The following is a 279,454-nucleotide window of genomic DNA, read 5'->3' as shown; positions in this document are numbered from 1 at the left end:
GACTGCGGGTGGCAAACGGCGGGCGCAGGTGTCGCCGCGCTCTGATTGGCTGGCGGCTCGGCGTGACGCGCGTGTCTGAGCGCGGCTTTTGGGGCTGCTGAGGGGAGAGGGCGCGCGGGAGTGTGGGGGGGGGGGGGGGGGGGGGGGGGGGGGGGGGGGGGTCGTGGCAGCCGTTGGGAGCTGAGGGCTCGTTCCTGAGGGGAATGGGGTGCGGGGGTGTCCCTGAGGGCGAGAAGGGGTTAACCCCAGTCGGGAGGGCTCCGGGTGCCTCTCGTGCAGCGTCCCGGGGTCCCTGAGGTGTTGTGTCTGGGGGAGCGCAAGGATATGGCGGAGAGCTCTGACGGGGGGGCGCCGTGTGGCGATGGCGGGCTCTGCGTTACCTCACGGGTCCCATCGCTTCGGTAGGGGTGTTCTTCGCTGGGTTGCAGGCTGGCTGCGTGGCAGAGCCCAAAATGTGGTGGTGAATGATGTTACCTTGAGTTGGTCGGTAGTGGTCTTCCTCGCGGTTCAGTACTGGGGCCGGTATTTGTTAGTATCTTTATATTAAAAGGACTCTGCACTGGGCACTGGTGAGGCCGTACCTTGAATCCTGTGTTCAATTCTGGGCCCCTCACTACAGGAGAGACACTGAAGTGCTGGAGTGGGGCTGGAGAAGGGCAACGGAGCTGGTGCAGGGCCTGGAGCACAAGTGTGATGGGGAATGGCTGAGGAAGCTGGGGGGTTCAGTCTGGAGAAGAGAAGGCTCAGGGGGGACCTGATGGCTGCCTACAACTGCCTGACAGGAGGATGGAGCCAGGAGGGGCTGGGCTCTGCTCCCAAGGAACAAGGGATGGGACGAGAGGAAACGGCCTCAAGCTGCACCAGGGCAGGTTTAGATGGAGCTGAGGAACAATTCTTTCCCCAGAGGGTGCTCAGGCATTGGAACAGGCTGCCCAGGGCAGGGCTGCAGTCACCGTCCCTGCAAGTGTTCACACCCCGTGGAGACGAGGCCTCAGTGCCATGGGTTAGTGGTGGCCTTGGCAGGGCTGGGGAACGATTGAACTTCATTTTAAAGGTCTTTTCCAACCCAGCTGATTCTCTGATTCTCTGGAGCTGGGGCGAGCAGTGAGGTGGGTGATGAGCCTGTGGATGGGAACAGCTTTTGTGTCCTGAGGCCAGTGGGTGGTTAAATCCTTGGCTTTAGATTGGGCTGTGTGAGCAGGAGGGGTATCAGTGAGGGGTGGGTGCTAGTTTACCCCTTACCCAGACAGTCCTGTACCCTCCACCAAGGCTTGCATGGGGCTGAAGGATGGTATATGCCCCATTCTCTATATTGCCTGTATTCATGGGATATGAACCTGCATTCCTTAAGCTCTCACAGCTTCCTGCCAATGTGTGGTTCAGGTTGGTTTGCCTGCATATGAGAGAAACCTTGAACTGTGTGAGGAGGAATGCCCATCAGTCAGATGTGAACAGGGGTGATCTCAGGGCAGAGACTGGCTTTTCAGTGGTGACACAAACTCAACAGGCTATGGTTGCACGTCTTGTTGCTACCTGAAAGAGTGGAAGAATGTGCTTGCCAACTTCCATATGGAAAAACCCTTATGCAGTGAAGGTACTCAGTACTTGTGTATGCATTTCTTGACAATCTCATCCCCTCATTTTAAAAAATGATAACTGTAGACAACTTATTTATGAAAATAATTTCTATGAGAAGGATACTGGATGATCTTTAAGGTCCATTCCAACCCAAACCGTTCTATGATGATGTTATAAAATATTTAAATTACTTTCTAGGAAAAAGTTTTGCAGTTTTCATCCCCTAGTCGGAAGCAAAACTTCCTCTTTGGTTATGATTTTGGGACAGCAGAACACTCAGTGAAACTGGTTATAGAGGCAATACTTTTCATCTTTAGAATGCCATGTCCTCTTGGTGATATCCAAAGGAATCTTGCAGAGTGAGGTTCACCTGTGCTATGCCCAGGTGTGTAGGGGAGAAGCTTATGCTTAAACCCTTCTTACAGTTTAAAAGGGAAAAAAAATAGTGCTTTCTTGTTTAGACTTCACAAAGAAGTCTGTCCTTTCAGAAAAGCTGAGGTTTACTCACAAAGGCTTTTTCACATTGCCTTAATCTCTGTTCTAAACCTGGAAAAGCCAAACAGGCAGTAGTCTGAGAAACTGGGAAAACTTTTGGATTTGCTCTGGTGGGTTTTTGGGGAGTGGGTTGCTTGGGGCTTGTTTAGCTGTCGGCTTTTTATTTTCCGAATGGAAGTGTTACGAGCCATCAGCTATATGCTTGGTTTTAGCTTATATGTAACTCAGTGCAGCTGCAGACAAACAATAGCAAGCCAAGATAACAGGAACTTAAAATCCCGAGAATTGTGAAAACTATGAGCCAGGGCAACCAAAATGTATAGAAAACCCAGTTCAAACGGGCTCAGTCTTGAGGATTGAGCAGCTTGTGACCTCTGGCAAGGAATCAAGAAAGAGAACAAAGAAAGGTGAAGCAGCGGACAGCAGGAGAATGACCACCAAGGGTCTTGGAGACCCGCAAAGACCGCCAGAAGACACTCGTGTGCCAGCAGAAGGGTGAAGGACTCTGTGGTGGTGAGGTCATGGAAATCTCTTACTACGTATAACTTTTCAGGAAAAAGAATAAATATGTATGTTTAAACTGCATTGTATTTATGCAGTCTCTTGGTGAGCTCGGAGGACACGATTGGAGGAGTGATCCCCTGTGTCCCCAGTCCTTTAACTGTCTCTTTTTAACACTTAAAATTATGTGTTGAGAGATTTCTTTATTGTTGTTTTGGGCAACAATAAGAGAAATCGTGAAATGTTTGAGGAGGAATGGTCATCTGCCAGATGTGAACAGGGTGATCTCAGGGCAGAGACTGGCTTTCCAGTGGTGGCACAAACTCAGCAGGTTACAGTTGCCGGTCTCGTTGCTACCTGAAGGAGCGGAAGAATGTTCATGCCAACTTCCATATGGAAAACCCTTATGCAGTGAAGGTACTCAGTACCTATATATGCATTTCTTCAAAACCATATTTCCTTATTTAAGAAAAAAAAACTACAGCTGTAGAAAACTTAAAGCTGATTTCTATGGGGAGGATACTAGATGATCTTTAAGGTCTCTTTCAAACCAAGCCATTCAGTGATGATATTATAAAGTATTTAAATATCCTTCTAGGAACAAGTTCTGCAGTTTTCATTCCTTAGTCTGAAGCAAAACTTCCCCTTTGATTATGGTTTTAGGACAACAGTACATGGTCAGTGAAACTCATTACAGAAGTGATGCTTTTGATCTGTAGAATGCCATGTCCTCTTGGTGGTATCCAAAGGAATTTTGCTTCATGGCAGGGTGGGCTATGCCCAGGTGTATAGGAGAGAAACTTATTCTTAAGCCCTTTTGCACAATTTAAAGGGAAAAAAATACAGTGCTTTCTTGTGTATGTGTTCAGCTTGAGCCTTCACAAAGTAGTCTGTCCTTTCAGAATGCTGACTTTTGCTCACAAAGCCTTTTTACATTGTCCTAAACTCTGTTCTGGACTGTAAAAACTAACCATGGAGTTGTATTTGAGAAACTGGGAAAATACTTTGGTTTGGCTCTGGCAGGTTTTTTGAGGGTAGGTTGTTTGGGGTTGTGAGTTAGTGGGTTTTTTGGTTTTTTTTTGGGGGGGTCGTGAAATAGAAGCACAGCAAAGATCTGGAATTACTAGTATTGACCTCTTAGAAAAGGTTTAAATTGTCCTTAGCAGTCCTATAGACCACTCCAGAGTGTTCAGTGGCATATAGAGAAGTTCAAGTTTGTATTGATCTTGTTTGCCACACTATTTTGTTACACTGTGAACTATAGAAACCTGTAAAATAAAACATCACTCAAAGAAGTTAACAGGCTGGCTTAACAAAAACAAGCCCTTTGATTCCTGATCAGTGAGTTATTTAAAATAGAAGTTACAAAAATGAATTGGAAAATGGAAAAAATTAAGTGGTACTCCTATATCAACATGTTTAATTTCTTTATCCATTATGGTTTTAAGTGGTTTGCCCTGGTAGTTGTCTGAGCGCCTGGCATGTGAAATATAAGCCTCTCAATTACTGTTTGTTTTTCATCTCAAGGCTCTAAGAAGCTTTTGGTGGAACCTGCTTGGATAAGTTCTCGAGGCTTAAAAATCTGTAGCAGAACTGAATGGAATGATTATAGAAAGAAATACTCTGCCATACATGCTTGGGATAGTAATGGGCAGGCTGGGGCACCTGTGAGACCCCATTTCGGAGAGAGAAAAGTAATCTTGGAAAGGGCTTTGGGGTCTTTCTATAAGCTATGAATGCCAACATAAAGTGTCCAGTAACATTAGTATGATTATTGTTCAAGTTGTCTTAATCTTATTTTCTTTTACTTTTTTAATATCCTATAAAGTGTGTGTGTTAGCAAAGACATTTCAGCATTTGTTTTAGTAAGTTGAGGGATAATTACAGCACCAACTTCATAAAGCTTGTTCCTCAAGTTCTTCTACATGAATATTAGAAGTTTTATCAGAGAATGTTGTTAACCTTATCCTAACAACTGATTCTCTACAATTTACATGATTTTCATTTAATTTAGATTGCATTATAGATGATAGCTAGGTATGTAACATTTGACTACATGCTGGAAATACCTTAAAACTGACCTTTAAAGAAAGCTTCATGCTTCTTTAAAAATCAATAGCTTCTACAAAAGAGTTTGAGGTTTATGTGGGAGTTAACTCTTTCAACCAAGAATCCATCAACACGTGTATATTTACTGGTGCTGGGAGCTTGCTCTGTTGTGTTAAATAAGCTCAAAAATACTATGTGAATGTATGATGTGGCAAAGTATGTGCAGTAGTTCAGAATAGAACTGAAGAAGGATCCCCTCTCAGAAGGTTATTTTTCCCCAGTGCATTTGTTTCTTTAGCTGAGGCTGCTTTTGAGATCACAGTGCAAAAAAAGGAGGACATTTTGCAGAATTAATACTAGATATAGAGCAGTGGTGTGATGTATGTCCTATTCGAACAGGCATTTCCTCACTGGTAGAGAGTCACTGCAGAGAAAGCTTGTCAGAACTGAACCAGTAAATCAAAGTTTAGCCTGGAAACACCAGGCTCCTTTTACATAGGAAACTTAGGTTCAGTGTAATTGCCTTCACTAATGCTGATACTGTAGGACATGGGGCATGATCATGCAGAAAATCTCAACTGTTATAAATGAAGCTCACTGCTAAATTACCATTGGTGTGAGGTTTGTATCCTAGCAGGAATGTTCTCAGCAGTCAGGGACTGTGCTCTTGCTGGTAAATCACAGAAAAGAAACTTAGTTGTATGTTTCTGAAGTCTTAGCTTTCTGCTTTACAGACAGTGTGGGTTCAGCCGTGAAACTGCTGGATTATGGTCAAAACCTGTATTTTTTTCCATATGATTTTTTTTTAATCCATTCCTTCTGTGAAATGTAACAATTCAGCATTAGGCTTCTGTAGTGATCCCTAAAAGTTTTCTAGTAGTGTGCAAATCAGAACATACTTTGGTACATAAACTATAAATACATGTACTTACACTATTCTAATAACTATGGTTCTCCACTGCCTTACAAGTTCCAGAAGTGCTGTGGGGATTCTGATTCTTCAAACTTCATTTTGTGGCTTTGTGTTATGTGGTTTCATTACATACAATTCTGGGACAGCCAGGGAAACAACACTGCTCTCCAAATACACACGCATGTTTCAGCAGAAGCTGAGGAGATGCAAGACCATCTGATACCAAATTTAGGTCCTGTGTGATACACTGCTGAGGGACAGAGCTGTGCCACTGGTGTAGTCACAGGTCAGCTGGAGAGGTGAGGGCAGGAGGAGGTGTGACTGAGAGCTGTGTATCATCCGGCCTTGCCTCAGTTCCAGAAGGTGTTTGTAGAAGGCGTGACCCATGTTTGTGTGATGCCTCTGTAGTCTGTAAGTTCACAAGCTGTGAGTTATTCTGCTTTTATAAATGGAAACTGTAACTTTGAGACTTTTCTCCTTACCAGCCACAGTTGTCTTAAAGCAGTCACAGCAGAGGGCTGCATAAACCAAATCTCTTGGGATAAGTTTTGCAGCATTTAAGGATTTGAAGAGCTGAAATACGAACACTCACTTTTTTTATCATGCGTAAAAGTAACTGCATCCTGTAACATTCCTGTCACGATGGTAACAAAGTGCTTTTCGTGCCTTGTTTGTCTTGCTCTTGTGTAAGAATTAACAAATCTGGAGGTTTTGCAGTGTAACATAATTGAAGGTACCGTTGTAGTTGGTGGGATTGTATTTGTAAGTGGTTCAAGTAGATTGGATAGAAACGGCAAGCTGCTGATGGGTTAAAAACAGCGCTGTAACTCTAGCACTTAGAATAAACAGTGTGTCTGTGTGTTTTGATGTTCTAGCTAGCCCTGGTGTTCAAAACAAACCAATGTAAGAGACCAAAAAGTCAGATTCTTTTTTAACTCCTTCATCTTGAGCTGAATGTTCACTTCTGTTTGTTTTCTTCTTTTGCTTTTTTTTGGGGGGGGGGGGGGGGGGGGGTGGGTGGGGTTTTTTGTTTTGTGCATGACAAAGGAGTTAAAATCCTTGACGTTGGTTTGATAAACTGAATGTTAACTACTTCTGTGAGGCAAAAGAGTAGATGCAGATTTTCACATGGTCATCAGGTGTGGGTAATGCCCCAGAGTGAAATGTGTTTGTAATAAACTGCGATAGTAACCAACACAACAGGGCTTAGTTTTGCAAGTGTGCTAGCTAAATCCTGTGCTTGAGGAGGGAGATGGTTCCTAGCTCTCCTGCAGTGGGAAGCAGTATCACTGACTCTGCTTATCTCATATAACATTTTCATCTCTTTTAGAAACGGCCCTCCTATCTTTATGCAAGCTGGGGCTGAACATGCTGTAGTTTGAGAAGGCAGAATATTTCTGATCCCTTTTCTGTAAGGAGTTAGGTAAAGACTGATTGAGAAGCTGAAGGCTATCATGCAAAAAGCAGTTGTTTTAGTGGGGTGAGTATATCCGGAGCTCAACTTTTCTGACACACATACTGTCAGTAGTTGTAAGCTTATGCTTGTTGTTTTGTTACCACAGCTCCCTGTCTGTTGGCTCCTTTATTAGATGTTCAGTCTGGTATTTAGGCCTTACTGAAATCAATAGGAAAATTTTGCTTGGGTTTCAGGTCAGCAGTGTGCCCTGGTAGAGATAAAAGCTAACTGCATACTAGGCTGTATCAAAAGGAGCATAACCAGTAGATCAAGTGAAGTGAGTATTCCTCTCTATTTGGCACTCAGTAGCTGCATCTGGAACACTGTGCCTGGTTTTGGGTCCATCAATACAGGAAAGATATTGAAAACTCTCAATGAGGCCAGCCACCAAGATGGAGGAGAGACTGAAGGAGCTGGGCCGCTTCAGCCTGGAGAAGAGTGAAGGGAGACCTACCAGCAGCCCCAGTACCTATAGTGAGCATTATGGAGAGCATGGTAAGGGCAACAAGAGTGAAAGGTGTAAATTGAAGGACTCTCTCTTACTGGAGATGAGGAGGCTGTTTTTCACTGTGAAGATAAATAGGCCCAACAAAGCCCTGAGCATCTTGGTCTGAATTTAGTGTGGATCCTACCTTGAGTAGGCAGTTGTCCAAGAGATGCCCTAAGGTACCTTACAACTTGAGTAGTTTGAAGAAACTTGGATGCATGACATTCTTCACTAATAATTTTGAAAGTTAAATTGTTGTTTACTTCTGGTCTCTTTCAATGGTTTAACTCTTGATGTGATCAAATCACAGTTTTCTTCATTTGACATACATCACTGATTTTAGCCTAAATAAACGCTATCAGGAATGTTTTGTGGCCTAGGAAATAAATGCTGAGATGATCAGCTGTCTTGTACCCTACTACTACCCTTCTACTACATATTATATCATGGAGTCATATTGGAGAAGTGCTGACAGATCTAATACACTGATCTTTTACATCGATTCAAACCTTTGTTGTTTTAGTGGGTGCTCCGAGATGATTTTTTGCAGGTGTGTATGAATATTATATATGAATATCAGCCCGGATTGCTGATGCTACTCCCAAGGCAGAGGAGGAAATGCATAGCATATACTGAAGTTGGAAATTAATAAGAATATTTAGCTTTAGTTTTCCTTTGCAAAAGGAAAACTGGTGTGTGGAAATAATCCTGTGCAATATTATACAACCACTTTAGAGACTTCAAGAAGCTATTTGTTACCTTTTCTGAGGAAATCTTTGCTTTCCATGAAAGCCACAAACCCAAGGGGGAATGTGGGAAGTATATGGGCAGAATTAAGTAAATAAGCTTTATAAGCTTTTGTAGTGTGCTTGTTCTTCACAAGGGCCCTACAATTTGTGGTAGCTGATATATTTCGAGTGCTTGTCTAATCCCTGCGCATACTGTTCATGGGTGATGGGATGGGCCGCTGTTGTCTGAGCCTGTCACAAAATAAAGATTACGTGGCTGAGCATAGTGCTTACTAGCACTGTGAAACTAGAGAGCTGTGTAGCACTCACATTTCCTTCCTTTTATCTTTTATGCAAAGAATGTTTTTACCATTGAAAGCTGTTTATTTGTTTTAATACGCTTTCTGTCGATTTTCTTCAGCAGTTTAGCAGAAGACCATCTTTAACTACAGTTTAATTTAGCCTTCTGAGGCTTTTCAGAAGCAGAATCTTATTTCCATGGACTGTGTACTAGCACTAGGTGGTGTGCACATAGGAAAGCTGATGTTTAGAAAATAGGAGTCATACGAATAAGAGAAGAACATCAGGTTAGTATCGTAATTTCTTTGCTGCATAAACTAGTAAACAGACTAAGGAATGGAGAAAAGTACAGCTAAGGAAAATAAGGCAAAGGAAAAGAGAAGGCAGATGTTGAGTGGGGCTGAAGTGAAAGGAATGAGGCATTCAGAGGAAATTGCCAGCTGTAAATTTCCAAGGATGTCTGGGCAACACAATCTGAAACAATCTATTAATGTCCTGAGTCTCATTGTAAAGGACTTCAGCTTCTACCTCATTCTTCAGTAAAGGTCCTTTCCCCAAACTATTCATTTGGGGGGGGGGGGGGTGTGGGGGTGTGGTGTGTGTGTAATGACTGCAGAGTTTTTATGTTACCATGCAGTGTCCATTGCAAAAGCTTTCTCCTGAAAGCAGGGAAAGAAGCCTTGTAGTTCCCACTTTCCCATGCAGCTGTCCAGCTTAATTCTAGGATTATTGACATGATAGGACCAGGAGATATGTTTGGCTAATGAAAGGAATGTAGAGAACTTGTTCTGTCCTTACACTCTTACTTCATGACATCCTAGAAATGGCAGAACAAATCCTGCCTAAGCGTCTCTCTTCTCATTGAGCATCTGCTGTTGTTCTTAATTGTTTTATGGTTTTTTTTTTCTTTTGGGAGAGCTTCTAATGTACATTATTTATTCTTCAATGACTTCTGTTCAGCTCTGCTTGTACTGTTTAAGTTCGGCTTGAACTCATTTTGCATTTACTTTAATTTCTTCTTGCATAGAAGAAAGCAACTTGTCTGTTTTGATGAATGTCCCAGATCAGAGAGGCTGTAATAAGAATATTAAAGGCATTTGCAGATGATCTTAAGTTAGATGTTACAAACACTGAGTAGAAAGAAATAACAGAACAGAATCTAAAAATCTTGGAAACAGGAAATTGAATGTAACTGAGTGGAGAGGAAAAATATAAACTGATGTGTCCTTGGGAAAAAATGAGAAGTTCAGTACGAGGGAAAACTTGGAAAATAGTAATAGCTGAGGGAGAGAATGGAGATTGAATTAGATAGGCCTTTGCTCAGTGACAGGGCAAAGGAAAGGACAATAGAGTATCTGTGGACATCACAACAGCAGCAAGGTAGTGGCCATCTTTAAGCAATTTTGAGACCACTTACAGACTAACTTAAAATTGTGAAATAACTCTCTACAGTATGTACAAATCCATTAAAAATAGATTCTAAGAAGGAATCAAACAAAACACTGGGAAAAATGACTGTATATTACAAGGGAGAAATTATCTGTCTGCACTCTTTAAGATGTAATCTTTGTGGTTGTTTCACTGAACGATGGAATTCTTTTGCTAGCCAAATCTTGCTTGCCATATTCATGTGGATAGTGCTGATGTCCAAATGTGGTCAGAAGGCAAAGGGAAAGATAAGAAACTTTCCTCCTTCCCCCAGTCACATCCTTCAGATATACGAGTTTACAAAATTTTTACTGCAAGCCTTTAAAATGGAGCCCAGTTTGTAAATACCCAAGTGAAAACAGTGAGATAATGTATGTAATGTGAAAGAAATATTTATATATAATACTAGTAAGTTAAATAATTCTTTAACTAAATTAAGCTCTTCAAGAACTATTAAACTATAATAGACTTTACCCAAATTTTAACATAAGCTGTATGAATGATTCCAGTATCTGCAGCTGTGCCCCATGTTAGGAAACTGGTATGAAGTCTGAGGTGTAAGCCCCAGGACAGAGCTGTTCTGCTAACACAGTGACTAATATAAAGCCATGTTAATAAAATCTTGTAAGGAGGTGAACCCAAAGGTGTCACCCTTCTGTTAAACCAGATCTAGTAAGCTTTGAAAGATTCTAAAAGTGGGAGGTTGGGTGGCTTATCTGCTTTTGATACCATTTCTTAGCCTTGTTTTCTGCTCTAACCTATTGCAACTTTGAAAGTGCCTTAAGGATTACAAAAAGGCAGGGAAGTAGGGTTTGTGTTGTAAAATAAGAATAGAGTTGTAAAGGTGTTTTGGAAATCTGAGACAAAATAGTCCATAGTATTTGGTGCTCTCAATGTCATCAGCATAGACTTGATCCTACCCAATAAACTTTCCACAATGTTAGGTCTTACAGTTGCCTCTGGCAATTGCCTGTACCTGAAGTCCACTTTCTAAATGGAGCAGGTAATATTTGTGTTAACATATTGATTTGGGTATTACCTGCTCTTATGTGGTAGAATTCATTTTTGAGACAATCTTTTCTCTCAAACAAGTAAAATAACTTCAGATTGCAATTTAAGAACAGATAGAACAAAGATCATTGCTGTATCTTTAGTAAATTCTTGGTATTTACAAAACTGGTGAAGCTCTATGTCCTTTTTGATTTCAGTGGATATATAACAACTTTGCCTGGAAACTTTACAGTGCTTTATTTTTATTTAGATGTTAATAATGCTGATTTTTCATCTCCTTAGGCTAATCTTTCCAGTTATCTCTGTTTCAGTTTCACCATATGTGTCTTTCAGTCACTAATCTGATTTAAACTGCCACCAGAGAGGGATATCTGAAAAAAACCCCACCACTTTATATCCAGAGATAACAGTAACACCCCTTCTGGAAAGTCAGTCTTTTGCATCTTTCTGTAACTGGGCTTGTGGATTACAGAATATGAATGCAAGGGTATTAATGTGACTGATATCAGGATAAAATACAGGTTCTACCTCCAAGTGAGAGTGGTGTGTATCTTTGATTTATCTCAGTGCAGTGACAGTATTACAGCCAAGCCTAAATTCTAAACTGCCCGTAGGCAGTTCCACATGTTTTAAATGCATTGGTTTTACCTTTCATGCTGTCATACATACAACTTGGATATCCTTATGTCAGGACACTTTCCTAGTTCTATGTTGAACAGCCTGTGAAATAAAAATGTATTCCCCAAGTGATGAACAGAGGACTAATTCCAAAACAATTTTCTTTCGCTTGCTCATCTTGGAAATCAATAAACTAAAGGGGTTTTATGTTGGAAAAGGAAAGGAATAGAAACCCAATTACTATTTAGGCTTTTCTTGGAGAGGTGATATTATGAAGCAGCTTGTAGGAAACTGCAGCTTTTGGTTTTAGGCAAATGGCATTCTGTGTAAAGTAAAAGCTCTAACATTCTCCCCAAGTTTTTTAAGGACAAGTTTGTAGCTTCCGGATTCTATGTGCTGTAAATGATTAATGTGTAAGCAATTTGGTCCAGTTCATTAAAGCTCTTGATTTTTGTTTTCTTCCAGGTTTTCACAGTCAGCTCCTTGATTTAGAGATGTTTTTTCTGTTGTAAGCCTTACTGTCTTTTCAATCCTCTTTTTTAGTTCACCATAAATTAATGTTCAGCCTTTGGCAAGCTATATTTTTAAAATGCTACGTATTTTAAATGCCTTTTTTCTGTCATACCTGTGACTAAACTTGGTCTTTGGTCACGCTCCTTTGTGGCTGCCATTTTCCACTCTGAAGGGAGAATTAGGACTAAGAAAGAAGCAGAATTTCTATTCTTAGAATCCTTTTTCCCTTGTGAGAATCCTCTGGACAGCTTTAGTTTAAGGGAATATCCCTGCAAGCCGTGTTGCTATGTGTCCAGGGTACCAAGAAGCAATTTATTTTGTAGGCAGGATAGAATGAGGAACTTGTCATCCCAGTCTAAAAAGGACACAGAGCAAAATCATCCTACCCCAAAGCAAATGGAGGTGTTGTGGGCCTGAAATTCTTGGGAATTTCCTGCTCTAAAAAAGCAGTAGGTTAGAGGCGGTTAAGTGCACAGTTACGTGGTAGATGAGACTCCTCCATTGTCAGTGATGGTAGCTAAGGACAAGGTACAGCTCTACCAGAAGGAAAAGATACAACCTTTCAGAACCTTTGGAAAGCAGAAGCTTGCTATTGGTGTAGGGTGGTTTGTGAGCAAGAAGAGTTCAAGTCCTCCAAAGAATGAATTAAAGAGAAGGAGACACTGTGTGAACCTCTTGCTACGACTGGTTAACAGTACTGCAACAGAAACCGCCGCACATCCCTTTTGTGACAGAGGTCACCACACTTCCAAGGGGGATGTCAGTGACACCTTCAAAGTCAAAAGTTAACAGGGAGAACTTCACTTCTCCCTGGAAGCAACCATTGCCAAAATAACTCCAGTTACTTCCCAAAATGCGACTTGCGCAAGAAGGTGCTAGCAGCTACAGATGGCCAATGCATGCACCTTGATGGACAGGCTGTTTATAATTGCCTCTTTCCTTACGGAACTGCAGGAAAGATGCCTGGATGTGTTTTCTTACCATGGAATTAGATTTCACTAATTTGGGAAATGCAGGTCTTAAGAACTGCCTGTGCAGAGAAAATTGGTAATGAGAAGCATGTGTTCTGCTGTAAGTGTTCCAGTGAACTGTCTGGAGCAGAATGCAAGCCTGGATTATCGCAGTGTGACAGTGTTGTACAGATGCAAACCTGGTGTGCCTTTAACTGTTTTAACCTCATTACAAACCTGGTTGGAACATCAGTGTATTTGCAGGGTCTCTAGTTAGATTCTTTTTCCCCTTCCAGGATTTTATATGAAGGCAACTTTTTCTGACCCATCTGTTGGACAAGTTATTTCTGAGAAGCCTTTTTATAGTTTTGATTAAGTCAAACTTCTTAGTCTTGCCTTAAAAAATAAAATACTGGCCTTTGCAACTGCAGCTATAGGAAGGAAATATAGTGATTTAGCAAAGTGTCACCTAATAGCAATTAGCCTTAAACCCAAATCTATCTAATATGTCCTAGATTGTAAGTGGAAAAGGACTTTTGGTTCTGAATCTCAGTTCTAAGTCGCATGTCAGCATACAACCTACAAAACTGAAAAAGGATTTCTAGGGCAGTGTACATGAAATAAAATTGCACTTTTCATCTGCTAAGTGTTTTGCTTTGTTTAAAATTGCTAGTTTTAAGGTTGCAAGAAGTTGGACAATTATTTTATGTGGATTGTTTCAGCTGAGCAAGGTTGCAGTTATTGCAGAATAATGATTTTTTTAGTGATTTTTTTTTTTTTGGTAGAGGGGTTCTATGAGTTTGGTAAAATACTCCATAAAATCCATGGTTAAATAGAGATGCTACTTCCTCTTCCAGCAGAGATATTCATCCCAGTTTCATGTTTCCCCACATGAAAATAATTAGCATGTAATGTTAATATTTGTAATAGATTCATAAACCTTAAGGGGAGAAGGGTATCCTTCATGTGATCCTCAATAGATCACTCAAGTGTGGTCAATAATTCATTAGCAGCAATCTCCGTTCCATTTAACACTTACCACTAACAAGTTTTTTATCCTTTCCAACTGTACCAAGAAGTAGTCCAGAAGGTTGAATTGTGGAGGAGGTCAAAATAACACCCAAAATAGTTTAATATAAAGGTACTCAGCAGAAACCACATCTAAAGCAACCTTATTTTTAATACAGAACTGTAGTGTGTTGTGTAAGCCTGTCTGTCCTGGCTAGTTGAGAGGCACAGTGAGGAGCCCTTCAGTAAATACTGTAGTAGTACCATGGCCATTAATGAATTTCTTTCCAAATATTTCTTAGAGCTCATTGCTCAGAGCAGCAGGAAATGTGTCCTGCTTGTAGGAGTAAAGAGTGAGAAAGAATGAGAAAAGTACTTTTACTTCAGAATTTTTAGCAGTTTCTGACTGGCAGTACATAGAGCTTGGTGAACTGGTGACTACAGTTTGTATTTCATCTTGGTTTGGGATGATCACTTTACTATCATTTGGAATAGCTGTTCAGCCTGGAGAAGAGAAGCTGTGTGGAGACCTCGGAGCACCTTCCAATATAGGAAGGGCGTCGACAAGGAGGCTGGGGAGGGACTCTTCATTAGGGACTGTAGTGATAGGACAAGGGGTGATGGGTTCAAACTGAAACAGGGGAAGTTCAGGTTAGATATAAGGAAGAAGTTCTTTACTGTGAGGGTGGTGAGCCACTGGGGCAAGCTGTCCCATCCCTGGCAGTGTTCAAGGCCAGGTTGGACAGAGCCTTGGGTGACATGGTCTAGTGTGAGGCATCCCTGCCATGGTGGAGGGATTGGAACTAGATCTTAAGGTCCTTTCCTACCCAAACCATTCTATGATTCTATGAATAGTGAATTATGGCCAAATTCTATTTTTACTTGCATGAGGAGTTCCACTACTTCCCTATGCACATGAGGAAGTGTAGGAAAAGGAAATGTTCCTATGAATACTGCTGTATTTGGCACAACCTGAAATACATTTAGTGGTTTTAGCTTTTCTAGACTGAGAAATCAACTCTGAAAGCAAACCAACAATAGAGGAGTTCATGATTTATTTTTTTTAAAGCCACACATTGTCCTATCTTATTCAGAGCAGAATTTTTCCAACAACCAAATTCTATGACAGTCTGGTTTTCAGAGTTATGTCATAAAAATTATAGTCAAATCTATTATGGTAGTCTAGACTGCTCACAAAAGGGGAACTCAAGGGAAAGAGTGGAGATTTTCTCATGGAAATAGATAATGGGAAGACTAAAATGTTTCATCTACTTTAAATAAGTGTTATAGTCTATAACCTTTTAGAATAGTTTAGTTGCTTTTTGGAAAGCGCAAAAAAAGAGGGATACAATAAATTGTTCCAGAAGAAAATGTGCTATTGTTAGTCCTGCTCTGCTGGGGTGGTGATAAGAGCTTGTAAAAGCTGTGTGTTATTTCAGAAGTAGTCCAGAAGCAAAGCTTTTCTTCTCTCCAACATGTATGCTTGTCCTCTATGGGAGAGATTAATAGCTTGTCACAGAAACACAAGCCAAGCTGTCTAGTTTAGCTGGAATGAAAGGATTCCAATTTCTGAAATCCTGAATGGAACAGCTTTTCAAAGTGGCAAACAAAGACATCTCCTTGGCTGACGCCGTGTTGCCTGTGGTGGAGATCAGGGAACAGCTTTACAAGCAGGGCCTGGAGGAAGGATTTGTTTGAATCTTCCCAGCCTGACACTACATCTTCCTCTACCTCCTGACACTGGGTGGAACAAGGTGCACGTGAGTCAAAGTCTGCAGAATCAGGTGAGAGATTTCTATCAAGAACTTAATGCTATGCATTACAGCAGTAATTTGTGAGCCAGGGACCATTGCAGGTACAAACTGGGTCTCAAGGGTGACAGGAATTTTTTCATGTGTGCTGGTATTTGGGTCACAAGCTCGATGAAAGGGGAGAACACAGCCCATCAGGTTTGGGAATGGAAGCTGTGAAATGTTGCAGTAGCAGGGTCATCCCTTGTGACTTCTGGTAATTAGAGAAAATTCACTGATTAATGAGGCCATAGTTTCACATACGCTTTCAGCTAGCACTGAAATCTAACCTGACAAAAGTGATTAGTTTTACCCTGGATATGGATCACTGAGGCTGTAGAAAGCATTTTTTCCAGTAGAGATGGGCATGTAGCTATGATTAAGTGGGAAGAAGGGGGTGACAGAATTGCCTTTCAGCAGTGCAGGTTTATAATGACTTAAACTGTATAAATCCATGAGTTTGGAATACAAAAGCCTAAGGGGGAATAAGGCAATAAAATGTATTCTCTTGCTTTTGAAGCTTTTTACTTCACTTAAACCCTTACTCTACCCAAACTCTTACTCAGATCTTCTGCTGTACCTGCCTGTTTAGATCAAATGAGGACATTCCCAGGTCAACAACCATCTGAGCAGGTAGTGATGTTTGCCCTTCTTCCTTCATACTGTGCTACTATTGAAATATAATGCACTATAACTCCCCTCAAAAGGCTACAACTAAAAAACCAACTGACATACAAATACAAATAAAGTCATTTCAGATACACAGGGAGGTTTTGAGTTAAAAAAAAAACACCTAAAATTCACAAGTTAAAATTCTTTGACTTTAGGGAAGTGTTTTTATTTTCTCAGTGCATTGTCCAACATATTCTTTGGGCAACACCATTATTTAAAAACTCATTAGTAGATGGAAATGCTTAGCAGCCTGGATTGGTGGCATAAAGATTAAACTGTATAGGTAAATATTGCTGGTGTATGTGATAGAGAATTGATACAAATGCCATGCAGAGAATGCTGGATTTTCCATAGTCCACAAGAGGTTACTAGAACTGGGCCAGCATTGAGAAAGCCAATAGGAAATAGTTCTTGTGTGTGGAATATAAAATGTATCTCAAGGGATTCATGTGAGGGAAATTTCATTACTTGGAAATGTAAATCTTAATACAGTAGAAACTGTAAGGGGGACAGTTCTGTACAGATTTGGTCATTTCTCCCTCTTTTTTTATCTTTAGTGAAATGATTCTCTTTAGGGAATGTAGGTAGAGTGAAAGTTGGTACTTCACATACTTCTTATTTTAATAGGAGGAAGGAACAGGGAGAGCAGTGAAAAAGCTCCTGATTGTTCTAAGGTAACATTTGCAGAACATCAGTTTCCCAGTAGCTAGATGAGATTGGTGACACTGACAGAGTCTGGGTGCAGCCCAGTGATCATCAGAAATGTGATGACTGCATCAGAAAGGACACAAACGTGTGATGAGACAGGCTGGAGGTCAGGAGTCAGGGAAGTCCACTTCAGCTGGGGAGAGCAGGGGCAAGACCATGCACAGACCTACCTACACAGCTCAGGAAAGGACTAAGGGCTTCAGCCTGAGTTTAAATGGGTCAGAGCACAGTGTGTGTGGGTTGGGGTCTCAGATGAGGCTGTTCAGGGCAATTCAGGCCTGTTGATGCACTCAGAGTCCAAATAGACTCTTCACTTTTCTAGGTAACTTCTATTAGAAGAATTGCATTTTATATGGGAGGAAAAACACCCTACTTTCCTCTTGGATTAAGCTTTAGCCACTAATTTTCACCTCAGTAGAGCTCCCTGTTATAGACAGATTAAACAGTGCCAAGTGCTGCTCTCATTAAGAGCACCTGAACAGCATATTCTTTGTATAAGGTTTACTCTTCCTATTAATTGAGGTTAATTGTAGCTTTGCAGTAGCTACCCACAAGAGGGGAGGAAAAAAAGTGTTTCTACCTCTGAGCTATACTACTTAAAGTTTTCACTAAGAAGGTACCATCAGTTTTAGCAGTTCAAGGGACAGTGCACCCCCACAAAGCCAAAGATGATGCTATCTCCCCAGAAAATTACCCAGTCTGAAAATAATGTAGGAAAGAAGTCTCACAACATTCACACAAAGTGAGAGTTGAGAAGTCTGAATGTTGGGTTCCCCATGTTTGCAGAGGAAATATCTTTGACCTGAAACTGTGAAGTCACATGTTAGCTAGAAGATGACTGTCACAACAGGTGAGATCGCAGCCTTGGAAGGCATTCATAGAATCATAGAATCATAGAATAGTTAGGGCTGGAAAGGACTTTAAGATCATCCAGTTCCAATCCCCCTTCCATGAGCAGGGATGCCTCACACTAGACCATGTCACCCGAGGCTCTATCCAGCCTGTCCTTGAACACTGCCAGGGATGGAGCATTCACCACTTCTTTGGGCAACCTGTTCCAGTGCCTCACCACCCTCACGGTAAAGAACTTGTTCCTTATACCTAACTTGAACTTCCCCTGTCCAAGTTTGAACCCATTACCTCTTGTCCTATCACTACAATCAGCATAGTTCAGAGAAGCTGACAAGGCTCCAAAGGAGCAGTTTTTGTTCTGGGTTTGGGTTGGGTTTTTTTTCCTCTCTGGAGATTGTACCCAGCATTTATCAATAGAGTTAATTTCATTTTGTATTTCTGCTCATTGTTCTGAGATAATAAATTGTCTCTGTGGCAAGAGTTGCTAAAATACTGAAGTATGGCATTTGTTTCCCTTCCTTGACTACAGAAAAACCCTTTGAATAGTAGTCTCTGACCCAAGGAACCTAATTTCATCAACTATCATAGAATCATAGAATAGTTAGGGTTGGAAAGGACCTTAAGATCATCCAGTTCCAACCCCCCTGCCATGGGCAGGGACACCTCACACTAAACCATGTCACCCAAGGCTCTGTCCAACCTGGCCTTGAACGCTGCCAGGGATGGAGCATTCACAACCTCCCTGGGCAACCCATTCCAGTGCCTCATCACCCTTACAGTAAAGAATTTCTTCCTTATATCCAACCTCAACTTCCCCTGTTTCAGTTTTGGCCCATTATCCTTTGTCCTATCACTACAGTCCCTAGTGAAGAGTCCCTCCCCAGCATCCTTGTAGGCCCCCTTCAAATACTGGAAGGCTGCTCTGAGGTCTCCATGCAGCCTTTTCTTCTCCAGGCTGAACAACTATAAATGCTGTGACTTTTGTTCCTTCAGAAAATAAAATGGAGGACCTTGGAAAGTCCTTGGAACTTGCTGCTGACCAGCCTGCAAACTCAAAATGCCTCCTATTTCTGTCACAGTGCTTCCTATTTTACTACCTTATCTTTGTAATGCTCTTCATGCTCCCTTTGTTAATACAGACGTTTTTAGTGATATTTTGGAAGTACAGTGTTATGTTACTTGTACTGGAAGAAAACTTTCCACCAAATGTTCCTGTATAGGTTTCTGTAGCCTGGAGGGGAATGGTCAGCCAGGTATATAAGGAAATACCCAGTAACAGGGGTATTTTACTGTTCAGCTCTACCTTGTTTCTGAAACACTTGTAACTCTAACCATCATTATTCTTTTTGTCAGCCAGTACTTTGTGCTTTCCATTTTAGCAACACTCATTGCCAAAGAGCAATTTCACTTGTAGATCCTCCTCCTATCTCCTGCTGAGTTAAACTTCTTGGTCTGTTTCTGATCCATCCCTTTCCCTCTTCTTTAGAGACCATGGGATCTGAACTTTGAACAAATCTTTTCCCATTTGCCTCTTTGTGTGGTTAAAAGCCACCAGAATTTCTGGTTTATAGAGGTTCACCTACCACAAGTCTACCCTCAGATTACTACCAATGTGAAATTACAAATTGCTCTTTGAAATAAAAGTTGAGTGTTTGTACACCAATGTTAAGTATGCTGTTGTTTTACAGTTCAGTACTCTGTCAACCGTGTTAGGGTAAAATTCATGTCCCATGAAGTTCCAAGCCTGTCCTGTGCATGTGGGCTTACAATCACAGTGTAGCCTTAGCAAAGGCATTACTATATCCCATGTGTGTAATTTAAGGAGAAATCCACTGAATCTTCTTGTCTCAGAAGTTGTGGGGAGATGGGATTAGCCAGAAAGTAATCTGGTCCTAATAGAATGAGATCTGCTGTCACACCTGATCTCACATTTGTGCTACCAGAGCTCAAAGACAGTTTTCCACCAACTGCTTTTGGGCCGGGATTTCTCTCAGTAGTGTGACAAGGTTATCCATCATCAGTTCATTTCTGGGTTTATATGGTCATCCTTCATGAGATACAAAGATACCCTCTTGGTGCAGTCATTGGAGAAATGTCCCATGCTACTGCTTTCCTTTTAGTTGACTCCTGAAGATACCCGGTTTGTCTTTTTGTATGCTCTGCTTTCTGTCAGCGTCAGGAGATCACCACTGACAGGACACCTTGTGAGAAGCAGAACCTCAACACCAGGTAACTTCTGCTTCTGCAGAGTGGAACACAGACAGTTTACTCAGCAGGATACAAATTTCTCTTATCTAGAGGGCAAGTACAGTGACTGTGGTCTGTTTCCACCATGCAGCCCTATCAGTACTGTTACATGTCACTTAAAGACATTGCTAATCCCTGGTACTACTTTTTTTCAGAGCTGCCAACTAAGCTTTTTCTATGATCATTTGCTAATCCGTTTAAATCAAAATGAGGTGAGTTACTATAAACAACTCCAGTAGCAGGTATACACCACTGCAGCTCACCTCAGCAGAATGTGTTAGAGAAACTGTGAGTTAGGTGGAGATACAGTCAGGATGAATTCGTATGTCCTGGAGATAGACGCTTCTGCTTCAGCTGCCCATTAACTTCCTGATGTCTCTGATTCCCTCCTCAGCCCTTTGTGGGATGATCGAAATTGTGAAGGCTGCCTTCAAATTGCCTTCCTCAGCAAAGCAGCTCTTCAGAGGAGGAGCAGTTACATTTCACTGAGTCTGTGCTGCCTTTGTTGAGTTTTAAGATGATGTGCAATGAGAAGGTGGAGATGTGCAACAAGAAGGTGGAGACGTGCAATGAGAAGGTGGAGATGTGCAGAAGGCAAGGACTTAAAAAGCTTTGTGTACAAAGAATGTATCTGTGCTATTTGCTACCACCACATGTAGTCTAGACTTTGACAATGGAGCATCAAGCTCCATTTCCAGAGAAATACAGTGTCCTGTCCTTTTCTTCTGTATTTTCAGAAACCAGCTGAGCAAGAGTTGCTGGCTCTCAAAAGCTACACCAACAGGTAAACCAAATCCTCTGGCATATCTTCAGAGGACCATTACTTGACATGAGATTGGATCAGTCAATTTGAAGGTGTATGACTTTCAAAAGGCACTGTTGAGCAACATGTGCTTGCCTGCAGCCTGCTTTGAGAGGGGGATTTGAATGAACCGTGGCTTCACAGGACAATAAAGCTGGTTTTAGTGCACCTAGGACTGAGTCAAACCAGAGCGGACTCATGATGCTAAGCAGGGCTTTATTCGAGTTCACTCTGCCAGACCAAATGTATTATTACTAACATTTTGCTATGCTGAACATAGCATGTCTTCCTGCAGCAGGCAGAAACACCCCATCACGTGTTCAAGCTAATGCAACAGGAGTAGGTCATGAGGGTCAAATATGTACTGCCAGGTAAGCTGAGATCAGTGAATTTAGAGCCTGATGGTTGTTAGTGACAAGTGGGAAATTGTCTCCTGTGACTGTTGACCATATTACTGCTGTCCACTTCAACCTGGAAATGCTTTGTGGCTGCCTGTGCTGTTCAGGAATTAAGGCTAACAGCCCAGCTATCCATTCCTGTCACAAACCTAGGATATTCACCCTACAAAATGGTGTTATCATACTATAGCTTTGGAAACATGGAACTGAATTTCATTAAGTCCTTTAGTTATGCTGATTCTATTTCTTTGCAGCAGTGAGCAAATACCTGTTATTTGTGGTTTTCTCTGTAAAATTGTAAGTATTTCCTTCAAAATAGTCTGTTGTGAAATGTCCCAGACTAAATGTCCCACTTTTTAATCAGAGTCCTTAGTTGGACTTTACACCTAATCTGCTATAACTAGGGTTTGTGTGGAAAAGCACTTCCACTGCTGGCTGCATATTCCCTATTCTCCCCTTGCAGTGGATCTAGCCAGCACGTGACAGTAGAAACCAAATCAGTTTTCCTTTCAGATCAACCTCTTGAACTGATCTGCATGATCAGTAGATCTCCTGAGGGCTGGAGAGTCAAGCACTACCTGAGGCTTTGCCTGCAGTTGTTCTGGATTAGAGGAATAATCAAGATGCTCTTACTTTGAACTTTTTAGTTCAGGAGTTTGTGACTTAGTGGAGGAAAACATTCCTGCTTCTGTATCCCAGCCCATTAGACCTGGCTGCTGCTTTATTTTTCATAATTATTTGGTAAATTAGTTGCTATTAAAATAATGAAACTGTTTGTGTTATTTACCGTTTTTCTCATGTTATTAAGCTGTAATTTGACCAACAGATACGAGCATAATTTACCCTATGATTGCTCAACTTTTAATATGTGCTTCTGCAGTGATTAACAGCTATAAAAAGAAGTGGTTTGCCCTGTAAAGTGACATGATGTCATAATATTTCTTTGAAAATCTAAAATTAAGTCTCATTAAATCCTATAATTATGTAGCTATAGGTTATCTTTGGAACTTAAGAAATGGAGTTGGGTAGCTTGATTCTTTCTTTCTGTAGTATTCCAAGAACTCTGTCAGTATTGTACAAGAGCACCATCATGCTTTGCAAGAACACAAGAGAGATTTCCCCTATGCTGTATTTCAGTGTCATTCACTTCCTTTGTTCCCTTTTCTTTCCAAGAACTAAGGTTTTCCAACAGCTTTGTAATAGCAAGCAAACAACTGCTATGTTTCAGGAGTGTGTATTCTTGAAATGATGAACCCAATTTATCTATATGTAGTGCCTATATTTCTGGTTGTTTAGAAAGATGCTCTGTAGAACCTGATAACTCACAACTGTCTCCGTCATAAATGATTTACAGAAGTATGCTCTGAAGTATGCCTGTAGACAAACTGATTCAGTTGCAAATATTTAGGCGTTTTTGGCCTTTAAAACCTCTTATATGCTGGGTATGTCTGTTTGACTCGGCACTGAAAGGATGTGCATTTCATAGATGCTATTGGAAGATTGGTTGTAAGCTATTAGGGTTTTTTTGCTTTAGGCAAATATTTAGAGCTCTTGGGTTTTTCCTTGTCAAACTTGCTTTAAAGGTTTGATTATTTTCTGTTTCTTTTCAATCTTGTTCTAAAATAAAGTGTTGCTTTCTCCCTTGTGAGTCTAACCTGAGTCGTGGTACTTCTACTTTCTGTTACTTTCTAAGGCACAAGATATTTCCGTAATTGTGTTTCCTGGCATTTCATTGTCATAGATTTACCTGGCAAAGTTAAGTTTCACCACCAGGTTTATAGCTTGCATCTAACACTGTGGGGCCTTTTCATGTTGGATTCAATTTTGCAGTGTTGAACAACTTCTACTTGGTATTTGTAACCAGTTGTTACAAGTATACAAGAAGCTTAAAACAAAATGTTGAATCTATGTATTTCCTAACTTTATCATAGGATTATTTGCTATTGGCATGTGTATAATAGATTTTTCCAATGCTATATATTATTTTAATGTGGTTTTTAGAACACACTATTTAAATATTATAGTGTTTTAAGATTGACTGCTTTTAGGTTAGAGGGATGTATAACAACACTATGTGAATAGGTGATTCTCTGATTCTGTGACATTACAATAAATATTGTGATGAATATAGTGAAATAAATGGTTTGTGCCATCTACTGGTCTGGATAGGATCTGCATTGCAGTTCAGAGCCTGACTTGTGTCTTTAAAGTGTAGGTACTGTGTGATAAAAGAAGGAAACTCACCATAAATAGCATGTATTTCATTATTATGTCTTCTCTGTATTAAGTGCTAAATAGCAGTAAACACGATAATGGAAAGTTTGAATTAGTACATGAATCTTTTTCCCACCCCTGCCTTCCCAACCATGCCAGGCAACTTCTTTATGCCCGTTCTCATAGAGACTGGAAATGTTTCTTACAGGCGGGTCAGTTGTATTCTAACAGAATTTAATGGCCAAAGTTGCTGGTGTGGAGTGGACTGTGCTGTGCATGTGAACATGGTTTGTCTAGACATGTTAGAGGAAGTCAGATCTTTCTATACTAATCATAATTACAATATATTCCATTCTCACTTTTATTTGTAATAGAGTATTTAACCCCCCCCACATTCTCCCTTATGGATTTTCTCTGATGTTTATGTCAGTGGTAAGCCTGTCAGGATGGGGAGACCTTCACTATAGCACAGTGCAGTGTTACATAAGGCCTTTTAGCTGAAACCTCTTTGTATCCTACAGCCTAATAATAGGCTATTGTGTTTCCTGTGATTTTTATAAAGCTCAGATGCCTCATTCAGTTCTTACTTGTTTCATTATCATCAGGGTTATCACTCTGTGTAATACTTCTTGTGTATATTCTGGTTATAAATATCACTCTGCAATGAGCTTTGTTCCTTTCATTGTTGGTTTTTACTTATTTATCTCTCAAGGGCATAAACAGGGGATCCACAGATGCTCCAGTGTCCCTCTAGTTATGGTTCTGTACAAAGGGAGTCAATCCAAGAAAGAATTAGTGGTAAGTAAACCCCCAAACTTTACAAATCAGATAATTATATGCTTCAGTATCATGTTCAGGGGTCCAGATAGTCACTTGCTTACATGAGCAAAGACTCAATTTCAGATGGAGTGTAGCCTGGAAATGTGGAAGCTCTGGGTCTGCTTCTAGTAAAACACTTCCCTTCATATTGCTTCAGTTTACCCTGTCCATAAGATATGTATTTACCTCACTTGCAAACAGCTTTTAGCTTTGTTGATTAAAAAATACTGTGTAACCAGCAAATAATGTATTTCACAGCTGGTTTTGGTACAAATTATAGTTGATCTAACTGCACTAATTTGAAAAGTTGGAGGGGCAGAAGATTCAAATCCTTCAAGTTCTAGTTAATATGGAATTACCTAAATGCATATCTATGTATTAATAGAAACACATTACCTGCTACAAACACAGGAACAAAAATTACACAGTAAATCAGTTGATGTTAGATTGCACTTTAAAGCCTAAATAGCAATTTAAGCAAAAATAGTATTGATTTCAGCAGGGCAGGATTTTATCTAAGCATGGAAATGTGGATTGAATGCTGTGATGGAGAAAGGTATTAAAATATTCAGCTTTTCCATTTTTGCTTTCTTGCAGGTGGATGCCCAAAAGAGTCATCTTTGCTTCTTTGTGACAGATTGCTCTGCCTGGGAAAATGAACTACAGCAAGTGCACAGTTAACATGAATTTTCATGGGGGGAAAACAAAACAGGTAATTGTTGTGACATTATAGCTACTATAATCAGAGCAATGACTCATTCAAGTGTATAATTGCCCATGTAACTTGTTTCAAGTCAGTTGGGTTCCAACATTCTCGTTTCTATGTACAACTCTTCTTGTCTGTGTATATTTTCCCTTCAAAGTCCACTGCAATTTGCTAGTAAGGATATTAGATATGTTAGGGGAGAAGATATCAAATTGTATCTAAGAATGCTGCAGCTCCATGGCCCCAACTTCAAGCAGTAGCAGGGCTGACACTGTATTTCCAGTAGGACTCTGACACATCTCACTTCTGTCACGAAACTCCTAATTCCTACCTTCCTTCTTATCCCCTCTTTAATGGCTTTTCTTAATACTCTTCTCCTTTTTGTAATACATAAAAGGCTATAAATCTGGGTTAGATTCACTGCACTGAGAAGTATTACAGACAGCAGTTTGGGCAGAAATCTCCATCTAACCTACTTTGTATTGCTGGAAGAGAAGAATGTGCTTTTTCTCTGGGCAAGTTCAAACCCACTTCCTAGTTTTGAAGCAAACTTTCACCTTCTTTAACATACTAAACATGCTTGTCTGCGATCTCTGCAGTTACACTGGAGCAGAGGAAGAATCAAGATGCTTTAACTATGAACATTTTAGTTCAGGAGTTCTTGGCTTAGTGCAGCAAACTGGGAGAAAACAGCTATAGGTGATCCAAAATGTGCAGGTTTATACAAACCTTCTCTTGTAGATACAAGAAAATCACAATTATTTGCAAGTAGTGGTTTTCAACATACTTACACAAGGGTGTTGCTGGCCTGAGTTTCAAAGGGCATGCAGCTCAGTCTAATTCTGTGGATTTACACATACCTGCACAGTACACGTGCACCTATTCGTTGCAAGAAAAGACCCTCTAGTTTAACAGGAACCATTCTTTACCTAGTTTCCAGGGAACTCATGTCAGATGGAGAGTGCTTTTTCACTAGTTATTGTGTTTCTTCTTCTTAAATTACAAAAGTATTTTCTGTTCCTCCACATTTCAGTCTTGCTGTCATGGAAGAGACGGCTGTGTGAAGACCTCAGAGCAGCCTTCCAGTATCTGAAGGGGGCCTACAAAGGTGCTGGAGAGGGACTCTTCACTAGGGGCTGTAGTGATAGGACAAGAGGTAACGGGTTAAAACGTAAACAGGGGAAGTTTAGATTGGATATAAGGAAGAAGTTTTTTACTGTGAGGGTGGTGAGGCACTGGAATGGGCTGCCCAGGGAAGATGGGAATGCTCCATCCCTGGTGGTGTTCAAGGCCAGGTTGGACGAAGCCTTGGGTGACATGGTTTAGTGTGAGGTGTCCCTGCCCATGGAAGGGGGTTGGAACTGGATGATCTTAAGGTCCTTTCCAACCCTAACTGTTCTATGATTCTATTCTTTGATTCTATGATATGATTGGCAAAAGTCCCCCTCCAGCTTATATACCCTATGTGTACATATGTTAGTAAGTACATATATTTAACACAGCATGGACCAAGTTTCCTTCTGAGTGAAATGCCTTAATTCCTTACTGTATGGGGTGTTATTGCATGTGCCCCCAACTTAGGTGGCTTGATAGTGGTTTTGGTAGTATTAAAAAAGCCAGGAATTAAAGCAGGACTTATCCTTAGACCATCTTGCTGGAATTCCAGGAATGAAGAGACAGAGGTTGTCTTCTGCTAGGTACCTTCTTCTGATCCTTCCTTCTGGGTAGGCATATCTTGAAAGCTTTGCTGACTAAGTTTTGTATTCCCAAAAAGAATAACTATCCAACAGAACCCAGACAGAACCCCCCATGTATACTTTCAGAGGTACAAGGTGGCTCACAATGTAGCCTGCTGACAGGGCCAGCTGCTAACATCTTTGTGGTAGGACCTGGGCTCCTTCCAGTCCAGGCACTACTGAGTTGCACTGTCTGAACACTAAATAACTGTAGGTAGGATGCTTCTAGCAAGTCCATCCATTTCAAGACAATGTGTTGGTAAATGTATTGCTTTTATGTTCACATTTAACCCTACCCTCAAGTCCTTGTTTTCTGATGGCATCTTTTACTTCATTTTTTCAGTGATGGGTCTTCCTTTTTTAGCAAAGGGATGTAAAAGTGGTACCTGTCTGTAGAGAGGCTTTGATACAGGAACTGGCAGGTTCTCATTAATCCCAGCAGCAGGGTCGCAAGGTCTGCTACTGCTGTAAAAACATCTGCAGAAGGATTCCTGACACATAGCAGGCTTTCTTTTTGTTGAGACAAGAAAAGAAGCAACAACTGCCAATTCCTGACCCAGATATGTCAGCACACAGCTTATTTTGTATTGGCAGGGTATCCAATGGTGCTGGGGAGGTACTCAAGGATGCTGGAGAGGGACTTTTCATCAGGGACTGTAGTGATAGGACAAGGGGTGATGGGCTCAAATTTAAACAGGGGAAGTTCAGGTTAGGTATAAGGAAGAAGTTCTTTACTGTGAGGGTGGTGAGGCACTGGAATGGATTGCCCAGGGAGGCTGTGAATGTTCCATCCCTGGCAGTGTTCAAGGCCAGGTTGGACAGAGCCTTGGGTGACATGGTTTAGTGTGAGATGTCCCTGCCCACAGCACAGGGGGTTTGAACTGGATGATCTTAAGGTCCTTTCCAACCCAAACCATTCTGTGGTTCTGTAAAGGTGACTAGCATGATGAAGGCCAGCTAGGGTACTGCAGAAGGCTATGAAGAGCCAGTTACAGTGGATCTTAATACGTCCTATCATTTAGTGACAAGGTTAAAAGACAAGTTAAGTGCTCTTTGGGAGGAGAGGTTATAGGATAATACTGGTGTAAGAATTAATCATAGAATCTAAGAATTAATCTCAGAATTAATCATAGAAATCAGTGTCAGTGGAAAAATATGCCCTTAGAACAGCATCATCTGTGAGTACAGACTTCCTGAGGCTATAGGGCCTCTGAGGATCAGTAAAACAGAGAAAAGGGAGCTATGCTCCCACCTCACATGGTGGTGCAGTGTAATGCCCAACCACCAAATACTGGACCAGATTTCAGAAAGGGGATCAAACAGATGGAGGTGCTCCTGGTTTTGCATTGGTGAGAGCACTCAAAGGGAGAGAGTAGTTCCGGGCTTTATGGGAATGCTTTGTTTTGGGAGAGTCCATTAATTATTGTGGATCACTAATAAATAGGGAAGTTGTTCTGGAAGCAATGGTTCCACCATGGACATAACCATCTGGGCTTTGGTAGGCGCTGTTCATCCTAAGGGAGTTCTGCTGACCAGAGAAGGGATGGTAGAGCCTCGGATTCCAAGAAGTCTTATGCTGTTGTTCCCTGTGAGTAAAATATTCACTGCTGTACTGAAATCAAATGGAGTTAATCTCTTGGGATTGTGTTTTGTATCTGAAAGCACAGTGGAGGCAGAACACTGGATGTGGTAAGGCAATAAAATGTGTTATATTCCTACTGTCATTAAACCTAAGCATTACAATGGCTGAGTCTCTAGGGTCTAACAAGCTAGGGACAGCCTCCCCAAATCTTGCATCAAACCCTTCTCAGTCTCATGTCTTCCTTGAGATTGTGCATATTAGGAGGGAAACTTCCCCAACCCACTGCATGAAACCTGTGTTTTGTGTGTTTTACCACCTTCTGTACTGACTGCGCAGCCCTGCCCTTACCAGCAGTCCAAAAAAGTGATCCCAAGCTCCTCCTTTGACCTCATGGCTTCTGGTACTGCTTTTACAGCCAGGTCCTTCACATGCCTGGGATGTTCCAGGACAACAGGGAGCAGATGGCTGGATTTTAAAGCCCAGCTAACTCAGAGACAGGCTGCTTGCTGCTCCTACAAGCTAAAAGGAGCTTAGCACATGGTCCAGCCCTTTGAGGAAGGCTCATGTTAGAAGGGAAGAGAAGGAAAGGGTGATAAAGGAATGAGCATTGTTCAAAGCAGGCATCTGATTCTCCTAGTTTTGACTTCAGAGCAAAGCAGACTGCATGGTCTGAACAGTGGGTGCAGCCCTGCTGTTCCCATGGCTCTGCCCCTCTTCTGCCTCCCCTCTGTGTATGGGGGGGCTAATAACACAACCAAGCAGACACTGCCTGCTCTCCCTGGGGGTCTGACAGGATAGCGAGTAGGAGCTGGATCTTCCACATACCAAAAGCAAAGGTTGGGTGGTAGGAAAGGGACAAGTGTGTGTATCCTTAGGGACAAGTGCGTGTATCCTTCCTTCTAAAGTTGTCTTAAAACATGGGGGGTTATGAAGAAACAGATTTGTGGATTTAAGACATTTCTGCTCCCTTCAGCACATGGCTCTATATTTGGGGCCCTAATTTGCAAAATCAATCACAGATCCACGTGCCAGTTAAGGGAAGAGATTTGACTCCAAAGATGCACGTTCTCAGCATGCTCTGTGATTATGACAAAGTATCTGGCAAAGAGCTTGAATCTCCTTGGTTTATAGGAACTGCAACACAAATCTCACGGGAAGCTGGATCAGGGTCTCATTTATTTGCAGCAGGAACTGTGCAGCAAAGCCCCTCCCACGTTTCATCTCCTATTGGAATTCTTTCTCTTTTTGTCTTACGGACTTTCCTCGTCCTCCGGTTGTAACCGTGTGCTGGGAGCACCGAGGGCTGCTGGAATGCACATGAACACGGCACAAAGACAGGGGCTGCACTGTGGAAAGGTCAGGCCAGCCTGTGGCACACAATGAGGAGCAGGCTGGGCAATGGAAATTTACAGCCCTTTAGCTGGGCTGCAGATCCCTTCTCCTGCAAGAACCGCTCGGCTCCTTCGGAAACATGATACCTGCTGAAGAGATTCAGTGTAGGAAAGACTGTGGTTGCAAGAGGCTGTATTTATTTGAGGAGAGGAGGAGAGTTTGGGGTTATCTACCAGATCCTTTTGGTAAAGGAAACTTGCTTTAATCACCCCAATCTAAATCTACTCCTTACAGCATCAGAATCTGCAAACATTTGTGGTTTACCACTGTTTGTTCACTGAAAACTGGCATGATTTTAAGCACGATAATTCAGCAGACAAATGATAGCACAATGAAAAAAGTGATCTACAGAAGCAGGAATGGGCTTTGTGAAGAGCTGGCTCCAGTCTTTATTCCTTTATGATGTATTGTATTGGAGCGTACATAGGCAGTTATGCAAGAACATTTGCTTGTAGCTATTTGTGTTTCATAAGGCTATGGAGTGGTGAACGCTAGTGTAAACCACTCATTCATCCACAAGCAAGGGCTGTTTGTCAAACAGCTTCGCTTACTGTACATGATATGGAATTCCTCTTTCTCCTCACACTAACTGCTCTTAGGAGGCACCCGTTCAATGCTGCTGAGTTTATTCCTACATGACATTCTGGTAAGCACTATGGCAAGATGTGGGTGAAGGGTCATGACAACAGGCCAGCTATTTAGCACAGATTCTCTGTAAACAAATCACTGAATTGTTTGGCCAGCGTGAAGTAATAATTCCCCAATGCGTTCTGAATGAATGAGCTCCAAAGCAGTTGCATTAATCAGTGGGAACCTCCAAAATGAAAAGGAAGTATAGAAAGAAAACCCTGTGAAAGGCATGTTACAGTTGGAGCTGGAGCTGTGGGTCATGCAGCAGGTTTGGGGGCTGGCTCTTTGGAAAGGATGGGGTTCACCTTACTGTAAACTGACTGTTGTTGCCTATATTTCAGTAGTGCCTTAAGGCTGAACTCTCATTCTAACAGGTCTTGCCCTGTGACAAGCATATTTTTCTGTCATGAAATGTATGTACTTTAATGAATACAATGTCCTTACTCCCATTTTGAGAGTGTGAGGAACTAAGGGTCAGACATACCAAGTGACTTGTAATCAGCATCATGAAGGGGTCTGATAGAAGCAAGCTCTGGGCTTTGCTCTGCTTCTTCAGCTGCAAGACCCTGTGCTTCCCTGCCCCTCTTCCTCTAGTTGGAAATGGTCATCCACAGCCATGTCATGTAGCTCAGAGGTGTAACTGCTGCGTGGGGTGCACAGATGCTAGGCATTTCTCACCGCATCTATACTTCTATACCCTCTATACAGCTATGCCTTCAGAAAATCAACCTGGAAAGTTACTTCCAGTGGAGAAAGACCTGATGGCATAGGCTGAGCTCTTTATTTAGACGACTTAGTAGTGAAGGGTTACATTTATCTATCCTTTTTCTTATTCTATCATTTGGCTTCTTCAGAAACACTTTCAAAGTGTTCACAAAATGGAGCTTTTGCCATAGTCAATACCAAAGACCTTCCTGCGAAGTATGTTAATTTAATTCCTGATAAATGTAGCTTTTCCTCTTTGCACACCTTGTAATGATCCATATGGTTCTTTAGCAAATACACAAGCTTAACCCACCCACCCCAATCTGTTCTCCCAGTGATGAATCTCTGCTAATTTACAGAGGCAGTGATAAGACATGGAAGGGATCAGGAACTTGCTGATCTTGGGAGCCCTGGGAGCCCTAAACCAGCAGTAATCTGTTCTTTCATGAACCTGAAAGTGGTGTGGCTGTTGTGCTTACATACACCCAATAATATTGACATATTTTATGGTGGTTTTAAATACCTGCATCTTTGTAGAAACTCTCTTACTAAAAAAGACAAGAGTTGGAGCAATCCAAAGTTTCAGTCAGACAGGGCACTTTGTCAGTTCAGAGTGATTTTAAAGTACAGGGCAACCACTATGGTTATAAGTCTGTGTAAAGTACATCGCTGAGGACTAAACTGTGATGCAGCAGACACAATTCAAACTACAGCAGTCTAAGTTATCACCACAGATGTGATTTACAGTGCTGAGCAGAGTAAGCTGATAGCAGACATTAAATTAAACCATATAGACAAGCTTTGGGAATATACTCCACAAATGTCTTGCAAACTATTGAAAAGTAGCATTTATCACTTGCTACTGTTTTACACCCCACTGCTTTGTGAGAAGCAGTGTGTTACTACTGAATCTAGGAAAGAATTACTTGACTCACTAATGACATCCTTATGCAATAACTGCCCCATTTCAAGCATGACTTCAATGCCTTTATACAATGCTTCTAATCTGCTGTTTACACAGACAGACAGCTTTAGACAGACCAGTTCAGGCTAATTTAAATGGCTACCCAGCTTTGTGGTAAAGGGAGCAAGAGAACTTTCAGACATCAATCCAGCTCCAGGCTTCTATATTCATGATCTGTGCTACCTGTGATTCTTGGCCTTAGGTCTTCCTCTTGAACTGCTCCATAAAATACCACAGTGGTAAAGTCTGTGAGTGACCACCAGCTGATCAAGCGGAAAAAGAGCTGAAACCAACTTCACAGTCTTGTTTCTGACCATTTGAATGCATCCTGACTGCTGTCATGAGCTCTATCCCCATATCAGTGAGACAGATAAAAGTATTCTGAACTCAGTCTCTGTCCCCATTTACTTAGGTAAGTATCTAATCATACACATTTCCATGAAGGCTGAAGTAAAGACAACATTTAACACTTCATTGTGAAGCCTCAGTACACGCAGGGAAGTGTGCTATCTGAGAAACCCACAGGGCAAAAAATTCCAGGCCATTTAACCCCTTCAAGAAGCTTCCTTGCTGTGTGGGGAAGCCCATTCTCTCATGGACTTACATCATGTGGAAAGATAACTTTGTCCAGCAACCAGATGGCTAAAACACAATGAGCAGAATCTCCTTCTCCATCCTTCTCTTTTATGGGCCTGACATGCAAATTATTGTTTTATTTGAAAACCTGCTTCTCAGTTCTGGGCTGCCCTTGGCAGCATCACCACAAATCTACTGTAGTACAAGCTTACTACAGAAAGGTATGTCAGATTTGCAGCGTAGAACACTTAGAGGTGATACTGAAACATGCTGCTTAGCCGAATGCACAGCTCCCATCAATAAAGGTAGATGGGAGAATGATCTTTTGGTGCTCTTTAGAACCTTGGACAAGCTCTGAGAATGTTTGAAGGCAAAGTCTGTTTCTTAAAGCTTAAACAGTGCCAGATACCTTCAAGACAACACAAGAAATAAGCAGCATACTAATGAGTGTGACTTCCCTGGTTCTGAGCAGGCTCTGCATGCTGCCAGACACCATTTGTGACCTGTGTCACGACTGTTTCAATGGGGCTTCAGTTGCCAATATTAGCACAGGCTGCTCTCGGAGTAACTTGGATACTATCTGTGTACGTGAGGTTGTTTAGTGTGAGCCTGGCAGAGTGGTAACGACTCGCAGGGGTTTGTTTGTTTGTTTAGCTTTCCTTGGGATGGCAGAAGGTCATCCCTAGTAGTAACACTGCTGCTGCAGTTCACTTTACAACACTGTTTTGGCTATGGATTTTACTTAAAACCCATTCCTGGCCTATAAACAGCCACAGGTGAAAAAATATAACATACTGGTGCTGATTAGGAGTGCTCTGTGACCTACTTGGGAGAGGTGGAAGGGATTCACCACCAGTCTCAGCTGGAAACTGTAAAGACTGTGTTGAATTTATCTCCATAGTCAGTTATCTTCATAGTCAGAAATCTTGCATAGGGTAACAGATTGTCTGGAGGTAAAAAACTGTATGTATTTGGATGGAAGACTTCCAGCCTTTTAAACTGGGTCCCCACCTGAGGATAACCCACTCTTTGTATATTCTTACATATTACTGTATCAGGAGCTAATAAGTGTGATTTCATTTGAGTCAAAAATGAATACTTAACTCCAACTGTTTTTAAACAGTTAGTATATGTGCACTTGGAGCCAGGAACCTTGTAAACCAATGCAGATGTCTTCCTGTGTGATCACGTTTCAGGTTTATCTTCTTCCCTACCTACATCTCCTTAGTGCTTTAAGGATTTTAACACAGCAATATGAAAGACCCTGAAATTGAAAGTTGTTTCATAATCTTTGTGCTTCCTATAATAATATTGGTACACTATACTGGTAGCATACTAATGTAGTATTATGTTACAATACAATAGATTGTCCACTGGGCCTATTATGTCACAGTGTCTCCCATAATATTCTAAATGCCCTCAAACTCTGCACTCAGCACTGTGGTGACAGCAGGGCAGTGAAGGAGTTAGAGCAAGACTGGACATGCTCTGCATTGATAAACCCAACACAAAGGAAGAGACAGTAGCTCGGTTAGCTCTGCATGGCACTATGATGGGTCTGGGAAGCAGCAAAGCCTGGATTTCCTTTAGGTTTCTGGCTCTTCTTTAACTGTCAGTGCCTTTCTGTTAATTGTAGTATTTGGTACCCACACATCTATGGAGTTTGATGTTTGTATTGCATGCCAGCTTTTAATGAACCTAAAAACAGCTGCATCAAAATACAGTCACACAGGATTAAAGTCAGGTTTTGTATTATTTGTTGTTAGAGGACACCACAAAACGTTGTACTTGGATTTATAAAGAAATCCAAGCGGCTACCTGTGGGGCTGCACTGCCCCTCTCTTTTCAGCACAGGGCTGGTGTTCTGCAGCTCTCCAGTGTTCTCAGACATAGAGTAGCACAACATCCTCTGAGCAAATGCTTTAATAGGCAGGGAATCTGGTCCCTGCATTTTAACAGAGCTGGCTGACCGACCCGTGTCATCTTCTGTTGAGATTACTCATGCTTTTGGCAGAGTTCTCCTGAGCTGGCCATAAGGCAGGTGCAAATTAACACTGTAAAGTATTAACTTCAGCTCATTTTGTGACTGAAAAGCTGGACAGCCTTAATCTGAGCTCATGTCCATGTCCTTGCCTGAAATGATTTTGAGTTTGAGGTTAATAATGTGTGTATTTTGAAAGCACTGGATTAAAAGCACAATTATTGCAGCATTTTTATACCCGCATTGAAAATGGATCCCGTCACTTTGAAAAGAGAAAAACCTCTCACACCAAGGGATGTGACCCTAGAAGGTGTATTTGTGTGTAGTCAGATCCAAGTAAAATTCAATCCAAAGGGGCAACAGCCCAGGATGAAACCTGATGCTAATTGTACATAAATAGCAGACGGACTGTCTTATGACAGGCTGTAATCAATAAACATGCCTGTTGTGTCAAATCTGCATGTCAGGTATCCTTACTGGGACAAAGTGTTGGGCTGTTGTGTACACCTGGTGTCTCCTGGCTCTGCTGGTGATTTAGTGTTGTTATGGATTTATTCCTCACAGAGAATTAGTTTCTAGTTCTTTCCACCAAACCGAAGATCTGGACTGAGCAAATGAATTAAACACCGTTATGCAGATGCAACACACTGTATATATATACATATATATATATAGCTTTGCTCAAATAATTTATGTGCAGAAGTACATTCTTTGAACAAACCTTCCCCCCCCCCATAAGAAACTGAGGATCTTTTGTTTTGTCCAATTGGTACTCATTAGAACACTTTATAAACCTGGGGTTAACCTTGGTAGATACCATTCATGCTTCTTTTCTATGCACAATGTTACATGTCCAGAATTGTTCCAAAGGCCACATGAGTTTAGTAGATAAGATTTTTCTTCAACAGGGAGCAGTTTGGTGCTTTTTGTGATCACATCGCCAATACTACTTTAGGAATTTATTTGGTGGGTTTGGTATATAACAATTTCTTATTGTTTGTAGCCTCAATTTCTTGTAGCTCTAATACTAGAACTGCTTCTGGAACTTAATATGTAGATATTATCTTTTTTTATTAAAAAGGTGTTAAGCTATAAGACGACCAGCATGGGGAAGAAGTAGTATTTGTGGTGGCTCCAAAGAAAACAGGAGAACAAGAGTTAAAAGGAAAGGTATGTTAATGGCTATGGAATGCCAGATGTGTGATTTCATTCAAATGAAGAGGAGGAACTGACCTAAAGAAAAGGTGCCAAGAAGATGGGGAACTGAACTAGAGCCATAAAACATTCTGATAAAGAAAAGCTGGTGCTTGTGGATATATGAGAGTATGAGTGAGTAAAGTCTGTGTAGTCAGAGATTATTTTTATTAATAAATGCTATCTTCCTTTTTATAAGATCTCATAAACAATTTTGCTACCCTTCCTGGCATGTAAGAGGTCTTACAAATTGTCTGTTGTTATATATTTACCATATGAGCACATGTGTTTCTGTGGCTTGCAGGTAGAGAAGCACTTGCTGGTAGTTGGTACAAAATCAGCCAGTCACCTTGCTTTGGTTTCTTCTAGCATGCTAAGAGAAGCTGCTTGTCTACATCATATCACTTTACCACTGGATGAACCAGAGGTGTTGGCTCAGGAGCACTGAAGAACCTCAAATGCCTGCATGCAGGTTTAGAAGTGGCTTAGGAGGCAAGCTCTATTAAGAGGTGCTCCCCCATATACTAATTACTAACACTGCTCTACTTTGACTTTGGAGGATGCTTTTTGCATACTATGAGTTTGGGGATTGCTGACATCTAGGTTTGCATCCACTTCTGGCAGTAGCAAAAGTCATCAGTAATCAGTCTTGAGGTAGTGTAGGAGCTAATGTATTATTCTCTCAGAATATCCTATATTTTTCCCCTTTTCCCTGGTCTTGTTTTCCCCTTTTTCATGAGTGCCAGGTGAGGTTCATTCAAAACAGAGCACTGATGAGGGTCCCAGAAACCTGTAGCAGCTGCAGCGGCCCTTTGGCACTTTTGAGGAGGGTATAAATAAGGTTTGGAGGGTACAAATAAAGCTTGAAGGGTACTCTGATTTGGGCCAGGTAAGAAGTTATCTGGGATTGCAGGAATCCTTAGGGATTATCCAGCTAAATGTCTAGTTATTTGAGAAAAGCTTTTGTTCTCATTTATACCACCAGTTATAATTTTGCCTGCCAAATCCCTTGTTTAAGACTGAATTTACTATAATTTCTATATTAGATCTGTTTTCCATTTGAAATCATAAAGTACCAAAAGCAGTAATTTTATTCCCTCTTTTATTCCAGGCAATGCTGCAGTCTCTTCCCTGGCCCTCTGAGGAACACCTCAAAGTGCAGTGCTCCACATCAGGCTTCATTCATGACTTCTTTTTTCTTCTAACCAGAGAATCCCTAAGCTGTATTTCCTCACTTCCCTTCTCTCAATAGGCCATTTTCCTTTCTCACCTTCTCACATTACTGTCCTGGCATTCTCTTGCATGTGATATTTATATAGTTCTTAGCTGTAAATGGATTTCTTCTGGACCTTGATGGTCTGGGAGTTGCGTTACACTTCAAGGTGACTTTCTTTGTAGTTACAGCTGTGATCTGTCTGCTGGCAGCAGAGAAGTCCAAGCTCTACCCTGTTATTGTCATTTGATGCATTTTCCCTCTGGACTAAGGAAAAGAATTCCCTTGGAACAAATTGTTATTCTTGGCCTAAAATCATCTGACAGTTTCTGATGATCACATTGTGATCCACCTCTTTCATCCAAACACATGAAGAAATCATGTTTCCAGCTTGAAACTGTTAGTGCTTGGTTTTTGGTCTTCTGGGATTGTCAGGATCTCGCCTTTGCTTCTGGAATGAGATCCTGATCTAATCCTGAAAAAGGAGTCCAGATTAAACTGACGTGTAACTTGCTTGTAAAGCTTTCCCTTTTCACATGATAACCTGATTAGAACTGAGGCAGTGTTTTATATTACCCACATAGAAGAGATTTATGCCAGGTTCTTGTCTCATGGTGTGTTGATTCAGACTTTTGTGCAGTGTTAGTTAAATAAACATGAGTGCATCTTGATATGGTTATTTGGGCAGTCACTTGATCCTCTGTTTCAGCATTATTAATACTTCACTAGCAAGGAACCTCTTTCTAAAGACTTGGAGGCTTCATTTATTTGGATAAACATATAATATTTCACATCCTTTCCAAAGAGCAGTAAGAATGTTTTTCTTGGGAAATGTCTCATCCTCTTTCTTTATGGACTGTCCTGAATGATGAGGGAATTACGGCAAGACTCTGCAGATCAGTCTCAGTTCACTGCATAAACTTACCTGTGCTAGTGAAGAGGAAGGCTTGGTGTCCTAGGGATGTTCATTCTCTCTAGAAAAGATGGGTTTGCTTTAAAGATTTCAAGTAATATAATTAAGTTGGTTTAAAGAAAGAATTTGGTTTTGTACCTTGGATAAGCGGCAGGCATTTTAATTCAGATCCCTCTGCAACACAAACATGATACTTGGAGCAGGGGAAGGATCAAAACTGCATTAACGTAATCCCGATGATGTGGAGGATAGTACAATTTGTAGCTGATGACTTCTGAGAGTACTTCTTCACATTGTGTTGTTTGATGAACTTATCTTGTCTCTTAATTTCTTTATCTGGACAATAGACCACAGTGAAGACTATTTTAGTGGCGTTACTGAAGGTGAGGAACCTGACCTATGATGCCTGAAACTTGTAATTATCATCTTTGCTAAAGTCACAACAGAACTATCCCATCTTATTTTCTCACCTATGAGAGATGAGAATCCTCTGCTCGGGGGAGTGGGATACAATAGTGGTACCGCTCCATGCAGTGGAAAAGAATTCCACAAGATCCAGACAAACTTTGTGTGTGCGTGTTTCTTGTCGAGGCCAGTGGTATGGGTGTGCCTCCCCCATGTCCTTTTATTGCACACATTGTCAAGTTTTCAAGGCAAGGACAGGGTATTTGGAAACTGCCTGGTGTATGTGGATATTACTGGGAAGAACAGGGAAAAAAAGGATTTCTTTTTTAGCATGAAGCAAAATCCCATTATATTTGTGTTGGAAAGTGATGACCAAGTTGAAATATGCTTACATCCGACCTAGGGTCTGAAAGCCATCACTGGTGTTAAACCTTAAATAATGATTACATGCTGCTGAATTCAGCCTTCAGGGAAAATGACTGGGAGGTTGGGGCCTGTTGGCCCAGAACGAAGCAGAGCACAATGAAGTTTTCAACATCTTCCCCTTAGCCCTCAAGGCTCCAAATCCTGTGAAAAGGTTTGGTTTTGCTGAGTGATGGGTGTGATGATATTGCACTCACTGCTCTTAGTGCTAGCATTGGGATAAGACTGGGAAATGGAAGGGAATCAGAGTCCCGAGGATCTCCTGGGTCTCCTTCTCTGCAGTAGTAAGAAGGACAAGGAGCATTCTATTGCTCAGTGTGAGCTGCAAATGTACACATGGCTGGAGCTACAGCTATACGAATGCCCTTGGAGCACGCAAGATGTGTGGCCTTATTTTTACCTCTTGTTGTGTGCTACCTTTGACCTCCTGCATTCTCTTAGGTAAAGCAGACCTCTGATTTCCATTCTCTTCTGCTCCCTGTAGAACTGGAACACACGCTCCATTAGCTACTTTAAAAGTAGGTTAGGGGGTTGTCTGCTGCTTGAACATCAAAATAATGTTGTGACCTAGTAGGTGAAGTGGGTTTTGAGGCAATTGTGTCATTCCATGTATTTCTTGTGGAATAGATGTACTTGGTGTCATCAGCTGCTTGGATCTTCCTTCTCTGGTAGATTATCTGTTACAAGGTTAGGGCCTTGCACAGCATTGAGAATGTAGACGGGTAATAACAACTGTGATAGCGCTGTAGTGCTTATGCCACCCAGCTTTAAATGTTGCTGCTTGTTCATATTATCCTGCAATTCATTTACTTTGCTCTTTTGCTTGACTCAGAGCAGCATAGCTCTGACACAATTGTTTGCATCTCGGCCAGGGTAAGAAACAAGTATTTTCAGATGTCACCAGCCAACACAGTTCATCCAAATCTTAACACCTAGGCCCCTCACAGATCCTTCTGCTGGCATAAGGGCAATTCTGGATGCTGTTACCCTGCTTTGCATGCGGTGAGGGGAATGAGTGTAGAGGGTTTTTTGGACCTGAAAATGGGGTGTTGTGATGAAGATTACTGATTCCCACAGGAGTGGTGATGGCACAAGGGAAGTGCATTCATGGTAAAGACAGAACTACAGAATTTCCGCTCTCCTTTTTGTAGGTTGGAGTTACTGGGTTTTGAGCCTTCTCTTGCAATTGGGTTATTATCAATATAGGAAAAGCAACATTGAAGGTTGGACTTGATAATCTTAAATGGCCTTTTCCAGCCTAGTTGGTTCTATGAGTCTATAATTACTTTTGTCAAAACAGGTGCAGTCTGTTGCTAGCTCTTCATTTATAGACAAGTCTATGGTGAAAGAACAAGTGAATTTGTGGTGTGTCAACTCTAAATCCTTCTGCTTTAGTTCTTTTCAAAGAGCATGCAAAGGATACAAGAGAATAAAGTTCAGTGGAGGGAAAAATATACTGATGGCGTGAGGTGTCCTTTATACATACATATGACTGTTGGCATGAAGTGTCCTCTATACATATATAAGACTGTATTAACTGCCTGATGGTTTATTTACCTTTTCTGTGATTTTAAGAGTTGGCCTGCAAGCCTCATGAGAAGTTTACTTTCACATGGAGAACTGGAGCACATGTAGTTTATAAACGTATTTCATAACATGAATTGTTGGTTCACTCCAGGTCTTTTTACTAGTAGTAGTTTTTGGCTTCAGTTTTCTTGTGGTAACAGATATGTCACTCTGAAATGACTAAGGGCATTGAATGTTGTTTCCCAGACAGTGAAGGACAAATCAAAATGCAGTATGAACAGGCACACCCAGTGTTGCATATCTGTGATCATTACATACAGGGCTTTGCTCTTGGGAACGTACTCAGAGGCAGAGTATTGTTTCCAACACCAGCACATTCTGTTGTGACCAGAACTGGATGTAAATTTGTCAGTATTTCCCACTCCTAATATCTTTTAGTTAAACAGTGGTTAAAGGAACATATACACACAGCAAATTCTGCTGGTGTTGCAGAAATTGCACACGTAAGGATATTTGTTTTAATGATCATTCACAGCTTGAGGCCTTATGAAGTTCCTTGCTCAGGTGCTGAGCACCCTTGTTTCTCCATGAAGCCAGTGCAGGACTGGAGGCTGAATGAGCACTGCCCTAATTCATGTAAAAGCACCAGTTCTCTTGCCTGGGTTCCAGTTCAGACTCCCATATGGGTGCCCTGGCACCTGAGAACCAGTTGTTGGAGCTGCTGTGGTCCCTGTCCCATGCCAGGTCTCCCACATAGCCAGGCTGATCCCCTTGAGCAAAGAGCATCGTGGGACATGCCTGTGGTGGTGTTCTGAGCTTAAACCTTTAAATATCTGTGTGTAACTGGATTTCATATCACTTAAATATATATATATTTCTTCCTCCTGTTTTATTTTGTCAAAGGCCCAGTTAAAACTGCCATTCAGTGGTCACATATTGAGATGCATTTAGGCACAGAAAGACACCGCAGGTTTCAGAAGTACTTACTATTTAGAATACAATGTTTTCCCACATCCAAGTCTCTTCTCTGTGCCACATAAAACAACCCCTGCTGAGAGAAAAGAGCAGATGGATTCAAGTGCTTTATACCAGCGACTTTCTCACTCCTTAGCCGACGTTTAGCTGAAGTGTGTGAGGCTCTTAGAACTTGCTCTCAATTTCAGCTCAGTAATTCATTGTTTTCTTTCCCTGGTCTTCAGAAATCATGAAGAGAAAGCACATAATATGTTTGTAATTCAAGTACCACTCTCTAGTCCTACTCCTTTTAGCAAGATTGACAAGAAAACTGCTATTTAGATCATGGAGGAGCTCTCAAATTCATTGAAGGTGCCATGCAGGGATACTCTCTGCGTTTACTCAGCAGCACTTTTTGCTTCTGAGCATCAAAATGAATCCTTAGCAGAAAAGAATGACATTTGTCTGTGATAAATGCAAACCTGAAATCTTTCAGTGTTATGTCTAGAACTGGGAGGTAACTTTATTCACTGTACAGACCACGTTTAGTTAATTTAAATCTTTCACAGCTCTTTTAGGATGTGACATTTTAGGTTTCCTATATAGGTCATCAGTATAGCTTATAGATGATGAGAAAGACTGAAGGCTCTGATTTACAGTGTGAATTCGCTCGCTGCTACACTACTATGGTATCTGACATTACAAGGCAAAGAAGTTAAACACTTGTAAGGAAAGATTGCTTATAGAACTGAAGAAAACACTGGCAGACATTTCCTTTCCCTGCACGTGGGTGTGTCTGACAGATGCACATTTGCCATATTCATATCCATCAAGATGATTAATTGCAGTGCTTTGATGAATCCTAGTGTGACCAGAGATAATAAGTCTTTGTAAATATTACCAGGTTTCGGGTGGGGTTTTTGTTATTATTGGGCTAACCATATTAAGAGTTCACATTAAAGCTGCAGTTCCTGGAATTTGGTGATTTAATTACTTTATATTTTCTCAAACCATGTACCTGGCATTTGTTATAGAATTATAGTGTAGAAATGGGAGTGAGAAGGATGAGGGGTATCTGAGAACGGGACAGAAATGTGAATGTGAGCTTTTATGAAGGAAATGAGGGGGAACTTCAGAGGATTGATTGAAAATGGATGAATTAGAACTGATAGATTTGTTGACTCTTGGAGGGAGTTAGAAGCTGAATTGATGCAATAAAGGAATCTGACCAGGTATTTAATTTATTAGTCTGCTGACATAAAATCTCTGGTTTTCTAGGCCTATAACTCTAATAACACAAACAAAAATAAATGTAGGTTCAATTATTCAGCCTCTAAAGCCACATTAGATTAAATGGGTTATTCTGTAAGTGTTCTGTTTCAGCAGACACCCCCGAGGTATGTGTTAATTGAATCTATCTTGCTCCTTTCATGTGGATCATTGACGGAGTAGGCAATAGGAAATGGTGCATTAAGGAATACATCTTGTCCTTTTATAGTGACAATATCTGTAAACAGTAATGCATCTGTACAGAAATGGGCAGTATTAATAATTCATGAAGCATTTTCAGCCTTCTAACTCTTCTAACACTAGAATAAACTTGATGGCTGATCACAATCTTGTTTGCCCAAGGAAATGGTAAATCCCCCATTCCTGGCAGTGTTCAAGGCCAGGTTGGACTGGGCTTGGAGCAAGCTGGTCTAGTGGAAGTTGTCCCTGTCCTTGGCAGGGGGTTGGAACTTTATGATCTTTCAGGTCCTTTCCACCCCAAACCATTCTGTGATTCTATGGTAAGATAAGGCCTTACACAGCCAGAGAACTGCCTACAAAATAGCCCATTTAGCACTATCATTAATTTGGGAGTGTCATTTTTATGGTCAACAGACACTGATCTCAGGCTGATTCTCTTCTCTGTTATGCATTCTGATTCCTCACTTGCAGGGCTGCTGATTCATGTGCAGCTGTGCAGTAACTTGGACCACCCCTTAGACTGAGTCCCCTGAAAAGCGCTTCTCTTAAGGAGGGCTTATGTTGCAGCTGAATCAGTAAGCCAGCCGGTGTCATAGACACACAACTGCATAAGTCAACAGAAAGGTGAGGGCAAGAATGGTTGATTAAAGGTAATGAAGACTTCATGGTATTTTGTTGAGGGGGGACTTTTGGATACTTGCTCTGCTTGTCCCATAGTAACAACAGCAAACCATCAGAAGACAGGGATTTAGAGAAATTCCAAGATTCAGGTTTGAATCAGCTCACCAATTTGCCCACTAATGCTTTATTGCATGTAAAACATCCTCAGTGCCTCTTTGCTACAACTCAAAAGTAGGCTCCTGTGACGTGTATCATGTCACTAAGAACATGCAGGGTTGTAGGCTCCTGTGACAGATGTTGGCACAGACAGCCAGCCTGTCCATCTGAAACACTTTAAAGGATCTGGGCTTTAAGGCTTAATTGTATTACTATGTTATAGTAAAGCCTTTGTGCAAAGCTGTCACCTCCAGTGGACTGTAGGAGTTCAAACGGATTTGAATGACTACAAAGGTTTAAGGTTGGAGCAGCTGCTGTGAAGTTGGGTGATGTCACACTGCGCAGTTTGAATCTGCAATCCTGACTTGTGATTAGAACATTTTTCCTACTAAAAATCACACTGAGCCAGTAAGAGAACAAAAAATTCCTCTGTCGTTCCCAGGGAAGTTTGTTAAGGTCCCTCAGTGATTCCAAAGTACAAATTCCACTGAGAGCCACATCTGAGCTTTCAGAAATCTCTTAAAGGTTTGTACTATTTAAGCTTTTCAGGGAAGCTGTGAGTGCCTCACTAAAGAACTGCTGATCTGTTATAGAGAAACTATTTCATCAAGAGTCAAGACTGAGACAATCGAGTAGCAGTCCCTTTTCACCCCCGTTGTAGTGTGACTACTGACATTTAATAAAGTTAAACTCTCACCATTATTGTGCTGGTGACTGTTTCAGCTGAAACACCAGTTGCTTCTAAAACTGGAGAACTAAATAATCTTATCCTAATCTGATCCCTCTGGCTTTTTACATACCCCATTACCCTCTGCACATTGCTGGGATCTTCTAGTAGAAATAGGTATCTACTGAAGTTACAGAACTTTTATATAGGAAGAAATATTCTGCTTTATATTTTAATCTTTAATCTACCTTGTTGTTGAACTTTAGTTGTCAGCAGAACTTAAGCTGCCTTGCTGTTGACTTGAAGATCTGTGCCTTTGCAAAAAGGCAACTGTGTTAACGGCTTAGCACGTCTTACAAACTAACACTTAACTTTCCCCTTCTTTGCTTGCAGCAGCAATGTCAGTAATTGCAGTCTAGTAAAGCTGCATGGAAAATTATATTCAGTGCAGCCATTTGGAAAAGATCCATTTCCTTGCAAAACAGATCATATAGCTGTACATATCCAGGCAGAAAGTACTGCTCTAGAACGATCCGTCACAGCTCCAAGGAAAGGTTTTGGTGTGGTCATAGACTCATATTGATTAAATTCTTTTCTAACACTTGATTTACCCAGGGCTTTTTTCCCAGTGGTGATTTTCAGTGGTAGCACTGGTCTGTCTCTGTGTGTGTGTGTGAGTACTTTGGGGAGGTTTGTTAGTAATATGTAAACCCATCAACTTTAGTTTTGCTGAGATATTGCTTACGTGGAATTTGCCTTTGCAGAAATTGGTACAAACTACTGCTATGTGAACTTTGTGGGGTTGGATCCAAGAGCTTTCTTTTCACTCTGGGATTTGGAAGAATCACTGCCATCTTTAAAGTAATCCTGTGGTTTCCAGCTCTCTCAGAAGCCAAGGGTATCTTGGAGCTTTTGGGTAAGAGGTATAAAATTCACAAATCAGTCATGAACTGAAACTGTTGCCCAGCAGTCATTTACAAGTGATTCTTGAATATTTATTTTGTTTTAGTGGGCTCTGAGTTGTCTCAGTAAAATATAAATAACCTCGAGATGGACACAAATAGGGGCTTCCTATAAGAAGAATATTCTTGCAAGGAATCCTGCATTATTTGGAGCATGTTAATTCTGTTCCAGACGTGTTTCACTATAACTGATTCACAGATTGTGAAGAGAAAGCAATGCACAAGCAGCAACTGTAGCTCTCACTATTTTTGTTGCTCTCATTAAAGGGTGTGCTGGCGTCAACTACAGATGTGATGATATTGCCTAGGGAATCAAGGCAGGAGAAATAAATGAGCCAATCCATTGTGGAAAAAATCCCAGATCCATTGTAAAGAGACCTCACAGATCCATAAGTACTCAGTCCAAGTGAGGAACTGAGGCTTAAACCTCAGGAGTGGCCAGAGCTTTAAATAGTGAAGTGAAAAGGTCATATCAAAGTGGCTTGTAGCCAGTATCAGTTATCCTGGCTTTTCAATTCACTGTCAGTCACAAAGAGGGAACACACACATGCTGGAAGAAGGTAGTTGTTGCAGATTAAAGCCCCATGTGAAATGAAAGAGCCATCAAAATTCTTTATAGCTGCTTGGCATGAGCTCTGATAACACAAAGTTATCTTTTATTATTACTTTTAAATGCAGCCATCTCCCACAGCCTAAACAAAAATCCCACAAGACAATAGGGCCAGCCTCTGAGTACAGTGTGTTTAATTGCTGTGCACAGCTGGAGCTGGCAGGTGAAAAGTACAGGCATGATTGCTTGCTCAAGTAGAAAGGTTTAGATTTCTTCTACTTTTTTGCTGTTTGACTTCATCTCATCTTTTAGCTGCAGACAGGATTTTGTTATTTTGCTGTATTTTAGGTCTTTTTAACCCTATTTTATGTACAGAGGATCAGTTTTTCTTTTGCATATCTCATTGGCAAGAATACAAAAGGCACAATTCCCTAGTGCTGGGGTCACAGTGTGCCAGACTGATCAACATTCAAGCTTAAAACAGAATACTCATGAAATGTATCTCTTGTTAAACTCACACCTAACATTTTTGACTCATATAAAGCCAACCCTGTGATGACAGTGTTAAGACAGATCTGTGCACATGAGCAGAGATCCATAGCTCATTCTCTTCAGGGTTATTGTGCTTAAAGAACTGAGGAGTTTACACACAAGGAAGAATACAAGATGCTTTTTTAGTCATATTTTCTCTCTTGCCAGTCATCAAGTAGTATACAGTAATATTATTTGTTACGTTTAAATCAACAACACTGTTTTGCTCAGGTATTGATTCTTCCGTGCTCTGTGTTTTATGCAGGTTCAGGTCCTGTTGTTCCTGTTTGAAGTCAATAGGTGCTCTTAGTGCACAAAAAATGCACCCTGGAATGTTATGCAATCAAATTGGGCTTCCACCTGCCCAGTCTTCAAGGAAACATCAGCAGCTGGTGATGGGAAGAGGCCTCATTAGTAAGAGGTAATTACTTTTCCTTTGATGCTTTTCAGTGCATTTGCTAGCACATTACAGTCAGCATGATCCCAAGATTCAATTGCTGAGATAGCTGCATATATACAAGATGATGCTAGTAGTTGTGACAGACAACATTCTAGTTCAGATTTGAAACGTTTGGTATTTATAAAGATGCTGTTTCCTTTGAATAGCTTTGGACTAGGTGTTATGCACACATGCATGCATAAAGACACATATTTTCTTACATCCATTCATTAAAGTATGATTGATGTTGAAACACTCAGAACATTTACTTTCCTGGATTTTCTTTTTGCAAAACCTCAGGCATGATCTTATTGACTTTTGCCTTTGATTTAGATGAAGGGGAAGAAAAATATTGTAATGTTATTGTGTTTTATGTGCCTCTACAGTCAAATACAGCTGAAAGCACGTTCCATGCTGTTTGCCTGAGTGTGTACCGTGCCCTGTGCATAAACTTGAAGTCAGTGTTGCCTGGGTCTAAATTAATTCAGGCTGACAGATGCTGTCATGCATTCAGTGTAGAGGGAGTTCACTGAGATTTTGAAGTTTTAAGTTACCAAATACTGAAACACAACTACTATTACAGTATTAACAACTGGTTTTAAGTGATAGAAAGCCCTAGTGTTTGATCAAGCATGTAAATGCAAGATGTTCTCCCAACAATTAACATAAAGGACCCAGAAGAAAAACCTCCCAAAGAGAATTTTAAAGGAAAATCATTGTTTCTAAAAATGACAATGTCAACTGGACTCAGTTTTTCCACTTGAATTTCTGCCAAAATTATTCCAATTTTTGTCATTTCCCTTTTCTTCTGTATATTTTTGAATCGGACAGCTGTGGAATTTCCTGTTTTGTTTTTGTTTTGCTGCTGTGACCAAGGTCATTGTAGAAAACCAAAGTTTCAGTAAAACTTGAACAAAACCATGACTTTCCCATGTCTGCTCTTTCTCTGACCTACTGTTTCCTTTTGTGGTGCTCTAGTCTTTTCCAGAGTCTGCGTTTTCACTCATCCTCATATTTATTCTCCTCTGCCTTCAGTTTGGGCACTCCTGATTTTGCTCTTTCATCTGTTTTCCTCTTCAGTTTTCCTTTTTTGTTCTTTTCTTTTATTGCTCAATCTTAGTTTTATCTCATTCCATCTCTAATCCCTTTTGCCTCCTCTGTCCGCATACCTCCATGGCCACAGTCATAAACTCAGGATGATCTGATTCCCAAATGCCAGTAGCTGGACATGCCTGGGGAGGGCTTCACCGTGTGGTCTGACACTGCCCCTGTGCTTTTGCCTGTCCCTGCATATGGTGGATACCAGGAGGAGCCACAAGTTATCCCCCTGTCCCAGGGACATATCCCTGACCTGGTGAGACAGGGGGAATGAAGGGATGATAACTGGAGAAGGAGGCTCAGTGTTGCTGAGTGAATTCCCCTCCTCTCCACATAAGGCAAGCAGCACCAGGTCTTCACCTTTTCTTGGGGGCTGCAGTGTCCCAGCCCCATTTCCTGCCTGCAGAGGAGCCATCCTTGTCCTGCTAGTAGCTGCAAAACCCTGGAGCTGGCAGCAATTGGATCTTGTTGTCCACAGTGAGACTTGTTTCTGCCTGCAGGGAGCAATCCCTATTGCAGTGAGGGACTTATATCTTTAATTCACTGCTGTCCTTATCTGAAGAGATCCATCAAAGACAGACTGTGTACTTTCCACGTGCTTTGGATTGTCCCTTGGTGAGTACCCATGCACAGGAATTTGATTAAAGCTGCGTGATTTTTCATTCTCTGAACATTTGCAGCTATAACTGATACAGCTGTAACAGAAATTCCTGGGTGAGAAAATGTGAAAGTAGTTCAGAGTGGTTTCATTTTTGAGTTGTGCATGTTCATAGATAAATTTCAGATTAAAAAAAAAAAAAAACAAAAAAACCCCCACTTTTTCTATGGCCTTTAAGATTTGTTTCCCCTGACACTTTTCCATAACTATTACTTCTGTTGCTGTCTCTACCATTTCACCAATCTGTAATTTACCAAGCCTGCAATGAGCAGTTGTGTTTACTGTAGGAGTTTACACAGAACTTTGCTACCTTCAGTCTGCTCCAAAGGAGGGACAGGACAATCAAGCTGTTGCATTGCTCAGTGGTAAGCAGAGACCCCTGTCTGGGAGGGTGCTGTGGGTTCAGGCTGCAGCTGTGCTGCGCAGTTAATCTTCAGGAAGGTAAGACTTGTGATTGCATTGGTAGGAAGAGCTGCAGTGGGGGTGAGGAATGCTTTTTAGGTCTGATGTGTGGTAGAATGCTTGAAAAGTAAGAATATGCCCATATGTCTTTGTTTTCTTGGCACCTGTTTTTCTCTGTTGTGTTCTTCCTCATTCCACAGGACCTTCCATGAAAGATGCAGTCGTGGGAGGAACGGGTGGGTTAGAACTAGTTTTAGTTGCACCCGACCTCCAGCTCTTCCTGCAGATACGTTACTCCTGCTCTCAGTGCTCAGCTTTGTAGCATCTGAACCGCAGAGTGATAGTGTATTTTCTTCCTCAGTGGCAACAGGGCCAGTCTTAGAATATCCCTGGTGAAATCTGAAAGCAAATGGGGATATCTTCATGTGGTTTCATGAGGAGATGATTCCAACAATCATTACCTGAATTTACTTGTGAACTTAGGACAGGTAAGACAAACTTTCACTTACAACTCTACCCCCAGTAGAAAGGTTCCTGGCCTTAGAGCAAGTATGTGACATACAGTGAAGATGATCTAGGGAATTGGATCTGCTAGGGAAGGGGGATCTGCTCTTTTGAGTGGAATGACTTGATGCTACTGAGGAAGTGCTTACAAATATCTGTGTACATCAGCCCTTTTTCAACAGATTTTGAAATTGCCTTCCATTATGTGCTCTGAAATCTGCTGCTTTTCTCCATCACTACAATAAAAATGATGTTCATGGTAAGTGCTGAAAAGTGTATTATTAGTTCTCTTCCTCCTCCATGGAAATTATTGGGCTTTTACCCTCATCAGTGGGATATAAGAACACTGTATGAGAATAATAATGGCTTATTTATTCATCCTTAAAATATAGCCCTTTCTGTTTGTTTTTAAGAGCTTATTCAGAAAATAAGCAGAGCATCTGGAGAAAATACATTTGCCAGCAACAGCTTAAATGGGTGTTTGTCAACCACTCTTAAAGCAACGTTTGGGAGGAGCAAACCTTGCAATGTTTTTGACTCATTACTAACTGTTAGGCAGGCTTTATTCAGGTGAAGAAAGATGTGAATTTGGACATTTACACCAATTAGTAGTATCCACCCTGTATCATCTGGTTTAGTTATTCTCAAGTCTTCTAGCCTTAAAACTGCTGACAAGTATATATATTGGTTGTTTTCTTTGGACCTAAAAAGCATATGTATACACTGAGGACAAATGCAATTTAAGGTCCTGCCTGCTTCATGACAAGGATGTGCCCAGCTCTTATTTGTTAGCCTTCCATGCAAAACTATGTGAACTCTCTTTTGCCTGCAGTACCTCCCATTTCTCAGCATTGTGGTCACATACAAGACATGCTGGTGACTGCTGGTCTCAAGCAAATGCTTCTTTGATGCACCATGACATCTATTCCAGAATGCTGGGTGGTGATGGGAGAATGCAGGCCTTGAAATGTCCATCTTTAAGAGATTTATTCTCATCAGGGACGGCTTTCTTTGCTCTCTGTCTTATCTTTTTAATTTGGCAAGGATAATGCAAACACTGCTCATCATAGCTTGCAATATATATCTTCTTGTCACAAGCAGATGTTGCTGCAGAATAGGATAATGGGTTGATGCTGGTCTGATTGCTCTACTGAGTTGTCAAGTCACAAACAAGCTATTTAATCTTTCTGCTTTTGAATTGCCCTTCAGTCCCCTGGACCATCGTAGCAAATTCTTCCCTCTCCCCCACAGCAGCTCTGGCATAGAGGGATGGGCTGTCCCGCACAGATTTCTTCTGCCTATGGTGCTGCATCCTGGAGTGTCAGGGATGCTGGGCTCCAGCTCTCTGCCATACAGCTCAGTGCCTGGCAATAAGTCTATTGTGTTGAAATGCCACAAATTACAAGTGTTGCTCTGGTTTAGGCTGCATGAACGTTGTTATTTTGTTTCTAGATAGCATAATGAAGTAAGGTGTATTTGCTCTCTAACTGAGTGCTAGGGTAGGCTATGAGGATATCTATACAGCAACAGGGATTCCCTCTTTGTGCCCCATCCCTGGCAGTGTTCAAGGCCAGGTTGGATGGGGCTTGGAGCAAGCTGCTCTAGTGGAATGTGTCCCTACCCATGGCAGGGGGTTGGAACTGGACGAGCTTTAAGGTCCCTTCCAACCCAAACCATGCCATGATTCTATGACATGTGGCTGTGGAAGCAGACCAGTCTTCTCTTTATTGTCTCTGGCAGAGGTTTTTGCAGGTGAGGAGTCACCACAACAGCCTGGGAGCATTTACCTGGCCCTGTTTAACTGAAGTCATGGTCCAACAACTCCTCCATAATTCATTCTCACTGGGTTGATCCCAAGCCCCAAAACATCAGCATCATTTCCCATAGTCTCAGTGTGTTTTGTACTGGGCTTCTGATAGAAGTGAGGTTGGAGAAGCTGCCATCCCCACTGCTCTCCTTCCTGAACAAGGGCAGCAGTTTGCCAGCATGCCCTTTTGGGTTTGTTTGGTGATAGCCATTGCTCAGACTCCCTTTGTCTGTGGCTGCTTGGCAGGCAGTGTAATTTATCCTAGTTTAATGTGAGGTATTAAGCCTTTAGTGCAAACCTGACTGTTCCCTTTTAGATGGGACCAATGTTCTGTAAGAAGAACAGCAACGAAGTAAAGATCATTGTATATGTTGTCCTTTCTGCTGTGTTTTAACTGAACACTATCTGCTGAAAGGCTTAAGCCGCTTTGGAGGGACATCATTCTCCTCTCGTCACTGAAGCACTTCTGGAAAACATTAGTTTCTGTTTTAAAGCAGAGAGATGCATTTGGATGGTCTGTGAAGGAATTCTGAATGGTTGGAATAACACCTGTTTGGGGAAATACTTTATATTGTCAGTTGTTCTTTTGAGTGTTTATGGTGTAGCAGGCACTCTAGAATAGAGGAGCACAATAATGCTGTAGGTGACAGTAAGGATACTAAATAGCTCTGTGAGCATGTGCTGGTCCTCTACACCCAAACGTTCAGTGGCATCCGTCACTTTGAACACCTCAATTTATTTAGCTAATCTTTTTTACATACATGGCACTTCTGTCTGAGCGTCTAAAGCAAGTAACAACAACAGATTATATATGACAAAAAAAAAGCTCCAAGAAGAAGCTTCTGTAAGTGTTGGCATTAACTGCTTGGAAGCAGTCAGAAGGTATGGTGCTGGGTTGTTGGGCTTTATCAATTATTTGTGAACAACCTGAAGCACTTGGTGCTGAGGAATCAAGGTATTTTTCCTTTACTGTTATTTTTAAACACTGTCCAGGAAGCAAAATCATTTCAAGCTTCCACTGGATGTGTTAGAAGGAGAAAACACCACTTCGAGCCACTGATTACTGCCTGCCTACTGATGTTTAACAGGTTATTTCAATGCAATGCTTGTTAAACTCATGTTCTGTATTTGTTGTTGATGTAGTAATAATTGTGAGTTCCTTTGAAACTGGACTCTGATAGGTTCTTGGGGTCAGTTCTGTCCATTGGCTGTCTTCACAGCTGAGTAGAACTAATTCTACAAACTTTTCAGGTTTCCAACAGAAGATCAATCAAGTTCACAGCATCTCTGAAGCAGGCTGGGAACTTCAGAATTGTCTTGCTGATCAGACATTAACTGCAGGTTACTGTGAATCTCTTCTTATTGGAAAGGTGCAAAACCTCTTTGAGCTCTTATGCCTCTAAATAAATCCACCAGCCTCAATAGGGATGCCTGTGTGAGCAGGACTGGGTGGAACTGAAGTGCCTGGGGACAAGATGTGATTCACCATATCACAATTGGGGTCAGCAAAGTCAAATAAGGAAATGAAAGAGAGTGAGAAGTGGCTGATACTCCAGGCATGCTGGCTGCCAACATTAAGCAGAGCAGTCCTGCAAAAGCATTTAGCTATTTGCTTTGCTGGATTTGAGATCGTGTATTTTGCAGTTCTGGAATTGGGGTGTTTAGTGCCTGAAGCAGGATGGGTTTGGAGGAAAGATGAGCTCCCTGTACCTGCTGAAGACAGTCAATGAGAGTTGTGTTATAGTGACTATAATGGGGCTAAGATTTGGTTACACATCATCTAGTTCCAAATATCTGGGCTAACTCTTGGCTGCATGTATTCTTGTTTGACCTTCTGCAGTCTAGAGGCGGTGGCTTTGGCTTTTTGCCTTTGTGTCAGCATTAGTAAATACAGCATCTCTCAAACTCCCTGCATTCTGGGGAGTTCAACAGAATATTTTAAGTACAAGGAATTAGAAAATCACTGATGTGCCTAAGTCATTCTGTCATTTCAAATAATATATAGCTTGAGACCATTATAGAGCATTTTGTTTAGCTTGAATGATACTAGGATCTAATACTTGATACAAGGGAAAAAGTCCAGCAAGACAGATTGCATTCCAAATAATTAGGTTATATTTATTAACTGGTCACAAATGGCATTGTCTTAGTTCCAAAACTTGCTTCTACAGTGTTAGCTTGCAGCATTGTCATAGAATCCTAAAGTGGTTTGGGTTGGAAAGGACCTCAAGATCATCCAGTTCCAACCCCCTACCATGGGCAGGGATGCCTCACCCTAGACCATGTCACCCAAGGCTTCCTGATAGTAAAATACATGCAGTTGAGCTTGATTTAGATTTGGTGGTTTATTGTGCTATAATAGCTGAGATGTCTGTTCCTAGAATGTTAAGCAAGAAGGTTTTTGAGGTCTTTGAAAATAACAATGTAAGGGAGAGGCTAGAAGGGAAAGCTGTGTGAATGACTTATACCCACCGTTGACAAGGGGAAAACTTCTATTTTTTGCTTTCTAGTAGTGTTTTATGGCATTTTTACTGATTTCTGAAGTACTGCTCTGTAATTTGGAAATAACACCTTTATTATTTGATGGTAAAATACTTTCGACTTCAGTAGGCAAAAGTTTTCCCTTTCCCAGGTTTCTTTTGCTGGAACCTTTTGCTCTTTATTGCTGTCTGTGAGCCTTTTGAACAGTGTGACAAATTCGATGGCACCTATGGAGCACCCTCAAATACTTTCAGCCCTGGTGTTTGTAGTGCACACCGAGACAGGACAAAATTAAGCTGCACTTACATTTGAGGGAATGCATAAGGTAACTTTATCTGGTGTATTGCCTTTTGAAAGTGGTAGATGACCTTGGAAGGGTTCAAGGTATGAGTGCTGCTATATTATATCATTTTGCATGATAGCTGTATATGGATATGTGGATGACTGAGTGCCCCTGAAAGAGCTCATCCCCTGCCTCATGCTAGCTCTGGAAGAAGAATGGGACAATTTAGCGAGCTAACTGAAAGCAAGATTCTTGTGGCACTTGTTTCTGATCATTTAGTTTCCTGAACTAGGTCCCTGGAGGGATATCAGGTGAGCAGTACAGCCAGCACAAAGACTAGCATACAGCTAGGGCTGGATTGCATCTTGCTGTAGCAAAGACAGAGTTTTTCCTGACTGAGACAGATGAATGGCATGGAGTTAGAATCACAAAATGGTTAGGGTTGGAAAGCACCTTAAGATCATCTAGTTACCCAGTTACCAGTCAAGAGAGCATCACTTGGAAGTGGAGAGGTTTAAGCATGGCTTGTTGAGCTACAGCTTTACAGCACTGGAAAGGAGTTGCAGGGGTATCTGATCACAGATGGTGCATATGACAGAAATCCTGTCAGGATTGAAACAGATAGGATTCTGATGGATCTGGTATACTCACCAAATGGCCAGAACTTAAATATAAAACTGGATCCTGTCTTTTCATTAAAAGCAGAGGTTGCATCCCTGTCTTATGTCAAAAACCTGTGTCTGTTCCTGCATAAAACACACGTAGAGTCACAGACTGGTTTGGGTTGGAAGGGACCTTAAAGCTCATCCAGTTCCAACCCCCTGTCATGGGCAGGGTCACCTTCCACTAGAGCAGGTTGATCCAAGCCCCCTGAACACTGCCAGGGATGGGTCAGCCACAGCTTCTCTGGGCACCCTGTACCAGTGCCTCAGCACCCTCACAGTAAAGAACTTCTTCCTTATATCTAACCTCAGTCCTTAGACCGACTTTGGGGCGATTCGACAGGACCAACCAACCACCCCATTAATGTGTTGAATTCAGTAATATGGCAAAATTCCTGTGATGGGACATTAAATGAAAGCTGATCTTCAAACCTCTCTTATGTATTCAGCACCAGGGAAGAGGGAAAAAATGCAAATTAAACAGTAACACATTTCTCATACATGATATTTTAGCATATAAACACTGTGAGCTGACTTCTGGAATCATCATGCCATCAAAGTACAGAGCTATGTATGCATGCAAGGTTATGTGTCTGGTCCCCACTCCAGATTTCAGTACATCACAGATTAAATTGAGGTGTGTTTTCTCTGAATTTATTCCCACTTGTCACACTTCTGCTGTCTTTAAATTTCCTGTCTTCAACTGGGGATCCTGTAACAGCAGGAGATGGATTAAAGTGGGAAATCTGGGGACAATGTGCAGCTAAGGAGGCACAGGCACCTTTCTGGGCCTCTTCAGAAAGCTCAGTCTTGTCTGGTATAATTTGGCCTTTTGAAATGGAATAAAAAACATTTCCTAGTACTCAGAGGATGAAGGGGATTTTGGTTGCCATATCCAGAAACCACTGAGGTGAATTTACAGACCTCACGGGCAAGTGTAAAGTGGTGAAAGGTCCCCTTTGAGTGGTAGATCCATCACGGGAACTCTTAGTCCCTCCTATGCTATGTCATACCAAAGAGAAGCTTGTGGCTTTGCTCCTGGCTGGCTGTTCCCTTCAGGTAGTGACTGAAGCAGTAGCTTTTGAAGATCTTGTAGCAACAGCCTCAGGAAGGAATTAAGGTCCTGACTTCTAGACCTGGGAGAAATTAGGAGCCTAAATGCTCTAAATTCAAGCCATGATCTCTGTGATGCAAATCTCAGTTGTTATCTGACAGGAGCCTGGTGGATTTTGGAGTGAAGATGTTATCAAACAGACGAGCATCACTCAGAAATTACACTTCCACTTACTTGGCCGTGCCTGTTTACAGGAGGCTGTTTGCTATCGTTCTCACAAGCTGTACGACAGAAGTACACTGAAAACTTCCTCTGGGCCCTTGGCAAGTAAACTTTTTCTTTGTCGTATCATCAGAAAATGCTGCGTAAGAGAACACTTGCACCTGCTCTATCCCCCATAATTATCCTGATCTTAGCACTAGATTTTGTGTTCCTATTTTTAAAAGCCATCTTGCTAAATAGACGTGGAGAATGTTCCCTTTGGAAGAGTAAGTGAGCAGCAGTGCATCATTAGGGAAGCACTGTGAACTTGGCATGCCGTGCATCAGCCGAGTGAAAGGAGGAAGATAAGAGAACTGAATAAATTAGCATGTTTTCTGTGTGCAGAATACTGACTTGCAAATCTGGCAATGACAGAGAGAAAAACTCTCTTTTTAAGTCTCTTTCATGTTGTACAAATCACCTAAGGGATAGCTGGAATCTTTTCTGAAGGCATTTATCTTATATACAGTTTAAGATGGAATAGCTAACCGAAGGAAAATACCCTTGGCTTGCAAGCAGTTGAAATGAGTGTCTACAAAACCAGACAGCAAAGCAGAGATATTGCAACCAGAATTCTGCATGCTGATTGCCAGGTTTTGAGTCCCTTTATAGAAACTGGCAGCCTTGCATGAAAATAGAGCCAAGTAGTTGGTTACAGCTTTTGAGAAAGCAAAGAGAAGACAACGACACACAGAGCTCCCATTTGGATATACTACATGTGATTAGGCTGTGGTTTACAAACCTTGGGGCCATATTCTACACTTCACATGGTTTATGTTCACTCAGAACATAAGGGGAGGGCTGTGAAAGTCTGGCTGTCAGTTGTATGCCTGTTCTATCAGTTCTGGAGCCAACTGGGGACTGCTTCAGTCTACAGTTCGACTCAATACAGGCTTAGCTCAGCCAGTAGTTAAAGCACCTGCTGGCTCTCAAAGCAAGAAGGCCATGAGTAGTAGTGAAGGATACATGTAGGAAGCTACTACATGTCATAGGAAAACGCCTACAGCAAACCCGTTCAACAGCTACTGTGCAATATTTGAATGGCTCAGCACAAAACACACCATCTCAGCAGCAGGATGAGTGTGTTTGGCCAATGAAGGGGGAAAAAAAGAGTTAAAACTCAGTGGGCTCCCCCCCCTCCCCAAGTCTTTTTCTAACATGTGTTCAGTAGAAACACACTGCAGGGCTTGTCTGTGCTTAAACTTGCCTGGTTTCATTAAACTGATTGTTTAAATCCATGTTAATACCAGAGTGTGTGCATGTATCATTCTGTGGTTCTTTGCACGTGTTTTATGTGCCCCTGTAAACTCAGGGAAGATTTAACTGGATCGATGAGTATTGCAAGTGTTTTTGGAGAGCCCAAATCGTGATGACCAGAAACCAGTCTTTAATTCTTTTATATAGTATTTGTGTAAAAGTCCTCTGTTGGGAAGATGTTTTGTGCTGACCGTTCATTTGGGATTATTTCGTCCCTTCCAACCCAAACCATTCCATGATTCATAACTCAGAGGTTCAGTCTGAAATTCTGTTAGGAGGAGGAAGTCTTGTTCTGTCTCAGTCTTGACTCTGTTCTTGATTGACATTTGGCCCTTGGGAACCAGGCAAAGGTATGAGACTGGAATTCCTGGGAGAAGGAATTGCTTGCTTATGTTTATTTGACTCTCTGTTGTCTGTATGCGTATAAAGCAAAGCAATGTAAGAATGGCATTGATTTCTCCTCCAGCATGGGATTGCAAATATTGGCTGCTGCTGGTAATGTTGATAATGATGCCAGAACAGGACATACCTCCTAATATAAATTAAGGGGTAGCTACGTTAAATGAAGTGGCTTTTAAGAGAAAAAAGCAATAATGAATCTAAATAAATGATGCAAAAACTCATCTAAAAGGATATTAACTTAAAAGTGTAAGAGGGCTGAAGTGTGGGCTGTTTCAGTGCTATGTTTTAAGAGAGTGAATCCATGTAGGAATGAATGTTTAGACAGAGCTGGAAACTTCTAGTCACGATGAATATTATCCCTTCAGAACAAATATAGGTAACATGAAAAAGTAATCATCACCTGTGGATCTTTACAAAGGAGGGACTTATATATGCAACAACATGGGGGGGGTTGCCTATTTATACTGATACACATTCATGTAATCAACTAACAAAAGTATGGAATACTTTATATTTAAGTTATAAAGTGGCAGATGTACAGCAGGATGTGCTGCACCTAACAATGTAATAGCATAGGTGAAAGCGAGCAGTAGTAGAAAAGTACTGCATTTGGGTACATGGGTGATAGAAGCAGAATCATTTCAGTGTGTGGATCAGGAACCTATCTTCTTATCCAGATGAATGGGCTGATTTGACTAGAGGCTGTTATTTGCTTGTTATATATTAATTGAGCATTTCAGGGGGGCAACTGGGAGGAAAGCTGCTGCGAGAGCTCCCTCTTCACTCGGGTTAGTTCATGTTGGAAAACAGAGTTCCAGACCTGGCTTAGTCTGCCACCACCATCAAAAACTATTGCTCTTCTTGTGGTTAAAGCCAATCCCCAGTAAAGCTGTGTTCCATAGGAGGTGCCAGTCTGCAGTGACAGAGATGCTGTTCACTGCTTTGGAAAGGAGCAACACAGTTTGCTTCCACACAAGGTAACTCTGTACCAGGCTCTCTCGGTACATGCAGGACTCAGAGCAGACCTCAGCCTAAATCATGGAATGCCGAAAACAGCTGGTTTGCCTATAAATAAACCAAGAGCCTCTTCGCATAGGAGACTTTTTTAACAGATCTGCTATAGAAACGAATTGTCACTTTAAGTACTGGTGTTGAGAGTGTCTGTGGTAGTAACGGGATTCACATTCTAGAGTATGAAAGTCACACTGTGATCAGGTTTCAGTCCTATTGGTATCATGTTCCAGGAAAACCGCTTGTGCTGCAAGAGTTAAATCTGTCAGCCTTCTGTTTGTGATCCCCAGGGTGCCAGAGGTTTGTATCTTGGGTAGAAAACTCCACTTGATTTAGTCAAACACATCTCCATGCACCAGTGATTGTTTTGTTGTTTCAATTGCTTGAAATGCTCAATTGTTGAAATACAATTTAACAAAGACTTTTAGTATGGGGGGAAATGCCTGCTTGATTTCCTTTTCTTTTTGGCTTTGGTTTGGGTTGTTTTCTGTGGTTTACTTTCTTTATTCCCTTTTTTCATGTGAATCCACAGAGAAGCAGCAATCGGAATTCCACTGATCTCAGCTGGCTCAATCACTTGCGACAGCATCCCAGCAACCAGCTAGTTCAGGTTCTTCTGCTGAGCCCTTGGCCACTTCCACATGCTTATTGCCAGGTAACTGTATGCAGTTGTAGTAACAATTGAGTAATGTGAGTTTGTCATACAGTGAGTTTCTGTGCAGGAAGGGGGCAAAACCTTGGGTGACATGGTCTAGTGTGAGGCATCCCTGCCCATGGCAGGGGGGTTGGAACTGGATGATCTTAAGGTCCTTTCCAACCCAAACTATTCTGTGATTCTATGTGACTAGCACCTATTTAATGATCATAAATCAATCAGCCCCAAAACAAAAGGCTTCCACTTTCCATTACACTCAACTCTAATCAGTCATGATCAGACATATAGCAGCCCACACTTGGGTGTACCGCTACTAGTGGAAAACCAGCAGTTTTCCTCCTCTTGGAACAAAGGAGCTCTGCATTGCAAGGGTATTTATTTGCTCAGCTCCAATCTAGCTCTGTCCCGGCCTTGCTGAACCTGAGCAAGCTGGGACAAGAACAGAGCCAGCAAAATGACTGGTAGAAAGTGTTAGATCCGCCCAGCATGAGAACAGCCCGGCATTCCCTTTTCCCTGCAGTGCAGAGCAGCTCCTGCAGCCCTGGGACTGCAGCGGCTGCTGTCGGGGAGAGATGGGCCCCAGCCAGATCCCAGCTCCAGCGATCTTCCTTAAACACTCCTGGCTTCCTTTTAAGGGGCTGGCTTAGGGCCATCGTCTGAGTTTGTGTCATCTCATCTCCTGATTGCTTGGGATGGAGGGAGGGAGGGGGGCAGCTTTTAACCCTCAGCATTTCTGTCCCTTTCCCTGAGTGGCAGCTGGAGCAATTGGAGCCTAAGGGGAGCGCAGCTCCTTTTAAAGGGAGCTGTGTTACCCAGTTTGGGAGATAAGGCACAACTCCTTTTTCAAAGGAGCTCTGTAGCCGCTCAGTCTCTCTCCCTGTCTTCACTGTGAAGTGTATATACCCCATTTTCCTGACATGCCAATGTTAGGACTGCCACTCCTAACACTGCACTGGCAATGACTGCCAGCCCCCCTCCCAGAAAAGGGAAGATGTTTGAATTCTGTTTAATGGGCCTTGGCATCCTTGTATTTGCTTTGTGTTTTCTGAGATTTGGCATTCACTTGGAGGAAAATTTGGGGGCTATAATTCAATTCTTCCTTCTTTGTCTTAAAAATGAAATAAAATCCAGACTTGATGTTTTTCTCAAACAAACAAAAAAGGGGGGAAGAAAACCCCAAAACAACGCACAAAGAAAACCTGAAATAAAAGAAAAAAGCCACCAGCAAACACTAAACCAAGTTATTTAACTTGTTTTATTAGGCTGTTCTCACCTAACAAAGTTGGCAGTGATGGTCACATAGCAACCCCCTGTAGTAAGTACCCCTGGATCTCCCAGTTGCTGGAGCAACATCCATGGCCAAGCCCCACACAAGCCAGGCAGCCCTTGCCAGGTATTAGCTCTGAATTTCACACTGATAGCTCTAACAAGCTCCTTTAAGCTTCTCTTCTCAATTCAGCCCATCAGTCAGTTCTCAGAAAGCAGCAGCCCTGTCTTCAGGGCTGTGATTTCTATGAGTTAACAGAATATTTAGTCTTATTTCTCTAACAAAAGCACTCCCCTTCTCTGACATGACCTCTCTGTGTCAGAGATGTCAATGAAAGCACTTTTTTGATTGCAGTTCTGCAGTGGTTAAAAGGGGTTTTCAAATAATCTCCTTCCAGTAAGGAGAGGACAAAATGGTCCAAATTCCTCCTCTCACGTTTTGCCATGGGGAGGGGACTTCCTTAGTTCTCTGCAGTGGGTCCAGGCAGACTTCTCTCTGGGACAGGTTCCCTGAGCAGCCCCTCTGCTGAGGCCCAGCAGCTGTTGCCTTTCTTGTTTGTCACAGAGAGGATATTGAATGTTCTCCCTGCTGGTCCCTGAGCAGAATACATGCATAGTCAAACAGTAACTGAGGATGGTAGCTAAGGGGGTGAAAGGATGCTCTATTGATAAGGGTAAGAGGCATCTGCAGGCCTCGAGGGAAACGTGCCAAAACCTTTCTCTAGTAACTCAAGGATTATCTAAAAATCAATAATGAAGGCAGAAACCAGGGGAAGAAAAAACACTTCCTTGAGGAAAGCCAAATTCTGCGAGAGAAATCATGGCAGGATTTAGTGTAATTGTAAAGCAAATCAGATTGAGGGAAATTGTTTTAAAAGGGACCCTTAGCTGGCAAGAAGGACCATATGTTCTTTCTTATCTCTGCAAAAATACCCTACTTTCTTAGTGCATTGACTTATGTGAGTACCTGCCCTAGTCTGGACTTTCAGCATCTACAAATATAATTGTAATGAAAAGAATAAATTGCTCTAAATGAGGACGTTACATCAATCTTCATGGGTTTAACCTCGTTTCACCTCTGCTAGTCTGTAATGCGTGTCACCTGATTAACCTGTAACATACAGGAACGTTGGGATAAGTTTCCTGAAGTCAGGAGTGATCTGTGCTCATCATCTGTTGCTCTGTGTTTAGCAGATGGGCTGTAGTAATGATGTAAAATCTCTTCTCGTGGCACTTTGAAATGCCAGTTTGGTGTGTGTGTTTTAACACTCCATCCTTCCAGAAAAGCAGTAATTGCTATTAATACTGAAATCTTATTTTGTCTGTGATGCTGTTTAAAACAGGAATCTCAGCTGTTGGACAGAACTCTTTAATTATGTACTTTAACACTATCACATTAAAGCTGGGTAGGACTTCAGAAGCACTGACTCCTATTTCAGTTCTAGGGGCAGGATTTTCGCTGAACTTATTGCATTGCAGTGTCTAAGAACACTGGCCTTCAGGCTCCCATGTGTTCAGATTGAATACATGAAAAATACAGGAAATACTTGTACCTCCTAATAACCAGTGGCCTGTAAGGCATATTTGCAGCCTTTTAAACATCTGCTTTCATAGAGGTAATAGGAGTGTTGGCCCCATGGCTGCTTTGTAAATGGTTACACTTTGTGTTTTGAGGGTGTGGAAGTTAGGCATCTACATGCTGTTAAAAACCTGACAGGTCGTCTCACTTAAAAGGGACAGGGAATTGTGTTTTCTTCTTTTGTTTTGTTCCTTTATTCTTAAATGGTTGTGTGATATTGGGCAACTCCATAGCAAATCTAAAAGCTGCTGTCTTCTAGCTCTGGGCTCTTCCCGGACCTGTGCCGTTTGCACTCTTTTCTTTCCACCCTCTCGCCTCTATTTATTTGAAAGGTTATGAAAAGAAACCACTTTCAACCTTCCCTTAGCCTAATGCTTCCTATGTTGTCTCTTCCCTGGCTTGGTGTACAATACAATAGTATTCTTATCTCCTTTTTAACTAACTCCTCACATGAAGTACTTTTCTTAAGTCCAGACTAATAAGAAAAGTGGTTGTTCTAAATATAGGTAATAAAATGGATCTAATCTAAGACAAATGTCTGTTTTTTACAAATGTGCTGCATTAGATCTCATTTTTCTTGCTAAACTTTGTATCTTTGATTTTTACGAAAGTGTGTATCTATAGCTATACCTTTAAACTTTGCATGTCGTCAAGGCTAGGTTTACAGGCCCACAGTTGACTCTGTCATGTTCTCCTTTGCTGCTTAAATATAGATGCAGTAATTTGCAGCTCTCATCATGTTATACTACCTCCCAGTTATTGTCACTGTTTACTCCTGGATCTGTAACTTCATGTGTCAGTTCTAGAAGCCTGGGATGGAGATTGCCTAGCGCTTGCTTTTAAAAGCATGTAAGATCTTTAGGTTTTGTGTCTGCCTGGGTCACGGTATATGTTCCCTCTCTGGCCTTTGTCCCACTTACTGCCATTATCCATATAGATAGTCATGTGGGATTTGAAGGTTTTCCCTTAATTTAGAAACATGTTTTTCTTTACTTTCATTGTTTATCTGTGATCTCTACTTAGTTCTATTCCCTCCACCCTGCTTTCAATCTACTTTCCTTGAGCTGAGCTATTAAAAGTGCAAAGAACGTATTTCTATCTTCTTTTCAGTGTGCTTTGGGGGAGCTCATCCATCTTTACTGCTGGAAAGTCTTTTATTATCACACTTCCTTGTCACTTTAAGTGACATAAACTCATCACTTTTTATCATCGATATGTCTCTGTGCCTTCTGAACACCTAATACTTGGGGTGGTTTTTGCCAGCATGGTTATTGATTCCGTTTGGTCTGGACACTTTTTATTCTCTTATTGAAGGTACAAACTTGACATTATGGGGAATTTTTATTCCAGGAAATACCAAGCTTTCCACTTGTGACTGTAGAAATCCTTTACATTATGTTATAGACATTAGGTGCATTGATTTCCTCCTTGATTGCAGAACTGTACGTAATGTATCCTTCATTTTAACTATTCATATTCCTTAATTTCACATCGAAGGACTAAATTGCACGTAGGTCTTTGAAGCCAGACAGCTGAAGAGAAAATTAACTCAGATTTACAAGCACAGAAGTGTACCCCTCAGAGTTTGGTACAGGGTTTGATACTGCTGGCCTCAAGGATGTATTCTTAAAATCTATTTAAGGAAGCCTTAAAAATGCCTATTTGTTTATTGAAAACTATGTTGCTGCAGGTATATTTTGTATCTGGACTTTGGAATAGCAAGACTTTTAATAAACTCTGATTAAGAGGTACTGTTCCTATTAAAAGGTGCTGTTCTTAATTCCTTTTCTTCTTCCCTGGGAGGAATTAGTCACACTGCAGTATTTCTCTGGATCAGAAGGTAAAACCACTGATAAAATCAGTGTGGAATAATGGATAAGTTCTTATTAAAATCTGTTATACTGTGCCTATAAGGCTTATTTGTAATAAGAATCTATTTTTTTCTGCCTTAATTGCTTGGATTATAAACTCTTGGGATCTGTTTTTACACTATATAGTTCCCAGCACAGCTTCAGGCTCAGTGGTCATGAGGTACTTCTGCTATGTAGATGCAATTCATCATGGTAAGTTTGTCACATGCAAACCTTTCCCAAACAGCAATGACAATTTGGATTCAGAGTCCAGAAATATAATGTAATTTGGCATCTTTTCTGGACAGAAGTGAGCAGGAGCCCAGTCCCACTCAGGGCACTGTCACAAGTACAAGACCTTCTGGGCTATCTTATTTAAGGAAGCAGAAGTTGGTTCTTGGATGATGATCCACTGAAGATCATGGCAAACCACTTGGTTTGTTCTCTGAAGAAGTGCTCCTTTCCTTGGGCTGGCTAACACTTTGCTACTGAGTGCTAATAATAATATAAATCATACTTCTCCACTTTAGCATTCCCAGCACCAAAATGATTCCCTTAGTGTGCTAATCCTAATGTTTTATGTTGTGAGCATTACTGCAGCCATTGCTTTTCCCTAATATGGGTGAACCTCTAGACAAACGCTTGGAAGGGGTATGCAAAAAATGCAAGTGCCTTGCTCTCTATTCCCTAAAATGCTGTTGAACAGTCTTTTCAGTATCAAAACTTACATCCTTTATATTCTCAGCTCCCCTGGAAACTGCTTTTTATCCTTTCTTTTGAGTACAAGAAGCAAGGTCTCTGCAGTGAGATGGATCAAACTTCAAACTATGAAGAGCTCCCTAAATGAAGACAGTGCTCATCAGGTATAATGTGGGTAGTTTTTTCCTGTTTCTGGCAATGCCTTTGCAGCAGGTTATGAAAACTCATATATTCATGGTAGACAGGTGGCTTTCCAGGTGGGTCCACTCAACTTCTATGGAATCTAAAATATTTCATTCAGAGTAGATCTAAATGAGTTAAGTTTAAATGAATACTCCTCCTGACTTCCTCTAACCCCTGCTGCTTTTATTTCTAATTGTAAAACATCACAAGTGAAAAGTGAGTTAGGTGGGTATTTCTCATGTGGACAAATATAGGCAATATGCAAGCATATGATGGAGTTTCTTCCTGAGTTTGCAAAAGGGCAGCCTTGGAGTCTCTGCTGTTGGTTACAGCTTTCACGTGATTCCATCCAGTTAAAGCTACTATTTTTTACCTTGTATTAAGCATAGATAAAGGTGGCAAAAATCAGAGCCTGCTCCATGGGAAAACATGAATAGAACCAATCATCAGCATTGTTAACTCCCATGGACAATTACTCAAACCCTCTGTTCTAGGGGAGTTTGCTATTTGTGACACAATCAATAACTCACTGTTGATTTAAAGAACAGATAGAGCCATCAGCAAGGTAAAAAATGGTGTGCCAGAAGGACTCTTAGCATCCTTCCTTTTCTCTATAGCTCTGCGGAGTTTGCTCTCTCACCTAAGTGCTATTTTGAGATGATGCTTTCTCCTATCCCAGTCTCATCCTTTAATTGCCCTATAGCTAGTAAGTAATAGTTTGCTATTTAAGGGTTTGAAGATGAGAGAAAGGTTATTGTAGTTGCATAATGTTGAACTAGGCATAACATGTTCTCCTTCCCCTGTATGTTGCAAGAAGTGTGACTAGATTGAACGCAGAAACTGGAAGTAGTACTGGGTATTTCTCATCCTGGGTTGGAGGCTAAATGTTAAATATCAGTTAAAGCCCTTAAATCACAGAATCATCGAATTGTTTAGGTTGGAAAAGATCTTTTAGATCATTTATCAGTAGAAAATCATCTCTGTGGAGAGTATAAATTATGGTTCCATGAGACACATTGGATTTATTATTCTCCTTCTGATGAAAATCTTTATTGATCTTCTGCTATTTCTGTTCTAATTGAAGGCAAACTGTGCACTTTCTGCTCAGAAGAATCTAAGGGAGACAAAAAGAGGTTACTTGAAAATCCAAAGATCAAAAGGGAAGGTGAAGATTGAAAGAAAGGTAAAGCCAAAGTTTTTTCCATTAAACTAATTGTAATGGAATTGTGGCTGGTAAATATGCTTCGTGTTCTTCCGAGAAATAGCAAGCAGGGACATGCACTCACATGCTGCTCGGGCTACATTTGAAGAGTGTAATTCTATTAATTTCATGCTTCTGACTTTTACTGGTACAAACTGAAATCTATAAAAGCTCCGTAAGACCAAATAAATCTGAGGCTGTTTGCTAGTCACAAGAAACAAGACTGCATAAGAAGTCAACTTCATTCTGCTGATGCTTCTTCATTTTGGTTTGCTTTGCTTCTATGGCCTCTCTGCATCTGTTACAAAAATCCTGCTGCTTCCCTCACCTTCTCTTCAAAAATTGAGAGTTATTTTCCTCTTTTGCTCTTCTACCTGTCATCTGTTGATGTGGAATATGCTGGCAAGTTGATAGAGGGATCAGCAGGCAGAGAACGGAGAAGTACTTACACCTCTGTGAGCTGGTTTCAGGAGACCTTTGACCATGTTCTCTAATGTGTTTTGAGATGCAGAGACATATGTGGCTGTAAGAAATGCCCAGTCATGAGGGAGGCATTTTGAACATTTGAGTTGCCTGAAGGGGAAAATTCACTCCCTGCCTTATGGACTAAAGCTTTTATTTTTTGCCCAAGATCTCAGAAGGGTTACCCATAGTGTAATGGTGCAGGGATCGTGTTGAGGACATGCTGAAATGAGTACAGTTACACACACGCGCCTACTTCTGGGTGAGCAGATGTTAGTGGAAGGTTAGGAAGGCTGGAGAGCAGTTTTCAAAAGCATATAGGTGATTGCAGACTACAAGCCACCTAAATGCTTTAGAAACCCTGACATGATTTTTGTTCCCAATTAAAATCCAATGCACCAATGGATTTGATGGATAGATTATGAACCCGTGCACCACAGGAGCTACGCAGCTTCCAAGTCTGTTTCCTTATAAAGGGAAAAGATTGTTGGACTTTTTTCCCCTGTTACTCTAGGAATGCTTTGTAGAGAAAAAGGTGTATATCTGTAAAGTTCAGTGTTTAGAAGTTTTACTTCTGGTAGTACTAGGGAGACTAACTGGAAACCAAATCCAAGTTAGTTGCCCACTTCAAAGGTCCCCTTAAAAAGACCCACAGATGAAGCACTTCATGGTTCACTGTCCAAACTGCAAAGAGGATCTGAAGCAGCAATGCAAGAGAGACCACATGCAGAAAAGGGCTGTGGAACTGGAAGCTGAACTCAAAAGATGCGAACATGAGATATCTCTAGACCAAGAGAATGAAGAAGTCTGATTTTCTAAGGTGAATCTTTTGTCTTTCAGATGTAGAGGATTGTGCCTTCTCTTTTAATTTCCTGTGCCTGTTGTCAGTGTACATTAGAGAGTGTTTCGTGACAGGGAACTCTAAGCAGAAATGGCTATATTCAGTTCTATATGGAGCCACTCATCCCTTCTATGTGGAGTCATTGATCCCTTCTATATGGAGTCATGCTCCTGTCTGGTCTGTGACAACCACATCTTTTCTAATTAACTTTGAGGCAAGGAGAAGGGGTAAGGAAGAACCTGTAGTATTGATAGTATAGATTATGTCTGCTGGTCATTTTGTTTTGCTGTTTTAATGGATACTCTCAAAGCATTACACACAGCTGCTTGTCAACATTTTCACTTCTTGATGACGTTAGTGGTTACAAAAGGCTCATAGTTCATTATTTGTTACTTGGAATAATAACACTAAGTCTGCCTCACCCTGTGAATCCCATCTTCAAACATTTCTCAAGGAATAGGTGAAAGTTAGTGAAAATGAAGTGAAAGTTAGATGTTCCATTGTGATTGTGTGCTTTTACACCATTAAGATAATATCCATGACACCAAGTAAGTCTTTCTGCACAGTTGGTGCCTGCTTTGTTTGAACTTCTCAAACCCAGAAAAATGAGTATATAACATAAAGCTTAACCATTCTTTCTCCCTGCACTGTCTTCCTCTTCCCACACTCTTGACCTTGAGCCCTGTGCCAGAAGCAGGACCTCCTGTTCGCCCTTCGCTGTCACTGCTATCAGCAGATTGCCACCTGCTGGATGCCCTCCACAGTGCCCTTGGTCTGAACTTGGAGGCTTTACCTGCATCTCCATTAGCGGTGGTGGCAGACTGGAGAGGCGAGCCCAGTGCAACAACCTCGTGTTTGATCTGCATGTTTCAAGGGTTTTGCTTTTAGACCAGCCCTGTAGTCCTGAGGACCAGCCTCCCAGTGATGGCTGGGATGCATCTTTTGGTTGACTTGGTCCAAAAGGAATCTACTAGTGTGGGTTTTTTGAGCAATATGAACCACAGTGCAAGATGCACGGACAATTGGAATCATAGAATCACAGAAAGGTTTGGGTTGGAAGCAACCTTAAAGCTCATCCAGCTCCAACCCCCTGCAGTGGGCAAGGACACCTTCCACTAGAGCAGCTTGCTCCAACCTCTGTGTCCAACCTGGCCTTGAACACTGCCAGGGATGGAGCAGCCACAGCTTCTCTGGGCACCCTGTGCCAGCGCCTCAGCACCCTCACATGGAAGAGCTTCTGCCTAAGAGCTCATCTCAGTCTCCCCTCTGGCAGGTTAAAGCCATTCCCCTTGGCCTGTCCTCCGGGCCTGTCTTGTGAAGATTGCTCTGAAGACAGCCAGTCTTCCAGGCCAGCAAGACTTTGCTGACACTGCCCTGTCTCTCCCCAGGAATGTCCTAGTTACTCCTTCTGCATGTGTGAGGCCTTTTTGCCCAGTATTTTGTTGGGTATTGGGAATGTGGATGAATAGTATTTGCAGTTTATGGATGGAGAAGCAAGAAAGCCACTGTCCTGCCCACCCACCAGTGGGTCAGAAAGAGAAGACTGAATCCTGTTTTCCTGCTCAATAGCTTCTGTGAGTGAGCAGTCTCTATATTCACTGCTTTAAGCTTTGTATACCAGCACTCTGCTCAGCATACAGAGAATTCATAACTCTTTGACATGTCTGTTCTTTTCCCCATAGCTGTTAGATGCACTCTTGAGAAGGAAAGAATAAAAGAAGGGAACAACACTCTTAATGTCTGGCAGTTAGACAATATTAATTATATATGTATCTGTGTATTTAGAAACTCAATAGAATTCTTTTCTTTCTCAGTGATCCAGGAGAACAGCTTGTTCTGTAAAAGGTGTTTTCTAACTATAGACAGGTATCAATTCCTCTATTGACTGAATTGATTCCTTCCTCTGCTAATGCATCTACTGTCCTGCACCTCCTGATGAGGTGACTGACACATAACATTACAGCTTTGATAGAGGGGATGAAGAAAACCATTTTGTTCACAATGCTGTCACTGTACAGCCACTGCCCATCGCTGCTTTGAAGCAACCAGTTCTCTTCATCATCCTAAAAGCTCCCTGACATCTGTTCACTTAAATAGCATTCCATTCCATTCCATATTCTATTTTTCCATGGGCTAAATATATGATGAGAATAAAGGCAGCCTGTCTTGGATATTCACCGATGTTTTTTGCCTCTGACCACAAACTTAATTTGTACAAAAGCTGATGAGCTTTATGTCTTTGTGGGGACCCACACACTAAAATGAACTTCAGGCTCTCCTTGTCTAGGAAGCATTTGCCAGCACTGATTATGCCATTAAAGGATTTGGGAGGAATTTAAGTGCAGGTGAGCTCTAGTCTTTACATTGCGGTTGCTCCTTAAGGGAATGGCTTGAACAAGCGTAAAGTCAGTCTTGGATTTTTAAACATAGGCTTGGAATTTCTTATTTTAAAGGAATTCAGAGGGTTGCAGACACTTTTAAATCATCACAGTAGGATGATCCAATGTCATGGTCTTTAAATAATACAGAAAATGAGTATACCTCTTGGGCAGAGTATGCCCCTTCAGCGCTGGGGAATAGGGAAGTTGGGAAGGAGACCTAATGGAGAGGCAAAAGAGAACTTGTGAAGAGCTACAGTCTCCAGTGACCTGCAGTTGAGAGATGGAGAGCACCCTGGGCATGAAACCTTCCTGTATATCTGGAGAATGATGGGTCTGTTGTATTCTGCATAGCTGGGAAAGAGGGGAAGCACTCAGCTTTATGGCGTGGTTCATGGTGTCTGCCAGCAGCTTCCTCCTCCAGAATGTAATTAGCATTGGGGTTGGACAAATCCAGGGATGGGGGAACATATATGTGATTTCATTAATATTAATGAAGTTTCTAAAGGAAAGCTCTGCATGTTGACAAGATAATGCACAGTTTTGGTACAGCCACTTTCCAGAGCTGGCAGGGATTCTGGAGTCTTCCTTGTGAGAAATGCCCAGCTTATAAACTTATTTCCAGGGTTTAAAATGACTTCTCAGAGAGATGCAGGTGAAATCCTGATCCTTGTTTCAGTCAGAGCACCCCCTGCCCTTACTAGGACCCAGCTTTCCACCTCTCTATTCCAAATCAGTGTTCAGGCTCTTGGGGCTGAGTAGAGAACATTTGAGCTGCTTTTTCCAAGTGAACATGGAGCATGTGGCATCTTTTCCCCTCTGCTGAGGGTGATATAAGGAAAGCAAGGGTCTGGAAAACATAGGGTTAAAATACTTTTAACTTAACTTAGGTCTAAGATAGAGAACAATGTTTGTGTTGTAAGTCTGTGGTGTGATAACAGAATTTAGTAGTCTTACTAACCTGAGTGAATTCTTCCTTTCCATCCTTCTAATGAGTGAATTACTTCACACCATCCTTCTACTTATCAGTTAGTTTGGAGACAGTGCCTCTGGAACATCTGCTAGCTTGGGATACTCCTTGTCTGCCTGTCCTGTTCTGCTTGCAGTGAATTTTGCACTAAGGTCACACTGTTCTAAATCTCTGCCAGCTATCAGAAACTTACAGATAGGGCTGGTTTCAGCTGGTTTTGTGATTACTGGGGCATCCAACTGTGCCGAAGGCGAAAAGCGCACCGTGAGGAAGACTGCTTACTGCATCTTGAAGACCCCTGCCCACATGAGGCAGACTGCTTACTTCATCCTCAAGACCCCTGCCCACGACCATCGGAGGGCAGCGTGCAAGCATCAAAAGGGAGGGGACTTATGATAATGAGTACCTAAACTAATTGTAATAGTCCTGCCACTCTCTCGGGAACCTAATGAATATGTATGTTTGTGTGTAATAAATATCTCCTTGCTTAACCCCTCGGTGTGCAAGTTAGGGAGAGCAATCCCCCTTGCACCTGGCACCATAATAAACATACCTGCTTTATAACTCTCTCTGAGTTGTAGTCTGATTTCATGCTTCAAGGGAGCTTGTGAGTTAAAGTGGAGGACTCAAGAGCCTGCCTGAAATGGAAGAGTGAAAATCCAAGCTCAAAAGGACAAAGAAAAGGAAAAAGCAGAAATCTCGGTTGTGGAAAATGAGAAGGTGCTTATCAAAGGAAATGTGGATGTGCTGGTGGATGTATGCCAGGGTACAGCAGTTTGCTTTCCGGTCCCTAGGCTTACTCTGAAGTGTTTTGCCTTTTACAACATATAAAAGAAAGGTGGCTTGTTGCTTGTTTCCTGTACTTGGGAGAGATGAAAAAGGGAAAGGGGACAGGTTTTGCACTACTGGAGCTGCAGGGGGTAGGGGGCTTCCCTTAATTTCCATTAGAATTTAATACAAAGAGCTTTAACTTTGTATAATAAAAATAACTGTGATCTTTTGGCATTTCTATTAGGAAAGAAGCATAGGACCTCAACTGTGAAATGCATTTGTTACAGCGTAAAGAGAATCACTATGTTGCTGGGAATGCATCCTAACTCCTCACATCCTGAGAACTGAATTCTTCTGTTCCTGTAAAGTCAACGGTAAGGATCTAGCTGGGAAAAAAGGTGCTTGGAAATGTGTTGCTGAGTACTTTTCTGCCACATATCCCTCTTTTATCAAGCTGGGATCCAGGTCCGATCAGCAGTTGGTCACTGAACCTGCCTCATTGCAAAGTGGATGGCTTTAGTTGAGGTGTTCCAAGAATCATAGAATCACAGAATGGTTTGGGTTGGCAAGGACCTTAAGATCATCCAGTTCCAACCCCCCTGCCATGGGCAGGGACACCTCACACTAAACCATCTCACCCAAGGCTCTGTCCAACCTGGCCTTGAACACTGCCAGGGATGGAGCATTCACAACCTCCCTGGGCAACCCATTCCAGTGCCTCACCACCCTCACAGGAAAGAATTTCCTCCTTAGATCCAATCTAAACTTCCCCTGTTTAAGTTTTAACCCATTACCCCTTGTCCTATCACTACAGTCCCTAATGAAGAGTCCCTCCCCAGCATCCCTATAGGCCCCCTTCAGATACTGGAAGCTGCTATGAGGTCTCCACTCAGCTTCTCTTCTCCAGGCTGAACAGCCCCAACTTCCTCAGCCTGTCTTCAAACAGGAGGTGCTCCAGCCCCTGATCATCCTCGTGGCCTCCTCTGGACTTGTTCCAACAGTTCCATAAAGAAGTCAGCTTCACTTTCCTACCTGCAGCTCTCCAGTGCTGCAGGTATCATCAGAGCTGTACTTGAGGAAAACATGGAACAGCTGTGTTGACCTTTAGCAAGTGCCTTAAAGTCTGTAGCGCTGTCCCAGACACACTGTAATACGTTTGTCCCAGGGTTTCCTGATTCTAAGTGCAATGAGATATGGCCTAAAATGACCCATTGTTATAACAGTGACAACAGCTGCTGGGGTACAAATCACGTTATTTCCTTTGGAAAGAAAAGGGTTCTATTTTTAATGATTTTCTCCTTAATCTTTCCATTCCATTCAGCAGTGTTTATGGTACCGAATACAATACTTCTTGTTATGACTGCTCTTCGTGTGACTGGGACCTAAGTAGACATTCTGCAGCAAAACGTCTGGGATTCAGAGCCTAAAGAGCTTGTGCTGCAGGAAGTGCTAAAATAAAACCCACTCAATCTCCTCCCACCCCCAAAAAACCCCAAAACCCAAACAAACCAAACAACAAACCTTTAAGACACTGTCATCGTTCCCATGGGGAACGTTATTGTATCCTTTGGAGTGCAGCTTGTGTAGCTATTCTGTTAGGATTCTTTCTTTAAAAGGGGTAATTTCTTCTTGGAAAATCTGACTCCCTCCAGAACTGAGGGTCTTGATTTTGGTTCCTAAAAGGCATTTAAAGAAGATCTGCCATTAGCAAGGTGTTTTGATGGTGAGTGGTTGGCAGGGTTTGTGTTTCCCTTTTCCTGCTCTCCTGTACAGTCAATGGACCCTGTGACTGTGCAGCATCCTCATCTTTAGGGAGGTTTTCATGCACATATTAGGCTGGTGTTACTGCTGAAAAAGGTTCTTTTCTCTTTCCTACTGTTCTCATTTCTCCCTTGTGAAGGCACAAGCAGCGCAGTAAGTAAGGGAGCAGAGCAGGAAACTAAACTGAGTGAAACTTGTAGAAGTTTGAAAGGCTTAAACTGATTTGAGGAGTGGGGGAAGATAGAAGAAAACCTTTAATTCCTGTTCATCTCCCCACGTTTGTGAGTGTGGGTTTGGTGGATGTTGTCCGCCAAAGGGTTTTGACCAGTGTCAGGGGGCAGGTTGGGTTGGTTGTTAGCACCTCAAAAACTGAACATTCATTTCATTCCACAGACACAACTTCCAGGGGGGAAAATTCTTTTCATTTAAACTAAGTATGTTTCACAGGTGAACAGTGCTGACCTAAGCTGTGGCCTAACATGGGGTTTGGCACACAGGTTAGAGTTGCTGGTTCTTCATTAGTGTGAGGAGGGCAAGCAGTACACTTTGGTATTGCACTGTCAGTGAGGTGTCTAAAAGAGAAGTAGCTGTTAGAATCACAGAATAGAATCACAGAATAGTTAGGGTTGGAAAGGACCTTAAGGTCATCCAGTTCCAACCCCCTGCCATGGGCAGGGACACCTCACACTAAACCATCTCACCCAAGGCTCTGTCCAACCTGGCCTTGAACACTGCCAGGGATGGAACATTCACAACCTCCCTGGGCAACCCATTCCAGTGCCTCACCACCCTAACAGGAAAGAATTTCTTCTTTATATCCAATCTAAACTTCCCCTGTTTAAGTTTGAACCCGTTACCCCTTGTCCTGTCACTACAGTCCCTAATGAAGAGTCCATCCCCAGCATCCCTATATCCCCCCTTCAGATACTGGAAGCTGCTCTGAGGTCTCCACGCAGCCTTCTCTTCTCCAGGCTGAACAGCCCCAACTTCCTCAGCCTGTCTTCATACGGGAGGTGCTCCAGTCCCCTGATCATCCTCGTGGCCTCCTCTGGACTTGTTCCAACAGTTCCATGTCCTTTTTATGTTGAGGACACCAGAACTGCACACAATGCTCCAGGTGAGGTCTCACAAGAGGAAAGGGGCAGGATCACCTCCTTCGACCTGCTGGTCACACTCCTTTTGATGCAGCCCAGGATACGGTTGCTTTCTGGGCTGCACGCGCACACTGAAGCTGGCTCATGTTCATTTTCTCATGGACCAACACCCCCAAGTCCTTCTCTGCAGTTGCTGTTGATTCAGTCAAGCAACTTTTTCCTAGTTACCCTTTATATGTAGTTGAACATTACTGTATTTACTGCCTCAGCAATACTGAATGTGCCAATGATTGTGAGTATTCTTTAGGTAATCCCATTTGGAAATAATGATGTCTTCAACCAATGTGAAGTGGCATAATTGTGCAAGATCCCTGTGCTCTCTAACTTCAGAAATGACAACCTTGGTGTATAGTGTTTTCTTTACTGTGTTAATGTATTAACACCTCCTGTTTGGCTGGTAAGAACAGAGAAGAGTTTGTTTCTGGAGAAGGTGGATGAGCTGCAGAAAGCCCTTGAGGAAGAGTCTCTCTCATGTAGCTTGGCCTCAGCTGCTCATGAGAATTCAAGGAGACCACCAGCTTCCCAGGAGGGACCACTGGATGGATGTAGGGTCAGGTATGCACATTGTAGAAGCATCTTTGCCCGTGTTCAGAAACATGTACAATCACTGAGACAGCTTCATTCTTCCAGAACAGACTCAATACTGTTGCCATGTATTTGGTGATTACTGGCTTCTGAAAGCAGCAGTGCAACCTGGCTGCCTCTCTTTTAAACAGCTTCACTATTTTATGCATGCACTTATATTATCCAGGGTGTACACAGCAGCTCTAGCTATTAGGATCAATTAGAAAAGTCTGGATACTCCTTTCAGAAGCTGTTTAGCTGTTTTAAAGCTGAAGGTTATCTCTGTGCAGCGTGGAGTGCGAAAGGGAGGAAAGGGACCTGTGTGAACAGGAGGGCCTGTGTGCTACAAAAGCAGTGTACTAGTTCTCAGCGTTAGAAACAAGCTGGAGCAGGCAAAAGGTACCCAACCAGCTACACAAGGAGAGTTAAACTCGGCCTCAGCCTCCTAGGCCTGAATTAAATTAGCATTAACAGAGTAGGTAACAGAGGAGAAGGAAGGTTTCACCCAGGAATAACGTATGAATCTGGTTACCAAGCAAGGGATCTGGGAAGTTCTCACTGAGGAGATGAAATGGACAAGGATTTAAAGGAAATAACAGTATTTTCTAGTCTTTGAAGTGGGCAACTTGGCAATTTTCTGAGTTTTATTTTAAGCCTTAATTGCTCAGTATCTCCTTTCTGACATTCACATGCTTCTGGTCTGCCTGCCTTGGGAAGCATCACAGTTGTGCATTACCACAAGCTCTATCAACCCATTGATAGGTGAGGTTTAATAATGGCTATATTTTGCAGTGGAGTGATAAGCAGGCGCTTTGTGCCAGTCAGACCAGCCCGGGCACTTCGTGCTGAGATTCTGCTGTGTAATATTTAGAGTTGCTTCTGTCCTTGGAGTTCAAACCCCCAAATTGGTGATTGTTAAGCAATACGTTAACTCACACCTCGCTGTTTGTGTGGCCCCTTCAGTATTAGATCTGAGACTAAGCTGTGATGGTCCCCTTGGCAATTCCAGGACCTTCAGGGATAAAGGTGTTACTGGACTGAGCTCCCCAGAGCAGAACTTAATCAGAACGAGACCCACATTAACAGCTCTAGGAGCCGATTTTGCTTTGTTTGCTTTTCTACTTAACTACAAATGTAATTTGGTATCTCTCATCCATTTTAGAAAATGCAGGATGACCCGAAATACACTGTAGTGTAGCAAGTTAACAGAAGCCCTCCATGAGAACTGTGTGCATCTCTATGTGTGGAAGGCTATGTCTGAGAACAGTGATGATCTGAGTAACGCGGTAATGGGATGGTTTGTAGCAGTTTATTATGCTGGCAGCTGGGGTTTCTTAGCTGTGTTTGTTAGGAGAGTGGTTACTTACTGTTAATTGGTAACCTGCTTAATCTTACTAACCTTCTTATTGTTAACCTGCCTATTGTTAGTAATCGGCTTATTGTTAGTAAGCTCTAACTATTAGTAGCAAACATCGGGCTGTGCAAGTGTAAATATGCTTGATTTTAGTCCTGTTGACAACTGGCTTCCACAGTACCCTTTGTGTTCATGAAATTAAATATGGCCTCATTTACAGTCTTAAATATCAGAAAGTAACAGCATTTCTTTTCCATAAACATCTGCCTTCTCTGTACTACAGACACTTGAGCATGCAGGGGATCTTCTCATTTGGCTAATCCTGGGATGCAGTTGTGTGAGACACCGACAGTCACTGACCAGCACTAAAAGGGTGAAGTCCTGCTTGTCCCTGTCATCTCCTAACCTCACCCTCTCCTTTTGGCTGGGCTGTTTTGGCACAGTGAAAGGGTCTGAAAAACAAGGAGGAAAAGAAAAGGATGGTGGAGGGCAGAGCTTGTGTTCTATGGGCACAAGAAGCTGTTTCAGCTGGTTATGAAAGGCTTTACTCTGTGAGCAAACATGATGTGCTTCCTCTGAAGCATGTAGAGATGCCTGGTAAGACTGGATTGGAGGTTTAGTTCTGTGTGTTCCTGCACACTTAGCACAGTGGAAGCTCTTAATGCTGTTATTCCTTAATACAACCCTAACATCTAAAGAACTATCTCATGTCCTACAACTTTCCTCCTATTTGTGCAGTTTGCCTTACTTGTGAGCCCTGATTTCTCTGCTGCTTCATCTGACTGCTAGGCTTTTTTAGTATACAGTCGGGATCGGAATATTTCTGGTACTATGTAAGTCTTAGTTTGCTTTGACATTCCTCAAATACCTGAAATTCCTAGTGAAGAAAGAAGCAATTTGAGTTTTGCTGGAACATGCAAAGGCTTTTTTTTTCCCCCTAAAGCCAAATAATTATCAAAATCCACAACCAGAGATGTAAGGCTGAGATTCCACTGAAGGGTGAGGACAGCAGATCTCAAACCATGCCTGATTTCACCTGCATGTTAACATTTGTAAGCACACAGCTGCCAGTTCTTGTCATAATGAACTCATATGTATTCCTAGCCACATCTATTTTGAATACATACCTGATGTCTCACTTAAATTTGCTGGCAACTGTGTAAACACACTTTCAGATACATACTGTAATATACATTTTGATCTGTACAGTGCCTATTATTTGTTAAGCTCAGGCACATATTTTGCTTTCTGCCATCCCAGCAGCCTGAGGATTCTAAATGGGGCTATAATGACTTTAAAACCAGCGATGACTTTAAACGTTTTCTTCAGAAAGTTGGTCATGTTTTGGTTATTCTGTTCATTTGAAGTTGTTGATGCAATCATTTTCCCCTTAAAGGAAAGGTGAACATAACCTCCAGCTTGCTGTTATGGTCACAATGTACTTGAGAAGATGATTTCTAGAGAAAGTGGTATCACACATACAAAGGACACTTGAGATACAGGTAAATTTGGAGGGCAACCAACATTTACCTATAAGACAGAAACACCCCTCTGTGTGGCAAAGCTAAAGGTGTTACAGAACAGTCCCACAGCAGCAACTCTCCCTGCTCCCATAGAGACTCACTGGCGTCTCCAGCTGGGTGTTGTGCTTTTAGAGCCTGTTCCTCAAAGCTGGACACTGTTTTCAGAAGTGTTGAGGTGGCACTTTTCATGCTGGCTTTCGAAGTTGTCCCTGGCTTCCCTCAGCAATACCGCAACGTTGCATTACACCCACAAAGCCCACAATATCTAAACCTTCTGGCTTCTTCAAAACACAGAAATATATGTAATTACATAGATAGGTACAGAGTTAGAAACAGCTATAAACACGCTTTATATATACAACTTGTCAATATTAACATTCCAGGACTGCATTCAGTGCAAGGCAGATGGGTGTGGGTGCTGAACGCTCACATGGGGCACTGCATCTGGCTGCAACTTAAAGTCATTTTTCCTTCTTTGTGGGCTTTGTACTTGTATTTGGTTCACTTGGCAGTGATACCCCTTTTCCTGTGGAATTTGCTGCTGCTCAAATCATATAGTGTCTCTAAACTTCAGTAAAGGCAGATGGCTTATTACAGTGTAGGTCCTACAACCTTACAACCATTTCCAGCCTTGGCTTACCAGATATTAGAGCCTTTCCATAGCAACTGTGAGCATTAAACTTCCAGAATCTGTGTCCCTTTCCTGGGATGTGTATCCCTTACCAATCACACACACTTGCAAGCCAGTGCCTTGCAGCCACGAGCTAATGCTGACCCTTCAGACTGCCTGTAACATTGACCTTCTCCACCATGATGGATACGGCTACAGCTTATCTCAGTGGGAACCTGTGGTTGATGTGAGCAGGTACAAGCAAGGCTGCTGCTCACATCCAGTGCCATGAGAATCCTTTAGGAACCCAGAATGGGATCTGCAGTGTTTGTGGATTTAAAAGCAGTGTTCTTCCAATGCTGCTGCAAATATCCTGCCATATCCTTCCATGCCATGGCCTTGTTTATGATCACATTTTGGGGTACAATATCTGTTGCTCAGCAAGTCACTCGGGGCTTTCTCCTTGCAGCTTCAGGTGTTGAATTCCCATTAAAGAGCTGTCATTCTTGCATTTTTTGGATACACCTTTCTCATTTTCTTTGCAAATTTCTGCACAGGTTTCTACATCTGTGCTGTGGCTGCTGATTAAAACATTAAAGCCAGAATATTCAGTACGCTGTGAGAAACTTCTCTGTTCATCTCCCTCCTGCTAAGTACCTTCCCTCAATGCATAACCCACCCGCATTTCCCACTTAATGAGCTTCTTGACTTAAAATGCTTCTATTAGATCATCTTTTGTGAATCGAATGACATTCAAATGACTCCATGTGCTACAGTTTCTGTTCTCATTTCCATGGTACTACTCTGCTTCTTGGTCATTTGCAAAAATCTCTTACCTGGATTTGGATTTTCATGTTGTTTCTTTAAATATAACCATTTTCATTGCAGTGCCATCATCCTTTTCCTCCCTGTTTTCTCTACATTTTAAATCATCCTCTTTGCTAAAAACCCAAGCAAAATCCCCACAACAAAACCCAAAGGTCAAATAATGACTTGGGTTTTAGGCTGGGCTACTGTTCATCTTGTGCCAGAGTGGTGTATGTATGTGCCTCGTTCTTTGTTTGAAGAGGTTTAATTCATCCTGACCACTCCTCCCCCATTTGTGTTCTGTCATCTGTGATTTTTCTTTGCTATTCCTTTCCTCTTGAATGCCTTGTTGGAAAGCTCATCCCCTTCTCGTTTGTAATGCAATTTCTGAGCAGCATTTTTTAACCTAAATTTCATTATTCTTCCCCTTTGAAAAATCTCTGCTCAAAGTGATCTCCATAAATGGTTCCTTTAACATCTCGCAGTTTAATCTTTCCCAAATTAAAGAATCCTTGTATATATTGTCATACAAAACCCCAAACTACCTGCTTGGCATATGAAACCCATTCTTTATCTTTGCTCATTCATGTTGCCTTCTTCCACTTACACAATAAATCCCTTTGGAGATGGGAGGACCAGGGCTCATGCAGTGTTCGAGACGGAATTGCTTTATTTTCAGTGTATAGTATTATATAATATAGAAAGATCTTTTATTTTTTTTACCCTCACCTGCATTTATCTGCAATTATTAAAACTGAACTATAGCTCCTGTTCTGTCATTGTCATAAGATCCTTCAGCATGTTCTTCAAGGCCAGGTTGGACAGAGCCTTGGGTGACATGGTTTAGTGTGAGGTGTCCCTGCCCATGGAAGGGGGGTTGGAACTAAATGATCTTAAGTTCTTTTCCAACCCTAACTATTCTATAATTCTTTCTTTATCAGTATTCATGAATTCTGTTATTATTAAGGTTAACATAGTAAAAATTCATCAAAAAGCTCAATCTAAATTATACACAGGTTCCGTTCTTCTAAAACCTTACATAAACCTTTGGTTTTGCTGCTTCATTTCAGTTCAAGGAATTTCTAGCAATATTTTTAATCTCTGTCTTAACAGTTCAACAGTTTTAGATTCATTCTTTTAGAACATTTGAGTGCTGCCAGACCTTAGGAAATGGTTTGAATCTTTTCTGATTTGAATCTCTTCAAATAATCATTGAGCAAAACATGCTTTAGAGCTCCTCTGCCTTCCTCCAAGAGAACTTCGTTCCTAAGGAGACAAGTAGCAGTTATACATGACCATGAATTCAACAACATATTGTACAGCTCTTCAGGATTATAGAATACTGACAAGCACAAGCAAACCAGCCTTGAGTTTGTATTGTGGGATCCTCAGGTATAACTAGGGATTGTAAACTGTCATCTTCCTCCCGAAGTAATGATTGATATTGTCATGCATGACATACATAAAATGGCTTTTTTTTATTTAAGAAGCAAATTTCAAGTTTCTGTTTGTTATGCTCACACTTCAAAAATGAATACAAGTAGTCATGTTAAACTTCCAAACATCATTACACAGCTTCTTAAAGCCAGGAGGAAGAAACAACAACAGCATTCAGCAATTTCCATGCTGCATTCAATGCAGCATGGAAGAAACTAAATGAAAGACAATCAAATCCAAACCCCAAACCTTCTATTTTCTGAATAGAAGTAGTAGCTGAAGTCCTGAGTGGCAAGAGTGTAGGAAAAGGTCCTAAAGCCCTTCTTTCCCTAATTCCATCAACTAGAGCTGTTGGGCTATATTTTTACCTGACTTAATAAGATTCTCTCTTTACAGTGTATATTTCCTGCCTCAATAAAGACCTTTGAAGATTGCCAGCATTTATGAAGAATGATTTTACAAGATCATGATTTGAGCTCTTCAAATTAAAATGGAGTTGAAAGAGCAGTTTTGGGGCTTGGTTACACAACACATACGAGATCTGTAGTGTCACTTGCTCTACTGAGCCACTCTTCTACTTGTCTGTAAGCCTTCAAAATCTCTGTGAAGTTTTAAGCGGTCCCTGTCATGTATTCGAGGCATCTTTTCCACTATAGGGAGAGCAACTCCCTATATTTTGGATAGACAAAGTAGTTGAGCTGATGAAGCACCTCATTTCCTGTCACAGTTCAGCTCACTTAAGTGGGCAGAAGACAAACCCCAGGGGAAGAAGAGGGAGGAACTGAACAGACTCACTTGGCCATATGGTCTAACTGCACACATTGTGCTCCTCACAGCTGCTCTGCCAAAACCACTCTGAGGTCTCGCACAACAAACCCTTGTCTATTCATTGCCATCCTACAAGACATGGCATGAACACACCCCACAAGCACTGAAACGTTTGCATGAGACCAGGAGACACTGATGATGGCAAATCACTGCTCCAAAATCTTACCTGCCTCTGCCAGCATGTAGAAAGAGCTGGGCAGAAGACCTCAGTACTTACCAATGCAGCGTGCAAGCTGTTGTTATTAAACAGGGGTTGCAGTTCATCTTACAAACTGATATCACACGAGACTAGAATAAATAAGATTAATATAAAAGTAAATTCTTTTTTTTTTGGTGGAAATTCCAAACTGGATCTTTCCTACTGGAAAATAGACAAAATTTCTGCACTGGAAAGACTGGAAAGTTTTAAATTCACAGCATTTTGTATCAGTAGAAAAGTAGCAAGTTTTTGTTTGGTGTCTATTTCACTGCCAGCAATGAAATAGGTTCCTGAGCCTCAGGCCATCTGCTTGCCTTCATTCAGTCAGCTTCATCATCACTGGGTTTCTCTTCTGAGTCATCATTTTCATACTCCTCATCCTCATAGCCAAAAGCACCCTCAGCTTCAGGGTCAGACTGACCTTCCTCTTCACACTCATGGGGCTGATCAGACCGAGAGCTGGGTCTTGACTGCTCATCCTCCTCCTCTGCCTGGGAATGGCTAAGTGACCGGCCTGCTTTTGCTTGTGCTTCATCTTCCTCCTCCCCCTCCTCTTTCTCCTCCTCCTCTTCTTCTTCAGGGGGCTGGTCAGAGGTGGGGCTCAACTCAGCTGCATGGCAAGGCTGATGGACATAAGGGCTGGCTCTTGCCTCGTCCTCATCCTCCAGCTCACTGCACTGGCCATCCTGGATGGGAGTTGTGACACCTTTTCTCTTCTCCTCCTCCTCTTCCTCCCAGGACTGCTCAGACCCACTGCTGTCAGCCTCAAAGGACTCCCTTTCCTTCACTTCATCCCTGATGGCTCTGAAAAGACAATTTGCATGTGTGATTTTACTTGCAGGTAACATGCTCTCCAGCAGGTTTTCAACTACCTGCAGGCAACGTAGGACACATCCTGGCAGCCTTGGCTGGGGTGGAAATGGGGAAGGAGAAGGGAAGGGGGGGACACTGGAGTCTGCTGTTATGCTTGAAAATAACTCAACAGTATTGCTTATAGATATTCAATTCTTTCATTTCTGCTTTCTTTGGAATCATAATACCTAATGGATATTGAAAAGTGGGGTTTACAAGACTTACTTTCACAATTCAGTGAAGGTAATGCAGAATGAAGTGACTTACTAGCAACCTGCCACAGTTTTTGGTGACAGGAACAAATAAAGGTTTTCCTTCAGTTTTCTTTGAAGGGCATTTCAAACCATATCCAGTGCTCTCCCGTGTTTTATGAGATCACATTTAATTCGGATAAAACAACAAAGTACATACTAATGCTAACTACAGTCAGGCATTTACATGGGAAATACTTCAAGTAAGTAAGACAAAGAAACCTACACATGAAAAATTACTAATTACTAGGTATGGGGGGGATCCTTCATTAATCTCTACCTTTCTCTGGCATCAGTGGAGTAATTAAAATCTTCAGCACTGGAATATTGTGGCAATTTGGTTGTTTGTCCTTTCCTTGACACAAACTCTGGGCATATCCCCAGCGCTCTCAGTTTGTTGGAATAATGCTTTTCTGCAGCTATTCTGGCATTTTTCTGTAGGCAAACCACAATGGTTATGTGTTATCTAAATGCATTCAATGCCTGTCTTTTGATACTTTATTGATAGTAATATTCCATTTCATTCATTGCATCTGGCAAGTGGAATGATTATTCACTGCAGGTGAGAATGGCAAAACAATACTTAAACTTCACACCAGACTCTCCTTTTCTGTACTAGTTCAGAGCTGGTTTGCTCCCTGTTCCCACTGGCTAATGAAGAGCTCTGTGTTCTGTATATGGCTCTTGAGAGAGGAGGAGGAGGATGTGGCCATGTAGAATTGCCCTAAAAAAGCAGTATTCACCTTCTTACCTGCTATTTAACAGATTACACAGTTGTGTATCTCTGCCTTCTGGCACTGAGGGTGTAAATTCTCTTCCACCAGGTAAGATCTGAGTAAGAACTTGTCCTAAAACCTACATGGATGCTCCTGCCCCACACCCAGGAAACCCACACAGACAAGGGACCAGGGAACCAGTGATCTATGACTTGCTGCCTCTCTGGGTCTGGAAACAGGTCAGGGACCACACTACCAGCATGTGTTTGTAATGAAACGGAGAGAGAATAATACATACTGCAGCTGAGCTTTATAGTAGACACTTGAATTTTCTTATCACTTCTTTCCCAGCTTAAACCTCTTACATTTTTTTGCTGTAACTCTTTCTTGTGTTTAAAATTACTCATAGAACAGTTAGGGTTGGAAAGGACCTTAAGATCATTCAGTTCCAACCCCCCTGCCATGGGCAGGGACACCTCACACTAAACCATGTCACCCAAGGCTCTGTCCAACCTGGCCTTGAACACTGCCAGCGATGGAGCATTCACAACCTCCCTGGGCAACCCATTCCAGTGCCTCACCACCTTTACAGTAAAGAACTTCTCTTCCTTATATCCATTCTAAACTTCCCCTGTTTAAGTTTGAGCCCGTTACCCCTTGTCCTGTCACACTCTTGTTGTAACTCATGTTGTGACTGATTTGGACAACGTTTACTACAGCCATCCCTGTTCCCTGTGCAAGCATGCCATGAATATCTAGTCCCAAAAATTAGCAGTATTTATATGGTTAGAATGGACAAATACTGGCCTGAAAGCTGTATTCAAGCTATCTTCTGAAAATGTCTGATTACAAATGTCTTATGCAGCATCTGAAGGTAAGAAGTAACACAGAAGCAAGACAACCTGAGCGACTCTTTCGAAAAGCAATGGCCTTTGTTTTACTCTTTCTTCCATTTCTTGCAACTCTTGCAGATATTCTTGCATTCTCTGCTTCTCATAATTCCTACGGGAAACAGAGGACAAGAGAAATGATAAGTAATTTATAATACAAGAAGTCATTTCCTGCTGCAGTTAAACTGCTCCTAACAAACCCAATAATCTCCTACTTAAAGATGTATCAGGAGTAAATTAGTTTACAGTGGTTACAGGCTCTGAGGTTATTGTCTCATTTCACAGCAATTGCCTGTCTGTAAGCACTGAATAAAACTGGCTGGGAAACTGTCACTTTGGAGAAGCAGAGAGAGGTCCTAGCCACTGAGCTTAAATAGAGTTTGCCTGAGTTTGGATTCTTAGGGTTATTTAGGACACTTAGTTTTTTAAACGCTGATTTCATACAGATATTCTGCTTGTTCTAAGCAGTATTGAGTAGAATACACATAGGAAATTAATATCATTAAATAAAAATCAGCACTTTAAGGTAAAAGTTTGATGATAAGAATCTTGCTAGTTCTCCAGTCTGTCTCACAAGAGGGGTGGCCACATTCTGGATCATAGAATCATGGAATGGTGTGGGTTGGAAGGGACCTTAAAGCTCACCCAGTTCCAACCCCTGCCACAGGCAGGGACACCTTCCACTAGAGCAGCTTGCTCCAAGCCCCTGTGTCCAACCTGGCCTTGAACACTGCCAGGGATGGGACAGCCACAGCTTCTCTGGGCACCCCGTGCCAGTGCCATCATAGGACACTGTTTTCCTAGTTGGCTTGTCAAGGTCCCAGGCGTTACAGCAGGATGAGGAAATATCTCAGATCATAGCAAGCACCAGATAATCCACGTAATGGGCTGTAATCCTCCGTGTGTGACACAGACACCTCTTTGTGGTATTGCCTCTGTACTGGGCCAGCTCCAGCATTACCAAGTCACTTAAGGTCAGGCATGAGAGCTCTGGCGTATTTACACTTGTGTCTCCTCCTGCCTCCTTCCCTTACTATCCTCCGAACTCCTGCAATGCACAATAGCTGTGCATTAAAGCAAGTTATTCACCACGTGGAGGGAGTGAACTTCATTGTTGCTCCTTGCTCGCTCTCAGGCGGCTCTCTACAAACCTAATTATGTGTTAGAAGAGCACTTACAATAATGTACCCTATTACCCAGCCTATGCTGAAATAAGCACTATCAAGTTAAGCACTTGTACCAGCCTTAATGCATCACCACCAGGGAAGTAATCTTGCTTTGTAACAGCATAATTTTATGTGCAGACAAGAACTCAGCACGAGTGTGTTACAATACGCACGAAATCTGATTAAGCTGAAGACTTTCATGTTGAAGTTTGCTGTTGAATGAACTCGAATCGCATCTTGTAAACACACCCACTATTCCTCTTGATCCTCCACCCTGCTACTGTAACTCAGCTTGCTTTCTGCTTCTGTCCTACACTCAGCAGATCATCTACCCAAGGACAATGACATTAGAAAGCTCCTCTTATTAACAGTATCTACTGGTTGCATTACAAAAGCAATAGTGTTTGAGCTCTGACTCTACCCAAATAGTCAGAAGGCACTGCCCTCTTTGACCTGCATCTCTACCACTGCATCTCTGCTGTCCAGGACCATGTGTAAGTCGTGCTTCTGCCCATGTGTGCTTTGCCTACAGCCCTTACCTCCACCTGCATCTCAGACAGATCTCTGGCTTCAACCATATTCTAAATGTCTTAAGGTTTAGTTATGAGAGTTAAGAGTTGCTAATCTAAGCTACAAATCTCATAATCAGGCCTATCTCATGATCATTCATGAGTGTGAAGTGTCCCTCCCCATGGCAGGGGGTTGGAACTGGATGATCTTAAGGTCCCTTCCAACCCAAACCATTCCATGATTCACCCTTGTATTGTTTTGCCCTACCACTGTCAGTTACTGGCTGTTTGCCTGCTCACTGGAAATCAGGATTTGCAGTCGCTGCCCAGGATCCTGCCTATGCATGAAGCAACAGAGGCAGAGCAGCCAGTACCTCTCACTGTCACCACATAACCCCACCTTAAATGGATGATACTGCTGCAGTGCCATGGTGCCAAGAGAGATATAAACCTCACTAGAGACTCGTTCAAGCAGGACTAATTTGTGGAGGTTTTTCCCTAGGAATTACAAAGAACAAGAAGCAGAAATGTAAAGCAGAAACGAGGCCAAGCATCAGTTCTGGAGTCAGATCAGCATCAGGGAGCTGGAGCCATCCGGACTGGTAGCTTACAGCACACCAACAAGGCCCTGATGTTTATTCCTAGAGTGCTACTTTTCTTCAAGTCCTATAGAAACAGCCTCCTAGTCTCTATCTCTACTAAAGGGAAGTTTGGATCCCGTTCCCACTAAGCACCGGCAGCTTCCTGGTTTGCTGCTGATACCCATGCTACATTGAACTAATATTCCTGCTCTAATTTTCCTTCTTAAGTGGGGTCCTGCTGGGACAAAGTGATGAATTGTGACTTATTTATTACTGTAGGAGACAGCGAGCACCAAAGTTGTACCAACACCTGGCAATCCAGCAGTGCAAGGGTATTCTATAACTACACTGGTCCTTTTCCTTTTGATTTCTCCATTGAGGAAACACAGGAGCTAATCTGTAATACCATAAAGATCAAAATCCTAAGAACAGGCAACCATTTCCTGGTTGGAATACTGCATTTGCCTACTTCTTTCCTACCTGCTTGTACAGTGTATGATTTAGCAAATGTTTGACTACATAAACTTGGACTATGTTATATTTTACATTGTATGTCTCTCATACAATGTAGAATGAGATCTCCAGGATCAGGGGAACGCAACAAGATACCTGAATGTTCTTAATTTGGATTTAGACACCTGAGCAAGGCTCTGATGGGGGTCATTGGCCTCAGCCCGAGTGGTTACAAGTTTCTGGAGGCTTTTTGTTCTTTGTTTCTGCTTTGTTCTGATCCTTTGCTGTTGTTCTTCCAGCTTCCTCTTTTCCTCAAGTGAACTCCTGGTGGAAACATAAACTAAGGCTGAATTCACTTTGAACCAAGAGCAAGACTTCAAAGGAAGCTTTGGCAAAGAGGAAAGCAGGGTGAAAACAGGGTAGGTGTAAGAGGACACAAGGTATGTGCCATTTTAAGGGATTCAGGGGTATCCTGGGAAGCAGCAGGTATTTATCCCTTTCCTGTGCATATGCTGACAAGAAGGCACTATTCTTTCTTTAACAATCTTAAGTCCTACTTTTAAGTATTTTAAGTTGTCTATTATAATTAAGCCTTTATATTAATATACATTAAGTTCTATATCCACTGCATGGAAAAATTCACTACATATTCAGCCCAGAAACCAACTGTATCCTGGGCTGCATCAAAAGGAGTGTGGCCAGCAGGTCGAAGGAGGTGATCCTGCCCCTCTACTCTGCTCTCATGAGACCTCACCTGGAGTATTGTGTGCAGTTCTGGTGTCCTCAACATAAAAAGGACATGGAACTGTTGGAACAAGTCCATAGGAGGCCACGAGGATGATCAGGGGACTGGAGCACCTCCTGTATGAAGACAGGCTGAGGAAGTTGGGGCTGTTCAGTCTGGAGAAGAGAAGCTGAGTGGAGACCTCATAGCAGCTTTCAGCATCTGAAGGGGGGTTATAAAGATGCTGGGGAGGGACTCTTCAATAGGTACTATAGTGATAGGACAAGGGGTAATGGGTTAAAACTGAAACAGGGGAAGTTTAGACTGGATATAAGGAAGAAGTTCTTTACTGTGAGGGTGGTGAGGCACTGGAATGGGTCGCCCAGGGAGGTTGTGAATGCTCCATCCCTGGCAGTGTTCAAGGCCAGGTTGGACAGAGCCTTGGGTGACATGGTTTAGTGTGAGGTGTCCCTGCCCATGGCAGGGGGGTTGGAACTGGGTGATCTTAAGGTCCTTTCCAACCCAAACCGTTCTATAATTCTATGATTCTATGATATATAGAAATACAAGAGAAGACTGCTCTTAAAGTACATACACAACGTAGAGCACCACTGCAGTAGTCACCTTATGGCGTGTATGCGACGTCTTGTGGATTCTGTGATTCTTGGTGATTTAGATCCTCCAAGATGTGAATTCACCCTTGAATGTCTCATCTGAGGTTTACGTCTTGGAGAGACATATGGCCAGCGTGTTTCCTTCAGCTTCTCTTCATCCTCTTCAATGTCCTTCAATATCTTCCCCTTGTTTGAGGGGATATATGGAGTAAGGAGACCAAAAGGTTCACAGACTGTCAGGTGCTTCACTTGTTTCTGCTGCAGGAGCCGCTGCTGAAATCTCTGGTGCAGCAGTTCAAAGTCCGGAACACTTGATTTGATCCTGGGTTTATGCTCGGTTTGCTTTGGTTCACTGCACTTGGGCTTCTTCTTTTTACTGGCATCCTTTAAAGCCAGCCTGCTGTTGGGGAGAGATGAATTACGTAGCAGCTCCTCAGCTCTCATTCTGATCCTGATCTCCCTGTAGAGCTCCTCCTCCTTCAGCCTGTCATTAACAGCCGGGCTATAGACACATCTAGGAACCGGTTTTGCTTTGAACAGTCCTGTTTTCTTTCCAGGCGCAGAAAGGTCTCGCAGTTGCATTTTCCTCATCTCATTCCTTTGCTTGTCTCGCTCAATGAATTTAAATGGCTTCTGACAAGCCAAGAGCTGCAGTTTGCTCCTCTCTTTCACAGACCTCCTGCGTTCCTCATTGCGCTGCACGATCTCGTGGTAGAGCGGCAGGAAGACAGTAGCGGGCACCGGGTTGGCTCGGAACTGCTTCTGACACTCTGCTTCCTCCTCCAGCTGCTTCTTCAGTAAGTTATTCTCCATTTCAACCAGTGACCTCGACTTGATGTTCTCCTCTTTCTTCCTGGCTTCTCTGATAGTCATCTGGAAGGGCTTGGGCACGGTCACTTTGGGTGACCATGCTTTCTGTTTCTTCTGCGTGGTTCTGCAGGCAGGTGAGCTGGGTTTGGTGCGAGGGATGTAATCTTCCACAGAGAACCCATCCCACATGGTTTCAATCCGTTGCTTGGCAAGTGCAGATGATGGAGTTTCACTCCCGTTTTCTTCAAAGGCTCTGTCAGACCCCTCAGATACACTCGAGCTTAAGCGATCGCTTAAGTCAGAGTCTGAAAAGGATTTGTGCAGATGTAGAGGCTGATACGAGCTCTTCTCCCAAGTTGGCCTTTAAAAAAGGGAAGGAAAAGGTGTTTTGAGTCAGTCCAACACTGGTACAAAGCCAGTAACTTCCACTGCGAGGTATCATCATTAGAAACAAAACTCAGCAGTGCTGGTGGGGGAAAGGAAAGGGTAAGAGAAGCACATGGAGCATTCAGGCCTGATCATAGGTTTAAGCCAGTGCTGGTCACAAACAAGTCAGCACTTCTTAAGGAAAGGCACTGTGCTTTATTAAACATGCTGCCCAGCCTCTGCTGCACACAGACTTGTAACTCTCACAGCCCTTTAGCAAGGTGAACAAGCATTTCTGTTATTAAAACTAACTTCTCCGTGTTACCTGCTTAGAGGAAATGGGGAGAGTAACACTTTCCAGCCCCAGGAAACAAACCCCACAAACCTGGTTTACATCTGGTTTACAGGTCTCTGCAAAGCGTTTCATCATACAATCAGAGCCTGGGTTGGGTTGGAAGGGACCTTAAAGCTCACCCAGTTCCAACCCCTGGCACAGGCAGGGACACCTTCACCACCAGACTTACCTGCAGCACATACCAGCAGCAGCACTCTTCGTGCCCAGGGGTTGCTCTCTTTTCAAATGCAGTTTATTCCTATACATGCTTTCCAGTTTGGCCATGGTCTCCAAGTGCGCGTTCTTCAGCTCCTCCAGCTTCAGGTAATACTCTTGGTTTGAATGGTGCATTTTGGAGAAGTCTATCTGCTTGTCACAGTCTCCACTCAGAGCCAGGGGCTGCTCCCTGCTGGTGCTTGAATCCAAATCAAAACCATCCTGCAAGAGAGGGATGTTTGCAAAGTGTTCTGATTGTTACAAGGGAGAACAAGGTTCTTAATACTGCTTTAGCCTGGTTATGCTAATGAACGGTGCAGTAATGCCAAAGAGAGATACAAGGATACAAATGTTAACACAAAGGTACATGGAGTAATTTTATTGTATGATAATTTACATCCTACAGGTCCTACTTAAAGCACGTAGGATCCCTAAATCTGCCCTGTAATCACTATATTTACACCAGGAAATACAATCTAAAGGATTTCCCAAAAGGATCCAGTTTAACTATGTTGTAAAGTGTCATTTTACCCTTGATCACTGTGCAGCTCTAGGACAGCCTTAATTTAGAAGCAAACAGACCCACAGCAGAACCTTCCCTGCCTCCCGTTCCCATAAGGGAAGCCATCAGGTATCATGTGTGTAAATGTTTATTCCCCTTTCCATAAGTTGCTGTGGAACAAGAGGGATGCTGATGGTTGCACTGCTGTCTGGCAGCTTGCAGCTGTGTGCAGGCAAGGATGTTCTTTAAGTACTTTTAGAGCTTGCACGTTAGAGAAGTCATTAAACCCAGGTCTGTCTGCATACAAGCACTCCCTTTATGTTATCCTTAAGCACCATGTTTAAAAAAGATCCCGGGCAGTTTCTTTATCCCCAAATCAATGCTTTTCCACATGGAGACGTTTTAATAAGCTCTGACCTTCCCACGAAACATCGCGTTTATGTTGTGTCAGGTTTTCACTGCAAACCACCTTTCTTCCCCAGCATCGAGCCCTAACGCACAATGAGCCACACGACCAAGGAAGCGAGTTTCAACAGCCGTTACAAAGGCACCATCCGCCTCCTCCTGAGCCCATCGCGTATGAACCTGCCGGCTCCCTCCTCGATCCGCAGAGCGATCCCAAGCTCTTCCCGGCTCTGGCCATCGCCAGTTCTTAGCTCCGCTCTCCCAACCCCGGCCGCTCCAAGCTCATTAAGGGATTGGTGCCGCACAGGCGGGACCAGCTGCCGGGTGTTTGTGCCTGTCTCTGCCCTGTGCCACGCCGCTGCCAGGAGCTGCAAAGGCTCCGATGGCTCCGGCGCAGCAGCCCCGGTGCAGGGCGGGTTAAGGCGAGCCCCTAATCCCGCCTCCCCCCGCTGCTCCACAACCGGTAACGGCGCTTTCCGCGCCCGGCGGTACCTGCGCGGCGGCGGAGGGCGGCGGCTCCCGCTCGTAGAGCGCGGCAGGGGCGCGGGTGCGCGGGTCCAGCGGGGTGCGCAGGCAGGCGGCGGCCAAGCGCGCTGCGCGGTGCCCCGCGTCCATCCCCGCGGGCAGCGCCGGCCGGAGCTGGGGCCCGCTCCGCCCCGCTGGAGGCGGCCCCTTGGGCGGAAGCGGGACCGCTTCATCCGGCCCGGCCCGGCCCCACTCCTCCGCGGGGCAGCGCGGCTCCGAGGCGGTGGAGCCCGCGGGGAGGCGGCAGCAGCTCAAGCCCCTTGCCGCAGCACTCTCCGGGCCGCCTGCGGGGACACTGCTGTGGCTCCGTGTCCTCGTCTGCACACTGGGCTTGATTTACGCTGCTGTAGGTGAGCGTGATGTGGTTTAGTCGGAACTTGCACCTCTCCTTAACAACCCACGGTTTTTACCTCCTCAGGTTATGACTCTTCTCCCGTTTTCGTGTGTGCTGCACATAAACGACAACAGGATAAAAGTAAATTGGGAGCAGCAGATTTTCCACCGCCTCTGCAGAGGTGTTAATGACCGGTGCGCCTATTTATTGCATTGAAATTACAAATACTTGTTATGTAAAGACACAGAGGGAAGGATTGAACCCCACACCCTGGTGGTTGTAAATCTTGTCAAGAACTGGAAGTTTAGTCAAAGTGAACACCTGAACTAGAAGAAATCACTACTGGATCTAATCCTGTGGGGTAAGGTGGTATTTGGGATGCTCATGTTAGATATATGTAAGTGCGTTACTGTGAGGGTGCTGATGTGCTGGTACAGGGTGCCCAGAGAAGCTGTGGCTGCCCCATCCCTGGCAGTGTTCAAGGCCAGGTTGCATTTGGGGCTTGGAGGAACCTGCTCTAGTGGAAGGTGTCCCTGCCTGTGGCAGGGGTTGGAACTGGATGATTTTGAGGTCCTTTCCAACCCAAACCATTCTGTGATTTTAAACGGCCTCTAGTGTGTGGTAATTCATGCACAGCAGTAATGGCCTAAATCATCTATTTATTAGTATTTGAATTATTCTGAGTGTTCCACTTAACTAAGTCATAGGAAAGTGCTTCAACAGTAGCCGGTCAGCAAAGTGGTGGAAGTTTACTCAAAACACACAGATCCAATCCATCATAAATGAGTGATGGAATGCGAGTCTGAGAGAAATACTGTCCTTCATAGAGAGGCATCTGGTCATCTCAGTACAGCAAGAATGAAAAGGTCAATTCAAACTTTCAGATGGGGTTTTCCTGGACAGAACTGGGAGCTGACCACCATGGTGCTGGAAGTAACCAAAGGAACCGTTATGGCTGTTCCAGGCAGATGCAGCCATTACCATCCCAAAGTGATTTCAAATAAATCCCTGTAACTACAGTAATACCATCCCTGCCTTTTCAGAACCAAGCTCAGTTTTGACCCTTGCACTCTGCTACTTGATGCAGTACAAAAAGCTGCGTGTGAAGACAGCCCTGTGTGATGCTCTGGGTTGTCAAAGGTCATTCCAGACCTCAGCAGTGACCAGAGCAAGGAATGCGATGCTGTTCTGAAGCGCCATCACTGCAGACACTCCCTTGTTCAAGCCAGGCATAGGTAAGGGAAATGAACCCACTGCAGTACATGTTACCAGAGTGTAAGTTTGAGGGTGTCTTTAGAATCTATTACAAGAGCTAATTACTCACTGTTAAACTTTCTAGAGCTAAAGCAGGACCATGTAGCACAGAAACCCAAATCTAACAAATTTATCTTATTTCTGGCAAAATGATAAAGCAAAGCCTCTGGTAGACTACTGCATGTTTATTGACAAACAGCATTTCCTCTTCCAAACCAGATTCTTACTGTTTTAAATTGACCTTCTGAAAGCACACAAGCCTTTGTGGACTTAAAAGACCATTCACACAGGCGCTTGTGGTGAGGAAATCATATTCCAGACTAGAGGGAAGGAGCTCAGGACACAGACCCCACGTTCCTCGTTCAGCTTAGCCTCGAGTGTTCACCTGCAAAGGACAGTTCACATAGTCAGGAGTGAGAAGACCATGGGGTAACTGGAACAAATACTTCTCTGCCTGAAGACCCTGGGTTTTCAGTCACTTTAACTCTTCATTTTAAAGCACAGTGTATATAATGCATTTCACTTTGTTACAATTGCAGTTATTAGACTATTTGGCCTTCTAAGTAGCACATAAACTAAGACTAATACACAGGAAACCTATTTTGAAGCACAGTAAAATTAGATAACTATTCTGGTGATTACACAAAACTCAATGCAAACACTCCTCACCACATCATCGATCTTCAGGATGCTGCGCACGGTTTCTGTCGCCAGAGTCAGGGCGCTCAAGGACACGAGCAGTGGCTGCACAACCAGCTCCTCCAGGATGTTGGAAATGCCACCCTACGAGAACAGGCAGCTTTTACTGTATGCAAGTCACTGCAGTGAGATTCAGTGAGTTTGCTTTTAGTAGAAGCCCCAGAAAGACAGCCAACTTGAAATCAGACTTGTATCAAGGGGCTCAAGCACTCAACTCCTGTTGAGGATGGAAGATGCGTACATGGGGGGGTACATTATGGTATGCACCTTCTCTCCCTGGGCATTTGACAGCCAGACATAATCAGCCAAGAGGAAAGACACAGTTAAGCCAGCTTAAACATGGTGGCAGTTCGGAAGAAGCCAGACACTGTCTTCCTCCTAACACACACACACACATAACTGGACGAGCTTTAAGATCCCTTCCAACCCAAACTATCCTGTGATTCTATATCCATTCCAAATATATCTATTTTCATAGGTGAAACAATGCTTTTGAAGAGAGACAGGAGGTTTCTTATTCCACAGGTACAACATTTAAGTATCTGCTATTACCAATACGCTGGTAAGCTGTTACAGCCTCAGAAAGCAAGCTATGATCTCCCCCAACACTCATTTTGGGGAGAACACCATTAATGAGATCCAAACCTGCCTCTCTCAGTCCAGCCCCAGTGCTGAGCATTTTAACACCCAAGTAGTTCGGTAGCCACACTATGCACACACAACTCCTGGTCACCTTTCTGACATTGATGCCAGCTGTTTTCTCCCCTTGGGCGTGCCTGTTTCTCAGCTCTGTCACTGTCGAGATGGGGTTGAGACCTGCATTTTCAGCCAGTGTTGAGGGGATGACTTCCAGCGCTTCTCCATAGGCACGGACGCAGTAAGCATCCATGCCCCGCAGCGTGCGAGCATACTCATTCAAGCGCAGCGCTAGCTCTATCTCAGGGGCTCCCCCTCCTGCAATCAAAGCTCTGTGGACAGAAGTGGAAATCAAACCTCAGCTCATGTAAGCGCACCTCGATTAGCTGTCTGTGTTATTAAATTACTGATTAACCGAATGCAGATGTTACCTTTTCTTAACTAAGCATCTTATGACACACAGGGCATCGTGAATTGAACGCTCGGCTTCTTCTAGAACGAGTTTGTTGGATCCACGTACCACGATGGTCACGGTTTTCCCAGGGTTTGTGCAGCCTGTGATCTGAAACATAAAACCAACTCTGAAGGCTAAATCTGGAGAAGGCTCTTTACCAGGGCCTGTAGGACAGGACGATGGAGAGTGGCTTTAAACTGACAGAGGGGAGATTTAGATTACACATTAGAAGTTCTTCCCTGTGAGGGTGCTGAGGTGCTGGCACAGGAAGGTGTCCCTGCCCATGGCAGGGGGTCGGGACTGGAGGTGCAAAACCACTCCACCACTGCACTTCCCGAGTCAGTGGTTACTCAGGGATTAGAAGTAGGTACTTCAATGTAGTAATTTCAGCAGTAAAACCCATAGAAGTTAGCAGATGTTACTAAAGTAGTTGGCAGATGTTAAGCAAGCATTAACACTCTAACACTCTCACCTTTACCAGCTTCCCAGAACCGTTCAAGTTGACCTCCTCTGCCAGCTCAGCAGACCCCAGCATGTCAGGAGTGAACTGGTCAATGTGAGCAACAGGCTTAGTTCCAATGGTCTGAAACAGGGGAGAAACAGTAATCAGAACTTGACTGCAGAGTCAGCAAACGACCTGTGTAATGTTCCTCTGCGTACTGGGCCCAAATGCAGTCGGGACTGTGGCTTTTACATCTGTCCTGAATCTTTCCAGAAGTGTGACTGCTCAACAGAACAGGAATGGGTTTTAGGGAAAAGTCTGCTCTTATGTTATAGGCAGGACACGAAACTTGTAAAACTGTCATAATAAACTGGCACTGGCCAAGTACTTAGTTTTGGGGTAAACTTTAACAGCCACTTTATAACTCACTTTACCTTACATATAAACTCAATGTCATCTCTTTCAATTTCTTTAACCACCATGATCTTCATTTTGTTCAGGAAATGAAGGGCTAGGTCACTGAGAGCATCCCTACAAACAAGAGGGAAGTAGTCAGTTCACAGTGCTTTTTTAGTAGCTGGTCTACCAGCAGTGCTAAATTCTTCAAACTACAAAGTAGGGATGTCATTAAACTCAAAATACAGACACCATCACTGCTTTCTGAAGGTGCTGTCACCATTATAGCCAGTCTGACACTCTGCCAAGTGTGACTGTTAGTACTGGGCTTCAATTTTCCAGGTATTCCAAACAATTCCAGCTGTTCCCCCCAACACATGCAGCAAGCCAGTACACTGGTATTAACATACCGCAGAATAGACTTCTGGATCAGCAGTACATTGCATCCAGCCTTCTTAATCTGCTTAACTAAATTTAGGATATAGACTCTCTCTTCACGTAGCACCCTGTCCATTTGGGCATAGTCAGAAACAACTACTTGGTTGTCCATCTATTTAAACAGAAATAAAGAGAAAAGTATTATGAGCAACTGCTGACTTTAAAAACAACTGTCAAGATGTTCCACATCCTTTAACTTAGGAGCCCCTGACTCAAAGCAAACAAGCACAGCAGTAAAATGTGTCTTGTTAGAGGTTATTTAAATGGTAATACTGGACTTTTGAACTGTTTTCTTCCTTATACCAACTACAAGTTCTTTAAGAGTTATGAGTATCCATGTATTACCCAGCAGAGCTTCATTACAGCTGTGGAACACGACTGGCATCACAACAGCTTGATAAAGTATGTTACTACATTTACATCTCCCAAATAGTGAAACAAAAGTCAAAATTTAACTTACATCTGTCTTGGGAGCAGACAAGCAGAACTGAATGAGGCCAATTTTAGCTTTTTCCACTCTGGTTACACCGGTATTTGCCACCTTCTGAGTCAAGACTAGTCCTTCAACCAGTTCACAATCGTCAATTGTGCCCCTGGAAACAAAAGCAGCCCATGATTTTAGGGCTTTGGGAAGCCGATTTCATAGGGACAACAGTCATCTAACTACAAATTGTTTCTTACCCCAACTTCTTAACAATCTTAATATCTCTGAGGTCCACGCTATTAGCTGTAGTTGGGTCAATCACCTTCATCACTGCGTCCACACTCATTGGAGAAAGTAAACTAGAATACTGGCACACAACCTAAGGGATTTAACAGCAAAGAGGAAAAAATGATGAGAAATTTGACACTGATAAACAGTTACTACAAAGTAACAGTCCTTGCATTTCAGTGTTTGACTTGTGAATTTTGAAACAAAGCTTGTTTTCCCTCCCTGCCCATCAACCAGATGCTTTAACATGGTATCTTGGGAATGACTGCTCCATTTAAAGGCAACGGCGGCTATGCTGGTGGCAAACCCCATGTTTAGGGACTTAGGGAAGAAAACTGGACTTTGCTTTCTGAGAATAAGACCTTTAAGAGCTTCCCAGATTAATATGCTATAAGGTAAACTAGTGCACACTTCTCTAGGTATTGAGGCTATATTAAGAGTTTCTGCGACATGAACACAAACTGCTGGCAAAAGCTCTCAGTGTCCCACCTGACTCTTCTGTTGCTGTTTTCAGTCAAAGCTTGCTTTTACATTGACAGTCCACATCTGTGCTCACCAAATACTTCAGACTGAAATGCACTCTGTTTCAATTTACTCTGGATCAACCACAGCTTTCTGAGAAAGGCTAAGGGAAGGCAGCCAATGTCTGAAAACCAGCGGGGTTTGTGATGCACAGGATATTCTTAATAAGTAAGGAGCAGCATAAAGTGGGGCAAGCTGAAAGGCTCAGCCGGTCTGACGTTCAGCATCAGCCATACCTTTGAGTTCAGGGCAGTAGTTGCACTGTTCAGCAAGGTTTCCCTGTCACTCAGTTCAACCGGCTGTGCCATGTTGGTCAGGACTTCAATACCTTTATCCAGAGCTTTCTGGAATGACTCTGAAATAATGGTGGGGTGAATTCCTGCGGGGAATACAAAAAGGCTGTTACAGACTCATGCTTTCAAACCAATCGTGTTTCCCTCACCCTCTCTTTCCATTTTAAGATTACAGACTCTCATGTCAGAATAATCTGAAGACATCTTAGCAAAACGCATTCTTCCTGAGTATATGGCCCCCGTTATTACTTTCCACTGTTAAAGCCGAGGAAAAAAGCTATAATGTTCCTAATAATCTGTCCTCACAGACAATCCCAGCACATCTCCTCACAGTGTCTGACATCTCAGCAACACCACACTTTCTCAACGTTTTCTTCACCACTGCCATTCCTAAAGTTGCCACTGTCCATGTAACACCTGTGAGGAGCTGGACAGTGGCTTTACTGGCGCTTTTCAGACTGTTTTCACACGGTTGTACATGCAGTTCCTTGATTTCTCTGGAATGTGTGATACACTCTGTATCTTTTCAGAGCAGGCAGCTTATGGGCAACTGTTAGACAGGCATTTTCTACCTACCTGCTCTGGTAGAGGATTAATAAACTGTAAGCAAACTGTTGGCAGGGACTAGAGGACACTAAGCACAATGGTGCCTATTGAGATTAGGAAAGTGTAAGTAAATTGCTATTAAGTCCAGATCTGAGACAGAGAAGAGCTGTGCAGATCCAGTCATCCTTGCTCTATTTCCAGTGCACACAGAAGCCTAATTGTTATGTGGTAGTACAGGTAACAAAGCTCCTGAACCGCACAGAAGAATGTCCTGAGCCAGTGGAACAGAGCCTACACTAACCATTGTGGTCTGCAATTCATGTTTTTCCCCTCACTAGACTTTCTCAAGGGAGAGGATAAATATGAAAAGTGTAAAAAAAAATAAAAAAATAAAAAAAAAAATCAAAAAACCTGCAAAATCACTGGTCCCAAATTCAATTTATACCTTCTTACATTCTCCTTCTGTCCATGCAAGAAGTACAGGTATAATCACAGTGAGCACGCAAATCACATCATCTAGGCACTATGTCCTGTATCAACAGCAATGCAGTCAATTAAAATACGCAGCTAAACAGATTTTTAATCCCAAGCGGAACACAAGTGAAACCTGAATGTGAAGACTCAAGTCACCTTTCACGTTTCAACTGGTAACAGCTACATTAGGCTCCATTATACATGTGCAAGCAGACAGAGAATTTAGCTACCTCCAGTCCCATTTCCATACTGAATATATACACTAACCTTTCTGAAGAAGTCTGGAACAGGCATCCAAAAGAGCTCCAGCGATGACAACAACAGATGTAGTGCCATCACCAGCTTCAATATCTTGTGCTTTTGACAGCTCTACCAACTAAAGGACAAATCATGATGAAAGTTTATATAATACTGCTATTTAACTGCAAACACTGACCATTACCAAAACAAGAGAGAGATTCAAGAGTGCAGCACTACTGACATCAACCTTGCTAACAGGACGGATCATGCACTGTCTAGTGGAAGGCGTCCCTGCCCATGGCAGGGGGTTGGAACTGGATGATCTAAGGTCCTTTCCAACCCAAACCATTCTGTGATTCTATGTATGAATCTATGATTTTCTGATTTGAAGTTTGTACCTTTTGCAACTTCCCATACTATTCTGGCTGAAATACAGCTACAGCAAAAACAAATCACTAACAGAAGCAAAGCAGCTTTTCTCCTAAGCTTAAAACTGATCATGCCTAGCACGGTTTAACTTTTTCTTTCCTGTAGGAGGGTCATAGGAAGTTCATTTCCCTCTCCAACCACAATCAAATCTAAGAGGCCTACATTTAACACCTCAGAAGATCAGGCTGCTGTCTCCTCACACCATCTGACCATAACAGAACTCATTCTCTTCTATCTTAGCACTTTGGGACATCACTAACACTTCTTTCTTAAATGAGAGATGTTACTAAATGAGAAGGTTTATTAAGTGAGAGATGAAGATTCTTTAATGTCTTAAAACACAGCCAGAGGAACTGTGCATGAGGAATACTGGAACACTTCGGCACATCTTGCAATCAAAATAAATGTTCCTGGAGCACACTGCTCTTGCTCTGTATCACTAGAGGTAACGCTCCTCAAGTCCACACAAATTGTTTCTATGGGGTCTTGTCCCAGAAATTAAGCTCTAACAGGTATCATTTTCTGATTAATAGACAAAAAAGCCACTCACCATTTTGGCTGCAGGGTGCAGGACCTGCATTTGTTTCAGGATCGTAGCACCATCATTAGTGATTGTTACATCTCCTTTAGCATCCTGAATCTGAGCAGAGGGAGAAGAAACACAGTTCTGATAAGTAACTATGAATCTTTCATTTAATTTGATACTCAATGTAAATATGTTTCCTGACAACACTGTTTCTCAAACTCAGATGTGCATTTAGCTCCCACTTTCCCTTAAATAAATGAAGTCTGGAAAAGAACTTCAAGGCTAAAGATGGCATCCTATAATAGATGCCTATTATATAGAAGGACATGAAGCTGTTGGAGCTAGTCCAGAGGAGGCCACGAGGATGATCAGGGGCTGGAGCACAGTTGGGGCTGTTCAGCCTGGAGAAGAGAAGGCTGCGTGGAGATCTCATAGCAGCTTCCAGTGTCTGAAGGGGGCTACAAGGATGCTGGGGAGGGACTCTTCATCAGGGACTGCAGTGACAGGACAAGGGGTGACGGGTTCAAACTTAAACATGGGAAGTTCAGGTTAGGTATAAGGAAGAAGTTCTTTACTGTGAGGGTGGTGAGGCACTGGAACAGGCTGCCCAAAGAAGTGGTAAACGCTCCATCCCTGGCAGTGTTCAAGGCCAGGCTGGACAGAGCCTTGGGTGACATGGTTTAGTGTGAGGTGTCCCTGCCCATGGCAGGGGGTTGGAACTGCATGATCTTAAGGTCCTTTCCAACCCTAACTATTCTATGCACAGTAAGCTTGATGCTTTAAGAACCTAAGTATAAAGTTTACCATTTTATCCATTCCTTTTGGTCCAAGGCTTGTTCTAATTGCATCGGCAACAGCTAGGAAGAGAGAAACAACAAGTCTGCAAGTTGATCTAAAGAATTACAGTCACTTGCTCCATCATTCTAGCCATTCTTTCTAAGAAGGTGTCTCCCAGCAGTAAGTAGTTCCCAGTTATCCCCCCAGCAGTGCAACATCCTTCACAGTAGAATGACACAAAGCATTGCAATACCAGGTCTGATTTACAAGGCTTTTCTTCAACAGTTAACACCCGATCACTTGACTGCAGCCATTTTAAAACGGAGTAATAACAGAGACGCGCTATACACCAAGTAACCCGACCAAGGCTCCTGTCAAACGCCGAACACAGCACCCCCAACACTCCCTGGCCTCATCCCGGGAATTCCCTGCCGTTAGCGCTCCCAGGAACACCTCCGGCTGACACAAAACCGGGATCGTATGGCCGGCGGAAACACAACGGGAGCGTCTGCGCCCCAACGAGGGCACCAGGCGGGGCGATGCCAGCCTTCAGCACCCCTCCGGTGTGCCAGAGGCCCCTCACAGCGCAGCAGAGGGAACCCTGCGGGAAGCCGGTGGCCGCTTCCCCTCAGCACCGGGCGCGGGCCGCTCCGGCCTCCCCCCTCACCTTTGCCGGCAGCGATGTTGCTGAAGCGGATCTGGGAGGGCTTGTCCCGGTCCTGGTAGGTGCCCCTGGCTCGGTTCCCGCCGCCGCCATGGCCCTTGGCGCCCGTGTTCTCCGGCATCGCGCCGATGGACGCGGATGAGCCCCGCGGTACCGGCTGCTCCAACGGGAACCTTCCAGAAGGCACCGCCGCCGCCCGCCGCCTCAGCACGACGCGACGGGTCCTTCCGGCCGGCGCCAGCCGTGTCGTCACCCAAGAAGGCTGCCCGTGCGCGCCTGCGCGCTCTACCCGGAAAGGCAATCCCGTGCCTGCAGGCGAACGGCGCAGACACCTACACACTCGCTGCCGCTTGTAGAATGAACGGCGCGGGGGCCTTGCGAGGTTTCCCGCCCGCCGCCGTGGCCGCTGGGGGGCGAAGGGGCGCGGCCGGCGTGAGGGGAGGAGGCGGGAAGCGGCTGTGGTGGAGGGGTCGGTGAGGGTGTAGGTGTTTGTACCGACAGCGGTATCGGTATCTGAGGGGTTCCTCTGCCCCGGCGGCACCCCGCCGCCTGTCCCCACCCTCAGTGTGACCCTCGGCCGGAGCTGGGGCCGTGGAGAGCGCAGTAGCAGGGGTACGTGGGTTTCCTCATCACTGAAGTGGCTGGTGAAAGGGGCCCGCTGGCGGGCTGGGCAGCCTGAGGGAAGGCGTTTCCTGAGGGGACCTGCGGCTATGAGGAGGGATAACTCTCCTCATGTCAATGACCGTGAAATCACTGGGCTGTCCTCAGCTGTGTGGCATTCAGCTGCACAGTTAGGGACGTTGGATGGGGCTCTTGCAAAGCACTTGGTGCCACATAAACCACTAGTGGTGGATGGAGTGCATCTGTAACTCGGTGTCCTTTCTGGTCTCACCCAGGGCTAGACGGGCCCGATCTTCTGCCTTTATTTTCCCTGTATTTTCCCCTCCTAAGCCCAAGAGCAGCTCTGCTATTCCAGCTGTGGTGGGCAGGGCTTGAGCACTTGGTTGGTTTAATGTTTTGCAGAACCTGCTGCCAAATAGGGGGTTTGAGCAGTAGGTTTGTCACCAAGTGAAAGTAAAGTTGAATTAAAGGGAAAGACAGAAGCAATGTATGTTTTCATAACATGCTGATCTTCCCATGTGTCTGAGGGACTCAGTTCAGCTTGTGTCAGCATGGTAGGAAGACAGGCTTTATCATCAATAAAACCAATATTAGTGTAAAAGATAGCTTACACCTCTTAGGATGATACTGCCTTGAGTGCTATGTTGATACAAGGAGCTTCTGTACACTTGTCTTCTGGGGGCAATTCCTAAGTAGCTATTTAAATGCTACCCTTCATGTCGAACAGGATGCAGACATGAGATGGATTAGATGTGAAGTGTGTACTTGAATCCACAGAGGGAATTCATTTTGTACTGTGATGAAAGCAAGACACAAAGTAAGGCACAAAAGAGCTCTGAGAGAAAAATACCCAGTATCTAAACCAGGTAGGTTTTTATGGCATTTCTCTTTCTGACTGGATGTGAGGAGCCAGGATTCGTAATACTGCAGTGCCAGTGAAGTGCTCTTGTGTAGGCACAGTTGTATAAGAAACCTGCCCCTGCACTAGTGAGGTGCTGCTAAGACAGTCTGTTGTAAGAAACAGGCCAAGGGTGTGAGCTCTTGAGCTTGTTTTCCATTTCTGAGTATCTGTAGCAGGAGCTCCCTACAAGTGAAACATGGAATTGGCTGCCCAGGGAAGTGACAAATGTTCCATCCCTGGCGGTGTTCAAGGCCAGGTTGGACAGAGCCTTGGGTGACATGGTTTAGTGTGAGGTGTCCCTGCCCATGGCAGGGGGGTTGGAACTGGATGATCTTAAGGTCCTTTCCAACCCTAACTATTCTGTGATTCTATGTCCTCGTGGTGAGCAGTATTCTAGTGCCAGCAACAACTTTATGTGGTGATACACAGAAATCAAGCACTTGGACAGTTCTGTTCTTGGAAAGAAAGGAAAAAAATTTTACAGTCACATTATTTCATCACCTCTAAACAATTTTTAGTAGGTTTTTATTTCTTTTCGTAGAATCACAGAATGGTTTGAGTTGGAAATTGCCTTAACGTCATCCAGTTCCAACCCCCCTGCCATGGGCAGGGACACCTCACACTAACCCATGTCACCCAAGGCTCTGCCCAGCCTGGCCTTGAACACTGCCAGGGATGGAACATTCACAACTTCCCTGGGCACCCCATTCCAGTGCCTCACCACCCTCACAGTAAAGAACTTCTTCCTTATATCCAGTCTAAACTTCCCCTGTTTAAGTTTTAACCCATCACCCCTTGTCCTGTCACTACAGTCCCTGATGAAGAGTCCCTGTCCAGCATCCTTGTAGCCCCCTTCAGATACTGGAAGGCTGCTCTGAGGTCTCCACGCAGCCTTCTCTTCTCCAGGCTGAACAGCCCCAACTTTCTCAGCCTATCTGGATTTATGCATCATTGAATGTTAGATAACTGCTCTTTGTCAGAGACTTTATAGAGATAAGGTTTTGGAAGTGAATGGTCATTGCCTTTTTATATTCATTTTTTAACAGGCAGAGAAGAAAGCAGTTTTACACATAAAGGTAGGGATACATCCAGGTCATAGACAGGGGAAAGGTTTACTACCTTGACATGGCTTTATATCAGCTTCAAAATCATCAGAAACACATCCTCTCCAGATTTCTTGTAGGCCCCCTTTGGGTTTTGGAAGGCTGTTTTTCAGGATTTTTGGAGGAAATGGAAGTTTGATCTAATGCTGTGACAGTGACCTTGTTGCATGTAGCTCTGTTTGGCAAAACCCAGCCTCATTAGTGTTAAGAATCATTTGGAGTCTGTTCCATTGCTGGGTGGAGAGCCTGGGTTTTTACTTGGTATGGAACAAGCTGCTGAGCTAACTTTAGGACTGCTGTGGTTAGTGGCTACCTTCTTACTAATACTTTTGTGTGTCAGGGTTGCCTTTGTACAGCTGGGGGGCAGAGTTGGGGTTGAGGCTTCTGTAGGCGTTCATGCAATCAGGTTTGCACTGGATTTAAAAGGAGTCATCCGGCTGATATAAAGGTTGTTCTCATCCACTGTCACCTTCATCCTTGGTTAGAGTTTGGTTTGATTTTGGGTCATTGCAGGTTTGAAGGTGTCACTGGGTGGCAGCTGACCCAGAGCAGGCATTATGTTTTATTACTCATTTTGTGTCTGCTGTCTGTAATTGAGCTGAGCAGATATGTAAGGCTGTCAAACTGAGTTTTATTTAGGACTTTGACTGCCTCATTCCATGTGAAATAGAGATTATTTATTTCTTTTTACTACTGTGTATTTAGTGGCAGCCTTATGGTTAAGCTTATTCCTGCAATGTCCCATTGACCTGTGTGTCAGTTGTTCACATTGATCCAGGCAGGGGGTTGTGGAGAAACATTTCTTAGGTATTTGTAATTTGGTGCTGCTTATGGGAGTTACCTGAGATGGCTTAACATCAGTCAGACTTGCTGTTGAAGTTCAGCTTCGTGTTGAAGGTTGAGGTTTCAGACAGCAGACCCAAAGGAGCAAACATGTTGTTAAGTCATGTTCAGAATCAGCACTTCCACATTTGTTTCAAAGCTGAGTTTAGACTTGGAATTGCCTACGCATTATATTGTTTTTCTTGCCCTCTTACCATCATTTCTGGGTGTTGTGACCTTTTCCAGCATTCCCAAGGAGCAGTGAAACAATAACAAACCATACAGAAAACTCCCACACACGTGATGCTGGAGTTGTAATGGGGCTTTTTTTAGCTTAGTGTCTTGAAAAAATGAGATTTGTATGTTTAGTATCTGTCCTTCAAATAGGACTTGGACCTACAGCCAGTTCTGACTCAATGTGGTAAAAGCTCTGTGTTTTCTGCCTTTGTGTGAATAGGCAGCTGCACCGAGACGGGGGATATTGAGTTAAAGGCACAGTGAGGACAGAGTTGAGTCCTTCTGGGATGTTTGTCAATAGCACAGTGCTGCTGTGGCTTTCAAAGGTCTATTTTACTTAGGCAGAAGCAATGAACCACTGTCAGCATGGAACCTTTTTGACAGTCACTGCTGTACACAGTGCTTGTGATTCTGGGTGGATCATGGCACCTCTCTGTCTCTTGGTTTTCCTTCCCCAGCTCTTTCCAGTTTGGAGCAGTCAGATGATAAAACTTTTTTGCCTGCAGTTTGTGCGGCATCTTGTCAAATGGTGTCCTAATACCAAGTGATCCTTGCCAGTTCTGATGCGATATCAGCAACTTGAGCAACCTTCACAGCACAAATATCATCAGTAGACACCTAAACACGTAATTAGGACAGAATGGGGCTTCTGGCAATATTTGCATCTATGAAAATGCCTCGGATGTGTATCTTTACTACTTACTGCACTTGGTTGGACACGAGCATTAGTCTCATGTGTCTTCCTCTTTTTTCCTGGAGATATCCTGCCCAGTGTTCTCAAGGCAGCAGTGATGACAGCATGAGGACTGATTGCCAAAGAGAGGGTGACATCATTTCACCTAATGGCCTTATCTCAGTTATTAAGTACCATTACTTAATCATGCTCTGATAACAGCAAGTAGCCTCTAAACATTTAATAAACGCAATATTCCTGCCTTCCCAGCACAGAACATGCTGCACAGCAAGTAAATGTTAGTTTTTCAGAGGAGAAGAAAGCCTCTACCTAGTGCTGAGTGCGTGATTGTTTTTATTTTTCTCTTCTATCTGGAGTTTCATCCCGGAATTTATCGCTCTTGACGTCTGAGCTGTGCTTAGAGCTCAGCAGGAGCTGCTAGCCTGTGCCCGCCTGCATGGCAGAGATGGCTGCATCGCTGCTTCCACCTTCTGGACGACACAGTGAACGATCCTGGGCTTTGTAGTTTTTCTTGGGATTCTTTTGCTTGATTTCTTTTGATTTTTCTTTGGTTCTCTCCTACTTTGGGTGTACCAATGGTCTAGGAATAGTAAAGATAGGGAGGTTTTTGTCCCTTTTCTCACACTCCCTCCATTTCTTGTTGGTATTTTCTGAGGGTTTTTTTCTCCCTTACGTTTCTTAAAAATATATGTCTATGATCTTAGAGCCATGCTAAACAGTGGAAAAGGCTGCTCACCTTTCAACAAAGGATCTAGCAAAAATGAAGACGTACACTGTAGCAGTATGTCAGGAAAGACAGAGTGCCATACAAGTATTAAGTTCTTACATCTACTTGTAGGTAATGTCATTCAGCGCTGAAGTGTGAGGATTAAGTAGCGGCACAAAAAAAACAGTGCTGCACTGTGGTTTGGAAGTGAATAAAAATACTCTCTTTACAGTGGTTGTGTTCTGCTAAGACAGTAGGGTAACCATTGCTAATCCTGTGAAGGGTTTCTTATAAGGGATTCCTATGAATTCAGACCTTTTCTTTTTGAAGAACTGTACTTTAAAGGTACCTACACTGTCAAAATACCTTTAAAAATGTGTTGTGGCATGGGAAATGTCAGCTTGAAATGAGAGGTGGTCAACTCTAGCAGTAAAAGGAGATTGTTTATTTCATGCTTTCTTAGAAGCCCCTGACTCTTCAGAGGCGCTATAGTTACAGGGGCATGCAAAACCCTACCTTTTGCATACGGGCAGATCAATTATATGTATCCATGGGTCCAGAGCACTGATCTGCTCATGTACCCAATAATCAGATGCCATAGAGATGCTACATCTGGGTAGCGATACTGCCTGGGTACTGGGGAATGGCACAGAGCGTGGTCCATTTGTCTGCCCAGGGCTGTACAAGTTGCCACTGTGCCCTTGAGCTACAAAATCCATGAGCATCAGTTGAATCATCAGAATCAGACAAGAGTTGCTTAGAAGATCCCCACTGAATTACTATAATAATAATACGATGTAATACTACACAGTGATATGAGCAAAATGAAATTCAAGATATCAGGTAGTATAAACATACTTACCTGTTCCTGATCTTTATCCAGGCTGAATCAAACCCCCAACAAATCCTTGCTTTTTTTTTTCTTTCCTGTAAGTGCAGTGAATGTGGTCTGATCTTTGCTTCCAAAATCCACATATTTAAAACCTTATTGCACTTGTAGAGTGATTTACCAGGTCTGGTTTTCCCAGACAGTAATCCTCTCCTTGCTCTTAAGAAGAAATGCACATTTTTCTATAGCAGTGACAAGTTGGCAGAGAAACTCCTGGTTATAAGGCTACAAAAACGAATTAAGAGACAAGGACAGATAAGCTGCTGAGTTACAATCTAAGGGACTGGAACTGTTGCTACCGTTAGAACTTCTGCTTTGTTTCCATTCAGAGGTTAGTAGGTGAGGATACACAGACGAACAGAGGCGAGCACATGGGCAGTGTAAGTGAGCTTTGGTCTGTAGGGTGCAGGCTTAAGTTCTTTGGGGGAAAAGCCGAGTGTGATGCACCTGAGGAGATGATTCCTCCTTCTCCCTCTAGGTGACAGCAGAACACCAGCCTCTCCTTGTAGGGGATTGTTCTCTGAACATATTTCACCATAATATTGTTATTTGTTGCCCTGCTTGACTACTTTTTAAAGAGATTGGAATTACTGTTGTAGTATATTGCCCTGCTTCGGAACAAACTCTGCATACTTTGGAGAGCTGATAAAAAGCAAAAGCACCAGGAGTTTAAACATGTTCTTTTATGAGTATCTGTTTCCACAAACACGGAACGTGTTCACACCTGTGATAAATATCTCTGTCTTTCACAGGTAAAGTGGGAATCCGATGCGACTTGGCAAGCAAGACCCTGAACCCTCAGAGGCTTCCTTGTTTCCAACACCACATGAATGCCTTTTTCTGGAGATCACTGCAAAGGAGTACGTCTGTGCCTGTGCAGTGCTTGCTATGTGAGCATGGAGGTTTGGTTTTTGCATCCCTGCACAAAGAGGCTGCTAAAGCCAGTGGTATGATGTGAGCTCCCTGCCTTGGGCTGCATTGTCTCCCAGCTGGTCCATTCAATGCCCCTCACGCCTCTGGCCAGGGACCACTCTCAAAAGCATGGTCCCTCCTGGTACTGAGGTGGGTCAGGCTGAAGCACCTCATCCTGCTGCTCTGGGCACCCACCCGCTTCTGCTGCCCAGGACAGGGCTCTTGATAACTGATTCTCCAAATGGCATTTGTTGCATTGAAGACAAGGTGGTCCTTCTCTGTATCCTCACACCCAGCAAGTCATTTGTCTGTGTGGGTTCTGGCCATTTTTTTTTTCTGTATGGAGGCCTTTCCAGGGATCAGCTCCTTTTCCCAGAGTGTTTCCACTGGGAGACTCCGTGAGACTCAGTGACTGATTTAGAGACAGAGCAAGCATGCACTTCCACCATGGCACCCAGGAGAGAGGGACCCACATGCCCCATTGGCTATTTTGGACTTCCTTTGCTTGAACTTGGTTCTGTACAAAGAAGAAAGACCTTGACAAGTGAATGGAGAAGGTTCTTCAGAATGCAGGTAATTTCTTCTTGGGAAGAAAAGCCAGGTTAAAAATTACACACCTCTTCAAAAACTAGATTTAAATGCTCTCTGCATTTCCTCTTCTCATGGAGAAACAGGACAAGTTGAACTGTGAAACAGTGAGTAGATTACTAGTTATATTTTGGTTTGAATGGGTTGGCTTTTGCTAGCTTTTAAAATCATTTCAGAGCTGTTTGGGTACCCCAGCCATGCTGCCAAAGGTTTGTGTCTTTGGACGTACGACAGGATTGGCTGTTCAGTGCGAACAGGAAAAGGGGGAGGAAGCACCAGGCGGAGCAAAGCTGGGGCGGTTTCAAACACGGCTTTAAGAGTGGGTGGGAAAGTTTCCGTTTGGCTCCCTGGTTGCTTACTCACTGCCCCAGTCCCAAACAGCACTATGGTAGCCGGCTTGTGTCCATCCACAGTAATGAAGATACAGGAAACCTCCAAACTGGTTATTACTTGTGTTCTGAGGTTAGGGAATGGGGGTGGCATTAACTTTCTTCTGCAGTTATATTTGGATTATGTAGAAGCCAGCAAATAGGCTTCAAGATAACCTTACCCTTTTGATTAAAACATTGCTTACTTTTTAGGGCTTACTTTCTAAATCAGTAGGAGCAGCTACAATAAAAAGTCCAGAGGGGAAAATGTGATGATTCAGTTTTTCTAGGAGTATACATTGGTTTTAAGAAGTAGCAACAGGCAGTGCTGTCAGAGAAAGGTTTTCTACTTGAATACTTGCTTTGAAAATACTGTGACTTACTCAAATGATTTGAATGACTGTCATTTTACCTGTTCTTGGGCTGCAGCAACTATTTACCAGACACACAAGTTCTGGGTGTAAATACAGGCTTTCTTATCCAAGCTGGAATGTTTGAAGTATGGCAGAATAAAGCCATTAGCTTCTGTAACTTGCGAGTTATATCCAAGTGCATATAGAATGTATTCAGGGAAGAGTGGTTGTAGCACAAATCACAGGAAAAGTGAAGTAAGAGAAGCACTGATTCAAATAGAGGGAGGAGAAGACAACAGAGTGAAGTTGGTCATTAGTTAAACGCACTCAGATTCACAAATCTCTTCTTTTGCTGTGCTTTGTTTCTGTTTCTGATAATACCAAAGACCCCAGTCAAGGTCTCTTAGACCTGTGTTGTACAAACACAAGGGAGTGTATGATTTTTGCCCTGATTTGGGGTGGTCCTTGCTCACTGCAAGTTAAGTTTGGCACCTGTGCCTGTTCACTAGACAGACTCTCCAGAAAATGCAGACCAGACATAAAGATGAGAAACGAAGACCAACCAAAGAAAGGTCTGAACTACCAGAATGTGAACATGATTTTCGGAGTGAAAGATGATGCTATCCTGGCTTCTCCATTGTGTGTTACCTCTGTTGTGAGTTTGAGTCAGCCAAGCTCAGCAGCTAGGGACAGACACACACAGGAATGTGCAATGAATGGTGGTGTCATTCCCAGCACTGGTGTAGGGTAAGGGACAAACCTGCATGAAAGGACTATGAGCTGTAGTGGTGAGGATGGCACAGGACACCTTATGCACATACAAAATGAAAGCTCTTGGGATATCAAATAACATGAATTTACCATAATTAAAGCATTACTTTATGCTCAAAGTCTGTTCCAAACCAGAAAATGTTTGAGTTAATTTCTCAGGTTAAACACTGTAGATGGTAAAACAACAGAAAGATCTAGGTCTTTAACAAAGAACCAGAGCTCAACTCTGTAGCTTTTATTTCCATCAATACTGGAAGTATTAAAAAACCCCAAATAAACAGAACAGAGACTCTTTTACACTGTACCTTCTGCACTCTGAAATCTCTGGGGGAGTTTATATCTTGTCTCTATACAGCAGTGTACAGCAGCAGAAACACACAGCCACTGGAACATAAACCTTTTGGTCTCTGAGTAGGAAGTATTTGATGGGGCAAACACCTCCCCTTACACAAACACCTTTGAATGTTAATGGCAAGCTCAAAGCTGCTGAAGAACTGGGATTCTCAGCATCTGATTTCTGTAGCAGAAGTTAGGACCCAAAAGTACATCTGAAAAATGTCTGTGTAACTGCTGTGAGTGGATGGGATTTCAGGTTTTTAGTCTCAGCAACACGCACATCAAATTGTTTCATTACTTGGCTCTTTGCCTCTGTAGGAGGTAAATCGTCAGCCTGCTAAATCTGTAGATAGGACTGAGCAATCATCCCTGCTTACAATCAATTCTGAATCAAATGCTAACATGGCCTCTTCCCTTCTGTGGGCTACTGCTGTACTGAAAACTCCTCACTGCCTGTAAGCTGGTGTTGTGGTAGCACTCGGGAGCCTCAGTTGTGGAAAACATCATACAAAGTCAGAACGAAACAATTATCCTGGTCCTAAGGATCCTGAACTGTCCTTTTATACAATTAATCTTCATGCTTCTCTCTCCTGAAGTGAAGCTGCACTGAGCAGTTGCTGGAGTTATTTAGTGGAGTTAGACTTGCACAGCACCTTGCCACTCAGCTCAGGGAGATCTTTCTCTCAGTCCTTCCAGTAATACTCTCTTTTTGGGCGATACCTTTATATGGACATTAGAAGAAACTGAAAGCCCAACTTCATTTATAAGTATAAAAGCAGAGTCCATCTTAGCTAGATGCACCTTGGTCATGGCTCTCAGCACTGTATCCATGAGGGAGACTGGAGGCAGACAGCTGGCAAAGCAGTCTCTGACTGTGTGAAACGCATGCTGATGAATTTGTAAGTGATCATACAGCTCTTCAAGGTGAGTGTCCAGGTTTGCTGCTGCTTAGCACGTGGCCAAGAGTCCAAAGACTTTCTTCTGTTTGACTACCGTCATTATTAGTTTTTGTGTGTTTTTCTGTCCCTTAGAAACATAAGGGCTATGAAGTCTGATGTTTCATAGTTTTGCTGAAGGACGTTTGGAGAGTCTCAGGCAAACATACCAAGGTGATAAGAGACAATGAGCTTGGAATGTGCAGAACAGTGACCCAGAGCTAATTACTGGTTTGTAGTTTTAAAGGATAATCAAATGCTGGGTTCTTATAAGAGACTAAGTGTGTACCATACTGCTCACTCTGAGGCTTTTTGCATGCCTTACACAGGCATACAGACAAAATAATTGTGGAAATGAGAAAGAGTCCACTTGCTGCAGACAGAGCAGCAAAGACAGACTTGTAGCTGGGCTTTGTTTTAAATCTAGTGCATGAATTATCTGGAATTCCCTGCACTGTTGTCTGGCTTGACCCTGCTTTGTTGGAAGCAGTCACACAAATGTGGTAAGTGGTGTATGGTAGTAGATTATACAGAGTGTGCTGCCTTGCTGTGGAATAAATATTGTCCAGAACGAGCTGTCTGTCCTCATTGCCTTGGGCATGAAACATCAGCTCATAGGTGTGAACAACTGAATTTGGGGCACACCAGCGTATCTGTGCAGAGCTGTCTGTGACTTCAGACACCTCTCTGAGCCTCGGTGCATCAGGAACCTCATCCTCCCTCGACATGCCAGGGCATAAACATCTGGATTCTCTCTGAAGTTCACTGCATGGCTTCTGAAGGTGCCTGCAAGGATTGTAGTCACAGGAGGTGTATGGCACTTGCACTGGGGTTTGTGTTGACTGTTCGTCGTAGTCATAGTCATCTACATAGTGTATCAGTGATCTGGTGGATGCAGGCTGTGAGCGAGTAGTGGTCCTTGTGGAGTTCAGCTGTGGGAGGCTTGTTTGTGCTGTACCTTTGGTGGATGCAGGCTGTGAGCGAACAGTGGTCCTTGTGGAGTTCAGCTGAGGGAGGCTTGTTTGTGCTGTACCTTCCTCAACATAAAGGGCAAAGGAGTTAAGATCAGTGGCATTGGGGCTTCCCATTGCTGTAGTAGAATAATCAGTAGTGGGCTGGTTGGATGTGCCTTCCTGGGGAAATGCTGAGGTGGTTGTTCTGAGCTCTATCTTTAGCTGGTCTGTTTCAGTTTGAATCGTGGAGCCATGATCTGAGGAGTGATCATAGAACAGTTTGAGAGAACCCGGGGAGGTGGTTACAGACACCAAGGAAGGAGAATTGCTCATGGGTTCAGAAACTGGCTCCTCCTTTTGGGTGCTGATGGATACCTCCTCCTTGTGGGTGCTCATGGATCTGGAAACTGCCTCCTCGTGGGTGCTCATGGATTCAGTAACTGCCTTCTCCTCATGGGTGTTTGTGGATTGGGAAACTGCCTCCTCCTTGTGGGTGCTCATGGTTTCAGTAACTGCCTCCTTCTCATGGGTGCTCGTGGATTTGGAAACTGCCTCCTCCTTGTGGGAGGAACTGTTGGCCTTTGTGAGCATCAGCTCAGTTGGGTTGGCTGCCGTTGTGCTCATTACATTCATCTGAATTAGGGAGCTGATATAAGCGTCTTGGGTTAGTTGAGCAGCATCTGTTGTTGTTACTACAGCAGTGGCATTGTAACTGGTGAGGCTGAAAGCATCATGTTCTGGAGAGGGTGTGTTTGAATCGGGCAGCGTAACGTTTCCCTCAGACTGGCATTTGTTGTAGAGCTCTAGCAGTGACAAAGATGTTGAAGGTCTGCCCCAGTCTTCCTGGGATATGTAGCAAAAAGTCTCCCAAGCCCTGCAGAGGGAACAAGGTAGAATAGACACGATCCACAAGTACATTACAAGCTCTTGTAAGGCATCTTAGATTGGAATTTGCAACCTGCTGTCCAAAACCAGTCTTTACACTAAAGAAGACCTGAAAGCTGGACCAGACCTAAGTTGTCATAACAGTAGTCCTGCGCTTGGCAGATGGCTTTCCACAGCACTGGGAGTTTAGCTGACTGGCTTTCTGTTTTTCTAAGGCGCAGGAATATCTTTTGCCTGAGAGAAAGCATCCTTTGGTGCAAGGACTGCAAACCTTAGCAAGAGTGATGGGGTCAAGGCAACTTGTCGTGAAGGGTCAGACTTTAATGCTTACACTAAGAGGGGAGTACACTCAGAGATGTAACAAGATCCTTAAGCCAGCTGGTTTAGGCAGCTGGAGCTGTGCTGACATGGGACGTGCTTTAAATGACTAACCTCTTTCTTTAAGCCTTTCAATGTCTGAGTAAGTTCTTTCTTTACTCAGACCTCCCATGTTTTTGAAGAGGATGCAACTGCTAAGCCCATCCTGGTGAGAAACAATCTACTTCCCTGCTCTCTCTGACAAACCTTCTTGGTGGCCTTTCAAATAGCAGAGACATCATACATATGCAAAGTACTCCTTTTAAGTACAGTTTATTGTAATTATTCTGTAAACCCCTAGGAGAGCATGGAAACAATAGGTGACAAGTGGTGCTATTTGCAAGGGTGTTTGTTGACTGCCTGTGCTGATGCAGGCTTTGGGAATACACGGAGGAAATGATGTGCTAAAGTTCTTGCAAAGTCTTTCAGTTCCAGCTCCCAGTCCTGGCCCACCAAGGCAGTTCATTTTTTATCTCTGGGTAACAGACTTCTTAAAGTAGAATGCAGGGCTAACAACACTTTATACTGTTCTAGCTGTGCCCATTGAATTTTGTCCACATTCAAGGATAATTCAGCCACACTTCGTCCCTGAAGGGGACTTCACTTTGCATTTCTACCACTTGTGGAAGGGAAAAAGAGAAGGAATTTGAGTAACTGATATGGTAGCGAATGTTTGGTCCCCAAATAAATGACATATTCAAGTTGTGTTTTAAGAGCATTACTTAAACTCCTTGAACTCACTTACTTTTGCAGCACAACTTTCTTGGGCTTGGAGAGCAGCCAGGAGAGCTGGCAGTCGCATATCAGAGGATTTCCATACAAGTTGATGATGATGTTACCCGAGGAATTGGTATTCCAAGGATTAAAGGAACTCAGGTTACAGCTACAAGATGACAAATGCAATAATTAGCAAACCTGAGACACCTTCCAAGCACTGCAGCGTGCTTAGTGTCCCAGCATGTGCAAGACAAAGCAATATTCCCAGTTCCCTTGAAAGCAGCCAGTTATCAACACCACTGTCCTGCACTGTAGTCCAGGCTAATACCTGCCCATCTCCAATTTGCACCGTGTACCTGCTGTGTGTTAACGCATAACAAAAGCATCCTAAGGGGTAACACCTTGGGAGATGGCAGCTGGAAGGGAAAGGACCTGGCATTTAGCAAGGGTCTTCTGTAAATCATGATCTCCCCTCTGCCATTAAGTCCCACATTCAGCTCCACTTTTTACTATACCATTTCTGCAGCTTCTTTCTCACTCTGCTTTTAATGGCTTTCTCTGTGCCAGTCATCCTCTGTCGTGTTAATTGGGTCTTTAATACTATAGACTCACACCTACTGAAGTCAAATGACTAATACAGGAAGACCTTGTTTACCTTTACTGTTAAACTGCGGAGTGATAATGTGACCTCCCTGCAGAGTGCTCAGAAGATGCTCTCTTTTGTCTGAGACTAACTGCTACTCCTTTGGTTTTTTTTAAGTTTGGGTCATGATTTTTAGCACTTGGAACTGGTGTTCCTGCAGCTATTGTAAAGTGCTGTGTAAATCCAGTGGGGGAAGGAATCCACTGGGTTTGTTGTTGTTTTTTTTTTTGCATAAATGGCCATATTTTCCTGAAACTGTGTTCCTAGACCACAGCCAACGCTCAAGTATTTGTATTCTGATACCCTTATAATCTGGGCCTGTATTACAGACATCTTTGGAGGTGCTCCAAATCTTTTCCTTTTTGCTGACTGTTCTGTGTACAGTTTATCTGCTCTTATTACCTCTAGGATAAGGACCCAACCATTGCTTTTACTGGTGCTGAACACGGAACTATATTAATCTCTCACACTAAAAGCAGGAGGGACAGGATTTTTGAATGCTTCCATGGTGCAGATTTCATCCAGCATTCATCCTTTGTAAGGCAACAAATCCTCAGTGACCTGCTTCTCCTCTGGTGAGACATTGCCATTGTAGATGTTGGAAGCATGGGCTGTATCACAAGTGGGTTACAGTGGATCTATGCTAATTTTAGCAGTGCTAGATGAATTCATCCGTTGGATGAAGAGTGGGAGCATGATGGATGTTATCTCAAGCAACCAGTAACTGTGCTATGAGTCTCATGCCACCTTTTTGAGCCGCATCAGCTCTTCTGCAGGTCTCCATCACAGGCTTTACATGCCATATCTGAGCATGGCATGCAAGCCCATACCTCCTTCCTAAATACCTGATCACAAGCAAACTGCATACAAATCAGCTCCCAGGCACCATGTGAGGCAAAGGCAATGTGATGTGAGGAAGAACAGAACAGAAAATAACTCACTTCTCAAACGAGAGCTGGCTCAGATGAGGAGCGTTGTCAAACATCTCTGTCTGCACAAAAGCCAGCAAGTGGGAGTCTTGACAGTTCAGCTCCTGGAGAGCAGGCATGGACTTGAAGAAGTCAGTATCGAGGCTTCTTAACTGTGACATCTTTGTCAGGTGAAGTGATCTGAGGTTGGGCAAGTCTCTGGTCCACTCTGGCTGAACTGAAGCAGAGAAAAGGTTTATACCTGTTGCCTAAACAGAACATGCCTGTGGCTTTCTGCCTAGAAAGAAGGGTTTGAATTCATAGAGATAAAACAATTGTCTCTGTGGTCTTCTGCAGCTCTTTGGGAAAGGAACAGAACAAACATCAGCACAGCAGTGTATAAACACCAGTGCAAACACGTTTTTGTAGTGTTACCCACAGGTCATGCTGTTGTAGAGCAGAGGAAAAGAAGGGAAGATAGAAGGGCAATAAAGCTGATAAGAGATATGGAACAGCTTTCCTGTTAGGTGAGATTAAATGAACAGGGATTTCTCAGCTCAGAAAGTGGTGGATGGGGGGAGATTAGGGAGGTCTATGCAGTCATGACTGGTGTGAGAAAGGCAAGTATCTTATTTGTCCTAGTACAGAAAAAAGAGCTGAGAGGCATGAAACTGAAAGAACTTTGTGTAGGTCTTACACAAAAGTCCCTTTCCATCCCACAACTGAGTTGTGTAACTCATTACCACAACAGGGATTAGGGAAATTCATGGCAGAACTTTGGTGGTATATCTGTTAAATGTGAGTTGGGGTGAAACCTCTGGCTTGAGGAGTCCCTAAAGTCCTGGCTATATGTCCCAGGCTGAAAGCAGCTGCGCAACGCATCTGACATCCGTCTGCCTCAGCACCTCAGTTATAAACTGAGGCTGGCAGGGAAGGCAGACAGAGACAAATCATGCTGTACATTGCTCAGGGCAGGGATTGTCTCACTGTGAGGAAGGATTTGGCTGGTTGCAGTTGACACAGAAAGCCTCTCTCTGTGCTACTTCAGTGCAGCGGTATAAAGCACAGTGTAACTGAGGGGAGAGACAAAGAAGGATTTCAGGAAAGAGTGATTAGTTTCCTCCTGTGTCCCAACTAATCTCAGGGCTGACAGTGGGATGACTGTCAGTAGCAGACAGTGGGATTAGGAGGGAGATGGGTGACTACACTGGGACAAGTAGTCCTGCTTCATGGTGTCTGGTCTGTGCAAGTCTAATGCTCCCCCCCCAGCCTGACCAAGCCCCATGCTTACAGTGGGAAGTCCAGAAACTTACTTTTCTCAAGAAAGGTCCTGCTCAGATCAAGCACGCTGATGTTTCCAGGCCTGTTTGTGGCCTCACTGGGAGATGTGCTGATGGCAAAAGCAGACTCTCTAATTCCTCTGCTGTCATCTTGGCCCAGCAGCGTTGCAGAGAGGTTGAGGAACTGTAGCTGAGGGTAACAGGAGAAAGCCAGAGGCTGGATTTCAATCAGTGGATTTCCAGCCAGGGACAACCACCTCAAGTTAGGCAGGGCAGAGCTGTGGCATGATGGCACAGATGACAGCTTGTTGAAGCTTAAATCCAGGGAAAGGAGGCTGCTGAGGGCTTCGGATCCCCATCTAACTGACCAGAGCTGGTTCTGCCGCAAGGAGAGGACACGCAGCCGTGGGAGGTTTGCTATCTCTGTGCCATTCATCTCTTCTAAGAGGTTGTTGCTGAGATCCAAGGTTTCCAGTACCTCTGGAAGGCAGGCAGGGAAAGCCGTGAGGCTGCTGTTGGTCAGCTGCAGGGTGATCCAGGTCCTGTTCTTGCGATCCTCACAGGGTATGCTGGTGAGATTAACGTTCTCCCAAGGGTCTTCGTGAGCCAGCTGGAAAAAGGGGGTGATGTCCCTGGATGCTGCAGGCTCTGCTCTGCTCACTGGGCTGGACACAGTGTTCCCCACCAGCAGAGAGAGGATGAGCAAGCGTGAAAACATCTTTCTCCTATGTGGCTTGCAATGAACTCTGTTTGGGTTTTGTTTCAGGAAGGAGAAAACAAAACATCACAAAACATCAGCATTATGAGCTAAATTAAAATCCCTCCAGGCAGTAACAAGCTATGTAAAAGTGAAGGCATTTGTTTAAGTCCTTTCCTACTGCATCCAGAGAGCGGATAAAGTGATAATTAGTATCTCTCCTGTAATTAAGCCAAAGTAATCATAGAACCTTTGGGGACAGGAGCATTGTGCAATTCTAAAAGTACCTACAGTTCTCCGTGCAGACAGCAACCAAATTGTTATCAGGTGTTTGGTTCTCACATCAGTACCCTCAGTACCAGCCTGGCACCCAGCACAGCAACAGGGTCAGAGGTGAACTCTGCAGCAGCACAGGGGTACTCCAGTGTAAAAATACCAGTTGGTGCTATACTGGACAAGCTGCAGGAGAGGGTATCACCATGTTATGGGACTTGACTTCTATGTATTATTATGTATTGCTCTCTACAGGGCAGTCATGCTGCAGTGTCCAGCCCACTGGGAAGAACTATCTAATGGGGTGATACCCAAGCAACAGGGCTGGGATCAGGTGAGTGTGGCAAGGGATTTTTTTTTCTGTATAAATCAAATGTGTGCATCCAAAGGCAGGGGAGGGTTGTCAGACAGTAAAGGACATGGGAGCTCCAGGTGGGCTGAGCTGCAATGGGGTGGGCAGGTAAAAAAAAAAGCCTTTTCTGTGTTAGGAAGGGCTTTCCTTCCCTTCACATCAAAACCCTGGGGCTTGTGTGGGCTCTGCCAGGGCAGTTCAGCCTTGTTCTGAGTGACACCAACGATGGGGACCCCAGCGGCACTTTGAGACTCGCCCTCCTCTGCTCCTGCAGCGCCCTGGAGCCTGTCTGCCGGGCGGTGGCAGGGCTGGGGCCCTGCTGCATGTGAGTGCCGCACACCATTCAATGCACCCCAACTGCTGAGGAAAGGATGTGCTGAAAATGCAGCTCCTGAACCACCTTTCAGTAGAAGTGCTTAGAAACTGAGAGCAGCCCCAAGGCCTGCGTACCAAGAAACATGTTATTGAGTGTTACATCTCCCTCTGTGCTCCCTCATCCCAACCCCACCCCACCAAATGTCTTTGTCATTCCGAAAAAGATTAAAAGCCCTAAATGACTTGTCCAAGGCTGCACAGGTTATCGAACCACAGCCCAGAACTAATGCTGCTCTTGCTGAGTCTTTGTGCTGCCAGGCATCATGATGATCATTCCTCATCCAGAAGTACATTACAGTGTAGGGATGTGACTGAAGTCCCATGTGCTACGAAATATCTCAGGCTTAATTCAAGCCTTAATAGCGACTTGCTGTTCCCTGTATGGTGCCAGGGCTTCCGCAGACCATCATCTGTTGCTGCCACCCCAGGTTTGAAGTAGGGACCAGGAAAATAGTTTATTTGACCAGCAAAAGCAGCATATTTTGGTTGCCTGTGTCCTTTTTGTCATGTGGAACAGTCCAAGAGCCAAGCAGCCTCAGGGCTTCCCAGTCACTGGAGCTGCTGGATTCCCTGCTCCCCAGCACATGGCAAGGAGAGGATGGGAGGATTTGGACTGTTAGATGCTGATCTTAGATTTAATCTGAGTCCCTGCCTCAAAACCGCATCCGCTTGCACATACCTGTCCCGAAGTCCCGGCGCCTCGTGCCTCCAACTGTGCGTGGCTCTGACTGCCCGGCCTTGGTTTTATGCACGGGGGTGACTCAGCCAGGAGCGTGAAATGCCTCTTGCCTGTTCCCAGCTTTCCCTGCTCGCGGCTCTGCCCACAAGCGCAGCCGAGGTTTGTTCCAGGCTCGCTCCCCCGCATCCAGCTTTTCCCCAGCCTGGAGAGGGGGTGGCTCCAGGCAGCTTTCCCGCTCCCTTGGCCCTAGCAGGAGGTGGGTGGGAGGGCTCTTATTTCCTAACACTCAGGCAGGGCTGCTCCCTCTTTGTCTAAGCAGAGAGGGGGAAAGGGAAAAGAGCAGTGTTTGTAGTCCCGACTCTCACGTCTGCCACTGACGGGGGAAGGGAGAGGACTTGCTGTTGTTTCTTTGCTGGCAGGTCGGGATGATGTCTGTGGCAAGGCTGTGTCTGCTGACATGGGCTTTGGTCGCTTTGTCTGGGCGCCAGTAAAAGGCTTCAAGTGTTTATAACTGTCTCTAAAACTCCTGCACTTGGGAGTAAGTCCTGGAAGTGTTCATGTGGGACAAACGACTGTTCTAAGGAGGCCCTTTGCGAAATGTCAGGAGCTGCTCCTGCAGAGAGGAATTCTCTTGGCTGATGGAGAGGGCCTGTGGCATCTCGTGCTGCATGTGATGGATTTGGGAGGCATCTCTCAGTCCTGCTGTGTGTGGGTTGTGTTCTCTCTCTGCATCTGCTGTACCACATGGCTTGGGAGAATTCCCTTCCTGCTACTTCTCTCATCCTTTGCTGGATAAGTAAGGCTGACAGTGTAAAACATCTCCCACCAAGGGACCTGCCCTGGGCTGGGTTTCTCAGCATTCCCATAATTCAAATAATAATTAGGCTGTTTGAGAGCTGTTTGTAAAGCCAGGAAGTAGGAATGGATGAACTGGAAGAGACAGCTCCAAAGTAAAAGCAAAAGGGTGATGGTTCAGTTGCTGCTGTAAGACAATTAAAACTACCAAGGAGAACAGTGATCAGTGTTTTCCATTCCTGAGGACAACAGACTAGATCCATGACATGAAGGCAATGAAGACCTGTATGCTTCAGTGCTCAAGTGCAGATAAAGGTCTTGTTTTCCCCAAAACCTTGAGCCTGCATGTACAGCCCTTATCTATTGACCATGTCATTCATTATCTGCGTGAGGAGAGAGCCTTGAAAAACACCAGAACATCCACAGAACAAGATAGGGTCTTTTAGTAGGACTCTCTGGAGCCATTGCGGTTCCCTGGGAGACTGGATGGGATGTACATATTGTTCCTGTGTGGAATGGCTCTGAGGCAAGACAAATAGTTTCCTAAACGAGGGGCTAATCCCACAGATTAATCCTGGTGGAGCAGCTCGCAGGCCTGCACTCGGGCCCTGCCCAGGAGCACGTGCACACTAACAGGTACCATCAGGGATCTGCACTCTGAGGCTCAAAGGGCAAACTGGAGCAGGTTACAAAAATCTGAGGAATTTGGTGTAATAGGAGGAAAGTCCAGCTCCAGCCGGGCTGCTGGAAGCTTTGCCTTCCCTCTGGCTTTCTTTGGGAAAGCTGGGAAGCAGGGAGGTGGCCTCACTCTGCCTTGGGCTAAGTACCCATTTTGTGTTTGCTGCCCTTAGCTCAGTGTTTACAGACAGTGACTGGTCATTGGTTATTTCAGTGTTTTTAATCTCTTAAAGAAGCTACTCCACGAAACCTGGTGAGCCAAACGCTGCCTTATTTCTAACATGTTCAACCCTGACTTCATTTGGGAGACTGAGACAAGCCTTGTAAGACTGGAAGAGCAGCCCAGCAAGTGGAGCACTCACTTCAGTGAGGGTGAAGGGAGGTGGAGCCTTTGCCCAGAGGCGCTTGTTTTCTGAGCGATACAGAGAACCTCTTGCAAGGAGCAGAGCATCCTTGGAAAAGGAACTTTTCATTTCCCACCTTTGTTTCTGCTTTTGGATACCCACTTTTTGAGGCAGGCGTTGTATTTTCCCTGCTCTTTGACTAGCTGCCAACTTTAATCATCTGGAATATTACTGCTGTGGTACTACATCCCAAACAGCTGCCCAGGTATTGGTGAAGATTCCCCAGGGCAGACAGCAGCCCTTTTCTCACCAGTTTCTCTGAAATCATCTGGTAGCAGCAGGCAGAGTTTTCCCTTTATGAGTCACTTTGGCCTGTTCTCATGTTACTGTCTTTCTTCAGGTTATTCTTCTCCTTTTTTCTCTGTTTCCAAGAGTTTCGGTGGCAACCTGGGGGAATGTTTAGTAAAGGCGGGCATTTTTGTCAGTCTTTTCACATGGATGATGCACAAAGAGCTGAAACAGATGCCCCCTCCCTGGGGCTGATTCAGTGCTGCACAAAACCTCTCTGCCTGCAGGAATGCTCGGGATGAGCCCTGCATTCCTTAGTGACACCGAGATAAGCAGAGCACAGCACGGGGAGAGCAGAAGGCGAGGATGGTACCAGGCTGTAAAGTTTAAGAGATGAATGTTTCCCACTGGCCAGGATCCAGGTGATGGTTAAGAATGAAAATATCCTGAAAAAAAAATCTGGAGAGTGGCTTTTAAGACCAGCAAAAGAAAAGTATTTTGCAGGTTGGTCCACAGAGCAAGCACAAGCAAGACATTTTCCTACAGAGAACAGGGAGAGAATGTGAAGAACAGGATTATTTAGCCTGAGGTTTCAGAAAACTATGGGGGGTGTGTGTGTGTTGTCTGCTGCGTAACACATGCTAAAGGCAGCAGTGAAATCCCTTATGGAATTTGATGTAAGCACAGACAGCAGCCATCTGACACAGGTAGGGTTTTACCCTGACCTGACTTTGGTGTAGTTAAGCACCACGTACAGAACAGGGTTGCAGTTAACGTGTAAGTTTCCTAAAGGTCTGTGTTTTGATCTAAACAACATTCCGCTCCAGGACTTCATCTCTGCATTGCGAAATTTGAGGGCAGACAACCTTGCCCTGCTTTCACTCTGTGGAAAACATCTCCCAAATCTGGCACCCTGTGATTAATAACTGGGATGCTACAGACCTCTGAGCCTGCAGTCTTTAGTGCTGCGTATAAATCAGGTGGTACAAGCGAGAGCCAAGTCTAATCAGGTTAAAGGTGGGTGTGGAACCCTGTGTGCGTGAAAGGGAATGTCTGGAGTCTGGCTGGGACACGCTTGGTGATGTGGGGTGGGATGGAAGGTGGCTTGATGCTGTGGCAGGCCCCAAGAGGGCTGGTGCAGGTGCCAGGCAGAGCAGGCTGCTGCAAGCCTCTTCTTGGGAGCTGCCCATGTATCCAGCCTGGAATTACAGAGGTACAGGTGTGCCTGGGTAGTGCCTTCCTGCTCCAACCTTACTAAGGCTGCTTGTAGGAAGCAGAACTACAGTCACACACAGCACTGAAACAGCTGCGTAAAAACAGATTCCTTTTCTAAGTGGTTCCTTGCCTATTGTGGAAAAACCTTCCAAGGCGAGCGGAGCACAGAGAAATTATAGAATCATAGGAAAGGACCTTAAGATCATCCAGTTCCAACCCCCCCTGCCATGGGCTGGGACATCTCACACTAAACCATGTCACCCAAGGCTCTGTCCAACCTGGCCTTGAGCACTGCCAGGGATGGAGCATTTACCACTTCTTTGGGCGGCCTGTTGCAGTGCCTCACCACCCTCACAGTAAAGAACTCCTTCCTTATATCTAACCTGACCTTCCTCTGTTTCAGTTTGAACCCATCATCCCTTGTCCTATCTCTACAGTCCCTGATGAAGAGTCCCTCTCCATCATCCTTGTAGCCCCCTTCAGACACTGGAAGCTGCTCTGAGGTCTCCACGCACCTTCTCTTTTCCAGGCTGAACAGCTCCAACTTTCTCAGCCTATCTTCATACGAGAGGTGCTCCAGCCCCTGATCATCCTTGTGGCTTCCTCTGGACTTGCTCCAACAGCTCCATGTCCTCCATATTGAGGACAGCAGAACTGCACACAAATACTCCAAGATATGACACCAAGAACTGATACCTGGTGCTCTGAAGAAACAGAGAGAGAGGTCAGCAGCAAGGGATGGTTCCCATAAAGCTAAAATGACACAGGGTGAGGCTTACAGCCGGGCTGGATGAGTTGGCAGCAGTCTGTTCTTGAAAGGCAGTGACACATGCAGTCAGACCGAGGGAGGGGCAGGAAAGAAACAGAAATATTGTATAGTTTCTCTGAAATCCCAGTGCAGACAACTTGGACCGTGAGGAGGCTCACGTAGGTGCTTAGCAGTAAAGCGAGCTGCATGCTCTGCTAATAACTACAGCCAACGTTCCTGTATCTCTGCAGTCATGGTTCAGATCCTGTAGACAGCAGGTGGCAACTACAGGGCTTCCGTGCAAGAGCTGTGTGACAACCTCTGCTCCGAGAGTGGCAAGCATGGAGCTGTGCTTCCCACCCATTCACGAGAATCTGTCCTTGCCAAATGAGGACTGTAATGCAGGGCATGTTCACGGTCCTGGCTGCAAAATCAAAGAGGAGCTGAGCCTGGGATAAGGCTGTGGAAGAAAAGCTGGCACTGTGTGTTGAGCTCTGCCATGGCACCCTTGGGAAGGCTTTAAATATTGCAAGTGTTTGGGCTCAAACTGTTATAGCTGGGTTTCACCCTGTGAAGAAAATACTTGGACTGTGTCAAGCGAGAAGTGGGTAAATCTCTGCTGAAGCAAAACTGGATGGTCCCTCAGCCCCTGGGTAAGAAGTGCTGGGGAGAGGGAAGTTGAGAGAGCTGAGAAGCTGACTGTATCCACCCTTTTGCAAAATGTGAAGTTGTGGTTGGTTTAAACTGGCATAAATTGGGAGTGATTTCACTGCAGCCTGCTGACAAGCACTGTGGATGTGCCTGATGTGACAGCAAAATCAGGGCTGTCCACTCCCAGTGACACCTATGAATCCTGCAGTGATTTCTGCAGCAACTCACGGTGATAATGACCGGTCCGTTGTATTTCTTTAGATATGTGAAACCAGTTTTGGTTTGTCCAGACCCTCTTAGCTTCATTCTCTTCTTGCTTTACTGATCACTGTGCACTGCAGGGCAGAACCAGATTTCTTCTGACTTGGTGGATGTGTGCGGCCCCTCCAGCACACAGAGCTGGCTCCTGCAGACCTGGTTCCTGAGGCACAGTATCACTGAATAACCTCTTTACATTCTGCATTACATACAGGAGTAAGATCATTTCTACATGCTCCTAACTCATGAACAAGTTATTTTAGTTAGATGTCACAGTGAAACAGAGTAACAGGGACAGAAAATGAAGGTCTACACTCAGAGGCCTTTTTAGCAAGCAGCTAACTTGGTACCTGGTTACTCAGTGATGAACAAAGCTCCTCAAAAGATGAGCATTTTGAATGTTGCCAGGATGAGTGCTTTGGTTTAGGCGGCTGGTAGCTCCTCTGGCTTCCAGGAACTACTTAAGTGGATGAAGGTAGATACGGGTGCTACATTTTCGACCAACTGTGTAACCACTACTTGGGTTGTGAAAGCTCACTCTGCAGGATTTTGAAACACTGATGGAATGTTTGCTGTACCCAGTGCAAGTGTTAGACACCTAATGTAACTTTTAAATATGCGTTTATTCAGTTTTAGACCTGTTAAATGCTGACCTTAAACAACAGTCACTTTAACAGAATTGCATGGCTCTAACAGAGATTTGCTGTACAATATCCTCAAGTTACCTTTCTAGTTGCTTAAACAGATTGCTGCAATTAAAAATAGATTTAAAAATGAGCATAACTAAGACACTTTATTAAACAACTTCAAGCTGTACAAAAGAAAACAAATATGACAATTCTTCTAGTGTTGATGATGGAGTTGCCATACTGTATCCTGTGACTTCAGCTTCAGATCAGTCCTATTACAAGATGGATTTTGACATGTACAGTATTTATCAGCCAGCAGTTAACAGTCAGCTCTTTGGTTCACCTCTGCTTTTCTTTAGCTGTGGGGAGAAGCAGGCAGAAGGAAGAGAGTACTTCACCTCATTCCTGACCTCCAGTTAATTTATGGAACAGATCTTCATCCAGTGTTTCATTCTGGTCTTTGGAACGGGTTGACAAGAAGATGTACCCCCCAATGTACTCATGGATAATTTTGCAGTCTGCGCTCAGGCACGTGAAGGCAATAGATACATTCTGATCAAACTCGATTGCAACCTAAGGGAAACACAGATGGCAAAATCAGGAACAGGGAGAAGCTGCATCTGGGAAAACCGAGCAAGTGTGAGAGCACAGTTGGATGGCAAAGCCTGTGATAAAGCAGAAAGTGTCTCTGCAACCCAAAATTTACGGATGTGCTGGGGGTGTTGGGCTGCTTGTTTCTTAATCTCCTGTTGTGGCAGGGCCCTCTTGTGGTCAAGATCTTTGTGCTGTTCAGGCAGGCAACAAAACCATGCTGTTAACTAGATTTTCTCTAATGGTGTATAAAACACTTGAGAAGAGCAGGAATGGCACTCCTGACTCCTTGTACACCTAACCAGTAATGTTTAATATTGTCCATTATTATGTTCTGACCTTAAATCTGCTTTTGGGGTCCAGGTTTTGATTTCCAGCTACTGCCAATTCTAATAGCCAGCAAACTGAGCTTAGTTGCGAGCTGTGGATTCTGCCTTGCTTGGTTTGAGAGGGATTTAAAGCAAACCCAGCACCTTTACCCTGAATTACAGGCTCTGGCACAGGGAGTACTGCAGCAGAGCAATAGGGATTGTGTCTGATCTCTCCTGGCTCCTGCAGATGCATGTGGAAAACTATAAGCAGGAAGTTTCCAGGCTGCTTGAATCGACATCAGGTCAGTTCCACCTCAGAGATCTACAATTTACAGGGCTAGCTTCAAGCTTTCAAAGCCAAACTCTCCATCAATCACACAATAGAGCTTCTTTCTCAGGACCACACATAGACACAGGGGAGCTCACGCCGCAGCCCTGCAATCTCTGTTTGGGATTTGAAAGACAAACTGGGTTCCTGTACCCTCAGTAAGTAATAGACACAGAATCACTCACAGTTTAGAGGATGATGCATGAGCTGGGCTATACAGAGAGTTAAAATGAGATTTTACTGACAGAGCAGTAAACATAATGGGTCTGAATTTACCTTTGAGTCTGTATTTCATCCCATCAAATACTAAGGACAATTTATAAAAAAGAAACTTGGTAGGAACCTTTTAAACTGGAGCTCTTTTAGCTTCTGATTTTTGACTGTAGACTCCATTAAGAAAACATTTTAGACAGCTTGTTTAATAACATGTCACAACACGTTCAACATCTTTTCACTCTGAGGTTTAGAAACACCTTCTGAAAGCATCCCCCAGTGTCTGAAATGCAGTGACTGACTGCAGGGAGCTGTTCCAGCTTTACCTGGCGTATTTCCCAGTTCACATTCCACTGCTTCATGTTGGAGAACCTCCATGTTGTGATAGGATCTCCCGTGGCTATATCTATTCGTATCAGCCTGTTATAGGACACCCCAAGCACATCATCCTTTTTGCTTCCTTTAAACCTAAAACACAAAAAAGCCAAAACCTTTGAGCTGATCTGGTTTGTGATGATTTCTGTCCAGAGAAGCATTTCACCTGCATCCTCTGAACGTGCAATAAATGTGGGAAGAGTCACAGCAGCCTGAGGAGAGCTAGGACCCTTCTTTAGACCAGTATTTGTTATAAAGCAAAGTGATCAGTTGGTGACCTATGGTGTAAGATGGAAAACAATGAGGCAGGTAAATCTGGCTGAATCCTTCCAATTCACTGTTTGCTGCTACAAAAAATAACTGTTCTGCCAAAATGTCACCGCTAATTTTCCCTGCTTCATTTCACTGATGTTGAAACATGTTCTTCTAGTTACAGTCACCTAAATTATGGAAGCATATAAAACAGATTTAGTATTTCCTATCACCATTAATTTATTGAACCAACTGTGAGCAATACATGCATATTTCTGAGTACAAATGACATTATGGAAACATTGAGATGTTTTAACATTTCAAGTTTGTTCTGATTGGAGATGAAAAATCAATACAAAAGTATCAGAAATTTTTGGGGACAGAAATTTTTGACTAGCTAGGAAAAAACTACCCTGCTAAAGAAACCACCTTCCTCTGCCTTTGTGCTGGAAGCTGGAAGGAATTTCATCTGTCTGCTGGTAATATCTGCAATGTTTCTGATCCTGTTTCTTTCTGACCCTTCTCTCTTTACAGAAAACTGCTCCGTAGGGAAAGAATGTGATTTAACCCCCTGTTTGTGCCTTGCTTAACAACCCCACTCAGCCCATCAGTTTGCAGAAATACACCACAAGACGTGGCAGTGTTCAAGACCAGGTTGGACGGGGCTTGGAGCAACCTGGTCTAGTGGAGGGTGTTCCTGCCTGTGGCAGGGGGCTGGAACTGGATGAGCTTTAAGGTCCCTTCCAACCTAAACCAGTCTGGGATTCTGTGTTTTGCTTATGCTACAAAACGCAGTTCAGGTGTTGGGTTTGTTAATGGAACTGGTGATAGATGGGGCAAACCCTCTGTATCTATGTTCGTACATTAGTGACAGGGAACATTCCCGGGTACTGAACTCATGTTCTGTTCAATTGCTAGAAGAGTCCCAGCAGAATTCTGGCTGCGGCCAAGCAGCACTCTCTCCAGTTTTGGGTGTGACATGGTTTAGTGTGAGGTGTCCCTGCCCATGGCAGTGGGGCTGGAACTGGATGACCTTAAGGTCCTTTCCATCCCTGACTATTCTATGAGTCTATGAAATGACTCCCAGGTACAGCTCAGGAGCTGGAACATCTAAGGACCAGCATGGTCTGGCAGTTCATATGAAGCTACTGGGTTTCGGGAAGTCAGAGAGTTCTATAGTATGGATATAGGCTGTTCTATGCCAGCTGGCCTCTGTGCCACACGATGTTTCCCAGCTGGTTTAACGATTCCTAACTAGCCCTGGACGAGGTGTTAAGCACAAATTAAGGTGCCTCTATGTGCTTATATGGCTGTGTCAGTTCTTTGCATGTTTTTTGGTGTTTTGTCAAGACTGCAGGTCAGAACCCTGCCATATTCAAGGTAAGTGTCCAGGGAAACTGCTATGAACACAACAGAACATTCCTTGTGCTGGATGCTCTTCCAGGTTAACCTAAAAAAGGGATCATTTGCCATTTCCTTAATGAAATGCCAAAGAAACTGGCACTTTCTCATACTCCAGCAAGCAAGAATCAGAGCAAACAAATCTATTGCAAACCTGAGAACACCACCAAGACATGCATTTTTTACATTTTAGGGAGTTTGTGTCAATAAGGATTTAATCCTTGTGATACATTCCTTATGTATAAAGGCATGGTGGAGAGTCTCACTCCAGGAATGGAGCTACTGAGTGCTCTTGCTATAGAAAAACCAGCAGTATGGACATGCACAGGTTATGGCAGCTTGACATCACTGTAGCGGTGGGATTACCTTACAATGTAGTAGGATAAGCCAAACTCAGGGAGAGACTGCCATGCCTGGATAAAACGCAGCTTGGCCTCCACTAAGGGCATCTGGGATACATTTTGGTGGGCTTCCAGAATACGAGCAACCAACTGGGAAACACAGGAAGAGAGAAAGGTTTCAGGTGACCGGAGAACAAAAATACCTTTGCTGTCACTACACTGAACATTGTTAGCTATGATGCCACATTCAGACACTTGGTTGTCACTGTGCAGGTTACCACAGAGAGCTCTTGGGGACAGATCATGACCCTCAAGGGCAACTCAGTGCAGGAAGATCTCAGGTCCAGGTTTGTGCTGCACTGGGTCTAGCTCCAGAATACTGCTCTGGAGACTGTCTCCTCAGGCAGGACAGGTAGGCTGAACTTTTGTGGCAAAAGTAGTAGACAAGGAATTATACCTTATAATGGTCTTCCAATACCTGAATGGGGCCTACAAGAAATCTTGAGAGGGGCTTTTTACAAGGGCATGCAGTGACAGGACAAAAGGGAATGGTTTTACACTTAAACAGGGGAGATTTGGATTAGATATTAGGAAGGAATCTTCTACTGTGAGGGTGGTGAGGTGCTGGCACAGGGTGCCCAGAGAAGTTGTGGCTGCCCCATCCCTGGCAGTGTTCAAGGCCAGGCTGGATGGGGCTTGGAGCAACCTGCTCTAGTGGAAGGTGTCCCTGCCCATGGCAGGGGGTTGGAACTGGATGAAGGTTAAAGTCCCTTCCAACCCAAACCAGTCTAAGAGTCTATGAATTAGGCAGAGAGGAAGGAGAGACAGGAAGACACTGTTATTTAAGATGCAGATAACTTCCTGTCCTTAAAACCCTTCCTTTCTTACTCTGAAGAGACTTTCAGGGACAGTGTTATCAGGAGAACATGGTGAGTGATGTAGGAGACGATATGGATGGAGGAAAATTACTTGGAAGAAGTATTGAGACACCTGAACCTGTGCTCAGTGTAAAGAAAAAGCCTCTTGCAAAAGGACAAATGAGTGTTGCAGGATGATTCTACTGTATGGTTTCCAAATGCTGCTCCCATCCAGCCTCACCACCACCATACCACCCATACCCAGCCATAAAGCCATTCTCAGGGTACCTGCTTGGACTTGTATTTTTTGGTATAACGTAGTGAGACGAAGCATTCTGGTTTCATATCTGTGTTTTCTGGATCAGACACAGCCTGGGGAGACATGGTCCAGTTCTTCATCTTTAGAAATGAAAGGATCTTGTGGACCTCAGGATGATAAGAGCTATCAGCCATTGTCTTGCCCTTTGAGGCTAAAACACAGGCAGCCATCCACCGAGCATATTGGTTCTCCTGCAACAAAGACAACTGGTTTTGGACAGGCCATTTATGAAGATGGCTTCTAATCATGTATCTCCATAAAACCACTCTGGAGTTATTCCATGTAGTTTGTGTGGATGTCTAGTTACCACGGCACTGTTGTTCCTACCTGATGGGGCCAGTTCCACCTATGGGACAGCCTATGCAGAATAGTTAGTATTTACATTTGCAAAGAAATCCAGTACTTTGGAATAGATTCTCTTGGGAATTTTATTGCATGAGTGTATTCCACCTGAGGAACATTTTTACACCATTTGGATTGGCACATTTCAATACAAATAAATGGAGATTGAAAACTAACATAGGATCCTTCTCACACTACCCTCATCTGAATGGGGAGAGTTCTCATTAGGAAAAAAGAGAACCCCAAACCTCAGTCCTCTGAAAACACTGGAACAAAATATTGTAACCTCTTTTTAACTTTTTTGATAGTTTCTTCTCTTTTTCTTTCCAGCAGCTTTACTTGGAAACTGATGATAAACCCAGAAACATTGTCCCTTTGTCCCTTCAACCTGCAAGTATCTGTGGGACCACCACACCATTCTTAAGTTTTATTAACCATTAGATAATAAACTCTCTGCAGCATCCTTATTTCTCTAGAACAGGGTGATGGCTCTTCCAGACAATCTGCCAATAAATCTGGGATATCAGCATTCCCTTATTACTCACGTTATCACATCTTAAATACACTTCATTCATGCCATCTGCAACAGGAATCAGCAATTTGATTCCAAACTTCTTCGCTGCAACATTTACATCTGGTACAATTTCACATCCTGGATCACAGAGAATCAGAAAGAAATGAGTTTGTTTAATTACTACATCGCTAACTTTAAATACTGATTAATACTAAATAATACTAAGAACACTTAATGGTTGTTTTCCTTTGAGATCAAGGGCCAAGTCTTTCAAAGCTTAGGCCTGATGAAAGGTTTCTGTTGTAGTTCACTGCCTGGTCTGGCTCACCAGGGTGATGAGTGGTCTGAGCTCAAAGAGAAAGGACAGCCTGATCTTAGGAAATGCTCAACACTTAAAATGGAGAGGAACTGAGAGGACCTGGAAGCCTGGACTGTATTTTCAGAAGCCACTTAGTACTGACAGTGGGATGTAGGTGACATCTACAACAGAGCTGGCCAGTTCAGGGCTCCCAGAGAGCTCTGAGGTCCCAGTATTTCATGGTTGATGGTGCTATTACAGGCCTTCTGTATTCAGCTGGAGTTGAGGATGCCTATAGTTCCCTTTTGTGTCAAGGGACACCAAGGCTGTGGGCTGCTTGGTGAGGTTCCAGCCACCCTGGCTAGTTTTACCATGCATTCTCTGACCTACTGAAGACATGCAGATTGGTACGCAGAGCCATTTGTTCACAGGGATCAATCTTTGTATTGCAAAGGTTTCTTCTAGGATGAATCCTGAGCATCACTGGTTCCCTGATGCTGAACAAATGATGTCCCTGCAGGAGTAGATGTAGGCTATGTATGGTGCTGGTGTTTGCTGTGTACACCTTCAGTTTCTCCTTCAGCAGTACCTAAAGCTGGTTGTAGCTATAGAAATCCCCACACATGAAAGAAACAAGGCCCAGAGAAGGCTTTGGATCTGTCCCTGCACAGCAGTATGTAGGTGCAAGCTATGGCATGCTTGTCCACTGCATCATCTGTAATCTTCCACTACCAGTGTGTGCATTTGCCAAGGAACAGAGGCGAGTACTACCATACTAGTAAAACAGATAGTAAAACCACTTGGAAATAGAAGTGTCACACAGATCACATTCTCTACCTGACTCATCTTTAAGTGAATCCAGCAGTACGTGGCCTTTTACAAGCCAGGTCCAGATACTCTGGGTTTGGGCTAAGGTATTGACCCTTTCTTGTTTAAACCTCTTGTGCAGATGCCATCTGCCTGCTTAGGAGCCCTGCTCAGTAACTGAAAAAGGTCTCAGACTAAATGCCACTGTGCTTGCATTGAGTCCTGCAGGGCTTTCTTGATTTATTCAGTTCACAGATGCAGTAGGAAAAGGAAAGAAAGGAAAAGAAAATTCCTACCTTTTAGGTTTAGTTTCTCAATGGGTTCTCCCTGCGCACATTCCTTGTTTTTAAAATAAGATATGGAAGTGTCTTTAAAGACAAACCAATATGGCTTGATAGCTTTGAGGGACAGCTTCCTGGGCCTGAAATTGAAAAGGAAATCACAAAATGAGCAAATGGCTAAGTCAGTTACAAATATTCCCGTGGATCTCCAATTGCTTTGCAGTCGCAGACATGGCTTCAGTTGGGTTACACACGCTTGTATCAATGACAGGGGTGGCAGAGGATGGAATCAACACTGCATCCAAGTCATGCCAGGTAGGGATGGGGTTTTACCCCACATTCTAGCTGAATCCCAGCTATCATTTCTCTCTTTCCCTCTCCCCTTTATCTTCTGTGTATTTTTTCTTTCCTCCCCCTTCCATTCCTAATCAAAGCCATTCCCTTCTAACAGACCCATTTTCACATGAACTCAGTAATGCTACTCTAACACACAAGTTTGTTCACATACACTAGAACTAACTTTAGTTTTGCACAGCTCCTTATCTAGAAGGTTTGCAACCATAAAACTGATTTATATTCATTAGAATATAAGGGAGCAGAGATCATGTTTTTGGTTTTATGTGAATCGTATCTAACAATAGCAAAATTCTGTTCCTTCACTGAGTTTATAAAGGCTCCGTAGCACTCCAAGAAAAGGTAATAGTTCAAACCATCTTAGAATCATAGAATAGTTAGGGTTGGAAAGGACCTTAAGATCATCCAGTTCCACCCCCCCTGCCATGGGCAGGGACACCTCACACTAAACCATGCCACCCAAGGCTCTGTCCAACCTGGCCTTGAACACTGCCAGGGATGGAGCATTCACAACCTCCCTGGGCAACCCATTCCAGTGCCTCACCACCCTTACAGTAAAGAACTTCTTCCTTATATCCAATCTAAACTTCCCCTGTTTAAGTTTTAACCCATCACCCCTTGTCCTTCCACTAGGGAAGTGTTACTCCAGCTCCTCACACATGTATATGAATAGATATAATCCTCATTTTCATTCTTTTCAATACGTTACTAATACAAACTGATTTCTGTCATAGAGTGAAGTTAAAAATCTCAACTTTGGAGTGGAGAATTAATTGATAAATCACAGAACCAACCAGGTTGGAAAAGACCTTTGAGATGATCAAGGCCAAAATATTAATGGTCAAACATAATCACTGTGCCAGCCCCACCTCTCTTCAGTAAGAGATACACTTATCATTTATAAATAAAATTATAATTTCATTTAATAAATATAATTATTTCTACTAAGAATACACTAAGAAAGCCACGTGGGAAGGAGGTGGGATAGAACCCCAGGTTCAACATCTTTCAGGAGAGAAAACTGGAGGTATTAGCACTGTTTCAGTAGAGAAATACCTCACAGCCAGCTACAAAGGTCAACAATGAAGTTAAAAAGAAGAAAAAAAGAAAACAAAGTAATTCCACCATCTATTTAGTACTTCCCTTTAAATCTAAGGTGATGGCACAAAGTGTATAGGACTAGCTGGGACACGGTGATTTATTATATGTGTTCTTGCCTTCTCCAGAGCCCTTCTATAAATCCTATTTTAGAATCCTTTCCAGAAAATGGCAAATTCTATGTTTAAATTAATAAATAACTTGGATTTTCAAAGCTGCCAAATATTTGGCTTTTAATTTTCTTGCAAAGCAACCTTCTTCACAAATAAAGGAATATCATTTTTTTCAGGCGAAAAGAAATATTTTTCTATCCCCCCAAACGTTGCTAAAATTTTTTTGAAAGCTTTTATTGTTGTTTTTGGAAAAAAATCCCCCCAACATTGTCACCCACGCGAATACAGCCTTCACTAGCGTGCTAATGTGGTGCATGCTCTGAATTATGTGAGGAAAAGTTCACTATATGAATGGAGTCAGCAGCAGGACATGCAGAGCTTTGCATGTGGGTGTACAACTAAGCAAATAATCGTAGTAACTAAATGTTGTTCCTTTAAAGAAGTGTTTTACACCTTATCTAGTTTCTACAATGCCTTAGGTTTAGGGAGTGATTTATCATGTAGATAGGAAATCTTTTGTGATGAAAAATAACTGCTGAATGCTTTTACAGGCAAAGTGCTCTGCTGCTGGGGAAGGATAAACCATCCATTGTCAGAGGTGAGCAACTGACAGGACTTAAAAGGCTCAAATTCCCTTTCATCTTAAGCCACCTTAGTCATTTGAATGACAGATAAAATTCCTAATTGGAAATTAATAATTAACAATTCCCAACTGTTAACAACAGTTAGAAATAGCCAGGTGCAGTTTCCAGTTCACTGACTGCAAATATGATTTGTCAACAGAAGGAATCTGATAAATATCTGTGCAACAGGAATCTTTATCTTCCACAAAGACTGTTGCGTGATAAAAGGCATTACAGACTTAAGGTCAGTGCAGTCATTTAAATAACCCATAAATCAAGATGTTATAGCAGGATTAAAGAACAGGGTTACTTGCAGAAATTCCTCTCTGGGAGAGCTGATTTTTGTAGTTTTTCATTGGCAAAAACCAATGAAAATTTTAATGTGGTTGAAACCAAAACTGTGGACTCTTGTTTAGAGATGATGCTTGATAAGCACTAGGAAACACAAAGAGCCTGATCTTTCAATAAGCATAAGTACAGCTGCCCCAACACCCCAAAGCTAGAGAGATTGCTGAGAATCTATGTCAGAAGCAGTAAGAGAAAGACTTGGAAGGGGATGGCATTAGGCTGGTTAGAGCAAGCTGGTGTGTTTAATTGATAACCAGAGGATCTACTGTTAGATTAGGATGAAGAACTCAAGAGATCTCTTCTATGGTTAAGCTTGTTGGGGTTTATGTTTTATTATTAGCTTTAATAACTCACCTAACTAGCCTGAGATTATCAGCAAGTTTCGGGATGTCTGTGATGTCCTCCTATCAGGAATAATTAGGAATAATTTTAGTACAGTGCACTTCGTAATGGTCTGTTAGCTAAATCAGGAACCAGATATGCTCAGAGTCAATGCATTTGACACAGTGAAAGCAATTCTGGGATCAAAAAGGACGTACCAAAATGTTATTTGTGTTTCCACCTTCCAGTGTCACTTCCAGATTAGAAAGTGCAGCTTCTACTTCATCTACTTCTGATTCACAGGTGAAGTCTTGTGCTTCTGATGATAATGATAACTTGCTTACATGATACTAAAATAAAACATCAATAGCAAGCAGTCAGTATAACAACACACAATCACAGCAAGTGAAAACAGGCCATTTGGCTTATGGGACAGCTCTGTAAAGTTCTGCAGCACCATGGGTTTCTTCACAAGGAAACAGGTTTGTCCACTGTGATCTCCAGTGCAATTACTGATTTTCCTGATTACTGAGTTTCCTATTTTAACTGCCAGTGTTTGTACTCCTTCACTGTCTAATTGTCCCTGGTGTGTGAGGCTGACTCTGTGCTAACATTTGCGTGCAGGTCAGCTCTACATGCCATGCATACCAGGTGGAAACCTGGCAGCAAGGTTCTGTGGTGTCCTGCAGGGGCAGGTTGTGCACTTTTTGACAGCTCCATTTACATTTAAAAGGAAGAAATTTATTATTAATACACATTTGTGTTTTATCACCTGACTATCACCTAGTCAGGTGATGGTCAGGGACTAAGCTATGTTAGGTCAGGTTGAATTTCAATGTACTCCATAGCAACCCTATCCTTTTTTTTGGTCTGTTGTGAAGTTATGCATTTATGTATTAAAGTAACTTTCAGGAAGAATACCTGAAAAGGATGGTAGCTGGGATAGGAAGCAACACTTCATAGTAATCCCCTTCAGAATAGGCTGGTATCAAAGTTACATCCTGGCTATGGTTTGCTTTAGGTAATGTTAGTAAATGGTTCCACAATAGTATGTGATAGTTTGAATAATGGTGTGCTGCTGCTGGATTCAGTTGCTTTAGTTGATGGATGCTGCTGCTTGCTTCTCACCCAAACAGAAGACCCCCAATCCAAGCAGAGCTGTTGGCCTGGGCTCTGTCCTAGACTTGTCCTAGCTTGTGCCTGCCTCTTGAGGAAACAGGTTTTGCAACTTGTTGATCAAGTACATACCTGTAGTGCAGCAAAGATGAGCATTTCTTCCTCTGTGCAATCAATCTCTTCTAACAGGATGGCCCAGCGGGCTTGTTCATAGATTTGGTTTATTCGCACTGCATCGTACTGTAGCAAAAAGGAACAACACTGGTCATTAATGACCATCAAGATGTAGATTCATGATCAGCTGCCGCTGATCTAACATTGGGTTGAAGCCATAAAGGTCGTTTCCTTCCTTCCCCCACCTCTGCCCTGCTGTATGTTCCCATCCTTCCCTTGTGTGGTTGTGTGTGGGGTGACAGTGACTTGCTCATCGACCAGAAAGTTCATCAGGAGTCCCTCGCTGAAGCGGAAGGGGAGGGGAAGGGGAAGACATCCCCTTTTGTGGTGGGAAGCCTTGGGCTGGCTTAACTGCAATGTGAAACCACACTATGAGAGTGAAAATAACGTGACATAGCTGAATGTGACGTTCTGCAGCTTCCTACTGCCAAAGAAAGAGACCCTTATTCCTCCCTTCCCCTCTTCTGCTCTTGGCTTTTTCAGTTCTGTCTCTATCCTTGCACTGGTTTGACATTTGTCAGCTCCTGCTGTGAGCTGCTTCAATTCACTATGCAGTTCTTGGATGTGTTTGTGTCTTGGTGAATAAGCTGAAGTGACTCACAGAAATATTCAAGCCCCAGAGCTGGTGATGGGAGGATAAACCTTGGAGCATGACCTCTCCCACTAGTGGTGAGCTATTACATTGCCTGAGGCTGTTTTGGGTTATTTCATCCTATGGCTCCATGGCTGGCTGGGGCAAAGAAGGGAAATGTTTGGGCTGCTCAAGAGACATACTTGTATTTCAGGTGGGATGGCTTTTCACTCCAAAACATGCCACCTGAACTAGAAAGTGCCCTTCTGTTCATCTGAGATGCTTCAGATGAAAGAGTTTTACAGAATTCACAGAAAATAACAATGTGAAGGCCAAATCCTCCAACAATCACATTTGAAATCTTGTTGACTCATGCTGGTAAGCGATCATCCATTAATTTCACTAACTGCTAACTCCCTGGCTTAACACAACCACCCTGTCTGTTAGTGGAAACAGAGACAAACAAGAAGCATCTTTCAAATGAGAAGAACTTTTAAAGGGATTTGTGAACACTAAGTCTTGGTTTCAAATGGAACTTCAACACTTTTGCTGAACTTTCCAAAGGTGTTTCATCACTCAGTCACACTGAAGTAAACTGAAGTGCCTGAGTGCTTGTGAGGGCTTCAGCCCAGAGGAGCTGACTGATTCAGTGAAGAGCAGTGGGACATAAATTCATTTTTAAGTCCATTCTCAAAACCAGGGCTTATACATTTAGATCATTTAGGATACTGCTCATTTAGATTTACCCTGTTAAAAGACGCAGGAAGTAAACCAGCCCCTCTGGAAATCTGGATATTGTTTCTGCTGCTCTTCAGATCTAATTTCAGGTGAGGAACAGTGATTCAGTGTCCAAAGGGGAAAAGTGCAGCCTTAGCTGAGGGGAAAAAGTTGGATTTGATCTCTGAGGGGGCTGTAACAAATCCTAGCTAAGATTTGGTATCTCTGTGCTACAGCTCCTTGACATGAAAGCAGGTAAACAATGAATAGCAATAAAACCAAAGCTCTTACTTTTGGATTCAAATCAAAGAAAGTGTAGTATTTAAAGCGTAAGAGAAGTTGATCATCCTCCAGAATGCCTTGTTCCATAAGCGACCGGGATGAATCTAACCAGCTGTGGAAGAGAACAACACACAGAGTCAGCTGGACAGGAAAAGCTCTCACACCTGCAGAGCTCCAGTGTAACTGGGAAACCAAAGTGGGAACAAACAGCTCCAGTTCCTGCAAGCCTGGGGAAAATCCAGGTAACTCAAAAAGAGGTGGAGCGTTCATATGGATTTCCAGCTTTCATTGTATAAACACAATACCCACAATCTTCCTATTTTTTTTCTCCAGCACTATTCAAGACATCAGGAGTAGATGCCAAACACTGAGGAGTAACTAGTTGTGGGGTGATGCACACCAATGAGATTCTTTTTTCTTGATCTCCAGAAATGGGAGATTCATTTAATCCAGGGCAAAAGCCTGTAATAGTTGGAACTCCCTCTTTTCATTTCAGTATTCATGGTTTATAATTCCAGCTACTTCTGTTCTCCAGTGAAATCCAATGGAAATATCCAAGTCACTACTTAGTGCTCCACAGATCCAAACCTGACAATCCGTATTTCAATGCTAGAGGGACAATCCTCTCAAACTCTCACCATTAAACCCCCTCATGCTCTCAATTCTTCTGTGGTGTCCAGTAATCAATATTTACTCCTGCATAATTCAGTGGGGTCACCTATTCATAATGCATTAGAGCTTTATTGAATTTATCCACTGTCCATTTAAAGCCTTTCAAGTTTGCTATCCAGACTGTCCTTCAACAGTGCCCACAGTGCTAAACTGGATTTGCCTTCATCTAACAACAGACTTTAGTCCAGAGCCTGCACCATTACATCATTCATCACTTCAAATCAAAACTACCTAAGCAAGAATGTTAAATAAGGAAAAAAAGTTAAAAACAGTTAAGTATTTCTGAAACAAAACCATGATCAAAACATGTTTATAAGTACCAGTATAGCCATATATCAGGGGGTTGTTTCCACATTCTGCTTTACACTTAAGAAGCTGGATTAGTGCTACCCTTGTTAAACCAGCTAACACAGATCTCAAAGAGAGGCAGCTTACCCTGCATTGAGTTTGGCTTTGTCAGCTAAGGTCCGAGGCTGGTACATCTCTGCTAGCGTTTCTGGAGAGCAGTTGGGGTGACTGAAGGCAAGGATGCTGCAATTCTGCTCAGTCAAGGGACTGTCACTGAACCAAGTAATGGTAGAAGAAGCTGGTGTCCCACTGACGGGGTCATAAATGGGTGTCATGGTTTTACTGTACAAACCTGGGCTTCCTGCAAGTTAAGAGAGTCATGTATTATTCCAGGGGAAACTGCCTTCAGATATACGTAGTTACCACTTAACCCTTTTCTTTCAAGACAATCTCTCCTGTCTCTGCTGTTTACAGTAGGCCATGTGCTTCCTTCCATAGGTGACCTCAGGGACAGAAGTGCTCTTTCTCCTTCTCTGAGATCTCTCAGTTGTGTTGGAGGCAGGAAACTTTGAAGCTTTCATTTCTCCTTCTCCTTGCAGGTTGCCAAACTTGTTGAATACTTTAAGAGTGGTCTCCCATTTTCAAAGAGCAGCAGCAAGGCCACAGCTGATCACCTGTTTTCTGCTACGGCCTTTCTCATATCAGTGGAAGGGAAAACATTTGTACAGACAACAGAAAAATACTGATATATTGGAGCTTTCAGTAACCACTCATTTCAGGCCAACTGTGTCTTTTCCCTACCATCAGACACTGAACTATCTCCCTGGTTCTCACTATGTAACAAAGACTTTCTTCCTCTTTTTGACCTTCAGTCAGAAGAACAAAACCATATTGATGTGTCATTACCTGATAACCCCGAACTCACTGGGGAGTTGCACAGGTTCAAGATATCTTCTGTAACCGGTTCTTTGTTGTTCTTGTCTTTTTTCTTTTTCTTTTTGAGCGTGTCTTCTGATGGCTTCAACAAGGAGAGTTCTTCTGACCGTCTAATGTCTACAATGGCAATGGGGGAAGTGAAGCAACATGAAACATGTGAAACTTAGCAGATCACATCCCAAAAAAACCCATGGGTGGTGATGGCATTTGGGGAAACTCCATGGTGCAATCTGAATTCTGTTTTTAGCAGGCTGAAAGCAGTAGGTGTAGAAAAGCCAGTAATTCAGAAAGAAGGCAAAAGACTTTGGGCTGTGAGAATGAGTTTGACAGGATTTAAGCCTGCTTTTGTAGCAGCATAACTGCATTTTGGAACACCAGGGGAAAACTCTTTCTCCCTGATGGCTCTGCAGTCACCTTTGAGCATCCAGCCTCAATGCAATGTCTGACTTATGAATAAGCAAGAACAGAAATGGAACCACTGTATTTAAAGTTTGTGCCTTTTCTTATTCTCTATATGTCAAGAACGGAGCATCCCGACACGTAGGAAGTCAAGGAAGAGGGCCAAGAGACCTGCGTGGCTAAATAGGGAATTGCTGGGTATGCTCAAGTGGAAGAGGAGAGTTTACAGGTCATGGAAGGAGGGGCTGGCCACTTGGGAGGAATATAAGGCTGCTGCTAGAGGATGTAGGAAGGCAGCTAGGAGGACTAAGGCATCCTTAGAATTAAACCTGGCAAGAAGGGTCAAGGACAGCAAAAAGAGCTTTTTTAAATACATGGCAGACAAAACTAACACCAGAGGCAATGTAGGCCCACTGATGAACGGGATGGGTGCCCTGGTGACAGAAGATAAAGAGATGGCAGAGTTACTGAATGCCTTCTTTGTCTCTGTCTACTCTGCTGCGGGCAGTCCTGAAGAGCCCTGTACCCCTGAGACCTTAGATGAAGTCAGGTCGACGGAGCGGTTTGCCTTAGTCGATGAGGAATGGGTTAGAGACCAGTTGAGCAATCTGGACATCCATAAATCCATGGGTCCAGATGGGATGCACCCGCGGGTGCTGAGGGAACTGGCGGAAGTCATTGCTAGACCACTCTCCATCATCTTTACCAAGTCTTGGGAAACGGGAGAGGTGCCTGAGGACTGGAGGAAAGCAAATGTCACTCCAGTCTTCAAAAAGGGCAAGAAGGAGGACCCGGGTAACTACAGACCGGTCAGCCTCACCTCCATCCCTGGGAAAGTGATGGAACACCTTATCCTTGGTACCATCTTAAGGCATATCAAGGATAAGAAGGTTATGAGGGGCAGTCAACATGGCTTCACCAGGGGGAAATCATGTTTGACCAATCTCTTAGCCTTTTATGAGGAAATAACACGGTGGATGGATGATGGCAGAGCGGTGGATGTGGTCTACCTTGACCTCAGCAAAGCATTTGACACAGTCTCCCACAGCATCCTCACGGCTAAAATGAGGAAGTGTGGACTGGATGATCAGGTAGTGAGGTGGACTGCGAACTGGCTGAAGGAGAGAAGCCAGAGAGTTGTAGTCTATGGGGCTGAGTCTAGTTGGAGGCCTGTAACTAGTGGAGTGCCTCAAGGGTCAGTACTGGGACCGGTATTATTTAATATATTCATCAATGATTTAGATGAGGGAATTGAGTGTACTATCAGCAAGTTTGCTGATGACACTAAGCTGGGAGGAGTGGCTGATATGCCAGAAGGCTGTGCTGCCATCCAGCGAGACCTGGATAGGCTGGAGAGTTGGGCAGGGAGTAACTTGATGAAATATAACAAGGGAAAGTGTAGAGTCCTGCATCTGGGCAGGAACAACCCCAGGTTCCAGTATAGGTTGGGGAACGACCTGTTAGAGAGCAGTGTAGGGGAGAGGGACCTGGGGGTACTAGTGGACGACAGGATGACCATGAGCCAACACTGTGCCATTGTGGCTAAGAAGGCCAATGGCATCCTGGGGTGTATTAGAAGGGCGGTGGTTAGTAGGTCGAGAGAGGTCCTCCTTCCCCTCTACTCTGCCCTGGTGAGACCGCATCTGGAGTATTGTGTCCAGTTCTGGGCCCCTCAGTTCAAGAAGGACAGGGAGCTGCTGGAGAGAGTCCAGCGCAGGGCAACTAAGATGATTAAGGGAGTGGAGCATCTCCCTTATGAGGAAAGACTGAGGGAGCTGGGTCTCTATAGTTTGGAGAAGAGGAGACTGAGGGGTGACCTTATCAGTGTCTATAAATATATAAAGGGGGAGTGTCACGAGGACGGAGCCAGGCTCTACTCAGTGGCAAACAATGATAGGACAAGGGGTAATGGGTACAAACTGGAACACAAGAGGTTCCACTTAAACTTGAGAAGAAACTTCTTCTCAGTGAGGGTGACGGAACACTGGAACAGGCTGCCCAGGGAGGTTGTGGAGTCTCCTTCCCTGGAGACATTCAAAACCCGCCTGGATGCATTCCTGTGTAACATTATCTAGGTGTTCCTGCTCCGGCAGGGGGATTGGACTAGATGATCTTTCGAGGTCCCTTCCAATCTCTAACATACTGTGATACTGTGTGATACTGTGATATTTCACATACAAGATTCTGTCTTGGCTGCACACTATCCCCTAATGCACTACTGATTCAGACAGGTATTGTCAGTTGCAAACCTGGAACTTTGTTCCTGAAAAACACTTATTCTGGGGTAAGCAAAGGTATTTTTGACAGTATTCACTCATGAGAAGCACTACTGGGTTACTGGAGTGATTCAGTTGGAAGAAAAATGTGGGTAGAAATATTTATTTTGGCCAAATGTCATTGAACAATTAGGGCATCATTTTATCAGGGCTGTTAAATATAATAAAGGCAGACTGCACCTTTCACAATCCACTGCTAGAAGATGAAACTGAAAGCTGCAGTGTGGTCAATATGAATCACAGAATCATAGAATAGTTAGGGTTGGAAAGCTGAAGATGAATGTGTTAATGCACTAAACTTTGAAGATCTAAATTCAGATGAAGATTTTAGTCCCCATTTTACCCTAAAACTAAGGGATTCTGAAGCCTGTTTGCAGACTCGACTTATTCCCATTGATAACAGGCACACAGGTCTGGCATGCTCCAAAATCTCACTTGGAGGTCCTCCATTATTAGAAGGAGCAGAGACCTGAGGGCTCAGTGTTACACACATTCATAGGCTTGTGAGGGGTTGTTAGGTATGCCCTGACCTGGACAGCTTTGGGCATATAAAACCTTGAACATTTAGAACGTGCTCCTTCTGGAGTGAATACAAATAACCAGTAGGCCGAGTTGAGTATCATTAATGTTAGTGAAAATAGGTGATAAATCAGTGACACCAATAAAATTGCCTGTGGTGAAAGTTGGTGTAGGAGATTGATAAGCTCAAGCTCTTAGTCAACGGCATGGAATAAGTAGGATTGAATCCTGCTCAAGGGACAAGGATCCCTACGGAACCATCAAGAGGACTTTGATTATACTTGTGTAGCTCATGGGGCACATTTCTGACACAGTTTGCACCAGTTATCACAAAGACTCCAAACCACTGTCATGCACTGGATACTAAAATCCATCATCTGATCTTGGATAAACTCAAATCAAGTTTCTCCTTGAGCTCAACAGTTTCATGAGTAAGAACTTCACATCAAAACAACGTCACCTAATAAAATGCTTCAACTTAGTTGCCAGAGGGGGTTTAGCTTTACTTACTGAGGATTTTGCAGATGTCGCTGACAGCTTTGAACACCATAGAGGAGAAGCTGACTTTCAGTCTCACAGTCTTCATGTTTGGCAAGCGAAGCCGCAGCATTTTGTGCTGAGTAGTAAAGAAGAGCTTAGCATCTGCCTGCACCCCACATTTATCCAGTGTCCAGTGGGTTTTCAGAAGCCAGCATTTTTTTTGCTCCCACCAAAGGGCATAGTCTGACCAGTCTTGTGCTATTTCTAGGAAAATACAAAGTGGTTATTAATAAACTCTGGAGCAAATGTACTAAAAACCCCCTTGGTTTGGAAACTGTGTTCTGCAATCAGGACAATTTATTTACATCATTTTAATACTCATTTTATTTATATTAAAGCAGCAACTACCGTTCCTGAGACCCGGACCCCATTTGCTGCTGCTTGTGGCAGTCACTGGGAACTAACTTTGTTTTCCCTGAAGAGTTTTGTAGGTGCTGGCTGTGGCACTGCCTTTATCTTGCAGATATCCATAGGGAAGTGCATCCCCTGAATCTGGTGCTGTACATGAATCTGGTGCTGCTTGGACTGTGCTGGGATACGCACTAAAAACAAAGACACCTGCTTGACAACTTGACAGTGCAAGCTGAAAATCCTCCCACAAAACCTTGTGTGCCCCCACATGGGCACAAGTGCTTCCAGAGTCTCCTGGGAAGCATCACTGAATGGCTCATCTCCACAGTGTAAGAACCAGCAATGAGTCCCTTGAAGTGTTGGTGACACACAGTGTCACACTCAGCTCTTCCCTTTGGCTGCACAAGGATTTTCACCTGAGTGCAGCCCGCTTAAGCTCACTATACAGTGGCAACATTCTTGAAATAATCAAGGAAAAGAAGTCTCATTTTGGGAGTGAGCCTTGTGACAATCAGGAAAGAGTTAACAAACTCTTTAATAAATAATGACCTTCTCTACCACACAGGTTGTGGAAACTTGTAAGTGAGGTAGAATGGGCCATGGTGCGATGTGGTACAGTTAAATCTGCTATTAGTCTGTGCAGGAGGAGGGCATGCTGGTGTGACTGATGCCTGAGTGGCAAGGGCTGACTACAAACCCTTCTCAGAGAGGACAGGCCTGCCCAGAGATGACCGAGTTGTTCCACTAATACGGACTTGCCTGTGTTTTGCTTGAGTAAAAAATGTGCATTTCGTACTTTGAAAAGTAAGATAAAGTAAGATTTGCTGAGTCAAGAACAGATAGAAGACTTTGTTCGTGACTCGCTGCCTACTACATATGGCACTGACATAATAATCAGATACTATCTTGTCTGTATCACTCTGCAGCCTCAGAGCACACAGGATTATTTTGGAAGGCAACTCCATTTGATAGCTTTGAGTTGAAGAAACCTAGACGCTCTTACTGCCTGTAGCGCTGACTTGCTGTGACCATACACTGGGTATTTCACCTTTCATATCCTAACTTTGATTCGGCTGGTATCTCCTCTTCATAGCTCTTCCCCAAGGGATATATGCAACGGATAACATGGCTCAGATTTTAGCTAGAATGCCACTATAGCACAGGAAACAGTAACTTCTTAAGTGCCTTCATCCTGTCTTTTTGATGGCTACAGGTGGATAAAAAGGGTATCAACTACTTTACTGCCCCTCCAACTAGCCACCTATAAAGTCTGTCTGGAAAGGGAACTGAACATTTAGTCTAGCCCAGTGTTATTTGTGGAACAAGACAAAACAAAGGTAGAGTTTTGTTTGCACTGTGACAGTCACAGACAGGGAGGGGTTCTGGCCACACAGGCCTCCATCCTCAGTGCACCCTTACAAAGAAGCGAGGCAGTGCCATTTCAAAACACCCAGGAGCCTCTTTATGCAGAGGGAAAGCTGCATGTATTATTTTAATAACACTGTGTAAATTAAACAGGTCTTTACTCACTGATTTGTTCTACTAATTTCAGCATCACTCCTCCAATATGAAGGTCCCCTGTGACCCGTAGTAAAAATTCCTTTTGTACCTCTTCATGCTGATGATCAACTGTCACCAAGAGCTCCCAGGAGTGAGACCCATATTCACTTGAAGAAATCATTTTGGAAAGGTCTATGTAAGCTCTACAAACGCAAGACAAACAAACAGGTTATTTTCCCTCCACTCTGAAACAAATGCATTTCTCCATAGTCTCTAAATACTTCCATGCTGCCAAGACTTTGCAGGGGCCTTAGCTGGAACATCACATGTGTTACCTTCTTACCTGTTAACTAGGCTCTGCTCTTGTGGTTACTCTTGCAAGACAGGCACGTGGGATTATTTGTTTTCATTGGTTTTACTGTGATTTCATCGCCTCCCCAGCTCTAATGTCTGCAGTTGGGCAGAGATAGCCTGGTTTGCCTGGGTTTCCTCACTGCACACTGCTAATCTGCCAGTCTGGACACCATAAAGCCTCCATTGTGGGTGGGATCTGTTTTGGCAATCTGTCCATTGAACAAAGGAATTTCACTGACTTGTACACATACAGCTGTAATTCTCACTGCAAACAGACATTTACACTTGCAGCTCTGCCAGCTTGGTCTTGTAGTCTGACCTGTCTGGGTAGATGTGAGGGGAGACAAATGACTTTAGTGGCTCTCTGCCAGCAATATCCAGGCACATAACTGCAGTTTGTGCTCAGTGCTTGCACAAAGAGATAGGATGTATCCTGTCTCAGCAGGGTGAATGGTCTGAGATCCCACCATACTCCTGCCAGGACAAGTAAACAGTAATCCTGCCAAGCCAAGCTAGAGAAGATGCTCAGAGGTAGCAGCTTTGGTTATCATCAGAAGAGTTCTGCTGATTCCTGAAGAATGAGCTTGTAGGTATAAGGTGACTGATGCTGCAGGAAGGAGTTGTGATATTTAACCAGGTTAACACTCAGCATCCTGTCACAACCAAGCCTTTGCAGCTGAAGCTTAGGGAATAAAGTGGATGACTTCCACTTACTGCAGCCTTTCAGCAGTACCTCAGAACCCAAGTCACAGACAGAGACTCTACTAACGGTGCCATATACAGACTGCTCCTGACATAAACCTTTAGCCTAAAAGTCAGGTCACAAGTAGAAAGATCAAGGACAGTTGTCATAGGGGAGGAGTGAGAGAAGGAATGATGTTTTCTAGGACTGACTGCCGGACAAGATCAGACTAGTTTAGGTTACAGTAATGTAAAATTAAGCTAAAGGTTAAATATCGCACTCCTAGAAACAGGGTGAAAATGTAAGTTCACCTATTTACCAATTTCTAACAACAAAGCTTTATGTTGCCTATTAGGTAATAAAAGAGGGTTTTAGTGCCACAAGATACTGCCCTGGGGCAGAGCCCAGTTCAACGTTCATCCTGAGGTTAGAGGCGCAGGGAGGCTCTTGCACCTAAACAGCCAGTTTAGGGCTTAATCCTCATCAGAATTCAGGTGTTATTCACGTTTCTTAACATCTTATGGTTTAAGAATTTCAACAGGAAGACTTTTGGTATTTTGTTGTGTACTTTGCAATATTTTTATGGCAGAATCAGTCATCTGACTGTTTCAGGGACGTTCTTTTAACTCTGTTAATATAACCCTGTTTAATTTTGTTCTCAGAATCCTAATGTTGTAGACTTGGTTCCCAGAGCTCCTTTGGGCCCGATGTCAATCGTACTGATGTAAAATTCGGTATCAAAGGGATAATACAAATGTGGTGACAATGACAAATTCTACTAATAAGGAACAGTGATTCCAAAAGGCAGAGAAAGTATATCTGTTAAAGATTAGACTGACACCCCCCTAAATGAATGACAATGTAAATGGAACAATCTGTCCAGCTCAAAACCATCCTCTTAAGGGCAAATCACCTTAAGGAGGAGTTTCAGTAGAACAGTGCTGGGAATCTGCTCTGACATTCTAAAATCTCAATGACTTATAGATAGCCCTAGCTTAAAACCCAGCGACTTCATACTCCAAAAGGCTAATTCACACCGAGGAACAAATGATATTGTTAGTTAAGTTCTTGGATGTGCCAGCCTGCACCTTTTCACCAGTTACTAAACCAACAAGGGCTGATACTTCTCCAGACTGTAAGTTTGTTTTGCCTTGGTAAATATAGACATTGAGTTGCATATTGGAAAACACTATGGCTCTGGGATAGAGCTGGGATTGTGACTTTGTGCTGCTGCACGTGTGCCACATGGATTTGGTAGCACAGGTGTGCATTAGGGGCAGAGGAAAGGGCTGTGTCCCTCCCAAAGGCACCATGTCCAGTACACAGCTCCTGAGATGGGCTTCCAGGCAGATGAGCCTTTCAGCATAGGGCAGTACAAGGTGAGACAAGAGAACATTCATCACTGCACTGTATTCACAGCAAAACAAACCCCCTGACTTCAGAAAGGTGGAAATGCCCATAAACATCAAAACCAGCTTTAAAATGGACAAATCTACAGCTGGCCTAAGCATGAGAACTGTGTGATTTCACTGCAGGAGCACAGGAATGAAATCTGGAGGAGGAACTATACCTTTGCCTACACTTACTCCACTATAAGCCAGTCTTGTTACAGAAAAGAAGTGCTGCATCTGCCCTCTTGTGCCTGCTCTGGATTTGGGTTTTTCCCATCTTAGATTAGGTTCAGCTTCCTAGGCTAATGCTATGTACAAATGCTTGTGCTGACATGGGTGAAAATGAGCAGCCCAAGGGGTGGGTGAAACTCCTTCTCTCATTCACGTTGGCTTGGGAAACCATGGCCTCAAGTGCAGGTAATCCTGGCACTCCGTCATTCCCTAAAGCTGCTCCTTCCCGGCTTCCTCTTCAAACCAGGAGGCTTCAGTTTGATGATCAGAAAACACAAACACGAGTAGATCTATCAGAGTACGCAGCACAAACAAAGCCTAGGCTGGGAAAAGAGGTGAGCTAAGCACAAGGACAACTAACTAGGGTGGATTAAGACCCAAACAAACCCAAGGTGCCAGGGCAGGCTACGGACACTCCATGTTTTGAGAGCTTCAGGTCAAGACTGGATCCTCTCCCGGCACACAGCCCAGTGCCCTGGCTCCACGTGGGTTGTGGCTGTAGGGCCTGGCACGGGGAGCTCAGAAAGACCAGAAACGTATCTGCAGGCTACCGCTGGCTCTAGTAAGGCTTTCTACAGAGCATCTGAGCCAACGCAGCTGTAGAAAAGCAGCAATTGCGAGCTCACCACGAATGTTAGCCCTTATAGCCCCGAAGTTGAACCTCTATGTGGAAATACAGGATGTTACTTGTACTGGAGCAGGAACAGACCTACTGTAGGGTAAAGGGAAGAAAACAAGAGTATTTCCAGGCACCTCTCAGGGGCTGCGCGGCACCAACCCAGCTCCCTCCCGGTCTTTGAGGAAGTGCCGGGTGCCGCGGCTGGAGCGACAGGGAAGGCTCCCCGCAGGGCACTTACTTTCGGATTCTGACGATTATTACTATTATTATTCGAAACCAACTAAAACCTCAACAACTAAACCTAAAATCAACGTGGCTGCATCCCCCCTCCGGCCCCGCCAAGGGCCCTCACCCGCTCCTGCTCCCGGCCCGCGCTCTCCGCCGGCAGCGAACCGCCCTTCCCGGCTCCCGCAGTCGCTCACTTGCGGTCTCCGATGGCAGCGCCGTCCCGCTCCTCCCGGCCCAGCTCCCGCACCCTTCGCTTACACCTGGCGTCTGCGGGACGGCGAGGAGAGGAGGAGCAGAGCCCAGCCCGGCCCGGCCCCGCCGCCGGCACCCTCGGGGTAGGCGGCACTTCCCTTCCCTTCCCTCCGCCCCGCTCCGCTCGGCGGGCACCGCTGTGCCGGCAGGTAGGGAAAAGCTGATCCCTCCTTCCCTGCCCTCCACCCTGCCAATAGAACACCGCAACCCCGAGGCCATGGAGCCTCGTGGTTGTGTATGCACCTCACTGGGTATACTTGTTGCTTCATGGAGCCGCCTTGGGTGTGCAGGGGGTTGTTGCTTCTAGGTGGCCGTTGAGAGATTGGAGACTACAGAAACTAAGCTTAGTGCTGCGGGTGCGATGCCAAAGAGCAGGAAGGTGTGTTTGAGATGTAGGGATGTGTTGTGATGTACGGAATAAAAGTGGTGTGAGCTGGCTGGAGATAGGCAAGTGCTTCTCCGTGGTGGATTCGCACAGAAAGCCTTTCTTGCCTTAAACCTTTGACTTGCTTGGTGGTGTAGTGGCTACATGAAACACAGTGAGGAAATAAACCCAAACTAAGCTAAAAGCTGGAAAGAGAAATAAAGAATATAAAGGAAAAGTTCTTTCAGATTAAACTCATCCTGACTACAGAGCCCCCAGAGGCCATAAAGGTGTAAATGATGCATCTTTGACACTCCATGGGCAACAGTAACTTTGGTTAGAACAAAGCAGATAAGAAGTTGTCAAAGCACAGGTAAAGTCACAGGATATTTGCTCCCCTTATTGCTGTCCTAGACTCGGCCATTGAGGCCCTGGCACAGGGAGCCCAGAGAAGCTGTGGCTGCCCCATCCCTGGCAGTGTTCAAGGCTAGGTTGGACACAGGGGCTTGGAGCAACCTGCTCTAGTGGCAGGGGTTGGAACTGAATGAGCTTTAAGGTCCATTCTAACACAAACCAACCTGGGATTCTGTGATTCAGATTGCCTGTGCATGCATCAAAATTGTGTAGGTATCAGACATGCTTTGAGGCAGGTACTAGGCAGTTCATGCCTATTTAGGGCTCTCAGTCACCTGAGGGCACAGACACACCTTCAATTGCCTCAGCCAGGCTCACCTGGGACCAATTCTCTAGTTAAACTCATGGTAGGTGTTCAGTCCTTGCATAAATGATGTTATGGGAGCAGTGGAGGGGTTACCCTCCAGTCCTGGCCTGGCCCTTCATATGGAGCAGTTCTGCTTTTACTGCTCCTTGGCAGTGTCTTGACTCAACGGTTTTTGGATTTTCATAGCACAGTTTGGTAAGCTACCTGGTTTTTATTATTTTTTATAATACAAGTATGTATGTAGATGAGCAACTCACATTTAGCAGAAAAGCCCATGCAGTAACATCAAATTCAGGTCTGAGTTGCTTTCAATAGTTAGAAAAGCTTAAATAGTTCTCACTGAGACAAAATATCCTGGTGTGTGCTCTTTCTTTCTATGTGACCTTGTTTTGTATTACCTGTGTGGATGGGACACAGAACTGAGAAGCTTTTCCTGGTGCTCCATCCTGCCTAATCAGAGACATGATGCAGAGGTCCAGGGGTAAGCTTGTAAACAGCTGAGTCTGCTGCTGCTCAGCACAGAAGCAAATCCTTGTGGTTTCTTATTTAAACAAATAAAGCACCCATGCTGTGGGCAGAACTGCAGGGCCTTGATTAAATCAGGCAAAAAAGATGCTTGAGAGATAGCAAATATAAGTAAAGGTGGTTCCCAGGCCAGACGTATTAGCAAACACTGACTCTAATCTTCAGGTTGGTCCAAGTCTTGACCTCTTCCAAGCGTGAGCGCTGTTTTGTTGTTGTTTTTTTTCTCCAGTTGCCTGTGAATAATTACCTTGAGGGAAGAGACTGTGGAGGTTGATATCAGCCTTGTTCTGCTGTGCCAGGAGGGCTATGGCGTGTGTTCCTTCTGCACTGCTCTGGAGAAAATGCCCTGCAATCCATGTGCCAGATCCTTTTGAGAGGGAGATGCACTCGCCATGTGTTGGAGGAGCTGGATGAAGAGGAAAAGACCTGGAAAAAAGCCAGAAGACAAAGAAGTTTGGGTAAGTTCTCTTTGAATCTAGCATACGCTGTTACAAGGTTTAGGTGCTGGGAAGTGGCTGGATTTTCAGTCAGCATTGACCATCCATACCCACAGCATTAAAGGCAGTGATGTTTTACTTCTGAGGAGATGCAAAGTTAAGGTCTGTTTTGGAGACAGCATGCTCATAGGAGGCAGAGGAAGTAGGATTTGAACACCTGTAATTCTCCTACCATTTGAGATGGTGGGTGGGGAAACTGAAATTGAGCAGCAACTTTTCTCTGCCAGAAGTCCCCTGGAAAAAGACAGGAAACCTCTATTTGCACCTTCTCAATCAGTTTCTAAGCTAAACCGCTCCGCTAGTCAAGAATGAGGCTAATGGGATATAGATAACCCATGACTTCATTCTTGGAGTTAGTGAAGACTGCACATGATCTGTTAGGAGTTTGATTCCTTTTCCTATGGGGTCTCCTAACTGCCTATAGCTAGGAGGCTCTTAGTAGCTAAATGTGTATTTTGAGAGCATGAGAATGTAACATCGCAAAGAATAGTAATCATCTTTTAGTAAAAGACTTAATACTTCTTCCAATACGCTTTCTATAGCTCCTGCCTTCTTGTACTATGCTGCTGTTTTAAGTTATCACCAGTGGGCATATGAGGCTTTATTTTTTCTTGTGTTTATGTTACTATTAACAAACACAAGGTCTGGAGAAAGTGTCTTGTTTTCTTGATGGGCCTCTGTATATCTGTTATGATCACTTTAACTATGGGGAAAAGAATTTGCTCAGTATTAAACTTCAGATACTGTTGGGGTCACTTCAGCTCACGGATGCATCTGTTTCCCAAAAATCCATTCCTATCCAGCCTGCTTTACATAGGTTCTCTTCACATCCTCTATGTAGCAGACATAATTCTTCCTTCTCCATAGGCAGACTTTCCCACTTGGGGTGTGTCAGGCTGTGTCAAAAGCGGATCCAGAACAGAAACAGGGGGGGGGGATGGTATCAACTTGTGGCAAGGGCTGTATTTCCCCCAAGTTTCTTTAGGCACTTCCTCACTTCAGCTTTTCCAAGTGACTGCTCATGAGAGTGCCCTGAGTTTGGAGGGCAGTGGGTGAGCTCAGTGTAGGCTTTGAGGTAAAAGTTACATAGAGATGTGTGCAAAATACTTACTTGCAGGGACATCTGTATCTGGCACTTCTGGATTTATTGAAGCTGTGAAGCTAAGAAGCTATTGTTGCTGTCCTGAGTACCCTGGCTTAGATTCCAGGTGAAGGGTGTGATAAAACTAAAGGGAGAATATCAGTGTTGTATCCCCCATGTCTTATAGCTGGTCACCAGAGACTAGTTCTTCATATAATGGCATCAAGTGTTAAGAGCCATGCCATCTCTCCCTGTGGAGAACTTGCACTGTTTTGTAATGAGGCTTCTGGAGTCTGCCTTTGAGACGTACCAGGCAGGCAGATGTGCTTTGTTGTGCTACAGAAGAATGCTTTTCACTGGCTGTAGTTGAAGTAGTAATGCATGGATCTCTTGTATCCCTCCATTACTAATAACCCCCCCAGTCAGTTCAAGCCCTGGAATGAGTATCAGGCAGTACTGGCAAAGCTGTTGAGAAAAGCTGATCTTCACCACAGTGGATTTGTAGGTCTCCATGTTTAAAAGCTACTCTGTAATAAAGGGCCATGATGAGAAGGATGGTAATACTTTAGTTTTGGTGTCTCTTGGCTATGCTGCCAGTTGATGAAGCCAGTGTCATAAGTATCTGAAACTTTGGCAGAAGACAGGACAAAGGGGGATGGCTTTAACCTGCCAGAGGAAGATTTGTATTGGACATTAACAAAAAATGCTTTACTATGAGGGTGGTGAGGCACTGGCACAGATTGTCCAGAGAAGCTGTGGCTGCCCCATCCCTGGCAGTGTTCAAGGCCAGATTGGACACAGGGGCTTGGAGCAACCTGCTCTAGTGGAAAGTGTCACTGTCTGTGGCAGGGGGTTGGAACTGGATGAGCTTTAACGGTCCCTTCCAGCCCAAACCATTCTGTGAAATAAGACAATAAAAAATACCTTGTGTACGTAGAACAGAAAAACTGAAAATGTCACCCTTTGCAAGATAACTGTCCTGCAGTACATGGAGAGATTATACAGAGCTAAGCAATGGTATTTGCATTAAGAGGAAAAATAAATCCCCTTATTTTCTTGCTTTAGGAGAGTTCAAACTTCTGTTGCAGGTCTGAACTGGGGTCGGCGGTTGATGTGACTGGGTGCAGAGCAGACAGCCATGATCCATTCTGAGTCAAGCTTGCAAAGAGTCTGTCTACCCTCTGGGCAAGGTGCTTCTGAAGGATTTTGAAAGTTGACCTTCTGTCACTGCCTGTTTCATGCTCATGATGAAACAGCGGCGTGTCTAGTGCAAAGTCTGAGTCATTTAACACTTATCAGAAACCCCTTTGATACGAGGAACAGAGAAGGGTGAGTGGGAGGGATCTTGTTACACAGAGGAAACCAAGGGCAGTGATGCCTGAAAATGACCACAACAATGTGTATGTGACCCAGACAGCTGATTGAATGACTCAGACCTCTGTCACACTGTTTTCAGCTGAAGCAATGATGCTCTGCAAAGCTTTAGTTGCAAGTAGCGCTCCTTTTCCATGACCAAGGATGAACTTATCCTATCATTCAGCTTTTTACCTTCCTTCAGTCTCTTGATTAGCCATACAGAGCAAAACACAGTGGTTTGGACTCTTCAGGCTATAAAAAAAACCCAACTGATGGCTTGGTTGTCAAATGTGATTCTTAGTGTTACCTTCTCTGTGCTCCTGTCAAGTCAAGGCTACAGGGAGATGGTCCCAAGTGAAAGAATATTGGGCAACTATGAAAAGTGTATCTGCATGGTAAATTGAAAGAAGCACCTTTTCCTTCTCCACCCTTAGAATCTGAACACCTGCTCTGGAGTTGTAAAATTTGAGTTAGAGGTTAGTATGCCTGACTGTGTACATTAAAAGTTCCAGGCTACAAGATACAGTGTAGTGTTGGCCAATGGGTTTAGCCTGCACTCCTGTTGTGTTTCTTGTAGATCCCAAGTCAAACTTTAACACATTCATGTTAACTTTGTTGTGGGTGTGAGAAAGCAAGTAGCAGTTCTCATTCTGCAAGCAGGAAATAGGACTGGTGTGGCTACAGGGCTGTGCAAAGTTATACACCTTTCAGAGGGTGGAACTAAGGCTGAAATCCTGATGCCAAGGCTGGAGCTTTAGCTGGAAGGCCATGCATATTCTACTGCTTGTACATAAAGCTAATACTTTAACACCTTTGTAGCAGCCTTTTGGTAATAGGATGAGTTATTAGCAATAAAATGTGGCCATGTCCTGTAGGACTGTGTGTGGGTTTGGTTGGTGTGTGCTGATCTGCAGTCTGCTGCTTGCCAAATAACTGTGCCTCTGTTGTCCACCCCACAAGTTTTGATAACAGTGTTCCCTTTTGTTCCAAAACCACAGTTCTGAGATGCTGGGGTGAGTAAAGCTATACAGTATTACCACTGTGTCTGTTATAGATCTTTTAGTCTGTTAATATTATGTGCACTGTATCATGTCTGATGAGGATGTCTCGCAGTTGTACTCCTAGCTGTTGGAACAGGTGAAGTAAAGGTCCCAAAGGCAAGCAGGATTTGATAGTATTCCTTCTAAAACTGGAATGCAGAAGACTGGCTTCAAAATACTTGTTTGATTACATGCTCTTATTAGAACTGTTTTCCTTAGGATACTATTTCTCAGCTGGAGTGACATTCTGAGATATTATCTGAAGCTGGATTGGGGCTGTTTGATGGAAGCTTTTAAGATAAATAGACTCACCTTTGTTTGACCTTTTCAGTTTGAAACTGTTCAGATTAATACCACCCAGAGTCATTCTTCATCCTTTTTAAGACACTTTAAATATTACAGCTGTACTTACAAGGTCTAAGTGAAACTGAACGTCGTACGTCTGTGCGGATTGACTAAAGACAGTCTTGCCCTAAGGAGCCTGGAGCTGCAAGAGGAGAACCTTGTAGGGTAAAAGAATAACTGGAGGTTGCAGAGGGGTTCAGTTGTAAATGGGATGTTTCAGAGGCACAGGGATTTCAGGCAGGGCTGTAGAGGTGTCTTCTGTGGGCAGGATTAGCCCCATGGGCCTCCATTAGAAGATCTGAAGAGGAATTCCCTGATCCATGCAACGTGGTGTGGAGCAGGAGGCTGCATCTCGCTATGAAGCAATTCATTAACAGACTTGTATTTTAAGTGATGCTTCTGTGGAAGTGGGTTGTGCAACTCTCCTGAATGAGTAAGTTCTGATGAAAGCAATATGCATGGTGCGTTGCTAAACTTGGTTTTCCCACCCAAACATACAACTCTTTATGCTACACCCAGCCTTTTAAAAATAGAAGCTTGAAATAAGACTTTCCTGTCTCTATTCTGGCATCTAAATCGGTGTCAGCATTTTCCAAAGGGCTGGGCAGTGTCTGGAGTTCCCCACAAGGGCTGTGACCAGTGAAAGATGTAGCAGAGGTACCACTCTGAAAGATCATGTGCAGATTCATGTGCCTGAGGGTAGGTTTTCTCCTTGATATTCCTTTCTCCTTCCTCCCCGGTCTCTTGGTGGATTAACAGCTCTTAGGATTTTACCATTGCCCTCATGTTAATTCATGTTTCTCAAAGCTTCACCTCTGCGAGGAAGGCTAGACTCTGAGAACAGTGTGTTCCAAATGGAATAGGGAATATTGTATTGCTTATTTAAATACTAATTTAAGAAGAAAACCCTCACCAAGGCACATCTCTTTAAAAATGGAGAAGTTTTCAAGCCTTGAAGTACTGCTCTAAGTATCTCTTTACAAAGGAGGGATCTCTAAAGATGACTAAACCAGTAGTTGTTACAATAGAGGTGTCACTCGCATCTCTTTATTTTTCTGGCCCTGACCCAATGTTGTGCTTCTTGCCTGTGCTTGTGCTTGTGGTTGGACCAGTTGTTATTTTCTTCCCTGTGACAGAAGAAAACTCTCTTTTCTTTGTAAGATCAAGTGTTGGATACTTGGCTTTCCACAGACTGAGAGCTGCAGTACAATGCTCAGTTTTGCTTCACAGTTAGCACTGGTAAGAGAAACTCCCTAGTGACAAACTCTTTTAACACACATGTCCATAAATCTCCTTTAATCGCTCACACCAGTCTGAGTTCAGCTTTTTTTCTCTCTACCTGTAACTGAATCACATCCTGTCTCATTCACGTGAATCTTTGAGGACCTGAAGGAATAAAAACATTGCAAGATGTGCTAAACACAAGCATCTAGGGAGGGCCAAATGTGGCTCAGTGGCTGGCAATGGCCTTGTAGGCTTTCTCAGCAGCCCAGCTGAGCCAGGCATAAAATGGCACTGATTTTTGCTGTGCTACTGGTAGGGTACAGGCTAACCGTGGATTGGTTGGAGTGCTACATTCACATCCTGAGGTATTTCCTTATGTCTTCATTGATGACAAGAAGCTGTAATGTCCACTACTGTAACCTCTTCAAAGCAGCTTAACAGCAACAAGAATAAATGACAGCCGTAAGATATAGCAGCAGCAGAAGAAATACTAGGAGTGCAAGAAGCCTGGAAAAGCTCTTCTGTCATTAATGACCTTAAAGGTCTTTTCCAACCTAGTTGGTTCTGTGATTCTATGGGAGAAACTGGGAGCTGACATAGCTACCGCCTGTCTCGCCGGGCTGTGACCAGTAGATGCCACTGCAGCCTTACTAACCGGGACCACCGCTACATGGACATAAGTGAATGCAACCGGAGCATCGGAAGGGGACATCTGGTGGCCTCAAGCGTGTTAGCTGATGGTAGCGTGCGCCACGGCACCTGATGCTAGGGGTGTGCAGGATACAAACGAGTGAAACCACCTTATGTACACATCTGCATGACTAATTCTTGGGGCAGACAACACGCTTCTGATTTAGGGCTCTGAGGAAAGCTTGCCTTTCCTGCCCGAATTTCCTCCTTGCCCTTGGTTGCTATACAGAAGTGAGATCCACGATGGTATTTCTGCCCCCATCAAGGAGTGGGGTTTATATTTCTTTCCAGGTTATTATTGGTTTGAGCCCAGCAAGCACTGAAGGTTTTTGCCATGGTAGGTGTGCTTGGCATCACATTCAGGATTTAATAAACACCAGGTATTGCATTTCATTAACTAGTGTGAGCAACCTGTATTGGGCCTTTTTAAAGCCAAAGTGTGGAACCTGTTGCTCATGTAAAACATATCCCTATAAGAGGCCTGAAATTGCTGGGAGACAACTCTTCAGAGAGGGTGTCTGGGATTAGGACCAGTGCAGCTGCACTGTACAGATGGCAGAAGAGCTTGAGGATGTGGTGGTTTCAGGTTTATGTCATTCATTCTTTAGTGTGGCATTTATTAAGGGTGAAGGAGGAGTTTGTTGTACTCATCTCTGGTTGGGGTGTTACAAGCCAGCAGATGCTATTCCAGCTAATTCCCTTCAGATGGAAAATGCCGCCGCCTTGTCTTCTTATCTCTACCAGGCAAGTGTGTGCAGGGGTTTTGTGGCTGCTTGTTCAGGAGCAATGCTCTGAGCACCTGTAATGTGTTTGGGTAGACCTCAAGGAGCACACCATCAGTGGATTCCCTTTTCTTTGCTGAGTTCCTCTTAACAGGAGCCCTTATTCCTAAGGGTAAGATTATGTATTCTGGATTAGTTTTGCAAAGCACTGAAGTTTTAAGCTTGACTTATGGGTATAAATGGTCCTGTTGAACATGTTCCTTTGTGCTTTGGCCTGGTACAGACTCTTTACTGGGCCTTCATGGATCAAACAATGAGTGACCTTTGCTGTCACTGGAAAGGTGGGCTGTTATTTTTGCTAAAGAATACCACAGTTTGGACAGTGCAGAACCCTCATGATTTGACATAGATGCATGCTCATCCTAGCAAATACACTCCCTTTACCATTAAGTAAGCTCCCTCTGTCAAGCCTTGGAGATCTCCAGCTGTGAGCTGTACCTTCCCCTGAATTAAATCCCACCTCTATATTTTGACTGTAGCAAAGTAGCTCTGCCCAGATTCATTGTTTTGTCGCTTTGCTTTTGATTTGTCATTTGGAGCCCTTGTGTTGCATGCAGGTCCCCCCGTGCAGCTGAAAGGCAGCTACACCTTGATGAAGTGGAAGGTGAGATTCACGAGTCATTGCATGAAAAGAAGAAACTAACCTGAAAACCACAAAACATCAGAAGAACTGGATCAGGAGCTGTCTTTCAAGGGTTTCATTAAACCGAGTTGGAGTTAGAGCCTTCTAAAAGAAAGCACATGAATGCATTTAACAAAGGAAGAGTTTAAGAAAAGCGCTTGAAGTGGAGCTGGTTTCTAATAGATGGATCTTGAAAATCCTTTGTGTCGGTGTGTGGGTTTTTCTAAACTGATTACACTCCTGTGGTTGTGTCTGTAATTTAATTATCTTTGCACTCAATCAGAACAAGTTAATTAAAAGTCTCTTCTTTTGTTAGCTGAAACCTATTAGTTTTTCCTACACGGAACTCCATGGCTTTTGTTTGCTCCTCTTGTCCTGGGCTGTTTTTGTTCAGCGCAGCTGTGCTTTCTATTGCATAACAACTTAATATAGCTGGCTTTATAGCTCTTCCTTTTTATAGGCTGGGCAAAATTACCTCCAGGGAATTGCAAATGTAGGTCAGTAGTGTAAAAACACAAGTCCCACTCCTATATTAAAGTTTGCTCCTAAGTGGCCAATCCGTTTTGCTTCCAGTCCCTCCAGCAGGTTGTATTGCAGGCGCTTTGATGTCAGAAGGCTAAATGTGTGTGCAGGGAAATTGCTGGGCTTTCAAGCATGGTCCTGGGAGCCTGGGTTTGGAAATCATACTTTGTTTATAACCAGAAAGCTTTTTAGTTTAGCAAGCTCTTGGGAGATGAGCTTAACCTTGGGCTACGGTAATGTCAGGACTGAACAGGGCCGGGCAGAGTTCGTGTTTAGATTGGCGACAGCCTATCCTTCGGAGCTGCATGACTCAGTAGCTGACACACTTCCTTCTGGGTATGAATGCCACAGCACGTTGGTAGGAGGTGCTGCCTTGCTCCATGAGTCACTCAATCCAAAGCACCGAATTTTTCCTGGGCATTAAAGATCACTTGGCTCCCTTAGCAAGAGCACGGCTTTGCCTGGCTGTTCTGACTAACTCGTCAGCTCCCTCCCCATGCAGTCCCCTCCTCGGCAGTCCAGTTCAAGGGTCAGTGTTCTTTTCATTTCTGCTGAAGTGCTGCAGATCCAGGATGTTGGTACAACATTGCTGGTCCTTTTTACTACTGGGGCAATCCATGTGTTTTTACAGCTGTGCAGCTAGAAGGCTGAATGATCAGGTAATTTCTTTTGATCGTCAGCATACACGGCCAGGGATCTTGTGCCTTCTGTGAGTTTCTTTTCCCTTCCTAAGAAAAGTACTTGGAGTGAAATCCACCAACATTAAGGAGCAAGGGGCTTCCCCTTCCCCACAGGAGAGCATGGAGGGGCTTTGAGCTTTGCGGGTTCCCAAGGTCCTGCACAATCTTGTGACAGTGGTATAACATATATGTATGGATACATATATATACACACCTATATATAGAGGTATATCTATAACATATAACGTAACATATTATATGTTATGTTCTGTATATAACATGTTATACATGAACGTGTTATACAGAACATGTTATGTTCTGTATGTATAACGTATAACAACATTATATATGTTATGTTCTGTATATCTATAGCATAACATATATCTATAACATATCTATATATAGATATAACGTATCTATAACATATTTATGTCTCCTTCTGTATCTGTTTGACAGAGTGAACTCCTCTCTGTGTCCCAGTGAATGGCAGGGTGTATATCCTGCCATAAGAGAGTCAAACATTGGTGTTACAACTAGCAGGCTCACCATGTGCCAAGGCTACTGTGACTCGAGAATGTTTAAGCACCTTTGTGCTAGAATGCTGTTGCTGTGCAACTGCTTTAAACTTGACTAGAGATGCTCGTAGTCAGTTTACACTATGGGGCAGGTAGCTCTCCTTTTTGATCCATACTGACCAACAGGACTTTCCTGCTTCTATAAACTGCAGGCTCTGAACTGATGAGGATGGAAGAGGGGGAAAAACAGACATGAAAACCAGGAAGTCATTCTCCCAGGGCTCTGGACAGCTCTCTGGGTCTTCGACTACTATAACTTGCTATCCATGTGGATTCTTGGAGACTTTTAGAGAGGTCTTTTCCAGCAAGTTTCATATGTTAATCATAAAGCTTTTTAACAGCTCATTGTGTATTACACTGTGCTGGCTCTGACTTGTGTTCGATCTGGAAGTCTTTTGGGGTACCCAAGTATGAAAGAAATATCTGTCTTTTAGGGAGGAGTAGAGGCTGCATTTCTAGATGAATATTCCCTATTCAGATGGGATATTTACGAATTACCTTTACAAATGCCTGATTCTCATAACATGTTTTTTAAGTGTCTTTCCCAAAAGCCCTAGTTCAGTGCCTATTGGAATCTTAGTTTATTGAGCTGATGGCCCATTTTTGTCTGGTGTCAGGGAAGGGTCTTGGTCAAGTCTCCAGCCCAGAGATAAACAGGAACTTTCCTTTTAAATCTATTGTTCCAACTTCAATTTCAACCCCCAAACTTGGTTGCAAAGGAAGTGCCTTCCTGGAAAAAGTAAACTGTGGAGCTTTAGCTGTCGTAATCCTTCCCTGGAATTTCTCTGGGAATGAAGGTGATTGTTATTGCAGCGTTTGAAATCTTTGAGCATATTGTAATCATTCTTAACAGGTTTTGAAAGGTTACTCAGTAGCCATGTGTTACTCAGTGTATATGTGTTTAATCAGTGTTCTTAAGGGCTCAGTTCCATTTCTAGGATGAGAGGTTAGGAGTTAGTAAGTCTTTTGACAGCAACAGGAGTCTTGTCTTAACCCACTTACCTGGAAAACTCGAGGGTCTCTGATGCGGGATTGCTTTTAAGTGGATCCTTGCAATAATATTTGCAGCTCACTGCTGCCATGCTGTGCTGCTCTGACCTCCCTTTAAGGACCTCATCCGAACCCAGTTGTGAATTACACAGAAAGTCTCCCATTGATGTTGTGCTTCAGAACAGATCCTACGAGGAACTGCAGAGGAAGCGATAACATAGTGGTGGGTCATGTGTCTTGTGTCTGCAGTGCTGGGGAGCTGATGTCATGTTTATTAGAAGCCAAGATCAGAGTTCACAGGCTCAGGAAATGTCTGCAGAGTTTAGGAATGGTTTGTAACTTCGATCCCAATGACAGGTTTATTTGGCACTTTTTGATAAGTGGCCTGTTTGAAATTTCCTCTCCAAGTAAGCAATTTGTAATTCCCACTTGAAAGGGCTACTGGGGGGGGGATGGTGATGGGGCCATATTTGAAAACCATTTATGGTTACTAACATCCTGGCATCTGTCATCCAGGAGTCCTGGGCCTTTATTGTTTTGATCTGCCCAAAATGACTTCTTTATATAGAAACTGGGAAAGCTCTTGGTGTCCTGAGTGCAGATAAAAGTATTTATGGTCTCTTAAAACATATAAATAGGGTTGGTGACTAAGCTAAAGGATCCTTAGGAGTCATTCTGCTTCTTTTGTGATGGGATTTGTTCAGTTATTTTGATCACCTTGTCTCATGCAACCTTACAGTGCAGCTTTCTCTGTGCCTTGCCAAAGTACTGTCATTGTGACACTTCAAACCATTGCACTGATTCACAATCCTCTTATTCTGAGCCCAGCTTCTTTCTTAAGCCACAGGGTAGTCATTGCAGGTGTTGGAGGTTTCTTCCATTGACGACTTCCATTGGCTGCTGAAGAAAGTTGGAGAAACCCTTGCTGTAGTGGTGCTGTAGCTGTGGTACTCTGAGGATATCAAGGAACCAAAGCTCACTGGGAGAGGTAATGGCTTTTCTTAGACCAGCTTGTGTAGCTGCAAAGAGCAACCAAGCTCAAAACCTCAGGGGATGTGATAAAAGTGAATTTGAGCCCAGAAGTTTGCTTGGTCTTCCTATAAATATGTTGGATAACTCTTGTTTACCTTCCTGAATTGCAACAGACTTGTCAAGCTCTGTCAGTGTCGTCGCGTGCTTTTAGGGTTATAGTTAGATCCTAGAACTAACTAGAACTACAGCAATGCTAAATCCTGATGATAATTGGGATTCATGAGCGTTTATTCGTATGTGATTGTGCAGCTGCCTCTCTGAGGCATAGAAGGAGTTTGAGGAGCACTGGGCAGCTCCTGCTAGGAATGAACATGGAGAATTTCCCTCTGGCTGCTTTTTGCTTCCTGTTTCCAGCAATCTGATGCAGTAAACCTACACTTGGGTTTCAGGTACACTGGTTTTTACATGAGAATTGGAGCAGGCATTTAGGGAAGCATTACCAGAATGCAGACTCTTCAGAACCGGCACACAGGGACATGGAGGAGCCCAACAAAGCAGCTGTCAACTCCACTGTGTTTAAAGAGGATTAACAGGAGTTAGGTTGTTGCTGGAGCACCCAGGTCAGGTAGGGGTCTGTAAGTCTCTTCTAGAACCTGAATACTCTTTGTATTTGTGTCTAACACAAATAAATCCCAGATTCCTGTGTCACTTGTGTGCTCTTGAAAGCACCTCAGCTCCTTTTTGTGGTAATGTCTACTGGGACAAATGATGTCTTCACTGTTGTGATGCTTTCAAAATCTGGATAGACGGAAGAGACCTGATTTGCCTGAAGATAAGCAGGGAGGATAAGCAGTAAGGCTGAGGGGAGAATCTGGATTCCATTTCCATATTGCTGCTCCATTCACTGGGGCTTGAAGTCACATAGGTTTATCTTGAATACTCACATTTATTTGCTATCATCAGAGCTTTATGTATTGAATATACCCTGGCCTCTGCCCTCATCTGAGGTGAACCAGACAGGATTATCCAAATAATGTTGAAATTATCCTAATGTTGATTTTCATAGAATGAATCCCAGACTGGTTTGGGTTGGAAGCAACCTTAAGGCTCATCCAGTTCCAACCCCCTGCCACAGGCAGGGACACCTTCCATTAGAGCAGGTTGCTCCAAGCCCCTGTGTCCAACCTGGCCTTGAACTCTGCCAGGGATGGGGCAGCCACAGCTTCTCTGGGCACCCTGTGCCAGTGCCTCAGCACCCTCACAGGGAAGAATTTCATCCTTATATCTAATCTAAATCTTCCTTCCTTCCTTCCTGTTCAGACCTTTAATGATGTATTCATGATGATGTCCCCAGAATCACAGGGCAGAACTTGTAATGCAGTTAAGTGTTACAAGTTGAGCCTAGTTCCTGCCAGCAGAGGACATTGTTGTTCAATAAATTCTTGGCACTTGCTGTGGATCTTTAGCTTGATGTTTCATAGAGTTTTGCTATACTTAGACAATGTTTTACACTTACAAAAGAGCCTGGTTTTGTTGAAGAGGGAAAACTTCTGAGACTTTCGAAACCAAATTGCAACTGAACTATCACCCAGGTCCTGGAGGCACAGTGCTTTTTGCCCTGCCAGTTTGCAGCTAATAAAGCCCTCTTGTAGGAGTGCTTTTGACTGGCACTGTTCCTCCAAAAGTTATGTGTGTTGGATAAGCAATCAGCAGGAGGAATTGAAACCCAAGGCAATGTTGTGTGTCTGTTACTAGCAGAACTTTCACCTCACAGGAGGGATAAGCAGGAAACACGGCAGAGAATGAAATTAAGGAGGGATTAAAACATGGCTTTCAGAAAAGGGAATTTGTGTGAGGGTACCTCTCGATGGCAGCATTGGACTAATGCTGCCACAGAGAGATCGGGGGAAAAACTGGGTTTGTTCAGCCATTCCATGTTATCAGGTGTGGAGGTGGGAGCTGGGGAATCAGCCTGTTAACGTAAAGCAGTCTTCATTGGGCCAGTGAGAAATGGGAGTCCCTACAGACAGAGAGTCATGCACACAACAGGGTGAGTTGCTCTGAGGTGCTGATGGACCTGGAAAACAGTCCTTATTTATGTGTCATTAGCTGTACTCTGTACTGATGACATATGTCCAGTCAAGTGTCTTCTATAGGAGGTGAGCCTCGTGACTTAGAGAACTGTCAAGGGGCATAAATGTCTTGTTTGCCAAAGCCCAACAAGCCAGCACCCAAAATCCCACCTCCCTCCAAGGGAAAAAATAGAGATTTAGCTTCTTTGGTTTTTGAGAATTCACTTCAATTTTGTTAAACTGTTTGCTAAATAAAAGTAATATGAAAGCTAAATACTTGATGCTTTAAAAATGTTTCTGATGTTCACTACAGTAGAACAATCCTTTAATTCACTGTGAAGGTTTAAAGTGAAGATGGGAAGGAAGCTTTTAAGCTGACTTTGATTGAAATGTTTTTTGACTTCTGAGACTGTTTGGCCAACAGGGAGGATTCAACTCTTTGATACTGAGCCAGTGACCATACTCCTTGTCCTGCTTCTCCTTCAGCACTTGTAATGCCTGCCATCATCCATTACTTTGTTCCTAATGAGTACTTGAATGAAAACTGCCTTGATACCACTGCAACCCCCAAACTGTGGCTTCCTATCCCAAGCATGCAACCAGAGCAATGCTGTTTCCGTCTCTTGCGCGTTAGGAACGTTATTCTGCCTCAGTGCTGTTAAAGAGGATTACAGCGGGACTGGGATGTGTTTGACAGGCTTTGCTCTATCAGCTTCAGTTGCACCATATTTATATTAGCTGAGGATGTGGCTTTGGGGTTTGATTTCAGTTGTTGGTTAAGTCAGGAAGCCCAAGTTTCTCTGCTGTGATGCCCTTTTTTTTATTTGCATGGAATCTGCTTTTAAATGAGCATAAGAGCCTGAATACTCTTCTGATGGATTAGTTCTCCTTTGGGATTTCGTGGCCAGATGCCTCCTGAATGCTGCCAAAGCCAATTGTTTGCTTTCTTTAAAAAGAAGTAGTATTAGTTGATACCTGCGGGATGATGGGTGAATTCCTCAGTGAGATTGATCTTCCCTTTTTCCTGCAAGGAAAGAGGCAGGCACACTGGGGCTGGTTGTTGGTACAGACTGGTAGCACTGGTATCAGGGACACTGACCATTTGCAGTAACCTAGGGTTTAGCCTCAAACGTGTATCGAGACAAAGTGTTGGAGATAGGTCTTTAAGCAGAAAAATATCACAGTATCACAGTATGCTAGAGATTGGAAGGGACCTCGAAAGATCATCTAGTCCAATCCCCCTGCCGGAGCAGGAACACCTAGATAATGTTACACAGGAATGTGTCCAGGCGGGTTTTGAATGTCTCCAGGGAAGGAGACTCCACAACCTCCCTGGGCAGCCCGTTCCAGTGTTCCGTCACCCTCACTGAGAAGAAGTTTCTTCTCAAGTTTAAGTGGAACCTCTTGTGTTCCAGTTTGTACCCATTACCCCTTGTCCTATCATTGTTTGCCACTGAGTAGAGCCTGGCTCCATCCTCGTGACACTCCCCTTTATGTATTTATATACACTAATAAGGTCACCCCTCAGTCTCCTCTTCTCCAAACTAGAGAGACCCAGCTCCCTCAGTCTTTCCTCATAAGGGAGATGCTCCACTCCCTTAACCATCTTAGTTGCCCTGCGCTGGACTCTCTCCAGCAGGTCCCTGTCCTTCTTGAACTGAGGGGCCCAGAACTGGACACAATATTCCAGATGCGGTCTCACCAGGGCAGAGTAGAGGGGAAGGAGGACCTCTCTCGACCTACTAACCACCGCCCTTCTAATACACCCCAGGATGCCATTGGCCTTCTTAGTCACAAGGGCACAGTGTTGGCTCATGGTCATCCTGTCGTCCACTAGGACCCCCAGGTCCCTCTCCCCTACACTGCTCTCTAACAGGTCGTTCCCCAACCTAGACTGGAACCTGGGGTTGTTCCTGCCCAGATGCAGGACTCTACACTTTCCCTTGTTATATTTCATCAAGTTACTCCCTGCCCAACTCTCCAGCCTGTCCAGGTCTCGCTGGATGGCAGCACAGCCTTCTGGCGTGTCAGCCACTCCTCCCAGCTTAGTGTCATCAGCAAACTTGCTGATAGTACACTCAATTCCCTCATCTAAATCATTGATGAATATATTAAATAATACTGGTCCCAGTACTGACCCTTGCGGCACTCCACTAGTTACAGGCCTCCAACAAAAATCTGATGGCTAAAAAGAAAAAGCCTGAATCTCTTTTCACAGAGGAAAAGAATATCACAGGCTTAGAAGGAAAGATGTGGGAAGCTTCATTCTTTGTAGTTTCCCTTACCCCCCCCGAAGTTCAAGAGGTTTGCAAAACCTCAGGTTCCACAAAACATGACCATCCCTAATTATAAGGTCAAAGTATTAACGTTGCAAATAGCAGTAGGAAGTGTGAGGAGGAAGCACTCCCCCTGTCAATAAATATAGCAAAACGCAAGTTTGCATTAGGAAGCATGAAGTCCCATGAGTCTGGGTGTCCTCTGAAGTGATTGCTTCCACTGGTGGGTGGTCAGCTTCCTATTTATTCAGAAACACTGCAGTAGCTGTGGGAGGGAGAGAGATGTGTTGGTGTGTGTGGCCTCCTCAGCTGAACCTCAGGGACTGGCAGGCAGGAAAAAGCAACGTGTTCCCTTCTCACTGTTTCTTCAGGGTTGGTTTTAGCACAAGCCAGGCAATGCCCAAGGAAGAAAGAGGGCACTCGAGACTGAAAGCAGAAATCAGCAGCTGCTGCTGTGCTGCTTTTAGGGTGGGAGCCACCGGCTTTGGGACCTCCTGTGTTCTACAGGTAGCAGGGCTGATGTGGCCCCTCTCTTGGGCAGAGCCCCAGCTGAAGTCAGTAGGGCTCAGCTGGTTAGGTATGGGTTTGGAGAGGTTGGAATGGATGTTGTAGCTGTGTGATGGGGAAGAATTGAAACTCCTCAGGTTGATTTACTAAAACTTTGTTATGTCACAGGGACTGGGTCGTGCCTATCCTTGCATGGTTAAGATGGGAGAATGCAGAAGGTTCTTGAAATCCCAGTGTCCTTTCCTGGCTGAGTGGTTTAATGAGGGGGCAAAGGCACAGGTTGGTTCTTGCTTCCAGCATGGGTTGGAAGTGGCAAGTTACAGATGAGAGACACTTACTTTTGATGATACTGGTGTGTTCTCCCTGTTCCCTGGAAAGGGATAGAAGGCATATTAGTACCTGATCAAGCTTAAAAGACTGGTTAAGAACCAGTCTTAAGCTTCTTAAGCTTATGCACCTATCTCAATACACAATTGAAAGGTTCTTACACTCTTGACTAAGCAGATATAATCTACATTACAGTTTACATGTATAAAACAGCTGGGGAGGGGATGTCAGAGAAAGCAGAAAAAGTATTTGTCTCTTCCATGTTCCTAAAGCTATTTACCCCAAGGAACTGGCCCATAGTTGAAACATTCATTTGCTTAATGATTCCATTTAGCTTTGTCTTGCAGGTCTGTCTAGGCTCTCTCTTTCTGTGTGAGGCTCCCACATCTGGCTCCTCTGTCCTGCTCTCCCATTGTACTACAGACAGCATGTACATTTTAAGCATCTCGGCTTTCCTCCAAATTCCCCAGCTGCCTCTGCTTCCCACCATCCACATCTGGCATTTGTTAGTGGCAATCCATGGCATCACAGATCTGTCTATCCACAAATGTGGTCTTGTGCTATGGCTGTGTCCTGTTGGGTGACTTGGTCTGTAAGACACATCCCTGTTGTGATCTGAGGTGGCTGATGCGAACAGCACAAAGTCCCCTTCTTGTGACTTAAAATGGTTTTTGTTTGAGAAATGAGATAAACCAGCTGTAAAAAGCTTAAAAATAACAGAATCATCAAATCACAGAATGGTTTGGATTGGAAAGGACCTTAAGATCCATCCAGTTCCAACCCACTGCCATGGGCAGGGACATATCACACTAGACCATATTGCCCAAGGCTCTGTCCAACCTGGCCTTGAACACTGACAGGGATGGAGCATTTGCCACTTCTTTGGGCACCCTGTGCCAGCACCTCAGCACCCTGACAGTAAAGAACTTCTTCCTTATATCTAACCTGAACTTCCCCTGTTTCAGTGTGAACCCGTTACCCCTTGTCCTATCACTACAGTCCCTAATGAAAAGTCCTTCGCCAGCATCTTTGTAGCCCGCTTCAGACACTGGAAGGCTGCTCTGAGGTCTCCACGCAGCCTTCTCTTCTCCAGGCTGAACAGCCCCAACTTTCTCAGCCTATCTTCATATGGGAGGTGCTCCGGCCCCTGACCATACTCATGGCCTCCTCTGGGCTTGTTCCAACAGCTCCATGTCCCTGTCATGTTGAGGACACCAGATGATGGTCAAATACAAGTTAAGAAGGTGCTGCGTTTTAACACGAAGCTTCAGTTTTTCAAATGACAATCTCTCTCTGCATTATGTACAGGTGACTTCATACACTTGTGTGATCATTTTACATCAGAGGATTCAATGTTGGAGTTCCTTAATTGCTCATGTAGATGAGTAACTCTCTTGCATGTTCATGTACCAGTGCGAAAGGGGGACAGACAAAGCTGACTTTGTGCCAACTCAGTTGAAAACCAGCCCCTTCGTGTGAGCTGCTTGGGAATTTGCTTTGGGAAGTGACTTGAAGTAGCTTCATCTCTGGTATTGCTAAACTTCAGCCTTCTGCAAGCAGCCTCTTGTGATGGGGCCGTCTTTTCCTTTTGTTTATACACAAGGTTAACATATTTGTTCTTGTTCTTTAGCAGAGAACAACAGAATTGTTTTGGTGTTAGCGCATATGTGGAGTTAAAAATGGATGTCTGCATAGAATGTGGATGTGTGTGGATGGATGTGTCAGTGTTTTAGAGGAATATTGGAAGCAGCTGTGGGTGGAAGGGAAACAAAGCCATGGGTTTGGGAGCCAAACAATTAACATAGGAGTGGAATACTGTAGTTACATCAGTCTTGCTTTAAAAAGCCAGAATTTCTCCCTTATTCCCCAATGTACATTATTAATTCTCTTGGCATGTAACATAGCAAAATGACTGCGTTTATGAACTTGACTACTTCTTTTAACAAGTTCCAATAACTGCTTCCTAAACCTTGTGTTTTTATATCAATTACATACAGTAAGCATTGAAATCAACCAAAGAGAGCTGCGGAGGCCAAGAAGGGTTATTTATGTTAAATGAGGATTGCCAACTGCCAAAAGTAAAATGTGGATATAATTTTATAACACCATTTTATAATTAAAGGCATAAGTGAGGTTTCCTGCTATTGTTTAAAAATGTGTCACAATAAATTTAAATCAAGGATGAAGGCACAGCACAGGCTACTAAAGAACACAGCAAGACAACAAAGATGGTACAGCGAACATGTCTGCTGCAGGAGAAAAACATGTGCTAACAATTTTGGTGAAATAATTATATTTATTGCATATAGATTCTGTTTTAGGAACTATAACCACTTAGAAACTGTTTTCATTCATGTCAGATTGAGGTTAATTTGTTGTTACTGTATGGCTATAGATAGATTCTACTGTTGGAGAAATGGAGTGTGTTGCTTTAGTGATAAGGCAGTCTTCTGGCCAAAGCAGATTCTTTTGCAAAGGCCAAGAAATCCAAAAGAAGTTGATAATTTTGGCTAATATTTATGTGTCCACAGCATTTTAGAGTTAATATTGTATCAATAAAGAGAATAAGGCTTTTGGAAGGAAGTACCCACTGGCTAGATTTAGGAAAATAATTCAGCACATGCTTAACTTCAACAGTGTTGATTTTAATAGGAAGCTTAGGGACTTCTGTAGGGATTCTGTCTTTGCTTGGTTTCGAGCTAACTTGAAGAAGTAACTTCAAATTGTCAAAGTGAACAGGAACAATAATAGCCCTTAGTTTTAATTTACTCGTTGTCTGAATATGTCATTTTGCTACTGTAGTGTCAAAGCTATTCAGCAGATTTTAGGGGTGACCCTTTCAAGCCTCTTGGCGGCTGCTAATAGTGCCCTTTCCCCAGAAAGAAGTGCTTTAATTCACATGCATTCGTAAGAGTTAATCGCTAGAACATTCCTGACTTTGGTAAGTCATGTTCATGGAATAGGTAAGTAATTTCCAATGTATCATTTCATACATTGCTCTGCTAATGTAACCCATGTGTTTCATATCAGCACCGAAGGGACATTAATCAGTGCACACCACTTCTGCCAGACGTACTCTGTGCAAAGTCCCTGGTTACATCTCAAATGTCAATATGTGGAAAAAGATGAATAATAAAATGCAATAGATATCATTTGTTACACATGCCATTTGGAAGTTCATTGTAAAATAGAGCCCATAGTAAGAGCTGAGGGTAATATAACATTAAAGTTACGCAGTTAAGCTCTCGGAGGTAAGAAATGCCACAGTCAGGCGTGTGGTTGTAATTCTGCTGCCTTGTGCACATGCATTAGTATCCTGTGGACTTTAGCTATAGGATCAGAGGTTATTTCTCCAGTGACACAGTATTTTTTCCAAGCTGGAAAAAGCTTGAAAGCTGCACAATGCAGGAGCCATTCATGTTCCTATGAATTCCACCTCATGCCTAGTAAACTAAAGCCAAAATGTGTGTTAAAGTTATGCATCACTCTTGAAATTAGGGATGCTGGGATGGAAGCAACTGTATAATCCCAGTGTAAGAGGTCACTGTAGCCACTGGGCTAATAAATGCTGATAAATGTTCTCATTAGTGACACTAATTCCAACTTAATTTATTAGTCATTTGAGGCAGAGTTCTTTAAAGGCTGATTTCCTCCTCCCTGTCCCTGGGGGGGGAAGAAGTGGTGCAACGAAGAGATTGTGAGGCAAGGAGAAGTGAAATGGCATGGCAGGGACAAGGAGGAAGAGGAGGTGCTGGGACAGAAGGGGCTGGGAGATACATCCACAATGCAGTAAATAATAACCCTAAACCACCCAGATCTGATCTAAAAACCTCTGACAGGTGATTTCACATCTTCTCATAATCTTTTTGACATCTCAGCTGAATTCATTGTGTTTTTAAACTTAGCCCTTTACTGTTTTGTCCATGGGGGAGGAAGAGAACAAATAATTGATTCTCCCCTACCAAATTTGGAGTCCAGCACGTTGTCCTCTTCTTTTCCCTCTTTTTACTCTCCAAATCTTATGATTTACTAAAATTACCCATTATTCCTGATGATTTATGGTTTTCCAAAGGTGTCTAACAGGTCTCTGAACCCATTGTTTTCCTGGCTTCTCCAGCTGAGCAATGTAACTTTACATTCTGATTTTGTCCTCACAGTACTTGCACTTTTGGTAGCTTGGTATCACCCTTTTTTTGTTTTAATTAAACTCTCTCTCTAAAGCACTTTAAATACTTCTGAATCATAGAATCATAGAATAGTTAGGGTTGGAAAGGACCTTAAGATCATCTAGTTCCAACCCCCCCTGCCATGGGCAGGGACACCTCACACTAAACACTAAAGGGACACTTCACACTAAATACTATTGCCCTGTGCTAGATGTGTGCAGGATGAAGACCTTAGTGAATATGTTCTCTGAGTCTCCCAGTGAATGTTTAACAGTGACTCCTTGAATGCAGCTTTTCAACCACTTGTTTTGCTACTTAGAATCCCAGCCTGGTTTCGGTTGGAAGGGACCTTAAAGCTAATCCAGTTCCAACCCCCTGCCATGGGCAGGGACACCTTCCACTTGAGCAGGTTGCCCCAAGCCCTGTCCAGCCTGGCCTTGAACACTGCCAGGGATGGGGCAGCCACAGCATCTCTGGGCACCCTGTGCCAGTGTCTCAGCACCCTCATAAGGAAGAACTTTTCTGAGCTAAATGTTTCCAGAGTATTCCCTATCTCTTAAAAATCAGTAAAATGACGCTTTCTGGTGTCTTGGAGTTCCATAAGTGCCTTCAGTGATGTCCATTGGTTACTCTACATAACCAGGAATGGCTCAGTGTCCTTCATTTGGCTTCTTCAATGCTCTGAAGTTATCCTGTATGGCTGATGTGCGCATATTTAACTATTCCAAATATATTTTAACAATTTTCCCTATAGTCTGGTCTGTGCACTTACTGTATTGCTATTAAGTTCAGCTTTAAGTATCTGATCTCAATTAACCCCCTTTAAAACCTGAAGGATGAAAGGCCGTGTTTAAGCCTTCTAGATGTTATCGATGATGAGGAAAAGCATCACAAATGCCCTCTCCTGTTAAGCAGTTCACTATCGATAGCCTGAGAAGGCAAACATGGAAATGTCTTGGACCATTTAGAGAAAAAGACTCTGCTACTGTGGGGGGGTTTCTGCTGCCAGAAAGCTCACATATTTGTGGATTACTCAATGTGCAAGCAGATGACTGAGCTGAAATCACAGCCTCCTGCGTTTAACAGCAGCAGGAAGCATTTTGTTGTGCTACTTCCCTGGGTGCTCTCTAATGACAAAAAAATTGCACATTTCTGTCTGGTGAAATTCAGTCAGAATCCTTGGTAGCTGGACAGAAATCAGGCTCGACAGAGCTGCTTAACGTGGTTTGCATTACATACGAGCTGCAGATACTGCCTTGAGGAGAGCATGCACACGGAATATTTTGTCTTAATTGACTCCAGTCTGTGTCACCAAGAGGTTTCTAATCTCTGTCCTCTAAGTTAACATGGTAAGAAGAACATAGAAGTTCTCTTTCATGTATCTTTTCCTAGATAGATACAGGAGAATTTTAAGAAACAATAAAGAAAATGCACATTCCAGTGTGTAGACTGAAGTAAAAGGGAGTGTAAGATTCAAATTCTGGGTTTCAAATTGAACATAAAACTAATATCACTCTGCTTAAGCTTAGCATCCTTCTAGGATGGAGCACAGGCATAAACTGGCTTCAAATTGGTCAAGCCTCTGACTTAAAATACATTGACCAGTGGCCAGTAGTATGTTTTGATAGAGTTGGTGAGGCTCATTGTGAATTTTATACCTTCCTGGAAAAGTACATGAAGTATTTGATTCCCAGTCCTTGTTATAGCTGGAAACACTGGAAAGTCTTTACAACTTCTGTCTTTACATGATTTCCATGAGGTAGGAAGCCTCAGTTGCTCAGAAAATGAGGAGATAGAGCACACAGAAACTAACTTGTATAGGAATCCTGTGACAGAGCAAACCCCTCATCCTGGATTTCAGCAGCTGAATTGTTTTCTGTAGCTTTTGATCTTTCTTTATAAAGTGAGATTAAAAGCCACTTTGGGAGTATGCCAGAGAATAGATGGCAATTCCGAGTCCCCTCTCCATCCAGAAATCATATCCCAGATCATAGAATCATAGAATTGTTAGGGTTGGAAAGGACCTTAAGATCATCCAGTTCCAACCCCCCTGCCATGGGCAGGGACACCTCACACTAAACCATGTCACCCAAGGCCTCGTCCAGCCTGGTCTTGAACACTGCCAGGGATGGAACATTCACAACCTCCCTGGGCAACCCATTCCAGTGCCTCACCACCCTTACAGGAAAGAATTTCCTCCTTATATCCAATCTAAGTTGAATCATTATTATACATTAGAATCATTATTATACAACAAACCCCTTTTTGAAAATGAAAAAGCCCACTAGTTCTTATTTGTTAGAGATCAGTGTTGCTCTGAGCAGTACTTTGATTGCTCTCTGACTGGCCCTTGGAGCTCTGGCCTATGAGAGGGTGAATAATTCCTGGGCTCCCTGGGGCCTGCTATACATTCTAATTCAGTTGTCATAGCTTTCCTCAACAGCTTGTACAACTCTCCCGTGGGCCTTGTGCATCGTGAGCTTGGTGGCAAAATTGTTAAGTGATGTGGAGCTGGAATTAAGGAAAACCTTCTCAAAAAGCTCTTATGGAACTTGCCTGGTTTCATGGTTCATTAGAAGCTTTAAACTCCTGCCATGCATGCTGAAAGATTTGCTTAAGTCAATGAAAGTCTTTCGAGTGAACCTCATCAGGCAAAATTGGTGGTTCCACTGAGGATCCAGAAGAATATTACCAGTTTCAAACAGCTTTTGCTCTGAGATTTCTTTGATTCATTTGGAGCTGACACAGTAGAGCTGTGGAGCAACCCGAGACAAAATACTTCAGTGATCTACAAAGCAAAACCACAGCGTTTTGTGAAGTTATCATTACAGCTGTGTTGAAAACTAGATGGGTTTTTGAAATGAGAAGGGAAATAGGAAACGAAGGTCTGCAAAATTGCCTCACTGTGATTGCCATAGAGTCATAGAATAGTTAGGGTTGGAAAGGACCTTAAGATCATCCAGTTCCAACCCTGCTGCCATGGGCAGGGACATCTCACACTAAACCATGTCACCCAAGGCTTTGTCCAACCTGACCTGGAACAAAGCCAGAGATGGAGTATTCACAACTTCCCTGGGTAAGTAAGAAGCTTAAACCCTGGAAACGTCACCAACTGCTAGGCTACTTGGAGTAGCCATCATTACTACAGCAATGCATACGACCTCCCAGTCAGAGCCCTCACTGCTGAGCTGGACCCTATGTGAAGAAGCACACAATAGGTTAGTCCTCATCTTGGAAGGTTGATCAGGCACAGGAGATCTTTTCAGACGAGCTTGAGGGAGCTTTGTGACCCAAACCGTGCCACAATGCAGTCAGAATTTTAAGCTGCTTTGAAAATCTTAGCTGCAGGAGTCTGAAAACATTCAGTAGATACAAAGAAGAGAGCGTGGTCTGAGAAATGGGGGATCAAAATGTACTTTAGAATCATAGACTAGTTTGGGTTGGAAAGGACCTTAAGATCATCCAGTTCCAAACCCCTGCCATGGGCAGGGACACCTTCCACTAGACTATGTTGCTCAAGGCCCTGTCAAGCCTGGCCTTGAACACTACCATCCTTGGGTATTTGCTTTAGACCCTACCTTCCAAGATGTTTTTCCATTATATTTTGATTCCAGCTTTCTGAAGATTTCCCATAGGTGCTAATACTGGTACTTCCATATTATTTTGATTTTAATAATCTGCTTATGTACTCCAAAAAACTGTTCCAGTGCTATGTGGTCCCATTGAGCAGGTTTGCCTAACCTGATATCCATAGCCAACCATACTTGAAGATGCCCGAGATGCCTATGCAGTTCTTTTCCTTGCGAGGAGACAGTGGTACACACTGAGAGCTTACATCAAACTAGAGATAGCTACTTGTAGAGGAGTATTGGAATGTGAGGCAACTGAATTACACCACCTGTAACACATTGGAGTGGCATTTCCAAATGGTTTACTACTGGCTTTGGCTTTCTTGTGATCTTCTCAGAAGAAAATTATCTTTTCTGTGGAGAAAGCCCATCTTTCAGCTTCCTGCACCTCAATGGGCGCATTTGGAAAGCTGTTTTACACATTTTTGCACATTTGGAAAGCTGTTTTACTCTGGGTATTATTTGTACCTGCAAGATGGTGACAGCTTGCTTCAGTTTGTTTCCTACTCTTCTTGGAATTGCCTGATGTCACCCCTTTTCCTCCAGTGCCTGAAGCCAAGAAGAACAGCTTGTGGAAGTTTCTGCTGCTTTCTGTTCTTATAAGGGAAATCAGGAAAGGGAAAGCTGCACCACTCAAGATCCCATTTAGAATCTGGATCCCACAGGATTTAACTCTCATCTGGCCAATTTCTTCCTTGAATTATTAGCTACCACCCAGGGAAGTAAATGAAGGCATAACTTGGTGCAATGTATCTTACTTAGTGCTTGGAGGACTCTTTCCACCATTGCTAGACATTGCAGAATCACAACTTCTGAACATAAAGCCCTTTCTGATATCACTAGAGCAAAAGGAACGCAGCCTTAAAATCCATATGAAATGAAGCTAATTTCCTCTGAGATGTTAACGTGCTGCACTGATTTCAAGTTAATCAAACCAGATGTTGTCTAAATGCATCAAGCAGGATGTAGAAAATTTGGCTATTTAATGCAGATTCAAAGGCAAATTCCTTATAACCACCACGGAAACCATGGCTGTTTGCTAAGTACTGCGAATTGATGCTGGGCTTTTTAAGTGCCACTTGCTGACTTCTGCATGCTGTTGCCTACATTCTGCAGACTTATTTAAAGCTTACTTAGACAGAGCCACTAAAGATAGTTGGCCAAACCTTGTTTTTGGGGACATAATTAATATATCCTGCCAATTTCTTAAATAGAGGCAGGATCTGATCTAGTTCCTGTGTAGGAGCAAGACACTTTTGCATGTATGTTCCATTCTGGAAGCTTTGCTATTGAATTCAGACATTTTTGCACAAAAGAATGATACAAACAGGATTAAACGGAGGAGTTCAGGTCAGTATTTGATGTTTCTTTTAATCACAGGTTCTTTCAGTCTATATTCCATCAGGCCCGTTTCTAACCCTAAAATTCAGCACTACTTAGAACCAGAAACCAGTTGTCTTACTCGTTCTGATTCAAACAGGTAAAAGCAAGGTTTTTTTTAGTCTATGATATCCATCTGTATGTGTACCTGCCATTGAAGTAGGTAAGTCCAGTTTACGCAATAACAGTTTAGTTTACTCAGTCTGAACCCCCCTCATAAAGTTACTTCTATATGGACTCAAGGGTTGGGTAGAGAACAGTCTTAGGTAGACAGACAGTCACAGTACTTCAACATGTAATACATCTGATCTGCAGTTTTGCATTCTTGTTGAGCTTTACTGCAGTTTGAGTCTGACATGGCCTAATTGAGTAGAATTTGATCTCTAGCAGCAGAACCAAGGAAAACGGAGGAGTTTGGGGAATTCTTGTTTCGAGAATGGAGGCTCCACAACCTCTGTGGACACCTTCTTCCAGTGTGTCATCACTCTCACAGTAAAATGAGTGTTTTGCCTCCAGGCAGATGAAGTTTCCCGTGTTTCAGTTTGTGCCTGATGCCTCTTAGCCTGTCACTGGGCACCAGTGAAAAGAGTCTGGCTCCCATCAGGTATTTGTACCAGGTGATAGATCTCCCTAAACTCCTTTCCTAGGCTAAACAGTCCTAGTTCTCCCTGCCTCTCTGCATGTGAAAGATGCTCCAGTCCCTTTGTGGCACGTCATTGGACTTGCAGCAGTGAACCAGTGTTTTTTGTATACTGGAAAGCCCAGAGCTGCTCTACTCAGCCAGTGCTAAGTAGAGAAGAAATACTCCTGAGAATTCCTTTATGTCATCTTCCTTCTGTTACAGCTAAGGACTTTACCCAAGTCTTCTCTTGTATGGATCTGATATTCTTCACTTTGTGTTCTAAGCTGCATTGCTTTGGAACACCATTAAAGACAAGCCAAATTGTAGGAGGTTTTGAAGGACAAACTACAAAATGTCATAGATTTTCTTATTGCTGTATTCCACCAACATATCTCTCTAAGTAGTACTTAATTCTATGTATATATTAATCTAGTATATTAACCTATGGCAGTATTTAATGCTTAATTCCAAGTAGAATTTCTTTTAGGTAAGATAAATGGAGACAACTTCTTGTCAGCTGTGGAATCAAATCCCTTTAATCTGTGTAGACAAGACTTCTGCATCTGGCACAAGAGGGGGTCGGTCAGGTTTTACAGGGTATAGATACACCATAATCAAACATAACTAATGAGTTTCTGTAAACTAGCTATGAAGATGTCTTCCCAGTGGATGTAACCCTTGTTCAGTGAACGCTGTACTCTGTCACAGGCTTTCCAGCCATCTCGGGGCTCTGTGTCATTCGTGGTGTTTTATGCTCCAGATGACTTGAATTTATGACACTGTGGTGAACTCGGTGTCTCTGAGCTTTGGCAATAGGTCTGTGTTTTGGTAGGTAATAGAAGACCCTGGGTCCTGTCTCCCCCCAGCTATGTTGGTGCTCAAGTCCTACTGCTGTCAGTGGTGTTCGCTTACCTGAATTATTCTGAAGATGTAGACTGAAGTCTTTGCCTGTGTGAACCAGTCTCAATATGGACTCTGCCCAATCCTTGTCTAAATGGGAAGTGAGATTATACTCCACATTGGAGCTGCTTGTCGACTGTTTATTCCTGCACTTGCTTGACTGATAGAAGAAATCAGGTTGGAAGGGCTCTCTGGAGGTCGTCCAGTCCAACCTTTAACCTCATCTTTGTAGAGGAAGGCAAATCCCTTGTTTAAGCTTTCAGCGATAACCGCTTGCAGTTGTTTAGCTCTACATGCCCCTGGGCTCCTGTATTTAAATGTTTAATGTGCACACTTGCTGTATCAGTTCCTTAATGGCAAATTAGGGACTGAATGAATGGATTCCAAACCAAACACAAACCAGACCAGACAAACACACAACCAAGCTTTTACAATGCTTGTATAATCCAGACCACATTTATGAATAAATGGATATGTTCTCTTTGGTGATTTTGATAATACCTTGTACTGAGTAGCAAATCCTAATTATGGTTCTTTGATGCTCTGTTAGCTGGGGCAGAAAAGCAGCTTTCCCCTTGCATCTTTGCAGGTTTCGTTTTCTGGTTTCTAATTCATAATCTGAAAGGAAGATCCATTTTCTTTGTGGAATCATCTACGTGTTGTGAATTTGTGGCTAGGAAATGGAAATGTATTGAAGGAAGAGGCATTTATTTGACTGGGACATTCAAAATGAACAGAAAAGGGGTTTTCCTTTTAGTTTTCTTAACCTTTTCTTTTATATTCTGTGCAAATGACTGAGAAGCTGTGAACCTGGGGAAAGTTCATACAACAGTGATTGACCAGCAGATGGGAGGCCAGGAAGCTGTTCTGTGTCTTGTGTAGCAGTAAGGCTCATAACAACACTGGAAGGTTAAATTATGCAAGGAAATACATATAATCAAATATTTACTGTGAGGGTGGCGAGGCACTGGAATGGGTTGCCCAGGGAAGCTGTGAATGCTCCATCCCTGGCAGTGTTCAAGGCCAGGCTGGACAGAGCCTTGGGTGACATGGTTTAGTGTGAGGTGTCCCTGCCCGTGGCAGGAGGTTGGAACTGGATGATTTTAAGGTCCTTTGCAACCCTAACTATTCTATGATTCTATTTAAAAAAATAAATGAGCCACACTTCCATACAGTGGACCTTTGGAATATCTTTCGGATTATCTTTGAAACTTACTGCCGCTGATCTGTGGTGAAGTTGAGGCGGTATTGAGCCCAAATCACCGTTAGCATTCATGTGCACAACAAGAATACTCAGCATGATTGTAACATAAAGTGACGGTGCTTTTTGAAGGGCTGTGCTGCTCCGTGCTCACAGGCAGGATTAACTCTTATGTTGTCCGTGGCAGCATCCTTGCACCTTCTGGTGAGCAGCCTGGTGGTATGGGTGGTTGTCAGGTCAGAGTGACTGCCTGAGCTTGGGGGTCTACTCCAGCGTGGCACTTCGTGTCCCTGCGTTGTCCTGCTTTTGAAAGCAGGCGTTAAAATCCAGAGTAAAGCAGTAGGTGGCACTGCAGCCTCTCTGTTCTATAGGTAACTTTCCACAGTAATTCCTCCTTGCCAGCTTGCCCTGAACAAGTGTCCGCGTTTCCAAAAATAACAAGGCTGTTTCCAAGCTTTCTTGAGCTATATGCGCGGCTGGTTAGTCATTCACAGTCACCGCTTTGCAAACACTGCGGATGTTTCACACCGGAGCAGCACGTCACAAACGGGAGTTCTGCAGGAATTCCCAAGATCGTGGAAAGGAGTCCCTGAAATGGTTCTTTCTGGTAGCAGGGGCGGCGGGTTTACCTACAGCAGTGACCGCGCTGCAGCACTTCCCCTGCTCTCTAAGCCCTTTCTGGGGTTACAGACTGTGAAGGGGATGGGTAGGACTTGCTGGTAGATGACTTATGTCAGCTGGAGTTGTCTTGCTCCTTTCTGTGCAGCCAAATCCCTTGTATAGGAGGAGAGTGTAGATGAGAGGAATGGCTGTTGTGAATCCATATCCATTGACTCACTGGCTTTGGCTAATGTGTGTGAAATCAAAATTGGGCCCTTGAGCTCATACACCACTGCTGCCATCTTACCCTTCATCTCTTTTGTTTTGCTAGAAGGGCAAGATTTGATTCTACACCAGGCATGAAGCCAGGACCAGTGCGATGCAGCTGTGTATTGTTGAATGAGTGAAAAACTTCCATGGGCCTTCAAGGTGAATGATGTGGGAGATAGAAAACAGGGATTCAGTTTTTAAACTACGTATGAGAGCTTAGTGCCTGCCTGGCTCTGTAGGACTGGCTGGAAGTGCCTCAGCTAGAGGCAGTAAAAAGCTCAGTAGCTGATGAAAAGCCTTTAATGGTGTTTTGAAGTAATTGTCCTTGTGAGGATAGCTGGTTATATCGAAGGGAGCTGTACAACATCAAGGGCCAGGTGTCCTGAGCATCTTCTGGTCATTCATGCAGCCTTTGCTGATGCAAGCCTGCAAACAAGGGTCACTGTTATCATGATCTCACTCTCATGGGGCTGAAGCAGTCCAAGGGTGACTGCACCCAAGTTATATGAAAACTTGTGACAGAGAATAGACTTGAGCCAGGGTTGCGGCACATTCTTGCTCTGGCTGCACCAGTGCCTTTGCTCATGTCCTGCAGGATACTTCCCTTGCTGAAAACTTACATCCAAGCATGTTATGGTTTGGATTTGCTGCTACCGAGCACTGTCTGCTGGAGTCTCCCATGTGACACGTTTATACTAGATCTTCCTATGACTTTGAACTTTGTCCTCTCTTCTTCTCTGATTTCTCCACCAACCTGTCCCATCTGCCTATCACATCTTGGCTCTTGCACCCTAATTCACAAATCCCGTATCACATCTGTTATTCAGAGGTGTATATAAGCACCTGCTTTTGGCAGGTGATTAGAAGCAGCTGGGAATAAAGGAATCACTGAGACATGTTCCTATGCCTAAAGCTTCAGCACCTGAAGATACTGGCTAGGTATGCATCCCATATGCTTGTGATGGCTGTTTCGTTTCCATTCCTGGCATTACAGGGCTCTGAGCTACTTGTTACCCGAAGCGAAGGCACAGTATCAATAACAACAATGATTATTTCAGCTGACTATACTGCTGCAAATGTGATTGCCACTTTTAATTTGATTTCCCTGACAACCTCAAGGCAGGGTCTGCTTTTCTTTGCTGTCCAAGAACCCATGGTGTGAAGGAAGACCAAAAATAGGGATGGGAGCAGCACAGGGAAGCTACGAGGCCAGACAGAGCAATGTTAGTGATTTCTTTCCCCCTTTCCCTGCTGCAAAGGCAAGCATTTGATTATGTTTCTCTTTGTTTAGACTTTGTATTGAGAGATCAGTCTAAAAGAGCCTGAATCAATCAGAAAACAAAGAAATGTCATCAAAAGGTTGTATAATGAATTTCAGTTTGGAGCAGCCCCAGTACAAATGGGTTGCTTTCAGCCTGGATCTACAAGGGGTGCAGCCTTTCAGGTGCTCAGCTTGGGTCCCTACACTCCCCATGTCGTCAGTGGAGAGCTGGGGCTCCAGCAGTGGATCTTCTTCAGAGGAACCCCAAGGAGCCTTGGGAGATGAGCTTCAATAAGGTACTAAACTGCAGTATGTGGTTTCTACCCCAGGGACAGTAAGGAGGTTCTGTCTCCTTCCTCTCTCCTAAGAGATGAGCCTATTTTACTTGTTATCCTGTTTCCTTCCAGCACATTAGTCATGCTGCTGATCCTAATAAAACAGGAGGTACCTAAGGATTGTCTGGTCAGGGACTAATGCTGGCTCTCCAGAAGAACGTGTCCTACTACTATGGGAATACTTCCTAGAGTAAAGAGTTGAGATTTAGGTGCAAAATCAGCCACATAATACTAAGCACAAGACAAAAGTCAGCTCCCCCCTGGGTGTGCTTTGGAAGCAACTTAAATTCCTGCAACTGGATTTTGCACATGTGGGTTAAAGCATGTGTGGAAAGGCCACTGGCTCATGCAGTGTATATACCATCCCCTCTAGCGCGCTTCCCCTTTTAGGCTATAATGTAAATACAGCTGCTGTCACAGGTCAATACAGCCTGTCAGATCTTTGTTACTGTAAAACTACAGTCGTCCAGCATGGGGGTAATGGCCTCTTTCACACACTTGTGTGCATGTTCTCTTTCTCTCCCCCTCTCAAAAAGGGGGGAAAAAAGAGAAGAATTTGGGTGGTCTTAAGCCTATATTCATATAATTCTAAAGCCCAGGAGTCAGAATAGCTCAGAGGCCCTGGGAATCTTTTTAATCTACAGCTGTGCTGTCACAAAGGCATTGCCTTCCTTGAACTTACAACTTAAGGGACTCTTAAATAGAGGTTTCAGGAGCTTCTTGAAATTGTTATTTATTTCTTGACTTTTGTCATGAAAATGCTTGTTTGGCAAAGAGGATGGGTGCTCTGAAACCGCTGCACGGAGTCGTGCGGGGCTGATGGCAGCAAATGATACAGGCTGGGAGCAACTTGGATTCATAGAGCTGTATTTTGGGAAAGTGTGGAAAAGAAGGTGCAGCACGAGAATGTTGGGTCAAAGTTATCACACTGGGAAGTGTGAAGCTGGGAGAAGGGTGGGCTCTCCCCATGTGTGGTAATCAGTTTAGTTTACTTGGTTAAGGTTCCAGTCTGGGCTCAGTTAAGCCAGGAGGATAAAAACCCAATCCTTTCTAATGCTCCCCTTTTAAAAATACACCCTCCCTCCACCAAAGCTTTTGCACATCTCAAAAGGCCAAGCTGAAAATCAGGACTCTGGGGGGGGGGGGGGGGGTGGTTTAGAAAGTTTATATATAAAGGAATCTATATTCCATGTATGAAAAATAACCAGTTTAGAGTTTGTTCAGTGTGTGTGTCAGAAAAACTTCACATTGTAGAGGGTTATCCCTAAAAAAACCATGGAAAGCCTGCGAAATTGGAGAGAATGATGTCCTGAAAAAAACTCTCTTGAAGTGGTAATATGAGCGATTGCAGAGTTTAAATAATCTGAACTTTACATAGGAGGTGACCCTTTATATGGTATTTTAGAGCCATTGAGCACCTTTAGTTCTAAGTGAAGTCAGTGGAAGCTGTGGCTATGCAGTACTCCTGAAACTGGGGCTCAGAAGCCTTATTTGTTCCCCTGTGGTCACAGTTTCTTCTCCAGGAGAGGTTTCAGTACAGTAGCTCAGCAGGGAAAACTTGGGGTTATGATGAGGTTATCTCTTAACCTCTTTGGATTCATCTCTGTTGGGAGGTTAAGAGGAGAGTTACAGCCTGCCAGCCTATGGGGAAGGTATTTCATCATGCCCCAAGGTAATTCCCAAGAGGTTCCATAGTTTCTGGCCCAGGACTAAGATGCATGGCACAGTAGGATTTAAGGGGACATCAGTCTCTGAGCAGGGGAGATGCCTGGATTTTGAAGTAGGAGTAGAAATATCACAACTTGCCTTTATGATCAGGTGTTCATAGTGCTTAGTACTTAGACTTTAGAGAAACAACTGTGGGATGATGTTCATAAGTCTCCTTCATCCTCTGTGCTGGGTTCTGCTGTGGATCCAACTCTGCACACACGCGCACAGCAGCAGAGCTCAGCACGGCAGCGAGTGGTTTCACAATCCTGCCTTTATTTGCTGTGCAATGAGCAAGGAATTTTCTTTTCATGACTCCATCATTCATGACCTGATGTGGCGGCTCCAAGAATCACATAACCTTATCCTGCACTCACGTTAGCATGAATAGTTTAAATCAACATTTCTGGTGGGGGAAACTGTTGTTTGGGAAATGGGGAGCATCCAGGAGGTGCGTCTGTTGGTATGTTTTTCCTGCTGAGTCTCTCCATGGACTCAAATACCTGTCTAAATACAGCTCCCTAACACTGGCTATGCTGTTTCCTTTGGGTGGGCGCTGAGTTCAGATCACTACATCCCACGATACGGTACCAACCTTACATTCTGCTTTAGATTTCTTCAGCAGGAGAGCTCTTGGCTGCATGTGCAGTGGTTCCACTTTCACAAAAGGTGAGATTTAATTCACACTAGGATAAAGCTTGATGTTTTAGTGGGAATGAGGTTCCTAAATATGTGAGAAGGTGGGCATTAGTCGCTTGTCTCCATGTTGCTCCTTACGGCCTCACTGACTGCAGTATAGGACACAGGGATGTTACAATGAGTGACTGTGACAGAAGCAATGTTGATGGTGCATTAGTTTGGAAGAGTGACATTATTATTAATAATAATTATTACTATAGTATTTGGTACAGGGCAGACAGCATTTACAAGTGTGGTCTTGTGGAGACATCAGTATACAGAAGGCGTTCTATTTCGGGTTATCGAGATGATAAAGATGCTTAGGATGTCTGGTGAAGTGTTGTCAGTGTGTGACACTGGCAACTGCTTTTTGTCAGATGAGGATAATAAAGATAACTGTCTTTTGGGTAAATCTGTCTTGGAATTTGACTGTTAAAGCTGTATCACTGCACTCCCATCAGGCAGTAAGGTTGATAGTGGCAAAATCTGATTTTTCCAATATCAACCTTTGTCTGCTAGCAACATGATAAGGAAAATGGATCATTTTGATCATTCTAAATGCAATTTGTTCAGTTCTTTTCAAGCATATAATCCCGATACAAAGCGAGGATTTTTGTTAGGGCATTTTTCAATTCAAACGGAACAAAAGCAGAGACCACTTGGAGGTTGAATTATCACTTGCAGCTGCACTGATAAAAGAGCAAACACTAAATGCCTCTACAGTTCTGAATGCTTTAGAAGCAATGAAGTTTCTCTAAAGCAGCTGCTTTCTTCTCTGTTATCTGCTTTCTCACTGAAAGCAGTATCTCCCTCCTTCCTAGGGCATTCCTACATCTGTCTTACGCACGTAACACAAGCAAGTATCAACAATGGGGAGAAGATCAGTTTAGTAGTCTGGTATCTGTTCCCAGAGAGATGTCATGCTATTATCATCAGGCCACAACTTCTGGCTCAAGTGTATTCAAAACAAATGAAATTATCAGTTGTAGTCTGTTACATTGGCTAGGGTTGTGGACTTTTAGTCTCTTCATTCTGAATAGGAAATACAGAATATATCTGTGCATAAGTATACTTATGGAAGAAGAATAAATTGCATGGGGAAAATGGGAAACTTCTTTGCTTTCACCAGTGCTGGGAACATGTATCATAGCTGCAACCTTTTATGTGTGTCTGGGATCCACCTGGAGGAGTCTTAAGTCCATCAGTTTTTTAGTATTGACCAGTGTGCGTGTATATATGTATATATATGTGTGTATATATATTTGCTGTGGCCACCACCACAGTTAGAGGTAAAAAATGTGTGAGCTCAACCTGCTGCACTCTGTAGCAAAGATCTTGATGTTCAGAGAGAGTCAGAAGAGAGAGGACTCCTCAGCAATCTCGGATGTGGTGTTTCCCTAAAAGAAGCAGCAGGGTCTCCGCTTCTGTTCCTTTCCCATTCATTTTCACCTCGCTGCTGACAGTCGCTATCTCCAGCCTGGAGGTAAGCCAACACCAGTGCCACTTTGTGAGTCAAGTGTCAGGACATGGCATGGAGTGATAGTGCCTGAAATCTTCCTGGGTCCTTAGAGATAACAAAGCCAGGTGCTCTTGAAAGCCGAAGTTCAATTCCCATCACCTTCTGTCAGGCCTGGAATCTCAAAAGGGCAAGCGGTGAGGCTATGTGTGTTGACAAGTCAGAGAAGGGGTTTGCTCTGAACATTGACTTTCTGAGGAGCGGGAGAAGGTTGGCTGTATACACACACTTGCTAGATACTATTCTTACATATGTAACTGGTTTGAAGGGTCCACTTCTGTGCTATCTGGGCACTGTAACTGATAGTTGTAACAGATAGTGAGGATCTGGAGCCGGGGTCCCAACTCATGTAGACCAGCGCAGAGTTGGGTTCAGGTAGGCTGACTGGTAACACAGGCTGTGGCACACATGGTAGGGCACAAGCACAAGCACACCGCCATGCAGAGGTTAATAAGCATTTAGACCTCTCATTAGCACCAGTCCCTGCAGGCTCCCATATAGCCAGAGGGTGTCTGTGTCCATCATGTCTTAGAATCATAGAATCAACTAGGTTGGAAAAGACCTTTAAAATCATCAAGTCCAGCCTCTACCCCAGGACTGCCGAGCCCACCACTAACCCATGTCACTAGGGGCCTCATCTACACAGTTTTTGAACACTTACATTTCATCAGCCATCGACAAGAAGTTGATGGTGAAATTGCCAGTATTATTTTTACAGATGGACAAACCAAATCCTCCCTCCTCTGGTTTATTTGCTGAAGAACCAGACTCAGTTCCACTGAAGCTTTGTGCAGTCAACCTTGGCCAACAACTTGAGCCAGACTTTTCCACCCTGACAGAAATGAGTGAAGTGAAAGCTGTCACTTGGGCATTTTTACATGAAACAGTTTAGGCTTTGTTTTGATACAGGATTCCAAGATCAGGTTCAATGAAACTTAATAAAAGAAATAGGACTCCCAAAGTAAGGGAGAGCCCTCAAACAGATTTCTAACCACTTGCCAGTTGTGAATGTAACATGGCTTTCAGTCTGAAATGCGTTTTCTCCCAAGTTTACCTTTTAACAAGAAAACAGAGACATTTTGGTTTCAGAATGACCTTAAACAATTAGAATGAATAACCCAGAGAAACATTCCCTACATCATTCCCTGCTCCAGGCTCTGGTGCATCACGCACAGTTGCTGATGCTAATGGGTGAAGTTCTGTGGGGGCTCCCTTTGTGCTGAGGAAGCAATGCTATCTCATCCTAACTATCTCAGCGTCACCAGCTTGGTGCTGTAAATCACTCGTAGGGCTCCAAGTGGTTGTAATGGTTGTGCTGGGATAGTGATGTGGGGGTGTGTTGTCTTGATGTCCCGTTTGTTTATATATTGCATGTGGGAGTGAGGGTATCCACAGCGTTTTTATCAGATAATGCCATGAAACGGGATAAATGAGGGGAAATGGAAGAAAGAAACATTTACTGCCCGTCACCACAGCAGAAATTTGCCTCGGTGAAAATGAGACCCGAGAGACACATATAAAAATAACTTAGGATATGTTTAGTTAAAATAAGGCTAAATCTCAGCATTTTGGCCAGGCTAAGTGGAAGAATCAGATACTAACTGTACATCTGCAGCCAGAAATATTTTGGACATGGACCTGTTAAATGATCAAATGCGTGTTATGTGTGGAACCTTGTTTAAATGGGAATGTTGATAGCACTCAGAAGATTTACAGAAACTGTTTGATTCTTAATACCTCTTCTAAAGATATATCTCTACAATCCAAGTGTGTTTATTCCTCAATAATAAACAGTGTCGACAGGAAACTCATACAGAGTAAACATGATCCTTATGTTTTACTTGTGCGTTTTCATAAGAGGTCATTGCCCTGCTGGGGCTTTCTTCTCCAAATTCTTAGTAGTTCAGTTTAGATGTTTCTTCAGTGGTACATGTCACCAAAGTGTAGGAAGAGCTTCATTTAGTAATGCGCTTTTAGGCCTATGAAATAAAGAAGTCTGTAGAAACACCTTAGATAAACAGGCATCTTCTTTATCTTTATTATCCTTATTATTTCATTCCTGAAATGGCCATCGCTGATTTAACTCTGCTGACACTAATGAGTCTGATAATACAACAGTTTTAATACACACTGTTTTCAAGTTTGCTAAGCATTATGTTAACTGAAGCTAGATAAAACAAGATGTATCTTATTCACAGTATATCTTATTCACATTTCCCATTGAAAACATTTGTGATGAAAGACAAAGCTTCTTTCTAGATTAGAAACAGCACCTTTATACTTCAGTCTAGTGGGATTTTGACATTCTGGTTCTACCTTGTTTTCTCCTTTCTTGATACTGGATGCAATTGAACAAGGGCATTACAAAGTTTCAGAATAGTCTAGAAAACTAAAAAAAACCCCAAAATCCCATGAAAAGTTGACAAAGGAAACCAGAAAATGTATAGTCAGGAACAGTGATGTTAGGCGTGTTTTGACATAATAAGAAAGGACAGAAAGTAATAGCTTTTGACATTTTAAAACTAAGGTTTAAAGAAATGGTGAGCATTTTATGTATTACTATTGAATTTTGATAAGAAATGTTGTTTGGTAAATCTTTGATGCATGAAATTCCATTATGGAATCAAAATTGCTTCATCTAGAAGTTGCCTCTATCTAGAGTTTTGCTGTAGATTTCCAACATCTTTTAATAACAACTGGAAAGATCAGTGTTTAACTGGGATAGCATCTTATCCTTTTCTGTCTTTTTATTTCTTAACCCATGTTATTTTCTCTTCCATTTCTAATTGCAGCTTTATAAATTCTGTAGGTTCTGTGAATTCTGGGAGCCAGTTCTCATTTCCACCCTGTGTTCTGTTGGAATTCATTGAACCCTGGTGAACTATAATATAAGTTGTAGGAACCATGTTATAGGATCCACAGCTCAGGACCCTCTGTATTTATGTTTCATTTAGAATCATAGAATCACAGAATGGTTTGGGTTGGAAAGGAGCTTAAGATCATCCAGTTCCAACCCCCCTGCCATGGGGAGGGACACCTCACACTAAACCATCTCACCCAAGGCTCTGTCCAACCTGGCCTTGAACACTGCCAGGGATGGAGCATTCACAGCTTCCGTGGGCAACCCATTCCAGTGCCTCACCACCCTTACAGTAAAGAACTTCTTCCTTATATCCAGTCTAAACTTCCCGTGTTTAAGTTTGAACCCGTTACCCCTTGTCCTATCACTACAGTCCCTAATGAAGAGTCCCTCCCCAGCATCCTTGTAGCCCCTTTCAGACTCTGGGAACTGCTATGAGGTCTCCACACAGCTTCTCTTCTCCAGGCTGAACAGCCCCAACTTCCTCAACCTGTCTTCATACAGGAGGTGCTCCAGTCCCCTGATCATCCTCGTGGCCTCCTCTGGACTTGTTCCAACAGTTCCATGTCCTTTTTATGTTGAGGACACCAGAACTGCACACAATGCTCCAGGTGAGGTCTCACAAGAGCAGAGTAGAGGGGCAGGATCACCTCCTTCGACCTCCTGGTCACGCTTCTTTGTATGCAGCCCAGGATACAGTTGGCTTTCTGGTCTGTGAGCGCACACTGAAGCCGGCCCATGTTCAGTTTCTCATATTCTCATTTACTTATATTTCTCATTTTCTTGTATCTCTGAGCTTTGAGGAACAGAATATTCCTGACTGTCATTTTTTAACAAGATGAGATAGATGAATGTGTATCAAAATAATCATATTTACAAACTTCCAGCTTTTCAGCTATACAGAGTTGAAGTTTGTGCAGGCTGACCAGGTTGGACATCAGCAGAGCCAGTTATAAGATTGTTTAAAGAAGAAAACCCAAAATTAGGTAGACTCTCAGAACCTGGCTTATAAAAATCACCATTTATTTACATCAGGGAGAGGGTCTTGCCCTGTTTATTATTTGATCTTTCAATTCCAGCACACCTGTCTCTTGGCCTTAACAGCTACGCCTGTTTGAAGGGGTGCGCTACAGTAGGTGTGCATCTGTAGACAAAGGGATGCTGAAGAACAGATGTCCACAGTGAATACGTTCCAGAGTGTCACTGCAGACAGAGTATGGACCCCCAGACTTAACATCCTTTAATAGCTGGGGCATTTCTGCTTTAGTTTCATGAGAAGGAATTCAGTTCTTGTGCCCTGAGTCTGCTTTGTGATTTTGTCTCATTTTGTCTGATCAGTACCTCTATTCTACAGCTCTGCGTCTTCCCAATTCTTTTCCTACACTGTGAGAATCTCTGGGGTTCATCCCTTTGCCTGATTCTGCCTTTCTAGAGATCCTTAGGGGTAGCATTTCCAGGAGCTCTGCGCCTCTTGCTCCTTCTACTAACAGAACAGCACTTTGCAGGGCCCTCAGACTGCCTTTTCCTCTTGGCACCCATAGGGTATTACCCAGCATCTCTTGGCTCTCTGCTGGTAGTGTTCAGCAGAGGTGGTCTTTTCCTTTGAAGAAATAAAGAATTCTGTTATGGGTGTGAAATAAGGATATTAAATGTTGGGTATGGCATTTGCCTACCCCAGCAGATTGCTTCCAGCAGGGCATTGTGGCATAGCACATCAGCACAACATGTGTTGTGGCATCCCATGGAAGGAGAGCTGGTGAGACTGGTCTTTAAGGGATTTGCAAAAGCAAAATAAAGGTGTATTTAAATGTACTGTGCAATCAGTGTTGCCTTTACCTTGTTTAGTTTAGGTCTCAGTGTAATTGTAAAGGTTTTTAATTGCTTAAACAATTATTTCCTGGCTATCTTTAACATACTCGCTGTTCTTTTGCACTTGTGAGGCTAAAGATCATTACCTTTCACTGCTACATACTTTTTTCCCCACATGAAATGCTAAAACCATTTCTACAACAGGGGGCCTGGGAACACTTACAGGCATTTATTATTCAGGTCTATATTTAACCAACTAATACCTCTTAAAGAAATAGAAAAAGCTCCTTTTAGCTTTTTCAAACTGTCCATCTTAAAAGAGCTTTTTTTACATCATGTATTAAATTTATTCTGGGAAAATTTGTGACACCTTCTGGAGAGCCAACCGTGCAATGAGCTCATTCCTTGAGCTATCTAAGGTGGGTGCAGTTTCCAACATAGTCATCTTCTCAGTTAATATGGTTTCTACTTGAAAGTGAGCTGGTTCAAATATGCTGTGTTTGGCAAGGGGTTTGAGATCTGGCATGTTTGTTCTGGTCAGTGAGTTTATCAATATGAATGCGTCATAAATTGAAGAGATCCTCACTGAGAAGCTGTGGGCTATTGTCAAAAGTGGTGATGCTGAAAACCCCTTCATCCTTCTGTGTGGAACAGCCTTGTGCTGGAGCTCAGTGCTGAGCTCAGTCCTGGCCTTATTAAAGTCAGTGGCAACGTTCCCATTGACTTCAGGAGAGCCAGGATTTCACCCTTTATTTTTACAGTTCCTTAAGGGGATCTCTGGGGAGGCAGGAAAATATGGCTTTAATGTTAGTGAAAGGAGCCTGGATTCATGTGTAGGGATCAGCAGCTGATGGCAGTCTGCCCCATTCAACATGATGCCTAAGGGTAGGGCATGGAGTTGAGTTACTTGGTGATGGGGCTCTGTGCAGAAAGGGAAATGGCTTGAGGAAGGCAGGACAAAGGCAGTGGTGGCATATTCAGAGCAGAAGGTTTCTGATGTAGATTACAGGAATTAAGTAAGGGGCCATCACACAGAAAGCAGCAGAAAAACCATAATGGTCCAAAAAGAAACTTGGAGTAGGTCTAACAGTGGATAAAGCTCTCTCCGTAAAAAGTTATTTTAAAAGTGCAAGGAAAATGTAAAACTAAGTAAGTACAGATGAAACTACAGTACAGGGCTGTGGAAGAGAGCTTGAAACTCCGTGCTGCTCGGAGGTGTGCAGATGATGCTGTGGAGCCTGTTTGCTTGATATTCAGTAATACCTGGGCTGAAATCCTCAACCCATGGAGTTATATGCAAACCCTTGATCCATTGTGTGCCTTCCTTGCCCTCGCCATGTAGTGCAATGTGCTGATCTCAGTATGAAGCCTTTTTTATTCTCTGAAATTCAGGACTGACCTATGCAAACATATAAATGGGATTAATGAACGCGGCTCATTACCGGCTCTTGATTGAGACCACACATGATGATAATCAATCACTTTGGAGTGCTAATGGCTTTGGGTGGCTGACCCCTAACCCAGTCTTTGATGGCCATCTTGTCAGGGACACTGAGCAGAGAGCTCTGGACAGCGTCCACTGCTCTGTAAAGCAGTCCAAGAAGCCCTGGCCAGATGTACGTGCTGACTGGAGGAGGGATGTATGCTTTGCAATACAAATTGCCTCGGCGCTGAGCTCTTTCTTCCTGCAGCAACAGAAGACCAGCTCGGGTTGTGCCAAGGAGATTTGGACGAGGAGGTCCTGTGAAGAAAGAGATGGGCGTTGCATAAAGGAAGGGGTGTCAGGGTAAAAGACCAGCTGAATTCCCCTCTGCAGCAGGGTCTGGTGGAGGTGTTGGTGAATTGCTTCAGATGGCAGATCCCTGGTGTCACGCTGAGGAAGGATGGCAGGCAAAACTATGGGATGCTATAGCCGTGTCTCCCCACGGTCTGGGGGGGTGTGGTGTGTGTGTGTGTTCTGGGGCAGCTCAGTGGTGTGAGAGCTGTTTGTAGGGCAGTGCTGAGGGCTGCCAAAGATCTGTTGAACTTTGCTGAAGGGTCAGCTTGGCTGCTTGGGCTGTCTGCAGGCACGGTGGGGTCACGCTGTCTCCGTCTTCAGTAGGCGTGTAGGAACATTGCATACATTCCCATGTTGTCCTGACACTGTATGCCCTGCTTCCCAAGGATAACTCGTTTGTCATTACATCAAGACTGAAAATATCTGTTCACTTTACATGGGATAAATCCTAATGTCTTGTTTCAGATGGCTGTAATAACTATCAGCAGATGGAATGTTTTCTCCTGGACTATAAGCTAAGATTATCCAAGTAAGACAATTTATGCAGCACCTCGTCTGAAGCAGGGTAGTGCTGGACTCAGGGATGGGAAAAAGAACTATGGAGAAAGATTTGCAATGGAAGCCTGTGGTGGACTCCTCATCCAGGGAATGAGGTTGTACAGTGGCTACTCAGGAGATGCAGGCCTTGCTTCTAAGCTGAGGTTCCCTGTTTGCTGCTGAAGGTTACCCCTGACTTCTGTGCTGGTCAGTTCTGCAGTAGCTGAGGGTTAGCCAAATCTCCCTCCTCCCTGCACCCCAAAGTACAGAGTCTTTTGTTTGAACTGAAAATCACAAACTCAAGTGGTTCAGTTTTGAGCAGTGAGATGAATTAAAACCAGCTGGTCCTGGTGTGGCTGAAATGAGTCAGGTTCCTACAGCACTTGTATTCATGGCTGAAAACAGGAGAGTCCTCTCAACGCAGGTCTGTTGCGGGGCAGAAGGTAGGATGTCAGGAGTAACAGTTGGTGTTTTGTAGCACTTGCCTGCTTGATACTGACCCATTGCTATCACTTACTTGTATCACTTCTGATTATATGTCCATATCTGTTGGTTTCTTGTTAATAACAAGGGTCACAAGGAATCAGAGCAGATTGGGCTGGAGTGCCATAGCTGGCATGTCAGCTTAGGGAGACAGGAGCCTTACCGTGAGGGTTTGGAGTCAGATGGTGTGATTGCAGGAAAGGCTGTTTCCTACAAAACTCCAGGCTAAACATGAATTCACCTTTAGAAGCATGCTAATCCCCACAACTAAATACAACTCTGCTATCTCACATCATTTTCTAATGATATCTGATTTGTGTCAGCATCAGTCTTTGGGGGAGAGTTTTAAGCTGGGTGTGGAATGTGGTGCCCAAATGGAACACTCATCAGTGAGAGAGCTTGAGGTCCAGGAGCTGCTCTGGACTCTGAGAGCAATGCAGGCAGTGAGGGTGTGTATTTTTGGAGTGCTGACAGCACCAGGCCCTGACTCTATTTCCCGTGGCAGATAATTTGTCTCTGCACTTAAGGCATCGATGCTGCTGTGCCATGGAAATCGAGACCAATATGTCCACAGACCAGGGGAATGCCTTTAAACTTAAATAGGGGAGATTTAGGTTAGATATAAGGCAGAAGTTCTTCCCTGTGAGGGTGCTGAGGCGCTGGCACAGGGTGCCCACAGAAGCTGTGGCTGCCCCATCCCTGTCAGTGTTCAAGGCCAGGTTGGACACAGGGGCTTGGGGCAACCTGCTCTAGTGGAAGGTGTCCCTGCCCATGGCAGGCGGCTGGAACTGGATGAACCTTAAGGTCCCTTCCAACACAAACCAGTCTGTGCTTCTTTTCCCTAGTGCTGCTCTTCCTTAGCTCTCTCCTATCTCTGGATCTTCCTCCAGAGCTGTCTATACTATAGGGTCACTCTAGATCCCAAAACCAGAAGCCATCTGGTATTGCCAGGGGCTGGGTATAACATTTCAAATCTCACAGCTTTGAAAATGGGCTTATGCTGCTGGGAAGAGTTATACTTGGTATAGACTATGAACCACTGGTCTGGAAGGGTTAAGAGCTGGCTTTTGATATCCTTGCTCACATTCAATAGTATGAAATGATTTTGAGGGGTGGAGGTTATGCTGTAATGTAGAGAGAGGCGAGAATGGGATTGGTGGGAGAACTGTTCTGACTTACTATTGGCAATTCTCCCTTTGGTCTCTTCTGTTATATTTTGACATTTGGGATCAGTTTTAGCCCATTAAGAGATGTCTGAAAGGGGGCACTGAGGCTGTATTCAAGGCAGTAAGTATTGTGATACCATGATGAGGGCAGAACAGGAACTTGTGTGTCTGTATATAATTACGAAGCAGCATGAAGCGTGCAGTGCAGAAAAGGCTATTCCCCAAACAACTGTATTACTTATATCTCATGGATTTCATGCCTTTGATATTGCTTTGGCTATCTCTTATTATGGGTTTCCTTCAGCAATAGGGTTGGATGTTCAGTTTTGACAAGCAGCCAGACGTTTTCAGTTCTCTCTGAGGTCACTGAAAGTTGGCCTGGTTATCTCAGTGGAGATCTCATGACTCTGGGTCTTCTCAGGAGATTTCTTAGTCTTCAGCTTTTCACTTGGCCAGTTGGAAATGTTAACAGCTGCCTTTGTTTCACTAGTTCTGGACCTGGACCAGACAGAGAGACAGAGGAGTGTGTGCTGCACAAGACTGTAATTGTAGTGTATGATCCATAGAGTAAGAAAAGGATCATAGTTTGCTGGTTTTATCTCATAAGATTAAGCACTTTACTAGCAGTTGCAACTGCAAAACATTGAGGGGAAGAGAGAAAAGGTCCTTTGCAACCCTAACTATTGTATGATTCTGTGATCTATTAAGAAAGAAGAAGTGGGACAGGTTGTTCACTGTCTGCTAGTTAAAATATGTGTGTAACGCAAAGAAAAACCCCCAAACCCAGACCCACTTGAGAGTCTTGTCCTAGAACAAAATCAGTTGGCAGGAGATACTAAAAGCAAATGAGGAGCACAATGAACACCTTAGTTATGGTGTAAGAAGATCACGATTTCTACTATGCACTGGTGGCTTTATCAATTGGAGTAATCACTCAGTAATATATTGATTTGAAAAGCAGGAAGTCAAGACATGGGCTGAAAGTACAGCTTATGGTTGGATTTTTTTTCTTTTTCAATTGCAAGCAGGACAAAAGAGGAAAAAAAGCTTTAAACACCAGTGAAATTTTCAGCAATATCTTGGTTTAGACCTGAAAGGAGAGTTGAAGGAGGGGGTTGGAGGAGGTTTCACTACATATGCCTGTATAAATAGCATCACAAAGGTTCAAACTTAAACAGGGGACATTTAGGTTGGATATAAGGAAGAAGCTTTTCCTTGTGAGGGTGCTGAGGCGCTGGCACAGGGTGCCCAGAGAAGCTGTGGCTGCCCCATCCCTGGCAGTGTCCAAGGCCAGGTTGGACACAGGGGCTTGGAGCAAGCTGCTCTAGTGGAAGGTGTCCGGGCCCATGGCAGGGGGTTGGAACTGGATGAGCTTTAAGGTCCCTTCCAACCCAACCCATTCTGTGATTCTATGATTCTGTGTGTGTAAGAAAGATTTTGATTAGGTTCTTTTCCTACCTTGGTTTTCTGGAAAAGTGTATTATGGAATCTTTGTGACCACCAAAACCTGACATTCCCTATTCCTGGCTCGGGTGAAAATTGTCAGTGGAAACAAGGTTTTCAGCAAGAAAAAAATGTAGATTTAGCCATGTGAATAGTTTCATAAATATACATCACTTTTGCCAACTTGTTGTATTAAGACCAAAGAAACTGAAATCCACCCAAGTCAGGTAGCTCTTGACATGCAACTGTTCAAGGAAGTTTGTGTTTCAAAATTGCCCCTAAAACACTTCAGAATTGAAATAAAGTAATCCCTTCAAGTTGAGGTTTAGTTTTGACCTAAAGCAAGTAACTAGTTTTGTACTTTGCAGGACTTACTGAAAGATGTTTGAATTGGGTTGATCCAAACCAACGCTCTCCAGCTTTTAGAGACTACCACAAAATCAAAACCAGCTATTCACATAGCTCAGCACCTGAATATGAGCCTGGTCTTAAGGACAGCACAAGTCCTTTATCTGACATAAGGTGATGGAAATCCCCTGTGCTTTTTCTGCCACAACAGACATTATTTTCCTTAACATCTTTCCTGTTGCCAGCAGGCCACTGCTAGCAGGCAGAGCTATGAAGTGGAATGCCAGTTCTTCCCGCTTATTGGGAATGTCCCCACTTTATTTCGTTAGATTAATTAATCTTTATCTAGCTCCATGGCTCTGATGTGTTTTCTGATACTCCCAAGTATTTCTCCTTCCAGGTGATGAGTGTTTGTAATGCCCCAAATAGTTATGTTATATATATTTCTACTTCCCCTGTATCTATGTTCTTAGCTGGGTACCAGCCAGTATAAACTTGAATTTGCAGTTTGCTATTGAGGTCAGGATTGATCTGCAGAGATGATCTTTACTTAAGCAGTTACCACTCTTATGGGACAACAGATTCATCAATGCCCATTCGAGTAGCTACCATGGTGCTTGGAGGGGTCTGCCGAGTCCCTTTGGAGGCAGTGAGATTCCCCAGGGACCAATTGCAGCTACTTGCAGTCTCTGCCTTACTTGTCTTGCCAGTAAATGTCATGAAGACCTTTTTATGAAACAAGTTTAATTAATCCACTTGAATTTAATGGCCACATTGCAGTAGGCTGTCAGCCCTTTACAGCATTAGGTTTTGAATGTACGCAGCCCTGTTCAAAGATGAGAGCTGCCTTTGCTAGATCAAGTTGTCATTACGTTTAACTAGGTCTTTAATTATAAGCAGATGGATGAATTATTTTAATCGCTGCTATATATCTTAACAGTAGTTTGTACATTGACACAAAGTTGAGAACATCAAACAGACATGAACTGCTAGAGCAGGAAAGCTGCCAACCTCTAAGGGAAGCAGTTGATCAGAACCTGTCATCTTAAAAGGCTCCAAGAATGCAAAACAAACATTCAGGATTAGTATACTAAATATGGCTTATCAGTCCCGCTCTCTTCTCTGATAATTCATCTATATCATTCATTTTAATACTTTGCTCTGCATATCTCAGGCTCTGTAATTAGAGAGCTCCAGGTATTTACTTCTTCCTGCCTTTGAAATGCTTTGCTTTGAGGCTCTTCAATAAGAAGATACAATTATTACAAGGCTATTTGATGCGCAGTACAAAAGAGTTTGCACGTAGAACTGTCCCTTTGTGTGCAACAATTGACTGAAGCTCGTCCTGGCACCTACCGAGATTCCTGCTTTTCTGATCAGCCTGATGGAAACCAAGGCAAGGGCTTCCAGGCTGGGATTGTGTTGATCTCCAGAAGAAGAGACCGAGGATAAGAGTTCGGCACTGCACAGACATTTTGCTTCCTACTGGTGTTTCATTTAAATCCAGAGGGAAGGAACAGTTGGAGTGCTGGTAAAGCTTTTGCATACCACACAACATGAAAAACGTGCATGTGCTGAGAGCACCCAGTGTTGGAGAAGACACCAGGAAGCCTGAGCTTCCATACCATGAATGCAGGAGAGTATCCCTCATCCAGTTGGGAAGAGGCTCAGATATTTTTTCCCTTATTAACCACTTCTTTTCTGCTTCTCAGTATGATGCTGCACTCTGCCAGTCCCTAAATCTGGGCTGTGGGGTTAAGAAGTAAAGATGGGAACATGCTAAGCTGGGCGCATGCAGTTCGGTCCCTCATGCCACACACCAGTGCAAGTTAATAGCTGGACTGGATGATCTTAAAGGTCTCTTCCAATCCAGTTGATTCTATGATCTGAGTTTGTGGGTCAGCAGCTGCAGATTTCTGCATCTCCCTTCTTGCTGTAAGGGAAGAATTAGGAAGGGGGTCCAGGAAGTCTCAGCACTGTCACCTTGTGAATAAAGCCTCCAAAGGGAGTAGAATTAAACTGACACCGAGCGATATTGTTAGAAACACCCAGGGTGATTTTGTCTGTTTGATGTCTGATTACACAGCAGTTACTTTCTGATTATGGTGTTGATTTGAATGAGATTATTGTGCTCTTGATCAAATGCAAGAGCTGTGATAAAACCACTGCGTTTGTTTGTTTTCTTGCCAAGTAGTGATGATGTATTAAGTAGGATTATATTATCTTCTGAGAATGTTCTGCATTTATCAGCTGTGGTCTAACTATGGCCTTTATTGTTTAGAACAGGGAACAGGTATCTGTGGAAATCAGTTAAGCTGCAGTATTCCAGTTTCTCTTGGTTAGGAATCATCTCACCCTGCTAAAGAAAAGCAATAGTTTATACTTTATGTAAAGCAATTTTATATGTAAAAAAGTCCTCAGCTGTAATACACTTACCACTCAGAAGTCTTTCTCTCCAGCCAGAGCTAAAATGACCCTTGTTACAGGAGTGCTGTAGAGTTATTTTCAAAGCCAGATACCTTTTTTTTCCCCATAAATATTTTCCCTCTAGAAATTTAGGAAGTTTAGAACATGTTAGTACTCTTTACATACCCTATAACAGACTTCATCTAGGATACTGGATGAATCTGTGGAAGTCAGTTCCAAAGGCTACCCAGTGCAGTGGTGTAGTCACTGTCCCTGGAAGTGTTCACAAACTGTGTAGATGAGGCCCTCAGTGCCATGGGTTAGTGATGGCCTTGGTAGTGCTGAGGAATGGTTGGACTTGATGCTCTTAATGGTCTTTTCCAAGCTGGTTGATTCTATGAGTCAAACAGCAATTCCAGGGACTGTAAACACCTTTTGGGTCTGCTGGTCAGACTCTCAGTGCTTAACCTGTCTGACTGGGTAAGCTAATGAGGTGATCATAGTTTTGCAAGTGGGAATCATAATTATATCTGAGATAGGCAAAATGCTCTTTTTATTTCACTTGCTTGCTGCTTCCAAACTTTTGCAATGGCAGCAATAGCTATAGCGGTGTTTAGAAGGTACCAACAGCGATGCTCTGTTGTACACTGAAAACAGCAACAGCATTGATGTGGAGAGAACAGCAGCAGGTCCGGGCAGAGGCAGCTGGGTGAGAGGAGGGGTGGAACACCCAAGCAGAATGACCAGTATGAACCTAGCAAGTGTTATGTTAGTTATCTAAAAACTCATCTCTCTAATGGATAGTTTTAAAGAGCCCAGAGCTCAGCATGCAGGAACTTGCATCTTTGACGAGCTCTTGAAAACTGAGAGTTGCTTGCCACCTGAGCACTTGTCTTCCCAAAGGATATTGCAGATGCTTTCTCTCATTCCTTTTTTTACCGTTCTTGTAGTTTGTCCACACATGAAAGCACAACAGCCTCAGACCTCCTTGTTTAATACTGAAACAGTGACACAGATGCCAGCTAGCTAGTGGATATCTGAAAAGGAGTGGAGAGCTTGATGTGCTTTCACCTCCTGCCTACCAGAAAAAGCAGGAGAGAAGAGCAGAGACTGGGAATTCCATTCAGGGCTACACTGCAGTATTTACTTTGGCATTTACCTGCACTGGATTGAAGGCTAACACACGTTGGAAGCAGCCTCTGCATGCCATCAGGTCCACCCCTGTGCTCAGAGGGGGCCACTTTCACAGTTAGATCTCTTTGTCCTGAGTCAAAGTTTATATACCTTTAAATCTCATGTTTTGCATCTATAAAAGGAAGGGAATAAAAAGGTCAGGAAAGAAACCTTTGACCTGGGAACAATGGAATATTCTTGATCAAAGTAGAATATTGTTGGCGTTCTGAAATTGAGACACTTCATTAGAATCTGTTTGACAATAAAACGCATCTGCTTGTGATACTGTAGCCTCTTATCAGAGTTGCAGAGACAGCTGCTGATGCATTGCCTTTCCCAGTGCACCATGCTTCCCAAGCTGTACTTCTGATGATGTTCCTTCTCCTCCTCATGTCTTGCAGTCATAGTTATACTGTTTTTCTATAATTAAACATGTGCTGTTGCCAATCTCTAGTGTTACTTTAATATTTCATGGCTCATCTGAAATGGCGCAGGAGTTCCACAGTCTCCTTCCTGCATGCGTACTCGCAATTATAGGGAATCAAGGAGCTGCCCTTTGCCAAAAGACAGGATTGTTGTTCTAGATAGACTTTTCTATCCAAAGCCAGAGACTTTCAGAAGCCATTTCTACATCTTCTGCTAGGTAATAGTGGTGGATGGAGAGAGTGTCAAGGAGTTAGCCCTTTGTCTTTGGTGGGAAGGTGGATGTTTATGTGCTCACTGTACCCTCAATGATCTCCCATAACAGGGAGTGCCTGGGTCAAACAGCTTCTGCCAGGGAGAAGTATGGAAATGGATGAGGTGCAGAGATTTTCCATGTCTGATTTGGAAGCTGGTTTCATCTTTGACATTATTGATGGCACTGTTAGGGAATCCCAAAGCTGCTTCTATTTGTTTTCACAGGCATTTATACTTGCTGTGATGAAGAAACACTTGCTGGAATCACCCAGAGGTAAAAAGGAGAGCCCTGCCTTTTTTATGCTGCTTCTCGTATGGTGGTCAGTGCTTTGTAGTACCCCAAAGGACAGGCTCTGCATTAGCTCACCTATGCAGCAGCATGTGAATTTACACCTCCAGGCCTTGGTGTGCCTGTTGGATGATGATGGTTTCCTTATGTTGTCTGTCCTGTTTTTCATTCAGCCATTCCTGGACCTGGCCAGGTTTGCACGCTCACAAGATGCATTAGGGCAGCGGGACAAAGGAGTTTCTCCTGTGATCCAGGCCAAAAAAAGAAAGTCAAATAAAACCTCCATTCATGGGATGAAGGACGATGAAAGGCAGAGAGGAAAGATGACACAAAGCTGACAGCCGTGGCACACGTCTCCTCTCTTAGCCAGGAAAGCTGACAAGTAGATTGCTCAGGACAGGCACTTACAGGTTACCCTGTCAGCTACTTGAATGCCTTGTCTTTTATCTGCCACCTTCATAAGAAAGAACAGAGAGAGCTTGTGCCCATCTGATGAGCTGGTTCATACTGGCACATCATCAGCTTTAGCAACACATGAACACAATGTAGCCCAAAAGCTGCACTTGGGTGACTGAAATCTTCCCCTTCTCTTTTCTTGCATACATGCATGCTTGAAGACACGTACCTGCCCGCGCAGCTCTATGCCCTTGAAAAGTCCTGTTCAGAGAGGTAAAATTCTCCTGCCTGTCAGAATTGGTCTTTTTTTGTCTTGTAAAGCCCCACTCCATGAGTGTCTGTATAATAGTGTGACTTCATTTGTGTAGGGTGACTCCTGCAATGTACAGAGCTCACTCAGGCTGGCTGGGGTCTCCATTGAAGGGCCTTGCTTCTGTCTCCCCCGAAGGGGAGGACAGTGAGGACTGGGACTCCTTTCTCCCAACATTTGCTTTGAGTTTCATGTAAAAGAAAGTATTATTTGTGTCTAAACTCAAAATGAGGGAGAAAAGCTTGAAACTTCCTTTTGCCTATACCTGGTGCAGCAGCATGGGGACAGGGGGAGGTGTGAGATCTTGTAAAATGCATCCGAGAGAAAACTGACAATGCAACTAAACAGAACTTGCCCAAACAACACGAATCCCAGCGTTTCCTCTCTTCAGTGTTTGATGTTACCATGTCAAATGTTGATTTCAGATGGGATATATGTTGGGCATGGCATAGATACCCTAGAATTCAATTTCAAACTGTAATAACTGTCTTCTTTTGCAACTCGGCCACATGGAAGTTTCCCCAGAAAGAACGTTACTTCCTATGCACGATTTCAAGCTATTTCTGACCATGACCATGATAGAGTTATTTGACCTGGCAGCACTCTCTCTGTCCTTGTTTACAGCAATGTCTTCATGATCTCTCTGAAAAAATCAGCCTAAAATCAATATACAGCTTGGAAATGAGCCGCCTTACCAGTTGTAGCTGTTTCAGTCAGGCCCTCTCCTAAACAAGGATGTGCCAGTAGCGTTGCCTACTGTTACCTTTAATTTTAAAGGCTTACTCCATCTCCTATTAGTGTTAGCAGCGAAGATATCAGTGCTTGCAATGAAAGCAAGTAGAGTTTTAAGACTTTGCTCAAGAAAAGAGCTTAAGTGCACACTGTTTTGAGTAGAGGCAGGATTCAGGGATGCACGAGCCCCAAGTGTTTTGCCTGAGTGCAATCTGGTAAAGTAGACAATAACTGTGACTGGGGGTATTATGTTAAAATCCCATCTAGAACTTGGCTGTAAATCAGGATTTTTAGCTGTATGAATAGGACTGGGATAGATCCCTGTTGACTCTCAGGGTTCTACAGCTGTTAGTAAAAATAAATGCTAAGTAGTGAGTCTTTCAGCAAATGTCTTTAGCACATCATCCCTCCCTCTTTTCTTCTCTAGAACTGCATAGTCAGTGTTTATAGAAGACTAAACATACTGCGTGGTACAAGGGCTTAAAGATTAATTAGTAAACAATTACGATACACTTTGAAGAGGAGAAGAGTTGAGCGTGATTATGATAGAGATACATTTGTGGGCTATGGGCCATCCAGAGTATTGCCAGTAATTAAAGATACGTTCTTTACTGCTTCAAGTAGCTCTCTTCTAATTAGCTTGTATAAATGTATATATCTGTGGTATCATCAAGCAATTTTCCTGAGCATACAGGTTTTGTTGTTATAGATTATGTGAGATGATTGCATGCAGTGTTATTTTTGTGGTTGCTTATTAAATGAATTTAACTGTCTATGTTCTCAATCGCTATAAATCATCGTCACTCCAGGCTGGGGAGCTGTGCTGATTCACACCAGGCAACGCTGCATTCAGTGGGGTTTGCTGCATGTTGGGATCTCCTATTGTCAGTGGAATGTGGTCAGGCCCAGAGGCTCTGCCCCGCAGGACTTGAGAGTGGAAGGGAAAAGGTGTGTATTTTCCTTGGGGTCTCAGAGCTGTGTGCTTTCCAGGTGTCAGTCATACCGATGAGGAATAACAGTCATTTACTCATTCAACTCTTCAAAAATGAAATAGGTAGTCTACATCCCAGGAGATCTTGGTTTCAACTCCATCCCTTTCATTGCCCTGCTTGAGGAGCTTGTTCACAGCCCAAGAGAAATGATTTGTATTCAGAGTGCTTTAGATAGTCAGGAATCTTGATGCACAGTTGTGCTGCTTGAGGAAAACAACGTATGGACACAACAAGGTACAACACAGAAAGTGAAGTCATTATCATACACGAGAACACCCCTCTGGGAAGCCTGGCTTTACTGGTTGAGGTCTCTGGGGTAGAAGCAACCTGTTTAAGGAGAGAAAAGCAAGATCCATTTACTGAAGCACTTAGCAGGAAAAATGTGAGTCCTTGCCAAGGGGCAAGAATGTAGGTGACCTTGGCTGCAGTAAGAATATATTGTTCCCATTCAAGAGAGAACAGAAACAAGGAGCTGTGCTCACTCCAATGTCAGGGAAAAAAAAATGTTTGTGTTCAGTACGTTGGAGAAATGTCCAGAAATAGCTCACCTTAGTGAAAATATTACTTCTGGAATATTACCAAGGTCAGCAAGACCCTGACTTATCAATTCTGTTAATGTTCACATAAATTCAAGCTGTCAAACATGAACTTCTGCAACCAAGATATCATAAAAGACTTTCACCTGTGTCTCCCTTCTCTGTATTCCTTTCCTTTTTTGCACACTTCCATCCTTTTCCCATTGCAATTTAGAGGCTCAGCCTATGGCAAGGCAGGAATTCAAGGGTTCAGGTTTTAAATGAAGCAGGAAAGGTAGATTCTGCAACATCTTAAATAATACACAGTTCCCCAAATGTCCTGTGAGTATAGCCATGTCTGTGAGCAGGACATCAATGTCTTGACAAGGAGCTGTGGGACAACTCACTGCTATGGTTATTGCTCTGGTGAGTAATGGTAAGGGGTGAAGGCTCAGCATATGGCATGTGGTTCTCTCTTGGGGTTTGGTTCTGCTAAACAGCTTGGCTCTGAATTAACAAAGCAAGTTATTGCTTGTTTGAAGTGAGACATACAATGTGTGTAACCTATGTGGGTGAAGGAAACTCTTCATGGGCTCAGAGAAATTGAATTTGAATCATAAGCTCAAAGAAAGTGAATTGAAATTGAAAATGAGCAAGGTGCTGCAGCTCCTATGTGTGCTGCTGGGCAATCTGAATCTTGTTCTGCACTAGAGCACCCTCAAGACTGCTCTAAATTACGTCAGTGATGACGCTGTTTGGGCACATCGGTACTGGTTTAGGTTTGTGGACCATGACCCTGTGGTCTTGGTGCCAGCCCCACTGCAGCAGTCTTCAGCTCCCTATTTGCAAAGAGACTGAGCAGGCACTTTGCTGCAGGAGAGAAACTGTCCCAGTTTAAAGTTCCCTTTAAAAGTGTAGCGCACAGATGCAACACAGTCTGTTCTTTGCTTAAACATTCATGGAGTGATTTGTCAGTTATAGAAGAGGCGATGAACAACTTGCACTTTTCTTTCTTTGTTTCCCTCTGCCTGTTTCTTACTTGCTTTAAAACAGTAACTACATGTATCAGGGAGGCTGATAAGCATTGAGAAGCCCGGGGGTACTGGTGACATTTCACAGGATGAAGTTAAGAGATAGCTGACCTAATGTGACAAGTGTCTTTTTTCAAGTCTTTGCTAATAGCAGTAACCACTTAGACTCCTTAGGTGTGTGTCAAATGCCATGGGCAGTCAACTGAATCATGTCAAAAGGCTGCCTCTCATGACTAAATAGTCTCATATCAGCACAAAGCCCTGTAAATCCACCAGGTGGACTTTAATCATTTTGCTTTCAATGGATTTTGGGTAGCAAGAAGTGGCTGAGAGGCTAATATTTCACCCACTGTCCCTGCGAGGTTTGGGTTACCGCTCCCTGATGCTGACCGTCCTTTTAGTTGCACAGCGTGCTTTGGTTTTCCATTGTTGGCCCTTGAGGTCCTGAGCTGATAACAAAGCTGGGGGAATTTTCTGTTCCTTCTCACAGGGCTTCAGGCAGTCTTGACCTACACTGATTTTTGAAGCACTTTGTAGTTGAAATCCTGTTTGGATGAGTCTGGGGGAGAAAGGTTTCAAGCACAGGGCTGGGGTTTACTATAGAGCGTAGCTGAGATCCTGTATCTGAGCTCATGTATTGACCTTGCAGTGACAGAGCGCTTAATGACTGGCACTAAGGAATTTACACTTGTGTATCAGTAGTTCAGGGATATTAAGCATGAGAAGTAAACTCTAAGGCAGTTTATGCCTGAGTATGATGGTAAAGTGTTGTCCTCCTATTTTCTATGCTCAGATGTAGTCAGACAATCCTAAACCAGGCTTCCATTTCTCTTGGTGCTTTATAAACACATACCTAGAAAATCCAAAGAGATTGCAGTCTATTTGTGTTAACCAGAAGTACATGTGACAGGCAGGTGTTATTCTAAGGCAGAAAAGAGCTAGCATTCAAAAAAGGATCTGTAAAGTGAATTTTGAGGTCGCTCTGCAGTATTATGCTTAGAAACGAATATAGCAAATGATAGTGAACCGTTGGAAATAGGTTAAATTTTGCAGTATAAACATTAATATATCTCAAATATTAATATAAGTGTTACAGAAAATCATTCCTTTACTACTTTCCCCTTCTCCTCTCCCAGTTTCCAGTTTTTTACCTATTGCTCTCCAGTTCTTGTGACTTCCTCTAGAAGAGGAATGATGCTCCTTCTGATACTGTCTAAAGCAGGAAAACTCTGAGTTGGTTTTGGCTGTTCCCCAGAAGAAAGTAAGTCACAGAACGTGGCAAGAAAAGTCAGTGTGAGCTCCTCTGGGCCTGGAGGGGACACCCGCTCTGTGTCTGCCTTTCTCCCTGAGTTGGTGCTTTATCACTTGGCCTACAGGTTGCCCATAGCTGTGAGTAGATGCTCTCCTCATTATTCAATTGTATTGCAGTAGAAATCACTGCCCAGAGCCTGCCCAGCTTCTGATCCCAGCCTCTCTACCAGAGCTACTGTCTCCACAGCAGAAAATGTGAGCAGTCCCTAATCTGGCTCAATCCACATGAGCCAGTTCAGTTCCTCTTCACTAATATGGTTCATTTTGAATGTAGTGGCTTAAGAGGTGTTTATGTGAGCAACCCCACTGTGGAAGTTGTGACCTTTAGGAGAGGGGATGGTGGACACCGAAGGGGAAGAGATGGTCACCAAACCCCCATCTCTTTTCACTCCAGAGGTCTGCCCAGTGCTGCCTTCTGCAGCCTGGGGCCGTGAGCTGCCTGGTCAAAGTCAAGTGTTTCTGTAGTCACTGGAGCGGAAGAGAGCTTAAAGGGAGGGATTTGAAAGCTGATAGTGGAATGGATTTGTCGTGTTTACAATGAATCCCTTCCGTGCTTGAGAAGCACTTTGCAGGAAAGCATGAAGGTGCTCATTTGGAGCAGTCATTAGTGGGCAGGAGACTGTTCCCAGCAGCCAACAGGATTTGTAAGTCTGTGATAGATGGTAATGCAGGAAAGAATAGGCCAAGAGCAACCTGAAAATGAAGATAAATTGATGCAGCGTAAGAGGAAGAACCATGAGGTCCATGATGCCCATTTCCTTATTATTTACTGTTCTTGGTTCAAATAGGCCATAGGAAGTGCTAAGTGCTCTAGCAACATATAGCAAATTCGTGGGACCACAGTTGTTTCAAAATGTACCAATATTTGCAGGATTCAATGTGCAGAATTAATAGGGAAAAAACCCCGAACTTTTCCCACAGTGCTAAGGTGTATGAATAAACCATAAAGAATCAAATGGTACATGGCACCTTTCTGTATTTCTTCTTCATGAAAAACATAAATCTCTAAATAAATATACATACCTATATATAAAAAAGCTTTTTTGATAGGAAAAAACTTATATACAAGGAGGAGGGAGAGCTAAGACAGAAAACTATTGAAGTGTTACAGTTTTTAATTTAGCTCTATAAATTGTTGAATTAGGTTGAGAAATTAACACAAAAAGGATTTAAATAGCTGTAACTTTAAGAAATGCTCCATCCCTGGTGGTTGGACAGAGCCTTGGGTGACATGGTTTAGTGTGAGGTGTCCCTGCCCATGGCAGGGGGTTGGAACTGAATGATCTTAAGGTCCTTTAAACCCTAACTATTCTATGATTCTATGTGGGATTTCAGGCACTCTTGTGCTAAGTTTTGGTCAATGAGGCTTTTTTAGCCATCACTTTCAGTCTACTCTTTTTCTTTCTTTCTTTTTTGAAGACTCATCGTTAGAAAAACTTTAACTACATGCACAGGAAAAAGAAACCTTTCCTTTGACAAATTGAAACTCTCCAAAGACTTATAAGCCAGGATGAAAGATTGACTTAATGGAGCAGTATAGTTTTGCTACAGCAAGGAGCCTCCCAATCCTCTGATTAGACTGATATAGATTTTCTAGAGATTAGCCAAATCTGAAATGCATTACCAAAAAAATCCACTGTGACAAAACAGTTTTGACAGCATAAATGAAACCTAAAGCAATGTAAAATGTAATTACTGCAGCTATCCCTGTGACCCCTCAGCGTTCGCTGCCTTGCTCTGGCCTCGAGAGAGCTTGGACCTATTTCCCACCTATTTATTTTTCTGCATGTTTGGCAGGAGTATTTTTAGTCTATTCCTTTGCTTTTCTTTAGCACCCCCCCTTTCTGGTTCCTCTGCATTCTAACATGGCTTTGGGTGAAAAGACTTTAAATCAATAAGGGATTGGGAGGTTATGAGGAGGGTACAGGAAGGTCAGAGACAAACCGGAATCAATCCCTTACTGCCTTTTCACGTGCTTTGGTGGTGGGGCTGTGATCACTTTATTTAACTTGCAGAGGGCCAGGAGAAGTGTTGGGGTTTATTTACATTCCAGTGGAATAGAGGGGCCCTTGCTGGTACTAGGAATTCATAGTGTGTGTCTATGTAGAGAATGTCTCTACCTTGAAGAAACCAAGGGACCATGAGACAGGAGAGGAGGAAGAAGACTTGGAAGACCCAAGGTCATGCTGAAGGTGTAGGAGGGTTGGGCCAGTGCTTTACCCTGCAAATAGCCCTGCTTTCCATGCTGAGGTGTCTTGGCATCAGCCACACAGTGTCAGGGATGCAGCTCTACCTGCCAGTGTCTTCTTCTGAAAAGCCTCTTCAGAACTGACTTCTTTTTGTACCGAAGGTAACTTAGTGGATCTACTATTGTTTGGTATTTATACCCAAAGAAACAGTGCTGATTTGCTTCTCCCTATGCTCTCCTGGTGAGGGAAAGATAGAATCATCAAATAGTTAGAGTTGGAAAGGACCTTAAGATCATCCAGTTCCAACCCCCCTGCCATGGGCAAGAACACCTCACACAAAACCATGTCACCCAAGGCTCTGCCCAACCTGGCCTTGAACACCGCCAGGGATGGAGCATTCACAGCTTCCGTGGGCAACCCATTCCAGTGCCTCAGCACCCTCACAGTAAAGAACTTCTTCCTTATATCTAACCTCAACTTTCCCTGTTTCAGTTTGAACCCATCACCCCTTGTCCTATCGCTACAGTCCCTGTTGAAGAGTTGCTCTCCAGAAGCATCCTCCACTGATGCAGCCAGCACAGCCCAGGGCTGTTCACAGGGAGCACTGGTCCTCCTGGCTGTGTTTGGTACCAAGTCTTAAGAAAACCTCCAGTTGCCGTAGTGGTATCAGCTGTAAACTAAACCACAGGATCTGCAGACGGGTTTTGCCCTCTGGAAAACTGGCAGCCCTCCAGTTTTCATGGGCCTTGCTTCCACTTCCACCCCCTTGTCATCATAAATCTTAATTAAAACGGCTCTTCTGTGTGGCTTGGGAGTGGCACAATCGAAGTCTGGAGAAGAGAAGGCTGAGAGGGGACCTGATCACTCTCTGCAACTGCCTGACAGGAGGATGGAGCCAGGAGGGGCTGGGCTCTGCTCTCACGGAACAAGGGATGGGACAAGAGGAAACGGCCTCAAGCTGCACCAGGGCAGGTTTAGATGGAGCTGAGGAACAATTCCTTCCCCAGAGGGTGCTCAGGCATTGGAACAGGCTGCCCAGGGCAGGGCTGCAGTCACCATCCCTGCAAGTGTTCACACCCCGTGGAGACGAGGCCTCAGTGCCATGGGTTAGTGGTGGCCTTGGCAGTGCTGGGGTAAAGGTTGGACTTGGTGACTTTAAAGGTCTTTGCTAACCTACTCAATGCTATGGTTCTATGATTCTGTGACTTTTTTAATGAGTTGCTCCTCATGTCTTTAGCTCACTTAGGACTTCTGATGGAAATGCTGCAGGAAAGGGAACCCTCTCTGTGTCAGCGAATGGATAGCATGATGGCTTTCCAGTACTGATGTCAACAGGTTTCCAGTCATTTCTGTAAGTAATTTTACTGTACTGTATGATTAGAACAACTGCAGTAAAAGAAACGCCATCCCTGTTTTATGTCACATCATGAACTTCATTGAGAACCCAAATCAGAGCTCACAGTACCTGGCAGCACTGGCTGCCTGTTGCATAGGTTTACATTTCTGTATGTTAATACAGGCAGAATGGTTTTATTGCCCTGGAATTTAATGCATTTTAGATTTGCTAATCTCTCTCAAATCTATACGTCACTTTAGCCAAAGGATTATGGCTTCTTTAGTAAATCAAAAATATACTGCTCAATTAAGTCAATCTTTCACATCAGCTTATAAGTCTTTGGAGGTTTTTAACTTGTAAAAGGGGATTTTTCAAGTAGGATTTAAACTTTTATAACAATGCAAGAAACCAGCAAGAAATACAAAAGAAGTAGACATTACAATTAAGTAATGCCCATGCAGAGAGGCATGGTTCTCTCACCAGTGTGTAGCTTTGGAGATGCTGGTGTTATAGGTGAGGTACAATGAATTGATAAACTTTAGCCTTAAATTTCTACTGCTTAGATTCAGGCTAGTGAGGTCTGAGGCCAAATTACCTGCAATGTGATATATTCCTGCAGAAAGTTTGGCTATGTATGATAGGTTGTTTTATCTGATACTTTCTGAATCATCAGTATTGGCTCTAAAGTTTCTCTTGGCCAGAGAAGCTGTGGCTGCCCCATCCCTGGCAGTGTTCAAGGCCAGGTTGGATGGGGTTTGGAGCAACCTGCTCTAGTGGAAGGGGGTTGAAACTGGATGAGCTTTAAGGTCCCTTCCAACCTAAACCACTCTGTGATTGATTCTATGATTTTATTAAAATCAACACTTGGATAATTTGTGGGTATACTTCAAAGTTATACTTCAAAGCTTTTAGGCAGAAGTGATTTGCCTAAAGTCACATAGGAATGGGATCAAGTGGAGAACTGAACAGAGCTTTTCTGAGCCCCCATGTAGCATCCACAGGCTTCTGGACTACTCATTCCTCCTTTCTCTGATACAGTGGTGATAGGCTGCTCCTAGATGCAGGCTGAAGGTCTTACACAAAGCGTTGAAGTCAGTGGGAATCCTTTTCAGGGATGTCCCATCATCTGTGTATGGCGGCTGCTGTGTTCCTTTAACCAAGATCATCTTCCAAGCAGCATCACCACCATTCTCCATGTTGTTGGTGTACATCAGTATTGTTCTACTGTGGCCATGCTGCAAAACAGATAATGCCTATTAGAAATAGCAAAGCTTCTGTAAACTGCCTTAGAGCTAAATGAGTTGTTTCACACATGTCTGTGAAGGAGAACAAAGGGCTAAACCCATATAGGAGTCATTTACTTGTGTGCCAAACCAGCGCTGTGCTAGATGGGGCTGAGGTGGCAAGGTGTAAGTCAGAGCACACAGAGACGGTGTTGCTAAGTTTGCCTGTAATGCCTTAGGAAAATTAATTTGCTGTGCAGCCCCTGTGTGTAAAACTTATTATAGTAGTTACAATAGCAAAGGCAGTTGTTAAGGCTGAGTTCTAACCCCTGCTCTTGGCTAATAACTCTTTGCTAATAGCTTTCTCAAATTCTTTTTTTGCTCTGAGTTTTTCCATGCTCAGCGTTAGCCCTAAGGTGAATTTTTGGGGAAGTCTGGGAGGGTTTTGAATTATGAGAACATGAATAAAATACATTTTTCCTCTGCATGTTTTAATGGAACTTTTGCATTCTGAGAACTCTCTGAAACATCGGATTTGTTTTGTAGCCCTGAGAAAGGAAAGAGAGCAGTGTAATTGATGTCTGCAGAATATCCTGGCTCATGAAACTGTGGTGACTGTGTGTGGTCACAGCAGCTTTAAAGATGAAGGATGACATTCTCAAAAGTATCTAATGGTGTAGGCCCATTTCAAAAGCAACATTGACACTGAGGAGATTAAATGTCATAGAATCTTGTAGGATGGAGGCACCTTGCATGCCTGCCGCTCTTGAAAGGAGAAGGCTGTTTTAATAGAGCTGGGCAAGGAGTGTTTCACTTCTCATGAGGTGTGGGGTTATTCTGATCCCCAACTTGGATCAGGAACCTGCTAATACCTGCAATTACATAGCTCCCGTGATGTGCCACGTAGGTAAAGTCATATGGAAGACCATGGTGAATCAGCAGATTTCCCCTCTGTGCAAGGACAGGAATCCTTGGCTATGAGGTTCAGTGCACATTGGTTCAATGTGCACCTCTGAGCCAGAGGTTTGAAACCGTTCTTGAATGTGATGAGTGAATAAAGCAAAAATACTTTTAAGCAGATCTCCATGGGAAAGGGTTGCAACCTATATCTGACTAGCCTATGTATACCTTTAAACACTATTTGCTTTGATTTCAATGACATCTTAAAGGGCTTCAGCTGAGCTCCACTCGAGCTCTTCTATTAGAACCCTTAGAAGCCACCAATACCAGAAGCACAAAATGTGCTGCTTCAGTGGTTCCTATGGACTTTCCATGGCTGTTGGCAAGTTGTGACTAAATAGATTCAATTGCCTGTGTCTTCTATTGTCTTTCACTATCCTGTTCCCATATTGTGTAAGTGCTTTTCCAGCCCTTGCTGGAACTCCAGCGTGGGTGAACGTTCATGGAGGAGCTGAATTTCCACCAAGGAATTTGGTACCAAATGCAAGATGCCTTGATCTGGTGATGATGCCTGGGTGAAGGCTGCTGGAGTTAAAGATGTTTCATTTACTGGTGGCTCCATCAGATTTTCCTTATGTGTTGATCCCTAGAACATCATACCTTTAGAATGAGTGAAAGAAGTCTAGATTTGCTGGATTTGCTGGAAAGAAGTCTGGATGTGTCACTGGATTTGCAGTTAGAAATCCCCCAATGCTTTAAATAACTGCAAAAAGCAGTGCTAGAATAATGTGAAAGCTGCAGAGTCCAAAGTTGAGAGCAGGGAGAGTCTGAAATCTGTGGTTGGTATCACTAACCCATGGTACATATACACAGAGTGAGACTAGGAGGCATTTTCCAGTCCAGTTTTCCTTGTTAAATGTAATGTGTTACTGTTTATTATTTAATCTGTGCTTTACAACACACGGGACATATAATGGGGCTGGGTTAATACTATGGCTGGAAAGTTCAGGTTTGGAATTGTTTTGCACTTCTGGCCTTATTTTCTTTGTTTAACCTGGATTTAGTGACAGCTTTTACATTTCTACTATCTCATATGCAGAAGGATTGAATGCCTGAATACATGCTGGAGTGCACACCCCAGGACCAGCAGGACTGCTGCTCCCAACTGCATTAAGCTGAATGAGCGTTTGACTCCTTCAAGTCTTTTGTGTTCTCCCTCATTTACTGGGTGGCGAGGGGCAGCTTCCCTTTACTCAGTGGAAGCAAGGCAAACATGGAATCATGGAATGGTTTGGGTTGGAAAGGACCTTAAAGCTCATGCAGTTCCAACCCCCTGCCATGGGCAGGGACACCTTCCACTTGAGCAGGTTGCTCCAAGCCCCATCCAACCTGGCCTTGGACACTGCCAGGGATGGGCATTAGCAACATCCTTAGCTGCGTTACTGACTTCATTGATTCTGCCCTAGTCTAGAGTGAGTGCTCATGGGCATCTCTCCTAAATTGTTCTGGTACCCACTGAATAGATGATGGAAAGTTTCCTGACAGGTTTGCTCAGGTTTGTTCAGTCCCTTCCTTTGGATCAGTTTAAGAGCTGTTAGAAAAAGGATCAAAAAGATCAGTTTTGGGAAGGGACTCCATATGAATTGACTAACTCCATGTGTACAGTATGAGGAAAAATACATCTTATCTGAAACTTTGCTACCATATCAATTAAATGGCTTTAAAAAAGATATAAATAAGTAATGTGTAAATGTGCAAACTGAGAGACTCAAACCACACAGTGAACATTCGGACTGATTTTTTTCCCCTCTATTGCTTCCTTCTCAGCAGATCTGTTCCTCTAAACCTGTAGTACATAACACTTTCCTTTCCTTGCCTTTCTAGGCCCCTGTGTGCCCTGCATGTTTGGGCTTTGAAATCCTGGGTGACTTCAGTTTTCTTAGGACAATTTCCCCCCAGACCTTTGCACTGAATCTGGTGTGCATCAGAGCTGCCATGTGCTAAGCAGCTAAAGTGCATTACCAATGGGGGAATAATTATCAGCCCCAGATTATGGCATTATTAACGCCTTAATACTGATAACTCTTAGCAGTTCACAAGACCATCAAATGGTTTCCCTTTAATACTGTCCCAGATTTTCCAGCAAGCCCTGGAGAACTGGAGATAACCTGACAGCCCAATAGAGTTTGATGTATGTGTCTGGAGAGGGGGAAGGAAAAAAAACAGGTTGAGATCCTCCAGACAAGCCAATGTCTTTAATGGCTTCCCTAGATTAAAATAATCCCTATGGGAAATCCACTATGACAACAGTTCTTATACAGATTTTGTGATTTTCCAGTCAGTGCTTCTGTGCCACAACCACTCTTTGAAACTGTTTGTGTTAGTGAAAGGCCACATTCTCAGAGACTTCTTGGTTTTTTCTCTCTAAAGAATGTGTTTTAACTCCATTAAGAAGAGCTTGAAGTTCTCACTTTCTTCCTTGGGCATTAGCGTGCCTATTAGTCCTGTATCTTGTGAATGTTTGACAACGTGAAGAAATGTAGAGGTCACTTCTGACTCTCATATGAAAGGTCATCCTGGTGTTTGCACTTAAGTACAGTATTTATAACATGGGTGATTTCATCCATCAGCCCTTTAGGGGATTGAAGAATTAGGCTGCGTGACAGCAGGCCAGGCAGTAACAATACTAAAACACTAACTAGTGTTGATTTAAAATCCAAGTGAGAGAACAGATTTGCAGCCCTGAAATCAGGCACACTTATTGCTATTTAGATGTAACAAATCTAGCCCTGAACAGAAGACTCTTCAGAACAGAAAACCCTGTTCACAAACAGCACCTAAGGCCAGATTCTTCATGTGGGGAGACTTTTAAAGAGCTCAGATTAATTTAGCAATGCTTTGTTGGTGGAAAAAGTTGTCATCTCTAATAGTAACAGGAATGCAAAGCCGCTGGAGAAGCTTTAAACCACTGGGGTGTGGGGGAATCCGTGAGAGACAGAGAGTGAAAGACTGGAGTATTTCTGTGGGTGTCCACTGAGACCCATGATCATGTTTGCAGCATCGTTGCACTTAACCTTTGTACCTTTGCTTCAGGTTATATGATCTGTCAGAAAGCTGTGAATGTGAAGAAGGTCACGCTATGATTTGTGTCCCTGCCACTAAAATACTGTTGGAACACATTGCTGTGGCCCACAGGTCATAGATTGTCAAATTAAGAAGGAACATTAGACTTCTCCTGCTTGCTACCAGTTGCATGGGGCTTTTGGCTGTTAGTGGTCATTTAAATAGCAGCTTCTCTTGTTCCCTCTTCGATTTGGTAGTTGCAGCAATCAGGTTGATTAATTTGTGTCCAAGACCTGTGTTTCTGTATAGTAAAGCACTGAAGCACTTTACAGCAGTTCTGTAGTGTACATTATTATTGCAGCACCCTCCACTGGCTCATTTACCTACTTTACCTCTCTGAAAGATTAATCCTTAGGTAAGTCATGGGAAAAGCATCACTTTATCACTGATTTAGGATGGTGTCTTGGGCACCATGTGAATGTTTATGTCATATTGAGGTTTAGCTAGCAAGATGGAATTAAACACACTGTTAAAAAGACTGATTTGAGACCCAAATTTGTGGCCAAAGGCTACATAGTATGACATACTTTAGATACTTAGCTAAAAAGATAGTTCAATGCGAAGGTACAGAGAGGTGGTGGTGAATGGTGCAGCTCACCTGCACTTGAACACTGCCAGAGATGGGGCAGCCACAGCTTCTCTGGGCACCCTGTGCCAGCGCCTCAGCACCCTCATAGGGAAGAACTTCTTAATATCTCATCCCAGTCTCCCCTCTGTCAGTTTAAAGCCATTTCCCCTTGTCCTGTCACTACATGCTTTTGTAAAACGTCCTTCTCCTGCTTTCTTCTATTCTCCTTTAGGCACTGGGAGCTGCTCTAAGGTCTCCCCTGAGCTATCTCTTCTCCAGGCTGAACCAGCCCAGCTCTCTCAACCTATCTCCATAGGAGAGCTGCTCCAGCCCTCTGAGCATCTCTGTGGTCTCCTCTGGACTTGCTTGAACGTTTCCACATCCCTCTTGTGCTGGGCACCCCTTCCTGACTCTGCAGATCAACTTTCCAGGCAGAGTAAGATTATGTTTTCTACATCCAGCTCCCCTGCTAGGCATAGCTCTCTTATCCTCCTAATAAGCTTTACACAAGCAGCCCAGGTCCTCTTATAAAGTGATGCACTGCCAGTAGACAGGGCTGCTGGCACCCAGGAGCAGAGCCTGCCTGGTGACATCTGCTCCGTCACTGTGTGCTGCAGTGGGACGGAAGTGGAAACTGGAAGGGGCTCACTCAGTCCTGTGTCACACAGTCAAAAGGCTGCTCTGGGTTAGCAGTTTGCTGGCTGGAGTGCTGTGGCTGGTGGGTATGTGAAATCAAACCACCTTGGAGGGGTTAAGCTGTGGTTTGTTGTAACACTTGGGGAGGAGAAAGTTGAAGGTACCAAAACAGTTTTCAATGGGGGTCAGCTCTGGATGTGGTGACCTTTCTGCTCTGACCACTACCCAGCTTAAGGTTAAACTGTACTGCTCCAATCTCAGCGCTGTTTACATGACAGGCTCTAAAAACAACGTTGCTCCATCAAATTTTCACACTTCCATTTGTTTTAAGAGTTAGGGAAATAAAATAATCAGCATTTCAGAAATTCCTCTTCTCGCCTGAATGAAACAGGCAGGCCCACAACTTCGTTTTCAGTTGCTTTTCCTGTTTCCCACACATTGCAGTCAGCAACCTTTGCCCAGGGCAGGGTGACCGCTGATTCATATGGAAGACCCGAGTCCTGCCTGTGGCGGTGGGGATGCTCTGGCAAATAGGATGTTTGTTCCGCTTGCAGGCCAAGGGAAAAGGAATTTCTGGAATGATATGGGTAAAAAAAAGTACTTGTTTCTTTTGGCAGTCTCGCTTGGACAGTCCTTGAGCTGTTGTGTGGTGGTTCTGTTTACACCGAGGAAACCCAAGCAAACAGGCTGCCCTGGGCTATCAGCATGGCTGGAAGTTTCCAACATATTTTTCCTGCATATCAAGAATTTGGATCTTTGCCACACAATCGTTCTACAGAACCGTGAGTGGGAAGCACTCCAGTTGTGCTCAGTTTAAGTTCTCCAACTACTGCTTTTCCAGGAATGGTCAGTGCAGCCCCCATCAAATGAGATATATCTGAGTTTGCCCTCTCTTGATCTAATTCTTTACAAGCAACTGTCCCTTCTGAGCTGGTTTTAGTGCTTACAATGCTGTTGTATTCATCTAATCCTTGCCACCCCTCACCTGTATAATTACAAAGCAGTGACAAGGCTGTTTACCACGATGGTACTAGCAGTTTTCATGGCCCTCAGCGTTATTCAGCAGAGATGCTTCAGGGAGACCTTATAACAGTCTTCCAAAGCCTAATGGGGGCTACAAGAAATGTGGAGAGGGACTTTTTACAAGGGTCTGTAGTGATAGGACAATTGAGAATGGGTTTAAACTGACAGAGGGGAGATTGGGATGAGCTCTGAGGCAGAAGTTCTTCCCTGTGAGGGTGCTGAAGCGCTGTGCCCAGAGAAGCTGTGGCTGCCCCATCCCTGGCAGTGTCCAAGGCCAAGTTGGACACAGGGGCTTGGAGCAAGCTGCTCTAGTGGAAGGTGTCCCTGCCCATGGCAAGGGGCTAAAACTGGATGAGCTTTAAGGCCCCTTCCAACCCAAACCAGTCTGTGATTCTATTCTATGATTCTGTAATCTCACCCACTCGTCCCACTTCTGCTATGGCTTCAGTGCAAGTATCTCAAGCCCGTGCTTGGGAAAACCTCTTTTGGTTGGCTTTCATGATGAGCTTGTGCTGGGAGAGCATTTTCACAGCTTTTCAGGCTTTGTTGTTGTTGTTGCTGCTACTACGTTAAGATTAAAGGCCTATTACCTGCTTGTTGGGGAGAAGGCAATTTATATAGGTTGCCGTCTCCCTCTCTGCCCTTCCCCATCCCAGCCCTGTGTGCTCTTTCATGGCCTCTGGGGCAGTTCAAAGTTTTTGTTTTACTTTCTTGTACAAAGAAGAACTGAAAAACTCTTTGGTAGCATAGATATAGAGAGATTATAGTTCCAGGAATCCTCTCCAAGCTTTATCTATCAGGGAAGTAGCAGAAGAGTTGTTCATCTTACCCATAAACAGGCTTCCGGTGCTTCAGACCAAAGGTGTTTAGACCCTGTTCATTCTGTTTAGTCCATGGTTAAAACAAAAATGAAAGTCTAAGATGTAAATCAGCTGATTAGTCTCTCTTGCTGTGTTCAGACCTGGGGAGCTGGGTAAGAGCAGAGAGTGGTGCTTTGGAACTGTGCCTGGCTATTCCCAGCTCTGCCATCCAGCCAGGGATGACCTTAGCTGAGCCTCTGTGCCTCTGTTTCCATCTGTGTGAAAAGTTCATCGTGATCCTGACTTCTTTTTCCTGTTTTTTGAAAGGATTTTGACCCCTGCTGCTGAAAAGAGCCAGACCCAGCTCTTCATGATTCCCCCAGGTGCATGGGATAAAAGCAGGCTGCCTTGGAGGAACAGGCTCCCTTCTTTGGGGAGCTTGGTGTTGCTGGAGGTGCAGGGCTGTCTGAAGTGTTTACATCCTGCACTTCTAAAGTCATATCTGTAGGCCATCACTTTGGGTTGAAAATTGATTTTATTAGGTGAAAATGAAAATGAACTGAAGAAATGAACTGCAAGCCACATTGCAGCGCTCGGCAAACGCGTTATCCAGCCTTGTGTGCCCGGATGTAATGAATACCCAGAGACCACCTACTTTGAACACTCCTCTGATTTCCCAGTTTCTTTAAAGTCTAATAATATTGGCAATGCAGGATGAAAGCAATTGTGAAAAGTGAAAAAGTCCTTGTTTGCCCATCCTGTCATCTGGGCTCTGTTTCACTGAAGCTGAAAATGAAGGTAACTTGCCTTAATGCTGGAGGACAGCTTTTAGTCTAATTGAACCATGCATCGGCCAGAACCCAGTATTGAGCCTTCAGTCTCGGGTTAATCCCTTTTATTGGCTTGGGCGTAGGTTATCATCCCTTCTTATCAAACAAGGACCCCTTTCTTCTTGCTTGGGATCAGAACTAAAAGCCAGTTGAGAAAGAAAATGACAAATTCAAAGCTTTAAGCCTCCCTTCCCCCCTAAAAACCCTCCTCGCCCTGCGCATCCACGAGGTGCTCTGCAACACACACGCTTCAGCTGCAAGGCCTGGGTGCATTTTTGTTGCTAGGAAGCTCCCTCCCCTTTCAGCTGTGATTTCAGCTTCAAAGTGCCCCTCTTGGCTCAATTGTCTTGCCCAGCATTTGCCGATCAGCATGTCAGATTAAATTTATGGGCGGTTGACTAGTGCTTAGTATTTGAACACCTGCTTCGGCCTCCTCTTCTGGCACAGCTTTCGGAGCAGAGGTATGTTAAAGCCGTCGACAGCGAGTCTGTGGTGTGGGGCAGTGATGGGTTTAAGGGGAATAAAGATGGCTTTTGGGGGGAAAAGAATAATAAACAGTTATTTTTGAGTGGTCAAAGTCCAGGATCACAATTGTGACCTTAAACTCAAGGAATCTGCTGAAACCAACATGACCAAAAATCCCTCATATTTATTATCAGACTGTTTTACCATGATTATAGGTCAAATCACCAAAAAGTAACTTAAAAGATGCACTCTTCATGCTTTAAACACAGGCAAAGGTTTTTAAATGAAATAATAGGAAATCTTCGACAAAGATTATCCTGTGTATGCTTCTCATTTATCCTATACTGGGTTTTGGGAGTCACTTATTCTGACATGGTATTATTTTAATGTATAAAACAGCCAAAGAATCCCATGCTCTTTTCTCTATACTCAGTCCCTGCTTTGGTCTTTTGCAACAGCTTCTACAATCAGAGCAATATATTAAACAGGTGTCAGGATGATGGCCAGGAGGAGAAGAGGAGGAAAAACTAAAGGTCAGGACAGGCTAATAGGGGATATAATGAAATAAAGACTTTATAAAGGACTTGAAATCTTTGTGCTCCTGCAGAAGGGTTTCTTGCATTTCCCTGTGAATCATCTGGTCTGTGACTCTCAGAAACAGGATCCTGAACCGGGCGAGCCATGGGTCTGATCCCACTTGGCATTTTAGTTCCCCTTCACACAGTCCAAACTCCAGCAGTTAACAGCAATTCAAGGTGTATGACCCAGCAAATATTGATGCTTCAGAAGGAATCTGATCCTTTGTCTGTTTCTGGGCTGTTTGGACAAATTCTTCCCATCATCTGTATTCCCTTTGAGATGCTTTCCCCATGGGCATCCGGAAAGAGAAGATTGCAACGTGTTTGTCTGTTTTCTTCCCTTCCATATTGTTCTTTGGTAAAAGCATAGCATGGGATGGTTTTGTCATACAGACCAGCACAATGCCTGCTGGCTTGGGTACCCAAAATATAGTTTTATTGTTGTGGAAAGGCCTTAATGAGGAAAGGGGAAAAAAAAACCCAACCCCAAGCCTATTTAATAAAGTGCATCAAGTGCCCTTGGGAAAAATTAGCACACAATGACTTTTTGTGCCTCCAATTGAAGCAGCAGATCGGGGCAGTGATAGGCTTTACAGGAAATATTAAAAGAGCACAGATGGCTCAAGTTTACATGTTTACAGTGGAGCTGGAACAGCAGCTAAACCCTTCCAGTTGAGTGTAATTTACACGGAGGTCATAGACCTCGTGGTTGAGAATGAACCTGAAGACTATTGTAAACACGTTATTAGGGTTTGTGGAGGTTTAATCCCGGCATTTTCCCCTTCTTTTCTGCAACATTAGAAGCAATTGGCTGCAGCGTGAGTGAAAAGAGATACTTAAAGCATGGAAAAATGTGACATTCTGTTGGCGGGCGCGGAGCTGAGCTGTTGCAGTGAGCTGGGATGGGGTTATGCAATTGCTACTGTTACTATGTAATTAGAAGCTCTTTGGCACTGATTTACCGTTGGGCTCACAATGTGATTATAAAAAGTAGTACTGAAAAATGGAGCTAGAAACAAGCTGCTTCAGCAATTACAGGAGTATCTGCTGTGCCCTGCAGAGCCGTGGTTCACAACTGGGAGCAATCATAGAATCAGACAGGTTGGATAAGGCCTTCAAGATCATCCAATCCAACCATTCCCCAGCCCTGCCAAGGCCACCGCTAACCCATGGCACTGAGGCCTCCTCTCCACAGTGTGTGAACACTTGCAGGGACGGTGACTGCAGCCCTGCCCTGGGCAGCCTGTTCCAATGCCTGAGCACCCTCTGGGGAAGGAATTGTTCCTCAGCTCCATCTAAACCTGCCCTGGTGCAGCTTGAGGCCATTTCCTCTTGTCCCATCCCTTGTTCCTTGGGTGCAGAGCCCAGCCCCTCCTGGCTCCATCCTCCTGTCAGGCAGTTGTAGGCAGCCATCAGGTCCCCCCTGAGCCTTCTCTTCTCCACACTGAACCCCCCAGGCTCCTCAGCCGTTCCCCATCACACTTGTGCTCCAGGCCCTGCACCAGCTCCGTTGCCCTTCTCTGGCCTCACTCCAGCAGGGAGGCTGGCCAGGAAAAGAGATACCCAGGGGACTGGGGTTGAAGTCTTGCTTTGCCACAAGCTTCTACAGGGCCCAGGTCCAGGCAGCTGGATGCTTTCTTATTTGGGTAACTAATTAAATGCTTATTCAATTATATATTTATAGTTTGTTAGCTCTTCAGGACAGGAATTGACACATCCAAAACTCAGACAGAAGATGGATTTTAAGAAGGTCTGTAGCAGGCTATCGTGTAGGATAGTAAGATGGGGTCACCCAATGGACAGGAGTGGGAAATAAGTAACTGCCTTCAGTGTCAGGTGTCCTTTAAAGTATGTGGTTTGTTCCCTGAAGGAATCAGCAACCTTGGTCAATCAAACATCCTCTTAACTTAATGACATCTAAACCTGGAACCATGTCCTGCCTGCCCTGCAGTTTGAGCTGCGTTGTTTACTTCAAACGATACCTAACCCATAGCAATAGGGCAAGCAGCTAACCTGGCCCAGACACCGAAAGTAAATGCAAAGTAATGAAAAGCTCTAAACATAAATATAACAAAATCTACCTCGTGTTTCCCTTCACAGCCGGTTTTCAAAGCACTATTCAAAGCAGTTCAGTACTCCTATCCCCTTCCAGCAGACAGATCGAAGCATGAAAGGGTGAAGTAATTTGCCAAAAGAGTGATAAAATTTGGCCTTAGAAATAGGTTTCTTGATTTCCCAATCAAATGTTCTGTTCTTTGGACCAGAACCGTTGGGTTGTGCTCAGTGTAGTCTTTGCATTTCCATGGTATAGGAGCTCCTCTGGTTCCAATGGCTGTCAGCCCAGGAGCAGCTGGTTTCTTTTCCCCCCTTTCTTTTCCTTGCCCATGTACATGCAAATGTGAATGGTGTTATTTTCATCTAACAGGCTCCTGTAATATCACTGGAATCGCTTGATAGTTAAGTCATGTTAAATTAAACCTGGCTGCTGCCGCCGCGTCATCACCATCAGCAGTACAATAGGTGCATTATGAACGGAGTATTTACTTTGCAGACAATTATCTTCCTCATCAGAAAGTTGACTTCACCTGGGAATGTTCGAAGAGGTGAGTTGAAGCTGGAGTTCTCAGCTAATCTGGGGCTGATCTACATGGCAATATCTCCATGTGGATTTTACCCAATGAAACCTGCATGACTCACCCCACAAAAATCTCAACCAATAACATGAGCTCATTAAACACAAATCAATCACCACAGCAACTAAACCCACAACATGGCATGGAGCACATCAAGAAAGAGGAGATTTAGGTGAAAGTGCCCACCATAACCCAGCTTTTCAAGCAGACCTCATTGCTGGTGATGGGTATGGGACAGAGCAGACGGTGAGGGTTGCTCCAGGACCCCATAGTAAGGACTCCATAGTAAGTGCAGTGCCTTTATGAAAACCCCAAGGATTGTTTGCTACACAACCTTTTCCAGTCCCTGCAGCAGAACTCATTTTAGGACCCCAAAGCCTGGTAGCAAGCCTTGCAATTTAACATCTGGTGGCATTTAAAACCTCCCTGCTTCTCCATTGAAGATCGATACCCTATTCCAGGTATGCATAAGGTCTGATAATACCTGTGTCCGCATGCAGGAGAGAGAAGTGAGTATAACACGTGGCTGCCCATACCTGGGATGGAGGGAAGGAGTCCAATTCCAGGGCCCTCAAGCTGAAATCAAGAGCTAAACACCCTCTGATTATTGCAGCAAGGGCAGGAATCCGTGGTGATGCTGAGCACAAAAGGGAGACCTTTGGGTCAAGCTCAGTGCTGCTTTGGCCTCATGCAGCCTTTCTGTGCCTGCCCTCAGCTCGTTCTGGGAATTCTGCCAACCCAAATTCCCTGCTCACTGTGTGAGTAGCTTTTCAAACCTCTCAGCCTGATCTAGGGGTGTAGTGTGCCATCGTTTCAACGAGGGGCCTTCCATGAGTGAAGTTCGGGAGACATTTCCAGTTGAACAGCTTGCAGCTGAGTAGGTTTTGAGCTCTGGATGCTCATTCTCCGAGCTGTGAGAAGGATGGGTGCACTGTGTGTTTTCCAGAATTCAATGAAAATTGAGTTTTAGTTGATCTGTGTGAGGTTTATTTAGTTTGTATTTGTGGGTGTAAGTGAGAGGAGAAACAACTCAATGATTTGCTGTGATTCTACCTGCTTCTGACTTGGGGGAGAAAGGTTTAGTATCACATTCATGCCGTGGTGTCCCATGTGAGACATACCTCACCAAGAGCTCCTTGTGTGTCTAAGACCCATTTCCCAGTTAGCTTGAGCTCAGTTACCAATGGCTAATATTTGCAGTGTGTGTAAGGTTGGAGAGCTTCCACACTGGGGAATACAATCCTAATGACTGCAGGAGAAGGAAAACAGGGAAAGGATTTCTGTTTGAAATGTGCAGCAAGTGATAGCTCTCCTGTTAACTGCAATGGGATTCAGACTGGATTGTGCTGTAGAATTAATCTATATGACAATACCCCAGTTTACTGGATCTTCATTTAAATGACATGGACATGCATATTTTTCTACACACACACACATTTATGTAAGCCTGTAGCTCTCTTTTGCCTGGTAGCAGTAACTTCAGTTTATAGAAACGCAGTGTATCTGACCCTGTCCCTCTCTAGATCCATATGTTTATACGGGCCAGAGTTCCACATGATCTAAATCAGTGATAGCCATTAAATTCAGTGATGAATATTAGCTGAGGGTGGACTGTTTCTATTTACAGCACAAGCCCTGCTGTGTTCTGTGTTTTGATAAGAACCTCAAATAAATTATGAGGCGGGGGAAATAGTTAAAGCTGCTCTGCATAGAAAATACCAGTGTTAAAAGTGCTTTGATTTCTCTAAAGAAAGTGTAACAGGGAAGCACTGGGATTTAGAGCTGACCTCAGCAAATTCAAATGAGAAGTAGAATAGTGTTGAAATATAACATTAGCTAGAGGGAAGTATATCAGACTGTCAAGGGGAGGAGTGGGTTCTCCATGAGGAATGGTTTCTTCTTCAAGAATGAATTACTTTTCTATATTTATTATTAAATATACTCAAACCAGACATAAGTTAGTGGGATCCGTGTAGAAAAACTGGCCTGTGTTAAACAAGAGGCCAGGACTGAATGATCTAAATCATCGCTTGTGGCCCTTAATCTGGCCTATGAATCTTACTATGTGTTTACATAAATCCTGGCACAATGAGTTCTTGAGCTCAGCAATGTGATGTAATGATTATTAACAACAGAAATACACTGGGATAAATTCAGAAAGTGAAGGTTTGTGTCCATGAGTAAAGGTGGAGAAACATTTCTTCATGTTAGTTGTAGGTATGAGTTCAGCATGTGGTACTTAGCGTGAGCACTCAATTCCAGAAGTAAGACACTTGAATTCAGTTTAGTTTTGGAAGTGAAAGAAGAAAAATTGGTTTGAGATCACCAGCTCAGAACCAGCCTATTCTCACAAGGGTTTAACACAGTTTAAAACCCCTTCTTATGTTCAAACTATGCTAATTTCCTCCAGTTGTCCCCACATGGACCAGCCTGTGGTCATGATACTCCTGCTCATGCTTTGTCTCCGCACCAAAGCTAATGTTTCCTCATCTCTTTCTGGTGATGATAACTCTATATCTCCTAGATGACTGTTCTGTTAAATGCAGAATGCATTAAATTGGATGCCTCTCAGTTTGGCTGAAATTTATTACTTCAGGGCTTAACATTTCATCTTGGCTTATGATTAGGAGGATGAGTGCTGATAGAATGTTGTCTTCATTCTCCAGGAATGCCGAAGAGGTAAATACAGTGTCTTACTGAGCGTGGCTTAGACCACACGAGTTGTTGGTCTTGCTATATATATATATGTACGTATATATTTAAGAGAAAGAAGTCTGCAACTGGAAGCAGACTTGTTGAATAAGGGACAGAACCATGGCAAAGGGGTGCTAACCCAGGGTTGTTACAAGCCTAACCATGACACTGCATGCTCAGCACCCTTGGTGTCTAATGGAGGTGTTGGCTTCAGCATGATGTTAGTGTACGCAGGCATAGGTGTGAAGGTTTAAGGTTGTTATATTGGTATTCAAAGATTAAATTCTCTGTCTGTCACAAACTTCCAGTGTAACATGAGAGATGTTAGTCCTGCCCAAATCCTGTTAAAATTCATGCCTATGACTGCTATTAGCTGTTTTGGACAGAGAAGATGATCTTTCACGTTGGCTGTGCAATACATAAAAGAATAAGGAGTATAAAAAGGACTCTAAGGCGAGCTGCATACCCCTTATTGCTTTTACTGCTTGTGACTTTCATTGTCTAAAAATCTTTAAGAATCAATGCATTGTGCCAGGAAAGGAGAGGGCTTTTGTTCCTGCCCACCTGAGTCAAACTGCTTATTGACTTCATAGAATCGGCACTGGGAGCAGAACTGTGGGGCTGTGATAGCTCTTAAGTGCCTTCAGCTTTCAGAAGCTGCTTCTTTCACTCATGTTTTATGCAAAGATGTTGAGACATCACCTTGGATATTCGATGATCAGAAAATGTCATGTGTTGTTCTGGCCCCTGGTCTGTACTGCATTATATTATCTCACTAGATTATATTGCAATGCTTTCATTAGAAGAAAGCATGTTAGCTTGCATCAAGTGACTGGCAAATTCAAGACTAAAAATCCACCAAGACCATTCAATGCAGAAACACCATCTGTGCCTCAGGAAAGCCACAAATCACTGAAGCCATAGATACTGGGAGAGTATTCTGGATAACTATCACCGCATATGTACCCTGGGCACTTTATTGTTCTCCAGCTACCTGCTGATGGTCAGAAGCAGAATCAGGGATTAGATGGACTTTGATGGGACTTGTTACTCTCTTCTTATGTTGAAATCTGCTTTAACTTCCAGCTTGACTTCGAGTACTCATGGTACTCTGCCTATAAGTGCTTGTATGTAGATGGTGATGATTGTGTTACAGTCATTATTTTCACTTTTAGGATCTCCCCTTGCAGTCCCCTGTGAGGTCCATACCAGGTCCATACCAGTCTCTACAACAAAAGGCTTTGAGCCAAAGGGTGGGGTTTTCATCTTCCCTCAGAGATTTGAGAGGAGAAGGTACTTGCACTCATATATCTCTCTTTCCCAATACGCAAGGCAGCTCTACAGTGAAAACCAAGGAACCCAGGAGGGAAGGAATTTACCTGCTGTCACAAAGCAGTTCTTGGCACAGCCAAGCATGGAACTTAGGGTCTTTTTGACCCTTTCTGGACAATTCCTCCACTCCCCCACTGTCCTTTCTTGGAAATACTGTTCTAAAGCAATAAAATGAAAAAGCTTTGATTCAAATACTTCCTCTCTCCAAGCACCAGGTGATGAATCACAATAGTAAGCCGTCATTTCCATCCCTAAATCCTACATGTTCTGGCAGTTTCAATATGAAAGACAATAGCTTAGAACAAGTAGTTACAGTGATTTCCATTCTGGACCACTTTTCATCAGTTCGGTGATCAGAGATGTTCTCTTTAACCCTGGCTCAGCCTCTGACTATTGCCTGCTCTTTATAACAGTGTTTGTTGCTTGCTGAAGCTGCTTTGAAGGCACGAGGGAGTTAAATCACCTATAAATCCTGCTTGACACAGTATCTGTTTCAAGGTAGTGAAATGTACACTCTAACAAAACCATTCTGAATCATTAGCTGGTGCTGGGAGAGAGGAAGTATTTCAATCAAAGCTTACAAGCATTTTGTCTTACATTAGCTTTCTGACAAGACCCCAAGGGGCCAGCTTTTGTCTTGTTAGTGTCAGATCCATCACACAGTGCTCAGAAGTCAGGATGAAAACTTCCCTTATAGGAAGGATTGCTCAGAAATCGTAAGTGCAATGGAATAGATGGAATTGGAGACAGTTAGTACAGGTAAGTACTAATCATCTTCCTCACTCCAGTGAGGAAGATCTTAGTTCATTCCATTGACCACATATAGTAGAAGTAGACACTGCAGGTTTATCGGTACTTTGCAGGAGTTTCCAGCTCTCAGTCATTGTGTTCTCATGGAAAGTGTATTTCTTAGACGCTTACATATATTTTTACTATTACTTTATAATACATCTATTTCTACTATTTATATTTATGGTACATTTATTTCTACTATTACCTTATAAACAGTTTATGGCCATTTGATAGTCTGCTTTGACCTTCTAAATAGCAACAGGGAATAGTTTCTTCCAGGTGATTCTGCCATGAAACCAGGAACTTCTCTTGAAAACTGGGCCTATTTGAAGCAGAACTGTAATTTGTAGAGATAGAATCAGAGGGTTTGCCAACAAATTGTCATTTCTACGTGTGGGGTTTTTCAGGTCAGGACCTTTATTTGTGTATACGGTGCGGTGCTGAGCCCTCTGGTGGTGTTCAGCAAATAAAAACCACAGTGTAGAGTCTTCGTCGGAGTCAGCCAAATTCATCTCTGGTGTAATGGCCTTGAGGCAATTCAGGATGCATCAGGAATGAATGGTCCCTCTTGGAGAGAGGTGAAAAACCAGCCTTCTCTTGTGCCTGGAAGCACCTGGGGTGCTGCTTCTGTGTAGTGCAAACAATAGCTTGGGCACAGGAAAGCTGTGCGGAGGGAGAGAAAACAGACCCATTGTTTCCCTTCTCCTAATAATGTTCCTTGTTCAGTATATTAAACAAAACTGAAGAGCTTTGTAGTGGTCCCACAGCTGTCATGTAGTTGGTCTGAAGTTGCCTCTTGGAGCTGAGTATTCAATCTGTCGCCATTACTTCACTCTGTGAACAAACCAACCAGATTAACTACCCTTCTTTTTCGGTAGCATAGAGCTGAATCGTAGAATCAAGGAATGATTTGGGTTGGAAAGGACCTTAAAGCTCATCCAGCTCCAGCCCCCTGCTGCAGGCAGGGACACCTTCCTCTAGAGCAGCTTGCTCCAAGCCCCTGTGTTCAACCTGGCCTTGAACACTGCCAGGGATGGGGCAGCCACAGCTTCTCTGGGCACCCTGTGCCAGCGCCTCAGCACCCTCACAGGGAATAATTCCCTCCCAGTGTCTCATCTCAGCCTCCCCTCTGTCAGGTTAAAGCCATTCCCCCTTGTCCTGTCCCTGCAGGCTTTTGTATATATAAATAGTAATAAATAAACAAGCCTTAGCTGGTCCTATCTGGGGACAGTTTCCTACAGCTGTTTCTTCCTTACGGTGCACGACCAATTTAAGCCTGACTGTTAGAGATCAGTATGTACAAGTATCAGTGTGTTCGCTTACAACGAAGTCTGTACATGCTGCTGCTTATTAGACCTGTTTGTGATGGAGATAGCTGAAGGTTGAAGTCAGGGGAACAATAGGCAGGGGAATGCTGATGATTGAAAAGAGCCGATAAAAACTCACATTAATGGTTCGTGCAACTTCATGTTGAGTTTGCAGATTTGGACGTTTCGCTGCTCACAGTATTGCAAACTGCTGTCAAACGAGGACAGAAGATCGATCTTAAAGGGCCTGCCTTGTGTGATTGCCTCCAGGAAACTAGACACTGATCTATGTACCTACAGTAGCAGGGTACAGCACAGTGCAAGCGGCTCCTGCAGTGCCTGTAGCTTCTCCATGTATTCAGTAGCAACTGTCAGTAAAGCCTTTCTCTTCTCAGTGCCACGTTTTAATGCAGTTAGTAAGGATGTGGGTTATGTGCTGGGCAGGCTCTTGATGTAAGACACCTCTGTGCACCTGTCCACTTAGAAGGCTGGTCTTACATTGGTCTGTACTTCAGGAAGTGGCTGTTACTAATAATTTATTGAGTGCTGACAGCCTGTTCTCATCTGTCCAAAATACCTCTTCCCTTACGAAGACTACAGACTGAGTAAGGCAGACAGTGCCCTATAAATCATGATCAAATACAGCCATGCTGCGGTGATTCAATATGTGATTCATTTAAGATTGGAGGGGAGGAGGAGAGATGGGAAAAGATGGGATAAAAGCACTTCCCTGAAGAATGCTAAGTGTAGATCACAGATTATTTTCAATTAGATTTGCTGGCGTGTGGCTTTTGCATGCAGGCAGGAACTGGTTGTCATGTGAACTGTCTGCTTTATTCACGGGAGCAATGCTTAGATGTCCTTCTCAGGAGCTACTTAAAAAGCAGGTCTGTTTATCTGCAAAGGCAAAGAATTATGGATGTTGCTCTGCTTTTCAGCCCTAAGGTGATGTCTATTTTCACCAAGTTCTTGCTAAGCATTTGTTCTTGAATCAAAAGCTACTTCCAATTGATGAAAGCAATTAGACAGTTTGAGGGTGGTTGCCTGTGTTAGGTCTGTCTTGAAGGATTTGGGGGTCTCTCAGAAATTCTACACTCCAGGTTTCTGATGTGTGTCAAAGAACTTGATTTAAGCCCCGATTCTAGGGCAGGGTGTGTGTGTGTGTGTGTGCAATGACACAGGGAAGGAAGTCTGTCTTTCAGGTTTGCTCTCTGAAGAGGTGTTCAGAAGACTCCACAGCTTTTGTCAGCCTCACTTTCTTCTGTGAATGACTTCAAAGAGGCTCATACAGAGACCTACGTCTGAGAGGCTGGTTTCCCTCAGGAGTATCAGCGTCAGCCTTTGTTGAGGATGACTGTTACTCTCCTGGGTAGTACAGAAGTCAGTGGGACCTCTGTGAAAGCAACTGCATAGCAGGGCTCGCAGCTTGACCCTGAGTTGGGTCCTGGTAATACTTTCAACCCCAAAGCATCCTGTTCTGGCAGAGTCGGAAACAAGGTACAGCATTATCAAAGGGGCTGTTCTGCTGTGGCAGGCTCTGTTTTCCCAGGCGTAGGAGTCCTTTGCCCAGGCACCAGAGGTAAAGTGCTTTAAAAGCATCTGCACGATTTGGGAGTCTATAGGTTCTGACTAACATTTCACAGTCACTTAAAATGAGGCAGCACAAGTTTTTACTGCCCACAGGTATCTGCCTTGCTCCTCCGACAGACATCACTGCCCTGAGACAGCAATGTCAGACCTACTGGGGAACTGCCACCATTTCCAGCCTGTCATGTTCAAGTTTACCCACAGCCTGCTTTCTTGGCTGATTTTCATGTACCAGCCTGACTGTTGATGGTCGTGCTGCCTTCACTGCTCTGGCAGCTCCTGTCTGAGCCCCACAGAGATTCCCTTGCTTGTCTGTGGGATGTAGGTGGTTGTCATGTCAGTGGTGTCCCTTTGGTAGTTGCCAATGCACTCATCATCCAGCCTGATGGGAAGTGGCAGCACGTTTAGCTCCCTCCTGGGCCTGCCACCTTCTTCCTTCTGTGCAGTCACCAGGGAGTGAGGGACTGAATGCTGCATCCCCAGGGCTATGGCCCAGCCATGGCTCTAGATCAGGATCTTGAGTGCAGAAACTCCTCTCTGCTTTTGGCCATGCAGGTGCTGTGCAGGTGATCTGTTCAGCATGCCTGGCTGGGCAAGTGGAGCTCATCCAGGGGTCTTCTGTACGGGTGCCAAGAGGGAATCTGCTTCCGTGCTTCAGTTTGGAGAGAGCTTGAGCTTTTGAAGTGAATCTTTCTGCCAGCACACTTCAGTGAGCATCACAGAGTGGTCCTGGACTGCTTTTGGATGAGGCTAAACCAGAACATATGCACATAACATGCTCTAAATGCTGACAGGCATTCAGTTCATAGGTTTAGGAACAGGGTAGAACTCAACACTCTTTTTTTCCCTACATCCTCCTGTATCTGCTCATCTAAATGTAGCTTTAGACTGGTCTTAAGGATGGCTGTCAGGCTGCTGTGTTCCCTCATGCCCAGGGTCCTTCTTCAATATGGTCTGTTTTCAGATGTACTCCAACCCAACATTGGCTGTTATAAACTGTGAGAAATCTTCACAAAATTAGGAAGTAGTGTGGAAACAAACCCCAAGAACTTCCAAATTCTGCTTGTTAAATCAGGATGCAGACCTGAATGACTCAGAAACGCTGGATTCACCCCTCCCCTCTCTTGCACCGTGAGTGCTGCTTCAGCACATCCATGGTGGTTCTCAGAGTACCAAACTGCAGTGGTAGCTCCTGCCCTGGCCTTGTGGTCATAAAACAGGGAGGTTCCTGCAGGGTAAGGTGAATCTCAGCTGGTACCATAGAGAATTTTCACTTGGGGGGACACCGGGCACTGTCTCACACAGGGCAGCACATCAAACCATTGCCTCCATCCCAGGTCTCTGCACCAGTTGGGGCTGGCAGGTTCATCTCTCCTCAAGAGGGCAGCAGGACTTTAGGGAGGGCACCTGTACTGTGAACCTGCAGCCCTTGCAGGAACTAGGGTAATTTGGGCAACTCTTTCACAAAGAGGTGAAAGTCTACCTAAGGCATTTCAGATCTGTGTCAGAGCCATCTCGAGGGGCTTGCTAGCTCACATTATCCTGTCTTTACACCAAGGATTTAACCCAGCTTCAGTGCAGCAACATGGGCAGCCTGTGCAAGGCGAGCTGGCCACCTCTATGACTGCGGGTGGGCAGGAATCCCTAACACAGTGATGTCCAAAGCCAAGGAGAGCTGGCTCCTTTAAATGCAAGGCACCAAGACCAGCTCTGAAACAGACAGTTTTCATCTGTGAGTCACCAGCACATGTCAGCTTGGGTTCCTCTCCCATTTCCCAAAGCTTCCTGGTATGAATTCTAGCAACGTTGCAGCAAAGCAGTGAAAGGTTACTGGTATTGTTAACCTCCACATGCAACGTGTGTCAACACATCCCAAACTGTAAGTAGGAGGCTTGTGAATTCTCAGCACTCAATATACTTGTCAATACACATTTATTCTCCACTCGGCTTGGACTTCTGATCTAATCAGGATTTATTAGAAGGTAAATGATCAGTTTAAACTGATGAGGGCTTTGTATAAACACACACGTGCACACACACACGTTTGTGTAAGATTCTCATTCCAGCTCTTGCCCTATTCTCTCTAAGCCAATATTACTGTATTTTCTAGGGAATCAGGGGAAAAAAATGGATTCTTTTCCTTTTTATTAATCAAAGTATATTTTCAAGCGAAATGATTTGAGCATCACTGGTTTTGAGTGTCAAGTAATGGCTGTCAGAGAACCAGGTATGCAGCCAACAGTCTCAAGATGTGCTTCATGGACCATTTCTTTGTCTATTGAAGAGCTGTCCAGGGAGTGAAGCTGATGGATCAGCCCATCCATTGCTCCAAGAGCATGTGGTAGGCTGTGTTTTGGAGTGCTCTTGATTAGTAGTACTTTTAAAGTCATTTGAGTACTACTAATAGCACTTAAGTATTATTTAAGTACTATTATTTAAGTGCATTTAAGTACTATAATAGTATATTTAAGTACCAATAAATATTTAAATGACTTTAAAATGTCATGAGTTATCCCTGGACACCTTTGTGCAGTGTGGCCCCTGTGTGGACACGAGGTGGGAAAGGTTTGGAGACAAGCCATGCTCTTAACCTTATGCAAACCCATTCCTTACTCATGTATACCCTTCAGGACCCTAGGAACCAGAGGGCAGGCAAACCACCAGCAGTCGGAGTTGGATCATTCTCATTGCTTTGATCAGCCCTTCCCATGTACGTTTTGCATGTGGGAACAGGACGGGAGGTAGATTGGAATGGGAGAAGGGACGGATCAGGGCTAAAATGGGGTGTACTCAAGAGAAACACTTCACCTGGGCAAGGAGGGAGCTTGCTCTATCTGCTACTGAGCTAAACAATGCCCAGGAATGTTCCTGGGCCGGGAGCGTGACTGCCCGCCCCGGTGAACTGTTCCAACAGCCCCTGGTGAGGTTTTGGCATGCGCCAACCAGCGCTGCCGCGGGTGCTGTTGGAGGATGGGTTGGCAGCAGGCGTGTTCAGGGACCGTCCCCAGCCAGCGCTTTGCATGCAGCCTCCCTGTTGTGAAGGGTGAGGGTGTTTACTGGCGGAGGCTCAGGCCCTTCCCTGCCAGCTGGCCTCCATGGCCAGGAATGTTCCCAGGCACACTTAATTTGCTTGTAGAGATAGAGCCTCATGTTAACAGTTATCCTCTGTCCCCGAAGCTCGCATCGCTGCGCTGAGCTGGTGTGGTGCTGCCTGCACACAAGGGTTTTGCTGCACGGGGTGTTAAGGCTCGTGATGCACGTGTCGGAAATCAGCTCAGTCCACTGAGAACCCTGACACCGACAGCAGCTTTGTAGCAGCAGCAGCAGCATGGGTATGTTGCTACTCTAAGTGCTCCAAGCAGCGCTGCTTTTGGGACCACAGCAAAGAACACACCCCCCCCCCCCCCCCCTTTATGGTAATTCCAGCAGGTTAGATTGCTGTGCCACTTTTTCTTATTTACTTCCCATTAAGTTTACTTTGGAATTGTTGTTTCCTGATGGAGAAATCCCAACCTAAATGAGTCGAGTGGAAAGTTCTAACTGATTCTATAGGGATAGGATTTTGCTGCAATTTCCTGTATCCATCGACTCTCTGTATTCCTGGTTATTTTATTCGAGATGCATTTCTTGTGTTCTTTTGAGTTATTTTCTTCCAGTATTTCTCAGTATGCTGAGTCTCCTGCTATAATTTCACTTCTTTGCTGTTCAGTTTTGCCTCTCTGCATCTCCCTTTCATTATGTAAAAAGTCTTTGGTGTGCTCATGATATAGTTACTGAAAACATCTGCAGAAGTCTAGGGCAGCACAGATCACACAAAATAACAGGTCTAGTGGAAAAGTTCTGCGAGGCAGTGTCTCCTTTTGGATTGATAGGCCTGAGCCATATGTCAGGGTGCCTACACGTGTACAACTTCTTCATTAATGATCTGGAGGAAAAATAGAACATTTTAGATTAGACATTAGGCAGAAGCTCTTCCCTGTGAGGGTGCTGAGGCGCTGGCACAGGGTGCCCAGAGAAACTGTGGCTGCCCCATCCCTGGCAGTGTTCAAGGCCAGGTTGGATGGGGCTTGGAGCAAGCTGCTCTAGTGGAAGGTGTCCCTGCCCATGGCAGGGGGTTGGAACTGGATGAGCTTTGAGGTCCTTTTCAACCAATTCAACCAATTCCATGATTCTGTGATATTTTAGCCTTCTATTAAAAAACCAGTCTGGATTAGTACATGCTTCAATGATAGGACACCAAATTTACAGCAAGCTGTTCGTCATAGGTGAGATAGTCACCAGAAGTGATGGGGGATTGATGGTGATATAATACGTAATGTATTCTTCATTAGGTGTCTGCAATTGCACTTTGCTGGTGACCTCTGTCTCTAAGCCAAGGCAAACCAGGCAGTTCCGTTTTTTATACGTAATTGTGGGATTTCATTGATTGCTTTTATAACCTGTATAATGGGGTCACCTGCAGGTATCGTTGGGGTAGCCACTTTCCACAAGCGTGGAGGGAGTAAGTTGGGCTGGGGAATACTTATGCTACAGGTTATTAGCTTTATTCCTTAAGAATAAACCCCCCTAAACATTTTATAGCCTTCTGTCTGAGCTACTTCTAAGAGCTAAACTCAGTGAACTATTTCGTATCAAAAATAAACAGATATATGGCATGGTGACAGCCCCCTTGGACACAAAGCTACCACCTTCTCCCCCTGTAGTCCCAAACTGCCAGAACAGACGTAGCTGTTCCTATGTCCTCCCTCTTGATTTATTTTGCATAGGTGGAAAGTAGTCACAAAGTCTTTTATTCACAAAAGAACTGCTCAGCATGATGCAGGTGATGGACACGCAAATAATGGGTCTGGACTGATTTTGCAGTAAATAAAGGAGCAAGTAGGCCCCCTGTGTCTTTACTACTGTTATTTATGCTGATGAGAGACTGTGGTTTTGAAGGTAAAGCTGTTCCTGATTGCTCACTGAGAGATGAACATCTGAAATGCTTATGGTATTGAAATCTTTGCCTGCTCCATCTGAGCAAGCATAGTTTCACTTGGATCCAAAATGGCAGCAGTTCAGAGCAGATGCATTACCCTTGTCTTAAATGCATATGTTGTATATCCCACCATAATGTATGCCCATATATATCATTTTGATCCCTGTTCTAACCTGATTTGGTAGCTACAGCTCCTCAGTAAAGACAGAAGCAGTTACAGAGCATGATGCAGTGCACATCTCCCATATCTTCTTATTCTCCTCTGGACCACTAGCTCCATAGCTGAATTAGCCACCTTTTTGAGAAGAAAAGGCCAATGGCCTAAAGGAAAGTTTATGGTTTAATGAAACAGTAAGAAAGTAAATATTAAGTTCTTTGTGAAAGAAATGAAAATGCAAAGCACACAGTAGTCAGCACTTTATGACCCATGAATTCCTTTCTCTTGCCCTGCAGAAAGCACATGTGTTCCACAGTAGTTGGGCTGATCCCGTTGGCAAATCTTTCATTCAGTGTAATGGTGCAAGGTCAGGAATTTGGGAAGAAAGCTGGGAACAGCAGATGAGACCTGCTGAGACATAAATCCAGCCTTCTGCTCTCATGGGCTCTGCACCATAAAATCACTTCCATAAACTTTTCAAACCTCCACCAGTGATTGTCAGGGCTCTTTGTCCTCACAGCTCCCCTTGGCATGCTTTTCTACTGACTCACCTTCTTCTCAGCTTTTGCCCAAATTAATTCATGGCTGTAGATGCCGCTTTGTTCTTGAGCCAAAGCTGTTCTTTAGCCTGCATGGATCTCCTTTCTGCTGTGCATCCTTCTGACGTGGCAACACCAGCTACACTCCCTCTGCCTTCCACTGGCAGCCAAAGTCTTCTAAGTCATCTGCCAGGGATGGGGCTTTGATTTTGCTATCAACTTTGCCCTATCCCAGGATTCTTACTTAGTATGAAGACTGGAAAACCACATAAGGTAGCACCACTCTTAGTGTCACTTTGGAAACCACCCTCAACAAGCTCTAGTGGTGACATCAGCTGTGAGATGAACTATAGTGTTGCACAAATATCAAACCAAAACCATTGACCGTGTATTTCTTTGGGTGACTTTTTGTGTTCAGTGCCACACAGCCATTGTGAAGTATGTCGCTGCTGCACATGATGGTTTGTGTAACACACCATGGTGCTCTCCAGGCTACCAAGAAGGTTGGCTGTGGGCCACACCACTGGCACAGGGCTCAGGATCTGGTTTGGGTGGAAACTGAGTCAATGGCTCATACTCTGTTCAGTTCTGGGCTCCTCTCTACAAGAGAGATAATGAGTTGCTGGAGAGGGTCCAGAGAAAGGCAACGGAGCTGGTGCAGGGCCTGGAGCGCAAGTGTGATGGGGAATGGCTGAGGGACCTGGGGGGTTCAGTCTGGAGAAGAGAAGGCTCAGGGGGGATCTGATCGCTCCCTAAAGGAGGATGGAGCCAGGAGGGGCTGGGCTCTGCTCTCAAGGAACAAGGGATAGGACAAGAGGAAATGGCCTCAAGCTGCACCAGGGCAGGTTTAGATGGAGCTGAGGAACAATTCCTTCCCCAGAGGGTGCTCAGGCATTGGAACAGGCTGCCCAGGGCAGGGCTGCAGTCACCGTCCCTGCAAGTGTTCACACCCCGTGGAGACGAGGCCTCAGTGCCATGGGTTAGTGGTGGCCTTGGCAGTGCTGGGGTAAAGGTTGGACTGGATGATCTTGCAGGTCTTTTCCAATCCAATTGATTCTATGATTTCTGTGGCTACTTGTGTCTGTATTTCAATGGGTTCCGTTTTTCACCACTAGAGTCACCATTCTCTATTTCAAGATAATTATGATTCCTTTATCTATTGAGTTTCTAAAGTCTTCAAGGCAGAATTTGCCAGTTTCTGTGGGCAGAGTCATCACTGAACACAACAGGTTCATGGCAACTGAAGGCTTTTAGAGAGACAACTATAATGTGAACAACTGCCATTGCAGGAGTGCTTCCGAAGTAGTAGTTTTTAATTGATTTTATGGTTGTGCTACCCAAGTAAGCTCAAATCAAAGTATTTCGGCCTCAGTCCTTTTGAGCTAAGCCTTTATTGATGGAAATTTTCCTGGAACACTTTTTTTTTTTCTCATGGAAATTTAATTTTCTACATTTAAAGCTGTGTTTCTCACACATGAAGTGTGTGTGCTTGTTCTTTGTGAAGATAACAATACGGCCAATGAATTGCATATGCCTGGGTAAACTCTAAACACACAAGCCTAACATGGAATATAAATCTAAATGTCTTGCACATGCTATGCAAATTCAAGAGTCTTCAATAGGGCCCTGTTTCACCAAGGAGCTGATTCCAGAAGAGTCTGAAAAAGCAGTGGAATAGCTTTAACATTATTAACCCACATAAAGCCTCCTGAATATAGTACAAAATCACTGCTGTTGATATTGGCTCCCCCATGGAAAGAAAAAGAGATCAAAGGGTTTTTTTCCCCTCAAAATATTAGCCTTGAGTTTGTTTTTGGATCTTTAATGTAAAATTGCATTTACTTTCTGTGTTTTCGAGACTGAGGCATTATTGTTACTCCAGGTCAGTAGGCTTTTTATAATCACCTCATACGCTTGCATCTATTTAGCTCCTTCTCAATGGCAAGGAGATTACTTTGACTCCAAAAATCAGGGTCTTTTCAAAGAAAATACCTGAGAGAATTGCACCTTTATGATTATTCATAGATTTGTTTGTAAGGTTAGAACCCCATAAAGTGTTCAGAAGTGATTTGATTGCTAAGCTGACACAGGCTTGAACTAAGTGGCTGGATCCCAATGCTTTGTTCGTTTTCTGTTCGAGCATATTGTGTTTTTTGAGCGCATTATAATACTGGGTTACTCAAGCAACATGAGAATGCTCATTTCAACAAGAGCAGAGCTGAAGCTGGGGTTTCTGAAGGATATTACATATTGTCTTTTAATGTGACAATTTCAAAATGATGCCTGCATGTTCCTGTCAAACCAGAGGGAATTATACTGCAACTTAATGGGAAGTATTTGTTTAATACTGCAGACCAAAACACAAAGGAACCTTCTCTAGCACATCTTGAGCTTCTGCTTTAGATCTTTTGCTCACCAGGGACCTCCCTAGCTCTGGGATTTGGTACAGCCTTATGTCCTGGTTTTGGAGAGATACATTGGGACTGAGTAATATGCTACCAGTCAGTGTTACTGTTCCGCTCCCTGGACATGCCCTTATTGGAGGTGAAGGGATGTGAAAAAACCCTTTTCTATTTCAGTTTTTTAAAGTAGACTTTCTAACTCCTCCATCTACCAGGGGAATCACAGAATCCAGACTGGTTTGGGTTGGAAGGGACCTTAAAGCTCATCCAGCTCCAACCCCCTGCCATGGGCAGGGACACCTTCCACTAGAGCAGCTTGCTCCAAGCCACTGTGTCCAACCTGGCCTTGAACACTGCCAGGGATGGGGCAGCCACAGCTTCTCTGGGCACCCTGTGCCAGCGCCTCAGCACCCTCACAGGGAAGAACTTCTGCCTAAGAGCTCATCTCAGCCTCCCCTCTGTCAGGTTAAAGCCATTCCCCCTTGTCCTGTCCCTACAGGCCTTTGTCCAGAGCCCTTCTTGTCAGCTTTCTTGTCAGCCTGTTTAGGCACTGGAAGCTGCTCTGAGGTCTCCCTGGAGCTGGCACTGCAGAGATGAATGAATGCATTTGGAGCAGCTCGGATCCTGGGTGACACCAGCAACTCTGTTCACTCTGCTGAGAAGAAGTGCTGTAAGTCATCCTGGTTCCCCAGAGTCTTTAAAGACAGCTGGAGAACCATTGGATGGTCCATTTTCCCCATGGCTTAAGAACTGATGGGGAGCAGTTCTGTCCAGCCTTCAGCCTAAAAGAACCAAATCAACTAACACGAAGGCAATGGCGAGAGCCAGGATGGCTTCTTTCTCTCCTTCAATATTAGGACCCTCTCCTGCAGTCATGGTGGTAGATGGAAGGTCTTGCCTGAGTGAGGAACGTGGCACAAAATGAGTTCCTTAAGGCAGGATGTTAATTGCTGTTGAGAATCTTTACAAATGGGCTTCCTTAATGAAGTGATTTGTTGGTCCTAAGGAACTGCTTTATCTCATCAAGTCCTCGGCACAGGAAATCTAATGTGAAGGTTTGGTCCAACAAAGTATGCTTGGCTTGAAGAGAAGAATCACACTTGGGGAAAAAGGGGGATAATGGAATGTTGAATTAAGTAATGGCTTTTGCAGCTTGTTTGCAGTTTGATCTTCCTGTGCTGTAAAAATGAGTTCAGTATTTGATTTCTGGGGTTTAATTTGTGCCTTTGCTTGGATTATATTTTAAAGCATTTCTTCTGCTTGGAAGCGTTTGTTTCCTACAATAGGAATTTCCTACAAAGAATAATATTACAATGGGTGGTTTGCATTTGGCTGCCAGAAACCCCAGCTGTTGGTAGGAGGATATTCGGAGCAAGTAAATAATGCTGAGACTGACAGGAGACTGCCTTGAAAACATGGCTTACCTCTCCAGTGCTGGAAAGGGGTTCTGTCTGTGTTACCTGCGCTGTTAGAGGTCTGTTCACATACTGCAGTTAGACAAATGCTGATCTGCTTGGTTGGATTGGAATCACTCAGCTATGTGTGTGCTGCAGCTCCTGTAAACAGGCTCAGACTGTCTTTGCCTGGAGTCTCTTGGGCTTTGCTATTGATACAGACATGGGAACTTGGAGTTCAGGAGTGTGGTGTGGTACCAAGAGCTGGCTTACCTGTGCTGAGCTCCGTGCTGTGTTAGTTCTGCATCTCGGTGTCCAGACAGCTAGGTAAGGCTGTGTCAGTTAAAGCTGTAGAGAGGTGTGCTCAGCAAGCTTGAAGTGAGTGAGGGTACTGGTTTAACACTCCCTTTTGTACCCTGTTGGGAGGGTAGCACACCTTACTGGGCCCATAGAGGGGTAGAGGAAGAGTTACATCTGCTGAGATGGTGCTGGTAGGTGTCTCCATGCATTTGTTTCCTGTTTCAGACATCCCTGAACTCCACCACGCTGAAGCTCACTAGGTTGCATACCTACTCTTACAAAAGGGAAGCTGATGCGCAGAGCAATGAAATGATTTGCACAAGGTCAGGAATGGGAGAGCTGAAGGCTGGATCCGAGTCTCTTGAAGCCACGCCAGCACCTTGACCACAAGGCCACCATTCCTTCGTAGCATATTTTCCTTTGACTCTAGCAGCTCTTGCAGCTGGCTGGCTTTGTAGAGCAGATCCAAAGCTCACTGAAGTCCGTAGGAGTCCACTTAGGGAGTTCCAGCAGCCTTTGGATCTCTCCCTTTAGGTGCCTTTTTCCTATACACAAGAAAGAATGCTTCTGTCTTTTAGTGCTCCCTTTACCTGTCCCGGCTGTGTAGTAGGGAAGCTGTTCAGTATGAGATGAGGGCTGTTTATTTTACCTTGTAAGGACCCCTGGCAACTGTTTGAAAACACTGATAGAAACCAAGGTTATTGCTCCCATCTCCCCACTGGAAACCTCTGCTCCCTCAGAGCACAGCTACACAAACAGCTGATCTGGCATTTAGCACAAGGGAAGGAACAGAAGCGCCTGGCAGGGTGGTGGGAATGAGTTCTTGGAGGTGATGGGGGAAAGGCCAGAGCCTTGGAGCAGAGCTGCTGCCGGTGCAAGAAGCTGTGCTGGATGCTGAATCCACTGTTTGGGTGGCTGCAGCCCCTTTGAAGAGATGGGAACTATCAGATGTGGGTGGGGAGGAACCTCTTCAACTGCTAATAGAGTGTTATCATTAGTGTGATTGCTGATGGCCCAGTGCGGACCTAACAGCTGTGTGTGGACACGTCCTGTAGCTCTCCAGGGTCAGCAATAGCCACTGCCCTATCCCCAGGCTGCAGAAATGATGGGTGAGAATTCACTGCTTTTGTTACATTCCTATATTCCTCTTCATGACCTAATACCCATTTTCCTCCGCAGACTTATCCCCACTCATGAAGAATTTGATCCTGTGCTTTATGAAATCAGAGGCTAAGTTACCAGTGGCTTCTGTGGCATGGCTTCATGAGGTATTCTCTGTGAGGGAGGCTGTGCAGAGCTGGACACAAAGCTGACATGCACCAAAACCTACCAAACCTTTAGTTCTATTTCTGTATTTGGCTTTTGATCTTGCCCAAAGACAACTGAAGCTGCCATTTAGATGAAGGAGTCTATTGCTGCTGCAGCATAGTTATTATCTTTAAAATTACAGACATGGGCTAGAAACTGAAACATGCTCCTGGCAGGTCCTCTGCTTGTTTGCTGCTACTGCTGAGGACCCCAGAGTCTGGATTTATCCCAGTTTGCATTGAATCCTTAGTTATGGTTTAAGTGGGAGACCTAATTCCCCCGTGGGCCTGGGAGCCCTCTACAATCACAGAATCATAGAATGGTTTGGGTTGGAAAGGATCTTAAAGCTCATCCAGTTCCAACCCCTGCCACGGGCAGGGACACCTTCCACTAGAGCAGGTTGCTCCAAGCCCCTGTGTCCAACCTGGCCTTGAACACTGCCAGGGATGGGGCAGCCACAGCTTCTCTGGGCACCCTGTGCCAGCGCCTCAGCACCCTCACAGTAAAGAACTTCTTCCTTATATCTAACCTGAACTTCCCCTGTTTCAGTTTGAACCCATCACCCCTTGTCCTGTCACTACAGTCCCTAATGAAGAGTCCCTCCCCAGCATCCCTATAGCCCCCCTTCAGATACTGGAAGCTGCTATGAGGTCTCCACACAGCCTTCTCTTCTCCAGGCTGAACAGCCCCAACTTTCTCAGCCTATCTCCATACAGGAGGTGCTCCAGTCCCCTGATCATCCTCGTGGCCTCCTTTGGACTTGCTCCAGCAGTTCCATGTCCTTTTGATGTTGAGAACACCAGAACTAATCAGTGAAGAAAAAATAGTTACTGCCAGAAAGTGATTCAGGTTATCCCAGATTAGCTGGGATTCAGGTACCTGCAGCTTTCATGGTCCTGTGGGCGTTTCTGCTGACTGTAGGGGGAGTTGGGTGTAGGTAAACTCCTAATTTAAGCAGTTTAAAGTTTGAAGTGCCTGATGTCAGGCGAGATGGATTTGTGGGCTCGGAGCAGTGATTTCTCATGTACCTCACTAAGCTTTCCTGGAGCTGCTTAACTGCAGATATGTTGTTTAATAAGGGAAGGAGAAACCTGTGGGAAAACAAAGCCTATCAATAATCACACGCACTTACATCTGGCAGTAAAGTTCTGCGGAAAAAAAATCAGTGCAGCAGCTTGTTGCCTTTGAAACTTAATGCTATTAAAATGGTCAACATGAAGTTTCTATTTTTAAAATAGCAGTTGAAAGAAACGTGCAAGATTAATAAGCAGCTAAATTGAAACCACGTTGCTTCATAGGTAATAGAGACAAACACGGAGTTAATGGGGAAGCATTCTTGGGGAGAGCTATGTGTGTTCTCCACTGCTTGTTTGGGTTTTATTTTGTCTTTCTTAGAAAGCAGAAGGGGGTAGAAATACCAGCCTCTTAAATCTTTTATTTCCCTTTTTAGACTGTTGTTCAGTTGAGTTTATTAAGCTTTCTGAAACAGCAGCCTATGACAAGTAAAAAGACACCATCTACCACCCCAGTGCACAAGGAGCTGCTAATATAAGCCGTTCCCCAGGAGAAGTGGACAACAGGGCTGCCTGTGGAAAGCCTTAAAGACAAACAAGATGTGTAGCAATCGTGTAGGAAGTGATGACAAGGAGATTGGAGTACTGAGCTATTTACTTGGAAGGGAGAAGCCATCTGACACAGGTGCCCAAGACAGCTGTAGGTCTCTGTCTCTATTGATACTGTTGGAGCAGTTCAACTTAGAATAGACAGTTCTCATCTAGCTAAGAAGCAGGAGGGAGGAGCTGCACCTCCAAGGAAGTGTTTAGAAAAGCAGCTGCAGATAGAATTTGTTCCAGGATGACCACAGTCTCATGCTAATAACCGTAATTGCCAGCCTTGAGCTTTGGGTAGACTCTGGTTCTTGATATTAGATGAGAAGAAGGGAGTTTAAGCAGGGAAGTAGAGTGTTGGTAGGTTGGAGAAGCACTTCAGTTTCATTGGCACTATGGCCATTTACACAATGTCAAGATCTGCCCCACTGTCTGCAATAATCCGTGCCAGCAGCAGAGCTGTCCCATATGGCTTTTATTTTTCCCCAGATCATTACTGGGATTTTTTAAGTCCAAAGGGAACTGGCTGTGTGGTAATAACAGAAGAATGAGCACTGGAGGACCTTATTAGCAGCCCGAAGGAGAATATGCAGATACTTGTTCATGAATTGTTAGCAGAAGCAGTGAATGCTCCCAGCAGGAGCTGTGTATGGAATAACCTGCCGTGAATAAACTGCACAGAACATCCAATGTGTACTTACATAAGGGAGACGTCTGTAAAATATTAAAGTAATAAATGTATATATGTACGTTCACATGTGCATTATTACCTTACACTAATACTCAAATGTGGGCTCTGTATTTCATTATGAGTTTGAATCAAAATGTATCTTTACAGGGTTGAATTAAATGTGGTATTAAGGCATGATCAACAGCACGCTGGAGATAGCAGGGTGCTTTCCATTAGCTGTGGCTTGCATTAGTGAAATGCCCCAAGACACTCACCGTGCTCAAAAACATCAGTTAGAGATGGTTCAAGCCTTGCACCCTTGCCATTGGCACCATGGCATAATGAATGAGCAGAGAAGAGCAGACCTGTCCTTGCAGTGAGGGGGACAGAGATGAGAAAAGAGCCATGGATTTGTTGGAAGAGAAGGACAAGATAAAGCCAGGGCAATTTTCAGCTCTCAGTCAACTCCAGTGATGGCCTCAGCCTCCTTCCTTGCCAATAGGACCCATAGATGTGCTTCGCAGGGCCAGGTTTCTGGCTGCTCCTCCAAGGATGCTCTCACAAGCTTTGGGTCTTAGATTTGTGGTCACAGTTTGTGTTTTATGAATCTCATTTCTTTGATGATGGAGATTAGTAAGAGGGATGGAGTCACTGATGAGAACCTTGAGGGAGGCCATGAATATTTAGGGAGGGATTTTCTTGTGTTTAAGAACAAAACACCAAAATCTTTCCAGCTTACTGTTATGATTGCTCTGTTTTGGTGTATGACAAGTTACATAAGTTGCAAAGCTTCAATAACTTAACGTCTGCAGAGCGGAAGATGGGTACAGACTGCCCAGTGGTAGCGCTGGTAATGAAATCCTTCTTTCCTGGCCAAAGTTGTGTATTAAAGCAAACCAAAACTCTCACTATTCTGAATGATAGAGGAGGAAAACCCAGTTGTTTCTCATTGAACAGATGTCTCATTTTCACAGGTCATAGGACCTCAGACTGGTTTGGGTTGGAAGGGACCTGAAAGCTCATCCAGTTGCAACCCCCTGCCACGGGCAGGGACACCTGCCACTAAACCAGGTTGCTCCAAACCCCGTCCAACCTGGCATTCAATGCTGACCTACTCAAGCACTTTGGACTCTCAAAGTGGTTGTTTAGGTGTTATGTGTCATTGTTAGAGTTGATGGAAACTAGAACTTTCTCTATTGAAGTATAACCCGAAGTCTCCAAATGAGTTTTCATATCCCATAGGATATCAGGTTACTCACTGATTTTGGAATGAGTTGGGCACTTGCTGTGCAGAGAATATTCTGGGAAGTTTTACTTTGGAAGCATCAAAACATTTTGGTCCTGAAACTTGAAAATATGGCATTCAAGAACAGTGATTTTACATGATCGTGTGTAACAGTGTAATACGGAATAGGGTATAACAGTATGCACACATGGTATGTATTAACATTTGTTTTCATGTAATGTATGTATAAGTTGAAACAATGAGATACAGTGATACGGTGAGAATAAAACACAGGAGTCAAGATTAGCTTGGGAAGCTGAAACATTCAGCTGAAGTCAGGTTCTGTAGAACAATTTGGTTTCCAAAAAGAAGGGTATTTATTATGTAAAACTCCAACATCAAACTGCTCCTAGCTTTCAACCAAGTTTCATTAGAATAAGTGAAACCAGCGATGCCCAACAATTTCCATTGTGGCAGCCCCTAATGCTGTTAAACTTTTACCATGCGTGCTGAAATCGTACATGCTGAGGTCTGCTTCAGGCTGAATTGCCTTGGAAATGATCAGCAGAAATGCTTCAGCAGTTTCTGACGCTGAGCAGAGGGAAGAATACATTATTTTGCTCACATTAAAATCTGTTACAGCTGTTTTGGAGGAAAGCCTTAAAAAGGACTGGAAAACAAGGCACCGAGATGGACTTTTTGCCTCCCATGTGTCTCTCAAGGTGTGAATTTGTTCACATGGTGTCTGTGTTAGAGCTCAGCAGCTAAACTCAAGGAGGGTTTGACTCGTATCTGTTTCTTTTCCATCACTTTTACTGGTCAAATACGTAGGGAATGTTTGGAAGGAAGCGTAGCTGCAGGTACCCTGTGCTCTTGATTGATCTCATTAGTTAATTATTCCTTTTCTACTAAGGAAAAGCCAGCTGGTGTGCAGTTTGATGAGTGGGACATGTGCCTACGACCTCAAGTCCAAGTTCTAATGCAGGCTTGGTGAGACGATGCTCTCCTTGTTGCCAAAGAGGAGCCGGCGGTGCCAGAGATGTAATCAGGTGGTGACACCTAGGGCTAGCGGAGATGTTTGTGAACATGGAAAAAGTAGTTCTCCTGGCTCTCCCAGCCAAACGCCTGGCCAGAAGTCAGGTTTCAATTAGAAGCAGACCTGAAGTATGTTTGCCTTAATGACAGATCCATCAGCTGAAGCGCAGATACTCTAACGAGAATGTATGTGATGAGGTTATGTGCGTGCTGCTAAGTCATTTGACAGAGGTGCTTACTGGAGTTTGGTTAATGAAGATGGATGAGCTCTGCTGGCTGAGAAGTGGCATCAGTGAACCCAGATTTCTGATAGAAAGTAAGATTAATTTCAGATTTAAATTGAAGATTGCTATAGGACAAGGGAAACAGCCTCCTCAAGCTGCACCAGGGCAGGTTTAGATGGAGATGGGGAATAATTCCTTCCCCAGAGGGTGCTCAGGCATTGGAACAGGCTGCCCAGGGCAGGGCTGCAGTCACCATCCCTGCAAGTGTTCACACACTGTGGAGATGAGGCCTCAGTGCCATGGGTTAGTGGTGGCCTTGGCAGTGCTGGGGTAAAAGTTGGACTTGGTGATCTTAAAGGTCTTTTCCAACCTGGTTGTTTCTATGATTCTATGTTACTGGCTCCAGCAGCCCCTCTACAAGGCACTGCTGCATGCAGTGCCTGCAGAGATGTAACAGAGTCAATAACACTGAGATTCTTTTAATTAATTCCTTCATTTTGGTGGAAATTATTGGCATCTCCTATTTCCGACAGGTAAAAATACTTGGTTTGGTTTATGTTTGTTTGCCATTTTTACCTTAATGGACAGAACTAGTTGATATCAATAGGAAAATACTTCATTGTCTGAAACCCGATTTCTTCAACCCAGCCTCCCTTGTGGTAATCTGGTGCCATCCGAGTGTGAGCTCCTTTCTACAATTCATCCTCTGGAAGGAAGGATGATCTGAGCTCTCCTTCATTTTTCATCTGGTCCTGAGTTTGAACACATCAGAGCTAACTTTCTTCTCTTTGCCTCACGTATTGTCCCCAGGGGCCTGTCACCTCTGCGCGGGCTCTACCTGAGGAGTGGAATGTAACCTGGTTGTCCCGGGCAGGCCGCTAATTACAGCTTTAATTTGATTGTGTTTAGGAGGAGACAGATATCCAGCCTTTTCTTACTTGTAACTATGGATCTGAAGAAAGGCATGATAGCAGATAAGGTGTGCTGACAGACAGGATGGCCCCATGGCAACTTGCCCATCAGGTGAGTAAAACCTGCTATTGATGAGCCCTATGAAAGGATGACTGTTGCTATAATGATACATGTGGATAAATACAGCTCTGTGTCCACATATATATGCACCCATTACATACACACACATGTATGTGTTTCTATGTGTTATTAACAGAATCAATTCCAGAAGGAGCTTAGAAAAGAGGAGAAAAGGTGTGGTTTATATTATTCCTGTGCGTACACTTGCTAACATAATACATGCTTCATTTCCTCTGGGGACTTCTTAAAGAAGTTACTAATGCATAAGCAGTGCAACTTAAACCCAGCTGGAATCCAAATAGTTTCTTACAGTGCCTACAGTTTTGTGATAAGCAAAACTATTGCACTTTGAAGGAGCAGAAATGATCTATGATTGTACATGAAATGAGCTGTTATTATACAGTAAGAAAATAAAAGCAAAGGCCTATGAAATACTGTGGAAGTTCTGTTCCTTTTGCAAATGGGAAGCTGTGGTTTTATTAGTCACAAATGGTTGCAGCCCCATTGCTTTGAAAGGGAAACAGCTGATTTCTATCAGTGGAAGATCTGTCTTTGAGTTGTGGATGTTTTCTTCAGGGTTCTCGGACCACAGCACATTCGAAATCACTGTGGTAGATTTACCATAAATATTCAGGTTATGTGGTGCGTTATTCCTTGAGTAATCCCATTAATTTTAGAGGCTTAAAAGTCCTCAAGAGCACAGATTCCCCTGGAAAGAGGAAGAGCTGATCAATCCGGAGTTATGGACTCTTAACCACAGCCTGCTTTCCATTGTGGTGATGAACTTCATTGCTGCAGCATCAGCTCTGCTCCTTGTTCCATGCACTATTATTTGCCAACCGTACTGGGTTGAATACAGCACCTCCTGAAACTGATAGGAGCCTTTCCCCTGACTTCAACAGGTATTGGGTGTTTAGGGATCTTGAACTAGATCAAATAGCAGCTATTAATGGAGCCTGGCCTTCTTCCAGCTTTACTTGTTGCCTGTAGTGCTTATACAATCTGCTTGGCGTATAATTTTCTCTCATTTCATAAAAGAGAAAGAGAATGATTCAGAGCTGTGCTATGCCACTTGGTAGTTTTGTTTGTCTATTGTCACTTACCTTTGTATTCAAAGAAGATAAATGCAACAGCCACCTAGTTACTGACCCTTTCTACATGTGTTTATGTATATGAAGGCTGCTGTTACATTTATGTGACTGCCCCAAATGATCAGGAAAGTTCAAAGCCATGCTCATGCTCTCTCAAAGTACTCATTTTTCAATACTGGGACAGATGTTTGGTGCTGTTGGAAGAAGAACCACAAAACCTGGGACAACGGAAAGGTCCAGTGTTGGTGCTGAGGGTGTTTCAGAAATGGAGCTGGTTGAAATAGTCCCAATTTTAAGAGTAATTTAAATATTGGGCACAGGAAAAACGTAATAAAGACAATAACAGCAAAAAGTATTTCAGTTAAGTAGATTGTATGTTCCTCCACTCTGTTAAGAGTTGAAGAGCAGGGATGCAGTCGATGAGGAGCCTCCCAGTGTCACAGGTGCGTGAGTTTGGTATTGCAGATGCCGTGCGTGTTTTCTGCACTACTGATTGAAGAAGGCACAAAGACATCCTCCAAAGTTTGGTAGCTCTCATCACACGAAGCGTTTTCTCCCATTTCTCTCTATTTCCACCAGCACTTTGTCCTGCTTTCTGCTTTTTCCCTCTGGTTCTTTGAATGAAACAGGTGCTTCACAGAATGACTTGAGTGCTTCCAGCTCTAATCGCTGTCTCTCACAAATGGATCTATTGTGCTGTCTGATGGATTAATAGGGGGTTAGGTGCTTAAAACAACAAACAGTGAGTGCAAACAGTAGGAAGGAAGGGGGAAGGAGTAAAGCTGCGTGCGGCTGATGAATGAGATGAAGTCATTTATTTAGCAGGGGCGATACAGTAGTCAGGAGATACTATGGGAGGAAGGGCTTCTTTTAAGGAAATAATGTATTACGCCACCAAGGACTCGTATTCCACCAGGCATGAAGCAAACCACAGCATATCTTAGTGTCCAGCAAGAAAAGTTCCTTGGTTTTGAAGCCTTGAAGCTCAGGTGCGGTGAAGGAGAATAGGGGCTCATTGTTAAGGCGAGGATCAGCACTCCCTTTTGTTCATTCCCCTGCCCCCCTCTCCTCCTTTGGCACTACAGTAATAATGTCTTGTCCCTCCTAAGACACGCTGGCATACATCACGCTCACTGATGGATGTTCTGTCAGTGAATGTACTAAAATGGTTTGTTTCTGTTGATGTATGTCTCTGTGGACTCCTCTAATGGGAATGTAAATAAATGAACCCTTCACCAGTGATTTCTTTCACTGTAGTCCAGTTTAACCTCTAAGTGCCTCCAAATGCTTTAGTGCCTTACCTTACTGCAGCTTTTGCCTTTTTCTGGAGTTTCCTGGATTCCTTTTGCTGTGTGTGAGGGCAACTTTATACGGATGCAAGTAATTTATTGAAATTGGCATCACTAAATCAAGACTGAGAAATGAAGATGGGCAGTCAAGAAAGGTGAGGGTTTAATGTCCACTGAGGTAAATGGATTTCTTATGGTTTCCCTGGGAGCTGTAGAGGTGATGATGAGCTCTTGAGATTCGTTTCTGTTGTGTGAGACCTGGTTTGTATGCGGTCGTGAATCATTAAACTGGAACGTTTTTGCCATGGCCAGTTCTCACCAGTACATAAACACTACAGGGGTATTTGTCCTCAAGACCCTGGAACTCAAAAGCACCTTCAGAAAATACCCTGAAGGAATATATTTACCCTTAATGATAAACCAAAAATAACTTTCACAGAGAAGATAGGCCCTAATATGCTTATTCCCAGGAGATTTTTTTCACCATAAGTGTGCAGGAAGCAGACGCAGTTTCCGCAGCTGCATTCTAGACTGTAGTGCTTGGACTTGGACAGTTTACCTACTGGCCAAACCTCATTTCTTCAGCTCTCCACTTAAAGAGGCTTCTTTCTGTTCAGCCTGGGGAAGAGAAGCTGTGTTGATACCTCAGAGCAGCTTCCAGTATCTGAAGGGGGTCTGCAAGGGACTCTTCATCAGGGGCTGTAGAGATAGGACAAGGAGTGATGATGGGTTTAAGCTTAAACAGGGGAAGTTCAGGTTAGGTATGAGGAAGAAGTTCTTTACTGTGAGGGTGGTGAGGAGCTGGAACAGGCTGCCTAAAGAAGTGGTGAATGCCCCATCCCTGGCAGTGTTCAAGGCCAGGTTAGATGGGGCATGGAACAACCTGCTCTAGTGGGAGGTGGGGAATTGGAACTCGAGGAGCTTAAAGGTCCCTTCCAACCCAAATCATTCTGTGATGCTATGATTCTCTTCCAGAGAAACTTGTACACCAGCAGTAAGGAGGTTCTGGAAATGGAAAGTAACAGGCCTGATGGTGTCAGTGTAATTTCAGTTGTTGCTTGGAAAAATTGCTAAACTGATTGTAGTTTCCTCTCCATTTCCATAATCAGACAAATCAGTGGTGGGATAGGGTATGCTTGCACAGCAGAGAGGGTACATGGCTACAGAAATGCTCACCAAGTGCAGAGCTCTCTCTGATAGTATCTTTGTAACCTTATAACAAGTTCATGTGTTGGGACAAGATACTGTCATATCATCTGTCTGGAGCAGAGACAACTAAAACCAGCCTTTTCCTATTTCAGCCTCTTATATGTAGGAGATGCATATGCCAGATTTTACCAGGAGACCAACTACTGGCATAAATCAGCCTTTCATGAAATGCTTTTGCTAAATCTTATCTGTTCTGGAGTTTTCAATGTGAATGTAATAACTAAGGGGGAAAGTCATCTTACAATATGCCACTTATTTTTCAGCCTGTGTGCTTGCTGACCCTGCTATTTAAAAGCTGTATCCTAGAATAGGGAACTTTCTATTCCCCCGCCCCCTTCTCCCATGTATTTATTGTAGTGGAAACGTAAGAACTTTACTGAATGGTTGACTCTGAGGACACTGGAACAGAGCATCCAGTATCTCTATATCATTCCTTCGTTATTTATGGTTGCAGCATCGTAGCGTGCAGCACCAGATGTGAGTAAGAAGAAGGAGGAGTGCAAAAGAGAACTTCAAATGACTGTGATGAATAGTTGAAAGTGAACAGAGGGGCTTTTAAAACTCTCTTAAAGAAAGCCTAATGCTCTGCTTCCCTAAGCAGCAGGCTACTGATGATGGAAAAGTCACAGACATACCTGCAGAGATTTGGGAAGCTCTTGTTTCAGGTCTTTATGGCAGCTAAAAAACATTCCTGTGTTCCTGCCAACTTGGTTGGTGTGTCCAGCTTTTCTGCCTTGCATTTTACTCTAGAGACAACATGGAGTGACTTGGATGGTGCCAGCTTCCAAACTGTGTTTATTCTTAGTTAGCTACCCCCACCAAGACCAAGCGCTTCTTGTACCTGGTATTTTGCCATCAGGATGGGTATGTTGTAAGTGATGTCATGCAGAGGGAGGAATTCTGATGGGAAAAGAGTTTGTTACCAGGACTGTAACCAATGAGACTGAATTATGTGATCATAATCTTCTTGTCCAATGTACCATCAATGTGAAACAGAGGGCTCAAGCAGGAGTGCTGAGGAGGACTGCTGTCTCCTGGCTGCATCTGATTTCTGGTGTGGTAACATAACATACCAGGCCCTGAAAGCCCTGACTCTTCTTTGCCTTATTAAAAACAAGTAGTGACATTTTATTTGACAGCTACTACCTGTACATCCCCAATGGCACTCTTGAAATCCACTTAACCTATGACATATCCCCATGGGCATTGTCCCTTATGCCTGGCTTCCTACCATGGTGTGTGTGTAGGGACTGAATAGATGCACTGCGGTGGCTGAATCCTGGAGGTAAGGGTGAGCTTGTTGTGTGGAAATGGGGTCAGTGGGAGCCTTTAGGTATTACGGCATGTGGGCAGCACAGCATGTAAAAAGCAGTGTGTACAATGGCCTGAGCATCAGTGCAGCCTTCACTGGTGATTTCCTTGGTTTATGCTGATTGCATTGATAGAAAAATGCCCTCAAAGAGCTTTAGCTCTTAAGTTAACACAGTCTTTGTGTGGGTGAACTAATTGGTGTAGCAGGCCACACCTCTTCACCCAGGCATTTAGGAAATGGTAAAGCAAGTAAGCCTGGTGGTGCCAAAATGAGAGCGATGGCTGATGAAGCCCTGATGGGGAGAACAGCCAAACAGTGTGAATGGAATGTCAGTAAGTACAGAAGTTAAAAATACACATCTCAAATGTTGAGGACACCCTGGGGACTAAGAAGCTATATTGATACTAGACTTCAAAAGATCCAAATAAACAGTGGGATTTTCTCAATGCACAGAAGTTCATACTTGTGATGTCAGAGCCATGGTATTTCTGCACTGCAAGTCCCAAGGCAGATGCCTAAAAAAACAGTCCAGATAAGTTGCTTCTTATTTAATTTACATTTATAATTGCTCTTATTTCATATTCATTTATCTTAGAAACTCAGTTTTAGATTCATTCTGTGAATCCCAAATTCCTGCGTTTCTGGAGATAACGTTAATGCTGTTTCTAGGGGAGGGTGCGTGGCTTGTGTGGTCCTCGGGAGCATTTCAGAGCACTGGAGTTCAGCTTGTGTCTGTGCCAGATGACCTTGGACAAGTAAAGCAGGAATAATAACATTGATTTGTTTTGTGAGATACTTTCAGATCCACAGATGAAAAGTACCAGAGAAGAGCGAGGTGTCTAAAGCCAGACTTTTCCTGGGTGCTTCTCATTCTAAGTGTTAGCAAGACCAACGTGTTCCTTGTCTCAGTGCAAGTGGCTTCCCAGTTCTCAAATTCTTCGTAGGCTGTGGCTTTGTCTCTTTATTATAGACAAAAGAGGGCTGTAGGTGGTGTATGTATGCAGTGCCTAGATGGAAACTGCTGGAAACAGCTGCAATTCTGGTATCCCCATCTGGGTTACTTAGCCTGGGCTCTCTTTATGATGAGCAAAGAGGATTTTAGAAGATGACTGAAGTGACCTATGTCAGATACTTGCTTTAGGATGAGCTTACTTTTGTCTTCAGGTATCTGTTCTCTCTGGTGCTCACCAAGGGAGTTTATTGTGACTACCTGGATCCTGCCATGGAGTCTTAACAGAAGCACCTAGTGTCTCCTTGCTGGCTGCAGTGAGCAGCGGCAGTTGGCTTTCTACTGGTTGGGTGTGGTGAAAAGCTGGGAGTTGTATTTGCAGGTGTATTTTAACTCACTTTGATTTAAAAGAGAACTATAGTAAGGTAGGGAGAAAAGTGTTTGTATGAATGCCCTCCTTGATCTAACGGCAAAGCTCAGATAGTAGCAAAGGCATGACAGATACAGACCATGAAAGGTAATAAAGTGGATCATTTTCTTTTTATAGTAGAGAATCTGTGGAATAATTTTCCATGATACAAAAACCTTTGTATCAGGTTTTTAGGCTGCATTAATGGATGACTGTATTCTGTGTATAGACCAGATTGGTGAATCGTAACAGTACTCTCAGAGGTGAGAACCCCAAGTGCTGCTCTAGAGGAAACCAAAAAGTTTGTTGTTCTTATGACAAAGTGTATTTATGATAAAAGCCAACCTCCAAACAGGAGACAAATTGCATGCATTTTATGAGTGTGGAAGAGTGGCAACTTGTTGCTGCTGGAAGCAGGACCTCACTCGTGGCAGTACAGTGTAGGTTGGCATTCATTAAAATAGCATCGTCAGAGTATTAGCAGTCTGCACATCTTCATATAAAAGCTTAATTAACTCTGAGAACACAACCCCCCATGTTCTACACATGCTGTTTTGCCCAGACTAAGTTTTTCAACAGAAAACATAAGCAAATACATAAAACCATAATAAGATTTTAAACTGAGTACATTAAAGCAGCATCTAGGTTCACCAGAACAAATCCAGGACCACTGTGCTCTACAGATGAATAGTACCAGGCATGCCCTGCTGTGCAAACATCTGAAACGCATGAGGGAGCAGTGTTCTCCTCTTGTGGATGGCTCTGGCCATGGGAGTTGTTTAGGTGTGAAAGGGAGCATCATATTTGTCTTAGAGAGCACCATAGTCTTCAGAGCACAAAGAAAAATGCCCTTCATAACCTGTTTTGTCTTGTTAATACATCCAAACTGTTTGTATGAGAACAAAGCTCAGACAGAAATATTGCTGAGCTTTTCTGTATGCATCTCACCTTGCAAATTCCCTTAGTTAATCTTCTCACCTCTGTGCTTCAGTAGTCCACAGGGCTCTGTAGTGCTCTGTAGCACTAAGTGAGCTGCTTTTAGAGCTGGATATGAGCTCCGTTACTGAGAACTCATCGGAGGGCAGTGCACGACAAAGTGGGACACTTGAAAGCTGCGTGCTGGGAAGAGGGGAAGTGCTGCATGAACAAGAAGTGAGATTATAAATTAGAATTGAGCTCAGCACATTTGGAGCCACATAAATAGATCAGGGTTTGTAAAGGAACACCCTAAAGGATTCAGTATCGCAGTCAAAGAGAAGGGAAAACCATAATGCTGTAGTGCCCTGTGATGGATGCGCCAAATAGGTTTGAATTAGTCACTATGTTTGGAAGGATTGATAACCCTTACTGAGCACTTTCTGCATGATGATCAGCTATAAATCTTCTTTGAGAGAAACAGGAAGTATTCAAATCCTTTCTCTCAGGAGATGGGCAATACGGGGCAGCCCAGTTTGAATCCAGTTTTTCCTCAGTATGAGGCTATGGATTGCTCATGGAAGCTTGGCCATTTTCAGTTAGCTCTCAAGACACGTGCTGCCAGACGTGCCTGTAAAGGGATGGGACAACAGTCTGAAACCATGGACTCCCATTTGCCTGCCTTACACAATCAGCAACATACAATTCACTTCTTGGAATGGGCACGTTTGCCCAAGGAGGGAGTAGAAGTGTGAAAATGCTGTAGGTTGCAGACTCTTCATTGCTACTTTTCATGTTCTGACTTTTTCAGTCTTGAACGACTTTTAAGCTCCTTTTTCCTACTGGTTGTGGTTGTTTGAAGTGGAAAACTTTCCATTAAGGACTAAAACCCCTGTTCTAGTTGATGCTTTGCCCGTTTGTATTTGTGCCAAACCCAGTATGGCTTTTGATTTCTACTGAGCATATGTCAGCTGGTGACCCACCACACCTTCTCTTGTGTGGCCCATATAAACTGGCGCTGACTGAAGCTTCAAAGGGTGACTTTCCTCCCTGTAGGACTCTACCTCACACTTATTTCCAATAAACTGCCATCCTCTCAGTTTTCCACAAGCAACAGGGTAATTGAGCAGTAACCTCAGTGTATGAACGCCTGTGCGGCAGATGAAAGAAACACCATTAGACTACAGGCAGCTGGAGTGCAGTCATGAGGCGTAAAGAGCTCAGCTCCCACAGAATCTCTCTTAGGAGTATTTAGAGTTTAAGAGAAGAAACTGGTCAGCTCTTTGATGGAGGTGAAATTCTTGTCAACCCAGGGAAGGGGGAGAGCTGTTTGAGTAAACAAATTGTTGTTCAGCCAAAGAGTAAGGAAGGGAAGAGTTTCTCTTCCCTCTGAAGAGATCAGCCAGCTGTGAACCCCTGGGGTATTTCCATCTGGACAGTCAAAGTTGTTTAGGATGTTGAGGGAGAGGTAGCAGAAGATGCACTGTGCGTAAGACACAGGGAGTCCTCTCTGTGCCAGAACAGGCTGCTGCTATGTTATAAAAAGGTATCTTTTAGTTTTTGCTGTCTTTATTATTTTAAATAAATAAGAAAATAATTTAAATAAATAACAATTATCTAACATCTTCTAGTTAAATTAATCTGAACTCAGCAGATACTGACAGCAGCTTTGCTGCTGCAGACTTATTGCACAAGATGTAGTTGATCTGCACAAAGCACCTGGTGGACTGAAGTACAAGACTGCGATGGAGCACTTGCTCTGAAGTCCACCCTTAGATACGTTCAAGGCTTCCCTTCCCTGATGGTGCACCAAGGAGGCTGTTGCTGTTGAGAAGCCAGATGTGTGGAGTGAACATGATACCTGCTCTTCTCAGCTTAGCTGAGCAGTCCTAGAGAGCCAAAGCAGTTTCTCAACCAAGAGTCATATGTGTGTGTCACTACAGATGTTGCCCACAGAAGTTGTTTCAGGTGGCTCTTTCCCCTTTTCCAATGTGGGAGCATTGCCTGTTTGCTTCTAAGAGGACCTAGGAACAAGCTGGAATATCCACATGAATATCAAGTGAGAATTGCCTTGGTTTAGGCTTACCTTTTCCAAGTCTCTGTGGAAGTGCTTGCAAAGCTGATCAGCAGATCTCTGAAATCAGGCTCCTGGCTGTGCTTTTGTGAATCATGATTGTGGAACCAGAGCCATAAAAGGCATTAAAATACTCTTCCTAAGTACACACATCTATGGAATGTGATTTTGAAATGCCTCAAATTCACACTCACGCAGAATCTGTCACTGTTCCCTGTGACCTTGATCAGGAGCATTTCTTTTAATGCCTGTTATGCCTCCAGATAAGGGGAGCACCACCCATTGACCCAAGCGGGTCATTATCCTCTTCCCCTTTATCAGCAATCCTTCAGCCAATTAATCACACACTGCTCCGCAATCTTGAGGCTCAATTACGCCTGGACAAGTGTTGCTCAGCTGTTCCTCCTGCTACAGATGTGACACATCCTGAGATTAGCTCCGATTCACAGAAGGTCACTGATTCCCTATCAGGCGCTAAGAAAAGCTGGGCTGTCTGGGAGGGAAGTGACACCATCTTCCAAGCATTTTATCACAGGGTAAGTGGAGATGTCTAAAAAATCCCGCTTGCCACCACCACATCACAGCAAGTCCTTTTCACTCGCTCTTGCCTCTCATCCTGAGACAATTTACCAGGGTTTTCTAGATGGAGATGTCAGCAGACTAATACACTGTTAGTAGCGCACCGATGACAGACAGTAGCTAGTTCTCCTTTCGGGTAGTAGATAGCGTAACTTGGAATCCCTGTGAGATACCTGGTTTTCCCTATTTTGGGAGCCCCAGTCTTAGGCATATCAAATAGCAATCTTGTTCCTGTTTTCATTTTGCTGGTTGTGACTAGTTTCTTGGGATGCTCCATCATGGACATGTTGCACATATGATATAGTCTGATGGTATTTTTGACCTAAAAATGCTGCTTTTGTGAGGAATTAGATGATTTTAAGGCCCTTCCCAACCCAAACCATTCTATGATCCTATGATTTTCTTTTCACTTACACGGAAATGCGGGCAAACATTTAGTAGAGATCCCTGCAATTCAACAGAATTATAATATCCTTTGAGAAGAATATGGACTTCCAGTTTCTATAAGCAGACCTTGTGAAAGAAATTCCAAGGTTTGAATCTTTAAATATGGTTCTTGCCATATCTTTTCATTAAAAACCCCTCTTTTTTTGAACAAGATAAGCAGATGCTGGGTAGGTAATTGTTTGCAGTAGAAAATTGTTAACTATACAGAATAACTACCCTTTATCACTTTCAGACTTCAAATGGGGTCTCTTAGAAACCCCTACAGAATGCAAGCAGTGTTTGCATTGCAGCTGTGGATGGTGAACAGATAGGATCTGGTTCTGCCCCATAGCCCTGGCTGAGGGCTCTTTGCACACTGGTGTGAATAGAGAGATGTACGGTGAAGTTAAATAGTGTTTGGAGCTGTGTATGGACAACTTGATTTAGCAGGGGCTGAAGCAGCTGTAAGCACACAGCAGGGTTGTATGTTAGCTCGCAGGGCTGAGCCTGCCACTTTGAGAGCTGGAAAGCTTCTGTCTTAAAACACCCAGATATTCTGCGCCTCATTTTCTGCAGACAGAACTATTACTCCTTACATTGGCATCTAAGTTTGCAGTGTTAACTAGAGCTGTTTGTGGGTTAGTGTACAGTGGGCTAGCCATCATCAGCAGTTAGTTAGTTAGAAGCATAAACAAGATAGGCTTTTTTTGGTCAGTTATTGCTCACCAGACAAGGGAGAAGTTAAATCTGTTGTCCAAGGTTAAGACAGCGAAGAAATAGCAGGACAAGGAGAAACCCCAAAACTACATTGCCTGCCATGAGACCATTCAGTGGATACTGGTGAATACACGTGGACAGTTGTAGTAGTACTGTGGTTAGTGTTCTCACACACAGACTAATGTAACTGTTACATATTCTCTTTTCTAAGTTTAAATAAAGAAAAGATTTAAGTGAGCTCATATTGGCTGTTTCCTTACTGTTCCTGGCATTACAGGGCTCTGAGCTACTTGTTACCCAAAGTGAAGCTACAGTATCAATAGCAGCAATGATTATTTCAGCTGGCTACACTGCTGCAAATGTGATTGCCCATGGGTTGCCCAGGGGTGTTGTGAATGCTCCATCTCTGGCGGTGTTCAAGGTCCGGTTGGACAGAGCCTTGGGTGACATGGTTTAGTGTGAGGTGTCCCTGCCCGTGGCAGGGGGGTTGGAACTGGATGATCTTAAGGTCCTTTCCAACCCCAACCATTCTGTGATTCTATGATTCTATGAATGAAGCTCATTGGAATGAGCTTGGTTACTCAGATTTTCACATACAAGTTCTGACTGACTGGTAGGTTCTGCTTGTGGATGAGTCCCACCAAGCTAAGATACTGAAAAATGACTCCTCAGAGAGTATATTGCAGTCTAAGTATATGGCTACATGAGTCTAATGTGATAAAGTTGTTGCTGAAAAAGCTGTGTTTATATTTTGCTATAAAACTTTGCATTTTGAGGATACAGAAAATGGAGACTATGGAAAGATGTGGATGTAGAAGGGGTATTTCACTTGAAACTGGTTATATTTTATTTTATTTCTCAAAATTGACAGATAATATTTTGGCTTGGTGCTTGTTCAGTGGCAAATAGTGCAGATGTATCTATTTTTCAGGACACAGTTATCTGAATTACAATCCTTCTATTATTTTAGCTGTCCAGAAGCTGCTGGGAAACAAGCCAAACTGAACTCTTAATGAAAATAAATAGTTGCCTAATTGGGACATTTATCCTAAAAGCCACGTAGTTAAAAAGATGTTCAAGAAGAAAACTTGACACAAATGCTGTAGGTGTTCTTCATGGAAGTACTTTGTGCTGTTCAGCAAAGGAGGAAACACTGCAGTAATGGTAATAACTACAGAGCTTCCTCATGGCGCTGCTGGAGGGTCGGTGGCTGAAGGGTAGCACCCAGTGGCGATGGAGTAGAGGCTGAGGAACCAGGTTGGGACCGCAGCTTCGAGGTATCCTCTGTTGTGTTGGACTCTATGCGCTTGCTTTGTGTTGTGGGCCTTCAGTGCAGGATGTGCTCCCAGCAAAGGCTCATGCTGTGTTTGTCTGTGAGCTGGATGTCACCTCTTGCCATGCCACACTTAGTTACAACCCTCTTGCTCCCCTTGTAGTGCATGTAGCTGTAAAGCCTTATGCAAAGAGAATATGGACTGGTTTTGTTTCTGCAGCTCAAAGCTCTTCCAACCTTTCCCTTGGCCTTTTAAAAATGATTAAATGGGAACCTTAAACTCTGAAAACCAAATAGAGGTGGTCTCATCCTAAAGATGGAAAAGAGGATTAGAGCTGGAGGGAACTGAAGTTATTTTGGTGTTCTATAAATAGCCTTCCAATTTCCTATCACTTGGCAGTTCTCTTGGGGTTAGCACTGGACTCTGCTTCTCTTTTTGCCAGACTTCCTGTGCTGATCAGCCACAGGAGTGGAAAGAAGCTGGAAAGCTGAAAGGAGCTATAGACTCCTAAGAAAGGCATAGGAATCTGCTAGGGATGCAGGTCAGAGTGGGCTGTGCAGTACAGCTGGGGGCAGATAGTTTGCTGTGTAGTCCCAGTAAGAACCAGGCAGAGCTAAGAACAGAGCAGATATGGCAGCTGGCTTCTTAGTGTGAAGGTGAAGGATGTGGAATTTTCCTCTCAAATCAAGTATTTCTGTTCTCACTGCTGTCCACTGACACTTATCTGTTAGATCATAGGGTAAGGACAATAGAGGAATTCAAAAGCAGTGTGTTTTACAGGGATTCTAACCCAGTCACAGGAGTTAGTGGGTATTAATGCAAGAGCTCTTGTTGGGGCTTCTGTGTGGAAAGGACACCTATCCATAAGCAGGAGGAAATCTTGGAAACCTTGAATAATAAAAAGTTAAGCTAAGGTTTTACTGCTCCTCATTTTTCTCTCATTCAAGTTATTTGAAAGGGACCTCTCCTATCACTGAAAAGCACAGGATATTTTCCTCTGTTTATTCAGATCCCAATTAAAATCTGCCACCTTCCTTCCAACATTGCACTCCTATAAACAGTTCTTTAAAGTGAAAAATAAAAGCTCTTTCTCAGCTTTGTCCCCCAACCTCTTTGGCTAGGAGTTACAATATTAGGCGTATAATCTGACAGGGGTTATGTAGTGCTGTTCCTCCAGTGTTGGATCTCCAGTGCTGGATCTCTACTGGTCTTGGCAAAATGAGGAAACACTGAATGACGTTTACTTCCTCTATGGCCAGATTGTATCAGCTCTTCCTAAAAGCGTGTCCTTTTATTTGATTGCCATGTGTTCTAAAAGGATCACTTTCTTCTAGGAGAAAGTGAAATCTTTTTCTTCTTTTCAATTTAATTCACTAGTTTTAAATAGAGCTTAACTTACAATCTTGAGCATTTTGGTTTATTACTAAAACTAAGTCATTTGCTTTACCGTGTCTCAAATTAAAAGCTAAACATCTCCAGCCACCTTTTACAGGTGGGAATATGGAGGTGCAGAAGTATCAAGGCAGTTGAGCAGGGTCACCCTTTAGCTCAACAGTAGACTCAGAAGTAAACCCCATATTTCTGTGCTTAGTCCAGGAAGCATCACCTTTCTTAGGGATGCATCAAATGTAGTTGAAACGCAAGATATATTGTTAGTGGTTGTGTGGACGAGCAGATTGTTAACTGTGGTATTGGCCAGGGAACATGTTTGTGTTCAGCCTCTCATTTAACAGGTGTGAGCGGATGTGATTTAGCACAGGGACTTTACTAAGGAAAAGGAAGACAAACATTGGCATATCTGGTAAGTAATCATAAACTGCAATAAGGTGAAGGTATTTCAGCCAAACATAGACATAAAACTGAGAGCCTGACCTTATAATGAGTTATAGCAGTAGAACACTACTGTGATATGAGACAGGGCCCTATGCACGGAGCACTATGGCCAGTTAAAGTCAGTTTAAGGAGCTGCTTCTCTTTCCCTTTCCCTCTTAAGGAATTATGGACTCTGTTGGTGGTGATTGTACTTTTCCTTTCCCAGGTTCCTTGGGATGGATGTGGTCAGGATTCCACGAGATTTTAGATTAAGGTCCTGTGAGCAAATGCCAGCATGCGTGTGAGCGCTGCTCGGTGCTTTTCTCCTTCCCTCATTTATTACCTTGTAGCATCTGAATATAGAGGAAATGAAAGACTCAGATTTGTACTTCTCAAAGGGGAAAAAACAGAAGAGAGAAAGAAAAAGGGAATAGAAAGGGGGAAGGATCCCACCAAAACTGCTTTGTGATTCCCTGCGGGGTCGCGACCCCATCCCGCTGAGACTGCTGTTCCAAAGTAGTAACTTGGTAGCTGGAGTTCCTTAAAGTGGTTGTTGATTGGCTTAGCTGTAAGAAAATCACATTTCCCTGGAACTCTTTGGGATGCTTTAAATGGGTGGATTATCCAGCTGCCTGATTAGAAGTTTGGGTTATGTAAACAGCGAGTGTTTAGATTTAGGCTTTGCAGTTGAAGTCCAGGCAGCTGTTTGCACTTAACTCCATCAAGAAGCCCAGTTAATCAAAGAGCAGGAAGGATTTTTTACCTTCTTAAACCTGTGTCATTATTTCTGCTGTCCAAACTCTTTGGAGTTCGGCTTGTTGCGATGTCGAACAAGGTATTTGGGATGTTCTGCTGAGGAAACGGGACAAAATGGATGGGTTTTGGTTAGGGAGATGTGGGGTTTTCCCCCTTCACTGTGACGTTATCATTTCTCACAGTCAAAGCTGTGTCAAGCCTCTAAATGCCACCCGTTTGTGTCTTCAAAGCTACGGATCATTGCAGTGGTGTGTATAGTTATCTTGTTTAATAGCTTCTCTGCAGGTTTGTGTTTGAGGGATCAGCTTGCTTGCGTGTGGATGAACAGCCCCTGAAATCAAGTCCTTTTCTGTTGGACAGACCTCTCTGGCAGAGATCTGCCCGTGACCAGGGTGTCAGACATCTTTCCACACTCACATCTTTATGTCCATGTTCTATAATTGAGGTGGTAATCAAAAGGAGATGACTTTTCGCGGCCTTGGTCTCAGTGCTTTTACAACAAAAGGACCTTTTGCCCTGTTCCTTCTCATGCTTTTCTTTGGAACAGCTCCAGCTCTTTGCATGTTGTGGCATACGGTATGTACTGTATTTGCTCATGTTGTCCTCAGGTGCACACTCAGAGAGAGAAACATTGGTACAGGAATAGATGGGAGAAGGAGGGGATACTCTAGGAAGCAGGGAGCTCAGTCAGGCCCTGAAGGAGCAGAGGGGACTGGGGAATGTCTGTAGAGTCAGCGGGGCACACATTGCTGCAGCTGAAAAAGCTGTTGAAGCCAAGGAGGAAGAGTCAGAGACAGAGATTTATAGTTCCAACTCTTGTATCAGAGGTTCTGGGTCCTCAGGGGACTGGAGCACCTCCCGTATGAAGACAGGCTGAGGAAGTTGGGGCTGTTCAGCCTGGAGAAGAGAAGGCTGCATGGAGACCTCATAGCAGCCTTCCAGTATCTGAAGGGGGCCTATAGGGATGCTGGGGAGGGACTCTTCAGCAGGGACTGTAGTGACAGGACAAGGGGTAATGGGTTAAAACTTAAACAGGGGAAGTTTAGATTGGATATAAGAAGTAAATTCTTTCCTGTGAGGGTGGTGAGGCACTGGAATGGGTTGCCCAGGGAGGTTGTGAATGCTCCATCCCTGGCAGTGTTCAAGGCCAGGTTGGACAGAGCCTTGGGTGAGATGGTTTAGTGTGAGGTGTCCCTGCCCATGGCAGGGGGGTTGTAACTGAATGATCTTAAGGTCCTTTCCAACCCTAACTATTCTATGATTCTATGATCTTCTACTGGCCTTGAGTTTTCACTATGAAAACTATCAGTTGCTGCTGAAGTCAAACTTGGCTTTTTGAGTCTTAGCACAGAAAGTGGAGGCAGATCCACCTCAAAGCTCTGCTCACTCCTGTCACTCTCCTCCACACATACCAGTTCCAACCCTCAGGACCTGTGGACCCTGTTTACATGGGATTTATTTTAGGGAATTCTCGACAGTGTGAATAGATAGCACAGCAGAGTAACTAGCTTAACACTTCAGGATCCAAGCAGTGAAAGAAATGAAAGAGTCTTTGTGTAACAAAGGAATAAGAGTCTTTCTTCTCCAGGGGAAAAAAAGGAAAGAAAGAAAAGGAAAAAAAAAAAACCAACTCTAAAAACTGAGTTTTCTTTTTCTGTTTTTCTGTTTTAACCCCTACCAATTTGGAAATTTCAGGAGGAAAATAAAGTAACAAAACTTTCTGCTTCTCTCAGTGGTTCTCTATGATCCACATCTGGTTGTTTGCAATTAGAATTCTGCTGTTTAGTTACAAGTCACAATAGTCATGGGTGATTTCTATTTCTGCCCCTTTTAACTTGGTTTTCTAACTCTAGAGCTATCCAGAGGCAAACAACAAGCACTTTAAGGTGCATCTCTGACAACATGTGTACTTGATACCTGTCAGATACACTTCCTTATGCAGATGCTCACAATGGTACTGTATGCTACCTATAAAGATATATAATACAGTACAAATTGGTAAAGAATTAAACCAAGTTTAGCTTTGACAAGCAAAAGATACTGAAATATTTTATTCACCCTAAAATAATCTTCTCCAAAGCTTTGCAACTGCCACTTATTACATAGTCCTGACCATGACAGCATCCCCAGTGAACTCTTGTGCTGCCGTTAACACACAAGCGATACTACCTGCATCAAACTGTCCTGAAACCACTGAGGGCCCAGCTCTGATCTTTTATGACCACAGAGGAAACACTTAGAGAATGGTGGTTTAATGGGGTAGGTGTTTACCTATCAGTTTACTGGATAATAAATCCAAGACTTATAATTCCAGCTTGAATTCCTAATCAGTGTCATATTGTAACTACAGAAAGCATTTTGTGGGCTGTTACTGCTAAATATTGATTTGCTTTTTAATCTATAAAGCAAACCTTAATTCACATTTTATAATGTACATGGCTTTCCTTGTAATTAGATCTAATACTTATGATGTCCTTAACTAAGAAAATGTGTGTCCGATTATCCCAAGGAAACCCTAATTGTCATGGGGATCATTCTGGCTTGTGCACTGACTGTGTGGCGCCTGGGGACAAATCTATCCCTGTAAGAATCAGACTCAAAGCCACACAAATAATAAGCATATGGAGATACAATAGTCAGCGAAGGGCTGTGGTGACAAACTGGCATGTCTCTGCTGCCATTTAATAATGTCATCTAATATCGAGATATTGATGGATATTTGCAGACAGTTTCAAGTGATCAGATGGTGCTGACAGGAGGGTCAGACAGTTCAATGCTCTTTTTATGTTTCCCCTCCTTTTGTTCGCATTGACCTGAAGATACACTTTACATGCGCTGATCCCTAGGGTGGCAGCTGGCTATCAGGTTGAAATGAGACAGTTTTTGCTGTTATTGTCCGTATCATTTCCTTTCAGTGAACCAGACATCTGGGTGGAACGTGATATTGTCAGAGCCTTTCACATTTTCACGTGTATTATACCTGTGCTTTTTTCCTTGCTTTGCAAGCCTCGCCTATGGAAAGGAGCAGGCAGCGTTTCAGATACCTCCTCCCAGATGAACCTGTGCTGTTTACCACTACCAGATGTGAAGGGCTCTGGTGTCCCTTCTCTAAAGAATAAGGTAGTACCTGGAGTTTGGTTTTCTTACAGCACACTGTGCTAGAACGATAATCTAAGGTACTGCCTGGTCTCCTGTGCAATGCTTCAACCTGTGATTAACCCATCAGGCCACTTTATGTCACTATTGCTCCACGTTCAAACGTGGCTGAAGCCACATTTATTGAGCAGCAGGCCAGGATGCACTGCCCAGTTTGTTGTAGACTTCAGAAGTTCCACCTTTGAGAAACGGGATTCAGAATGTGCCTTGAAAGGCTCCTTGTAGTGGGAGCATCCCTCCCAGCTGTTTCCCAGCCAGGTGACTCTGGTTTCCAAACGCAGCAGATCCCTGGTCACTTGGGTTCCCTGGGTGGTTGTTTCCTCTCAGATTGTGACTTCAGCTGGAAGTAGATGGGCTGAGGCATGATCTCATCAACATCCTCTCTTTCCCCTCCAACTTTTGGGACAGCTGGCTTAGCAGCCACCCAGTCAGGAATGGGAGCAAGCCAGTCCTCCCTCTCTCCAGCGAGGCTGTGGCCAATAAGTAAATGTCATGCCTGCCAAGATAAGGGTAATAAAATCTCATGCTTGAGGGCATAAGACAATCATTGCAGAAGTCAAGCTGCAATTCCTCCCCAAACATGCTGCAGCATTACACAGTTACCTCAGCCAACAGTGTTCTCGTGAGTGTTCCAAAGGGTAGCTTCTCTTTACAAGGAAGGTCCCCTCAGACAGTCTCTTCCCCATGCTGAACCTTCCTTGTAGCTGTTCTAGTGCTTACTTGTGCACAAAAGCAAAGTTGGAAAGGCTGGGGTGTAGGTGGAACCTCACCTTGGTGCCAGTTGTGCTGTTGCTGCTTGCTGGTACCTATTTACCATTGATGTATGTGCTGGGCTTTTCTCCTTCCCTTTGCAGACGTGTCTACATTGAAGTAGTTTCTGAAAAACACTGTTACTGTTGTGATGCAGCTGCAAGAGGGAGTTTAAACCAGCTGTGGGTATTTTCACCTCCATATGTTCTGGACACTGCTTTATATCCAGCCGTGGTGGAAAAGAAATACGTGTAGAGAGTCAGAGGTTTAAATCATCAGCTGATATAAATGGGCATCATTCCATTGACCTCAGTGGAATGACCCTGGCCTGTGCCAGCTCAGGAGTCTCTGTGGTGGGGAGGGAAAGTGGAGGAAAGCAACTGTGAGGTGTATTCATTCATTTGATTTAGCTTGTGAAGTAATGGGCAAGTTTTCCTGAGCAGCTCGAGTCTGGAAAAGGACTCGAGTGTCCACAGGCTCAGGTTAGGAGTGTGGGCTCCCTTTGTGTGTGCCCCAGGACAGGCACGTGCCAGCGTGCTCTGTGCTTTGTGCTGGGCAGTAAGAAGTGCACAAGCCTGGCCCTTTACAAAATGCCTGCAGTCATGGGCCTTCAGAGGCAGGAGACTTCTGGAAGCTCTTCATCAGGGACTCTGGTGATAGGACAAAGGGCTATGGGTTCAAACTGAAACGGGGGAAGTTTAGGTTAGATATAAGGAAGAAGTTCTTTACTGAGGGTGCTGAGGCACTGGAACAGGTTGCCAAAAGAAGCTGTGGCTGCCACATCCCTGGCAGTGTTCAAGGCCAGGTTGGATGGGGCTGGGAACAACCTGCTTTAGTGGAAGGTGTCCCTGCCTGTGGCTGGGGTTGGAACTGGATGATCTTAAGTTCCCTTCCAGCCCAAACCAGTCTATCATTCTAAATAAAATGGATTAGTCATGTTTTGGTAGAATAAATGTATGTGGAATGGTGCTTCTCTTTTAGATGATGCTTTAGTGGTTGGTACTCACTATTTTGCAAGTCCTATGGTATCAGGGCAGTATTTTCTTGTTCACACAACCTGTATGGGAACTGGTGTGCAAGAGATCTCTGTAGGTGCCTGTGATGTGAAGCCACATCTGATGCAGCCTTCTCCCCACAGGTGGACCTTGCAGGGGGTTCTGTGAGTCCCAGCCCCATGCCTGTGATTGCATGTGCCCAGGCTGGCACTATTCAGACACTTTGAGGTCTGGTGAAGGCTGTGTTTGCTCAGTGAATCTGGTTCATCACAGAATCACTTAGCAGTGACAGTAAACGAATCTATAGTTATGATTCCGTGGAAAATATACACTGGTCAGCAACCCACATAACTCTTACTTCTGTTTATGTGGGACAGTGATGTAGTTGTGAGTGTCCTGATCTCTAACATGAAATATCTACATATATTGGGGTTCCCCAGCACTCTTTGTTTAGTAATCTCAAGAGCACAGCTAATGTGAACTTTGGATTTTCCCCTTCTGAAGGGAGAGGTGCTGCCGTGCCCCATCTGCATGACAGGCTGGAGTGGAAATGGGAAATACTAGAGTCAAGGGGAGGTTCTCAACCCAGCCTATCACATCCATTGGCTTTGCTCAATTTTGGGGATAACTACTTGTGTTAATGGTAAAATTGGTTAGAATAATGAGACTGAAATAATTTGGATTATGCAAAGATATTGCTTTGCCCTCTGAATAGTTTGCATGTCTTCTGTCTGAACCAGAATCTCCTGCTGTGTTCTGCCCTTGAAGAGAAGGTGGGGGCAGCTATGGACACCAGGTCCTGCCACATCGGGAAACACAGCAGAGCCTGGCGCAGAAAGGGGAACAGGGACATCAGGCAGTGAAAGCTTCTCTTCAGCCAAGGTTTTCAAACAGAAAGAGTAGAGATTTTGGCCAGAATAGTCCCACCAAAACTGAAAGCCAGTGCAGCAGCTGCATCATAGAATCACAGAAGGGTTTGGGTTGGAAAGGACCTTAAGATCACTCAGTTCCAACCCACCTACCATGGGCAGGGGCACCTCACACTAGACCATGTCTCCCAAGACTCTGGGTAAAGCAACCAAAAGGAGCAAACCTGAATCTTAAGCAGACCTCCTTTATCAGAAATGCTAACTGTCCATGGCAATGAAACTAAACCAAACCCAAAAGTTTTTGAGTTTCCTTTTCCTCTTAGTAATTCCATTATCTGCGTTTCAGTAATTCTGCAGTAATTAGTGATAACTTTAGCACTCATTAAGCTAACTTTAATGTTGGGGGGAAAAAAATCGCACAAAATCTAAAAGCAACTCAAAGCAAATTTGAAACAAGTAGGAGCATTCATACCATCATTTACAGATAACATCACAGATTTTAAACAAAATAAAAGCTTTCTAATGAATCCAGTTCTTCCTAAAGTTTGCCAGCCTTTCTTTCTCCCCTTCTACAGTGCTTATTTGTTCCCTGTGATATTAAATCTTACTGGAAGGTCACACCCCAGCCTTGTTTCAGATGGAGGGGTTTTACCACTTGGACAGCCTAAGGCACACCTTTCAGTCCCTGTAGATCCAGGGTTTAGAGTGACCAGAATTATGTATACCCACATGATGTTTTGCCCTCACAAAAGCCAATGAGAGACAGTGACCCACTGACAGACATGATTTGCCACTCAAATCATTGCAGAAAATACACTCATTTCCTGGTTCCTTCATTAAGGGTTAGTAAAGTAACCCCTGTGTTTGTCTTTGTGTTTGCCAGGTTGCCGAGTCCATCTCTAACTACTCCAAAATCAGACTCCACCAGCAGGGCAGAGTAGGAAGCTCACAGGGGAGGTGCACAGTGCCTGCTTCTCCCACTTACAAACAGCAGCATCTGTGCAGCAGTAATTAGGAGCTGTAGTGGAATGGGCCATGTTGCAAAAGTAGTTCAGCCACACTCGTGTGGCCCAGCATTTTCTTACAGGCATTACCCCTTTCAGTTAAACGGCATTCTCCATGTGTGTCAAGCCTAAGAAGTAAAGAAGGATGAGGGTACTAAAGGATGCAAAATGCCTGGAGCCTCCCAGAGCTAAGGTGATCAGATATTCATCAAATCATAGAATGGTTTGGGTTGGAAAGGACCTTAAGATCATCCAGTTCCAACCCCCTGTCATGGACAAGGATACCTCACACTAAACAGTGTTGCCCAAGACCCTGTCTAGTTGACCCTGCACGGTCCTTTCAGTCCCTTCTTTTTAGCTGTAAAAAGAAACATGGCTCTTTTTTTTAGTAGCTGCTTTCAGTAAATTCACCAACACCAGTAAGCCCAAGAAAGCCAGTTCTTTGAGTCACTGGTTCAGTGTGAAGTGTCCATCCCGTTTTGCCAAGGTATACAGTGACATATATTTACTCTAGGGGAGCCTACTCGTAGTAAAGAATTCCATAGCATCATTTTTCCCATGGCAAAACTAAGCAGATAACCAGCTGTTAACAGGGGAGGTGTGGGGAGGGAAGTAGCCCAGGGTGCTCAGAGTATGAAGATACGTGTTAGCACAGGGGAAATAGTCAGCTCTTTGCTACCTTGCTCTGTCAGTGCCAGATGCTGGCCCTAACCACTTCCAATTCTGACAGCCAGTTTCTGACCTTTCAATCTATGATCACTGTTTGTTCTTGCAAGAAAATTGCTCTCCTTTCTTGTCCAGAAATTGTAAGCAATTACTGTTGTTATTATGATTCCCTCTGCAATATTGGCTTCTAGGAACCAAGGAAAACCTCCCATCACTGCTGTGTACAATTACATCATCTCAACATCACAGCTGCCAACTCTTACTATTTGCTGGAGAGTCATTAGTTTTGCTTTAAAGAGGTGGAGTGACCTCATGAGCTTCTGAAGAAACCCCACAGCTGACTGCTTGCCATACCAACGTAATAAAATGGCCATATGGGACTTCGGTTGATTAATGCTTCAATACAGAAGCACCTGCGCTCATTGCGAGAGATCAGGTCCTCTGCATTAAACCAAACCCTAAATCTGAGCTTCTCTTCTGTGTCCTTTTAAAAGCGGCAGGCTGAGAATGGAAACGAGTAACTGTTGTTCACAGCTAATCTGGAATGTGTTGGGATTCATGAATAAAAACCCCCTGGCATCAGTTCAAGCTTCATTTTAAAGCTGAAACAAATTTAAGTGTAATTGAAAACAAAAGTGTGCATAGAAATTGGGAGCCTTATTCTTATTTACACTGCACACCCTTTACACCTCTCCAGCAATGTGAAAGGTCTTGGGGCATGGCTCAGTTATTTTTATATTCTCATGAAGGGCCTGTTTATTGAGTTGGAGCTTAGAAATATTCATACGAGTGGAGGGTTTGCCTTTCAGAGCAGTGGAAAGTCAGCACTGTATCAGGCACTGTGCTTTAACCTATTTGGGGTATCCAGTTGGAGAGTTGAGGGGAAAAATAGGGACTGGACAGTGGGTGGGTCAGAGGTTCAATAATGACATGTGAAGTACCTCATCTGTAGGTCATTTGTGTGAATCAAGGAGACTTTGGTTATTGGCTGGAAGCGATGTGGCCTTTGAAGTCTAGGTAAAAGCAAATGGTCTCTGGGCTGTCTCACTGGCCAGATGATCTCATCCCAACTGGCAGCATTTGACAGACCCACCCTTGTTTGACACTGTAGCTCTCACCGAGCAACCTAATGATGCTCCAAGATAATGAAGTATCCTCATGTCCTTATGGGAGAAGACTTGCAGGTCAAGGTACTCGGCATCCAGGGGAGGACAGCGCATGGAAAAGCTTTCATTGCTGGTGCCTTTCCTGTGCCCATTTTGAGGACAAGCAGACACAATCAGGCTCCTGGATGACTGAATGCTGCCTACTGAAAGCTCTAAATTGGCTTAACCTTTACTAGAGGAATGGTAGAAAATGGAGAGGCGAAATGAGAAAGCGAAGGAGTGGTCTGGGAGAAACACAGTCATCATGAAGCTAGCAGGAAAATAAGGGCTTGATTATGTAGCTCCAAGAGGGCCCTGCCAAACTGCAGAGCAACGGGAAGAACCTGAGCTGGTGGCAGTCAGTTCTTAGGGTGTTGACATCCTGTACAAGGGAGGTGCTTTCTGCACTGGGCCGAGCACGGTGAGTTTTCTTCTCCTGGCAGTGCCAATCCTGCGCACAGCTGGGGACTGTGGTTCTGCTGTGTTGCAGGTTCCCTCTGTATCTGCCATACGTTCCTTATTCCATGTTTTCCCAGTTGTCATGGTCTTTCTTAACACATGAACTCCAAGAGTTACAGGAGAATTTAACTTTCCAGTTTTAAATGGTGGTAGAGGAAACCTGGAAAACACAATACTTGTTAAAGCTCGCTCAGGATGAAATGAAAGACACAAAGTCAATGTTCTAAAAAGTTGGAGCACTATTTGAGGAACATGGGAGAAGAAAAGAATCATAGAAGAGTTAGGATTGGAAAGGACCTTAAGATCATCCAGTTCCAACCCCCTGCCATGGGCAGGGACACCTCACACTAGACCGTGTCACCCAAGGCTTTGTCTAACCCAGCCTTGAACACTGCAAGGAATGGAGCATTCACCACTTCTTTGGGCAGCCTGTTCCAGTGCCTCACCACCCTCACAGTAAAGAACTTCTTCCTTATATTTAACCTGAACTTCCCCTGTTTCAATCTGAACCCATCACCCCTTGTCCTATCACTACAGTCCCTGATGAAGATGGAGATGTTCAGATCATTGCCAACACAAAGTCCTCAACACCGTTATGCAATGTCTAACACAGCACAGCCTTGCTCAAGTGTGTTTTCAGGCAACCTCTGCTGTACCAATATTTGAATCCATGCTGTGCAGAGGAAGTCAAATGCAAGAACAAGTTCAAACCTTCTGGCCAAGCCAAGAATGTTCTCGAGTTCTCCCTCTCCCCAGAAGAGCCAAACCACTAGCAAATCACAGCTTCAGAAATGTTTGACTAAAGCAACACTTGCATGAATCAACATTAAAAATAGACCTCAAGAATTGGACCTAAAAAAAATAAAATAATCCCGCTGCCCTGAATTTCCTGTCACTCTTGGATATTGGATTAAATTTTGATATGAAATGTATTTTCCTGAACTGGAATTTGTCCTTAAATTACTTCTCAACAATGAACTCTTTCAAGGAAAAGAACTGCTTGCTTATCGCAAGAATTAATGCTGTGGTTTTTGTAAGTGACTTTCCGTAGCTTATCAAATCCTTTCGTTCCTCTTAGTTGGAGAGGAACTGAAACATTTCTATCAGTTAATTCTCTTCAATTTCATGATTTTAAATCAGGTAGTGTTCCACATTTTACCTCGCTAAAAGTGGCTACAAGCCACTATTCATTCTTGTTCTCCCTTTAGCCCAGTGAAACTCACTTTTCCCCTCGTTTTGCAGCTGCTTTGACGAAGGATCCCTGTTAACATCAGTAGATGTGCACATGTTCTCTTGCTCTGCAGGATCCTGCATGGTTATCCCGTGACTGTGCTTCCACTGATGTACTGCCACCTGTGGGGGAATCCCAGCTGTGATTCCCCTCTGCAGGGCGAGGGGAAAGGGAAGAGTTTGTGTCACTTGTTTGGTTCCAAGTCACTTCCAATGTCTGGTTTGAACCATTTCGAAACTTATTTAGGAGTGTCACACTGGTTATCTGTGGCAGTGGTATTCCAACCCTTTGACCTTCAGGCTGATGCTGCATTAGCATTAATAAGCTAAGTTCAAGCTATAGATAGTGAAAAAGTAGTTTAGCAAACTCTACAGGTGAAGTTGAATCTTGTATCCTTGACTTCTGGCATGCCTTGAGGGCCTTGTCATTCTAAAAGGATATATTATAGGTGTTCCCAATAGTGCCTTGTGGAGGACAGCACTTGAATCTGGGAACTTGCAACAGAAAGCCAAGAAGCCAACAGCATCCTGGCCTATATCAGCACCAGTGCGGCAGCAGGGCCAGGGCAGGGATTGTCCCCCTATGCTTGGCACTGATGAGGCTGCACCTCGAATCCTGTGTTCAGCTCTGGGCTCCTCACTAGAAGAGACATTGAGGTGCTGGAGTGGGGCCAGAGAAGGGCAATGGAGCTGGTGCAGGGCCTGGAGCACAAGTGTGATGGGGAACGGCTGAGGGACCTGGGGGGTTCAGTCTGGAGAAGAGACTACCTGAAAAGAGGTTGTAGTTAGGTGTGGTTTGATCTCTTCTCCAAGGAACAAGGGATGGGACAAGAAGAAATAGTCTCAAGCTGCACCAGGGCAGGTTTAGATGGAACTGAGGAACAATTCCTTCCCCAGAGGGTGCTCAGGCATTGGAACAGGCTGCCCCGGGCAGGGCTGCAGTCACCGTCCCTGCAAGTGTTCACACACCATGGAGACGAGGCCTCAGTGCCATGGGTTAGTGGTGGCCTTGGCAGTGCTGGGGAGTGGTTGGACTTGATTAGCTTAAAGTTCTTTTCCAACCTGGTTGATTCTATGATTCTAAGAGCAGTAGCTAATTTCTGCAACAGTGGCAATGTAGAAAGACAAATAACTCCTGAAGACTTGATCCTAACCCAATGGAAATCAACAGGACTTTTAATCTCTTCTTTCATGAGTGTTAAATCCAGCCCCAGAGCTTAATGGTAGCAACCATTTGATCCCACAAGAGATCTGGGAGTGCAGTATAAGACATAGACCTCTTCTGCTTGGCACTCGTGGCACTGAAGATCAGCGCATGGTCCACAGCAGTGAACAAACTGGATTGCAAAGGCTCTTCCTATCGAGATTCAGTGAGGAGGATGAGGAAGGGATGAGTGTGAAATGGGCAGACCTTTGATAGATGGGCTTCAGGAACTAGATGTATGTACCCAAAGTTGGGTGTTTTCCAGAAAGGCAGTTGTTTCTACCACTGGGTAACAGCTGTAACTCATAGCAACTGCATCATCATTTATTGTTCACTAGTTCTGGGACACTGACAAGTACAGGTGCATCGTCAGAGTTAATATATATGGTTCCACACAAAAACCTGCTCTTTGTGCTTTCATTCATGCAAAAACCATCTTGTTTTCCCTTAATGCTGTTGAAGTGTGTGCTTAAATAAGATGTCATTTGTAAAGCTGACAGCAGATATCTACAACAAGTATTTAAAAAGAAAAATGGGACTTCCTAATGTTTTTTAAAGGAGAACCCATTATGAGGGTACAGAGGATAATGCTCAGATTATTTTTCAAACAACAGATAACTTGCATAATCCCATGATGGACAGGATATGTTTCACAGTCCATCTGGAAGACAATGAACACTGTGATTCTACAGGCCTGAAATGCTGGGTATCGACTGCCAGAAAGAAAAGCTCTACACATATGGCATTGGGTGGAACAGCAGCCATGGCATGGCTCCCCCACAAAGAACCATGGTGTTTGTTAGTTTTATGCTTTCTGAAAACAGCTTGTACTCAATAACTATCAAGCAGACCTATGTGAGCGTTTGGCATCAAGTGCCTGGCACTGTAGTGATATGGGTCATGCTATATTGAACTGCCACCAAGGCTGTATGTGTTGTGTGCAGCCAGGCACTTTATGTGGCTGTGCATCAGGGTAATGAATTTGCTCTTGCTAAAGTTGTTTGAGCTCTCCTAGAGGGATTTTCCTCGGAAGAGCCAGTCAGGCCAGGGAAATGCAGAAGCTGGAGTCATCAGAAGATGGCTCCATATGTTATGGAATGTTTTATTGTCCTTAAAAACTCATGTGCAGTGTTGCTCCTAGATCTCAATTTAACCAGTGGAAGTCTTGTATATCAATTTATCAAAGTCACTAAGAGTCTCAGTCCTAGTAAGTAAGTAAAAGTCTTTCCTCCTGTTGTCTTTATCACTGGTCACTTGATTTGTGGATCAAATTGCAAGCTGGTCTTCCCTGCTAGCCTGTCTATGCCTATGTGCATGAGACTTCTCTCTTTCTTTGCAAGGGATAAGATTAGTCTTGCTCTTTGACATGGTACTGTGTCATCTCCCAGGAAGTCGGGGGAAAAAAGAGTCTTGTACCTCTTGAATACATGTCTGTGAGTACCACTGCCCTTCCAGGTCTCTTCACTGAATGGTGGTTACAGATTTATTATGCTTTATCTGGTTGCCATCACCAAAGAGAAATCTGCTTCCACAGGGCAGCTGGGAATAACGCCTGGTCAGTAAGATCAATACTAGCCTTGGCTTGAACTGCCTGTGACAATCAGTGCCCCCCACACTACCCATTCCTGTGTGGTTAGCTCCTGGGAGCTCCATAGCTGAGGGCTGGCACCTCCTGGATGTTCAGCACTAGCTCCCATCACTGTGACATAAGGTGAGTAACTGTCCACACCTGCAACTGGCTTCCCAAAACATCTGCATCATATTAGAGGCAGGCTTGGCTGCTAATTTGGATGCTAGAGATTGAAGGTGTGACCCTTTCTGGGTTCCATTACAGGATGGGGTGTGTGATGGAGTCAGTACTGATATGTGTGAGTATCAAGCTTCATTTCAGGTATTTCTGGTCTCCTGTTGCTTATGCCACCAGTTGTCAAGTTCCAGCTCTAGTGTCAGCAAAGAGGAAGCATCTGCGCACAAGTTATGTCCCCACCTTGAAGAATTAGGAAACCTGGGACTTAGCTGAAGAGTTCATGAGCGAAGCAGGCAAACTGAGTGTCATGTTGGGGGGACTTTTTTCCATGTCTTGACTCATTCAACTCTTGGGGGTCTGTGATAACCAACAGAAGAGACAGTGCTAAAAAGAAACACTTTTCTACACTCAGCTGCCTTTATGTTCTTATTAGCATTGCCTGTTGTGGCATCAGTGCAGTAAGATCAGATTACCTGGTTTTACCAATTCCATACTTGTACTTACAGTGAAAAAAGGTAAATCTGAGGTGGATTAACTCCCCCCCTCCTCATTTCATTATCTTTAAGTATTTATGAGTGCTGCAGACCCATGATAGCTGAGCCATCATGATTGCAGCACTGTAGGATTCCTCTGAGCAGAAAGACATTGCTTCGTTTTGTAGCTGGAAAGTGAAGGCAGAGCAAGGTGCTCCATGACCTGGTCAGGAGTACACAGGATCCCTCAGACAGAATCACATTTGCATCTCCTGAGTCTCATTTCACTCATTGACTCAGATCTCTTGAGATCTCCTTCCTTTTCTACCCATCTGGGCAGCACCAGAAGGGCGTAGCACTCAAAAGCTGAGGAATCCAGGTAGCTGGTTAATGAATCTCAGTAACCATAAGTGGGAATGTATTTGCTTGAGGTGGGAGAAGCATGTTCCAAGAGGCTGAAACTGGCATGCTGATGAAAACAAGACGAGATTATTTTATAACTAGGAAGCTATTTAAATCTTTGCTTTAGTGGAGGAGTTTCAAAGGGTTTTCATGAAAGAGGAGGAAGCCTGGTTTCCTGCTTCTGTAATTTGGTTGTTCTTTATAGTTGATTAGAAGTTGAAGAGAGATCTGAGAAGCTCGTTGGAGCTTCCTCTTTTGTGGAGCTCCACAGTTGATTGTTTGCTTGTAGGACATCCATTTGCAGCTGTGTGCTCCGTCGTGTTGCTGGTGGAAAGCGGCTTTTGGCAGATTTAACTTTCTAAAACAAAAATCAGGTGGCACTTTGCAGGCTCGGAATTGTTCAAACTCTCTTTTATGATGGCACCTTTGATCTTGTGCCTTCCCTGCTCAGTCGGGTTGGGCTTTCAGTAGCTTCCTGTGCTTTATCTTCTCTCTGTTCCATGCAAAACCCTGCAGTGAGCTTAGCACTTCTGTCAACAGGGACAGACCTTACTGACAGCAAGAGTTAGACTGTGGGCTTTGGTTTTCATAGAATCATAGAATGGTTTAGGTTGGAAGGGACCTTAAACTTGCTTTGCAGTGTGGCTGCTCGCATCCAGGCTTAACTAACCCAGGTCCTGTCCACCAGAGGTAGTGATGGTGTGTCCTAAGATCCAATCTTCACCAGAAGCTAAAGTCCATGCTTTTTGGAAATACAAGGCTATCTCATGTTTGGCAAATGAATCTATCTCATTTCAACAAGTCAATAGGTGGGAAAAACCTTCCATAGGTACTTAAATGAAAAAATAGAGGGATTTTTACTGTTCAAGATTAGCAGGTAGATGATGTCTTTGATTGCAAGCCTGAGAATTAAAAACCATAAGCAGCTACCAGAGTCCCATATTAAACACTGAGCACTGTCAGTGCCTCAGATGCCATTGTACCCAAAGGGCATTAGCTCTGCCTCTAGAAAATGAAAAAAAACCCTCTCTTTTCCTCACTATTTGAATTGTTCTGTACAAATATATGCAAAATAGCTCTAGTTTGTGGATAAATCCAGTTTTATTCTTTTCAAGACCTAGAAAATGGGAATGACAAATGCTGCCTCCCAGGAGCTCCCATGCAAATGCCTTCCCATTTGACTTAGAGTGAGTTTCACATACAGAAAAGCAGCTGAGTGCACACAGCTCCTGTTAACTCAGAAAAGGTAGGAACCTTTAAAGCAGAATTAAAGGGAAGTGGCATTAAAAGACATTACGTACTCTTGTGACTGTAGGAAAACAAATGATCTTTCTAAATTGTTCTTCTAATTCAAATCCACTAAAGAAATGGAGTGGCTCTCGCTGGTATTTTCCTTTGAATCTAGTCCACTCAAACGAGGGCAGCTTTATTATGCAAGAGTGTCCTGGCTTTACAGATCACATATGCAAAAGCAGTCCTCCTGCTTTGCATCTTCTAAAGGGCTGAAACATCAGGTTGTCTGGTCCCAACTAGAAAGGGGAGTCCCACAGGAGCTGCTCGTCAGCTGGATGTCCTTGCTCTGCCAGTAGCGACTCGTCTTCCTTTGGGTTTTCTCCTGCAGTGTTCCCCAAGTGTCATCACGGGTGCAGTGATTTCCACAAAAGGAGAGTCATAAAGGCATGGAATAGTTTGGGTTGAAAGGGACTTTCAAAGCTCATCTGGTCCAACCGCCCTGCAATGAGCAGGGATATCTTCAACTAGATCAGATTGCCCAGAAACACGTCCAGCCTGACCTTGAATGTCTCCAGGGATGGGGTATCCACCACCTCTCTGAGAAATCCCAGGATCTAGAGCAGTGGCTTCCAACCTGCCACCCACACATCCTGGGGAAGAGGCTATTTGAAGCTGACAAAGCTCACAAGCCTCCCTCACAAGAAAACCTTCCTCCTTGGCTCGCTACTGCCAGATGTTTCATCACTCGCTGTGTCTTGCTGCATCTGCCCTTCCTTGTGCTTGTAGACTGTGGGCTCTTCAGGGCAGGGACTGTCTTCTGCTGCGTGCTTGTGCAGTGCTCTGGTCTTGCCTGGTTCCCTTAGGGCCTACCACAGTATAGATCAGTTTAGCTGTAACTGATGGGAATGATTCTTGGTGAGGATGCACAAACAACCAGAAGAATCCAGCTGGCTCCTTTATACACATGTGCCTTCTCCAGTACTAACAGCAGTAGAAATTAAGCAATTGAAACGGCAGATGCTTATAAAGACTTTGATTACCCACAGGAAGCACATCTTTTGAATAAATCAGTGTGGTAATTTCTTTTCAGACTAAAAGGGATATTGAAGTCAGGAACAAACTTGCAGTGGTTGGGAATATTCTGTGAATGGGTAAGTGGTGTTGTTTTTGGCAGGAGTTAATGAGAGACATCTTAGGATGGGAACTGCAGGATCACTGATAATACTCAGGCAGCATTCCTGCTTATTACTAGCAGGGATTTGGATCAGTGCTTTCTTCTCAAAAGGGGATTATTCCCAACACCAGAAGATTTGGGAATATGTCACTTCAGCATGTTTGTGTTTATCTTGGGAGTTAATATGTTTGATCATTGTACTCGAAATGGTAGCAAGTTGTTAGCAACATGTGGTTTAAAGGTTGAGTATGCTGCAAGTACTGCCTTTTTTAATGCAGGCTTTGAGATTCAGCTGTGGCTGGTACAAAAATGGGAAAGTACAAGTAGTAGATGACTAAGGCAGTAGATAACTTAAAATGGCTGTAGACTTCAGTGTGAAATAGTGCACTTGGCAAGTACACGTTGTACCTTAGAGATGTTTTCAGCCCCGCCAGAGCTTTGCCTGGCATTAGTTTCGAACTCCAACCATGTCGTTATGGTGGGGGATCTGATAGGCAAGAACAAGGTTTAGAAAAGCACCCTACTGCTCTTTTCTTAAGTGACTTAGAGGTGCAGGAATCTCAGCCTGATTGGCAAGATGCAGAGTCCTGCGCAAAGTAGAGCAGACAGTTCTTTTGAGAGGTGAATGAGATATTTACTTGAAGTGAAAATCTTTTGAGTCTGTTTTGATGTGCTGTTTTATGCGCTTTTATATGTATATTTTAAAGAAAACTTGGTTACCTCAGCTAGAAACACTGGCAAGGACTGAGGAGGAGATGGGAGGGCATTTGCAGCTTGTATTTCATTTGTTTTGGGGACTGGTTGAAGGGTTGAGTGTTGCCTGAAGTATATCAAGAAAATTAATTTGGGCCAATATT

General features: G+C 43.7%; 4 protein-coding genes and 3 long non-coding RNA genes across 12 annotated transcripts; 3 read left to right on the top strand and 4 right to left on the bottom strand.

Annotated features, from left to right (window-relative positions):
- The first annotated feature begins 15,060 nt into the window (after positions 1-15,060).
- On the top strand, positions 15,061-28,554 carry LOC130606807 (uncharacterized). Of its 2 annotated transcripts, none has more exons than XR_008974058.1 (5): positions 15,061-15,819; positions 24,431-24,516; positions 25,135-25,249; positions 27,422-27,543; positions 28,424-28,554. It is a non-coding gene; the product is annotated as an uncharacterized LOC130606807 (long non-coding RNA). The 2 variants fall into 2 exon arrangements; XR_008974057.1 differs by having other exon boundaries at positions 27,323-27,543.
- Positions 28,555-35,902: 7,348 nt separating this feature from the next.
- On the top strand, positions 35,903-64,548 carry LOC130606808 (uncharacterized). The gene is made up of 4 exons (XR_008974059.1): positions 35,903-35,979; positions 46,667-46,816; positions 59,247-59,369; positions 64,373-64,548. It is a non-coding gene; the product is annotated as an uncharacterized LOC130606808 (long non-coding RNA).
- Positions 64,549-81,432: 16,884 nt separating this feature from the next.
- On the bottom strand, positions 81,433-90,543 carry FAM161A (FAM161 centrosomal protein A; the record flags this gene model as incomplete). The annotated part of the gene is made up of 6 exons (XM_057423413.1): positions 81,433-82,610; positions 83,190-83,344; positions 84,528-84,627; positions 87,381-87,548; positions 88,573-89,733; positions 90,263-90,543. Coding segments are annotated over 6 exons (2,349 nt in total), but the record flags the coding sequence as incomplete, so codon positions are not given.
- A 2,929-nt stretch (positions 90,544-93,472) lies between these two features.
- Positions 93,473-101,740, bottom strand: CCT4 (chaperonin containing TCP1 subunit 4). The gene is made up of 14 exons (XM_057423352.1): positions 101,560-101,740; positions 100,920-100,972; positions 100,140-100,229; positions 99,188-99,296; positions 97,844-97,986; positions 97,055-97,176; positions 96,834-96,966; positions 96,346-96,485; positions 95,974-96,070; positions 95,570-95,680; positions 95,075-95,205; positions 94,741-94,975; positions 93,978-94,091; positions 93,473-93,693 (listed from the first exon to the last, which is right to left on the bottom strand). Exons 1-14 carry the CDS (start codon positions 101,675-101,677, stop codon positions 93,676-93,678), a joined length of 1,614 nt encoding a protein of 537 aa, XP_057279335.1. The 5' UTR covers positions 101,678-101,740; the 3' UTR covers positions 93,473-93,675.
- A 7,176-nt stretch (positions 101,741-108,916) lies between these two features.
- On the top strand, positions 108,917-159,153 carry LOC130606874 (uncharacterized). 2 transcript variants are annotated; one of them, XR_008974093.1, is made up of 4 exons: positions 108,917-109,136; positions 151,542-151,770; positions 158,290-158,439; positions 158,867-159,153. It is a non-coding gene; the product is annotated as an uncharacterized LOC130606874 (long non-coding RNA). The 2 variants fall into 2 exon arrangements; XR_008974094.1 differs by lacking the exon at positions 108,917-109,136 and adding an exon at positions 150,884-150,982.
- LRRN4 (leucine rich repeat neuronal 4) lies at positions 111,279-118,275 on the bottom strand. Its single transcript, XM_057423466.1, has 5 exons — positions 117,569-118,275; positions 116,289-116,493; positions 114,733-114,870; positions 112,826-113,619; positions 111,279-112,750 (listed from the first exon to the last, which is right to left on the bottom strand). The coding sequence occupies exons 1-5, from the start codon at positions 118,251-118,253 to the stop codon at positions 112,014-112,016; spliced, it is 2,559 nt and encodes an 852-aa protein (XP_057279449.1). The 5' UTR covers positions 118,254-118,275; the 3' UTR covers positions 111,279-112,013.
- Positions 125,493-149,710, bottom strand: FERMT1 (FERM domain containing kindlin 1). 4 transcript variants are annotated; one of them, XM_057423470.1, is made up of 15 exons: positions 149,575-149,710; positions 145,976-146,148; positions 144,065-144,298; positions 140,331-140,477; positions 139,572-139,785; positions 138,474-138,576; positions 136,853-136,960; positions 135,823-135,954; positions 135,638-135,687; positions 132,763-132,887; positions 131,393-131,499; positions 130,475-130,696; positions 129,355-129,479; positions 127,287-127,428; positions 125,493-126,090 (listed from the first exon to the last, which is right to left on the bottom strand). In XM_057423470.1, the coding sequence occupies exons 2-15, from the start codon at positions 146,124-146,126 to the stop codon at positions 125,917-125,919; spliced, it is 2,034 nt and encodes a 677-aa protein (XP_057279453.1). In that variant the 5' UTR covers positions 146,127-146,148; positions 149,575-149,710; the 3' UTR covers positions 125,493-125,916. The 4 variants fall into 4 exon arrangements, with proteins under 4 accessions (XP_057279453.1, XP_057279450.1, XP_057279451.1 ...); XM_057423467.1 differs by having other exon boundaries at positions 149,645-149,710; XM_057423468.1 differs by lacking the exon at positions 145,976-146,148 and having other exon boundaries at positions 149,575-149,700.
- Positions 159,154-279,454: the final 120,301 nt, after the last annotated feature.

The sequence above is a fragment of the Pezoporus wallicus genome, unplaced genomic scaffold (genome assembly GCF_028554395.1).
Source record: "Pezoporus wallicus isolate ANWC-B61680 ecotype Strahan unplaced genomic scaffold, APGP_CSIRO_Pwel_v1 contig_4191, whole genome shotgun sequence".
Lineage (NCBI taxonomy): Eukaryota > Metazoa > Chordata > Aves > Psittaciformes > Psittacidae > Pezoporus > Pezoporus wallicus.
Note: the sequence above shows the minus strand (reverse complement) of the source record. Positions and strands in the feature narration are given on the sequence as shown.

Excerpts from the sequence above, each read along its gene's own strand:
- LRRN4 (XM_057423466.1), bottom strand. The coding sequence starts at position 118,253 with ATGTTTTCACGCTTGCTCATCCTCTCTCTGCTGGTGGGGAACACTGTG. Across the intron at positions 116,494-117,568 it reads CAGGACCTTTCTTGAGAAAA|TTCAGCCAGAGTGGACCAGA; the intron begins GTAAGTTTCTGG and ends TCTCTGCTTCAG. Across the intron at positions 113,620-114,732 it reads AAGAAAGTTGTGCTGCAAAA|GGCTTGGGAGACTTTTTGCT; the intron begins GTAAGTGAGTTC and ends TTCCCTCTGCAG.
- CCT4 (XM_057423352.1), bottom strand. The coding sequence starts at position 101,677 with ATGCCGGAGAACACGGGCGCCAAGGGCCATGGCGGCGGCGGGAACCGA. Across the intron at positions 99,297-100,139 it reads TGCACCCTGCAGCCAAAATG|TTGGTAGAGCTGTCAAAAGC; the intron begins GTGAGTGGCTTT and ends TTTGTCCTTTAG. Across the intron at positions 96,967-97,054 it reads AAGATTGTTAAGAAGTTGGG|GGGCACAATTGACGATTGTG; the intron begins GTAAGAAACAAT and ends TTTTGTTTCCAG.
- FERMT1 (XM_057423470.1), bottom strand. The coding sequence starts at position 146,126 with ATGATTTCTTCAAGTGAATATGGGTCTCACTCCTGGGAGCTCTTGGTG. Across the intron at positions 136,961-138,473 it reads TCTTTGATTTGAATCCAAAA|TACGATGCAGTGCGAATAAA; the intron begins GTAAGAGCTTTG and ends TTTTTGCTACAG. Across the intron at positions 127,429-129,354 it reads TTATCCTACTACATTGTAAG|GTTTAAAGGAAGCAAAAAGG; the intron begins GTAATCCCACCG and ends TTTGTGTTTTAG.